General features: G+C 34.6%; 1 protein-coding gene across 1 annotated transcript; it reads right to left on the bottom strand.

The window, feature by feature from the left end:
* Window positions 1-81,979: 81,979 nt before the first annotated feature.
* On the bottom strand, window positions 81,980-275,216 carry LOC149561409 (Carbohydrate-binding-like fold). Its single transcript, XM_089825132.1, has 27 exons — window positions 274,950-275,216; window positions 274,771-274,836; window positions 266,037-266,123; window positions 264,995-265,051; window positions 261,702-261,766; window positions 261,407-261,576; window positions 248,885-248,946; window positions 248,717-248,800; window positions 242,620-242,779; window positions 231,627-231,742; window positions 211,137-211,265; window positions 164,288-164,359; window positions 163,997-164,092; window positions 163,264-163,347; window positions 157,402-157,530; window positions 157,130-157,306; window positions 134,040-134,246; window positions 133,788-133,901; window positions 133,412-133,665; window positions 123,466-123,523; window positions 123,128-123,376; window positions 121,425-121,655; window positions 93,583-93,674; window positions 87,996-88,227; window positions 82,897-83,253; window positions 82,616-82,689; window positions 81,980-82,508 (listed from the first exon to the last, which is right to left on the bottom strand). Exons 1-27 carry the CDS (start codon window positions 275,037-275,039, stop codon window positions 82,400-82,402), a joined length of 3,621 nt encoding a protein of 1,206 aa, XP_089681258.1. The 5' UTR covers window positions 275,040-275,216; the 3' UTR covers window positions 81,980-82,399.
* Window positions 275,217-288,358: the final 13,142 nt, after the last annotated feature.

Here is a 288,358-nt window from a genome sequence, read left to right as displayed (position 1 = left end):
GTCGAAAGGGATCACATGTTATCCTATGACCCCATTCAACCCATATAAATGATTATAATATGTCCATAGGGTTCTTGGGACCCTTAAAGACATATGTTGTAATGGAATGTGTCAAAAGGGGTCATAGGTTATACGGTGACCCCCTTCAAACGATAGAAATGATTATAATATGTCCCTAGGGGTCCTATGACCCCTAGAGACATATGTTGTAATGAAATATGTCAAAAGGGGTCATAGGTTATCCTATATCCCCTTTCAACACATATAAATGATTATAATATGTCCCTTGGGGTTCTAGGACCCCTGCAAACATATGTTGTCATTTAATGGGTTAAAATAGATCATAGGTTACCCTATGACCCATTTCAATCCATTTAAACACATGATTTATGTCACTAGGGTTTCTAGGACCCCTAAGAACATATATTGTCATATAATGTATTGAAAGGGGTCATGGTGTACTCGATGACCCCTTTCGACTCATTCGAGCACATGATATATTTTCCTAGGGGTTATAGGACCCCTATCAACATATGTTATCATTTAATGGGTCAAAAGAGGTCATAGGGAACCCTATGACCCCTTTTGACCCATTCAAACACATGATGTATGTTCTTAGGGGACCTAGGACCCCTAAGAACATAGATGATGTGTTATAATGGGTAAAAAGGGGTCATAGGGCATGCCATGACACATTTCAACCTATTGCACGACAAAATACATTCATAGGGTTTGTAGGACCCCTAGGGACATAGATGTTTTGTTCCAATGGGTTTAATTGGGTTAAATGATATCCTATGACCCATTTCGACCTTCTACATGACACTATGTTCTTGTAGGTCCTAAGACCTCTAGGGACAAACATATTGTGTTGAAATGGGTTGAAAGGGGTCATAGGATAACCTATGACCCATTTCAACCAAATACATGACAACTTATGTCCCTAGGGATCCTAGGGCCCCTAGGGACATATATGTTGTGTTCCAATGGATAGAAAGGGGTAATAGGGTATCCTATGATCCCTAAGGACATACCTCTTATATTCCAATGGGTAGAAAGGGGTCATGGGGTATTCTATGACCTCTTTTGACACATTACACAAGAACATATGTTGCTAGGGGTCCTAGGACCCTTATCATCATGTTTGTTGTGCTCAAATGGGTCAAATTTTGAACCATTACATGATGACATATATTCCTAGGGGTCCTAATACCCTAGGGCCATACATGTTGTGTTCCAATGGGTCAAAAGGGTCATTAGATACCCTATGACTCCTTTTGGCCCATTACATGACAACATATGTTCCTAGGGGTTATAGAACCCCTAGGAACATATGTTGTCATGTAATGGCTTGAACGGGTCATAGGATACTCTATGAACCCTTTCGACCAATTGAAACACAACATATATGTCTCTAAGGGTCCTAGGACCCCTAGGAACATAACTTATAATGTATTAAGTTGAACGAGGTCATATGATACTCCATAACCCCTTTCTACAAATTAAACACAAGATATATGTCCCTAGGCATCCTTTGACCCTTAGGAAGATATGTTGTCATATAATGGGTCAAAATGGGTCATAGGGTATCCCATGACCCATTTTGACTCATTGGAACACATGTATGTCCCTAGTGAGACACATAGGAACATATATCATCATAGAGTTTTATTAACCTAGGTTACTAATATATATAATATATAATAATAATAAATATGATATATAATTAGGGTACCCCATGACCCATTTGGACTCATTGGAAGACATGTATGTCCCTAGGGGGACCCCTAGGAACATACATCATCATATAGTTTACTAACTTAGGTTAGTAATATATATAATATATAGCAATAATATATATGATATATAATTATATAATAAATAATATTTTTATATATAATAAGAAATAACTATATATAAATAATTATAAAATAAATAATAATAATTATTTAATACTATATATAAAATTTTAGTAAATATATATAATAATTGGTCCCCCCTTTGAGTTTGGTAAATAAAAATCAATATTTATCTTAAAAATTGGTCTGCACTCCCTTTACATTTGAATTTGGCACCATAATTTGGGAACATAAATCGGATACCCGTTCTCAAATCAGATACCTGATCTAGCAAGGTATTACATTTTTGGTTTGGTACCAGGATGGGTGGGGAAAATGTCAAAGCACATTTTGAAATGCTTTTAGGCATTTCAAAACTACATGTTTTTCACATCCCCACTTTTTGGCACACCATGATCCTACACATACCCTTTTTTTTGTGTTTACTCTTGTTGTACATTTGGATAGATCTATTTGTGGTCCTCCATTCATGAATGCATTCAGGTGGTATCAAAGTGAGGTCATATTGCTTTTAGGGTTGATTATTAAACTTGTTCTTGTGAACCTCTAAGTTGATCTAGTTGTAGGGTGGCATAGTTGACATCTAGCTTACAATTTTAGAGGGCTGACAAAATGGTTCATAGGAGAGAAGAAGATCATGGTGTAATTGACATGTTGAGATTGATAGCAACTCAAATGGAAGCTATGGAAACTCCCCAAAAATGATAGTCATATTGAAGATGTAAGTAATGATGAAGCTAAATAAGTAGTCCTAGGAGAAGAAAAACTATATTGAAGGGAAATACATCTTTATGGTGGGAACACTTGCAACTAGGCATGCAAAAGAGAGGAAAGGAAATCAAATCTTGGGATAAGATGGTGAATAAATTGAAGGGAAAATTCTTAACAGATTATTATCAAGTAAGATTTTTTAGGAAAATCTAGAACCTAAAGAAAAAAGAGTCCATTATGAAAGAATACACCAAATAGTTATATCTCATCTGAACATATAAATGATGGGGATGAAAAAATTAATAAGTATTTGAATGGTTTTAAGACTTCTATTCAGGATGAAATTAATTTGGTCAACATGAACAACATTGATAAAGCATAGTGGTTTTCATTGAGGGCACAAGAACAAAAGGCATAAACAAAGACAAAAAGGAAGTGGTGACAAATTTATGAGAGGAAGAGGTAAATCATTTGCCAAAGGAGGTAGTCTTACTATGATCCAAACAAATGAAACTCAAAATGAAAAGAAGAGACTTTAGAATGAGGAAGACGGGGTGGATACCTTAGAGGTAATGGATAAAAAAGAGAGGACAAAAATTGGTTTAAATGAACTTGTTTCAAATATGGAGAAGAAGCTCATAGACAATTTGAGTGTGTTTAAGAGAATTCAAACAAGAACATTGGTAGAAACAACGTAAATGAATTTTTGAAAGAGGAGTCACTTGAATCAATGAATGAACTAGAAGATTGAAAATTTCTTATGTTTAGAAGATCCTTGTATATTGAAGAAATTGATAAAAAATTGGTGATAAGGATAAGTTTATTGAAAATTAGGCGTAAAGTTGCAGGAATATTTTGCAAAGCCATTATTGATAGTGGAAGTTTAGATAATTTGGCTTTAGAGGAGTTAGTTGCAAAGCTAAAATTTCCAATACCGAAGCATTTGAAGCAATACAAAATTTCATGGAGCAAATATGATCATAATGTTTTGCTTAGTGAGCAGTGTTATATAAAATTGAAGATTGGATCATATCATGATAAAGCTCTTTGTGATATTATTTTAATGGATTGTTCTAATATAGTAGACCATGGAAGTATGAAGACAAGAAATTCATGATGATAGATTAAACAAGTATACTATTGCGGTGAAAGGGATGAAGGAAGTATTTTTACGTTTGGTAGAAGATTCTAAGAATGTGAATTGTACCACAGCAAGAGCTTTTTAGTTGAAGGAAGTGCATGTATAGATGGCTTGAAGAAAGAGAGCATGCTTTTTTTTCCTTGATTCCTAAGAAACTTAGTTTGAGAATGGAGGATAAGCAATTATCAACAAGGATAATTTTTAGAAACCCCTCCTAGAAAAAATACCTAAAATGCTAGTGATTCCAACATTTAATGTGTGGGAAAATTTTCATATCAAGGGCAATTTTTTTGTTCCGTGTAGGGAAATAAAACATTATATGTTGGAAATTTTTTTCTTGCTCTAACAAAAATCAATCTAAATTTGGTGAATTAAAAAGAACTCTTGCTAACACATAAATAAATTTTGGCTATTTTTTCTTGCCAAAAATTAGTTTGTAATGTTAGAGGCGAATTACTTTTTTTCTAGGAAAATAGATAATAATGGTCTTGGCTAATCTTTAGTCGTACACTGAAAAAAATTTTGAAAATGAATTTGTCAAGTGTATTGGCTAGTGACCTTTAAGGCTTTAGGTTGCCAAGTTCACTGACTAGCACCTACTTTCTATTATTAATAATGTCAGTGTCACCATTAATAACTTGTTTATCGTCACTTTGGTATCATTAATAAGTTACTTTCATCAATCATTGAGTAATTAGATATCAATGACAGAAGATGCATTTCAGGGCCAATTGCTTGAAAAGACCTGGAGTTGTATGAAATTCTTCAGAATGGAGACATGTGGCAAGTTTTACATGACAACCATTAACTGGAATGTAGTGAACATCATATCAAGATTAAAGTCATAAATGTGGGGTTGTCACTTACAACTTATACATTCTATTTCTAGCTAGCTTGGCAGGTACTTCGACATTAATGCAAGTACATTTCCCACACTTGCAAATTAAAGGAATACAAAATTAAAAGATATGAAAGGTTGTGAACAATTTAATGCAATTGTTATTAAAGAGTCTCTTCAATTCCTCTTTCGTTGTCATTTAGCAAATTCTTAATTCTATTTTGGTTCTCATTATGTTAGTTTAAAGAGTTTCTTAGGTGCAACATGTAGAATCTATAGATTTATTTGTAGATTAAACATTTTTAATCAACCTCTGCCCTTGTCCTTGCCTTGCCCTTGCATTTAAATTATGAAATAGTAAAATTAGGCCGATTTAATAAGCTATTTTGAATATCTATGTTATGAATATGTACAATCTCAAATCTAAACAATAAAAACAATATTTTTGGCTTCTCAATTCATTGTTCTTGTAAATGTGTGAATTGTTGTTCAATTTTGTTTTTACAAATTAAATTATTTGGTTTCAACTGTACTTGTTATAGAAAAATACTGATGAATCATGATTTTCTGAAATGCAATATTAAAATGTTAGGTTGTCACTCTGTAATTAAAAATTAAGCGTTAGACTATTATAAAGAAAAAAGGGTTTCAACAATCCCTTTATGGTTTCATATTTGATTCATGAATTATAGTCAAAGATTATTCAATTGAAATTTATGCAATGAAAATTTGTAATATGTATATGTATGGCCTAAAATTTTGAAAACCTATAAATTTTGATAATTCATAGTAGATGAACGTATCGCCAAGAAAGTTATATAACAATTATTATTAATTATTTTAATTTTTAGTTAATAGTTGTAATAGCTTTAATTAATAGTAATTTATTTAAAAATATTAAAATAAATAATAGTTCGTTAAAGATAAACTTCTGATACATGTAACATCATGCAATTTAACTTGTATAAATTATACTAAAATTTGATTTAAAAATAAAAAGTTCAAATTATAGCTTATATATAAATGTCCATATAAAATATTGAATGTTAATTTATTAATTCATTAGTTCCTATTTTCAAATCTAAATTTATTTAAATATCATCATAATATTTTTTTTATCATATTTTGAATTAACTAAAACATGCTACGGTTATTAAAATTTAAATTAAGTTATCATTATTAAAAAAAATTATTATAATCTAAATTTGTATAAATATCATAAATTTTTTAATCATATTTTGGATAAATTTTTTAACTAAGTAAAAATGCTACAATTATTATATTTAGTTATTATTATCAAGCAATTATTGAGTATTGATGATTATAATTTTACACTTTTTAATTTTTCATTGGGTTTTCATGTTTAATTTTATTCTAATCCAAATTAGGGATTTTTGAAATTGTTTTAAGTTTAAATTCTCTAATCTATTATATCCTCAAATGATTACATAAAGTTTAGACACGATGTTACAAGTTTCAACAAAAGTTTTAAAGTAGTAAAATTTAGTATATTAATATAAGTATTTTAATATTTATTTGGGCTTGCCAAGAAATTCAAATAATTTGTATGTTTTAACTAAATGTGTGCACTTCATGATTTAAATACTGGTTAATTACTAAATATGTGAAACAATTTAATACATAATGATGCATGCAAATATAAATATAAATTTGCAACAATAAGAAAATTTAATATTTGTTGTGCAAAAAGTTTAAGGAATTGATCTCAACCATGAAATGGAAGATAGATCAACGATTGTGGCTCTATTTCAAGACTAATTTTAAAAGTTCTAATTTAAATTCTATTTCTACTTGAAATTAGGACATGTGTCCCAAAAGCACTCAAGAGTCAATGTGACATTGTAGTCTTTCTTATGTTTGACTGTTGATTAAAAGAAAGATTGATACTCCGAGATGAATTTTGGATCAATTTGGGGAATATTTTCCCTTATGTGTAGATTCATCCAAAATCGTGATATATGCCTAGTCATTGCTCGATTAAGTGTCAAATAAAATTTGAAAATTATATGTTAACAAGTAATGACATGACAAGTGTTAGTTGTACTCTTTTAACAAGAATCTCGTTAGTCTTTGTTAATCCTGATCATTAATTGAAAAAAAGATCAATGCCCTGATATGATTTTTGGGTCAATTTTGGGAATGTTATTGCTATTGCCAAGAGTCATCCAGAATCATGACATGTGTCTGTGACACATGTCACAATTCTAGATGACTCTTGCCAATCATGATAATATTCCACAATTTGACCCAAAAATCATATCGGGCTATCAATTTTTTAGTTCAACTTTTATTATTTAATTTATTTAAAATGTACAAATGTATTATGTAATTAATTATTACTAGTACTTATTATCATTACGTACATTATTGTTACTATTAATATTAGTAATGTTAGTAGCTCAGTAGTTTTAACTTACATTTACATTGTATAGACTGCAATATTTTAAACCATTAATTACTTATGTTTTAACTTTTAAATTTTTTCTTTTATGTGTTTAGACTATGAAGTTTTCAAGAGTCTAAGATTGTAGGGTTTTCAACTTTTCAAAGACTATGACTGAATTCTAATTTCTATTTCAAAGTTTGAAACTTGAGGATCACAAGAGAGCACCAATTATTTGAGTCTCTGCTAGCACCGGTATTATCGGATCTCAATTTTGGGTATTTAAACTTTTTATTTTTTTGTAGTGCACTTACAACAATAGAAGTCTTATTGTCTTAGGTTTACACTTAACATTTTTTTTTAAATTAGTCCTTAAAGTTAAACTTCTTCTAATACCAGTAGCACACATGGGTAAGACAAAGTCAAAAACCTCTATTACAAGTGCAAGCCAAAAGAAAGATATTATAGAACTCAGGCAAGTGCTAAAAACCCCAAGTTTCATCGATGAATATCATGATATTTTTTATCCTGTTAGCCCTGAATATCATTATCCTATTAGTCATGGGAATTAGACACTCATTGTTTAATAAGTGGAAAGATCCACATAAGGGGAGAAAATATTTCAAATTTAACAAAAATATTGGTGCACATATAAATAAACTACCTACTTTGGTTGGTGGATTAGCAAACTTGCTTGTACCCAAAGTATTACCTTGCCCAAAATTTGTAATGCTATGCACTCAAAATAATGATGAAAATAGAAAGGCAATTGTAAAAAAAAACACTTAAGAGTAAATTTTACCCATATCTGAGAGTGAATTTTTCACTATGTTAGACCTAGGACTAGGGTTTAAATCATAAAGTTTTAATGAGCGCATTGAGTTGGGTAAACTATTACAAGATTATGAAAAATTGGAAAGATTTTTTCAAGATTCATATATGAACAGTTTAATAAATTTAGAGTTACCTAATGATCATACTAGTGTTACTATTACATGGACAAAGATCATAAGCCTCCTTATCAATATGATATTTTTGTGCCATAGGTTCAGAATACTATTTCTTTGTTAGCATTTTTTCTAGGATTGGATAGTAACAAGGAAGTGGGGGTTAGTTTTCTTAAAATGATTTATAATATCCATTGTCGAGGTCACTCAATTGATAAGGTAGAAGTAAGATATAATTATGTTCAGCACATTGTTTAATCTATGCAAGAACAATTACTAATGATTAAAAAAAGTACAACTACAAGCCAGATGAAGACATTTAGGCTCACAAGTTACTTGTGCTACCTTATTTTATATTAAACATCACACAATATTTGAGACTAAGAACAATAATCTTGATGTTGGGGTCTATAAGTTTGATGAGAAAACCCAGAAGAAATCAAAGACTCCAAGTCTAGTATATGAGTGGACATGTAAGATGAGGATGACAACTAGTAGCAATAATAACTACAACCATTTTGTAGACTTCTTTTTGGCACCTATTTACCAAAAAATTGTGGCCACTCTGATGCCTAGATTGCATGTGTCTTGTAAATATTGCATTTAACAAGGAAATCAAAAACAAATTGGTTGATTGGTTCTTCATGGACGATTACATTGTGTTAAGGTTTTTTGGTTCAATGATTGAACCATGCAAACTTCAAATGTATGTGACAAAGAGTTCTACACTAGAATATGTATGCCAAATGAAAAGTGCAAATGAACATTTTAGTGGATGGGAAAAGAAAATGACATTTCCTTCCTTGCCTTTTGCAATAAGAGGCCTCACATTTGAGAGAAAAACTTTCAAAGTGGCAGATGAATTCATAATTTTTTTAAGTTTTGATATTTTTTTTCATTGGATTTATGATCCACTAAACATAATAAAAGTAAGACTTATTGCCAATGGGAAATCTGCAAGAAAATATTAACATCAGGAGATGTCATTGATAGAAAAGTTTAAAAACATGGATTTGTGGGATGAGGTTAAGAAAGAAACTGAGAAACTTGCAATAGATAATTGTCATCCCAAATTATGGCATTGAACATATCAAATTCACACAAATCAAAGCATATGACATACTTCAATTTCTACAAGAAATCCACTAAACCTTCTAAGAGATCTATGTCAAAAGCAATTAAAGTGGCATGCAGATTTGAATTATGGTCTCAAACCAAAATGAATGATTTTTAGGAAATGAGGAAAAATATGGGTGAGCCAAAGACCTCAAGACCTTTTGGGGAAATCGAGGAGGATGAACATTTTAGTGATTATTGGAATAAAGATATTTCATCTGTAGTTTATCAATTTGGCACTGATAGTCAAAGACATAATGACTCTTACTTTGATGAAGACATTCGAGATACTTAGGATTCGTAGTCAACCAAGCCTGAAAGAAATATTGTTAAACTTCAAATGAGTGATTCTATTAAACAAACATATACTAAAGGGGCAACTATGATACAAAAATAGGTTATGTAGGTATAGGGCCCATTAATGCAAGTGGTGAAGGGATTTGGAATCCAATTGCAGTACTAGACCCATCAAAAAGTGGAATTCAACTAGTCATTGGGCTCTCTAATGAGATTGAAGATGATTTATCTAGAAAGGAAAAAACACATTATACTTCTAACGGTCATCCCAATACAATATTTGTTAAATGTTTAAATCTAGTTGAAGATGATCCCATTGGTACTGGTATTGGCATTGGCACTAGCACTAGCACTCGAAGGGGTGAACCTAGTGTGTAAAAAAGAAAATATTATGAAAATTAAAATGAAAGCAATGTCAGTGGTTACTTCACCAATGTATACACCAGTAGCTTCTAGACAAAACCCTGAAAAATAGTCCTAAAACACTAGGATTTGGAATGGGTCATCTTCAAGTTGTTGGAAATCCTCAAAATAAATTGTAGGTGGAGAAAGTTTAACTAGATTTGGAGGAACATATGAAAATACAAGTGATAATTCACCTTTCAAACACTCAATTGTGTTAGCAAACCCAAATTTTAGATTAAATGACTTTGCAACATAATCTAATCAGACAAACAAAATAAATAGGAAAATTAGGAAGAAGCTGAAACATGATGCAATTGTTAAACATTAGGCATCTAATACTAACAATATATTTCCAACATATGACTCAAACACCAAAATGATGAACTTAATGGTTGTTTGCCCCTAGCTAGAGATAATAATCCACTAGAAAGTCTAATCAATCATAATGATGTACAAGTTACCAGTCTTCAAATGGATTTCTTGAAAGTGAAAAATATTGACAAAATCAATATATCAAAAGAGACCAACAAAATGGTCTACTCTACACTTTTGAAAGCATAGAGGGAAAAAAGAAGGCTTGCAAAGAAAATAGAAAAGTTACAGGTATACCTTGATAATGTGAAGGCTAAGGAGAAAGCAATAGATGACATGTTCAAAGAATTGCAAAATGGGATGGAAAATTCTTCTTCTATAGAGGGCATTGTGGACAAGAAAAGATTAATGAATGACTGAAAATTTTGACTAAAGAATTGGATGAGTGCAAAAAAAAGATTGAGAATGAAAAATCCTCTACTACACAATTGTTCAAGTCTATAGAGAATAGTGCACAAGTAAACAATAAATTGAAAAATTACCTGGACTCTATTGTCAAGGAAAATAATAACTTGAATATTGAATTGAAAAATGAAAGAAAAAAGTACTCCTCTACTGAAAATACAATCAATAATTTGAAGAAGGCATTAGACAATGAAAAGAAAAATAAGGAATCTAATGCAAGGACAATTCATAATTTGCACAAGGAATTGGAGAATGGGAAGAAAAAAGGCTTCTACTACAAACACAATCCATAATTTGAAGAAGCAATTGGAGAGTATGGAGAAAAAAGATGAGTCTACTTTAAAGACAATCCTTGATTTGAAAAAGGAATTGGAGAATGTGAAGACAACAAAGTATAGTGCAAACACAATCCATGATTCGAAGGAATTAGAGAATGCAAAGAAAAAAGAGAAGTCAATTGCAAAGAAAATCCTTGATTTGAAGAAGGAATTGGAGAATAAAAAGAGGAGTCTACTCATACTACAAACATGCTCCATGATTTGAAGAAGGAATTGGACATTGTGAAGAAAAAGGAGGAGTCTATTGTGAAGACAATCCATGATTTGAAAAAGTAATGAGAGGATGAGAAGAAAAAGGAGGTAACTACTACAAAGACAATCCAAGATTTGAAGAAGGAATTGGATGATGAGAGGAAAATAGTAATTAAATGGAAAGGAAAAGCAAAAGAAATATGAAAAAAGAGTGAAATGGAGATGATTGAAATGAAAAACAATATGGAGAATGCAATCACACAAAATATAACTACATCTTATGAAGACCATTATGTCAAGGATAGTATAAGAAACATGGTTAAGCTTATCAAATAAGATAATTGGGAGAAATTAATGTAGAACACTAATAGCATGTTTAAATGGCTTGATTCAAATGGTAATATCAAAGGTGTTTTTGAAAATGTTAAAACAATTGTTGAAGATAAGAAAAGTATCTTCCCCAGTTCCTTAGAAAACATTGCAAAACAAATTTTGCATAAATTACAGAGACTCAATGAAAAGGAATTGGAAAGCCATGGAATAAAAAATTGTTGTAATGCCTTTGTAATGGCCTTAGCTATCTATCAAAATTGTAAAAATTTAATGGAAACAAACAAAGCTATGAAATCTATTTCTAGAGACTTGATGAAGATGAATCACAACATACTCCACTTGCTAAATGTTGGATTACCAAATCCATTTAACTCAGAAGGAAAATTCCTTAGAAAAGAAGATTGCATGAAACAATTTCACAACATCAAGAACTCTGATTAAGGCAACTTTCCTAAGAAAATCGCTCTAGAAAGAATTGCAAGTTGCATCAATCCACTATCAACATTGAATGTGGTTATAGATAAATCCCCAATTCATATTAAAATATAGATCTCTTTGAAGTATTCACTATTGACAAGGTTACAACTATATTTGTATAACCTAAATAAAATAGAGCTTCCAAATGATGCAAAATGAAGTGTCCTAATATCCTTAGGCCATCTACTCAATCTATCAGTGTCATTCATAACAGTAACAAGGAACACCTTAGTAAATGATAGTAATATAATTTTTTTTACTTATTGATCTTTAATTTCAATTTTGTTTTAATTTCAACTTTATTTAAAGTTGATTGTTACAGGAATCAGGAACAAACCTATCTAAATAGTTGGGTAGCCTACTACCTAGACTAGATGGAATTTATTTCCCTAGTCCTACTTGAAGAAATTGTACAATTGGTTATGTGATTGTACACACAATGTAGTAGTAATCATATTATATATACAATAAAAATTGACATGTAGTTATTGTTGCTCCCTTGTATCTATAAAAGGGAATTCATAGTCATTTGCAAAGGGTTTTAAAATTATACTTCTCTAGGCTCTAAATTTGTATAATTCTATTATCTAATATTTCTACATACATATAGTAATGTTGAATGTATATTGTATTATCTTTGTAATTATTAAATGTATTATGTATTATGTTAAGCATTGATTTATAGTACACATTTTTGAAAGAGATTTTCTTATATAAAATGCATTATGTTACAATTTCTTTAAGAAACTAGAATCAATGTAAATCTCAACATGTCTAGACTCTAAAAACTACTTTCAATGAAAATCTCAACATGCAACATGTTTCATTTTATTTTTTAAATCCACAATAGCACATTTAAGGGTATAAATTGACTTCTAAAAATAGAATTAACTAGTAGATAGAGTCTTAGATATTGGTAAGACCACAACACATAAATTAAATTGAATTAAAATTGGTAAGACCAGAGCTACTAGCCTACTATTTGAATCACATAGAAGCTACTATAGTTGTAACTCAACATCACTATCATTTGAATCCTCACCATCTATTTCATATAATATTTGATTGTTCATTTTGTTTTCTTCATATTCATTGTTAGTATGCATGCCAAAGTCAACTTCATCATCATTGCTTCCAATATCAGGTCAAGAACCACTGCCAGTGCCATTATTTGTGATACTACCACTACCACTTGAGTTTGAAATGGTGGCCATCCCTCTTCTTTGACATTTGTTTCTCCAAATTCTTAGAGCCCTATCATAAGGGAAATTATCTACCTCATACCTAGAATTATATAGCCTCAAACAATTATCCAAATTTCTGTCTAATTTATTTCTAACCTTTAACTTCAGGAAGCCCAAAGTACTAAAAAATCTATCATCCTCCATTGAACCTAATATCATTATCAAAAGTAAATCGATAAGCTTGAAATATTTTGGTATGGACTCTCTCAACTCATTTCTTTGACCAAGGTTTTTCCAAAGCTTTGTTACTACTCTCTCTTTATTTGAATTCTCCATAAGATCATATTGTTCCCTCATTATGGTTGCAAAACAATATGATTGATCTCTCAATTGAGATTCATCTAAAATTCCATTTATAGTTATTCTATTGATTACTTTAATTTTGCAAAAATGCTTAATCAAAGTCACCATCCTTCTTCAAAAATCATTCAAACTATTTAGAGACCAATATTGAGGAAAAATAATAGATATTTCCTCAAGAATTCCTCTAAGATAATTTGTATCTAATTTGTGACAAAAGATTGTAGAAAACTCAATTGATAGACTCAAGCATAGAGTCAACGATTGTCATGCCCAAAAATTAGGGAAAAAACAAAACAACAATTTTTTTTAGTTAAATAACACCATATTTAACACATGCTAAAAGGGAAATGACAACTATGTTAACATGTATATCATCAAGGAGTACTTAGTAGCAGGGTGATAACATGGTATGGTAGTTTCAAGTTATAGGGTATAGGTACAAAGTTGAGTTCCAACTTATATCATATAAGAATGTAGGGTTGCTATACCATCCTACTACATGGGTTCAAAACCCTAGTTTCCAATACAATAGGAAAACCTAGGTCAAGTTGAATAAATTGGTTAATTAAGCCATAGTCAAAATATGACATCATGTTTGAGGGTATTTAGGTTTCCTTATTTCTTTACTTAAAGTTTGATTGAATTTGTTTAGGTTTGAGCTAGGTTAAGTCTAGGTAATTCATGTTCTGACATCTTAAAAGTTCGTCCTATAGGGTACATTCAGGTTCAAACCCTAATTTTTGACTAAGTCAACCTTACTTTGACCACTTTGTAAAAATATATTTGTTAAGTTCATAAAGTTTCATAAGTTATATTAGGTTATCAAATTATTTTATATTCATTTGATATGTTGATTCAATTTCCTAGATGAACCAGTTTTGCATCTTCGACAAGTTTATCAACTACCTTAATACTTAACTCCCATTATTAAAATAAACTATTATACTAATTTATATCATTAAATATTGATTATTAAGTTATCCATGACATTTATTTCTGTTGGATACAATTGATCAATTGTATGTTTTCTTTGATGTTACAAAAATGTCATATCAGTTATCAGACAGAGTCTACCAAGATTAGTTGGTCAGCAAAGAAAATTACAAAGTCTATCAAGCTCAGTTGGTCAACAAAGTAAATTATAGAGTCTACCAAGCGTTCCTAAAAGTTACTTCGTGGAAAAAATGTCTACCAAGCTCACTCGAGCGTCAAAGTTTTCTATGATAGAAGTCAGCTTGTACCAAGCTCACAAGGTCAGTGAAGGGAAGATAGTATTTACTAAGTTCACTTGGTCTCTAAAGGATTTTGTAGAGTTCACAATGTTCACCGAGCTTTAGTTGGTTAACACTAGAAATCATTTCTATAGTAGTGTTTACTGAGCAAGGTCAGCCAATGAAGGATTTCATTATTTTGAGAAATTAAGTTTAATTATTTCATGTAATGATTGTAGCTGACTAATGTAATGATTATTGGTAAATGTAACCTGTAAATGAGTTGACTTGATAATTTGTAAGGTATACATAAAATATCAAGTTGTGAAATCTAAATTGTAATGAGCAAGCATGCAAGTGTATTGATTGTCAAGAAGGTGTGAGAAAAATTTGAAGAAGGACCAGATATCCTTGAGGAGCAGCAAAGGTGTATTCGATCAAAGAGGATCTAGTAAAGCAGAATAGAGATTTGTATTAGCAAAGTTTAGTTGCATCTCATTCAGGTCACTTCATTGTTACTTTTTCACCATTGTAGTAGTGATTTCTAAATCTCTTAAAGAGTTGGTCTAACAACCATTTTGTAAATCCTCTAACAAGGTGGACAGTTCTATTGAATTGTTCTAAAGTCCTCTAGCAAGGCCACTCCTAGCAGGGTGATTAAATCCTCTAACAAGGTCACACCTAACAGTGTGTTTTGTAACCTTTAACAGGGTTGGCTCCTAGAAGGGCTCACTTCATAAGAGTGAAAATTAGTAGCTAGTTACTTGGTGGTTTTTCCCATATTGGGTTTCTACGTTAAATCTGGTGTCTCTTGTGTTGATGTTATTTATCTTTGTGAATTCTTAAAGATCAGTAATAAGTTAACATACATCTACTGAGTTACAACATTTTTCTATGTGGCTACCAAGTGACAGTAGTAACTAAGTTTATAAGACATCTAAGGGATCTATGGATCTATTTTTGTGGTAACTATTTAACCCCCCCCCCCCCCCCAATTACTCCATATATATTTCCAACAATTGGTATCAGAGCTTTTGGTGCTTGTACGAAGAATTTCAAGGATCTAAGCTAAAGATCGGGATGTCTACAAGAGGGAAATTCCAAGGCTTAATAGGGATAACTTTTCAGCATGGCAAGGTCTCATGAGAATCCATCTAGCTTCCATTGGAGATACATGATTGAAATATCTTCATGAAGCATATGTAACTCCTTCTGGTACACTATCTATCAATGACATTGCTAAGAAGAAGACTCATAACACCATGATGATAGATATTGCATTTGCCCTAAGCTATGAATAACTTGATGATGTCAAAGACTACAAAACTACCTTTGAAATGTGGAACAAGCTGAAGGATATCTATGGAAGTGATGAAAATGTGAGAAGAGCTAAAGCAGAAAGTCTAAGAGGACAATTTGATTAGATGAGGATGAGAGAGGATGAAAACATTATCAAATATGTTGAAAGAGTCAAAGTAGTCATTAGTGCAATCAAGGCTTCTAGAGGAAATATCGAGGAGGAAACAAGCTTAAGTAAAGTTCTTAGAACATTACTTCTAATTTATGCAATTAGAGTTTATGCAATTCAAGAAAGAAGATGTGAAGCAAACCATAAGATAAATTTAGAGGCCATAGTAGGAAGATTGACTACATTTGAACTAGATAACTATGACAACTATGTTCTAGCTTTCAAAAATATTGAATCAGCATTTGAAGCCAAGCTTTCACTCAAAGAAAAGGGAAAGAAGATAAAGGATTCTTAGTGGGAAAGTGAAGAAGAATTAGAACAAAGTTCTGATAGTGATCTTGAGGTGGCTGAAGCTCTACTAGTGAGAAAATAGTCTAGAGGCAAAGGAAAATATAAAGGTAAGGTTCCTCTAATCTATTTTTCATGTGAGAAAATTGGTCATATTGTTGCTAGGTGCCCAAACAAGCAAAAAAAGGATGAAAAGAAAGGTCACAAGTGCAATGGCAAAAAAGATTTCAAATAATTCAAGGACAAAGGTAAGAAAACATATTTCATGGCTAAGGATTCTAATGATTCTGATGATGGTGAAGATGAAATTGTTTACATTGTTGTAAAAGATGAATCTGATAATGATGAGGAAGATAAAATGGAACTTATCTCTCATGTGAGAAAAAATGGTACATGGATCATAGAAAGTGGTTTTTCATATCATATGATTGGTGACAAAACAAAGTTTGAACATTTTGAAGACTATGATGGTGGTAGTGTGAGGTTTGGTAATAATGAACTTTGCTGCATAAAAGGAAGAGGAAGAATCTCACTAACCAAAGAGCTTGTATGTGATAATGCCTATTGGTTTGAAGGACTAAAACATAATCTATTGAGTGTGGCATAGCTAATTAATATTGGATTCAAGGTAGAATTAATGCATGGAAAAGAAAGACTACTAGATGACAAAGGAAAGTTGATTGGATCTAGCATACAAACAAAAGGTAATTTGTTCTATCTTGAACTTTGTGAATGTTCATGTTTCATTGCTCAAGTTGAAGAAAGTTGGTTATGGCATAGAAAGTTATGTCATGTGAATTTTGATAACCTGGTGAAAATAAGCAAATTTTGGAAAAGTAAGAGGCATTCCTAGTATAAAGAAACTTGATGTTGGTTTATGCAAGAATTGTCAGATTGGTAAGATGGGAAAGACTAGCTTTAAAAGTAAGAACTATCAGTCTGAAGAATTTTTGGAAATTGTGCATACTGATTTATGTGGACCTATTGAAATTGAGAGCTACATTGGAGAAAAGTTTTTCATTTTTTTTGTTGATGATTACTCTAGAATGATGATTGTCATGTATTTGAGAGAGAAGTCAGAAGAATTTAAGAAGTTTAAATGGGATTTGGCCAAAGTAGAGAAGTAAATAGGGAAAAGACTGAAATGTTGAGGTGAGATAGAGGAGGTGAATTCATCTCCAATGAATTCAATAACTTTTGCATTGAAAGAGGAATCAAAAGATAGGTATTAGCCCCTGGAACTCTAAAAAAAATTGGAATAGCTAAAAGGAGGAACAGATCTATCATGGACTGTGCAAGAACTTTAATGATTGAAAAGAACATTGCTATCAAATACAGGAAGGAAGCTATTAGCACTGTAGTTCATACCTTGAACCGAGTATAGCTGAAGAAGGACTCATTCAAAACCCCCTATGAGTTATGGTATGGCTATAAATCCAATGTAAGTTACCTAAAAGTATTTGGAAGAAAATGTTATATTTTGAAAGAATCTAGAAAAGGTAAATTTGATGTAAAAGGTGATGAAGGAATATTTTTGGGATATTCATGCAAGAGTAAAGCATATAAATGTTTGAATTTGTCTACTCACAAAGTAATAAAAAGTGCACATGTGAAAGTTGATGAGTTTGCAGAAAGAATTGAAGAAGAAAGTAAAAAGGAATCAAAAGATTACAGGAGATTTGTTTTCATTGAACCTGATATAATGCCAGATACATCTGTCAATCAAGAATCTTCTACTCCCAAGTCTTTAGTAACTGAGTTGCAAGAAGTTCAAACCGAGTTGTAGGAACCCAAGTCACATTCAGATGCTACCGAGCCAATGCCTACCCAGTTTGAAGGACCCAAGCAATAGCTAGATCAACCAGAACTAGAAGTTGAAACTCAAAATGAAGACAGTGGAACTCAATCAAAAGGCAAAGAACTTGTAGTAGCCAAGTATGTCAGGAAATATCATGCACCAAATCAGATTATTGGAGACAAATCTAAAGGTATTATGAAAAGAAGTAAGCTAAAAGGTGCTTGTTTACTTGCTAATTTTGAACCTAGAAATGTCAAAGATGCATTAGAAAATGAAAGTTGGATTGAGGCTATGAATGAAGAGATAGATCAAATAGAGAAGAAAAAACATTGACTCTTGTACCTAGGCCTAAAGATAAGAATGTGATTGGAACTAAGTGGGTATTCAGAAATAAGTTGAATGAAGATGGTAAGGTATCAAGATATAAAGCTAGACTGGTATGTAAAGGATACTCTCAAGAAGAAGGAATAGACTATGGAGAAACTTTTGCTCCTATTGCAAGATTGGAAGGTGTCAGGACCCTACTTGCATATGCTACATACAAAGGATTTAAGGTTTATCATATGGATGTCAAATCAAAATTTCTCAATGGTATACTGGATGAAAAAGTCTACATTGAGCAACCTAAAGGTTTTGTTGATCCAGACAAGAAGGACATGGTCTACAAATTACACAAAGCATATTATGGTTTGAAACAAGCCCCTAGAGCATGGTATGAAAGATTGCATAACTATCTTATTCAGATTAGTTTTTAGAGAACTAATGATAACAATAGCTTGTATATCAAGGAAGGACTAGATAGCAAGATTGTTTTGGCAGAAATATTTGTGGATGACACTTTTTTTATAGGAAATGATGATCTATGCAAAGAATTTTTAGAGCAAATGAACAAGGAATTTGAGATGTCTATGTTTGGTGAGATCAAATTCTTTGTTGTTCTTCAAATTCAGTAGAGTAAGAATGATATCTACATCAATTAATCTAAATACATCAAGGAGATACTCAAAAAGTTTGGTATGGAAGATTGTAAACTAGTTGGAACTCCTATGTGCATTGGACTAAAGCTTACTAAGGATGATGAGTCAAAAGAGGTAGATCAGATATTATATAGATCAATGATTGGAAAGTTACAGTATGTAGTTCATACAAGGCTAGATATTGCTCTTGTAGTTGGTATTGTAGCAAGATTTTCAGAAAAATCAAGAGAAAATCACATAATGGCAATCAAAAGGATTATGAGATACTTGAAAGGCATTGAAGATTATGGATTATGGTACAAATTTGGAGGTAATCTAGACTTGAAAGTGTTTACTGATGTAGATTGGGCGGGAAACATTGATGACAAAAAAAGTACAAGTGGAGGAGCATTCTTTCTTGGAAAGAGGTTGGTTTCTTGGACAAGTAAAAAGAAAAATTGCACATCTCAATCCATAGTAGAAGCAGAGTATGTTGCAGCAGCAGTAAACTATTCTAATATTGTTTGGTTTAAACAATTATTGGAAGGCATGAAGGTAGAAATCAAAGAACCAGTTGCTATGTTTTGTGACAATACAAGTGCAATTAACATATCAAAGAATTTAGTAATGCATTCCAAAATCAAGCACATTGCAATAAAATATCATTTTGTTAGAGAATTGGTGTAGGATAAGGAGATCAGATTGGAATATGTCCATATAAAAGAATAAATTGCTGACATATTCACCAAGCCATTACCTAAGGATGTATTCTTGTATCTAAGAGGTAAGTTAGGGGTTATTCCCCTATCTAAGGCTCACTAAAATGAAGTTTTAGTGATGCATCAATAGGAACCAAGTTGAAGATCTTTCAGTTGATGCAGCATAATCATGGGAACATTGCATATGGATCAATACTTAAGGTACATTGTTACTAATTTGGTATGTGTTGTCTTTGGCATGTTTTGTCAAAGAGGGAGAGTATACTGTCATATCTTTCTAAAATTTGAATTTGTTCGTGAAAATTTTGCTATTTGAAAAGAAGCTATGTAATTCCTTCACAAAGGGAGATTACTGTATTTGAGAAATTTGTGGCATAAAATCTAAGAGAGAGAAATATTCTATTAAAAAAAGACTTGGTCTCAAATTTCATTCTGCTATGACATGTTGTGTTTCGATCAATGTCAAAGAAGGAGATTGTTGGATACAATTGATCAATCGTGTGTTGTCTTTGATGTTACACAAATGTCATATCAGTTATCAAACAAAGTCTATCGAGCTCAGTTGGTCAAGAAAGCAAATTACAGAGTCTGTCGAGCTCAGTTGGTCAGCAAAGTGAATTAAAAAGTTTACCAAGCATTCCTAAAAGTTACTCTATGGAAACAGTGTCTACCAAGCTCACTCGAGCATCGAAGGTTTCTGTGGTAGAAGTCAATTTCTACCAAGCTCACAAGGTCAATGAAGGGAAGACATTGTTTACCAAGTTCACTCGATCTCCAAAGGATTTTGCAGAGTTTGCAGTGTTCACTGAGCTTCAATTGGTTAACACTGGAAATCATTTCTGGAGCAGTGTCTACCAAGCAAGGTCGGCCAATGAAGGATTTCATTATTTTGGGAAATTAAGTTTAATTATTTCATGTAATGATTGTAACCGATTGATGTAATGATTATTGGTAAATGTAACTTGTAAATGAGCTGACTTGATAATTTGTAAGGTATAAATAAAAGATCAAGTTGTGAAATCTAAATTGTAATGAGTGAGCATGCAAGTGTATTGATTGTCAAGAAGGTGTGAGCAAATTTTGAAGAAGGATCAGATATCCTTGAGGAGTAGCAAAGATGTATTCGATCAGAGAGGATCTAGTGAAGCAGAACATGGATCTGTATCAACAAAGTTTAGTTGCATCTCATTCAGGTCACCTCATTGTTACTTTTTCACCATTGTAGCAGTGATTTCTAAATCTCTTAATAGAGTTGGTTTGAGAACCATTTTGTAAATCCTCTAACAAGGTGGATAGTTCTTTTGAATTTTTCTAAAGTTCTCTAGCAAGGCCACTCCTAGTAGGGTGATTAAATCCTTTAACAAGGTCACACCTAACAGTGTGTTTTATAACCTTTAACAGGGTTGGCTCCTAACAAGGCTCACTTTAGAAGAGTGAAAATCAGTAGCTAGTTACTTGGTGGTTTTTTTCATATTGGGTTTCCACATTAAATCCAGTGCTTCTTGTGTATATTTTATTTATCTTTGTGAATTCTTTAAACTAGTAATAAGTTAACATACATCTACCGAGTTACAACATTTTTCTATGTGGCTACCGAGTGACAGTAGTAACTAAGTTTATAAGACATCTAAGGGATATATGGATTTGTTTTTGTGATAGCTGATTCACCCCCCACCCTCTCAGTTACTCCATTTATATTTCCAATAGTTCATCCTTAGATCATATTCCTAACCACTATCAGGTTATCAACTTATGATTCTTTCAATACCCCTTGATTTTATAACCCTTGCAAACTGAAATAAATGAACCTTTAAGTAAATGTAAAAAGGAAATTAAAACACAATATTAAATTACTTTTTGAATAATATAATATAATTTCATACATTATTTCAACGTCTAATATCGAATCAACTTTTAAACCTAAACACCTAGCATTACTTTCAAATTATAGCACTATCTTGGTTTATCTCTAACATTAACCCTAAGGAATAATATTCGTAATCCCTTAATAAATCTAATTAAATATATAATAATTAAGATTAGAAATTCAATTTTCAAAATATTAAAAAAATATTTAACTCAAAAATAAAAACTAACTTCTAACATTCCCCTATCATTACTAAATTTGTCCCTTCTCTTTTATGAAAGCACACCTAATAAAATACCCTATAAATAAAACATGACAAGGAAATTTTTTATCAAAATAAATAAACTAAAATAGTTATAATAAACTAAATCTTAAAACTAACAAACATATCCTAAATCTATACAACCCAATAAATAATAATACTTTTTCTAACCCATTATTTTTCCTCCTTAACCTATTCCTAACTACACCCACCCCTTTTACCCACTTGGAACATACTTTCCAAGGTATGAACAGCCCATGGAATGCTTCCCAAAATGCTTGTTGGTTCCCCCTTACCATGTGCATTGTAAGGCATCCAAGTTGAGCACTTGGAAAGGAGAGGGAAGGGATAAGGTTTAATAAGAACTTTATTAAATGCAAGTTTTGACTCTAAGTCCCCTTCCCTTTTACTCCCCCTTTTAAAAATTTCTCCATACAAGTCCAAATCAACGCCTAGGGAAGGATGAGGGCATGGTACGTGAGAGAAAATGATTGGTTAGACAAAACCATAGTTGGAGTTATGTAGAAAAGTTTATTAGGCGAGTTTCAAAGGTAAGAGAAAAAAGTAAGGTTTATGTATTGTTTTATATTAATGTACTTAGATATTTTCCTATTGATTTGAGGCATAATTCAAAGTTTATTTATTTATTTATTGTTATTATAACGACTATCATAAAATTGGGAAAATTTAAATAATTTTTCCCCATACAAAGGACAGCTTCCTATAGGTGTTTTTCTCACTATTTTTGAAAATATTTTTTATGAGACTTTTTAAAAAAAAATGTTTTTATAGTTAATGTTTCAACCTAGCTAAGTGATAAAGAGGACCTTATTTATATTTTCTAAGATGTATTGTTGTATGTTAATGTTAGAGTAATTATTTGTTACGCTTATTAATTAGATTGTGTTGATTTAATTAATTAAGTTGATTACTACTCTAGTTTACTTTAGCTATCTCTTAGGTGCATATAATTAATATTTTATATTAATTATATTGTGTAACCTAGTTTTTATTTCTCTTTTAGGGTTTCATTCACCTTTAAGGTTGAACTTTTATACTTTTCATTTTCATAACTTGGAATACATTTTCACTCTCACACCATTGAGATTTTTCAAGCTCTGTTTTTTCCTTCTCTAGTTTCTCTTCAGCATAGGTTATTGCATATAGGTGTTCTTGGTGATCTATGAAGTTAGTTTTCACAAATTCTACATCATATCAGAGCTTCACTGCTACTTCCTAGTTTGCAGATTTTGAAGCCACGACTCAGAGACAAAAACCCTTGCTTTTTTGATATATTTTTTTCCAATCAGGAGGAGGCATTTTTTTTGGTGCATATCACCATCACACTCAAAAGGCCTAATATAGTCAAGATTCATATAAAACTTGAAAATTTTGGCTACTGTAGCCTCTGGGAAAAATGTTTGGCCTCTTGAGGGCCATACGAACATGGAAAATGAGGCAAAATCAAAAAAATCAAAAAAATCAACTTAGGTGCCACCTCCCTGCCATCAAAGTGCCACCCACACATGGCCTATGCTCTATCATGGCTAGCACATCGCCAAGGGCATGGCTCACACCCTGTCACCACCGGTGGGCCGCCCGACAACTATTGCCGCCAGTGTAACTCCACCTAGCGACCACCACCAGCATACTCCCACCACCTGATGAGCTGACATCACCTTTGTGATAGGTGACATCACCATTCTAATGTTGACATCACTTCCAACCATGCTTGCATGATTCAATTGATATATGATGAGATTACTTGGTACTTTATATTTCATGTTTACATGATGATTATTTAGTATTTTCAAATATTGATGATGAATAGTTAGATGATTTATTATCATATGTGTTTTCTTATGGATAGTTACCCCATACTTGCATGTGTATGGTGTGCAGGTTTGTTTTCTTTCTGTATGGCATTTCTAATGTGGTTAAGGAAGGGAGTCATAGTCACCTGCTAGTCAGGATCTACACGATGCATCACTACCTGCCATTACCTATTTAGCTTAGTATATATTGTACTTGTACATGCATGGATTTTATGCAAGTTGTAGGTACTAGGTATTGACTTCTCTAAATTGCCAGGATGAGCGTACCCTATTGCATTATCTCAATGGTAAGAGAGGGGAGATAAATTCTCAAGTCCAAATCCTAAACCTTTAAGCTGTTTGACCTAATTGAAAATCAGGACAAGTATTTGAGTCGAGTACCCTCCAAATACGTCGGATGACATAATTCATGATATTAACCCTTTTGGTTTGATTTTTATGTGTTTTGCTATGATGGGTTTTTGTATTTTACTTTATGAGTCTTTGGTGTATTTTCTATTAATTAAGTCTAATTAAAAGATTTAATTAATGATTTAATTAAATGGAAAATTAATATGATATTTTAATATCTTATAGTATTTTATTAATTAGAAAATAAATTAAATTAAATTAATTAAATTTGAAGATAAAAGTTATAAGTTTAAATTTGGAACGTGATAATATTAATTTAATTTAATAATAATATATTTAGAGTTCATTTTTAAATAAATTCTAAATAATATTATTATTTAAGTTAATAAATATTTTATCAATTAAGTTTCAAAAATAAATCTAGAAGAGGAAAAGAAATTAATTTATTAAAAATTTCATGATACGTGCGTGAGGTTTAAAATTAATAAATTAATTTAAAAAGGAGTCAAGTGAATATTAAATAAAGTAATGTGCATTATTTTAATATTTATTCACATAGGAGTATGTGAACTCTTGTGAGTTGTCATGTTGACAACACAGGAGTTTGCACTCTAATTATGCACGTGTTGTCTACACTTAGGAGTTAGCACATTATTTGAGCACGTGGTGTCTACAACATTCTAGACACCTCATCATGTTTATCTTCTTATCGTGGAAGATATGTGCTTAGTTGTCATGTTTATCTCTTAGTTCTTTCTAGAAGCATTCTAGATGCATCTTAGAGGCCTTTATATACAGGCTCTCCTAATGTGTATGAACATCCTCATATGCTTCTACAAGCACTCCTAATCACTTGGGGGGGGGGGGGGTCGGTTCTTGGAGGAATTACGAATGTTGGAGAAGGAAGGAATTTTCAAAAAGGAGAAGGTTCTAAGAGGAGGAGCTTCTCTACAATTTTTTGAGGTGTAGCAAATCAACATCAGTGTCCAGGTAGGCACTCGTGATTATTTCTCATATTTTATTACACTCTTTCTCTAACTATCTTCATCGTGTCTGTTATGTGTGTCTGAATAATTCTCTATGAATGAATCTTCAATTTTTTAATTTGGAATTCGGGCATGCATATTGTTTCATCCAATTATGGGAATTAAAAATATTATTGCAATCTTCCCTTAGTAGAATCAAGATTTGGAAATTGATTTGGGTTTGGGTTCGAATTAAAATAGAATCTTATTATTATGCATTAGTTTTATATGATTTATTAACTAATCTAATTTAATTTAATTTAATTAAGATTAGTTAATAGTAGAACAAGTGTAATTAATTATTAGTCAATTTAAGTAAATGGATTTTTAAATGAGGGCGAATTAAAAGAAAAGAGATATTAATAAGTGTTTAGTGGAATTAAATAATTGAATTATTAATGAGATTGATTTTACTTAAAATCAATGAAGATTATTTTAAATAAATGATTGTCCTTGAAGTGTTTTAAGGAAATTGTAAACTAATTATTTGAAAGTTGATAAGTATTATTCTAATGTTTTGAATAATGTGGATGATTTTATCTAAAAGTCAATGAGAACTAGTTCAATGATCTAAATAAGTAAATAATTATCTTTTTATTATTTTAGAAAAAATGTTTAAATTAATGGAGGGATAATTCTATGCATTATTCGAAAAATAAATGGGTTGACTTGTAGAAGAATCTTATACTCTTGAAATATACTTGAAACAAAATCTGAAACCTCATATTTGGCTTAACCATTTGATTGCAAAAGCAAACCAAAACATGTGTTTGTATCTTGTTTCTCTATGCTATATGTGTTTTGGGGTTTGTCCTAGCTTTGACTAGTCTTAGCTTGTTACCAGAGGCTCGAGGGTTATGTGTTTGCGATGTCATGCTGATGTTGATCTCGATCTTTTTAAAACCCAACCATGGTAATGTGATGATATGCTCTATGAGATGTTTGTATTTACTGATTTTTATTGCTTTCTAGTCTTCTTGTGTGAAGCTAAGGTGTATGTATTTGAGATACTTAACTTAACCATTTTTGAGTCATCGATCAGTTATACTTGGGTTACTTTCCAGTTGCCTTGATGGGACTGAAGTGTTTGTTTTGATCTTGATGATGTCATGTTGTGACATGTTTTGACTTAACCATTTTGGAGTCTTCGATTAGTATTACTTTGAGATACTTTTTGGTTGCTCGTTGAGAACTGATGGATATTATGATTATCATTGGATGCTTTTCAATTGCTCATGGAGAACTGATGTGATTATTTTGATTATCTTTATGATGCTTTCCAGTCACTTGTATAGGACTAAGGTGATTTTGTGATTTCTGATTTCATGAGCTTAGGGTAGGTTATCTACTTGTGGTGTCAAGAAGTGGCTTGCAATGGGGGTCAGGGCCCTAAGTGGCTGCCAGGGTACCTCATTGTAAGTTATTTAATAAGTGAAAACATTTACACTAAATGGGGATTAAAATGAATCTAATAAGATAATTGTATGTTCTCGCCCATGCCTCAAGTGCTAGTACAGACTAGGATGGGAGTAGAGAGAATGCTTGGTTGCGACCTTGCATTCCATAGTATGCCTCATCAGTACGAGAGGATACTAGTGGCCACATAGGGATCACTAGGGGGCTAGGGTTTATTGAGAGACTACTAGGGTAACTCTAGCGTGATTCGTGTGATGACACTTTCTCACTTACATAGTAGGTTTCCTACACGTCTTGTCTGCCTCTAGGTATAGATGTTGGTCTATGTTGGAACCTTTGAGTTAGTATACTTTTAAGATTCCTAGACTTAGAGAGTACTTGTGTTATGTGATTATGTGATTTGATATCCTATTTGGGACTTGAGACTATCTCCTCAACATGATGGGAGTGGGCCATTTAGGTTTCACACGATCGGGTCGTAGTGCTTTTTCACTCTTATCATTTGAGATCTGTTCAAGACACAGTGGCTAGAGCATTCTTTGTTGGCATTTACCTTCATTCTATTCTTGAAACATTATGATGGATGTTATTTACTGACACATATCCTTATATTGATGATTAACATGTGATAAAGGATGTTATCTACTTTGTAGGATCATCTTATGTTTTATTCATGCATGTTAGATTTCTTTATGCATATGTAGTAGCGTGTTTTAGAAGTGACATTTCTACTATGATAATACTGATGATCTCTTCGGTAACTTGGGATGTTACGTGTGGGGGATGGCTAGGGCCCATGATGGTCTAATGATGCTATTGATGGTTGGGAGGAGCTGCACACTTAGTTAGTTGTGTTTTGATGGTGGATATCTTTTACGATGGTTGTTATATCTTTATTGATGGATGGATGTATCATGTATGTTATTAGTTTCATTTACTTTATTGCATTTGTATCATGGATTTGATGAAGGTGATGTATCTTTATTCTTACTTATATTTAATCTTTTAAGCTTTTCATACCCTGTGACATGTATAGTGGATGATTGAGCATTCCAAATTTCATTTGCCAAGAGGCATTTGGAACAAATGTATATCATGGAATGTGGACCTTTAATTATTATTTAATGTGGATGTGGTAGTTGTTAGACTTAGTATTAATTAGATTAAATGTGGCTCAATGTCTTGGGAACCCTAAGGAATGTAACTTGTTATGTATGCTTTTAGTTGAATGTATGTTATTGCTTTGGCTACTATTTGTTTGATATGAATGATTTATCTTTCATGATTTTTTTAAAAAAAATTGTTTGGAAAACTTAGTAAAACTTTAGGTTAATTCTTTTAGATCCCTTGGTAGGGCGTTACATTTGGCTCTTCTAGCCAAGCATTGGTTGCTCAGTCTTCTCAAGGGAAACCAAAATAGAAAGCCAAATTGAAGAAATATAGATCAAAAATTGATTCTAAACCTCTAGCTAATCCTTATAAGGGTAAATCTTCTTTGAAGTCTACTAAGTCTACCTCCATGACTAAGAAGAAATCAGTTGAGACCTGTAGTTTTTGTGGAAAGGATGGACATCCAATTTCTAGGTGTTGGAAACATTTGGAGGCTTTAGAGGAAGCCATACAAGGATATCATATTTCAGCTCCTAATTCATCATCCCCCCTGCAGGGAGAGGTCACACTCCTACTACACAAGCTATGACTTTTGGGCCCACCTAGATTCTTGACTCCGGTGCCTCCCACCATATGAAAAACACTTAGAAGTTGGTCACTTTACTTGCTCCTTGTGCTACTTCACAGATTGCTATTGGGAACTCATCACATCTTTTCATCCAGGGTTCTAGTTCTATTGCATTAGTTGGGGGTTCTCCTTAGGATGTTCTTTTTGTCCTTGACATCTCAATGAACTATTGTTTATTTATCAAATTTTCCATTCTGGCTCTGGTAAGATAGTTGAGTTCTCACCACATGATGTGGTTATTTAGGACTTGCATGATTCTAAATTGATTGTGGCTACTAGGAGTGTTGACTTTGCATCTTGCCTCTACAAATTTGATGGATTTGAGTCTTTTGATGACATAGGTTCCTATCTTGTAGCACATGCAAATTCAGTAAGCAAACTTTGGCATGAGCATTTGGGCCATATCAGTTATAGATATCTTAGATGAGTACACATGAACTTGTTCTTGGGCTTCTCCAGATTTCTTTCACATATGGTGTTTGTCAAGGTTGTGCTCTTGGCAAACAACATAAGGATCCTTTTTCACATGGATGAGCTACTCATTTTTTGGCACCCTTGGAGTTGATTCATAGTGACCTCATGTCATTTACCACTCCTTTTTTTGGTGCCAGATATGTGCTTACTTTCATTGATGACTTCTCTAAATGCACATGGGTGTACTTTTTGAAGTACAAGTCAAATGTATTTGATTCATTTTGAGTCTTCAAAACATTTGCAGAGAAGCAGTCTAGTCTTTCTATTCGACTTATACACACAGATAATGGGGAGGAGTATGTGAACCAAGCTTTCAAGGATTTTTTCTCTAAACATGGCCTTCAACATCATTTTTTAGTGCCCTACACCCCTCAGTAGAATGGTGTGCCAAAGAGAAAGAACAAAGCACTTCGGGAGATGGCTAATTGTATGATTCAGTCTAGATCCATAGATTTGTCTTTTTGGGAAGAGGCAGTCCATTGTGCCAACTATATTTAGAATTGGATGCCTCACAAGGTAGTTTGACATATGACTCATGAGGAGGCTTGGTCTCATGTCCAGCCTGATGTATCTTCATTCTGAGTTTTTGGTAGTGAAGCATGGGCATTTGTACCAGATCCTCAAAGGAGAGCAATAGAGAAAAAGAGGTGACACCTCATTTTTTTTGGCTGCTATGAGGATGTTAAGGCCTATAGGTTGTTTGATCCTAATTCTAGAGAGGTCTTATTTTTGACAGGATTTCCAGTTTGATGAATGTCTTCCTATAGTAGATACCTTGCCTCTAGAGTCTGATTCACTTACCACTACTCCCTAATCCTTTCCAAACTCTTTTTTGGATGATGAGGATGATGATCTTGGTGATCCCCATTTACCTCCACCATGGGATCCTGCACAGATGCCTAAATGGGCTCATTTTATAGTTGAGGATGCAGGATCTCTAGCTTGTGATCCTTCCACTTCCTGTTGCACCCGATCTCACATTGTGGGTTCTAGTCTTCTAAGTCATGCTATTTGCGGTGACCCTCAAAAATTTGTAGTAGCAATAGGACATTCTAAGTGGGACAGTTCCATGGAGGAGTATTCTTTTTTGATGAACAATCATACTTGGGATCTTTGTACTCTTCCTAAGGGAATAAAGTTAGTGCGATGCAAATGGTTGTATCATACTAAGTTTTTTGTTGATGGTTTGATTAATAAGTACAAGGCATGTCTTGTTGTGAAGGGTTTTTTGTAGCTTGAGGGTATTGACTACATTGAGACATTTTCCCTTGTCACCAAGATGAACTCTATTTTCCTTGTCTTATCCCTCACAATTTTATAGGGATGGCCCATTTTTCAAATGGATGTGAAGAGTTTATTCTTGCACGGTGATCTTACTAAGGAGATTCACATAGAGCAGCCTTAGGGATTTGTGTAGGATTCCTTAGTTTGTAGACTTCAATGCTCATTATATGGTCTCAAACAGGCCCCTCAAACTTGATATGAGAAGATGGACTCCTTTCTACTTTCCACAGGCTTCACCCGCTACCATTTTGATCCCACTATGTATATTCAGCATCCTGATGCTGAGGTTTTGATTCTTGTTCTATACGTTGATGATATTGTCCTCACTAGTAGCTCATCCTCTATGCTTCAAGATCTTCATCATGCATTGATGGAATAGTTTGAGATGAGTGATCTTGGTCTATTACACTACTTTCTTGGTCTCAAGATTGTTCAGTCCTCTACTGGGATCTTTGTTTACCAACAAAAGTATGCTCTTGGCATGCTTCAATGCTTTGACATGCTTGACTGCAAGCATACTCCTACACCTTTTTAGTCGAGTGTAACCTTATCTACCTCTTGCACTTTGCCTTCAGTGGATCCCACTTTGTACTAGTATTCAGTTGGAAACTTGTTGTACCTAACTCATACTCATCCTAATGTCTCCTTTGTAGTTGGTCTTGTCTCTCAGTTTTCATATGAGTCTCATGAGAGTCACTAGCAAGCTACCAAGTGTATTTTGAGATATATTCAAGGCACTTTTATGTATGGCATTCATTACACCTCAGGGGCTCCTCATATTTTTGGCTACACTGACTTGGATTGGGCCAGTGATGTTGATGATCAGAAGTCTACTTCTAGCTTTGTTTTTTGTCTTGGCTCTAGTCCTATCACCTAGTTGTGCAAGAAGAAATAGGCTCACACACTTTCATATACAAAAGTTGAGTACAAAGCATTAGTACTTTCTAGTCAAGAGATCTTATGGCTTTGATAGTTGATGATTGAGCCTGGTTTCCTCCTGATCATCCCACTATTTTATGGTGTGATAATTAGAGTGCTATTTGTATTTCTTGAAACACGGTGGAGCATCAGTGTACTAAGCACATTGAGCTTCATATGCATTTCATCCATCAACAAATTCAGGCTGGTGTTCTCTCTTTGGAGCACATCGCCACTAACGCATAGGTTGTTGACATCTTCACCAAACCTCTTACATTGCCACAATATCTTCAATTGTAGTCTATGTTTGGGGTTATGGAAGTTGTCCTTGGGGGGTCTTATTGAGGCCTTACTTCATGTTTTTTTAGCATGTTTGTGTCATCTCTTTTTGAGAGGGTTTTTTCCCACTTGGTTTTCTCCTTTGTCTCTGATTTATAGAGATTTCCTTGTTTTGGGTACCTGATCAGGCCTTATTGTCGGGACCCATTTTCCTACTTTCATAGCTTTCCTAGGTTAGCTTACCTCCTGAGCTTCACTTAAGGGGGGGTGTTAGAGTAATTATTTTTTACGCTTATTAATTAGATTGTGTTGATTTAATTAATTAAGTTGATTATTACTCTAGTTTACTTAAGCTATCTCTTAGGTGCATATAATTAATATTAATATTAATTATATTGTGCAACTTAGTTTTTATCCCCTTTTAGGGTTTTGTTCACCTTTAAGGTTGAACTTTTGTACTTTTCATTTTCATAACTTGGAATACATTTTTTCTTTCACACTGTTGAGATTTTCCAAGCTCTACTTTTTCCTTCTTTGGTTTCTCTTTAGCACAAGTTATTTGCATGTAAGTGTTCTTGGCAATTTGTGAAGTTGGTTTTGACAATTTCAATAGTTAACACTAAGTCCTATTTATTTTAACTCCATTTTGATTTCTCCATATTTTGATAATACCATTATTTCAAAATGATAATTTTAAATACAACCAAGGTAACCACACTATTTGGACATCAAACTTGATTTCAATTTCTTATGGAAACATATTCATAATCCAATTTTGATTTTTTTTTAAACAACAGTTGCCTACCAACTATATATATATATATATATATATATATATATATATTTAAAAATCTGATTTAAAGACTCAATCGAGAAAGAATCACGGAAGAAAACTTGATATCATTTTTGTTACATAGATAGAGTTAGAAATGAACTATGAAACACTATATTTATACCTTCATCCTATACCAATCAACTTTCAAGGGATTTACCATGAAATTTGTTTAACATGTTCTCATTTCTACTATCAAATTTTATACATCAGGATCCTATTTCCCCTTATTACAATAACAACTACATTAGGAAGATTGAAATCCAATAGATTCAATAGACATCAAACTTTCTTTCTTTTAAATAGCATATAACAAGATTCAATGGAATCATTACGAGGAGAAGTTTCCATAACAATCAACTCAAGAACACCATGACAACTATGAATCCAGTTTTGCTCCAATTCAAGTTACCATCTAAGAAATTTGCATATACATAAAAAAAACCATGGAGAGCTCACCTCCCAACCAAGGCCTCAATTTGAGGCCCCACCCTAAGCTTATAAGAACCAAAATCAATTGAGTGACAATCAGATACAATTACATTGACACACTCAACAAAAAAATCTCATCCAAGGTTTGCACAAGAAGTTACATATTGAATCAAGACTAGGGACAAGGTGGATTTTTCTAGGTAGGAGATGTCAATCACAAACATAATCATATGCCTCTTTTGAGGCTAACAAATCACAATGAACTTTCATTCTTTCTTTCCTTATTCCCCAGAAAAAAGTTAGTTTGTATTGACAAGTAACAACTCATAACACCTTACTTTCTCCCTCTCCTCATCATGAGAAGAGACTCTACACTGACCTGGAGTCCAACTAAAGCCCTTCTCCCATACATGGTCACTTCTACCCTATCTGAGGGTTAACAACACCAACACAATCATCACAGATTTTCTAACAAAACTAAAAGGAAAACATGAAAGGGAAGTAAATAGAAAATCCACAAATACCCATCCCTCACATGTTACAACACAAATACGAAATACATACATGCAAGAGATTTATATAAGCAAGCAATGAACAATGCATGAACAAGGCCATGAAGAATCATACCTTCACAAAGGTTATGGAAATGGAGTTTTGAGATGAGCTAAATCCTTCTTCCTCCTCAATTCCAAGCTTGACATTCTATAAATGTAAAGAATTGATGAACAACCTTCAACTCTCAAAACAACCACTAAATAGACTTCTAAACTCACCCACCCAAAATGGTAATAACTCCAAACTTGACTTTAAGTCTTCTATGGTCTTCCCACTTGTTCCTATCATCAAGACAACCTTTTAGAAGAAGTATAAGCTTGAAAAATCTCAAGGAAATGTTCATTTTTGCACTAAAGGGAAAATGATATATTTAAGGCGTCATAAAAGTCAATAAAAGGGTCTAGAAGGGTGGAAAAAGTTCCCAACCCATATGCGTACCCCTTGGACACTTTGATTACATTAAATTTTGCCTCTAGGATCATTTTAGGACCTATATTATTGGCTTGAACATTTAAAATTTTAAAACCATAAGGATGTAACCTTTTCACTAAACCCTAATTAGGGTAATTAATCTAGGTTGCCAACTAATTAGTCTTAGATTACTAACTTAATCAGTCTTTAGATAATGGATATATTTCCAATCCTAACTAACATGTTGATATACATATACATATTACGAGTGTCAAGTGGCACCATAAGATTCACTATTATGTAAAATTCAACACCTTAAAAAATACAGAATGATACACACATTTAGATTACGATACAAATAAAACACTTGACAATGAGGTTTGAATCACTTTATTGGATTCTACCTTAGTGTTATAGTTTGCACATAGGGTCAATTACTGATTCTCTAATAAATTTTATGGTTAATTATCCTGCATATTCATTTTGAATATCATTAGTTTGATAACATCACATTCATATATATTTAAACCAAATTTGCATGATCATATTTATCAAAATATTAAAACTTTCATTTGAATAACATTTCTCATTTCTACACACATATCTAATCATCACTAATCTCATAATTGAATCATCATAACATATTTATCAGTTTGAATTAAAATAGTGAAATAATCATCGTAATGCATACTATACCCAAAATATTATAGACATAATCATCAATAAAGCATACTAAATTATCTAAATGCACATACCCTAATCATCAAGGTATCATTATTAAATTGTCATCATAAGGCGAAACACCTCATATCATTGTTAGTATAAATAAATGTTTAACCAGTCGAACAATGCAATAAGTTTCGAATCACAAATTATCAAAGAATAAATGTATCAACTGATCTCAAATTCTATTAGGACACCTAAACCATATAATGTTAATTCATATTCAACATCATAATCAACATATTCAACATCATAATCATTATATGTTAATCATCATACATCATAATCAACATACTCAACATCATAATTCATATTCATATTCAACATCATAATCAACATATTCAACATATTCAACATCATAATCAATAGGAAGTACATTTTTATGCCCAAGTTGACCTTGAGTTTGACTTCACTTCCTGATTCGTTAGGGTTGAACTTAAGGTCAACGTGGGCATAAAAATGTACTAATATGTCAACTCGACGTACCCTACTACATACCTCACCATTTGCTCCAATATGTAAAAATTTCCTAAGATTATTCAAATTTGTGATCTCTCTTCACTTTGTAAACTTTGATTCATCTAATGGTTGTAATCGATACATAGTATCCAGGCTATTACATGTTATTTTACGCAACTTATTATATTCTATAATCTATATAGCTCTTTGTTGAACCTTTTCCATAATATTTATCATGTCTTATAGCATGGGGAGAATAATTGCTAAATTTAAGATTATCTTAACATTAGTGACTCTTGAATAGAGCTGGGGAAATTTGTCTCACACAAAGTGGATTAGTCTAAGCAATGATGGATATTCAGAGAATACTCAATGCACTAGTCCATCCAAAGAGATCCATCTGGCATCATAATCTTTAAGAAGCTTCCTCCCATTAGTAAGTCCTTGAGCAAAGTTTCAAACTATTAGACTCATTTTGGACTTTGACAAAAAGCATTGTTAAATCTCTTTGATCGAAGATTCCATTTTATGAACACAACCAAAATCATTGACAATTGCAAAACCTAGATTCATTCGATGGGAAATGCAGTGAATGGAATAAAGTAGGGTGCCAAATCATTCTTGATTTTTTTAAAAAGGTTTCCTTTATGACCTTGCATAACCAAAGCTCAATTCACTCCAACACACACCAACCTTTTGGCAATCTCCATGTTATCCATACCTCCACAATTAGTTAGAGTACTCTTCAATAAATCATATAAATTTTTCGTTGTTGTAATGCAATTCAATTTAGCAATAGATAGTAGAAAGGGTTGATGTAAAAGATTGTTTATAGTATAAACATGCATGCACACACTGAGTGTTTAGATACACTACTACATTTGGGCCTAAATTGTGATGGTCACCCATCACCCAAGCGATAGTACCAAAAATTGGCTCTCGTGGGACAAGCATCAGAGTTTTTTTGTCATAAATTGTTATGGCAAGGGTATCTATCACAATTGCAATGAATGATGTTTTTTTAAGTTGGAAGAAGGAAAGGGAAAGATTTCATCTTTATGTGATCCTAATTGCAATTGTAAACCATCACAATTGTGATGAAAAAAGCTTCCAGTCTATTGTTGTAATTATGATAGTTGTGCTATAGGGTTGATAGCTATTTGTTAGAGTGGGCCATTGCAAGTGTGATAGGTATGTGAAAGTAGTGATATGGGAGTGATGGTTATCCATCAGAGTGGGTCATCGTAAGTGCAACACGTATGTAATAGTAATGCGGTGAGAGTGATGGCTATCCATCAGAACAAGGTGTCACAATTGTGATGACTTGTTGAATTATTCAAAAAGAAATTGGTGGCCATTGCAGCATGGGACAAGCTAATACTCGAAATGTCCCTAGGGACAAGTCACCATTGTGAACTTGTCTATCCCAACTTTCAATGATATTTTAGTAGAGAAAACTTGTAGAGTCCCTAATTGCCAGATCATCAATCAAAACTAGTAATGACACTCTAACAATTGGAAAACTCAGATTCAAAGTACAATTATCTCCATCTTAGTTCCAAGTGAACTTGTTCTTACATTTTATCCCTTATACTTTCTTTATTAGATTAGATATGTCATTAGCATTTCATTTCCAAATCATAGTAACAAAGAATATAAACCCTATAAGCATAGATCTTGTATTGGCACCCTTAATCCTTGCTCCTATGGTTGTGTTAATCACATTCTCTTTGTGGTGATTATATATTCCAATGTGTGTCATGAATTGGGAAAGATTTTAAATTGCTTACCATTTCATACATGACATTTTGGTGAACCCAACTTATGACATCATAGACTATGGAAAAAGGAGACATGATAAGAGAACTAGGGAAAGTTCCTAATTTTGTGCTCAAAGGATTGACACTTATAACACATATTTGGCAAGTTGAGATACATGATTCTTTGAGTAAGACATTGCTCACAAACATTGAGGCCATATCCTCATTCATATTAATATATATATATATCTAAGGTTGTATCCTCATCTTCAAGCTCTAGCATTGTAATTTGAATATACAAAAAAAAAAATTGATCCAAAAATCACTAATTAAGTCATATGTTCCTTATGTCTTCAACCCTCATAACATCCTTTACTTATGACCTTAGGAATGTTAGGCTGCAAGTGTGTCTTGTGAGATTGCATGGATGTGAGGCCTCGCCCCAACCCTTCATAGCATAGTGATACTTTATTATTTTGGTACTCACAACTTGATATGTCAAGACACTATCAGATACACTAAACATATTATGTTATGTCATTTCATGTTGTGTGATGTTTTACTTTCAGATATTTGATTTCATCATTTAATGCTTTAGGAACATGTATACTAAAGTAAGTGAATGCAGAATTAACACCTTGATTATGCAATTTTAATGATTAAGAATATGAGTAGAATGAGATAAATAATTGAATTATTTGAAAGATGAATGTTTTAATTTATGAGACTTCCTTGATATGATATATACATATGTGCATGTGATTTTCTTGAGCTACTAATGGGTGCAATGAGTGTGCAGGATATTTTAGCTGAGAAACCTAACGGAGGAACGAAACTAAACCCTATGTTCCATTTGTGGAAACCTCGTTGTATGTATTTTATTTGTATCATGAGATGTATGAATGTATCATTCCATGATCAGTAAATGTTAATGTTTCGTAACAGTTTTTTTTAGTGTCACTTGACACTTGTGAATTGTATATGCATTCTAGTATGATATTTAGGGTTATCCGAGTAACCTTAAAATGTAAGTCAGGCTAAGTTAATGACCTTATTGTTAATCAGCTTATAATTGAGATTAATTACCCCTAATCTAGATTAGTGTTTAATCTACTTTTTGAAGGTTGTTAGATTGTCCTAAAAAATTCCTAGCTTTTGTTAGGTCCCAAATAAATCCCTAAGGCCTAAAAACATGATATCTTAATATCCAAGGGGTATGGGTATGGGTTGGGGGAATTTTCCACCCTCCTAGCCCCTTTTGTTGACTTTTATGGTCACTCAAAAATCCAATTTTTCCTTTGGTGCGAAAATTGATAGATCCCATCATGAGTTGGATGACCTTAACTCCACCTTGAGGTTAGCCTTAGGTCTAGTTGTGTTAGAAGCCTGTAGAACTTGTGGGCAAGTGGGGAAGTTATTGCTTGTTTGAGGTGGTTGAGTTTAGGATCTTATTTGAGGCAATTTTGAGGAGGTTTGGGGTGTTCACCCAACCTCTAGTTTTAGAGGGATTTTCAGAATTGAAGTAGAAGGAGAGGAAAGCAAGCTCATCTCAAAATTGTTCAATTGCCATAACCTGATTTCTTGAAGGTAGGAATACTTCACCTCATTTTGGTTTCATACTTCACCTCATTTTGGTTTCATGTTGTGCTTCATACTTCAGTTTCATTGTTTATGTATGTATGTGTGTGTGTTAGTATGTTAGGAGGGATTGAAAATAGGTTTTCTTCAATGTCTTTCCTTTGTGTTTGTTTTGAACTTTGAAGTTTTTTTTTATGGGTGTTTTGGCATTACTCACCCTCGGATAGGGTAGAAGTGGCCATTTTTGGGGAAAGGTCTTCAATTGGACTCCAACAATGTAGAGTCTCTTCTTAGGATGAGAAGAGGGAGAGAGGGTAGGGTGTAATGGGCCCCTACCTGTCAGTACAAACTAGGTATGAGTTTTGGCATGTAAGAATGGAAGAACAAAAGTTCTTGAGTTATAGCCCTAATAGGGCACCTGTTTTGGTGTTGTGCCTGTCATCTCCTATTGGAAAAATCCACCTTCTCCCTAGTTTTGGTTCAATGTCAAACCTGGTGAGAAAACTCGGTATGGGAATGAATGTCTAATTTTGTCTCCTTGTTATGGTTGTTTGTCACCTGGTCAGTTTTCATTCTCTCCATGATCTTAGCAATGTATTGCAGAAAATGAAATGGGTCCCTTGTTAAGGGCCATGAAGGAAATTTAAATGGATTGTTGAAATTCAATTATGTTCGGGATTGAAATTCTATGTAAAATGTATTTAAACTTTTTGTTGTAGTGGCAACGATGTTGGGTTTTCTTCCTGGTTCTTTCCCGATGGAGCCTTTGAATTAGGTGGTCAATAAAATAATGTTTGAGTAATATCATTTCTTATGAGGTTTTCATATTTTCAGTTATATGTATGTATATCAAAAATGAGATAAAATGATGATGTTCAATTATGCAAATTTCAAGTTCAAATACGTTAAGGCAAAAATTATGTTATGTTGGGAACTTGATTCATTTTCGTGCTTAATAGGAGATAAAATTACTTTTACATTATTGTGATAACAAAGTATTGAACTCTATGTTTCAAACCCATTCAAAAAAATATACCCCTTGTTATAAAAACACATTGCTTGAAAAAAATCTATACTTAAAAAATAATTTGCAAAAAATCTACACTTAAACAAAAAATAACACTTAGAAAAAAAATATGCATCCTAGAGCAAAAGTCTCTGGATTTTGTATGGCAAGTGTCTTATTCTCTTATAACAATAGAGAATATTCCTTATAAATACCTTGCTTTATATATTAGATTCAAAAATAATAAAAATAAAAATAAAAGTAAAATAATAATAAAAAATTAGAAAATGCATGAAGTATATCCTTAATATCCTAAGCCCTCACCTAATATACTTTTAAAACTTACTTCACCCCCCCTCCCTCATTACTACCTAGGTGTGGACTAGGCTTCTTTTGAATCTACAAACAGAGTAACCCACGTGCCTCTTAGACCTGACACATTAGTAGGGTTGAAGGGATGTTATAGCTAAAGTGGGCAAGGTTTTTTATTGGGCTTTGAGCCTTAATCAAGTGTTTCTTTTTGTTAAACCCTTCACCCTTACCTTTTCATCACCTAGCTTATGTGTCTTGTCTTGCATGTGGAGGAAATTGTACCTAAACATGGCAGGTTTAGTCATTTCTTGGGTTGCATTTTCTCACATCTTGGTTTGTGTGGGGAGAGTTGGGAACCTATGTGCCTTGACTTGGAGTAAAGCTTTTATGTGGGATTGAGATCCTTGTTGTTGACTTAGACTTTAAAACTACTCCTTAATTACCTCTTCTTTGCTACCAGCGTACTTGTCTGATTTGTGTTGTGTAGGGGTGGCATGGGAATGCGCGTGGCATAGGGAGAAGGTAGGCTAGAGGGCCAAGTGGCTAGGGTGGGTTAGAGGTGATAGGTATAGGTTAGAGTTTGAGGGAGATTAGAAAGGGTAGTGTTGTTTAGGTGTTAGTTTAGTTTAGGTTATACTTTTAATTAAAGTTTTAAAGTTTTAGTTAGTTTGTGATAGGGTAATTAAATAGATATATCTTAATTTTTAGTTAATTAATATATTTCTTTTATAATAGCATTTATTATGTATATTTTTTTAAATTGTGGTAGTTAGTGTTATTCTTTTTGTTAATATATATATATATATATATATATATATATATATATATATATATATAGCTATTAGTTTTTAGGTTAGTATGTTGTTATGATTTAATGTGTTAGTAAAAAAAATTTAAGTTAGAATTTGTAATGTAATTGTTAAAGTTGGTATGTTTCAAAGTTAAGTTAATTAGTTGGGCTAAATAATTATCTTTTAGTTTCATTTAATTTTAGTATTAATTAAAGTTAATTAGTAGATTAGTTAAATAGTCATTTTAATGTAAATGGTTATATTGTCTTTAAATAGAAAGTTAGTGTTATTGTATTTTAAAACATTTCCATTTAGTATAGGTTGTAAAAAAAAATTAAGTTAGACTATTAGATCCAACTTTAAAGTGTTCAATATATAACTAGATAGTTCTTTAGTGTTACGTGTTTTTGAAAAGTTGATTTATTTATTCTATTAATAATATATTACTTAAAAAAAAATTAATGTAATAATAGAGCAATTGTCGAAATCAATTTAATAACAAATGCTCAGTTTTAACAATTTACTCCTACTCATGATTATAAACTTAAGATGAAATGTAGTGAACCTATACTTTCACTTGTGAATCAAACTCTTAAACCTTAATGAACTTAATTATTATTACTTTAAAAAAAAAAAAATTGTGTGTTTACCCTATATTTTTTTTGGGCATGACAATGGAGACTCTCTACTAGTCAAGACTTTGATTCTCCAATGTATAAAATGACAACAAAGTTATATTGGATTGTGAGTTTGGCTCATCCACATGCTTAACTGAGATAGATGAGACCTTTAGTATCAGTTAACTAATTAATTAAGAGCTTGGTCTAGTTGAGAAGTTAAATAAATAAGATATAGGGTTCTAATAAAAACATGTGCTAATAATTTTTAATCAATGTTGTTCCATTATTCCCCCTTTCCCAACAACTACAAAGAAGAATTTAGAGAGAGCATAGATTTTGGACAACCTATGATGATTATCCCTTCATCATGTGGATTGGAGCTTAACATCTTAAGCAAGTGTTTGACAAGTTGATGTAAAAGAACATGTCTAGAAAAATAATGACCACCCTCTTCAATGCCAATGGTTTGTTTAAAAACCATTGTTAAATCAACCTTAATATAGACCTTTTTGAGTTTAAGAAAAGTAAAATGTGTCTTGCTTCAATAAACCATACAACCAAGGGATTTAACTAACTACTCTATGATAGCCTAACAAAGGATATGAATATATGGAAACTTAATCCATACTTAGACATTTAAGAAGCTATGTATTATTAGAGGCTAAAATAATTAAAGTCCAACATGAAAAGTCAAAACTTCAAAGGGCATATTCTCAATTTTCAACAAACCACTGCAACATAAAACAACTTTGTCAATTGGAAATTAGAAAAATAAAACAAATGAATCTATTTTTTATGTTTATGATGCCAGTGATTTTCATGTCCTGAGGCTCTCCATTACACTAAAATCCAAACTCTACACATGCACTTAGATGGGCTCTGCCTAGCATAAATTATGAGATCTTGCAAAAGTAAAGTTTTCAAGCTACTAGAAGACAGATCAATTGCATCTGAAAGACTGAAACTAAAAGCATTGGTGGGGTGGCTTTGAAGAAATTCCATCCTTCCCTCATGATATCTTAAACACATATTTTTGGCTATTTGGTTGTAATTCTTCTCTCGAGCATCTATAACAAATGTTAGACATTATTGTAGCCAATAAGAATGACTAGGTCACATGACAAAAAAGAACTGTAAGAATAGTTAATGTGATATTGGTTATCTATAATAATAAATTAGTTCTCAAGGGAATTCAATTGATATTAGTTCACAAGGTCAGCTTGGAAATTCAATAGAGATGCATGATATGTGACACCTTCATTTTAATCTTGAAACTAAGATTTGGTAAATGAAAAACCTTATGTTTGTCTCACAGAGAAAGTATGGACATCATATGACATGCTAATATATAAATCTTTTCAAACCTCCCTGTACAGGCCTAAAGAATCATGTTATCATTATATGCCTAAGAGAAGAAGGTCATCATGGCATCCTTACTTGTTCCTCATGTTAGCCTCCCTATGTCTGAGCTTTGGGGTGTCAACTATTAAAACAATTGCTTTGTAGCCCACACGCTCTGCTTTTCATACTATTTCCCCAACCAAGTGTTCCATATCTTGTAGATTATGTTTACCCATAGATTTTTCAAATTAAAAAGATTTTAATACAGTGGGTATTTCCTACTATTTTGAGGTTGGTTATATATTTATTCTTGTAGACATGATTTCTACATTGCTTAATATTCTTGTGTTCAGCTTATGATAATAGTTGTGCAAGTTTATTTTCTTCTACAAAACTACATGATTTATCATGAATTTTTTGTTCAAAACATCATCAAAATAAACTCAAAGAAAAATTATGAAAAACTAAGCACAATGTATATATTATTTTTAGCTTACAACACATGATCTATGTACATGCAAAACTATTACAATCCATATGGAGCAACTCATTAGCCACAAATGTATCTAGGGAAAGGAATGATATCCACTCCTAATGCCTATCCATTATATACATATAATAAAGCTAATATAGAAGGATATCCACATGCACAACCAATTATGAATTATCCAATAGTAGGCAATGCAATTTCAAGTTTTTCACAACAATATCATGGGATCATTTCCACTCCTCCTGTAGCCACAGGTGAATGAATTCATCTAATATATACCCATTATATAGCTTCATGCTAATTTCCCATTAGTTTTAGATAATGATCCAATGGTTTAAATATCACTCTTTAAGCTAAAAGTGTTAAATAGTCAAAGTTAATTAACTAATAGTAAATGTAAGATATTTAAGAGTGGAGGATAGTAATTAACCATCATTTGTACTATAATTTTTCATAGATGAAAATAATAAAAGGACTAAATTGAGTGTGTGACAGTGGGTGTGGAAATAAAATATGAGTGACCCTTTCATTACCACCCAATGCTATTCAACAATGTGCAGTTTAGTTAGCTACTTCACAACCATATCATGCATCTGGAGTTGATTTATCAACCTAAGCTTGAGCTCATCATCTAACAAGCATTGGACCAAACCAGCTCATGGACTTTAGTAACACATTCATTATTATTTAGTTTAACTCACATATCCTTCACTTGCAAGAAGAAATTTTGGAATGTTTTCAATGTATCACTAGATGTTAGAGAAAATCCCATGTCTAATATTATGTATGGCATGTGGGTATCTAATTGTGCAGCCTAAAAATAGTATTACCATTTGGGCTATCAAACCTCTGCATTCTTAAAAGAAGAAATGTATGTTCCAACATGCAAGTAACAATGTCATGGAAACTGCATTCACACAAGATTATTATAAGGCATAGAGATAGACTAGTTTACATTCACATTTGATAGTTGATAGTTCATAGGCTTGATAGGACAGTTTATTAATATGATCTCATATAGCCACTCCACCATTGTTTCTAGTTGGCACACATAACATAATTTATATCTAGTCAAACACATAATATTATTATTGTCATTCACACTGATAATGTGGTGCTTTCAATAACTATGAAACTGGGATTTTTAAATGTTTATCTTGCGATGCATGTTTCTCGTTTGTCATCTTTTCCATGCTACCCAATTTGTGTCCATTCATGGGCTCTATGTGTTTTCAATACCCAATGTCGTTCTTAGTCCAAAGCACTCTCAAACTTCTTATGATTAACCAACATGCTCAAAAAATCCTTATAATTGACCAAACATGTGGATATTAATCAAAATAAAAAACATATAAGTAATGGACTGACAATAATTTAGTATTTTTGAAGAAAATAATATATTATATGAATCCAATAGAAATACATAGAAAGAAAGTGGGATTGTAATGCATAATGTCTTTTTAGTTTCTTTCTACTCACATGCAAATTTCATTTCATATGATCATCTAAAAGTTATGTCATTTCATTTCATACCTTGATTATGTTTTTTTTTTTTTTTTTGGTTTATGGGTTTTGATTTACAAAGGTAGGCAGTATTTGATAACAAATACTTGGTATTTTTCCAAGGTGGGTCAGAATATAAATAATTTTGAATGACTAGGGATTGAATAGTGTAGCTTCATGTATAGTCAGCTTAGAGAAAACTCAGAGATTGTGGTCACTGGATGTCATAGCAAACAACATATCCATTGCAGAACCATTTGTCAGTAACATATAGGTATTTCAAAATAGTTGAATTAGAATTGTTTATATTTTTATATTCTCACGAATCATTTTAACTTAAAATACCTAATTAAAGATCTCTAACAAAAATGCAAACCTGTTGGATTCTTTCAGGTCCACCTGATGTCATATGCATATGAATTGAGATTTCATATTGAACTAAAGTGTCCTTCTGCATTGCCTAAAACTAAGAGATTCACACAATTAGTTATCGTGTAATTATAGGTTAATGTTGAGCATTACAACATTCACATTAACATTAAAATATAAGATTCATTAGAACATTCAATAGAACATAAATAAAACATCAGTAATTATCAAATAAGTTACATAAGTTCACATGAATCATTTCTTTTTTCTTTTTTTGTCCTTCCATATATTGTTGTAGAGGCATATCCATGTTGTCATCGATATTTCTTCTCACCTGTGGATGTGCACTCATTGTCCTTTGCAAAGATGGGTCCTCTATAATAACAAATAAAAGGGTTAAATTTTTAAAAAATAGAGACTTTAAAGATTTTAAAGAACATTATAGTGATTTTTACCTTGTCCAACCACGTCGTCTTACCCATCAGCTTGGACCTCAACACACTCATCAAGAACAACGTCAATATCCCCTGCAACTGCAATACAAGATGTTTTCTTAATCCCAACACATGTTATAGTTAAATTTATATTACTACACCAAATTCAATTTAAAATGTTTACTTGTATTAATAATTCAAAAATAAAAAAATTTAATAGAATATACATACCTCAAGTACTAGGATCTACATTCAAATCAACATCTACACAGTGCTCGGCTAATGTATCAAGATTGGCAAGTTGCAATCCAATGTAAATAATCAGTGCATTTATCAACAATATATACATATAAATACAAAATAAATACTTAGAAATGTTATGTAACGCCCTTCTCGGGAACCCAAGAGAAATAAACCTAATATGTGACAAAGTTTACTGAACTATTTTTTTTTTGAAGTTTAAACAACATCAAGATAACATTAATGCGGAAGCAACATGAACATACACATCAAATACACATAATCAATTATAGATATAGTTTCAATTCCTCAAGGGTTCCTTTACGTTGAGTCACATTTATTAATTTTAAATTAATTAGTTTAAGTTTCCAAGTACAATGTCTCAAGATCATAAAGGAATATCAGATACATCATCGCATAAGCAAATGCATAAGTATAAATAATACAATGAAAGTACATCCACTAAATAACATCCACTGCACATGTCACAGGGTATGTGAAAATAGATACAATAAATCAAGATACATGATAACGTATATACATCATCTGAAAAGAAGTCTCTGCTATAAGAAATAAGAATGATAAAAGTACATCTTCTGCAACGAACATCCAATAGCTGGCAATGTGAAGGGAACCCAAATGGTAAGAAGGCACTACCTCCCGACAGCATGGTTACCTAATCAGGCTTCCACTCCCACCGTGCAGGGAATATAATGAACGATCCACATACGGTTAATCAAACATAAAACATTCCTAGGCAAGGTACCCCTAATAGCCAAAAATACCTCAAAGGTAACACATACTACTCAAGAAGATAAAATAATCCAAAAATAAGAACACTCAATCCAATACCGACTCTACATAACCAACATCATAATGAACCAAGTATAAACCAATTACCAAGGTCATAAGATAAAGTCAACAAAAGATAATCACCTAAGCCACACGTCAAAAGTACAACATCATGAATCACCAATCCTCATCAATGAAAGTAAATAACCATAATAAACGCATCCAATAATAAATACACCACCAATAATAAGTACACCACCAGAGATACACAAAATCTATAGAGGAGACTCAGGCTACATACTAGGGAGTGTCATCACATGGCTACTTGAGTTACCCTGGACTGATCTCTTAATAGACCCTGGACCCTCAAGCGTTGAGTTACCCTGGACTGGTTACTCTGAACCTCAGACCCTCAACATCACACATATGGAAACTAGAAAGCCCTCTCAAGAAGACGAGGCACTCATCTCATTCCCATCCTTAGTCTATACAAGCACTAAAGGCATGGGTGGATCAAATATCTCTAACTTATCTTTTTAAGTGTGTTTCCCCCCCCAAAAGTTTTAATTACTAGAGTATCACTTATTACATAACTTGCATTAGGTTACCCTAGCACTGACCACTTTGGGTCCCGGACCCCTATGCAAGCCACTCCCAAGTCACGTACCTAGACAACCTCTCTTAAGCACATAAAAACACAGTTGTGTCCCATACCACAACACTCATCAAGATCAAACTCAGTTCCTTAACAGGCAACCTGATAATAAGAAGGTTCTCCCATCCAAGTACACATTAAAGCTCCACAAGATAAACCTCATAAATATAATATCCGATATGAATCACAAAACACATCATAACATCCAGCCACATAAATGGTATAACAGAAATCTCACAAAACCTCTGGTGTACATCCTAGACTGGTCAACATCTAACCGACTCCAAAATCCCAAAGCATAAATAGTACAAGCAAACAATACAGTTTCATAGTTTGGGTTTGATTTGAAAATACGCAATTGAAATAAAAGTAAAATTACAGTTTACGTTTTAATGTACGTTTTTAAGTGCATAAGATTCTCATTTTTCTCCCACCCAAAAACCCATTTGACTATTCGACTCAATTATATAAGCTATTCTCATGATAAAAGTCAATTTTCCTAAAAGAAGAATTTGAATATACCCATTTATTTCTTTAAATTATAAAAGTAACACTTTACTAACTTTAATCGATTCATTACAATTTTATCAATATAAATAATCATTAACAATAATAAATAAGTGTACAACTTTGTTAGATAACCCTTGTTATTAATAATTCCTAATTAAAACAAATTTAATTAAGTTAATTAATAACTTTATTTATCTATATCTCAATTATTAATAATTTATTTAGTTATTAATAAAAATTAATAATAATATAATTTTAAAATTTAATAATTAAAATTCTATATAATTAAAATTTAATAACTTAAAATTTTAACACAATTAAATTTTAATTAAAATTGAATTATAAATAAAATACAATTTTTAAAAAAAATCATACATATTAATCACGTTTATAGCCCGCCAACTTTTAAGACTAGCCGCAGCCCTTTGAAACCCTGCGGTAGCCCTGTCGTAGCAGGCTACTGCTGTTGTTGCAGCAGTCACTGCTGCGACAGTGGCTGTCCGCTGCAATATGGAGGACACGGGGGTAGGGGGTGGGTAAAACCCGCCCCTCCCCATATAATAATTTTTTTTTTTATAATATTAAATCGCTTACACCAGCCCACGCATAAAAATGTATATATTTTTTTAATTTATTATTATTATTATTATTATTTAAATGTTTTCTTTATAAACAAAAGATTTGTTTATTCTATAAATTTTATAATTACATAGAATTTATTAAATAACCTTCTCTTTAATATATATATATATATATATATATATATATATATATATATATATATATATATATATATATATATATATATATATATATATGTATTATAAATGATTTAAACTTTAGTCTAATAGCAAAATAAATTGAACCCTTCGAATTTTCAATCCTAAGATTTCCATTTCCAAAAACAAACCCTTTCCAAATTCAAATTTCTTAATTCCATTTTGATCCAAAGCACAGATCTCGATTTAACACTAATTCCTTTCAATTGTAGAATGAGGTTATCTAAATAGTTTTTCAATCCCGATTCCCAGAAGAAATCAAATAGCAAAAGATTCAGAAGAAAGGTAGCAAGATTCATTCAATAAAATTTGAGAATGCAATTTTCAACAAGCACGAAGAAGACAGAGATCCGAAAGTGTTTCTAGAATGGTTCACAAACCCTACCTTGATCTGATGCTAACAATCTGGTGAAACCCTTGCTAATCCGAACCCTTCCAAGCTTCCAAAGATTTCTTTGTTCCCCTTTCCAAAAATGTGTTCCCTGAAACTTGTGTCTGAAAACTTGTGTCTGTAATAATGACCCCCAAAACCCTCTAATATAGAATCTAATTACCTTTTAGGGTTTCTATCACCACCAGTCTAAAATTATAATTATTTTATTTAATTAATTCGTTCATGCACAATTAATTTTCTTTTTAATTAAGATATTCTTTTATTATTCCTTCATGCACTTTAAGTGAATTATTAAATTACTTTATTTAACTTTCCACTTTACTTTACTTTAAATTAATTTATTAACTTTAATCTCATGCGCACTATAATAAAATATCTTAATCAAGTTCACATATTTTATCTTTTAAATTAATCTCTTATATTTTAAACTCATTCATGCGAACTTAAATCTTTTTTTCAAAAATTAATATCTTTTCACTTTTTAATTTATTTTTTAACGTTTAATTTGATAAATATTTATTAACTTAAATAGCAATAATATTTAGCATTTATTTAAAAATGAACTCTAAATATATTATTATTAAATTAAATAAATATTATCACGTTCTAAATTTATTCTTAAAACTTTTATCTTCAATTCAATTCTTTATATTTAATTAATTTCTCAATTAATTAAATATTCAAAATATCATAATAATTTTCCATTAAATTAAATTATTAATTTAATCTATTAATTAGAATTAATTAATAGAAATTCACCAAAGACTCACAAAACAACATACGCACAAAATACTCACGGGTTTTAAAAAGGGTAGACAGTCTGTTACGAGTCCTCCTTGCAGGACAAGTATTATAGGCTTATGGCTAGGATTGGACCTGATCATTATCTTCCCATTCTCACCATTTGAGTATTTGTAATAGGGCACGCTCATCCTGGCAATTCAGGGAAGTCGATGCCCGGTACCTGCATCCTGCATAAAAGACGAGCATGTACATGTATATAATATATCTAAACTAAACAGACAATGGCAGGGAGTGGTTCATCGTGTAGATCCCGACTAGCAGGTGACTATGACTCCCTCCCTTAACCACATCAAACACGTCAGACAGAAAGATAAAATAAACACGCGCACCATACACATGCAAGTATGGGGTAAGTATCGTAAAAATCACAAGTCTAACATCAAATGCGTACATATAATAATTGCATCTCTATCAATACAACATAATCATCATTAAAGACATCATGTTAACATTTTTATAAAAGAAACCACATTTACTAACTACGATCATCAAAATATCATTAACAACACATGAATGAAATCAACTAAGCAATAATAACTGATACATTTGTTATCAAAGTCATGAAATAATATCATAATATTACAAATCTAGTATCTCTAAAACTAATCAATGCATAAAATCAACCTAAAAGAATTTGACAATGATAACAGAAATGCGATCTAGGGGCAGGCACTACATGTTAATCATTCATTTTAATACATATAAATATATTCACTTTAAAGTTTTAAAAACATATATAATCATTGTTTCCTTACTTTAAAAAAACATAATGACTTGTATTTTTGGAACTTAATATCAAATATAGTAATTGCTAAAGTATTTAATTTGAAATAAAAATCAATTGACTTATTTATCTCATTGATAGATCCAGAAAAAGAATCTTGCACAGTCATTTCTTAGAGTCCTTCAGCCACTATTGTATAGCCTTCTCTGAAAGATAATTTCTTGTCCTTTCAGAAGTTATTTTAACCTCCATGGCCTACATTTTTGCTTGGTATCATGAATTTTTTTTGTAATCAATTTGATAAAAGACCAAATATTTTACAATTTATAAATATTTTTATATAATATTTGATTTACCTATACTTTTAATTCATGTAGCAAGTTTTGAATATCCACCTAAGCCAAGCTTGTGTTGCACATGCTTCTCTTTTCTTGCTTCGATTGGCTTTGATGTGTCAGGAAACCTATGTGAAGTTTGAAATATGCTAGATCACATAAGTATTAAGAGTAATAATTACATAATTTTATTCTTAATATTATTATACCTTCTTTCATCAGGTCATACCATTTATCTGTCATCTATTTTTTCTTAGTGGTATCCTTTTTAAGATTCTCCCACTCAATAATAGGAATATAGGGGGTCTGCTCATAACAAGGGTTCTTTTTCATTTGGGTAATTGAACCTAATATAATTCAAAGCTTGGCTTACTTTCTCAAGGATTCTAAGTCTTTGAAAGACGTTGGGTCCAAAAAGTGTTGTCATGGCATCAATCAGTTTATCCTTTGATTCTTTCATTTACAAATTCTACCTTTTAAGAAACAAAAAAAAATGATTAGATTCATAAATGAACTAAATCTACTTTTTAATTTATTTGAAGAGATTGATCAAAGGAAACATGTTCAAGCAATTAAATCAAAATATGATACCCTATGCATATGGTCGGCCCAAATATACACAAATATTCATCATTAATTTTTTCATAAAAGAGATTATTCCCTACAAAATAATAATGGGATTAGTAGTTATTGCAAGGGACTACACAATAGGTCAGTGCATTTTATTATGAGTATAATATTGTATAGTAAAAGAAAGGATCAATCTTTAAAGTACCTAGAAGTTGGGCTACTCTCAAGGGAAGACCATCTTCATTGCTAACAAGCAACTGATTAGAATTATTTATTGTTCTCGTACATCTAGCATGGGTACACCCAGGAATGTCCTCATCACCTCTATATAAAATGAACCCAATATTACAAAATGCACCCTAATAAATAATAGTTCAAGTGAAATAAACACATTAAAAATGTTAGAGAAAAAGAGGAAACTACTTACCAATAGGCACTACCACTGCATTTTTCATCGTGCTATGTATTGTTGAATTTGCAGTCAGCATTGCCTCTTCATTTTTGTTCCTTATAGCAAGTGACGTAGTGAAGTTAGGATCAATGGTAGGAGCTAAAAAATGAAAGAGCACAATAAAGAAAGATTGTTAGAGCTATTAAAAAAATATTGTTTGAGCAAAACACAAGTATAGGATAGAACATGTGATGTACTTGAACCACCTAAAGCATCATCCTTTGGGGCATCACCCTTGTACATCCTCAGCATCCTATTTAAAAATAACACATTTGAATTTTATTTAATGAAATATAATAAAAGAGTATACTATAAAAACCATTATTTAACTTTTGTTATAATTAAAAACTACATTAATACTTATTGTATATGTACAAACTAGGTGCATTAACTCATCCTTCATCTATTGTGTTTCAGGAGTCTGAGGTTGAGTTGATGCCAATTTCTTTGACCTTATTGCAAAAGCATGAAGCACATTTTGCACTACATCCATAGTATTAATGGATGATGCAAAATCAATAATGAATTCATCATGCTAATCGCGCGGCTCCTCGTGGACTACTTTTTCCTTTCCCTTTTCCTGATCAACACTCGTCGACGAGAGCAATATTATTAGTGCTATATTTAAAATCAATATAAAATAGTAGTGAAGAATAAAACATAACAAAAAATATGAATTAAAATATTTCTTGTATTTAATTTGTACAACAACAATGAGTTTTACCTGTGGAGAAGAAGAAGTCATGTGAGAACCATTGTCACCGTGTGTATCATGTGGTTGTTGATCCATACTATGACCCTGTATTTCAAAAAAAATCATTGAGACATGTTAAAACACATGTGTTGTTATTCTACGTTAGCAAAAAAATATAAAAATTTAATGGTATATTGGATTCATTGACTGGAGTTGATTTTAAATATGCATAGTATGTACCACCTCACCCATGATAGTGGCTTTTTTTGTATCTATGTGATTCAAATTTTAATTTGTAAGAATCTCTTCACCTCTACATATTGATTTTATTGCACATACAAATACGGCATTTACCTTGCATGCCTCAAATATGCAATTGGGTCGCATCTTAGTTGACGTAGGTTGTGTACTATTTATAAAACCAACAACATTCCCTAATGTTTTTGGCCTTCTATCAATGTATATAGCTATTATTTTACTTTATTCACTAACTTCTTGTTGTATATAATTTTCTGCGAGTGCATACCTACACATACTTTTTTTATATCTAACAATTTGCATCCAACTATTATAATCATAGCAAGGTCCAACATACTCCATCAATTCAACAACCTTGTTGTAAGAGATCTGTATCCCATCCATGGAAAATAGGCCCAAACCATATAATGATAATGGAGCTATGCGATATAACCTCTCTCCAACACAAAAATCAGTGTTTATTGTAGGAAGTTCATTAGGGACCCATTGTTTGTGTAGATGTTTTAACCTAAAGGGCACATCAGAGTCACCTTCACTCTCATAATCATAAGAACATGACCCCCTTGAGCAAGGAAAAAATTCATGTGCTTATTGAATTTATTTCTAATATTTTGACCTTGAGTCAATCTCCTTGATTTAGACATATTAAATGTCTCACTTTCTTCTTCCATTCCTACATTTTATTGCTCAAGGAAGACAAATCTAACAAATACCTATTTGTTGGTACCTGCACTCCACAAAATAAGAGAGATAGGTGGCAATGGGAGAGATATATTACAAATGGTAAAAGACATTAATCTCTATGGGGTGTACTGACTTATACTTGATGATCCATGAGATTGTGTAGGATGCTCATGAAAGGGCTTTAGGTTTCAACAATAGTAAATCATTTGTCTTATTATAGGTAAAAAAATTCATGATACATATACTCTAAATTACATCAAATATTAGCATCACATATGAAATATAAATAGCAAAAGGTATATGACAAGTTAATCAAATTAATCATTGATCTATCAAGAACTAAATATTGAATAGCATAGGCATTGATCACATAATTGTACATTCTATTCTTCTCATTGATAATGAAAACCCCCTCCAACCCCCCCACCCCCCCCCCCCCCCCCCATCATTGATATTATTCTTCATCCATCTCATCATCAATGTTGTCATCATCATTGACATCGTCACCACCACTATCATCATCATCATTGTCGTCATCATCATCAGCAGCAACATCATTAGCATCATCGTCGTTGTCATGATTAGTAGAAGCATCATCATTGTAATCACTAGCAGCATCATTTGCATTAGGAGCATCATCGACTAACTCTTGATTGCAATCCACTTCTTCCTCTTCATCGGTATCTTCTTCTTCCATCACATTACACTTCATCTACCTTCATCTTGGATCATGTCTAACAATAAATGACCAACCCAGTATATGTGGAACCTCTAAGTAAAATACCTACTCACATTGGCTTGGAAGAACATGGGGCTCATCCCCAACTGGCTCAAACAACCTTGTATTAATCATTGGAAATACATTCTTATGCTCAATAACAATTCTACCAGGATCATTTTGATTGAGTCATAGTCTGTACTATTTGATGACAAAGAGAACTAATTTGAAGGAATTAAATTCACAGTCAATTATATCAACCAAAATTTCATAGTATCAATTTTGAGATTATTGATGATATAAGTCATTTCTAGATGAAATATTGGTCACCTAGAAGACTACACTTATCCCAAAATCACAAGTTCTCTTCATGTCATCAAAATCTTTGATGCAAAATTTATAACCATTGCATAACATAGCCTTGTGGTGTTTTACCTACAATAATGTCAAACATGTATAAGTTATTGCATCACGAATTCAAAAACATACAGTTGATTACAAAACTTATAAGAACTTGGAGATCTCTTAAACCATATGCTAAATCTATTTCCTTTTGTGTAACATTGGGATCTCCATTAGAATGAGCTTGTTTAACCAATGAAGACATGGATTCCCATTTTAATCTATGACTAGAATGTTGACATTGTTCAATCCATACCATCATCTAATAAACAAATGTATTGCATCCCACTCTTTAGCAGTTGTACAAAAGTAAATAGATGACTTACAACAGAATTATTTTGAAGATTAAGAATTAATTAACTACAATAACATCTCATAATATATTACCTTTCAGTTTCCTAAATCTATTATTCCCCACCAAGTAGTCCTCTTCAAAAAATTTAATGGCTTAGTCAAGATACCAAATGAAATCTATATGGGTCTTTCCTACAAGATTAGGAAGATATTGAGTAATGTACACCATCATCTGGTATAACATAAATCCCTTAATCACAAAACCCTCAGGACGTGCTCTTTGTCAAACAAAACCCTTCAAAAATTTCAAGTCTCTCAACCATCTACATTGACCTAGGTTGTACAATGTCTTTGTTACACTCTTTCCAATATGCATATTATCAAAAAAATGCACAATTTATAGTTGCTCGTAGTAGGGAAGCCTACTAAATTCTCTATGATAACATTTTAGTCCCATTGGAAGGTGGTCAGTGATGCCTTGACAACCTTCCCAACAATCAAATTACATAATTAGCCAACAAAACACTCTCAAAATATATAATTTCCAAACATAAACCAATAGGTGGAGTGATGCTACCTCAAATTATATTATATAACAACTACCATAGGTGATGTGTCATTCTTCGTGACTTTGATGTAGTCTCTTTTTTCCTATTGAAAAGGTGTTTTTTAGCACATCGATACTTATGATTTCTATGAAGTGTCTATTCTCATCAAACACCTACTTTGTAAAACTTTTAGAATGATGATATTTCATCTTTGGACCGCACATTAGATATGAAAATTTTATCTTTGTTTGAAGACCTACAAGATAATGATACAATTGGATTAAATATGTTCATTTTTGGAATTAGTGTTATCACATACAACTAGATTCCAACATAACATACCATAGAAATGTGTCAACCCTAGGGCATCATGAATTGTCCACACAAGCATTGCATGGAATTGAAATTGTTTTTGTCAAATTTATCTAGAGATATCATACATAGTAGAATCATTCCATAACACCAGCAACTCATTGATAATCAGTGAAATATATACATTCATATCTTTCACTTGGTACTTACCTAGTTGAATGAACAACATTAGATAATTATTGTGGTCATTTCACTCTAAGACTTATAATTACATGTAGGTAACAATAAAATAATAAAATACCTAGAATAATCATTGCCAACATAATGTGCTCCCTCTTTATTAACATCCATGGAAGCTTATTGTTGATAACAAAATAGGCTACACCAAGCAAACATATCTCATCTCTCCAAATGGACTGACACTGTCAGTTTCCAAAGAAATTCTAAGATTTCAAGGTTCTTCTTTAAAGTGTGGTCACTTTTCCTCTATGTCCATTAATGTTGAACCATCCATAGGAATTCAAATAATATCATCTCGACTTCTATTGTGTGCATGGTAATCCATAAATTGTGCCAAGCTACTGCACCTAAATGATCAATTAAGATGTGGAATAATGGGGATGTAATGAAGAACCTTACTAGGCACCTTTTTTATTACTTGATCATTTTGATATCTTCTTGTATGGAATTTAGAGCATTCTATAGCATTTTCATGTTCTTTATGATAAATTATATAATCTTCAGGAAAAGCATCTATTGTTTGATACTCCATTGCATATGTTTCATAGTGGCACATAATTCTTGGTATGAGAAAGGTAGATTATTTGATGGTGGTAACAAATAGTCACCTATCAATCTACAAAAAAGAATAGAAGTAGTTAGTATAAACAATTTATATGGTACATATTTCACCTTTTATAAACTATAATGACGTATATCACAAACCTTAGCATATGTGTCATTGTTATGTTGGATAAACCATTCATAACCTTCAAATTCACCAATAATAATACAATAGAGAGAAGAGTTTATTGGGATCCTTTGTAAACGGTCATGTTTGCCTTCTCAAGTAGAGGTATATCATGGACAGCCTCAATGTCATCTCCATCATAATCATCATCATCACTAATAGTACTAGTACCAAACGTGTCATGGATCAATGCATTTGTACTATCATCTTCAAATATGGTTTATGGTGCATGATCGCCATTTTCCATTGGATAATGATCTTCTCCTTCAATACTTACACCTCCATGTTCCTCCATATTCACACCTCCATGTTCATCTGAGATGTGTTGGTTCATATCACGTACTACCCTAGGGTGATTGACCTATATAAAAATGATGATAATCAAACCCTAGTTACATGCTTCATATGTATATTAATTAAAAAAACAATATAACAAACAACCTACCAATCAATGATAATCAAACCCCCCTTTTGTGTGACCATTCTGCCTACAATGTCTCTTAGTCATTTTGATTTTGATTCTTCTTGTCTTTAAGTCATTACAACTCTTGCAAAGAAAATAACATTTGTCATTGCCTTCTGTTTGAAATTTAGACAACAATGTAGCGATTGTCTCCCTATTTTGATCAAATTCCCTTGTATTATCTTATATGATCCTTCTTCATAGGAATAACTTATTCTTGTACCCTTATTGAGTTGGTTGTACTTGATGTTTATATCTACACATATGGTTTTAAATAAATAAAATTTGGTGTAATTAATGTGTATATCTGCAAAAATATTGGACATGTTGAATTTAATGTTTATACCTACACATAAGGTTTTGGAAGAAAAAATTGGTGTAATTAATGTGTATATCTGCAAAAATATTGGACATGTTGTACTTAATGTTTATATCTACACATATGGTTTCAAAAGAAAATTTTGGTATATTTAATGTGTATATTTGCAAAAATATTGGACATGTTGAACTTAATGTTTATATCTACACATATGGTTTTGAAAAAATAATTTGGTGTATTTATGCCTCTTCATTTGGATTTTGTTTAAGGGAAGCCCATCAATGGTAATAGAAAATAAGAATTCATTTTCTAAGAGTTTACAATTGTTCAACATACTTAATGTTTTAAAATCAAATGCACCTAAAGAACTATTAGCTCAAAAGCAAGAACATGGTGTTGAAACAATATAGAAAGTTCTTGACATGAGAGGTCCGCAAGTGAGGGTGTTGACCAATATTGAAAACTTGAATGCTGAAATGAAAACTATAGAGAATCAAACACCTATGCCAAAGTTACAACATAATGTGGCACGAGAGAGAGTTTGTGGAAATATACTAGAAGGAGAAGGAGTGGCTTCAGAGAGGGATTGCATAGTAGAAACAATAGCTAGCCAACATAGGGGATATTATGGGAAAATTGGATATAATCTAGGAAAGTATTGCAGTAGGTACTATGACATTGGAATCACTTGCAAGTGTCTTTGAGAATTTATAGTTCAAATATTGGGAGGACTACAACTTGTGCAATTTTCCATGTTAGGGAGGTGATCTCACCTAGATCATCCTCATGAATTTGAATTACTTAATCACAATCTTGGGTGCTCAAACTAATGTCCAGGACATTTGTGCCTTAAGGCCCTATTTGATCATCATCTGAAAGGGCCTCAATGTTGACCATAACATGTCTCTCAATATGTTGTTATTTACTTTCACTAGAGGGGGAATCCATCTCTTGCTTACTTGGACATAAGGTTGACTCTATTTGAGGTCAAATTGCGAAGGCAATTTGTGAAGGCAGTGTAATTTGTGCTCATTTTCATGATTTTTTTTGCAATTGTCCTTGACATTGTCTCAATACCAACATTGACGTCACAATTGTGACAAACGTGTAAGCATAAACAAAAAAGAAAGAAAACATGACATAAATCATTCCCCATTTGTTTTGATTGTGGAGAGTTGCATGCGAAAGAGGTGGAGAGCTCCGAATGAGGGTGGAGAGCTATGAATGGTGTCATGCCCTTGTGATCAATGCATTCATTGTTGCACCCTTGTGATCTTTGCATTTCCTTTTTGTTCCCTTACAACTTTGTGATTTCATTTATGTGTCATGCCTTTGTGATCTAGATGTCCTTGCTCTAAGATTTTATTTAAGGGCGAGAAGAGGTACCTATGTAAATGTTCTTTTCTTTTCCTTCCAAACATGTATCTCTTTATATATTCAAAGAGATTTTTTTTAAGGTACTTATATTACATATTAGCTCACAACAAAAAAATTGATCCATTTGCATAAATATTCTAGAATCCAAATAATAAAATAATAAAACTCACTCAACCCAAGCTAAATGAGTTACCTCAAGATCCTACACAAAAATAATGCAGACCATGAAAAATGAGTAGATTTTGCAATGAATTTTACAAAAACATATCATAGCAAATATTCTTAGAAAGGAACAAGCCATAACCTAGTCTTTATATATAGAGAGATCTTTTTGAAGGTTCCTATTACACATTACCACAACAAAAATGACCCATTGATATACATATTTCAGAATCCAAATAATAAAATAATAAAACTCACTCAACCCGTATTGAGTGACTTAGCTCAAGATCTTGCACAAAAATAATGTAGACCACAAAAAATGGAAAGAGTTCACAAGAGATTTTAGAAAAACATATCATAGTAGATATTTTTAGAAAGAAATAATCCATAACCTAGTTAAATTGGTCTAGTTGCTAATTAGCTAGGTTGAATACAAATTCCTATAGAACTGTCATCAGATTTTGTACAATAAAATGAACAGTTAGCTCTTCCCAGCTAGCAGGATCAAATACAATTTTCCAAGGTGATAAAATTGTAGATGTAGATGTATCACTTACATACTAGGCATGAAGTGCATTCCCCAACTTAAAATGAATGGTTGGATATAAAGGCTTGATACACTAGCCCAACAATAGAAGCCAATGATGTAACCATCCATGTATTCACACACTCTCCCTGTGAAGATCCCAAGTATCTATTGTTGTTGTTAATTTGGGCATCCTATATGATCCAGAATGTTATGAAGTATTGAATCTGGTAGTAACTTCTCCCATGTTTCCAGATAATATAGCATAGGTTCAAGATCCCTTGGCTCCCATGAATTTGTAGCATCTATTCTCGCTACAAGAAGAATAACTTCAGTGAAGAGTTAAGTGAAAGGAGTTGAAGAAGCAAGTTATGCCTCTGTGTAAATGCCATAATCACAAGGCTCATACTCTTTCAGAAGCCTTTTCCACAATGATATTACCTCTAAACCATGCAAAGGATGTTGAAGTGGTTCCCAACCTTGAAACACTTTTATAAGCAATGGCAAAACAAATGTAGATGTAATACATGACAAATTGCACAACTTGTAGTCTTTATATATACAGAGAGATCTTTTGGAAGGTGTTTATTACATATTAGCATGTCTAAAAAATTAATCCAACTACATATATATTCCACAATCCAAATAATAAAACAATAAAAATCACTCAACCTATGCTAAGTGACTTAGCTCAAGATCCTACACAAATATAATGCAAACCACAAAAAATTGGCAGAATCACAATAAATTTTACAGAAACATATAGCAAATATTTTTAGAAAAAGAAACAAGCCATAACCTAGTTAAATTGGTCTAGTTTCTAATGAGTTAGGTTGGTTGCAAATTTTTGTAGAACTATCATCAGATTAGGTACAATGAAATAAACAATCAATTGTTCCCAGCTAGCAAGATCAAATACATTTTTTTAAGGTGATAAAATTGTATATGCAGATGCATCACTTGCATGTCAGGCATGAAGTGTATTCCCCAACTTATAATGAATGGTTGGATATAGAGGCTCCATACATTTTCCAAGCCAAGCATGTAACCATGCATGCATTGGTACACTCTTCGTTCAAGGATCCCAAGTATCTATTGTTGTTGTTAATTTGGGCATCCTATATGATCCAAAATGTTATGAAGTATTAAATCCAATAGTAACTTCTCCCATGTATCCAAAAAATGTAGCATAGGTTCAGGGTCCCTTGGCTCCCAAGAATTTGTAGCAATTATTCTCACTTCTAGAAGAATAACTATAGTCAAGAGTTGAGTGAAAGGAGTTGAAGAAGCAAGTTTTACTTCTATCTAAATGTCATAATCACAAGGCTCATTCCCTTTCAGAAGCCTCTACCACAATGGAATTACCTCTAAACCATACAAAGGATGTTGAAGTGTTTCCCATCCTTGAAACACTCTTATAAGTAATGTCAAAGCAAATCCAGATGCAATACATGACAAATTGCACAAGTCATAGTCTTTATATATACAAAGAGATCTTTTTGAAGGTGCTTATTACATATTGGCACAATAGAAAAATTGATCCAGCTATATACATATTCTAGAATCCAAATCATAATAAAATAAAACTCACTCAACCCCTGCAAAGTGACTTAGCTCAAGGCCCTGCACAAAAATAATGTAGGCCACAAAAAATGGGCAGAGTTTGCAAGAAATTTTACAAAAATATATCATAGAAGATATTTTTACAAGGAAACAATCCATAACCTAGTTAAATTGGTCTAGATTTTTATTAGCTAGGTTGATTACAAATTACTACAAAATTGTCCTTAGATTAGGCAATAAAATGAATAATCAGTTGTTCCCAGCTAGTAGGATCAAATAGAATTTTTTAGGGTGATAAATTGCATATGCAGATGCATCATTTGGATTCCAGGGATGAAGTGCATTCCCCAACTTATAACGAATGTTTGGATATAAAGGCTCCATATGATGGCCCAAAAATGGAAGCCAAGAATGTAACCATCATGTATTGGCACACTCTCCCTGCAAGGATCCCAACTATCTATTGTTGTTGTTAATTTGGGCATCCTATATGATCCAGAATGTTATGAAGTACTGAATTTGATAGTAACTTCTTCCATGTATCTAGAAAATGTAGTATAAGTTCAGGGTCCCTTGGCTCCCAAGAACTTGTAGCAGCTATTCTCACTACTAGAGGAATACATTCAGTGAAGAGTTGAGTGAAAGGAGTTGAAGAAACAAGTTGTAATTCTATGTAAATGTCATAATCACTAGGCTCGTTCACTTCCAGAAGCCTCTGCCACAATGACATTACCTCTAAAAAATGCAAAGGATGTTGAAGTGGTTTCCAACCTTGAAACATCTTATAAGCAATGGCAAAGCAAACACAGATGCAATACATGACAAATTGCACAACTTGTAGTCTTTATATATACAGAGAGATCATTTTGAAGGTGCTTATTACATATTAGCACAACAAAAAAATTGATCTAGCTACATAAATATTCCAAAATCCAAATAATCAAACAATAAAACTCACTCAACTCATGCTAGGTGACTTAGCTCAAGATCTTGCACAAAAATAATGTAGATGACAAAAAATGGGCAGAGTTCACAAGAAATTCTACAAAAACATTTCATGGAAAATATTTTTAGTGGTCTGCATTATTTTTGTGCAAGATCTTGAGCTAAGCCACTTAGCATGGGTTGAGTGAGTTTTATTATTTTATTATTTGGATTTTGGAATATGTATGTAGCTAGATCAAATTTTCTGGTGTGCTAATATGTAATAAGCACCTTAAAAAAAATATCTTTGTATATATAAAGACTCTTCACTGCAGTTATTCTTCCAATAGTGAGAATAGCTGCTAAAAATTACTAGGAGCCAAGGGACCCTAAACCTATGCTACGTTTTCTAGAGACATGGGATAAGTTACTATAGGCTTCACTACTTCATAAGATTCTAGATCATATAGTGATGCCTAAATTATAGCAACAATAAATACTTGAGATCCTCGCAAGAAAATTGTGCTAATACATGCATGACTACATTATTGGCTTCCATTCTTGGGCTAGCATATGGATCCTTTATATCCAACCATTTTCTCTAAGTTGGGGAATGCACTTCATGCTAGGCATGCAAGTGATGCATCTGCATATGCAATTTTATTAGCTTGAAAAATAGTATTTGATCTTGCTACCTAGGAATAGATGATTGTTCATTTTATTGTACCTAATTTGATGAATATTCTATAGGAATTTGTAATCAACCCATCGAATCAAAAACTAGACCAATTTAACTAGGTTATAGCTTGTTTCTTTCTAAAAATATCTTCTATGATTTGTTTTGTAAAATTTCTTGCGAACACTGCCCATTTTTTATGGTTTGCATTATTTTTGTGCAGAATCTTGAGGTAAGTCACACATGGGTTGAGTGAGTTTTATTGTTTTATTTTTTGGATTCTGGAATATGTATGTAGTTGGATCAATTTTTATGTTGTTAGCTAATATGTAATAAGTGTTAGAGTAAATAATTATTTATTAATTATTTATTCTTTTACTTAAGATTACTTAGGTTAATGCATTTATTTAATAGTTGTAGTTGATGAGTTGTTGACAACATGAGATTTTTTTCATATCTAAGTTATACTTATCTCCTCACCTTGATCGAGGATATCCCACCTTTTGTGGACATATGCTTAGTTTTCAACCTTATCTTCTAGCACTTTCTAGCTTTTTCTACAAGCTTCCTTGAGGCCTTTATATTTAGGCTCTCTCATTGTATTTCATATCTCATTTTCAAGGCATATTGTATAGCAATACATTTTTCTTTGTTTGCAATATCTTCTCTCTCAATCTATTTAGTTTTTCCAAGCTCCACCTCTTCCTTCTTTTGTTTCCCTTCGACAGGTTATTTGCATGCAAGTGATCTTGACAAGCTGTGAAGTTGGCTTTCGTCAACTTCTACATGGTATCAGAGCCTCCCTACTACTTCGTGGTTGAAGGATTTTTGAAGACGTGATTCAGAGACACAAAACCTAATTTTTTTATGTAGTGTTCCTCAATCAAGGAGAAGAGCATTTTTTGGAGCACTTTGGGCCTAAACAGATGCTACCAATGAGTTTAGAAGGCCAGTTCTACCAATGAGTTTAGAAGGCCAGTTTCAGTCAAGATTCATATAAAAAAATTTGATTTTGGTGACAGGAGCTCCGAGATGCAAAAGAAAATTACCTAGGCCTATCAAATGGACTATACGAACGATTTCGTGCAAAAAAATTTAAAAACGCTTTTTGTGCGCACCATTGCAGTGCAGCCCAACGACCACCGTGATCCCGCTAGCACGCAACCCATGCACAATCATAGCTAGCCGCACCACCACGGCGACACTGCAGTTGGGTTGCCGCTAGTAGGCCTCCTTCCAGCTACCACTGCCCATAGTGCCACCAGGGGAGCACTGATTACAGCCACCACTGGCAAGGATTTTTGCCCACCTGCAGCCCCGCTACCACTTCTTCATAGTTGGAATTTTTTTAGACATTTGGCACCAGTCCATAGGTGACATGTGGCACAGGGGACACATGGCATAGCTGCCACATTGGCACTTTCCATGTGGCTCCTGCCACATTAGCCTCCTGCCATGTGTCATGCCATGTGGCCTCTTTTTTTGCTGTGATGGCCCCATGGCTGTCAATTTTAAGCATGTGATTTGTTCACATCAGCATGACATTAGCACCCCTACCAGCACTCCAGGTCCCTTTTTTACCTACTTGCAATTTTTTAGCCATATCTTGAGCATACAGAAGTATTTTTTCAATCTAAAAGAAGCACTGGAAAGCTAGTTCTAAGACGGAGACATTGGTGTATGTATTTTTAGGTTTTGATGTAGTTTTATAGCTCATTACTGTAGTCAAAGTCTAAAGTTCTATTTTCACTCCAGCAAGCATATCTTTTGCATCCCATCTCCATTTTTTGAAAATGTTATATTTTTTGGAATGCTGGTTTTGTCATCTTTTCAGAAATGTTGTCATTTCCTTCAAATTCTACCCCATTCTCTTTCTATCATGATTTTGGCATTTTTTCTCTATGGTGGATATCTTGGGTATTCCAGGTCTCAGGATCATTTTCATAGCATGGGATCTTTTGTTTTGGGTTGTACTATCTTTTATATCAGTTTTCTTCTCTTTCTGATCATTGTAGCTATCATTTGTAAGCATCTTTATGCAAACGTGCTGAGATAAAGTGTCACTCTTGCATTTTGAGTTCATGAACATTGTTTTGAGATAATTGTACTTGCACTATTATATAAAGCACCATGGATGGATAGTTGTTTGCCACTTTTGTGCCCTCTTCCTTTTTTGCCCCATGCAAAGTCAATGACCATGTCTTTATAGGTGTTTGTACCTCTTCAACTCTCTCATCATTCTTGGTTCTTTCTGTAGAGGATTTTGGCCCACTTTTTTAGTTGCATGTCATCTCACCCCATCTGCATTAGGGGGGGTTATTCTGTTGTTCTAATTCTTCCTTGGTTGGATGGTTCGATAGTGTGAGCTATGTATTCAATGGTTGATCCTATATACTAGGCGATTGTAATGGCTGGCTACCTATGCATTTTGATGAGATGGATCATCTACCATATAGACACGCTCATTTCGTGCCTTCTTCTTCCATGGAGGTTCTTCAGATCAGTAGTTTCTTTTTGATAGAGTTTGCAACTACTTCATGCTTCAGTGATGTTCTTCATGATCTTCTTTTTGTTCCTATTTTATGGGACATTCCTCTAGTTGGAGGCTTCTTTAGTCCTTTACTATATTTTCTTACCTCTTTTTGGGGGAGGGTGTTTCCCATGTGGTTTTCTCTCTTTCCCCATTTTCAGAGGTTGCATTTATTTGCATTGTACATGGGTACCTAACATGGCCTCGTTGCCAGGACCCATTCTACATTTCATCTTAGTTTTTGTGAGCTTAAAGAATTCCCCTAAGTTTCACTTAAGGGGGGGTGTTAGAGTAAATAATTATTTATTATTGTACTTAAGTCTACTAAGGTTAATGCATTTATTTAGTAGTTGTAGTTGATGAGTTGTTGACAACATGGGAGTTTGTTCCTATCTAAGTCATACTTATCTCCTCACCTTGATCAAGGATATCCCACCTTTTGTGGACGTATGCTTAGTTGTCAACATTATCTTCTAGCACTTTCTAGCTTGTTCTACAAGCTTCCTTGAGGCCTTTATATTCAGGCTCTCTCATTGTATTTCATATCTCATTTTCAAGGCATATTGTATAGCAATACATTTTTCTTTGTTTGCAATATCTTCTCTCTCAGTCTATTTAATTTTTCCAAGCTCCATCTCTTCCTTCTTTGGTTTTTGTTTGACATGTTATTTGCGTGCAGGTGATCTTGGCAAGCTGCAAAGTTGGCTTTCATCAACTTCTACAATAAGCACCTTTAAAAAGATCTCTTTGTATATATAAAGAGATACATGTTTAGAAGGACATATAAAGACATACATGTTTAGAAGGAAAATAAAAGAACATTTACATAAGTCCTTTTTCTCCCCTTCATAGAAAAGCATAGAGAAAGGGCATGAAGATCACAAGGGCATGACACGACAAAAAAATCGTAGAGCAAGGGCACGGAGATCACAAGTGCACCATATAGCAATGAAATCACAAAGTGAGGGCAGAGAAATTAAATGCAAAAATCACAAGGCACAATAATGAAATGCACCGATCACAAGGGCATGACAACATTTGGAGCTCTCCACCCTCATTCAGAGCTCTCCACCTCTTTCATGCATAGCTCTCCACAATCAAAACAAATGGGCAATGATTTATGTCGGGTTTTCTTTTTTCTTTTTTTATACTCATGTGGGTGTTGCAATCATGATGCCAACGTCGATATTGCAACGGTGTTAGAGACAATTGCAAAAATAAATGAAAAATTGCCACAAATTACACTGCCATCACAATTTGACCCCAAACGTTGTAGTGATAGTTTTGAACTTCCAAAAAGTGTAATAAACTAGTAATTGTAGGGTAGACTGTTATAGGATGTCCTCTACTACAAATATAAAAGGAAACACATAACAACTTTTCCCATATTTCCAACTTTGATTACTTTCCCAAGGAAAGCTTCAATAGAACCTTTTACTATAGAACAAATCTCCTGTAATTGCTCATATAATTTGGCATTCCTAATATACAGACAATTGTCCTTCATTTTCCAAGTTAGCACATTTTTTTCAACTTCATCTATAGTTTCCTTTTTGTAAATTTTACCAACATGTTTTCTATGGTATCAAATTTAAATTGCAACTTATTTTCCTTCTTTCATATCTTTGTGCAAATTTTACATTAACATTCTACATGAGGTTTGCCATCAATTGGATTGAGCACTAGTTCAATGAACCAGAACCTTTCCACCCATTCTAATTGAAAATTCCTTTTGGATAGATCCCAATTAGATCAAATTTTTTTTTATTCCAATTTTGTTTTTCCCTTATGTGCATGAACATCATTTATGGCATCACTTTTGATTTTCTTGCCCAATCACTTTTTCTTTTCTCACCCAAGTCTATTATATTGTGACTCCCTACTCAGGGGAACTACCTCAAAAGCATCTTTAAGTTCGTCCTCAACTGAGATATCACATTCACCAACTTGAACTTCTTCAAAACGGTCTCTAATTTGTGATGAATCCCATTTTTCAATATAGACTGGAGATATAGGTTGCGAATCTTGTAGGATGCCACTATTTCCACCACCAAATTATGTTGATAAGGTTTTGCATTTTGGTGGCCTCTCTTGCCTTTCATGGATCCTACCAAAATCCCTCTTGTTTGACATTGTAAACCAATAAAGGATGCAAAAATATATATTAACTTGTTGAACAAAACACTATGATAGTAGACTACTTACACTACATATAATAACAATAATATTTTGTTATACGAAGGGCGAAATAACATTGTTCATTAAGAAAAAAATAGGTAAAGGATGGCAAAAAATTTAAAATAATTGTATCCTTCAGGTATATTACATTGGTGATTGGACCAGGATTTTTGACCAATTACGTGTAAACTAATGGGCGATTGGCATGGGTTTTACACCCAAATTTTGTAAAGTTTTGGCGACGTGGTCAACCAACTATACATGTTCTATTCGCCAAATGACAATCGGACGAGGATACAAAATTACCAATTGGCAAATATTTGCCACTAGAAAACTTTGATTGTCAGAAGTCAGGGAATTACTAACAAAATTTGAGGACATCATTTGAAATATAATTAATGGATTACCCCCATTAGAAGTATCAATCATTGTATCAACCTAATTCTAAAATAAATTTTATCAAATAAGGCACTACATAGATGACATTTGCAGAGAATGAAGAGTTGAATAAGAAAGTGCAAGAGTTCTTAGAGAAAGGATTGATCAGACAAAGTTTTGGTTATTGTGCAGTTTTTGTCGCATTGGCACATAAGAAGAATAGAGAATGAAAAAAGTATATTAATTCCAAAGCTATTAACAAAATCAAAGTTAGGTATAGATTTCATTTATGTAAGATCGATTACATAATGGATTGTTCAAGTGGATCGAAATATTTTACCAAAATTGATTTGAAAAGTGATTATCATTATATTAGAATTAGAGACAAACAAAAGATTGCTTTCAAGACCAATGAGGATTTGTATGAGTGGTTGGTTACGCATTTTGGTTTGACCATTTCACCTAGTACTTTCATGAGACTAATGAATGAAGTATTGAAGAAATTCTTGGAAAATTTGTGATTGTATAATTGGATGATATTCTAATTTTCATTGTGAGCAAGGAGTAGCATGTGTTGCACCTGAGACAAGTATTACAAATACTAAAGGAAGAGAAATTGTTGATCAATATCAAGAAATGTACTTTTATGAAGGAAGAGTAAGTGTATCTGCAATTCATAATTTTAGGTAAGTTTTGAAGATAAATCATGAGTAGTTTAAAGCAATTGTTGAATGGCCTACACCACAGAGTGTTGGAAAATTAGATCATTTCATATACTAGCTAGTGTTTAGCAAGTTTATTAGGAATTTCAAATCTATTTTTAATCCTATGACATAAACTACGAGAGATGATTAGAGTATTTCAAGATAACACATGAAGCAACTAAAGATTTGAATTACTAAAAGTTAATGAATGACCAGTATTGGCTTTACCTAATTTCACTAAGGTATTTCAAGTTGATTGTGATGCAAGTGGAAATGCAATTGGAGTAGTGTATAGTCAAGAAAGTAAACTTATTTTTTTAGAGTGAGAAATTGAAAGACACAAAGTTGAGATATTCAATTTATAACCAAGAATTTTATGTCATGGCTCAAGCTTTAAAGAGATGGAGGCATTACTTGTTATTGAATGAGTTTGTATTCCATACTGGTCATAAAGCATTGCAATATTTGAGTAGTCAAGGTTAGTTGAATTAGAGGCACAAAAAATGGGTTGAGTTCTTGCAAAGTTGTACTATTGTTTTCAAGAAAGTTTAGGTGTGCATACCTAGAGCATGAATGATGAATAATTTGATTAAGGAGAAACATAAAGAACTTGCAAGAAATTTTAACAAGAAAATGAATTTGATTAGAGAAATAAATTATTGGTCAGAAATTCATAAGAATGTTTGGAGATACAAGGTTGAAGAATTTGACAAGTTGCTAAATGAAGTAGTTAGAATATGGTGTTGTACATAACATTGTCTATGCCTAGTAAATCTTGGAAGGACATTATAATGGATTTTGTTTTCGAGTTGCCTAAAATACAAAGAGATAATGATTCTATATTTGTAGTAGATGAAATCTTTTCTAAGATATCATATTTCATTCCTTGTAAGAATACTTTAGTTGCAATACATGTAGGAGACTTAATTTTTTAAGGAGATTGTGATATTCCATAGATTACTAGGGGGTATAGTTTTAGATAGAGATTGTAAGTTTGCGGGAAATTTCTAGAGGACACTTTAGAGGAAGATTAAAACTAAATTAAAGTTCAATTCTTTTCATACACCAATCGATGGACAAATAGAGGTAGTGAACATGAGTTTGGTTAATTTACTGAGATGTTTGGTTGGAGATAAGCTTGGTATTTGGGTTTTATTTTGGCACAAGAAAAGTTTGAATAAAACAATTTGGTAAATAGGAATATTGGTAACATGTCATTTGAGATTGTTACAACTATGAATCTTAAGGGAATAGAAAAAATAAGGAATCTTAATCATGAGGAGAAAAGAAGTATTGAACCAGAAGGACATGCAGCTCTAATGAAGTCATTGCATGAAGAGTTTAAAAATCATTTGGAGCAAAGTAATCAGAGGGTATAAAGAAAAGGTCGGTAGATCTAGGAGATAGAATAATTTTTGAGGTTATGATTCATTTGAATTATGGGAGATTTTCGATTGAACCTTGTAGCAAGTTCAAGATAGAGAAGTTTGGACCTTGTAGAATCTTGTGGAAGGAAGTTTGATTTCAAAAATGTTTCTGAAGTTGGATTGTCCACGAATGCACATATATCACCCATATTCAATGTTGTAGATTTTTACAAATATCATTACTAACTTGAGTTTAGAGGACAGTTTGTATATACAACACCAATGTCCTAAGAAACAAATGGAAGATATAGCGAGAATCTTGGATAACAATGTTGGAAGGAGTACCATAGACAAGAAGTATATGGAGTATTTGGTGAAGTGGAAGGACAGACCAATTAAGGACTCTTCATGGAATTTTCTCAAGCAAAACTGCACCAATTTCATTCTTCTTAGATTAAAAATTGAGAGATTCATTTTCTTAATAACCCTAGGAGTCTAATGCAAGAGCATCTTGGCTTTGAATTAATCTAGCATCAACCCATAACAATTTTATTTTTGTTGTTTCTAGTTTGTGAAGTTGTATAGTATGTATGATTGGTTATGCAATCATTCATCTGTTCGAGTGAGCAGTTGCAATGAAAGAATTAAAATTCGAACCTGTATTGGATCATGTTCCCAGGTTCAAAGCTCATTTGACCATTGTTGCTCAAGTTATGATTTGTTCTCTCTCTCAAGTAGTGTGCTCTTGCATGTTCTTGGACCCATTGGTGAATTGCAACCTTGTGATGGAAATCTCTTTGTGGTGCATACCTCTATTTTCCTAGATCATGTGTGGACTTAATACTAAGTTTTTTGATTATACACAAGTTCGGTGGTTTGATTCTTATGATTTAGAACTAGACCTATTGGTCATAATACGTTTCATTTTCTTGGGAGATGTAATCTTTCTTAGGCTGACCAACATATCGTGGTGCCTATATGTTGTAATGCAATGTATCCATAGTGGCATTAGTGGTAGCAGGAGAGTGGTAATTAGAGAATATTAAGGTCTATATCATTTAGAATTGGGTCTAAGGTCTTTGACCGAACATTGCAACCAAGCAAGCATGTTGAAGCATGTCAGTGATGAAGGTACGCATGTTGCCAACTAATTGTAATACAATTACGAATTAAATGAAAGTGGACCTAGCATTGTTCTATCAATCTCTTATTTTCCATTGTGTTTACTCTTGTTGCATGATTGGATGGATCTCTGTGAGGTCCCTCCATCCTTGGCTACATCATATGTTGAGCTATAATAGATGCTCTTACACATCTTACAATTATCATAAGAATTCACCATAAATATCATTTCAAAAGACAACTATAAGAGGATTTGTCATAAATTGACTATGAAAAGCATATACTCTTCCAACTCATCATCCTCCAAATTGGGTACCCACCTTCTTGTAACATAGAAATTTTCATAACCAAATTTTAATCTCAATTTAATCTAATTTCAAAAGTTATTGTTTTCATTTCACATGACAATGATTTTTACCAATTGATTGTAACTGAAAGAAACTCTCTTTAAAATCTATTCAACTGAATTCATGAGAAACAAAAAAAAAATTATGTATTGCTAACAATTTAACTATTTCTAATTGTTCAACTAAAAATAAAGCAACGACTAATTATATCAATTGAAATGAAATTATCTATCTATTTTTACAAAGGTAAAAAGTGAAAGGAACATACAGTTATAGCAAAGAATCTCTTTAACTCATTGTCCAAGCCTCGACATTAGTGAGAGGAGAAGCATTGACATAGGCTTAACCTCTCAACCGCAGAACATTACTTATCTCCGCATATTCTACATTAATAGAATGGCCCTCCCTACCTCAGGATCGGGCTTGGGATGTTCATAAGCCCAACCATCCAAGTAATCAGATGGGTTGAAGTCCCAATAGTTATTCTCCAAAATAACTGAAGCATTTGGACAATCAACAAAGATCACATGTTCGACACATCTGCTTAATTTCTACCTTGGCCAAGGATTTCAAAATTGGGTCTACAAACCTGATCTCCACCACTCGACTTGATAACTTTTTACATAACTGGAATATGCATGAGCTATTGTAGTTTTTAACTTATTATTTGTTTGCTCTGATTCCATTCTTATTCTACAGACTCTCTACACCTCCTCACCATTTCAGGCTACCATGTTGGTGATTCCTAGGTGCTTACAAGTTTATATCTACTGCTTGTGCTTTACACTTCTTCACCTACTATGGCAATATTGTCAATGAATTCCTCGTTGTTCATATTACATGATTTCAATTCATCTCTGTGTGATGTAACTAGGTGTATTAAATTCTGAGCTGAGATATTTATTTACACATGATTGACATGCTATCATAATTAAATAACATCAATATTGGCAGACTCCATATTCTAATATCTAAACAATATTCCCTTGAACTCAGTCTGAAAATAAACAAACATCAATGTTATGGATTCTATCCAACAGGGACACAAGTATATGACTGGTGCAATTTTATGGAAAGAAATACAAACATGTTTATATGGTATATGAATTTGGTTCTTGTACTCTACATGGAACCCGATAGACTTACCATTAAAAAGAATCACAAATGGAAATATGTGGTTTGATAGATTTAGCATTAAAAAGAAACACAAATGGAACTACGTGGTTTGGCAGTATTCTTACTTGACACAGCAGATATATCTTGGAATGCTATGAGGTCGAGAAAGCGAACTCCACTATTGATTCTGATTTTCGTAGGCAAGGAACGTGAAAGAGAACGGAAGAGAAATGGTTTCAGTTGGAAATAAATCTCAGTCACTTACAGTGCCACCGATAGCAATGAGGAAGAATGAAAGAGACTGGGTTGTGATATGACTATGAGACTCTATAAAGAAAGAAAAGCTTGACTCTACGGCTTCCTTTAGTTACAAGAATCCATTCAAAAGCCATTCAAATCGATTAAAGAGAAAGAAAATGAGGGAAAGAAAAGAAAGAAAAATAAGAAGTTAAAGAGTTATTATTATTATTTTATTATTATTATGTATTCTTATCTACGTTCATGTGTACATATTGATAAAGTGGCATCATTAGATTATAATTTATAATGTATTGGTGTCACCTTATTTTTATATACATATGTTCCTATTTGAGAGTGTTTAATAATAATTAAATAATAAATTCTTTGATAATTCTTTTAAAGGTAAGAATTATGTTTAATTTATACTATTTATTATAATGTTCCTTTTATTGCTCATGCGGTTCCACCATGTAACATGTTGTCGAATCCTAGTAACCTTGCCAAGGTAGTCTTTAGGTCAAGCCTATCAATTCTGATGACTGGACCATTTGATCATCCCCTTCCGATGACTCCATTTAGCAATGCTTCCCCTCTCTTCAATCTTCTTCCTGCAATCACTGAAACAAACATTCTTGCCAAGACATTAATTCAAGATATATTAATTGTTAATTCAAAACCATTGTCGATCATCTAGTGACCTTTAGATATTTCATCAACGTTTAAATAACTAACTCATTTCACATGATCATGAAAATATCTCATTATTAATTAATACCACATATATGCTTCGCATGATCAGGGAGAAATAAATTGATACAACAACTATAATTAACTAACTCATTTCACATTATCAGGAAGAAATAAATTGATACAACAACTATAATTAACTAACTTCACATGACCAAGAACAAATAAATTGATACAACGGCTATAATTAACTAACTCGCTTCACATGATAATAATTTGTTAAACCAACAGCTACGTTCAATTTAAAATTTAGGGGAAAAAATTGGGATGCAACATACCCACCCCCTTAGATTTTTCATCATCCTCGATGAAAATAATAGAAAATAATAGTCAGTTATATGAAAAGAAAAGAAATATTCAGTTTTCAATCTCAGAGAAAAGATAGGGATTTCTTTGAAAAATATCATGATAATCCTCCCAAGTGGCATTATCTTCCATATGTTGGTCCCACTCGACCTTGCATTGCGTTACTTCTCAATTTCATAAGCATAGCTTATGTACCTCGAGTATCCTGAGTGGTCTTAGCTCTACCACTCTTGGCTCTCACACCTGTAGTAATTTCCAATCAATCATATGTTCATGGCGGGTAATATACTTTTTAAGATAAGACACATGAAAAACATCATGCATCCTGGCAAGGGCTGGTGGTAAAGCAATTCTATAAGCCACTGGGTTAACAACCTCCAAAACTTCAAAGGGTCCTACATATCTCGGGGCTAACTTAGCATTCTTGCCAAACTTGATAGTACTTTTCTGAGGCTTAACCCTTAGTAACACCTTGTTCCCTACTGAGAATTCTCTGGGTATTCTTTTAGCATCAGCATAGCTCTTATGTCTATCGTTTACTTCCTTCAACCTCTGACGAATCTAGAGTAGCTTCTCTTCCATCTCCTAAAGCATTTCAGGCTCAACAATGATTCTATCTTCCAATCGATTCCAACTTATTGGAGTTTTGCACTTACGACCATACAAAGCCTCAAAAGGAGTCATTCTAATGGTGGATTGATAAGAGTTATTATATGCAAATTCTACCAGACGTAAGTATGTTTCCCATTGGTACTGCTGGTCCATATAGTCTACTCTTAGGAGATCCTCTAATACTTGATTTACTCGTTCAGTCTGACCATCTATCTCAAGATGATAGGCTGAACTAATATTCAATTTGGTGCCCAAAGTTGTGACTAATGTTTGCTAGAATCTGGAAGTTATCCTAGCATCCCTATCTGAAATAATTTTCTTTGGAATTCCGTGCAACCTGAAAATTTCTTTTATGAACTTATGAGCAATTTCAAGTGCTCCATCAGATAAATTTCCTAGTATGAAATGGGCAACCTTAGTCAATCTGTCAACCACAACCAAGATAGTGTTGGGTAGATTCTGGGTCATAGGTAACCTTTGTACGAAATCCATGGATATTACCTACCACTTCCACTCGAGTACTTCATTTGGGTACAACAGACATGTTGGGTACCAATGTTCTGCCTTTACTCTCTGACATTCTAAGCATCTTGCTACAAACTTGATTATTTCCCTTTTCATCCCCTTCCAGAAATATAAAGGTTTTATATCATATAACATTTCATTACTCCCAAATGTCCTGAGTATAGCGCCGAGTGATATTCACCTAAAATCAGTCTTTGAAACTAAGGGTCGTGGGCACATAGATTTTGTGGTGGTATCTTAATAATCCATCCTCTTCTAAGCTAAACTCTGAATACTTAGGATCGTGTGGGTCTCTGATAAGAGCCAAGCTGATTTCTGTATAAAACTCATCATGCTCCAGATATTGTAAAATTTGGTCCCTCAACCTTAAGTTTACCATAGTCATTGTCGAGATGTGTCTTTTTCGATTTAGGGCATTAGCCACCTTGTTTTCCTTACCTTTAATGTAGCTTATGTCAAACTCATAATCTACTAAAAATTTCAGCCATCTCCTTTGTCTAGCATTAAGGTTCGGTTGGGTGAAAATATACTTCAAACTTTGGTGATCAAATCTAAGCTCAAAAGGTTTTCCGATTAAGTAAAGTCTCCACATTTGCAAAGCATGCACTATTGCTGCTAATTCAAGATCATGGGGTGTGTGATTTTCTTCATAATTTTTCAGTTTCCTAGACTCATAAGCAATGACTTGTTCATCTTGCATTAACACACACCCTAAACCTTCTCCAGATGCATCGATTATAACTACTAATTGTTTTTGTGGATCAGGTACCCTCAGAATAGGTGCAGTAGTCAATTTTTCTTTTAGAAACTTGAAAGTTGATTGACACTTCTCCGTCAAAATAAATTTCTTTCCCTTTTTTTAAAGTGATCAAATAGGCTATCCTCGAGAAATCTCTGACAAACTTTCTGTAGAACCCAACTAACCCCATAAGGCTCCTAACTTCCGATATATTTCTAAGTATGGGCCATTCCTTAATCACTTTTAACTTAGATGGATCTACTGCTATACCCTGAGCTGATATAATGTGCCCTAGATATTGAATTTCCTTATGGTAAAAAACACACTTAGATAGTTTCCCATATAGCTTATCTTCTCTTAGTCTTTGCAGAACTATTTCTAAGTGCCTCTGATGTTCTTCTTCATTCTTAGAGTATATTAAAATGTCATCTATAAAGACTAATACAAACTTGTCCAAACAATCCTGAAATATATTGTTCATTAAATTCATGAAAGTTGTTGGGGCATTGATTAATCCAAAAGGCAACACTGTAAACTCACAATGTCCATACCTAGTTCTAAATGCAGTTTTATGTATATCCTCATCTTTAATTCGCAGTTGATGATATCCTGACCTTAAATCAGTTTTTGAAAATATAGTCACACCCTTTATTTGGTCAAAAAGATCATCTATCATTGGCAATAGGTACCGATTTTTTATGGTGACTTTATTAAGCATCATGTAATCTATACATAGTCTCATGGTTCCATCCTTCTTCCTTACAAACAGCATCGGGGCTCCCCATGGTGAGACACTAGGTCAAATCATCTTCTTATCTAACATATCCTGTAGTTGGATCTGTAACTCCATTAACTCTATGGTTGTCATTCTATATGGGGCTTTGGATATGGGTTACGCTCCTGGTATCAATTCTATGGTAAAATCAAATGCTCGGGAAGGGGGTAGTCTAGGAAGTTCCTCAAGAAACACATTGATAATTCTTCAAATAGGGGTATTTTTCTTCGAAGGATTCTTTTAACTTTTGCCTAATTTCTCCATCTTCATAAATGTAATCATCCCCATATGCGGTTGTTTTAGACTCCCTTGTATCTTCAATCCTAACAGCGAAAATTTCACAACCTTTCCTCTCATATCTCTTAAATTGCATTGCAGAAAACTGTTTTGATCTAATTTCATGTTTAATCCCTAAAATGCTTGTTGGTCTACCTTGATCATCCATATAGTGTACAATTTTGGCGAGACAATCTACTTTGGCCTTATGTTCACTGAGCCAATTAATTCCTATGATAATGTTGTATGACCACAATGGTACTACATATAAGTTCAATTCCGTAGAAAAATTCAAAAAGTCAACCCAAGCTTCAAATAGGCATTGCTCCACCTTAGCCCTTGACTGATTTGCATATTTGATTGTCCATGGTTTTGCCATAAAACTAGATCTTAGAAATCTATTGAACAGCCTAGGTGATATAAAACATTCAGATGCTCTAGTATCAATTAATATGGACATAGGGTTCCTGTAAATCTTACCTGGAGTTTCAATGGGGCATGCCTGCTGCTCTATTTGCCTATTATCCAGGGCTGCATGAATCCTTTGTTGAAAGGCTTGTTGCTGCTGCGGCAAAGGTGGTCGCTATGACTAGCTGATGTTGGGTTTAATAAGGCATTGCTTCATCTAATGATCTCCTCCACAATTAAAACAACCTCCTGGTGGTCCCTTCTCATTATTCTTGTTCTTCTTATTCGCATAAAAATTATTTTTGACATCCCTTGCTCCACAACTTTTAAATTCAAGTTTATTATTCTTATAATCCTTAAATTGCTTTTTATGTGGTCCAAAGTCAGCACCTTCTAAATTCCAAGTAGTTTTCCTTTTGTTGTCTTTGATGGAATCATCCTTTCTCATCTTCTATTCCTGTAGAACAACCTTTTCTAGAGCCTCTTCCATGGTTTGAGGAGCAAAAACATCAACAGCTCCACTTATCCTATTGTTCAACCCCATGATAAATTTTCTCACCTTCAGATTGGTGTCTTGTTGATGATGTGGCACGTATTTAAGTAATCGTGTGAACCTCTCCCAGTACTTATGTATTGACATGTCTCCTTGTTTTAAGTTCTGAAAATCTAAAAGCTTCTAATCATAAAAGGTCTGAGGCAGCCAACATCTCCGAAATATGCTCACAAATTTCTCCTAGGTAATTTCAATGGTTCTAATGTTTTGCTCGACCTTAGTGTTTCCCCACCAGGTTGCAGTTTCTCTGGTGAAATGATATATTCCCCAAACTACCTTTGAGGTCTCAGAGAAATTCTTAATCTTGAAAGATTGCTCCATCTCGATTAACCATGCTTCTGCTTCTTCTTCGGACTCAGAACCGGAAAACTTAGGTGGTTTTATTTGCTTTATGTCTGATGGTATATCAACAACTATTTCTTTCTTCTTTTGTTTTTCTAATCGCTTAGGAGAGGGAGTTTTGTTACGTTCAAAGACTTCTGTCTCTGCTCTAAAAGTGGATGTGGTTTGCACTTCCTCACGGTTCTGCCCTATCTGGGCTACCATTTCACTCATCCTTCTTTCCATGGTTTCTAACTTTAAATGTGTTTCTTGCAAGATTTGAAATAGCAATTCATTGGAAGATTGAGGATTCTCGCATATTATATCTTGATTTTCTGTATTTCCACTGTTATTCATTTTTATGTTTAGGATTCCCACCTGTTATTTTGCAATTGTGTTATTATGTGGAAAGAAGAAATCTGATAGAGAAAAAAGTCCTACAACACATTTTCAAATAACTTAATTTTATTTCCATTGCTCAACTAAGCAATCTTAATTACAAAATTTCCTCTATAGAGAAAGTCTACATTCACACAGCATTTTAATCTTGCTTTGTAGCATTACATTTTGGTTTAGACTGGTACATATCTTGCACCATCCATGATCTATGAAACTGTAAAAGATGGCTACTCTATGGGGCATTCCAACTTTGTATCAGCATGTTTCTATATGTCGCCTTTCTGGTAGGAGTCCACTTGACTCTTTCCTTCTTCATCTACTAAATTGCCTAATTCAGGGTTTCATTATCTCGAGGTACAGAACAACAGGTGTAGTCATATTTAGTCATGTTCCTAATAAGATAGGGAAAGATGGGATGTCGACTTTTCTTACGGGGGGTTTTACGTACTAACATCTTGTAGTCAATTCAGATTTCTACTAGGTTTCAAGAAGGTAGGGTGCCCCAGGTTCAATGTCGAACCCAGAGTCTGATATCATATGTAACATACAAATTTTCATTACCAAATTTTAATCTCAATTTAATTTAATTTCAAAAGATACTATTTTCATTTCACATGACAATGATTTCTACCAATTGATTATAACTGAAAGAAACTCTCTTTAAAATCTATTCAATTGAGTGCACGAGAAACAAAAAGAAATATTTATGTATTGCTAACAATTTAACTATTTATAATTGTTCAACTAAAAACAAAGTAACGACTAATTATATCAATTGAAAAGCTTATTCAACATAAAAGTAAATGTTTTCTCCATCTTGAAATGAAATTATTTATCTATTTTTACAAAAGTAAAAAGTGAAAGGAACATACAGTAATAGCAAAGAATCTCTTTAACTCGTTGTCCTAGCCTTGGCATTGGTGAGAGGAGAAGCATTGACATAGGCTTAACCTCCCAACCACGAACCATTACTTATCCCCACACATTCTAAATGAATAGAACGGCCCTCCTTACCTCGAGATTGGGCTTGGGATGTTTAAGCACAACCATCAGAGTAATCAGGTGGGTCGAAGTCCCAACAGTTATTTTCCAAAATAACTGAAGCGTCTGGACAATCAACAAAGATCACATATTTGACACATCTGCCTAATTTCTACCCTGGCCAAAGATTTCAAAATTGGGTCTACAAACTTGATCTCCACCACTCGACTGGACACCTTTTTACATAATTGGAACATTCATGAGCTACTGTAGTTTTTAACTTATATTTTGTTTGATCCGATTTCATTCTTATTCTACAGACTCTCTACACCTCCTCACCATTTCAGGCTACCATGTCGATGATTCCTAGGTCCTCACGAGTTTATATCTATTGCTTGTGCTTTACACCTCTTCACCTATTATGGCAATATTGCCGGTGAATTCCTTGATGTTCATATTACATGATTTCAGTTCCATCTCTGTGTGATGTAACTAGGTGTATTAAATTTTGAGCTGAGATATTTATTTACACATGATTGACATGTTGTCATGATTAAATAGCATCAATATTGGCAGACTCCATATTCTAATGTCTAAATAATATTCCCTTGAACTCAATATGAAAATAAATAGGCATTGATGTTATGGATTCTGTACAACAGGGACACAAGTCTACGACTGGTATGATTTTCTAAAAAGAAATACAAACATATTTCTGTGGTATATGAATTTGGTTCTTGAACTCTACATGGAACCCGACAGACTTAGCATTAAAAAGAATCACAAATGGAAATACGTGGTTCGACAAACTTGGCATTAAAAAGAAACACAAATGGAAATACATGGTTCGGCAATATTCTTTCTTGACACAACGGATATATCTTGGAATGCTCTAAGGTCAAGAAAGAAGACTCCACTATTGATTCTAATTTTCGCAGGCAAGGAACGTGAAAGAGAAGAATGGAAGAGCAGTGGTTTCAGTTGGAAATAAATCTCAATCACTTAGAGTGCCACCAATAGCAATGAGGAAGAATGAAAGAGAATGGGTTGTGATATGATTGTGAGACTATTAAAAAAAAAAAGCTTGACTCTACGGCTTCTTCAACTACAAAAATCCATTTGAAAGCCATTCAAATTGGTTAAAGAGAAAGAAAAGAAAGAAAAATAAGAAGTTAAAGAGTTATTATTATTATTATGTATTCTTATCTGCATTCATGTGTACGTATTGATAAAGTGGCATCATTAGATTATAATTTATAATGTATTGGTGTCACTTTATTTTTATATACATATGTTCGTATTTGAGAGTGTTTAATAATAATTAAATAATAAATTCTTTGATTACTCTTTTAAAGGTAAGAATTATGTTTAATTTATACTATTTATTATAATGTTCCTTTTATAGCTCATGCAGTTCCACCATGTAACATGTCAAATCCTAGTAACCTTGTCAAAGTAGTCTTTAGGTCAAACTTGTCAATTCTAATGACTGGACCATTCGATCATCCCCTTTTGATGACACCGTTTAACAATGCTTCCCCCTCTTCAATCTTCTTCCTGCAATCACTGAAACAAACATTCTTGCCAAGACATTAATTCCAGATATATTAATTGTTAATTCAAAACCATTGCCAATCATCTAGTGACCTTTAGATATTTCATCATCATTTAAATAACTAACTCATTTCACATGATCATGAAAATATCTTATTATCAGTCAATACCACATATATATGCTTCACATGATTAGGGAGAAATAAATTGATACGACTATAATTAACTAACTCACTTCACATGATCAAGAAGAAATAAATTGATACAACAGCTATAATTAACTAACTCGCTTCACATGATAATAATTTGTTAAACCAATGGCTATGTTCAATTTAAAATTTAGGGCAAACATTTCAGATGTAACACTTCATGGAAAATGCAACTTCTACCACTTGTCCAATTTGTCATACGATCTATTATAAATTGACACTTCTCAATATCCTCAAAATGGAATGCCTAGGTCCAGGTTTGACATGTGTATCATGCATTCATCACCAAGTAACATGCCACCAAGCATATGCATCCAAATAATTTTCTAGAGACTTGTAGGCAAATAATCAATTAAATAATATATAAATGGAACAAACACAATGTGAAATTTTGCAAAAGTTGAGACACCGTAATCCCAAAACATACACGTAAAATATGTAGCTTATATTGATGAAGAAACTACACATCCATATATGTTTTTTTGTTTTCTTCGCCTTTGGTCCTATTTCTTGAAGAATTAAGCCACTATTGTCCACTCTTCTCCAGAAATAAGGTATTGTGCAACAAATGTACCAACTTGTGAAACAAGTTGGCTCCATCATATATGAGAAAGAATGTGAATACATCAAAGTCCACCCACAAAATTCCATTGTTGCAATCAAATTGCTCTCAAATTTGTTCATAATCTAGTATTTCATTAACATTTAAAGCACATTGAAGTTGATTGCAATTTCATGGGAGAAATGCTCAAAATATTCAATTCCAAGTTTGCACATTCAAATGTGATGGAAGATGCCACCTGAACATTTTGAAGATTGAAAGCTTTCAAAATTCTCTCAATAATATTTTAAAACAATGATGTAACATGACAATGTTGAAATATTTCATCACCTACATCTCGTTTGTCTTGTGTAGTGGTTGATTGTCTTATTTTCTTTCTTTTGGCACTGTTTATTGATTTGCCAAGTAATTTGTTTTTGATCTATAGTTGTCCCGCCATCTTGTTCAACTAAATGTGTTATAATATCAAAGCATGTATACCTATCATATAATACAATCTCTAACCATTCATTGGGATTTTGTTTTGCATACATCTCTGATACTATAGACATTACTGTCATAAGAAATATAGGAATTCAAATATTACTTTCTCTTATGAACAATGATATTGTGAAGAATAACAAACTTTAGTAAAAGGCCTTTTTATTCCCACATCTTCAAGTTACTCTTGTAACTTCATGCTACATGTACACTTTCTTGGTGGCTCCTTCTTCTTCTTCACAAGATGCTCAAATTAGTCTTGTAGTTTCATTCTACTTTTTAACTATTTTGGGAAGACTTGTAACAAGTGACCGTTTTACAATATAAGGAGTTTAATACATTAGGGTGCTTTATATATGCTCTCCACACGATTTGATCGATAACATATCTTCATATAGCCCAAAGAAAAACAATGGCTTTCAAAACTAATATACCCTTCAAGATTTTGTTGAAAATTTCCAGAAAGTTATCAAATATATTTTTGGATGAAATTTTCAAGAGAAATCTGGAATACAATCCTTCTAAACCAACAGCCTCAAAAGTGTTTATTTTAGGCAGAAATATCATTATCTGCTTAAGGAAACTCGAGTATGTACATTAGAAATATGCCCTACCTGTTGATGTATGACTTCCACTAAATTTCCGAGAAGAATAGTTCATGCCTCAGAAAGGTTCCAGAGCTACAAAAGCAGTGTTACCAAAAGATCTCAAGTTCCTTAAATGACATGGTATGGGATGGCTCTAATCAACTGACTACCATGTGGCCTAGTAAATAATATGAAAATCCGTCATGTCATCTCCAACTACAAATTCTATCAATCTCAACATGTTATCTCAACTTGTCAAAATTTGAGTTGAAGGGAAGAAAATGTTTAATACACAATTTCAAGGGAACTTTGGTATTTGCATGAACACTGTTTAAAGAGAAACAGATCAAAATCAATATGTTTTCCTCCTTATATTTAGTTTCCGCACGTCTCTCTTTGATGAAATTGCCATCATTCCTGATGGTGCCAATCCTACTGCCCATTGATATGCATCCTTAAACCTGAAAAATTGATAGTGTTAGTATATCGACAAATCTGACCAAATTGCTCTTCCTCACAATAAGTTCTATATAAACAATTAACAAATTGGCCCAATAAGTGTCTTCACCTAGGCATGCTCACAAATACGGCTATCACTAAGACTCCAACAATGAGGGGAAAAGCAGGTGCTGGTGTCAAGTCCTGCAGAGCATAAATAATGTGAAAAATGGTAAAACTGTTTGCATTAGAGCAATAAAGATCAAATTATGAGTCTGCATGTCTTCTATACGGCCTTGTTATCACAGTACAGTTAAGCTTTAAAGTTTAAACTATAATTCAAAGGTTGCGATACTAAAAACTTTTATTTTTGTCAAAAGAAAATCATCCCTACATATTTTTGACACTTACAAGCTTCTGATGATGTTCCTCTGCCCTGTAAGATAATGGTCCAACATGTATTTGTGTCTGCTTCTCTAGGTCGACTTCAAGAGTATCAGATTCAAATTTCTGAAACTTTGATGGAAGTCCATACAAAAGTTGGACCAGGTATTTTCCTTTTGGCAGACTCTGTACTTCAAAAAAACTTGACATTGGCAATGGAATTAGGGACTCTATTTTAAAGGGTTCGCTTGCAGACTTAATCTGAACTGTCAAATGTGGCTGCAGTTTTTCAAGGTCGGTTCCATCAACATGACCTGTTACAATTGTCATTTCTGGCTGATCAAAGGCAACAAAGTCCAATCCATTGATATCTGTAGACCGAACCTACAAAATCACAAATCATAATTGTTTTAGGTTTAAGTCTTGATGAGAAAGAGAGAATACTTCTAACAATCTAAAATAAAAAATTAGTATGAGATGAAGACTCTCTCATACTGCACAAGTCATAAGATCAAATTAAAAATAAAAACACAATATCCATGAAGTGAATTATTATAATTAGAAGAATACAAGAAGGCCTTTGTAAATTTGTGTATAAACTGATTCTGTAGGGCATCATAGATTTGTAAGTCTCCTATGACTGTAGCATGCAGCCTCAGAATCAGTCGTCTGAGTTCTTTTGGGAATGTACAGACTGGCTACAAAGATGGCAAAACACTTTTTCAAATTGTACCTATAATGGGTGGTGTCTGGGCGATTGTTTTCCTAAATATCATAAAACACAAATAAATAAATAATTCTTAAAAATAAGATAAAAACTAAGAAGCTTTACTTTTAGTATTAGGCAAGGGCCTACAACACAACAGTGAGTTGTGAGCCTCTCATTTGGGAGGTCTTGGGTTCAAGTCTACATGATCTTAACACATAATAATAATTAATTTCAACTAATAATAATAAATAATCTAGGCTGAAGCCCATTACCTATATAAAAAAAGATGTTTTAGTATTAAAGGTAAGTGCCTACAAGGCTACAACACAACGGTAAGTTGTGAGCCTCTCATTTGGGAGGTCTTGGGTTCAAGTCTACATGATCTTAAGTTAACACATGCTACTAATTAATTTCAACAAATAATAATAAATAATCTATGCTTTAGCCCATTACCTATAAAAAAAACAGAAGCTTTAGTAGTAAAGACTGAGTACAATCACAATTCATTCACTCCATATAACATTTGATAAACTGCTATGATTAGACATAATATGAAGCATGATACCTAGGTTACCATATTCGGTCATCTAGCCCCAAAAACGCAAGTAGATTTGCTGGTCATTCGCATTCGGTTCGTATTAGACTCAGAATTACTATTTTCCTAATGAATTTGGAATAAATTTGGTCGAAGGGACCCTAATTTGTCATCTTTTGCAGCAAATGCAGACTAGTCAACATGCACCCAAAACAAATTTCGCTCAAATTTGGCGAATTTCAAATGCATGTTAGGAGACATTTGTCATTTCCAAATTTTATTCAATTATTTTAATATTTTAAACCTAAATGTCGGCTTTTCTTCTACTCGCACAGGTTTTTCCTCTATTCATGCGCACACGACATTTTTAATCTCCTCACGGCACACTGTTTTTTTCCTACTCATAGGCACACAACATTTTTGTGCAAATGATTCAGTGTTTTTGCTCACTCATTGCAGACATACAAAAACTAGAGTACCGATGATTGTGATTTTGATGCTCTTGAAGACAAAAACAATGCTGATGCTCATAAATGGTGTACTTCCATGGACAAATGCACCAGCACTTGCAGCCCATTGCCATCAAAATATTATCACATGTAAGTTCTTAAATCTTAAGATTTTAATTTGTAATTTCTTGTTCATAAATATTCAAAACTCTTCACTCTATAATTTCAAATTTGTAAATCTTGATAGGTTGCTGGTTCATCATAATTTGAAAAGAATTGGAGCACATACTCCTTCATCCACTCAATAAAACTCAACTGACTAAACTCCAAGAAGGTAGACAACTTGGTCTTTGTGCATTCAAACTTTAGGCTTACAACTCACAAAGAGAATACCTACAAAAAAGGGAAGGCAAAACAATGCGATGTTGAACCAGAGTCTACAGAGTTAGAAGCCCACACTTGCAATTGATGATGGTGAAGATGATGATGAGATACGTACTGATGTTGAAGCTGATCTTGAGCCTACAGCTGAGACTACCAATGCTAGTGGAACTAATTGTACTTCTAATCTGCAACTGCCGAACAATGATGAATTCTTTGATGATTTTTAATGATATTTGATCACATGACTAACTACTGATTAGTAATGTTCACATTACTATTTTTGAACTGAAACATTGATATAGTGGAGTATTTTGACTTGTTAGTTGAACTAAATCATGAATATATATGGTGGTGTAGATTGCTAAATTGCTTTAATATTAGCATAGTGGTGTATAAACTTATTTGCTGCAGCGTATGTTTATATATATATATATATAATGTTTTTAAAAAAATAAAAAAATCTTGTACGAACGAACCCAAAACAAACCCGGACCTAGCCCAAAAAAATTCAAACAAATGTCGAACTCGCATACAAACCAGAATCCGAACCAGCATCTTAGCATGATATATATAGACTGATACCAGAAAAGAAAAGATGCATCATGCATGGTATATATGTACAATGAGCAATGAGATTAGAAATTGGCATCATTTGACTGATACCTTGGATCCAGGGTAGGGGGCTGTGTTGGCTCTCCAACTAGGATTTTATTTGTCTTTCAAATTTTGAACATTTTATTTATTTTAAAATTTATGCATTATATGGGGAGGATGCCCTTGAGTACCCAGCCAAACCGGGGGCATCCTGGGTCTTCCCAAACATCTTCCAAATAAAGAGTAACAGGGAGAGGATGTCCCTCCAAGTCCTTTGGACATTAATGAAGTCCACATGTCCCTTAGAACACAGCTCAGAACTCACACTCGTATAAAAACATACATGCAGAAGATTTTTTCGTGTTAGCTCTCATTTTCACCATGCTATACTGCATATGACTGAAATATAAATTAATACTTAAGAATATTTATTGCAGCATGGCTAAAGAAGGTGCTATATTTTGTCAGGCTGCATAAATGTCAGAAAAAGTTTGTTTGATAATAAGTCCAGAATGAACAATTGGTTGCTCAAAGAAGGTACTAGACAGCATAAGTGTAATTAATAATTCAAGTTATAATCAGGGCTGAAAGAAAAATGACCAAAGAAAGAATGCAGGATTTTATTTATTTTTCAAAGTTTGAACAGTTTATTTATTTTTATGTCGAGGATGCCCTGAAGTACCCAGCAGAGCCAGGGGCCATCCTGGTCTTCCTAAAAGCCTTCCAAATAAAAAGGAATTGGGAGGGGATGTCCCTCCATTCCTTTGACCATAATCAAGACCACGGGCCCCTTAACACTACTCTGAATTTCAGAACTCACATTTGTACAAAAATGTAAGTGCAGAATAGTTTTGTTCACGTTAGCCCACATTTTGACTATGCTATGCTGCATATGACTGTAATATAACTAGAAATATAAGAATATTTATTGCATCATGACTAGAGCAGGCACTACTTTTTGTTAGGCTACATATATGTCAGAAAAAGTTGGTTTATTAATTATGTCCAGAGCAAACAATTGGTTGCTCAAAGGAGGAACTTGTTCAAGTTATCATCGGGGCTAAGGAGTAAAAGGAAAATGACCAAAGCAAGAATGCAGGATATATTACACAAAGGTACTGATATAAGAAGAGAGAAGCATGCATAATTTGCAATCCAAACATGACAGATTAAGGATGAGAAGTATACTGAATAAGAAAAAGGAAGTACTGCACTGGTTAGAATTGTAAAAATAAAAGTGACTGCTAAGTATTACATGCTCACCGAGTTGTACTTGGGTTAGTTCAACATGATGAGAATTGTGAGATATGGGTGCCTTAAATGCATTAAATAATCCGAAAGCTTTGCTAGTAGGGAAAGAGCCCAAAGCAATGGATTGAATTCAGCATTCCTCCCTACTAATGAATGCTCAGAGGTGTTTGCATACTAAGTGGGTTTGTTTTCTTTTTATTTGGTACAAACATGAGGAAAAATATCATGAGTGTAATGATTACTGATAAAGATGCACACAGATGAAATCCAACAACAAAATAAAACTCCACAAAAAAACCTGTAGAAGTCTTCAGTAATTAAACATAGATGAATGATACAGTTGTATTTGACTAACTTGACATAGAGCTTATAATGCATTTCATTTTTCAAAAGCTTTGCTAGTGGAGAAAGTGGCTAGAAGATGAAAATCCTAATGTGACAGGTTAAATTTCTTTTTCCCTCACTACTAAATGCTCATAGGTGCTTTTGTGCTCTGTGGCTCACCTTGCCTTGTAATTATAGGCAACATAGAGAAAGAGGAGTTTTGTTAGTGAATGACTTCTCTTGTAGGTTATCTTGAATTGACCAAAACCACAGAGATCTATCCTTTCAGTCTTCATGCATGAACCTTGGGATTGCCATGTATTCACTTTTTTTATTCCTTCCTCTGTTCGTTCCACTGTAGTGCTGCCAACAACCTGGTATTCTACTCATATAATTTGAAGATACTACTAGGTTGGCTAAATAACCCACTAAACTGTTAAGAAATAGTGTCTTTCACAATCTAACAAACAGTTAAATCATCACATGGATAAAATGTATATTGTAGTACCAGAACTAGTCCTGATTTGATAACGTGGGTTGATAGATCTAACTGTGATTGCTTATCTTAGAAAAAAAATCACTGCCAAACATTAAAATTTTCTTCTCAAGCTAACATGGTACCATATTCCTGTATAATACTACATGCTTGTAATGCATATTCATAGTACAGCCAGAAAAGTACAATACTGACCACATTAATTCTAATTCTGAACTGTATGAAAACTTAAAAAGCAAGACTGACAATAAAATTTAAGAAACATCTGCAAACTACCGGATAACAAAAAAGGTCCAGCAGTAAGACACCTTATAAGAGTTTAGACATACACCAAAAACTAAAATCAAAGTACACCTTTAAAGAGATTAGCCATACACCATATACCTCAATATCAACGAGGCTTGGAGATGCACGCTCAATTTTTGGTTGGTTTCTTGAGTCTTCTTTCACTACAACTTTTACCGAATATTTTGTGTTGGGTAGAAGGCCTCTAAGGCGATATTTTCCTGAAATGTCTGTTGTTGTTTCCTCATAATAACCCTTTGACTGGGATCTAGCTTCCAAAGTGATACCTTCTCTAGGCTGCCCAGAAAGTGATGTCACTGTACCTAGAATGCTGCAAACCAATTACATTGAAACAAAGTGTCATCAAATAATTTCCAAAAACATCAACAATCAACATTAAAACAAAATAATAACCAAGAATAATCAACATGTGAGACTAATTATTTTTCAAAAACCCAATACTCTAAAAGCAGGAAAAACAAGGTAGATGGATTATAGTAGCATGCAGCCCTCAAGAGTCAAAACTATTCAAAACTAACAAATCAAAGCATATAAATTAGACTTAAGGCCAACTGGTGACACTGAAGTTTAAGAAATGGATTATGTTGGGCTTTGGTCAAAGTGAACTTTTCATCAAATTTTATAATAATTTAAACATGTTATAAATCATTTATATTATCTGTGAAGTCTGTATGGTGGTTCTTTGCTCAAACCCCTCATCCACTCGCTTAATGTCCTACCAACCTCTTAATGAACACTTCATTTACTTAGAAGTGGGTTCCCACCCCTGTAAGAGGCTCTTTGTATCTCATTTTAGTGGCTACTGTTAGTGTGATATTAAGTCATTCATTGCACAACTTCATAAAAGTCCTATAACAACCCTTTTGAATTTTGAAATGCTCAAGTGATTTATTTCACACACCTGCACCTCCAAAACAAAAAGATATAGAATACTCATTTCTATATTAACAATAAAAGGCTAAGGACTTCAAACGTGTCTTTCAAAGCCATGGACCAATGCCCACCAAATCCAGCAGCTTGTATCAACTCCAAAAGGGAGTTACCTTGGATTGACATAGTTATTACAAATAAAATTACCAATTGGCTCATGACTACTAAATTGTCAGTACAGATACTGGTATGAGAACCCGGTGCATAGGTATAGGCCATTTTTTTATGGGTACATGTGTATGTATATGTATATATATATATAAAATATATATATACAAAAAAACAGAGTTGCCAAAAACTCTTGTCCCTCCTTGGGCATGCATATCCACATATCCAATTTGGAAACGTATCTGACACTGTCTGGAAACACATTGAATATTGTAACCATGTCTGCCTAAAAAACTTATTTTTTCAACCGTGCCGAATACTATGTGATTGGTTTTTCTCTTTTAAGAATTGACATAAATCTTCCCAAATTTAATTTACAAAAACTTCATTGATGCAATTTTTTTAAAAAAAAGGTATAAACAAAACCTGCTCCAAATGAGAAAGACAAACATAATGTCTTTCTTTTCAGAAACCCATTTTTGTTGAATTATCTTTTAATGCAACTCTATTATTTTTGTATATTGTAAAGTGTTAAATTAACTTATAAATATTCATGTAGCATTTGTGTCCATATGTTGCTTTCTGAAGTAATAAAATTCTCCTCTAATAACTTTAAAAACTGTATTGAATATGTGTATATGTTTTTTAATGCCATATCCAAATTGGGGGATCTTAAAAAGTGACTGTATCTGTACCCTAAGTCACAAGGTTCGCCGAATTTTCGGCTCCAGGTTTGAATTTTGGCGAACCTATGATTTTTCTAAAAAATTCGTAAAAGTTCGCCATAAATTCGTATGGCAATAAAGCTGTGGTCATTTCTATTTAATATATTTTATTGTTGTTTTTAGGGTTCTCAGCATAAAATAATAATAAATATGGCCCTTGCGTTCACGAAATGGCATCAATCGATTGAATATTTTCACAAACGGAGAGCTAGGGAAAATATATTTGATCTGATTGTTTGCAATAATCAATTGTGGCGGCCATTGCTTTCCTGATCCAATGTTTTCGGTTCATCATTGCCCTTCGTTCATGATTTTTCAACGGTGTTTCCTCAATGTTTGTTGTGGTTTTGCAGCATTTCACAACCTTCATCTGCTGGTCGTGGCTCTGTCGCACTGTTGCAAGCTATCGTAGCTCTATGGCAATGTTCGAAATTTCATCCCGTCCACAGTCTCGACAATTTTAATTCTAATGTTTGAAAGATTAAATTTTATTGAGTTTTTTTTAGGTTGAGATTTATTTAGTGTGATTTATTTAAAGTTTTAAGTTCATTTGTAAATAAAATAAAATGAATATGTATATTTTTAATTAAAACATTAATATTATGTTTATTTATTATTAATAAATATTGTATTACTTTATTTGTAATATTTTTATTTTATTTGTAATATTGTTATTTTATAATCAAAGGAAACATGGAATTACATATTAATATTTTTTATGCTTATTTATTATTAAAATTTTAAATATTAATAATTTGTGTATTTATAATTTATTTATAATTATATTACTTTATTAATATTTTGAATATTAATAATATATATTTATATTTTTTGGAAATTACATGAGGCGAATTTAATGTCAAATTTTTTTCGATTTTTTTGACTTGTCGAACTTCATCCGAACTTTATAGTTCTCGAATTCGAACTCGAACTCGAACCTTGTGACTTAGTCTGTACCCAATACTATATCCATATCCATGCAACTTCGCAAAACAACTAATGAAATATAGAGAATTTTAAAACTATTTCTTAAATAAATTTGACAGTATATATATTCACAGAATTATAATTTATAAATACTAAAGTCTAAATAATATATATTAAACTGGTCAGTTTAAAATTTTCATTTAAACTTTTACAATTGTTTCATTATTAATATTACAGATGAATAAAAACAAACAAAATTAAATTAAATTAAATAATATTAGATTTAAACATATTAAATGTCAATATTTATAAAAGATGTGATGTAAGTGAAATAAAATTTAAGTTTCTATTAAATGTGTATTATCAAAATATAAAATGTGCTTTAAAATAATTAATTAGGCTTATTTTTTAAATTAATTTTTTTTAAATAAAGCTTGATATATGCATGGGAATGCATTAAATTCTAATAGACTACAATCTTTAAATAGCTCAGATGCTTATTTTCTTCCAGCAAATCATGCATTTTTTTTCCTATTATTGTCATGATTTACTTCCCACCATCCGAACATATCATCTCTAAAACAGTTTTCCACATCACTGTGTGTTTGGGAGACTGCTAAATCCAGTGTGTATCTGAAGCAGATCCAGACCCACACGAATCCACACCTGCATCCAGCCCCTGACCCCCATGCCCAGTAACAATGAAAAGTATCATTATATTCAATATATTAATAGTTCATGGAGTCATAAAGGCAAGTTTTTAGTAACATGTTAAGGATGATACCAAAATCTTAAAGATCAAACTTCAAGGAAAACATCCAATATGTCACAGTACAGAGCAGTGAGGTTAAGGTATTGTACATGTATCATTGCATAAGCGATTACAGCTCATAATGGTCCCATGAGTCCTTTTTAAGGTATTGTACATGTATCATAGCATAAGAGATTAAATCACGACTTCTGCTGCCCTGTCAGCACAAAAAGACAAAATAGATCCTGCCAGCATAAAAGACAAACGGATATTAGGTTATCCTTTGTCATTTTTTGTTTTGCTTCTCGCAAGCCGTCGGTTCTGAAGGAAAACACAAAGGAAAAGTGATTGAGTTTGAAGAAAAACCTAAGTTGTCGATTCAGGTCCTCGTTCGGGTAAAGATACGGGGTTCAGCTACGTGGATATGACCATTTTTCCCCCCTTGTGGATTCGGGTTTGTCCATATATGTATGTATTTATGTCCAAACATCAAAGTTACAAATACAAAAAGAAGGGTGATACTCAAATCCATATTCTTCACAAAATTATAAATAAATAATTGTATTACTAATATAGTTTCAGATTACATGATTACAAATTGACATATATCCGAACATGATCAACAAACATAACTATTGGCTGGGTTATACAAATCTATCAACAGTAATATACTCAGATCTTCAAATAAAAATCAAATCAAATCCTGACCTTCAAATGAATTGAAGTAGGTTTTGCTGTTCACTACTGTCATAAACTAAGGGCTTTACATAGACCAATTTTAACTTGAATAATATTAGCAAGCTGTTGCAAAACACTATCTAAAGCTGATACAAAGAGCATGCTGATGAATAAATCAGAAATACATACATAAACTGACCTACAATTTGGGGTACTTCATGGGTGCCCACGTTCAGTGCATGTCCTTATATGAAGGACCCACAAAGAACCCATGAAGTACCCCAAAAGAACCAGCACCAAAACTGTACCAGTACCAGGACCCTGGCCTAAACAGCAGTACCCAGTAACTGAGAGAAAAAAACAGCTTCTTTAATCTGCAACACTCAGCTCTGCATTCTGCAACAACAGCAAGTGCAACACTCGGCTCGGCTCTCAACATCCATTCAACTCACTAAGCTTGGCTCTTGGTATCCATTCAACACTCGACTTTGCAACATTCAGCTCATTCGGTGTCCATTCACAATCGACAGAGGCAGATGTAGAGTTCGACTTGGCATATACAGATAGGTCTTTTTTATACTGTAATTTTTTTTGGTATATTTGATTAATAAAATTTGTTTAAAATATATTTTGTTTTTAAATGTAAAAAATCAAAAATAATAAAATAAAATAAATACTAAAATACTGTAACTGGTATATCTTAAATTTTAATGTAACCTTAAAATGTAAATAATCTGTTATATATAGTAAATTTAAAATACAATAAATTTTGAAGTATTTACTATTTACTGTATTTTAAATTTACAGTAATACTATTTTATTTTCAATGTATTTATAAGTAATATATTTTAATAGATTAGACAAGAGCCTACAACATAACGGTAACTTGTGAGCCTCTCATGTGGGAGGTCTTGGGTTCGAATTCACTTAACACATAAAAATAATTAATTACAATAAATAACAATAATTAATCTAGGCTTCGGCCGTTTACCGATCAAAATATATATTAATAGATTTATAATATATATTAATATTACGATCATAGATAGTTTCTATTATATCTCTTTAGTATCTAACGATTATCTATTGTAATCTTCTGGAAATATTATAATGTTTCTAATATTTAGTTTCTATTTCTAGAATAGAATGTTTCTATTATTTACGATTGTTTCTTAAGGAAACATCGTTCAGTCTCTTTTATAAATTGATCTCTTGATCACTGTTAATAACAAGCAAATATTTTCCAGTTACTCCATAATATGTTGTTGGACCTGCTGTCATTGAACATCAAACCAGGCTAGTTTGTAATTTATATGATTAGGCAACTTAAATTTGGGTTACTCTTTCCTCCAACCCTATACTACTCATTTGAAGTTTCTTTTGGATCTTAACCTCTACATTTGTTTTCCATTACAATTTGAAACACCAGTGGCAAAAGATATTTAGAATACACACCTTCAGCACACTGTTCTGATTTGTTACACATTTACCAGAAATTATGCCTACAAAAATAATCCAAAAGAAAAAATCATAATTGTTTCTGCACCTGTAAGCAACACGATGAGCAGCAAACGTCACTTCTCTAGTCTCTCCAGAGCCAAGTTCTATTGCCTGTGCTGATGGTGAAAATGAATATTCCTGTTATGCCCAAGAATTATGAAGCATAAGTATGAAACCGCATGGTTCTTACCAACTTGTTAGCTTGAAATCAAATAGATTAAAAAAGGCAATAAACCAGTAAACACTTTTGGGAAGTCACTCTAATATAAAACATAAAGATAGATAAGCTTAGCACATCATAACACTGATCTGGTTTTTATGATCAAGAAGAAGACCAGCGCTAGATTGCAGGCATTATATGCAATAAGAAAATGTAAATTTTAAGAAAAAAATGCAATGCAATCGTAACTCCAAAACCATACCGTACATGAATAGAAATTGCTAATAACACAAAACTAAATTTGTTAAACATAATAAACAGAGTCTTCGTAGTCATAGAAGATAGCATGATGGTTTGGTGCAGTCATCGGCAGGCACCAATGCACATGCGAAAAAATCCTTGTAGCCCAAGGATGCAGTGTGAAGAAATTCATCTGCTATTTTCTACTTGTAAATTTGTAATAGGCATCTTGAAGCAAATTTCAGCCAAGACAAAAATGGATCAGCGCTGCAGCAGGTGACTGTGAAATAACTCATTGTAGACACTCAAAAATGGACATGCTTATGACTCAACATTAAATTGCAAATTATTTCCTCTATTAATTATTGATTCTTTAAGCATTAATTAATCATCTTTATTCCTCTATAATCCAATCTTCAAATCATTTAATCATTCTAATAATATTAATTAAATAATTGATATTATTAAATTAATTAACCTTCAATTAAGTAGTTTTTACTAGTTAATTAAATTCGATTTCTGAAGTTCCATAACTTAAATAATTATCAGTGATTATTTAAATTAACTAATTTACTCCAATTAAATAAATAAATTTCCAAAACTAATATACATTAATTTCATCTCAATTTTCATCAATTTCAATTTCCTATTTATTTTATTTTATTTCTTTTATTTCCAACTAATTCTATCTTTCTAGTTTAATTGAATTTTTAATTCAATTAAATCTCCTAAAATCTTTTTTTTTTAAATTATGACGAATTATAAATTCTGAAAATAGATAAATCCTCACAAATCAAAAAAATATTGACATTATATTCTAATGTTGAGTTGCACTTTTTGAAAAATATAACTTTAAATGACTTTATGTTATGTTTTTAAGTTACTTAATCACCTTAGATTTATCACTTGAGTGATTAAAGTCATAATAGTGCACTTAATATTATAAATTCATGTTGATTTGCTTTTTAATTTTTCACTTGATTGATTTTATGCAATTTATAGTCTAATTTAATGTTGAGATATACTTAAATGTTTTATTTTAAAACATTTAAGTGAAATGTTACCTTTTTAACATATTTGCACATATTATATAAAATATATAGTGTAAATATCTTGAGCCCTTTAAGTGATATCTGCTCAATAAATCGATTACACAGATAGAAAACTTAAGTGATGCAACTCCATTACATGTTCTTTTTTGAAATGAGTTACATGTAAATGCCTCTAGAGAACCAAATTTTGGCTTGGATATGCAAATGCTTTGTATTTTAGAACATGCAATCACTCCTAGAGAGTGTGATTTTGGCTCAAAGGTGGATTTTTGGTCAAATACAAGTGTGCATAACATGTAAATGCAAGGCAAGAAAAGATGACATGCAATGGGATCTTCTAAACCCGATTTTGGTCTATAGATGAGTCATATGCATTTGCCTTGCACATTTTAAACTTGCATTTGAGGTTTCTAAAACCGATTTTGCATTTGCATCCAAAAATGTAACATGCAATGACATGTAGTGAGTGTAATTTTGGCTTTCAAGTCAAATGCATGCATTTGCATGACCATTTCCTTCATGCGTTTGAGTTGGGAGAGTGTGATTTTGCTCTAAGTCCAAATGTATGACATATGACATGTAAAAGCCTCTAAAGAACCCGATTCTTCTTCTTAAGGAAAAACACTTGAACTTATTACATATTTAAAACATGCTAAAGCCTCTCAAGACCCTGATTTTGCTTGAAGAGATGTGTTTGCATAAAAACATAACATGCAATAAGGCTTGGAGGACCTGATCCTATCTTTGCATCCAAAAATGCTACTTGTAAAAGCCTACCAAGACCCCAATTTTCCTCTCAAAAGGCCAAACACTACATGCATTTGCCCTTTGAGAACCCAATTTTTGCTAAAACTACATTTTTCTTGCCCATTTAAAACATGTGTCAAATCTTAGATGCAGAGATTGGTCATGTTGATATGCCTAATTTCTTGCAGAGGGTTGAAACATCTTCAGGCCATGATATACAACATATCAGGAGAAGTTACATTCATCTGGTTCCATCTTTCCTACGAAAGCCCTCAAACCCAAGTTGGTCTGAGAATATGCAAATCATTTAACATTAAATCAAAGATGATTAAGGATGCACGCAATAAAGTACTTTTCAGCCTAGATCCGGATGTGATTGAACAAATCTTTAAGGTTCTTGCAATTCCTGAATGTGTGGATCTATCCAAGGAAATATCCTTCTAGCTATGGAATCAAAACAAGATGGATTGTCAAAAGCAAACAAATGACAAATGGTTGGTCAATAAAAGATCAAACCTCTCTAGATGGCCAATGACAATAAGTAGATCTGACTTCTCTCAAGAGGTCAACGATTTGATAACTCTTCTTAGCAGAATCTATGGTGTCAATATATCCAATCACTTTGAGATTTGGATGTTCAAATTCATCTATTAGATTCTCGAGCACAAAGAACCTATCTATTGGGGAGAAATCATAAGCACAACATTATGCGAGCAATTGATTCATGTGAAGATGTCATCTTCATTCCACATGAATTCATACTTAGTCTAAATCGCTGCTACTATGGGGACTTTCTTAGGACTCTTTACCAAAGGAGATCGGTCTCTGGTTCCCATTTGGAACAACTATGATCAACTCATGCTAACACAAAGCAAGCATCACTACAAGAGCTTTAGGATGCATTTTTCAAGCATTTCAGTGCCTTTTCAATTTGTTGGCGAAAAAAAGAGTATCAGACGAGGCGTGGAAGAAAGTAAATCAATACAAGTGCAATTTTCTACAATTCCCAAATTTCACTTACCTAAGAATTGGTTATTTTGAACGAGAACCACACAATTTGCCAAGATATCTTATTGATAGGATAATTCTCATCAAAATGGCTAGACAACTTATGGAAGTATAATCATATCAAACTAGCCAACACACGCCAAGATTTGGCATTTCCACTACTAAATATCTCCAAATTGGCCAATATGCACTTACCTCAATATATGAGGCAAAGGCCATGGAATCCATCCCTCAACTCATTACATTAAAGAAGTTCAAGCCCAAATTTGACTTTGATTATAGAGGATGCATTCAAAGATAAAAAGCGCATTCACCCATATGCATTGCATGGATGATGTATGGATTGACCTACAGAGCGAGGTAGTTATCATCAAGATGGAATACTACAGGCTTACTTTGCGACAATCATTGACCTCAACATATCCATATTTCAGAAGGGGTAGACAATGAGGATGATGATATGATCTTGCATCCAGAGTATCACAATAGCCAATTGGAAAAGCTTTTCCCATTCCAATCCAATGGCAACAAAAAGAGGAATCTTTTAGCTTTGATAGATATCAATCTATTTTGTTAAATACCAACAAATGGTTGAAAAGAAAAGGTCTAAGAGAGTCCATCTGAAGGCTACAGTAGATTGTAGTCATTTTGGACCTATTAGAAGACCTCGAGTGGAGGTGAAAAAGGAGGAGGGATCATCCTCCTTTGAAGCAAGAAAAACTTTCAAATTGAAACTCAAAATTGGAAAAGTTGTCATTCCATCCTCACATTCTTATCACAAACCTCTACAAGCACAAGAATCAAATGAAGAAGAGGAAGAGCAAGGAGAGATAATGACCTCCTTCACAACTGCCTAGCAACCAAGGGTTGTCTACCCAAGAGGAATTATTCTGGGATGCTGTAGACAATTATGTGGATTCATTCTCCACCGTATTCACGCCTACAATTCCCATTTTAGAAGTGAATATGTCAGCACTACCTATCACTTCTACGGTGCCTATCCTCACATTATAACAATGTGAGAACTTGAGAAATGTGCTTGAGGGTTTTCCAACTCTCACAAAAGGACAAGTTTCCCAACTTGATACCTCAACTGTAGGGTTTGAGATGTTCATGACAGAGAGATCTCAAATAACACCCATGGTTTTAGTAGCGCAAACGGAGGCGTGTACTATGACAACGAAAATACAATCACGATCAATGTCTTCCATGGCTACCATTTCAATCTTAGCAGATGAAACTTTCGGCTTGTTTGCATGGTTAGGAAACATTACCATCAAAAGGAGAAAGTTGGAGTTGCCCCTAGAAAATCTTCTTGCAAAGAAGAACAAGTCCAGCTTCCCTTGCAAAGGGCATAAATTGTCTCGAGAATCCTTGTTAGTTCTAAGAAAACTAAATATGTTGAGATTGCAAAACCTCCGGTGAACAAACCAATCCAAGAGCTTGATCGCTCTGATTACAAGTTCACCAAGATTGAACTTGGGAAACAATCACGGTTGGGGTGTCAACAAGATACTCAGGATGTGGTCTCTAACTTGACAAAAGACGAATAACAGACTCTAAGAGAAGAAAACTCAGTTGAAGTTGGAGAATGCTCGCCTTCATATGATCATTCACCAACAATCTTCACAGCCCGCAGTCATCACATCACAAACAGTTTAGGTGAATCGAAGGGTTGAGGCAACTAAGGTTTCGTTCGAGGAAATTGTCTCAAAGGAACTTCAATCAATCAAAGCTGTACTCAAAGCCCTTGATTGTATCAACGTGTTAAAGAAAGGCTTCGTGATATGATTGCCTCCTTTAATGAAGAGACTAATGTCCTGAAAGAAGATCTGGGCACATGGGATCAAATGGCAAAAACTGATTTGGATGTGTTAATCACATACAATATTGTTTCATCCATGGACAATAACTCATGGGTCACAAAGCGCAGGTAATGGAGAAGCTTTTGACAAGACACAGGAAGCCCTTGAAAATTGTTAGGTCATGGAAATGGAGATTGTGGGTGATCCAAGACTCGTGCGATGCAAGCTGCTCATGAAAGATGACAAATTGTTCACCAAAGAAGACATGACTTTGGAATTCGCTGACAGAGTTAATGCTGAATTTGATTCAGAACATTCTAGAGCACCTACAATGAACAAGCTCGCCACATATAAATTTGTAGCAACACACATGTAGGACTCTATTGCAAAAAGCTACCAGGTTGTAAAAATGTCTCATGTCAATGCAGTCAAGGTGGATGCCATTTCACAAAAGATGAAGACTCCAGATCTTCTAATGCTTCATGATTGTATTGCCAAGCATAATGATTTTTTTTACAATCTTCAAGATTGATTCAACTTTCTCCATCTTTTTTAGTTTTTAGCATTTTCATCTTTGTAGTTGCAGAGGATAAATTACATGTAATCCAATCACATGTAATCCAATTACACGAACCTTCAGCACATGTAATTGAATAAATCATCTTTCCTAGTTTGACTGAGTCAAGGTGGTTAAGTTTCTCCCACCATTTTCTCCTTCTTTCTCTCACTTTTCTTTCCTATATAAGGAGTGCCCCCCTCATTGTAAAAATCATCTTTTATTATATGTAAGAAAGCTCTACCAAACTTGTGCAAGCATAACTATGATTGTGTACTACAAATTTGAAAGAAAAGTGAATAGAAAGAAGCATTTGGATTCTAAGTTGTGACTAGAAACAATTGCGATAGAACAAATTGGAAATTGTGACTGTGATTTGTTTCAATTATCTTTCGTTCATGTTATTATTGTATGTGTAAATAGAGCATAGTGAATATAAGAAACAATTGGCGCTGAAGCTATGTCTAGGAGCAATTGTGGCAATATATGGACTACAAGTTTTGACTGTAGCTTTGATTACTGTCTCAAATCTACGCAAATAGTTAGAAGTGTTAGTGTAGGTTATTTATTTTTCCCTATATTGCTAGGTTTCTCTTACACTTTTAATAATCTCGCTTAGGTTAATAAAGCATGTCTTATTAGGTGAATGGTTGCGAAGTGTCACCTTCCTACATCTGAGCATCCATTAGCTATCTTGGGAAGATACTTTGCTATCTTTAGTCCGATAGATGGTTGCTCCTCATTGGTTGATGTTGCCACCTCCTCCCTCTTCCTAGCCTATAAGCATGCTACCTAGCTTATATTTGCATCTCTTGCTTTTGCATCCTCTTAATGCTATTTTGCTTCAGCATTTGCATTACTCTCTTGGAGACTAACTCTGTGTTGCTATTTTGATTTTGTATCATTTGCATTCATAGTTTAGATATTTATTCTTTGCACTAGTTTTCTGAGTTATTAATCTTTTCAGATTCTAACAAGAAGTACTCTACTTTTGGAAGTCTATGTGTCCTAATAGTAAAGATTGTCTTATAGAATAGATAAAACCAGACACAGATCTAAACCGGTACACTCTCAATCAGCCTTTGAGTTAGTGTTTGGTATCATTATCACGGTCTCCACCTTTTCGATATAAGTGTAGTGCAAGAGAATCAAATTGCCCATTACCCACTCTACAAGTAAGTGGATCATTTCCTGAAAGAAAGAGGAAGGAATATTAGCAACACGCTATAACACATCTCTTCACTTCTTGCTTACCTTGAGTTGATCCAAAGAACAATGAGAAGGAGGAGCCTTCTCTTAAAGGTAGGAGAGACTTTGTCTCACATGTTGTATCTAGTCTACTTATTTTGCGACTGAACTTGCATAAATTGTTGGTTGCAAAACATCCACCCAACAGTTTTTGGCAACTCTACTAGGGATACGATCGCATTCAGAAGCCTCTTGTTTTTTGTTTGAAGTTTTATGCCCTTGTGCTAATTGGTGTTAAAAAATTGTGAGCTATCACACTAGAGAGTTTTGAACAAGTTTAATCAAGGAGAAAGAAGGTTGAAAAATCATCAAGTTTTGTTAGACAAGTTGGGCCCAACAAGCCTGCTTTGATTTACTTACTAAAATCCCTCTCTTTGCCAAACTACAAGTTTTCCTCCTTCCAAAAACAATTCCCAGTGAAAATCCCCAATCTTTCCCCAAACCCCTTGTTCCTTACCCACTTTTTTCTCCTCCTAAAATCTCTTTTTACCACTCTGTAAATTAGGTTAGATAAGGCAAGATCCAGCATGGCTTAGAATTTAGATCAGCTTTTTCTTGTAGTTCATTGTCGTATTTTTCTTGTTGGAACAACTGCAACACAATGCAATCAAGTTTTACAACATTCCACCTTACTTTAGCTGTCTTTTCTGAAGGAGACTCGTTAATTGTGTGTGTGATCAATTCTGAAACACTAATCAATCTTAAATTCACTGTCACTCCTTATTAAACAGGCTGGGCATCAAGCCTCTGAAGCTTTCCATGCATAGCTAATACTTGGTGACCTCAATACCTTACCAAGATTTTTTTGTTCTCCTTTCATGAGCGAAGTTGTTTCAACATTTCTTAAGTTTGTATGAAGTCATATATTCCATAATCATGTCCTCTATCAATTTCTCATATATATCATATAATTTAAAGAAATTAATGTAATAGATTTTTTAAATTTTTCTAGTTTTGCATTTTTTATGGCAGAAAAAGTTCTTATGAAAATTCAGTAGTAGTATGAAAAGAAACCATAATAACATTTTAACTGTTTCCATGTATTGCATTTTTATAAATTGACAGAACATATTGTCACTCTCACACTATGTCTAAAACAATTTATATCTCCTCTCAATCTCCCTCTGCCATCTCCAGGTAATTATTGTTTAAATTTTAATATTTTATATTGTGATGACCATCAGATATCAATATTTTTATTTTATTGTCATATACTTCAAAATGCTATTAAAACTTCTAAGAAAATTAGAATTTTATATTCTATAGAAATGCATATCCAATGTATGATTGTCACGACCCTATAGGTTAACCTTTGAGAATTTCATATATTATCATATTATTCGACAAGTGTGTTAATGTGTTGCCTCTATTGTTATATATAACTTTGATTTAGTTTGATTTATTTTAAATTCTTTATATGTTGTTTAATGATGTAATCCAAATTCAATTATCTTGTAATTTACAGAGTTAACTAGATTCTCAGCTTTAGTCAATTTTAATTATCCATTAAACATTATGAATAGTTAAATCAAAATATTAGACTAGCCCTTGAAATAATTTAATCATTATAAATTATAAGTAATTAAACAAATATTTAAAATAATAGAACTAAAATAAATAATATAATCATATAAGGCATAAATATTTAATATAATTATTAAACAATACAAGTAATTAAACAAATGGGGTTCACCACATAGTGCACTGGTGAAGTTGCAAGACTGTGTTGATATGGGGCACGTGTTCCAATTTTGTCGCTACCGTTGGAAATTGCCACACCCTCTATTCTGATGTTCACTCGGCTTCTATTGTGTTTGTTGGCCTACACGAGGTGGGAGATGACTGGATTAAAATCTGCACATGATGCCCTTGCATAGGTGCTCATGCATACCAACCAAAAGGATGGGTGATTTGATCGCATGCCCTTGGAGCATAGGAGTCCTAAAAAGCTTGGAAGGATAAGGAAGGTGAAGAATATGGGAGGCATAAGGTGTTTGGAGGGATAAGGGTTGAAGGAGGTAAAAGGAGATGGACGGATAAGGAGATCTGGTGTGTGATGCAAGGATTGGTTTATCGAGCATCTAGTGTCGCTGGTTTGGTTTGACTACGAATGATAAAGGTGATAAGGTACTAATGCCTTGACAATTAGTTGTATATGCCACCATAGGGATGGGGTCCCCTTAATGTGATCCCACTGGTTCAAAGCTCCAGTCAAAAGCGATTACCAATAAAAAAAAGTAATTAAACAAATATTAAAATAAAATAAATGATATAATCATATAAGTAAGGCATAAGTATTAAATATAATTATAAAAGTAATTAAATAAACATTAAAAGGGTACAAATTAATGGGTGCCACGACCCTTTATTATTAAGTGTGTGTGTGTGATGTTTAGACAGCGCTGGTTGAATCATTTGCAAATTGAATTATTTTGTGTTTCGAAATTTGACTAGACATATAAATAATAACTATTAATATACTCGTTAGACATTGTTTGTAATCGAAGATAGTAGTTTTCCACAATCCATGATAATGTTTGCTGAGAATTCTGGGTAGATTGTGTTCCATCTTTTTGCATCAACGTTTCGGACCACACTCTGTGATCCTCCTTAGTGTGATCCAAAACGTTGATGCAATCTACCCAGAAATCTCAGCAAACATTGTTTGTAATTGTTAAAATTTCAATCAGATTTCTTATTTAGTGAATCTTATTTGATAAGTTGCTGATAATATTTATCAGAATTTTATATATTATTCTCTAAACAATGACTCTTTTTTCTGCAGTGTATACTGATTGTATTTGCAGCAAAATTGTTGTCTCCAAATATCCCGTCGGTGTACAAAACTTGAAGACTGAAAATAAATGATGTGTTCATATATTGTTTTATCACCCACTCGGTCTTCTAATATTTGTACAGGGATTATAAGTGGGGATGCGTCCATGGAGGGATATAACCTGACATCACGTGGAGTCACGTGCCCTATCGACAAGTTTCCACTTCACAATAGCACCCCCTTGATACAAACTGGTAACTATGACTGGTTATCTCAAAACAGTCATGATATATATATAATTTCTGAATTATAATTTCATATTAATTTCTTCAGTATTACATTTATATGTAATTCTCTATTGAATATATTATATATATTTAGTTATGTATATATATATAAAAGAATAATTCTTATATTTTATATATATACACATATATCTATGAATAAAATGAATAGTATTCAACCACATACGATATATCCGACTGAAGCTACAAAACATCAACACTCCCTCTTAGCTAGGGAGGATAATAGGTGTACCAACATAAGGAGATGTTACCTTAATGTAACCTCATATTGAATGGCATATTCACTAATATCTTGTTTTAGAGATATCCACCATAATGATAACATCTTATGATATCGTGAGTAATGGCCTACTAGTATCAAGTCTCATGATATTTACCAAGTAATCAGAGTAATGGCCTACGAATATCAAGTCTTGTGATATTCGTCAAGTACTCAGGATGCCAATAAGGTATATGCACACGTATTACTCATTGATACTTACCATAGGGACTTTATAATCATGATTTGTTCATAGATATTAAACCCCCATGATATATCTATAGAATACAACTTATAGATATCTATTTGACAATATTTATCTCGATGTTGATATAGATCTACAAGATACAATCTGTCATGATCTACTTACATATCGATCATATGAGATCCATCATGATAGAAGATTAAGTTATTAAGATTGTCACCTTCCAATAAATTCTCAAAATACAAGAGATAATCATTTAGAAGTCATCACTTCTTCACGATGTACACAGCGCCCAAGGAATTATAAAATAACACTCATGATAAAATGGAAGTATTATATTAGTACAATAATCAAAGATGTTGAGACTCATGCTCAGTAATTACAACCATACTATTTTTACCTATAAAGTATTCCACCTTCGTTTTTGCAAAAGGTTTGAGGAGGATGCATGTGGTCTGGCTATTTGTACTGACATACATCAACTTGACTACATTCTTCTCCACCAAGTCTCTGATGTAGTGATATGGTATCTCAATGTGTATAGATATCATTAAACACTGGATTACTTCGGTTGTTACAATAGATGATTAGAGGTTTCTTCTTTGCTAGGTTTGATTGGGATTGATATTGACCGCCTCCCCCCTTTTCAGTTCTCGCTGGATGCCCTGGCTCATCTTCTCCCCTCTCGATAGGAGTTAAATGAGCATGTCAGACTTGACATTTATAGGCAGTACATTGCCACTACCTGGGTTAACCCTTCTGGTGGTTTACACCCGCAGATGTCCTTTTATGCGGAGCACTCTTTGGAGATTTTTGATGGGATTATTGTTCGTTCTAGATACCTTTCCCAATGGTGGTCTCATGCCCTACGTATCTCTTTGGGATCTTTCAGAGTTGGTTCTCACCGTCTTCAAATTCAAATTGACCATCATATTGATAGTGGAGAGCAGAGTTGTAAGCTTTGTGCTTTAGGTGAGGTGGAGACTGAGGCTCACTTCATTTTCCGTTGCCCTATATACTATGACATTAGAGGGATATTTTTCTGTCTGTTCCGGAAGTGCTTCTCTTTCTATGAGTTTTTCAGCTACTATGATCAGCGATGTCTTGCACTTTATCTTCAAGAGACCACTATGCTCTGTGATAGCACGATCCAATCACTGCTTCCACACCGATACTCGTCTACTCAGCTCATTACTGCCTTCTTCACAACATTATCTCCTCTACGTGGTGTAAAAAGACCTTCTAGCTCCACTAGATCTACTGGAAATTCCAAATGTGTCAAATCCCGTACCGGCTATTTGCACCAGCGGCACTCCTCTGCGAGTGGCCAAAGACAAAGTTGGGCCTCTAAACATCAGCAAGCATATCATTCTGTGACTGATTCCTTTTCACCTTGAAAGGACTCCTAGTCTCTCTCTTGGCCTTCTCTTTGTTTCTTTGTTTGTTTTTCTTGTTGTTGTATTTATTTTCGGACACTTTTGTGTGCTCCTGCTGCTATCAGCCTCATTGCTGGAATCTTCCCATCCCATAGAACTTTTCTTGGTCTTTTGTTGGACATTAATATCATTATCTTATCTTATCATATAATCCAACTAGAAGTTTTCTCAATCATACTGCTCGCACACCCAAAGATGCTGCAACATACTCTGCTTTTTGAAACTATGAGGTACCGATGATAGCTTTCTACTGAACGAGGTTATCATAGCTGATCCTAAATTGAAGCAATATTCTAATGTGCTTTTCCGACCCACAAAACTCCCAGCCCAATATGAATCAAAGTACCCATGCAAGTTAAGATCTCCATATTTGTATCTTCAACCATATCTAATTGTACCACAAAGATACATTAAGATGCCTTTTACTACTACTAAGTATAATTGCTTTTGGTTTACACATGAACTGACTAAGTGTCTTCGCTACATAACAAATATCTTGAGTCTCCCTCCGAATCTCAAATGCAGTATCCTTTTGAGGATCTTTATCATTTATTTTGTCTTCTTCAAATATCACATCTCTACCAACTTCAATATGTCTTTGTCCACGGATGTAAATTTTGTAATCTTTAAAAGTTTCACTACACCTAACAAGAATTACCTTCTTCCCAAATAATTCTAATTTAAATCTTTTCTCTTTAGGAATGTGAATGTAAACTAGACAGCAAAATATTCTTATGTGATTTATGTTTAGTTTGATTTTAGTGAATGTTTCTTCTAAGGTTTTGTTTTCTAGATGCTTTCAGCAACTTCAACAATAGTTTTGTTCTTTAGTTCTACTTCTAAGGAACTCTGAGCTACTAATGTTTGCTTTCTACTAAACCATTTTATCATTGCTGATCCTAAATTAAAGCAATATTCTGACGTGCTTTTCCGACCCACAAAATTTCCAGCCCAATCTGAATTAGTGTACCCATGCAAGTTAACATCTACATCTTTGTATCTTAAACCATATCCGACTGTACCACAAAGATACCTTAAGATGTGTTAGCTACTACTAAATGTAACTGCTTTTGGTTCACACATGAACTGACTAAGTGCATTCACTGCATAACAAATATCTTGAGCCTCTCTCTCAATCTCAAAAGAGGGATCCTTTTGAGGATTTTATAATTTATTTCATCTTCAAATATCACATATTTGCTTAGATCGATATGTCTCTATACAAGGATGAAATTGTAAGCTTTAGAAGTTTCACTATACATGACAAGAATTCCCTCCTTATCGAAAAATTCTAATTTAAATCGTTTATTTTTAGGAATGTGAATGTAAACTGGACAACCAAATATTCTTAGGTGACTTAAGTTTAGTATATTTTCAATGAATTCTCAAGTTATGTTTTCTAGATGAGTGTGGGCATCTATTTTGGATTTATACGGCAATACAGGAAGCTTCAGCCCAAAGGTAAGCTTCTAAGTTTTGATTATGCATTATGGCTTTAGCAGTTTCAATAATATTTATGGCATTTCCTTCTGCAACTCCATTTTGTTGAGGATTGTAAAAAAACAATGAACTCCTCTCAATTCTGGAATTCCATTACAAAAAAAATACAAATATTTCTAGAGTGTATTCCCTCTCATTGTCAATTCTTAGAGTTTTGATCTTCTTTCTTGATATGCTTTCTACTAGAGCCTTAAATTCTTTGAACCTTGTAAGAGTTTCTTCAGATTCTTTACATTTAAAAATTCTATCCAAGTTTCCCTATAGTAGTCATCTACAAAGAAAATATAATACAAAAATCCTCATGTGGAGGGAACATACATAGGTCCACATAAATCGGAATGAACAAGCTCTAGTACAATTTTGGACTAACTTTCACTATTGTGAAAAGTTCTTTTAGGTGTTCTTCCCTAATGCATACCCTTTGCATGCCCCTTCCTATTTAGTTTTGAGTTTCGGTAGTCATGTTACCATCTTCTCTAATGAGGGCAAATCCGATTTCACTTGCATTAGTTGACTCATTGATTAATGTTGAAGAGGGAGAAGTGCATAGCTTGTAGAGGCATTCATGCCTTATTCCAATAGTATGTGCATTCTTAATATTTGAATTATTGGGCTAAGCTAGTGCTTTTCCTTCCACGAAGGTGATTTTCTATCCCTTGTCTTCATGTACTGAAATAGAAACTAAATTTCTTTTGATACCAAGTACATATAGTGCTCCTGTGAGTTTGAACGAGATGCTTGATTTGAGATTGATAATACAAGTCATGATTCCCTTTACTAGATAAATTGTATTGTCTCCAATAGTCACTTTGTCATCATAATCTTCTTCTATGTAATCTAGACGTTCTCTGAAGACTATTATGTGTCTGGAAGCCACACTATCTATCACCCACATGTTAAGTCTGTTTGAAACTTGACTAGATATGGCTGAGTTAAATACAAGTTTCTCTGAATCCATATCCGTGCTTGTTTTACAAGTGTAACACCAATACTAGGGTATGTCGGGGTGTTGGGACGTCAGGATCAGTTTTTGGAACAGGGGGATAATGGGCCTCATTTTAGAGATGCCAGGGAGATGGCTAGAGATGGCGGCAAGGGGAGGATGGGGCAAAGAGAGGTGTTGTATAATATACATATAAAACTTGAAGTGCTAGTTATGAAATGATGTTTCAGTAGAATATACCAACTAAAAAAATTTAATATAGCAAAATTGCAACATGAACTAGAGCCAATGAACATTCAACATAGTAACATATTACATACCCAATAGTAACATTCAAAAGCCAAAATTCAAATAGAAATTCAAGCACCCATCCCAGCAGGTGGCATGGTTGCAAAATGGCAGAGTTAGGGGTACTCAAGTACTCAAGTACTAGGTGTGGGGACATCTCAAAGACGGGTATTTTGGGGTTTGGTAGGGGTGCGAGTCCCCGTGTTAAATGATGAGGAAGGATAACTAAATATAAATAATATATTTAATAGAGAATCACATATAAATGTAATACTGAAGAAATTAACATGAAATTATAATTTGGAAATTATATATATTATTAATCATATTAATTTATTTAAACTAAAATCATTATATATATATATATATATATATATATATATATATATATATATATATATATATATATATATATATATATCGTGACCGTTTTTGAGATAAACTGTCATCGTGGCCTGTTGGTATCAAGGGGGGTGCTATTGTGAAGTGGAGGCTTGTACAAGGAGGACACGATTCCATGATTCAAAAGGTTCATGATGAAATGATGAGGAAGGAAAGTTTTTCTTCCAATGTTCAAATTAATCATGTCATAAAAGTTGGCATGCAAGAAAGTTCTAATCAAGCTGAAAATAATATGTTTGTGTCTCAAGGTCATGAACTCGAGTACACTTGGCATAAATGTTCTACCCTGAAGATTGAGAAAGAACTCCTCATAAACCATAAAGACTTTCCCAAGTCAAAATTTTGTGAAGAGTATGTTGATCTATGTTGATCTCTTCCAATCTGTTGATCAAAACTCTTTTGTCATCTTCAATCATGACTTTGTCTTCCATAGCTTTCTTTTTCTCTTCAGTCACCTCACATAGTAATATGACTTGTGATTCTTGTTGTCTTAAGATTTCTGATCTCTTCAGCTAGAGTTCTATTCTTTTCCATTAGATCTACAACTGTTGCATCAAATTCATTGGAGTTTCCATTTGCAAATAGTTTAGTAGTGTCCATCTCTTGGTATTGTGTGTCATTCTCCTCAATAGCATTTTCCTTCCTTCTTCTCAACGATTTCTTTAGATCTTCTCTTGCTTCATTCAACTGATGTAGAATGAGTTATAGTTCAATTTCCTAGTTCTCAACAATCTTTCCCAACTTGTAGACTTCCATTTCCAAGATCTTTCCTCAAAGTTGCAAAGATTTACTTTCAGAGAACTAGGCTCTGATACCAATTGTTGGAACTACACTAGGAAAGGTAAACTCTAAGAAGGGGGGTGGAGGGGTGAATCAGTGCTTCAAACTTTTATCCATAAAACCATTCACCATACATCCATCTCTCAATTTAATAAGTAAACTTACAAGAGAGGAAACTAAACTGAAATAATAAAATCAAGCATGCCTAGCCATGAGTCTTTTCCCCTTTTAATACACAAACTGAGACTCTTTGACTTCCCTCTGGCCTTCGTCCTATTCCTCCTCGTCCTCTTGTGACCACATGGAATATTAATTTGACCTTTAATAATAAATCTCTAGTTTACATAGTCAAATTTAATATTGTAAATTTGTTCCTTCTTAATAATTCTAATGTCCCCAAAGAAGGGACATTACAAATGTCCCCTCCTTGAGATTGCTTGCCCTCAAGCAATGCGTACCAGGATACCATATAAATCTGTAGTTAATCTAGTAGCCCAAATTGACAACAAACTCGACCAAACTATGAAGCATCGTACCACTCTGCAAAATACATGTCAATCGAATTCCTGGATCCCATATTACTCTTCGAAGAAATGTTGCACCTGTAAATTGATCAACATTGATCATCACCATAATCAGCCTCAAACTAAATAAGACCATAGATACAATCTGCCAACACCTAGATCCCAAACTCAGTTATGTTGCCTCGCTACTATGATGATATAGAAATATATCCAAAGTCCATATACAATCCAGTAAAATGTGAAGACCTGACTTAGATGGATGATGTAAGAAATGAGCTACTCAAAAGCTGAAACCACCATCCCGTGGACATCAGAATTCATATTGTCGCCATAAACTTGGAGAATTCCCCAGCACATAGGAGCTATGAATATGAAGAATGCTAAGAATCTACCCACAAACCTCATATAAATACTCCACCAAAAACTATTTAGAGGCTAATGAAGAAAATTCACCCAACTCCTGAATGGGGTGAAATCAGAAAATATGTTGGGGATGATCAAATGATAAGCAACAGAAGTTGATTCATCATTCCCATGCTGAGAACCAAATTCACTACTAGAATCTACGCTAGGATCCCAAAGTCTGAAATCAAACTCTTCCTCTTCATGGCAAACAATAGATGATCCCTCATTTAACACAAAAAGAGGATTGTCAGACGTCCAATCAGCAACAACTTCAAACAAAGGGTTGTCAACAAGCTGAAAATGTTCTGAAGTTTTTCTACTTAATTGTTTGGGGCAGCTATCCAAGTCATACATCTGCTGAATACTCTCAAGTTCGTCAATGACTTCCTGGAAGAACACCCGCCTCATTCTATTCTCATGTTCTCGAGAGTGTTCCATGAGCTTGATTTGATTTTCTACTCCCTGTAGAGAAAATTGAGCTTCGCTTAGAGCCTCTGAACATACTTAAGCATTCTATTGAGATCCTCAATTTCATCATTTTGGCAACCTTAAGAATATAATCCCTATTGGACAGTAGATATAAGTAATCTGATTTCATGGATTCAAGAGCTGTTTTGACCACCTGCAGATCAGCAACAAGCCAATCTCCTTTCCCTTCCCTTTGTGTCATCCTGTAGATATGCTCAACCAACTTATGAGTGTTGTGATAATGTTCTAGAGAAGCCACAATTCTTTCTTCATTAACCTTCAACTAGCTCCTTAAGGTGTGCATTTCACGATTGTCATTTCGAAGCGATTCATCTTTTTGTAGGGTCATCTCAGTATTTTCTTCTAATTTTATATCATGGGCATTAGAATTAAAAGATTCATCATACAAAGATTCCAACCTGCAATAATCTCGAGTGCGACCACCCTCACCTGCCTGTTTGCCGACACTAACCTCCAATCCACCAACATAAAAAACTTGTACCCTAGGTATCATCTTCTACGTGGTCGTTGGAAAGTTGTAAATCAATGATAGTGGGTTGTTCTCCTTCTTCAAGAACCTCTATTCGATGCTCTTGATCTATTGGAAATTCCTCATACACATTTTTGCCCTAGGCCCTTGCAAGAAGATCCTGAACCAAATCCAAATACTTCCTTTTTGCCATCCCAATCTTATTTTGCTGGTCTAGATGAAGCTCCATGTAATCACTGAATGGCAAATCATTCTAAATTTGAGGAGGAAGTCCTTGATACTCCTTGTAAATGTTGAGTATTTCAGTTCTTATATCTGCTGATTGGAATACCCACAATTCAGAATTTTCAACTCTTTCCTCAAGATTACAATAACCCATGAAGGTATGTCTACTAACTCGCCTTACATCTTTTTTGTAATTATTCAAACAGAAAGGGAAGTAGATTCCATTGTTTATAGAACTAGACTTAATTTGGGTGGATGCCAACTCCTGTTGTTGTAAGACCTTAGTTCCCAACTTGTCAATGAGATCATCAGCATCTTTGCTAGCCTAGAGAGGATCTTCTATTTGTTTCTGCCCCAAGGGAATTTGCTTGTATGACTGCAAACCATCATCTGGCCTTGAGGTCCTTCCTATCAAGGCTGAAAACTGTGTTGCTTCCTTTACAACAGAATTTCCTTATGCAGCTAATTGCTTGGATTATGAACAAGAAATTGGCTCATTTGAGTTGTGTAAATGAAGTTTGCCAAACTTTCCTAATGACTTATCTCTTGTGGAATGAGTATTCGAGCACACTGTTGCCTTTGCATCCACCATACTTATTCATCCTTTACTTCACATTCCCCATTCATCACTCTATTGGCAAAAGCAAAAACAACACTGCCATTCAATGACGTGCAAGTAAATGTGCGACTTGGAAGAGTATCAACTTAAAGATAATTTTCAAGGAGAAACTTTGAAGATGGAAATTCTAAATCAATAGCTTGTTCAGCATTGATGGCAGGATGAGTAAAATTTCCAAGGTCAATATTACACTTCCCCGCATTGTACATCAAATGATCTTCTACTATACCTTTTACATCCTAGGACTCTTGTTTAATTATAACTCCTACAAATTTACTTGATTCAAGCTGAACATTAGTACATTCCCTCCAGGGTGGAAGTTTTACCACTTATTCAGTACTAGAGTGATCTATTTTTACTTGAGATTCAAAAGGTGCAATGCAGCTAAACCTGTCACCTAGCATTTCTAATATGGGCTTTGATTTCTCAACATTCTTCTTTGACTCATTCTTCTTAAATGTGCCATCTACTTCAATATTTGGAACCTCTGTTTCTCTACAATCTTCACTTTTAATGACACAGTTATCAAAACTGGAATGCTTAGTAAAAGCCTCTTCAATTTCACATTCAACACCCTCCACTTTTTCATGAGTACCCCCAGATACATATTCAGTAAGCGTAAACACTTTAGATTACATAATTCATCAGTGCCACATCACCGTATATTAACCATTACAATACACTATACTTCATTTTCTAAAATATCCAGGTGATATTGACTCACTCTCTATCCCAATTGAATTGCTTGTTGTAAGCATAATACATTGAAGGAAATAACTCTTCTCAAATCCATATGTAGAAACCATTTTCCCTGCCCCTCTTCAAGCCCTAGTATATAAACATATCATCAACAAATATCCAGCTTGTTCCAAATTGGAAATCGTTTCCACGGACATTACTCGCTGTGATAATAGGATTTTGGGCTAAATTGACGAATAATATTGAGTTCAGAATATTTTTAGAATTTCAAAGCACTTGGACATCTTCGTAAGCAAGAAGACCTGTGCTCTTCGGTGGAATGTTCAATAGTAACATACAATTCCTCCCAATTGATTTGTAAAATATTTCCAACAAAGAATTTTTATTTTAGGATCCTGTCAGACGTCTTTATGCTTTGCCTAATCTTCCCACAAATACAAAATGGAGAATCGAAATGATGTGTCGGAATTTTCTTACAGGGTATAACGGCACTGTTTGTTTGACATTCTTTGATGGTGTTTCATCTCCAATGACGATATTTGAAAATCTACCACCATCAGTTACACTCTCATGAATGATAACTTCATTTGCTGTGGTCCCCACTTCCCAAACTTCCACTAACGTTTATCCCACAATAGCTCTAATTTCTGCAACGTTTTCCAGAATAACAGTTGTCCGTGTTTGCTCCCACTGGATTTGTTATTGAGAAACTATATTTGTTGGAACGTCTCTTACTACCATCAACACTAGCTTCAAGAGATGGTGTTGTAACATTTAAGGATTTTTGTCTTGTGTGAATTTCTAGCTACCAAATGTCGCCAGCTATCGAAGGACTCTTGTCAAACACCTTTGACCCTCTCCAAATTCGCAAATGTTAATGACTTTTCCAGAGGAATAATTTTGATTAATAGGTGTCGTTATTCTCTGTACACCTGCAATTCCCTATACACTTGTCGAATCCCTATACACCTGTGATTTCCTTTGACTATCTTATTTATTAAAATCTCTATTTTAACGCCTCCATGCCAGAGAAGGGGAGCTTCTATGGTTACACTACCGTCTATTACGTACCAAATAGGACACGTAATTTTGGTGGCAGACCCGCAAGAGAGAAGGATTTACTTTTCTCCTCCTGGTAACACTCTTGGTGGTAACGTTTCTGTCGGTGCAGATCAAAGCATCCTCAGCTGATACCATATGTATCGTCGCCAAACTGGTTTGCTCCTTATATTTTTCTTAACCGATCACCAACGTGTAGTAAATGCAAACTTTCAGAATTGGAATTCCTATTCATACATTGATAACAGAGCTCAACTATCACTCCATGTCATTAGCATTCGAACTATCATATAATCTTTGTTGCAGCTTTCATCGTCAATAATTATCAAAACGCTACTCTTAATATTTTATTGCCACCATCGGTTGCAATGTCCCCATTTGTTGCCACTACAAGTCACCTATTATCGCGGTTTCCTGCTAGCCAATAGGCGTTCCTTCAAGCTCTTCCTGCACACCACGACATCCCTGCAATTTTGTAGAATATTATTGTGCCACAAAATACACAGGCCTTGTGTATCATGCGATAGCCACTTCATCTTTTTCCTATAAATGCAATCATTTTCTCAAGCTTCAGTTCAACAAGGTGGAAATGATGCATTTGGGATTCCGTCCAATATATCAATTTCTAAGGATGTTCGTCCTTCACAAGTCACAGAATGGTTATCTAAATTTATTCATAGTATGTGGATGTTCAACATGTCTAGACAAGGTCCTCGTGCAGTATTAAATATTACACTTGCCAGAGCTAGACGCAGGGTTTACCACAATTTCAAATACAAAGTATTCAACGCCTTCAAATTGAGACACGTACGCCCAAAAAATCAAAAAATGCAGATAATCAAACACTGGTCTGGGCCTTCCTAGATGCCCAAAATATTGATACGTTGACGTCCCTATAAGGAGATATGCAAAATTTCAACTCTCCTTAGTAGCAATTAAATTCTCAGTAATTTAGTCTTTCAAATAACAGTAGGAAACAAAATGGGAGCCTCAGTATCTCAAAAATTGATCCACAATACTTCAGTTGTGGGATCAATGAACAATTTAGAACTCCAGACACTTACACCTCTTATTCAAAACTCTGAAAATACCCACTAGGATGGCAAGTTCAAAGGCTCTGATACCACTGTAATATCCCGAATTGGATATTTGTTGATTTTCCCTTTCAACAATACACTCAAAGAAAAAAATTTGCAAATATTTCTAGCAAATTCGAAAACAGTAGAAATGTCAACAACACCTTTCCAGCCAGTTCTTGAATACAATATCAAACTCAAATATAAACAAATGTAATACAAGACATTCAATAAAACCAACGGTTCTCCACAAGATAAGAATTCGTTATATCCAAAATAACATTCAAGATGTCAAATATATAACCACGAATTACAAACTGATGAGATGAAACCAGCAAACTCTTATAATTCCTTAAACAATGCTATTGCCTTATACAGCAGCAATATAACAACCAGCAACTAAAACGTTATTGTATTATAAAACAGCAATACAATAACTAGTACACAGAAACCAATCCTAAATACAGATTTAACAGTCGGATTGGAATGATAGGATAAGAAGTGATGTTTCCCAAGACAATGGGTTTGCATCCACTGTCTGCTAGCACGAGGGGCTACATCCTCCAACTAGCTGAAAGCTGAAGCTTTCTGAGACTCACAAGAGAGGAAACTGAACTGAAATAATAAAATCAAGCATGCCCAACCATGAGTCTTTTTCCCTTTTAATACACAAACTGAGACTCTTCGACTTCCCTCTAGCCTTCGTCCTATTCCTCCTCGTCCTCTTGTGACCACATGGAATAGTAGAGTTTGACCTTTAATAATAAATCTCTAGCTTACATAGTCAAATTTAATATTGTAAATTTGTTCCTTCTTAATAATTCTAATGTCCCCAAAGAAGGGACATTACAATAAATATAACTTAAATTCACTTTTTGTTATGTTTTTAAGTTACTTTTAACTTTAAATTTTTAACTTGAAGTAACTATAGTGCAATGTACGTTATAATTTTATGTTGAGTTACTTTATAATTTATCATTTAAAGTGACTATATAACTATATGGTTCCAATTTATTTTTTGATTTTTAATCAAATGCTCATTTAAATGTTACTTTTTAAATGATGTTTATATGCTATATTTTTAAATATGATAAATAAATATTGTTTATGACCCATTTAGCAACATTTTTATAAATTTAAGTGGATTAAATGACTTTAAGTTATCAAAAGTGGACATTTTATATGCAATTACATGTAAAATCCATTAAACGTGGGCATTTTACATGTCATGCATACAAAGTTCAACTTAGTAGACCTATTTGATGTGATTGCATCAAAAGGTATGTTTTTATGTCTTTGCATCCAAAAAGTGAGATGTAACTTAACATGTGCATTCCCTTCCAAAAGGTCCAATTTTGATTGCTTGCACATTTTAAAACATATCATTGACACAAAAAGGTCCGATTTGCCTTGTTTGCACATTTTAAAATATGCTATTGACTCTAAAAGGTCCGATTTTAAACTAAAGCATGTTTTAATATGTATATTGGCCTCCAAAAAGTCCGATTTTGAAGAAATACATGTCTTTGCCCTCCAAGAACCCAATTTTGATCATAAATGGAGATTTTCTTGATGGATTTGCATGGGATTTTCTCCAATAGGGTCGTATTTGCTTGGCAATGGATTTTCTAACATCAAAAATGGATTTATCTTGTTAAAAAACATTTTTTCAAACCCCTTCCAAGGGCATATTTTAGGAAAAATCTTCAAATAAATCCATTTAGAGTGATTTAAATCACATTTTTCCAAGGAAAAGAGGCGTTTTGGCATCTTCAATCATTTGCAATACATCGTGGCTCACATTTTTGTTGGAAGCCAAAAACAAATTCATTTCATGCCTTTTCTAAATCACGTTTTTTCTAAAAATGCCCAGAAAATGGGAGTTTTTATCCACTTTTTTGCATTTTGGAGTCACGTTTTTGCATTTTGATCGATCTATATGGATTTGGGGAAGTTGTTTTCGCATTCACAAGGCAAAAATGACTCAAAAAATGCATTTTTTTGGCCACGTTTTCGCAAAAACGCCCCAGATTTTTGCATTAAAAAGTCATGTTTTGTTCAAAATGATCAAAAAATGACATTTCAGCCCATACATTTGGATCAAACTGGGCCGTTTTTGAGTTTTAATGCGTGATCTTGTTTGTGAAGACCACATTTTTGGCCTTCTCATGTCAAATTCGACCATTGAATGTCCATTACATGCAAGTACAGAAAAAGTCAACAAGTTGTTTGAAAATCCGAATATGAGGGAGAACTGGTCTTCAAGTTTATAAAACTTGCTATTTTGGCTCTTCAACCTCCAAGTAAGTGGACATTTTCAAACTTGCTCATCAATTCATTCTTATCTTGCTATTTCCATGCACATTATTGCTTGATCATTGCCACTTGTTGAAATCAATGCCATGGAAAGTGCATTTTTCCTTTAAAAATGAAGAAATTGTTCATTTTCCTGTTTTTGCTTCTTTCCCAACTTCCAATTTCAAATTTGAGTGTTGGAGTGTTATGCATCTTGGCATGTTTGAGTCACTTTCCAAAGGTACATTTTTCTTTGTGTTTTTGTGTTCTGTTTTTGCTTGTCTGTTTTCTCCACTTTGGAGAAGTCACGAGTTCTTTTCCAAGAACTTGTTGTTGCTTCACTTCATGGGAAAGCATCATCCCATTCCACTTCCATTTTCCATGTCACAACACTTTGCATCTAATCCGACAAATGCGATTACATGTTTTCCATCTCATTCACCATCCGCACATGCATGTAGTCCCATTCTCCACTTCCAATTTCACTCATCTCACTTTCTGCATCCATTCGCACAACACCATTACATGTAATTGCATCTCAAAGGTCTAATTTGATCAAAAGTTACATTTTGAAAAGTCAAAAAGATGTCATTTCATCTTCCATGTACTTTGACTTCACCTTTTCACCAAAGATGACTATAAAGTTCATTTTCCCTCAAACTTCATTCCACTTTCACCTCTCCATATGCATTCGCACCTACATGAACAAATACATATTTCCACATCTTTCCATGCTTTGCACCTCATCCATCATTCGCACTTGCATAAAGCGCACCCTCCATCCACATTTGCATGTCATCTCACTTTCCATTCCTCATTACATGTAATCTATTTCCATGCAATGACATCTTGAAAGCCCAAGTCACTCTTTAAAAGTCAAAAGTCCTCATTTGCACAAATTCCCATGCGCCAAGCACTTTTACTCCAAAAAAAAAAAAAAATTAACAATGCTGATGGAAAATTATTTTGAGTTTACATCCGGACATCATCAAGAAGGTTTTTAAGTGTCAGAAAATCCAAAATGTGTCAATCTACAAAGGAGAATTCACAACAATTTGAGTGAGAAAAGCTTGATCACATCAAGTTTCCACATGACAATGAACAATTCATCAAAGTTAGAGGTTATCAAAAGATGCAACACCATGGTTATCAAGGTGAATGCAGAAGTACAAAGTACAGGAACTCCCAATCCTGTGATCATTGGGGATTGCATCATCAAATACAAGGCCCTTACGAATTGTTTCCTTCTCTTTCGTCTTCTTTCTTCTTCTTTCATTTTTGTAGTTGAGAGGATGTATTACATGAAGATGTGTAATTACATGTAATGCGAGTTGCACATGCACTTGCACATAACCCTATATTTTCTCTTTTAATTAGACTAGGTCAAAGTTGGTTGAGTTGCTCCTACTTTTTCCTCCACCTTTTTCTCAACTCCTGTGCCTATATAAAGGAGTGCCCCCTCATTGTAAATATCATCTTTTGTTGTATGCAAGAAAGCTCTTCCACATTTGTGCAAGCATAACTTTGATTGTGTAGTACAAATTTGGGAGAAAAGTGAATAAAAGAAGCAATTGAATTCAAAGCTTCGTCTAGAAGCAATTGTGATAGTGCAAATTAGAAGCTTTGACTATAATTTGTGCCTATTGTCTTGATTCATGTTATTATTGTGTGTTCAATAAAAAAGCATAGTGATTTAAGAAGCAATCGGAGCCAAAGCTTTAACTGGGAGCTGTTGTGGAAATATATAGCTAGAAGCTTTGTCTGTAGCTTATACTTCTTTCTTAATTCGCAAAATAGTTAGATTATTCCAACTTTTAGGAGTCTTTGTGCCCTAATTGTAAAGTTTTCCCATATAGAAGTACAACCAGACTTAGAGACAAACTGGCACATTTTCAGCTAGCCTTTGAGTTAGTGAAGGTTTATTGGTATCACTGTTTCCAACTCTTGATAGAAGCGTAGTTAGAAATTCACCCTGCCCATTACTCGCTCCGCGAGTAAGTGCATTCTTTCTTGAAAGATAAGAAGAAAGGATATTGGCAACACCCATTTTATAAAATCTCTCGACTTCTTGCTTACCTTGAGTTGATCCAAGGAACAGTGAGAAGGAGCCCTCCCTTTAAGGTAGGAGAGACTTTGTCTCATATGTTGTGGCCAGTCATCCTATTTTGACTAGAAATTTATCCAAAATTGTCGGTTGCAAAATATCCACCCAACACATACATAACTACATATATATATGTATATATATATACATATGTATACATATACATATATATTTATATATACATATGTATACAAATACATATATATATATATATACATATGTATACATATACATATGTATACATATACATATATATACATATATATATATATATATATATATATATATATATATATATCAAGTTTCCCAGGTTCGGACCCAATGCTGAATCAGCAAGGGTAACTCAACTAGTGAGCCAGCTTAGACTCAGCCATGTCTTGGCAAAGCGACAAACCCTTTGAAATTTAGCAACCTTAAAAGGGCGCATTTTCCTTTAGCCACTGTGACCCGGCGAGCAAGGGTCACAAGTTTCCTAGACCCAATAGGGATGACCCGGGATTCTCGCAAGACTTGTGGCGAGTCTGAATTCTTTGATATGTATAGTATCCTCAACTCTTTAGAAATAGCATTCCAATATCCATCAGACATACACGTCACTTGTATCGATTCTGGTCTCCACCTCTCACTAACAATATTAATATGTTACAGCCTATAGGAAAAGAGAACACATTACCATCCACCGGATGAAGAGTATGATTTTGGAACCAAAGAGAAATAAGCCCAATTTCACTTAGTAGCACACTATAGTTTAGATACTTCATCCATATATTTTAAGGAACTACTTAAGGCAGTCTGGGCTTAAGTCCTCCAAAAAGCAACTGGAAAGATTGCTGCCCCACACACCAGCAGCAAAATTTACAGGAATCCCTCACTGCACACATTTGTCTTTGAAATGATAAGTAAAAGAGTTGTCAGGGTATACCTAAAAGGTGCGGGATAGGAAGAAATTTAGCAGTATAGATATGTTGACTGAAGAAATATGAAGCCAAATTGCATTTGGCAAGAGCTTTTCCTTTAATTGCTTATGTTTGGCTTTGCGAGAGATTTAATAATGATAATGTATAATAAAAGGCAAGGTTGCATGGGTACGGGGGTACTTGGTTATGGGTACGGGTACAGGTACAGTTATCTTTCAAAACAGGGAAAGGGGGTATGTGGTTGCCTAAAAAAATTTTAAATATAAATTTGATATTTTATAGAAAATCTGAAAATATGATTCACGAGTCAAAATATATATGCTGAATGTTAAAAGTGTTGATGCATAACAAAGAAGGCAAACTTTATATATGAACAAGAAGATCATAAAACATATAACGACATAATGCAAATGATAAACTTCCAGTTCTAACTTGAACAGTGAAAATCAAAAAACGTTTAATAGTTTGCTGATACTCAATATTGTATCAAAGATTCTAATTTCTAACTGATTATATATCGAATTAAGCTTGATAAACAGCAAGCTGATATGCAAATGTAAAACTGAAAACAATATGAGACATTTTAATCTGCATGGCAATTTTTTAACGTTTTGCAAGGGGGGTGGAATTTGTGAGCTGATGTGGCATTTCTGGCTGCAGGGTACGTACTCAGGCAAGTACCCAGTATGGGATAGGCCTACTAGTACCTGGTACACATTCCAGGAGTCTGGATATGCGTACGTGTGCAATCTTGATAAAAGAGTGTGGGATAGGAAAACATTTAGCAGTACAGAGATAGTGATTAAAGAAATATGAAGCCAAATTGCATTAATTGGCAAGAGCTTTTTCTTTAATTGCTTATGATTCCGTTTGCAATAGACTTATATGATGATAATTAATAGCCATCATAGGCAGTATAGTTGAATCTATGAAAAGATTGGACAAGATAACACAGTCCCATTTTAATTAGTAATAGGAGTGATTAGAGTAAATATCTAAATAAACTATGCTTGGGGACCTGTTTATTCCTAAGATTCTTCAACAGACTCATGAAATACAAGGAAGGCAACTCAGCATTGGAAATGAAAAACTGCATTGGAACTCCGTAGCTCTGATGCATTTAACATCTTCAAATTCCCTCCTTCATGCAATATGACAATGAATTGTGTAACAATAGAAGAAACTAATCCATTATCAATGCACTATTTCATGGAATCAATTGCTGCCTTTTTTCTTCTGGACTGTCAATAAAATTAAAGACTAACAATAACCACAATATCAGCAACCTTATGCATACCTTCAAAAGTGGACGGAGGAAAAAACTCCCAGGAAACAGATTCTCAAAGTTGAATGCTCCACCCGGAGCAGATACAGAATTGTTTCGGTAACCATCGTCACCACTAAGTGATAAAAGAACAGATGGCAGTGATTCTTCTGCACCTTCTCCAGCAAAGATATGAACCACAATTTCACTGAGCTTCTGACAAGAGAATGAATATCCTCCAAGTGTTTTTAGATGATATCCCTCCTGTAAATAGAAAACCAAAGATTTAGAACTCAAATTTAAATAAGAAAAGTAAATATAAGCACAAATCATTCTTCGTGTTCTAAGTCCCTGCAATTACAACATGTGAAACTATTTTCTAGTCTTTTATAATAATATTTTGACTACACCGCATCCTACAGTTAAGAAAATGTGTTGAACATATGACCAATTGCTTCCCAAAAACAAGACCCTTGCAAAAAGAAGAAAAAGGTGATTCAAATATCAGATGCTGCTCCAGCTAAAGTAGTATTCTCCCTTGTTAGATATTATGCAATATCATTAGAGACAATACAGACAGACTTCACAACAAAATGCCAAGAATGGCCCAGAGAATCACCAAAACTGGAAGCATTTTGGTAAAGTTTCAATTTCAAAACTCAAAATGAGATATTATGCTAGCTTTCCAGCTTCCCTAAATAACCTTTTACAACTTAAAATCAGTATTATCAATCATCCATTAACAAACTTATAATTACTTTTCATTTGAAAGATACTAAATTACTTCCCTAAAAAATACTAGAAGTTGACATTAAAATAAAAATTTTTAAAAAAACTAAATTTGAAAAAGGTATTTTCAGTAAAATCCTCAAAATTTGTCACCAAAATACTGCCCAAAAAGTTTTCATTTTCTTGCCATCGCAAAGCTGGTAATTTGCGAGGTCATACCAAATTTTTTAATTTGCAAAAGTGATAAAAATTTGCTGCCAACTTGTACCCCAACGCGTTAACAAGGGCTTTAAAACAGACGCTAACTTCTAATATAGCTTATCAGTTCATTACCAGATCAAATGTGAAACATTTCAATTAATTCCACTCTACTCTTAATGCATATTGATATGAGTTTATTGATTCCAATTGCAGAAGCAGACATTACAATAAAATAACATCGAGATTCGAAACATACATACTGTGTCAGTATATCATTATCTCCTAAAAAACTAAATTCAAGATAATTATAGCACAAATGTTTTCAAGGAAACTATGTCAACCATGTGCAAGACAAAAGAGATGCAACATGTTGATCATAATTCAAATAAATGAAATTTATAAGCTTCTTATTTTCTAGAGAAACAAATTTACAGCATCTGATTTCAGGTTTACTATAACAGATATTAGACCTGATCAGAAGTGGAATCTTCCATAACTGATTAAAGGATATATTTTATTCAACATGCATTGAAAGAAACAAATTATTGTATATTAATCATACTGCACTGATTCATATGATGATATCACTTTATGGTCTTTGTTCATGACCTGTACAAGATGTTTTGCAGTGCAACGTTTGACTTTTACTTTTTATATAGTCCAGATCAATAATTAATAGGCAAATATAATGCACAAAATACAGATCTTTAAAAAATTGTATGAAAACAACCCTCACTCAACAGGAAAGACTAGAGTCCAGATGCTAACACTTATAACACTTATATTCCTATCCATAAATGACCAACCTTGGAAGCCTCAACATAGTAGCCCGTGTCATCATACAAAGGACCGCCACTAAACAAACCATCCGATCCTGTTGAAGTTGAAAGAGCTAAGTCTCCTTTTTTAAGAGGGGCATTGCTGCTGTCGCTTTGAGCAATTATTCTAATATCAACACCATGAAGAGCTGGCAAAACTGATCCTTCAACATAGTGTCCTAAACGGCCCACAAATGGACGAATGGGGCGTTGGCAACCATCAGTTTTAACGTCAACCTAAAAAAAACATGAATCATAATTTAGTTGATACTATTCTGATAAAGATCGAACCAAATAATAAAATACCAATTTCTAGGCATACTTACATGATGCTCCCTTGGATAAAACAGAATATTTTTCAAACTGCTCTGGTCACTGACATTCCTGCCAAAACAAAATAAGGTACACTTAAAGAGAATGAGAACTTAGGCAAGCAATGGAAGCATTATAACTGATAATTTGTAATATCGCAATAACAATACGGTAGAAAGACAACCATGATCGAAGACATAATGGAACCAGTAAAAAACATTTGATGAAGATTACTATTCCTGTCAAAAATTTATTAAAACAAACAGATCGAGAATGTATATGCAACATCCTCGCGAGAGAAAAATCACATTTAACAAAGAACAGAATTGTAAACCTGGTAGCTACCATTGAAGCAAGGAAGACAATAAAGATACAACATTTTATGTAGTTTAATAGGAACTAAAGAATCAAGATATGTACCAAAACTATATATATATATATAATTTGTGTATACAGAAGTAATTTATGGTTTACTTATTAGCACAGCACAAGTTACAACTGGAAAGAAGAAAGCAAACTAGTATCTGCAACTCAGACATTAGGAATAATCTACATGCAAAGTAGTTGTGACATGCAGAAAATGAATGAGTGCATCTGAAGTATCTTTAACCAATTCAGTAAATGTGCAAATAAAAAATATGGCAAAATGATAATATAAATTTTGTAAAATCATAAATGCTATAAATCAAATTAATTTAATTTAATTTAAAGATTAAAAAAGTAAATTGATGAATTTAAGCAGACAGACATAAGCGCTACGTTTCATACAACCATATTAAAATGCCCCTATAGTGGTTCATAAAACAATAAACTCCGCAATATCTCGCCATCATATGTTTACGATCAGTGTTTGTTGATCCATAAACAGGCTATATCCAATGATATGCAAATGCATTAAAAGAAAATTACATTCGCATATTTTTATTAATTTATAGCAGCAAAATTAGTCAAAAAATGTTATAAACAAGGTGGGGCCTGCCACCCTCTTTGGACATATTTGTCCAAAATGCCTACATCTAGGCAAGAAAACACCCAATCACATATACCCTATGCTCCTCCAGTTTCCGGGACCAGGATGATAGCTGACAGTGGGAAGTGCTTGCCAGTGCGGGGATAAATTTTTGCCATTTTTAAGGTACAATAGTGAACAGCTTTTGAGTTTATAAGGAAATTTATAGAACATAAGGGAATTTCAATTATTCATATGTAACATTGATATAGCAATCTTCATAGACATTATAGAGCATTTGTAAGCATGGGTTATTCAATGGGAATTTTGTGTGTGTGTGTGTGCGCATTTGTAAGCATGGGTTATTCAATGGGAATTTTGAGTGTGAGTGTGTGTGTGTTTGTGTGTGAGTGTGAGTGTGAGTGTGAGTGTGTGTGTGTGTGTGCGCGCACATTTGTAAGCATGGGTTATTCAATGGGAATTTTGAGTGTGTGTGTGTGTACTTTCAAGATTGCATATTTTGTTGTCAAGTACATTACCAAGGAATAGTTATGTAAAAAGATAACTGGTTTTGTTCTAGTTTGACCTTAGATGGTATTGTTCTATGAGTTAGTATTGCAGATACATTTTTGGATAGTGAAAATGGCATTTCCTACCAACTATGACTCATTCAATGATTTGCTGACTATAGCATGCAAACTTTTTCTATGGCACTCCTTGTATGCTAAACAAGTTCTCCAATGTATGAAATAGGAGAATCTTAATTGTGATTTTGATGGTGAAGATGTAGAGATTTACTACAGAAGATATGTATTTTGTAGATTTTGTTATTACTCTAATACTTGGTTATACTTATAGGTTGATGATAGTTTAGGGGCAATCACCCCAATAGGTTGAGGAGCAGCCCAAATCAACACCTTCGAAACCACACAACTCCTCATGAAAAACACCATTTTCATAAAGTGGAGATGTTTTAAAATAATCAAGCATTGAAAAGCTGTAATTTTTTTCTAAAACATAACTGAAATAACCATTAAGTATGGTAGGGGAACAAAAGCTGTCCCTAAGACAGACGGGGGGGAATCCAGTCATCCCAAAGACAAATGGGGGATGTCAAGTCATTCCCTAGCTATCCTAGTGGGATCTAGGTGTCACCTAGTGTAATCTACAATTTTTTGAGCCCTGAATGCTCCCAAAATTTGACACAGAAAAGGGGCAGTGAGGGGATATTTCCTAGTAGTACTCAAAACGTCACCCTATACAGGACGAGGTCGAAAAGACAGGGAACACATTAGTGTGGAGCATTGCACATACATGCTACTATACACTACTTTCAATAGCTTTTAGACTACACTACCCGAATATGAACAAACTAGTAGATCCCTAACCAACTAAAAGGAAGGCAATACATTAATAAAAAAATTGAAAAATTTTATGATTGGTACTATCCACAATTGGCACATACCGTCGAGCATGATAAGCCTGACATTTGCCTATAATAGCAGCCCAAAATAGCTAAACATACCAGCATGGCAAGGAGGCAAGCATCAATATGATCAGAAAAACACTCAATTCATTAATAGAAAATTTGTTATGGTACATTAGAGCAAGGTTAAAGCTCACAAAAGAATGGGAAAAGGGACCACATAAATTGAATCCAGCGGCACAAACATTGAGTTAATTGTCAAATTAGGTAAAACACTACATTATATTAGAGTTGCCAAACTAAAACTAGCTTCTAGCACAGAGTAGTCCATACTAGTGCCTACTGGAAGTCCGAGTTTGGGAGGGACTTGAGGGCATATGTTGAAATGCACAACCCACAAAGTTGAGGTATGACATGGAAGACGGAAGAAAATAGGTGGCATGCCCATGCAATTCGTGGTGTCCAATGGGACAAGTGCATTAAAAGGTAGACTCGATGGAGCAATTGATGAGAATAGGGAAAGATTAGGTATCAAGGTAGAGAACAAGACAACAACTAGGCCTAGGAGTATGGGAAGGTTGAAGAGAAAGGGCCAAATCACGAGCTGGCTTTGCAACTAGAGATTGGTGCTAAACTTCAAAGTCCACTTGAAGGTCCAAGCTCCAAAGAAAAAAGAGTGAAGGATGAGGGAATTGAGAGAATAGAAACAAGCCAAGGGAGAGGAAACTGACACAGGTCAAACAGAAATCAAAACCTATGCCTAAATTTAGAGGTGCAAGGTTCCATTGGGGATCAATGGTTCCTATGGATGCAAAAGATGTGAGGACCTAGTAAAGGGGAGATGATGGGAATTAAGAAGAAAGGGACAACCGGTTCATAGAACTATGTTTTAATGTCCCAAGAATCACATTTAATGGAAGGACAATCGGAAGCCCGCTTGAACCCTAACATAGATATGTCTCTAATCAAGCTCACAGGAAAGAATGTCTTGTAGAATATTGGTGTACAATTTGGAACAAATGTGCGACCAAGATGGTCCTGTAATTGTTGGGATTTGTAGTTGCCCTACCCTTATGAATCGAATGACTGATGCATTGTGACCAAGAGGGTGGAACCCTATGCAAACAACCTTGCTAAGCAACTTTGGGAGAAAAGGAATCAAAACCATAATGCCAAGCTTGAAGAGTTTTTCTTGGAACTCTTCTTCATTCATCACCCAATTGTTCTTCATGGACAAAACTGCCTTGCTGATGTTGGAGAAGGTGAAGTGGTGGCAATGGGGGGAGTGGTGATGGTGACTGGGGACTAAATAGGGACAAGCAATTTTCACAACTTAATCACATGAGGGGAGCATGAGAATTTTAGGGCTATGTCCATTTATTACTTCTCAATTATGATATTCTTCATGGACATACAAGGTCAAGATGCACATGCATAATGGAAAACTTGAGAGAAGTTCCTCCTCTACAAAGATTCATGAGATTCTCAATCCCCATTTTTTTTACAAAGCACCTGGATTACTGTTGTGCTTGTTACCAAATTAAATTGGAGAAATGCAACCAGCAAATGTATATTCAAGAGAGATATTGAAGCAAAATTGGTTCTAGAAAAGAAGGCCAACAACTAGCAATTTATCCCCTATCATATATGCTACAATAATATTGTTGATTATTATTAACATGTATATTACAATAGTAATGATGTAAAATTATGATATAATAAGTCTTCTAATATTCTAGGAATTTTTACGATAGTGAATAAAGACCAAAAGAAATCATTGACAAATAAAAGAAAAGCGAAGAACATTTGTAATGTGCACCTAAGGACTGGGGCACAAATTAATTCGTGAGGGCTTCCAATACTAAAGCACGAGGATTAATTCTTCAAAGGATCATCCAATTCAAGTGCAAAATATGTTCCAAATTTCAAAGCTCACTCATGCCACTTTGTTATTTGTAGAAGCAATCACAGCTAACAATTGGCAAATCCTAGTGTTCTATTTCCAATTAGTGGAATAGAACCTATTTTTGGCTATTTTGTAATTTATTAATTGTTTTGACACTAGTTTTCTTTAAAAAAGCTTTGCTTTTGAATTTTCCACATGAGGCAAGTTCACTTTAAAGTGGTTTTCTCTATGTTATTTATTTGATATTGAGAAACCCCTAAAAGCTATACCTTATCAGCCTATAAATGGGTGTTTAAGCACATAAACTATTAGTATTTGTGGAGCTCACGTGATTTCATCAAGATAAAAGAAGATTGTTTTTAGTCAAACTTTGTACAGGAAAAATTTATTTGTCTAAATTGTAGATTTGAATGCATTGTCCGATCAGTTGTCCCTGAAAATCTTGTTCCAAAGGAATATTAGTTTCCAATATAGCTAGTAGGAACATGTGTTCTTTTGTACTCAAATTATTTGTTCTCTTTGATATCTTAACATATCATCACTAGGGAGTGATTGTTAGCAATCCAAGGGGGCAAAAAAAAAGTCCTTTTTGGATGTAAAACTCTCCCCTAAGGGTCCGTTTGGTTGCAAGAACTGCTGAATGCGACATTTGTTAATGCTGGAATAAGCCCACTTCTAGAATTCGCGCATTCTTAAAATAACTTATGGAATTCATTTGGACCTGTTTGGTTGAACTGGAAGAGGAGTCCAAAGATGCATCTTCTATGTTTGGTTGCAAGAATTGAAATTGGAATTGGAATAAGTTTTTTTTTAATCTTAATAATTTGAGCATCAAACAACATTAACGAGTCTTTTTGGAGTTAGGCTTGCTCGATACATTTGAAAAATATCTATCTGAACTCCCGACTATGGCTCTGTTGCTGCTTGTCTCACCACATTTCACCAAACAATAACTGCCCTCCAATAATTTGGCTTATGCAACTAGGATCGGACTCGAAGAGATATAAAATTTGGTTTTAAAACAATGGAATAGGAATAGGCTATTCATATTCCACCTTTTAAGTAGGAATTCCCCTATGCTCATCTTGAGCTAAAATTAGAATTAATAAATTCTAATTCTACTTTTCATGCTTACAACCAAACGCTGAATTTCTGAATTCTAGCAATCAGATTTTCCTATTCCCATTGTATTCTGACTACCAAACAGGCCCTAATGGAATCTTGTATTATATGCATAATTATTAGTTTTGTCTATAGTTTAAATTTAGTGTTTGTTTCAGGTTTAGTTAGCTCTCCAGAATCTTCCACTTACTATTCAATAACTATATGGGCTATTTAGCTTTGTGTTCTCTCATACGATGAAAATTGAATGCTAAAATGACTATAAAGCAGGTTATTTTCTCCCATTGAAAAGATTAAATTGTACAAGCACTTGACATAGTTTATGTATTACTTAAACTAGGTAGTTCACGAGTTGTGGCTGCCTGGAATCATAAAAGGGGGAGGTTATCCAAAACTGCATGTTGATGATTTATGGTTCCCCCCTGCTTCAGTGGTCATGTCATTGATTGAGAATATTCCGAAGTAATTGGTAAAATACTTGCTTGTTATTAATAGTGATCAAGAGATCAATTTATACAAGAGATTGAACGATGTTTCCTTAAGAAACAATTGTAAAGAATAGAAACATTCTATTCTAGAAACAGAGAACTAAATATTAGAAACATTCTAATATTTACAGAAAATTACAATTGATAACCATTAGATACTAAACAGAGATAATAGAAACTATCTATTATCGTAATACCCTCCCTTAATGGTTAATCTATCTAGACCACGAAGCTGTCAAAAAGCGTAGAAGGCAGATTTCGTCTACTCAAGGTGCTCCACACTGTTTGCTGTGGGCTACAAACCAGACTTCTTAGATAGGGCAGCTAAGCACTTCCGACATTCAACCTTCATGTGCCCAAACTTGTGGCAATAATTGCATTGAATGTTTTTCTTCCTAGAGCCTTTCGAATCTAGAGCAGAGGATGTATGCTAACAAGACTGATGAAACTGGCCTAATTCCTTCTGAAAGGATTTGGCAGCAAAGGCTTGCTCATGGGAGCTGGAGATGGAACTATTACCGAACTATTGTTTCCAATGATCTTGTCGAAGCAAAAGTGTGAAGAGATCAGTGAACTCTAGATCAACACCAGAAGACGTGATGTTGAGAGTCTCAATAAAATGCTCATAGGATTTTGGTAAACTTCGAAGAGTGATAACCACAATGTCCTCTTCCTCCATCTTGCAATTGATGGGAAGCAACTGATCATAGATTTCCTGAATCTTGTTCAGGTGAGCCTAGAGCTAGGTTTGCTCATCCATGATAATAGAAAAAAGAGTGTTCTTCAAGAAGAAAGCTCTACTTTTGTCAAAAGTCTCATGAAGACCTTTGAGATGTGTCCATATTTCGGCAGTTGTCTTACCGGAAGGAATCTGAGAAAGCTGATAATCAACCACGAATTATTTAAGAAGCATCACCACCTCTCAATTATTCAAATCCCATGTATCCTAATCAATACTAGGAGCATTCGGACACTTCGTAACCCCCAAAACAATTTGATCAATATTCCGATATTCAAAGATTGCTATGATCTATTGCTACCAAGTGCCATAATTTTGACCATTGAATTTGGAGTTGTGCTCGAGTGTAATGTTTGTTAAAGATGCCATGGCACGTTTTCCAATGAAAAATGTGAAAAATCTATGAAGGTACGTTCTTCTAGGCAAAAAGGAAGACCTCGAAAATTTCAAGGATGCCCCAGGAGATAGCTCAAAAAACCCATAAAAAAATGTTGTTGAGTTTTGGATCTGCTTGCTCAAAAATTGAGGCACAAAAAATCGAGGCACCCAAAAAAAATGGACAACCAAGTTGAGCTCTCAAATAACCCACCAAAATTCTATAATCAAAAAAAAATTTAAGGTAAGAAATTAGGGTTTTGAAGAAAACCGCAGTCGACAGCTATGGAGGTCGGATTTTACAAAGAAAATGGCGTCTACAGGCAAAAAGTTGGTCGTTTTTGTAGCCGGGAAAGGCTTTTATGAGCAGAGGATACAAAAATGACACAAAAAATGACTTCTAGTCACAACGTTTGGGCCAAAAAATGGCGATTATGAGACACACTGCTGTAGATGAGCAACTTCAGAAAAATGGGCTTAACAAGGCTACGGATGCCATGTTTTTGAGAGAGGAAGTCAAGGCCCAGCACCTTGCGTGCATGGAGGAACCAAGCATGATTTTTTCAGACTTTCCCAGCCCTCAACTTTCACGCAATTTTTCTACACTTTACTAGCAAAACAACCAGAATCATGATTTGCAGATTTTCCTCCAAAAAACCCAAACACAATTGAAGAAGCAAGATTAGATCACGAGCTTGAAACACAAACACATGAAATCCTAGACAATTTTCTCAATAACAGAAGCCCTACGGGTTATAGAGAAAATCTCATAAATAATTTTGAAAAATTTGAACAAATAATTTTGAAAGAAATTATAAATTTGTTGAAAAAGATTAAGTCATGGCTTCGATACCCATATTACGAAGTAATTTGTAAAATACTCGCTTGTTATTAACAGTGATCAAGAAATCAATTTATCCAAGAGACAAAACGATGTTTCCTTAAGAAACAATTGTAAAGAATAGAAACATTCTATTCTAGAAATAGAAAACTAAATATTAGAAACAATCTAATATTTACAAAAGATTACAATAGATAGTCATTAGATACTAAACAGAGATAATAGAAACTACCTATTATCGTAATAGAGAAAACTTCTTTCATGACACTTATTATGCAATGGCAAACTATTCATCAATTGATAGTGCTGTAATGGTTCTATTTTCTGCTCCCTCAGTTCCTCTCAAGATGTCCCCTCACAAGATCTTGTCTTTATCACTAGACCCATAAGAGCCTATAGTAGACCATCCCTCCAATTATTAATATTTATGGTTGAAGGGGCGTCGTTTGTCCCAATCAAGAGAACCCTTTTGAAATGGTTTCAATAGTCACTTCTAGATATCATTTTAGATATATTTGATACAATGTTTGCAAGGACCCATTAGATTAGGACACTAAAAATAGCTTGCTACTTCCCTCGAGCTTCTTCCCTTTTTGCAAAACTTGATGACCCATACTTTTATCTATATTAAAAGATTTTCCATTGCCCTTTTGTCGACGATGTCATTCTCATGGGTGACTTTAATGTCCACAATAGGGATTTGTTGGAATTAGAAGTTGGGGAGTTTGGTCTATACATGGGAATTTAAAAAATGGTGTGAGACTTTAAAGTACATATAGAAACATTTACTCAAACTACAGTCTCTGAATTCATGATAGTTATTTAGTTTCCATAACTTTTAGATGTTTACTTAATTCTCTAACAATGGGACATGAATGTGATGGATTACGTCATAAATGGCTAGGTTTCCTTTTCTCACATTCATGACTTTTTAAACTGTCCTTGCTCAACTGCTGACCATGTTTCAATCTCCTCCTTAAAAAACATTCCCATTTTCTTCACTTTCCCTCCCCTCCTACTCAAGATTCTTCCTCATTACTCATCACCAAATGATCCACTTCAACATTGGAGAGATCATCAACCACTTTACCCGCCTCTACTATTGTATGATTGAGTACTATTCTCTCCCTTTTGTTGCAACCAAGATCAAATATGTCTTTTAGTCTTTGAGAGGTGGCACTCAACACTTTCCCAATAACATTCTCCATCTCATCCCTCCTCCCTCACACCTTTCCATCTTGTTACCCATGAATCATTTCCATGATGAAGAGTGCAAATTTAAGCACCAAATACTTCCATTGGTCTCAGCTCACAATCCCTCCTCTATATTCTCCACCTAGAGAGATAATCAATGACTCGCCATTGAAGAAAAATGGGTCTCTTGCCACATATTGACTTGAACTGTTCCATGCTCTTTGCCATCATCCCAATACCTTCTAGGCACCTCCTTCAGAAAGAACTCTCTGCAGGAACTGTTCCATGCTCTTTGCCATCATCCCACACATGTGTCACGTTTTTATACAGCACCCCTAGTCAACCTAGCATTTGTGTCCCCCATCACCCTCCTTATCAATTCACTTCATGTGATATCAAGAGGGATTTTTGAATCTAAGCACCAGAAAACCTGCCAGTTTAGATAGATTCCAAGACAACTTCCTTTGGCTGAGCTTTTTAATGAGATTGTTGGTTCGGGATCTCCACTATCCTACTCATAATATATCATCCACCCAATCCATAAATCAAGGACTCACTTGGAACTAAACAATTACAGGAGTAATGATTGGGTATCCCTTTGCCTAGCTCTATACTACAATGCTGGACATGAAAATTTCTGTATACCTGACGAAAGCACTTGCACAATCACCAAATTTATTGTCAATATATTGATAATTTTATGTCTAGAGGTCAAAGACTTAAATATTTTGGGTTGAGCACGAACCAAACATAGAAAGGAACCCCACTGATGCATGCCATATCAATGATATATAGAATAAACATACTTTCTGGAAAAGTACAAAAACGAAGTTAAACATTTTTTATTATTCAAGAAATTGGAACGAATAAATGAAGTCAACAGAATGACATAAAACCATTCTACTGAAAAATTAATTTACCTGATATCTTTGGGAATAAAGACCAGTTCATCTCCAAGATTTGCCCAGTGTGTAAAATCATAAACAGCAACCTCAGCTGACCCAGTTGGACTTGAAACATGTTTCACATCATTTATTACATCAACAAATGTGCCATCCTTTTTCAATACATCCACGATAATGCTCTCGGACATCTTTTTTGAGTTGGGTAGTATGTCAGATTTTATATGAATTTGCCCACTTAGAAGATATTTTTTGCCAGTCAGATATAGAGGCTGCCAAGGAAAGACAAAAGGTGCACCATAATTTGAATGTAAACATAAAGGGATTCTTCATTGATTAATTATGGTGCAAGGCACAAATACAACATATTAGATTAATGATTCAGGTTTCTCACCTTCAGGTCTAATGTGTTAAATTCCAATGAATTTGTTCCAAAGAAAATGCATGAGTTCAAGAACTGAAGTGTGTGCAAACCAGGGGTTTCTAAGCATATCCGTTGCCATCCTTTCTGTGCATCCATAGTATGCCACATCAGAATGAAGCAATGTATGGAAGAACACTAAATCCATTTGGCACAGAAAGCATTCTAAATTTCAATGTCAGAGGGTGAAGTAGAATAAATCCTCCATAGTGAAAAATATAATACCTCAATTGGCAGATTCATGACCGCTCTATTTGGCTGTATAATAGAAGCATTAACTACATGAGTAGACTTGATAGGCAACCAGTATCCTTTCTGGACAAATGTTATACCTGCCAGATCAGCAATACCAGCTTCCACATCAATGAATTTTTCATCCCAACACCAATCATCATCTGAGTTTGCAGCCTCAAACAAAGGGCCGTGTTTTATCTGCAAACATAAATATTTAACATCAATTCAAAATAAGAGGAGAAATGTACAAAAGGAAAAAATTTAACACAATCAAAAGAAATGAGAATCACAGCCTTGGTGGGAAATTAAAATATTAATCAACTTCCAAGAAGAAAGAGAGACGAAAGATATTATCTCCAGTAAAAACAAAACAAGTTCAAAAGTGATGGTAAGGTGCTTATATTTTCTTTGCACTATTATCCCTCTTGCATATTTCTTAAGCCATCAACTTACCCACATCCCAAATTGACAAAGGGGTGGTTACATAATGGTTGGAAAGTGGTTAAGCCTCCTCATTGTATTTATATTGTCTATGAATGAATTTGTGTGTCACGCTAAGAAGTAATATAATGTTTTTTCCTCTCCAATCCTACAAGTTTGAGGGGATTCAATAAACCACACAAAGAACTCATATGTGCTGCAAGTTAAAATATCTAATCAAGATCAAAACATGCTCCAACAAATAAAAATAAACTAGTCAAGAAAGCGAGTAAGCCAAATAAGCAAAACTAACATGTGAAATACATTTGATTATGATGTTCTCTCATCAAGAATCATTATCCCTAGATATCATAGATTGGGTATACTAACAAGCAGAACATTTGGCCATTACCTCTGTATCCAGTAAATCTAATTGATTGAATCTTGGAAGGTGGATCAAATTAAAAATTTGAGCTACAAACCCCTTTAGCAGATGCAAGTAAAGAAAATCTTGAGAAGGTAACCCAAGATAATGAAATCAAATTCTAAACAATTAAAAGCTCCAGTATCTCACTCAAGAAAAACCACTGTGTAAATGTTTGTTATAGCATGAAAACATCTTATTGGCATATAAACATTATAACTTTTTCATAAGTGCTATTTTGTGGAACACAACCATATTCCTTTTTAATTCTTCAACTCATTGTGATGCTTACAATTTTTTTATACATTCAAATTGTTGAAGAGTCTAAATAATTATATACTTATGACAATTCCATTGCAATCATCATTATAAAAGTCAATTTTCAAAGTTCTGTTTGCTCTTTAGTAAGTAGAATAACAGCTGATCACTATCAGAAAACAATCTTCCTCTGCATTTGAGATAGGCAGCTCCCTCGTATGATGGGTGTATTTGTGATTTTTGTGTACTTTTCACCTGAAAGTACGAAAGGAGAAAGCATAAAACTAAATAAAACGAATAACAGAAACCCCACTGATAAAAATACATATACCAATGGGAATCCTCAGTGGATAAGTGATCGCAAGAGGATTTCAAGTAGATAAATGTAATGATGATAAAACATGAATAGCATACCTTGACATTCAAAAAGATATGCTATTTTGATATATTCATAACAAGATACCATGAAATCAATACATTTTTCCAAATAGGAAGACCATTGGATTGCTTTCTTACGCACAAGATCACTGACACAATATACAAGAAGTGACTCAAAAAGTGTAGAATATTAATTCTGTAATTCTGATAGATCATACTGGTCTGATAAGAGATCATATGGACCTGTTCTTGCATGAAATGAAGGCCTATATATAATTGTTATTAACCTAGTGGTGATCAGCATCTCCTGGAGGCATTATTGTTAAAGGTTAATCTTTATCATTTTAGTTAGTTTCTTCACTAACTAAAGTCCTCTCAAATAGTTGCCGATTTCAAGGAATCATTTAGAGGCCAACCTAGGGAGGAACATCTCCCTTCTAGGGACATGCCCTTTGGTTGCATATTTATATAGGGTATATTTGTGGATAAAGGACACACAAATAACATACGGTCTGCTCCTTTAGCAATTCTTCCCTATACAAGTTATTCCGGAGATAAAACAATTTTCAGAACAGCATTTAATACTATTGGTAACACTTCAAGTCTGAATTTTATAGAAGATTATCTTCCACAAGCAATACAAGCTATTATCTCAGTCTGATTTATAGCAGAATTTGCAGAAACTTTACATGGTATCAGAGCTCTGGTAGTTGAACCTAGGCTTTATAAACTGACAATCAAACTTTAAATATCTAGCAACATCCTTATATCTTCGATGGCAAGCACAATCAAACCCGGGGACAGGTTTGATGGGAAAGAACACTACGTTGCTTGGAAATTCATAATTATGATAATTCTTGAAGACAATGATGTGAAACAGTTCGTTGATAAAGCATCCAAGCAACCTGATGTTGAACCCAATAAAATAAAACTATCTAGAGTAAAGCAAATAGAAAAGCCATGCAAATCATATTAAATGGAGTGAAAAATGAAATAGTACCTATGCTAATGAAACATCAAATATCATTTAATATGATGAATGCATTATTAAATGTATATGAGGTTAACAATGCAACTAGAACCCTTGCACTAAAAAGCAACTAAATCATATACAGATAAAGAAGTTGGAATCTATGAATTCTAAATTCCTAAGGGTGGCTAGTCTAAGAGATGAACTTACAAGAATAGGGACTATAATTGAAGACAAGGAACTAACACTTATGGCTATAGATGGGTTACCAGATTCATGGGAAACATTCTCACAAGGAGTAAGTGCTAGAGACAATCTTTCTAACTTCAATAGACTTAAAAGAGATTGCCTTCAAGAAGAGTCTAGAAACCTTAAGAAAGGGGAAAAGTTGAAAACTAAAGATGAAGAACTTCATGTTCTCAACACAAATTCCTATAAAGGTAAGAAGCACCTCAAGAAGAAGGGAAATCAAAAGAATCACAAACCTAAGAATGATCTATCCAAAATAAAATGTTTCAAATGAAAAATTTGGACACTATAGATCTAATTGCCCTAAGAATACAAAACAACAAGTAAACCGTACAAACATTACTAGGAAAGAAGATAATTATGATCCTGAGAATAGTGTATTGTATTCTGCACTATCAAATCAAGTATCGAGCAAAGCATGGATAATTGATAGTGGATCACATCTCGACACATTACACGATACAAAGAAGCACTAGACTCTATATCAAAACAAGTTCATGGCTAAGTTACCATCAATGATAATTCCACTCATTCAGTCAAAGGAATTGGGAATTGCACCTTGAAACTAAAGTCAGGCACTTCTACACATCTCAAAGGAGTACTCTATGTACCAGGAATAAAAAGGAATCTAATCTCTATTACAGCACTTGAAGATGATGGACATAATGTTGCATTCATGGATGGTAAAGAATGTTAATGAATTAGCATCAGTAGAAGTAACTAGTGTTTATCTGATATAAACATTTGTATTTATGCTTTGATAAACTATTACTATTACTCACTATATATATATATATATATATTTGTGTGTGCTTGGATTAATATGTATACTCTTAACTGATGCCTATCGACAGTATGACTATATTAACATTATTGTCATATAACATTTCCACTTGTATCGGCATATTAATAATAATGAATTGGCAAATCATTAGTATCGGGTTTGTTAGTTTGTAGACCATACCACCGAAGAGGCATGTCTCTACATGGCCAAAGGCCACGAAGAGCCATGACTCTACGGTGGTTATGGCTCTCCATCCCTATATTAAAAGGGGAGCATATCATTGTGGAAGTAATCAATACACGGCATTTCATTCCCACGGATCTGCAAACAAGTTGATATTATATATTTCAATAAAAACTAACTTGCAGGAGCAACATTAGGACAATTAGCATACAGGTTATATTATCAATTATTCTCAGAGAAATAGATCTGAACAAATTCAATCAAAGGTCAGACCTATTCAAGCCATACTCTGCACCTCTGTAATACAAGTAAGATCTTCAGTTGCTTCCTAACTTATTGTAATTGTTATATCTATAAGAAGATCCATAAAACTTTACAAAGAAGAGTTCCGAGAATTGCCATGAAATCGCCGGTTTGGCGATTCGATTCAACCTAGGCAATTTTTCATGAGCCATGAATTGTTTCAGACGATTTTTTCACAGATATTGCCTGAATCGCCGATTCATGCGATTCATGGAAAAAATCACCTGAATCAACTATGAATCGATCGTGCAGTTGGGCATAAAATGGACCCAATTTTTTAATAAAACACTTCTTTTTTTTGTTTTCTTTTTAGCCTTTCCTCTTTGTTTCAACCCTAAAGGGCCTTCTAATTGTTAAGCATGAGTAGATGAGAGGAAAAGTGAAAGAGAAGAGAAAAGAAAGACCACAAGTTTCCAACCAGCAAGAAGAAAGAGCACCAAAGAGATCAGAAGTCCATCTAGGGAGGCTATAAATTGCATTGGGAACATTAAGGAGTCAATAATGTTAGTTTGTGGTGACTGATCAGGAAAGTATTGTACATACTTCATAAATTCTTTGGGGTGCCCCGAAAAAAAAATTTGAGTCGTGGCCGATGTGTGGCTGACGTTGTGGCCGACATATGGCTGACATGTTGTAACCCTAAAACGGCATAAAATACTTGTATAAAAGGGCTTAGGGTTAGGTATTTTTATTATGTTGTCATGCGAAATTGGTTCTTGCGACAGCATTGAGTTGCAAGGGATTACGGATTGTAATCAGGTTGTAATCACTGGATTGTAATAAGATTAGACTTGTTTGGTGGACGTAGCTCAGGGATTGGGTGAACCACATTAAATCTTGGTGCCTTGTGTTCTTTTCTGTGTGATCTATTATTTTTCTGTTATTGGTTATATTTGCATGTAATTGTTATTTTTTGTCCATGGTTTAATCCTAACAACTGGTATCAGAGCGAGGTTGTCTTTCAGTTATCCTCTACAAGAAAGTCTCACGGTTAAGTGGAAGTCTCATGGTTGAGTGTGAGCGATGGCAGACGAGGGTAAATTGAGGGTTGACAGGTTTAATGGGCAGAACTTCCAGTTATGGAAGATGCAAATGGAAAACTATCTTTATCAGAAGGACTTATGGAAGTCGTTAGAAGGCAAAGCCAAGAATCAAGGATCTATGTCAAATGATGAATGGGATCTTTTGGACAGAAAGGCACTTTGAAGCATTTGATTATGCCTGGCACCATCGGTGGCATTTAATATTACAAAAGCGAAGACAACAGAAGAGTTGATGAAAACCCTAGCAACACTGTATGAAAAGCCCTTCACTTCAAACAAGGTATTTCTCATGAAGCATTTATTTAATATGAAAATGGCAGAAGGTGGGTCTGTTGCAGATCATTTAAATGAGTTTAATACTATTACTAGTCAGTTATCTTCTGTGGGTATCAATTTTGATGAAAAAATTAAGGCTCTCTTGATTTTGTATTCTTTGCCTGAAAGCGGGAATGGCTTGGTAATGGCTGTGAGTAATTCTTTTCCTGGATCTAGTACCCTAAAATGTGAAGATGTGATCGGTATTGTTTCGGGTGAGGAAACTCGTAGGAAATCCTCAAGTGGATCTACATCAGGAAGTGTTTTGAATGCACAAAGCAGGGGCAGAATGACTAAGAGAGGAAGCAACTCTGGAAATCGTGGGAAATCAAGAGGAAAATCCAAGGGGAAGAGGTCTCAATCGAGAGGACCGAATGACTGCTGGTACTGTAGGAAACCAAGTCATAAAAAGAAAGATTGTTGGAATCAAAAGAAAAATGAAGGAGATAAATCAGATGGAGACAAGGAGGCAAATGTGGTAAGTAACAAATCCGAAAAGGATGCTTTGCTTCTGTCTTTAGAAAGTGTTGATGATTCATGGGTTTTAGATTCTGATTCTTCATTTCATGCTACACCTTATAGAAGTTATTTCATTGATTATGTCCAAGGGGATTTTGGGCTTGTTTACTTGGGGGATAATGAACCCTGTCAGATTGTTGGAAACGGAAACATTAAGATTAAGTTGCAGAATGAGAATCATTGGCTACTACATGAGGTAAGACATGTTCCAAGGCTGAGTAGGAATTTAATTTCAGCGAGGCAACTCAGTGATGAGGGTTGTGTAGTTACTTTTAATGATAAAAATTGGAAGGTTTCAAAAGGTTCCCTTGTAGTAGCAAAAGGTGTGAAAGTAGGCACCTTATATCTTTGTACAGGTCATATTGTTCCTTCTACTTTAATTATTTCAAAGAAAAATGAATGTTCAGAAACAATTGCTGCAGTTGAGCAGGGAGAACAAATAGCTGTTGTAGATTCTGATACAGCGTTGTGGCACAATAGACTTGGGCACATGAGTGAGAAAGGTATGAAAGTACTTCATTCAAAGAAAGTTTTACCAGGTCTGAAATGTTTTAATATGGATTTCTATGAAAGTTGTGTGTATGGAAAACAAAAGAGAGTGAGTTTTGTAAAGACTGGGAAAAAAAACAAAAAGGAGAAATTAGAACTTGTGCATACCGATGTATGGGGACCGGCTCAGGTATCTTCACTTGGAGGCTCTCATTATTATGTTACATTTATTGATGATGCAACAAGAAAGGTATGCGTTTATTTCCTTAGATAGAAATCTGATGTATTTCAAACTTTTAAGAAATGGAAATGCTTGGTTGAAAATGAGACTAGTAAGAAATTAAAATGTCTTAGATCTGATAATGATGGTGAGAATTGCAATCATGAATTTGAAGATTATTGCTCCACTAATGGTATTCGTAGACAAAAAACTGTTTCAAGGACTCCACAAGAAAATGGAGTGGTTAAATGCATGAACAGGACTATAATGGAACGTGCAAAGAACATGAGGTTGCATGCTGAGTTGCCCTTACACATGTGAGCGGAGGCTATCAATACTGTTGTATATTTGATTAATAGAGGTCCCTCTACTTCTTTGGGCTGTGGTATTCCAGAGGAAGCATGGACTGGTAGGAAGGTGAATTATTATTTTCTCAAGACCTTCGGTTGTGAAGCATTTGCTCACATAGATTCTGAAAATAGAACCAAGCTAGAAGCTAAGTCAAAGAAATGTGTATTTGTTGGATATGACATTAATAAATTTGGTTATAGGCTTTGGGATTTTGAAAATCAGAAAATTGTAAGAAGCAAGGATGTCATATTCAATGAGAAAGTGTTGTACAAAGATCTGTTGCAGCAACATGAGAAGAAAGAAGATGATTATGTAATGCTAGATGATACTCCAAAAGTTGATGTTCCAGCCATTCCTCATGATGTGCAACAACCGCAACAACAAATACCACACACACCAGTGAATGTTAGACGGTCAACAAGGCAAATTAGACCTCCACAAAGATTTTCTCCCTCTTTGTATTCTATTTTACTTACTGATGCTGGTGAACCTGAAAGTTATCATGAAGCTGTGCAGGTGGATACTAAGATTCAGTGGGAGTCTGCAATGAAAGAAGAAATGGACTCTTTGCTAAAGAATAAGACATGGGATTTATGTAAGTTGCCTGCAGGTAAAAAGAGCTTTACAGAATAAGTGGGTTTACAGGTTGAAAGAAGAGGGAGGTAAGAAAAGATTTAAAGCCAGGTTAGTTGTAAAAGGATTTGCACAGAAAAAATGAATTGATTTTGATGAGATATTTTCTCATGTTGTTAAAATGACTTTTATTCGTACTGTTTTAAGTCTAGTGGCTACTAAAGATTTGCATTTAGAGTAGTTGGATGTTAAAACAACCTTCCTTCATGGTGATTTGGACGAAGAGATATATATGATTCAACCACAAGGATTTGTGGTCAAAGGCAAGGAGAACTTAGTGTGCAAATTGAAGAAAAGTTTATATGGCTTGAAGCAAGCACCTCGGCAATGGCATCTGAAATTTCACAATTTTATGCATGAGCATGGTTACAGTTGGTGTCATTCAGATCATTGTGTCTATTTTAAGAGGTTGGATGATGATAGCTACATTATTTTATGTTTATATGTTGATGATATGCTTGTAGTTGGGTCTAACATGGATCACATTAAGGGGCTAAAAAGCCAATTAGTACATGCATTTGCTATGAAGGATTTGGGGGCAGGAAAACAAATCCTTGGTAGGAAGATTTGCAGAGATAGGAAAAACAAAACATTGACACTATCTCAGGCTGATTATGTTGAGAAGGTGTTGCAACGTTTCTCTATGGAGAATGCTAAAGTTGTCAACACACTTTTACCTAGTCATTTGAAGTTGACTAAGGAGATGTGTCCTAAAACACAGGAAAAGGAGGATAAGATGTCCAAGGTACCCTATGCTTCAACTGTAGGAAGCTTGATGTATGCTATGATATGTACTAGGCCAGATATTGCACATGCAGTGGGAGTTGTTAGCAGATATATGAGTCATCCAAGAATTGAGCATTGGAATGCAGTCAAATGGATTCTCGGATATTTGAGAGATACATCCAATAAGTGTTTACACTCTGGGGGCTCTACTACTGATTTACAAGGCTATGTTGACTCAGATTTGGCAGGGGATATTGATACCAGGCGGAGTACTACAAGTTACGTCTTTACTGTTGGTCGGGCAGCTGTGAGCTGGGTTTCTAGGTTACAGAAGATTAATGCTCTATCCACTACAGAGGCAGAGTATGTTGCTGCTACAGAGGCAGCCAAGGAGATGATATGGCTTCAGTTCGTTTTGGAAGAATTGGGACATCCTCAGAAGGATAATTATTTGTTCACAAATAGTCAAAGTGCCATTCATCTTGCAAAGAATTCAGCTCTGTATTCAAAGACCAAACACATACAGTTGTGGTACCATTTCATTCGGTCAGTTTTGGAGGATGGACAGTTAAAACTAGAGAAGATACATACAAATGACAACCCAGTAGATATGTTGACTAAGGTAGTAACAACGGAGAAGTTGAACTCCTCTTCAGCTTCGGTTGATCTTCTAGACTGAAAATGAATAACAAAACAACAGAGTCCAAGGTGGTTTGATCTAGTGGGAGCCCCATGTGGTAGCGGTATTGCTACAAGATCAATCTCCAAGTGGGAGATTGTTGTTTAGTGTGGAGTCTGATCCAGTCCCCAAGTGGGAGATTGTTAGTTTGTGGTGACTGATCAGGAAAGTACTATACATACTTCATAAAAATTTTGGGGTTCGGGCCGTGGCCAACGTGTGGCAGATGTTGTGGCCGACATGTTGTAACCCTAAAACAGTATAAAATACTTGTATAAAAGGGCTTAGGGTTAGGTATTTTTATTATGTTGTGATGCGAAATTGGTTCTTGCGGCAATATTGAGTTGTAAGGGATTACGGATTGTAATCAGGTTGTAATCACTAGATTGTAATAAGATTGGACTTGCTATTTGGTGGACGTAGCCCAGGGATTGGGTGAACCATGTTAAATCTTGGCGCCTTGTGTTCTTTTCTGTGTGATCTATTATTTTTCTGTTATTGATTTGCATGTAATTGTTATTTTCTGTCCGTGGTTTAATCCTAACAAATAGCAACACTCCTCAACTCATTTGCAAGAGGTAAGTGTTGATTTATTTATTTTGCATGTTAGTGTATTATGCATTTTTTGTTAAATTTTATTAATTTTCATTTGCGAATCTTGACTGTTTTTTAATTTTACTAGATTGCAAACTAGGGTTTGTTGTTTTGTAACTTTTGTTTATTAGTTTCAAACTTTGATGTTTTACTTGAATTATCTTATTGCAGCAGCCCTTTGCTTTCATTTTCCACAATGGGTAAAAAAGATGAATGTTGAAAATATACCAAAGAGTTTTCTAGAAGAAACAACTTTCAAACGAAATGTATGTTTTGTAAAGAAATAAATTATGGTGGTATTTATAGATTCAAATACCACATTGCTGCTATACCTGGACATGATATTACAATTTGCACTCAAAACAAGACAAATTGAATAAGAAAATGCAACTTGGAGGGTTAAGGGCATTTGGCTCCCATGCTCCTGTAGCCGCATCTGTATCTGCATCAGCTTCCGCATTTGTAGGTTATGTTGGAGAGGGTTCTTCCATGCCTCTTTTCCTCCTAGATCTAGTGCTTATGCGAGTGATAGTGCTAGTCGATCTTATACTAAAATTGGGTCCAACTCCAACCTATTGCGGCCAAGAGTGCGAAAAAATAGATTGGATAGTTACTTTATGCCTCGCACTACTCCTGGCTCACAAACCACACTTGAGGGCATGGGTTTGAACAAGGAGATTCATGATGCTGCCAAAAAAGAGATTTGCAAATTTTGGTACTTTTGCAACATTCCATTTGTTGCAGCTAGGTAATTGATTCTATTTTCTTTGCTTTCTTTAAGGTTAAACTTAAAGTAAAACTTTAATTATATCTACTTGTTTTATGATTCATTGATTAATCATAGATTCACTTTACAAGCTTACATAAAAGTTTGACATCTAAATTTCTAATCATAATCTATTTCTGATAGGGCTCCTTATTGGATAAACATTATAGATGCAGTTGCTATTTTTAGTCCGGAGTTTAAAGCCTCAAGTGAGGCTGAGTTGAGTGGATACCTCTTGGATGAAATGGTAGAGGATATGAAAGTTGAGCTTGAGGAGCACCAGAAGGAGTGGATCGAAAAGGGTTGCACCATCATGACTGATGGTTGGACAGATAGGAGGAATAAAACACTCCTCAATTTTCATGTTCCTTCTAGAGGTGATTGATCATTCTACTTTCCTACATACATAATTGTGAATCGTGATTGAATATTTCAAATTTTGATTTGTTGATTACTAATTTGTTGATGATCCATTGTAATTCATTATTTTGTAGGATATACCATGTTCCTCAAATCCATTGATGCTTCTGCTCATATAAAAGATGCCATATACTTACGTGAGGTTATTGATGAAGTCATAGTAGAGGTGGGAGAACAACATGTGGTGCAGGTGGTGACAGATAATGCAACAAGTTATGTTGGTGCAAAAAAAACTTCTAACTTTTCAAGTTTTAAAAGGAAATTTATTTGAATTTTGAATTTTTCCTAATTCTAAGTTTCCTAAGTTCTAACATGTTTGAAATTTGAATTTCTAATCAACTTAAAATTGTTGTAGGTAAACTTTTGATGGAGAGGCACCCCACCATATTTTGGTGTCCTTGTGCAGCACACTGCATTGACCTAATGTCGAAGGAAATTAGCAAGCTTGAGTGGGTCAAATCATGTGTCGAAAGGGAAAAATATATATATGCAAGTTTATTTATAATCATTCTTTCGTCCTTAGCACAATGAGCAAGTATAGAAGAGGCAAGGAGTTAGCTCGTCCAGGCATCACGAGGTTTGCCTCGAATTTCATCACATTGCAGTCCTTGTTGACATCTAGGGATGATTTGAGGAGCATGTTTGTTGGGCAGGAGTGGATTTCATCTTCCTATGCTACGACCACTGCAGGGGTAGATGTGGTGAATTGCATCTTTAATGATGATGGTTTTTGGAAACCTGCCAAAGAAATCCTAAAGGTAAATTTGTTGCAATTTAACATTTAGTATTTTACTATTTAGTATTTTATATTTATTTGTTTAATGATTTAGTTTATATTTAAGTTTTGACTCAAATATTTTTTTTACATTATATGCAGGTCACTGAGCCCCTTGTATCTCTCCTATGAACTGCTAATGGGGAGAATCCCTTTATGGGCTACATATACGAGGGCATGGATAGGGCCAAGGAGACCATTAGAACCCAGTATGCAAGAGTGCAGGAGAAGTATGCCCCTATTTGGGATATCATTGATAGAAGATGGCAGAACCAGCTCCACCGACCCATCCATGCAACAGCTTACTTTATGAATCCAACATTTCGTTTCCGTCCTGACTTCAAGGCAAATGAGGAGGTTCTAACCAACTTATATATAGTGATCCAAAGGTTGAGTAGTAATGAGGATAGCACAAATGCAAACATTGAGCTCGACAAGTTCAATAATAAAAAGGGGACTTTACTCTGGCAATATGGCCACAGATGCTCAAACAACAATACAGCCAAGTAAAAATTAAATAATATATTCATGACTTATAAGTTGTGCATTTTAACTGTTGATTATGTAATTTCAAAGTTGTAAATGAGACTAATTGTTTTTGTTTTCCCTTATTTCAGATAAATGGTGGCAAATGTTTGGGCCCACAACCCCAAAACTTCAAAAAATTGTCATTTGTATTCTGAGTCAGCCAAGCAGCGCTTTTGGATGTGAGCGCAGTTGGTCCATGTACGACCACATCCACTTGAAAAGGAGAAATAGGTTGACTGTACAGAGGTTGAATGATCTTGTCTTTATTCATTACAACCTTCATCTTCAAACTAGACAGATTTTGGGCATTGACTCCTCTGCGATCATTTTGGAGGAGATTGATCCCAAATCAGAGTGGTTCACTAAGGCTGTGGATCCAGTCTTCACTAAGGAAGACCATGAGTGGGTTGACCAAGTGGATAGGGAGGTTGAGGCTGTGGCCATGGCAAAGGAGGCACCTAGAGCACGTTCAAGCGCTGGTAGACGCACACGCGCATGAACAAACACGGGTCGTAGTGATGTTGTTCGTGAGCTCATCTTACATGCAAGCGATATGGCTCGCTAGTTCTCTAGGACCTACCTTAGATGCCTTTCTAATAGGTAGACTGGATACTCAGAGGTTGAGGCTGCGACCAAGTTTGAGGATGATGATGAGGCTTGCGTTGGAGCCTTCTTTTTTCATTTTGTCTACAGATATTGATAGACAAGCGTGTCATGGATCTTCATCTTAGAGTATTACATACATTTATGATTTGACGTCTTATGGATCTTCATCTTACATAGATTTTATGATTTGAATCATTATGATCATATGATTTTTATTGACTTCAGCTACAGCCTACAATTTACATTTTATGTAGTTGCGTATGTCATGGATTTATCATGTATGTTCCATGTTTATGTATGTTAACCTCTATTTGATGATGTTATAGTGTGTTTAAGTTATATTCAATAAAGGGTGCGTGAAATAAGTTTTAAATTGTTGAATCTCTAAATTTAAAGGGTTGTTTTAAATTTGCCAATTCATAGCCGATTCATGGCCGATTCGACCTTTGCCGATTCCAATCCGATTCCGAAGCCTCTTGTACTACTGTCTATATTCAAAATAGGAGTCCTCACTCCCACCTTAGAGATAAAACTCCTGAAGAAGTCTTTACCAAGGTTAAACTTAATATAAGCCATCTGAAGATATTTGGGTGCCTAGTATACATACATGTTCTAAAAGAAAAGAGAACTAAGTTAGAACCCTCTAAATGGAAAGGTATTTTTCTTGGGTATCGTGAAACATCTAAAGCATATAGGATTTTCATACCTGGTCAAAAAAATAGTGAACTTAGTAGGAATGTAATATTTGAAGAAGTTTTAACAACCAAAAGAGCTCTAAAGTTCTGAAGATCCCTCTACCTTACCTAGTTTTGAAGAAAATACTGAATCTAAGTTTCAAAGGAAGAGCATTGAAGAAATTAAAGACGAAATTCAAAATCTTAATATTGAGGAAACTCAACAATCTAAGAAAAGACCACCTTGGGCTATTAAGACTTTGCACCATTTGGAACCTTTAGAGAAAGCAAAATACCCAAAAGATTTTCTAGTTATGTATCAAATATGAGTGATTTATCTAAATCAAAACCAAACAATGTTTCAGATGCTATTAAACATACAGCTTGGAAGAATGCAATGACAAAAGAATACCAATCCATTATTAAGAATGATGTTTAGGAAATTATTCCTAGACCTGAAGGAAAATTTGTTGTTTCCTCGAAGTGGATATTCAAAATCAAGCATGCTGCTAACGGTAGCATTGAAAACTATAAAGCCAGATTCGTAGCCAAGGGGTTCTCTCAGAAAGAGGGAATTAATTATGAGGAAACCTTTGCTTCAGTTTTTAGATACACCTCTGTAAGAGCAATCCAAGCTATTACAGCATCGAAAGGATGGAAAGTGCATCAAATGGATGTAAAAACAGAATTTCTAAATGGAAAGATTACAGAAGTGGTATATTTGGAGCAACCTAAAAGATTTGAAACTCGTAACCCGAAAAAAATTGTTTGTAGGCTCAAGAAAGCTCCCTGTGGACTTAAACAAGCTCCAGGGGGCATGGTATGAAAGAATTGATAAGCATCTCGCCAGTTTAGGTTTCTCAAAGAATGAAGCTGATCCAAATCTCTATTTTAAAAAGGATAAAGATGATAATAATTTTGATACTATATATATGTTGATGATTTACTAATAATAGGGGATGATCATCTTATAGATCAATGCAAGAAAGATCTAATCAAAGAATTTGAAATGAAAGATTTAGGACTCCATCATTACTTCCTAGGATTGGAAGTATGAAAGAACTCTGACAACATCACACTTAATCAAGGAAACTATACACTAGACATTTTGAAGAGATTTGAAATGTGGAACTGCAGACCTATGTCTTCTCCTATGGAGACTAATCTCTACAAACTTAAGGAAGCAACAGCAAAATCACCCTCCATAGATTCTACTCTTTATAGACAGATGATTGGGTCCCTTATGTACTTGGTAAATACAAGACCTGATATTTGCTATGCTGATAATGCCCTAAGTCAGTTTATGTGTGAGCCAAACGAGATACACCTAGTTGCAGTTAAACACATTATGAGATACTTACAAGGCACTCTTAACCTTGCCCTCAAAATATGAGAAAGTTGACTTGGACTTACATTGACTCATAGACTCGAATTGGGGTGGAAGTGTTGATAATAAAAAAGCACTTTAGGATGTTGTTTAAGCTCAGCAATTGTATCATGAATATGCAGAAAGCAGTCATCAGTAGCATAGAGTTCCACAAAAGCTGAATACATTGCAGCAGCAATGTCGTCTCGGGAAGTAGTTTGGCTTAGAAAGTTACTTGTCAGATTATTTGGTCAACCGATGAATCCTACTATTATTCATTGTGATATAGAGTTCCATCAAGCTTTATGTGAATCCAGTTTTTCATGACAAGTCCAAGCATATTGAAATTCCTTACCATTATGTAAGAGATACGGTAGACAGGAATACTGTAAAATTAGAATACATTTGCATTGCAGATCAAACAGCAGATATTCTTACCAAACCTCTCTCACGAGTAAAGATAGATCACTTCAGGAAAAGACTTGGTATAGTTGAACTATAATACAATTGTATTCTTTAAATTATTAATAAAATAATTTTCATTGTCAGGCTATTGACTATTATGGGCTCCACTATTTGTATTCATTATTTAAGAGGTGACGATCTCTAAGATAATGTGTTGAACAGTAGAGAATTGTTGTCAGATTTGGATGAGTTCAAGATCACATTGTGATATAGACATTTCTATGCCTATAAGTCACAACTTGGATAAAGGAAGAATTTCATCATTCTCCGGATTTTATCCTATGAACTGGTAGATCTTAACTCAGGATCATATTGTGATATAGGCCTGTCAGTACCTATGAGTCACAACTTGGATAAAAGGAAGAATTTTCCATATTTTATATTGTATATTGCATTTAATGGAATATCATTATCATAGTATGAGTGATAAGTCATATCACAAGTATAGTAGTATGACATTATATTATGTGTTCAATGATACCACATGCTTAGAAAATTCAGATAGACAGAGTACCAATCTCTACTTAATCATCTTAATTGATGATACTAGATATGTTATCTCTCAGTATTATTATCAAGTTAAGAGGGAGTGTTAATTTTGTAACTCTGATAGATCATACTGGTCTGATTACAGATTGTATGGACCTGTTCTTGAATGAAATGGAGGCCTATAGATAACAGTAATTATCCTAGTGGTGATTGGCGTCTCCTAGAGGCATTATTCTTATAGGTTTATCTTTATCATTTTACTTAGTTTGTTCACAAACTAAAGTCCTCTCCAATAGCCGCCAATTTCAAGGAATCAATTAGAGGCCAACCTAGGAAGGGACATGTCCCTTCTAGGAGCATGCCCTTTGGTTGCATATTTATATAGGGTATATTTGTGGATGGACACACAAATAACACACGGTCTGCTTCTTTAGCAATTCTACCCTATACGAACTATTGTAGAGATAAAACAATTTTCAGAATAGCATTTAATACTATTGGTAACACTTCAGTCAAGTCTGAATTATAGAAGATCATCTTCAGCAAGCAATAAAAGGTATTATCTCAGTCTGACTTATAGCAGAATTTGCAGAAACTTTACATAGAACACATTCAAGAGATACCACTAAATGAGTTCAAGAACAACCAGTATAAAATGCAAACCCAAAGTCCCTATACCAATTTCTCCAACATTTCCCCTTCATAAGAGTTACCCCCCTTTACATTACATTAGCCTTGTCATTATAGGCTCTAGAAGATAACTACCTAGAAGCTACCTTTCTCGGCTTGTAACTACCTAAAAAGTTAAGAGTTTGAAAATTTGGAATGCATATTACAACCAACTCTAACTTTTTACAAAGTCAAAGTGAAAATCTTAACTTATGAATCACAAGTGACTTGTGTCACTTTTACAAAATGAGAACTCAAAATATGCAATGTTAAATATAAATACGTGATTGGTCTTGTTGAGGTAGCCTTCTATCTTCATATGCTTCCTCGTTGTTTGTTGTCACTTCACCACTTAAACAGTTTAAAGTGCCATGAGGTAGTCATGCCACCAAGATGAGCTTGACATCCTTTCTCTATGCATAAATAACCTTGTTTATCAATAGCTTGACCTCCATCATTAACATAAAGAATTAATCTCCCAGCAACAACCTTTCTTTGAGGTTATACACCCTTATCTGTATCAGCATAAATATTTTGTTGTCAGTCAACCATGTTTCTCAAATACTTTCCATTGTGAACAACTTTATTCCCTCTTTGTCTCTCTTGTAAAGTTGTCAATCAAAAGCTTTAAAGAAATAGAAATTGTTGATTGCCTTCGCTTGAAATACTTGTCAAGTTCTTCCATAAGTCAACTTTGTGTGAAATTTATTGCCATAGACTATCTCTACCCTCACATTTGTCAACTTTAGACTGTGCATCAATTTGTAGCTTAACGAACGTTATGTCCATCTTTTACTCATCTCAAAGAGAAACTGGCCTTTGCCACATAAAAACCATGTTCTTCTGAATATAGATCATTTAGCATTGTGCCCTATGGAATTGGCTTGCCAAACCTTATAAGGAATTCAAATATTCTATTTAATTTGGCACTAACTAAAAGACTTGACCCTTTGTCATCATAAAGTGGGATCCTTGAGTTTTGATATGATTCAACATATTACCCCATTTCCTTTAATCACTTATAGTTCAAAGAACCAACAAAGCTTTGTGATTGAAATCTTTGTCGTAACCAAAATTCTGGGGCTTCTCATGTGCTACCACTACCACAAGAGTGCCATGCCGTTTTGGAATTATGGTATTAATAAATGTCACAATTCAGTCATGTTCTTTATGATTTCACATTTTTGCATGCATATCTTTATGGACATATCATCAAACAGTTCATGTTCATTGCCTTGGCTCCCACATTGCGCATACATGTCTGCCAAATTTATTTCCGACTGTGAAATCTGCCAAATTTTAGATTTCTTATAATTTGATGGATTTTTCCTATATCAACATCGCTCTTTTTTCAACGTACAATATCATGTGCAAGCTCATTTCTTTCACATTGCTTCATCCAGCATCATAATTAATCCCCGAGACACCAAGATAGTGATAGATAAGTAGCCTCCAAATTGTGAATTATGATGCATCATTTAGATAATTTCTCAGGTCATACCGGTACTTATACGAGGGAATGCATTCTACATGTGCATGCAACTCATAATGTACTACCATAGCACTTCAAAATTAATATCTTTGCATCACCTTTTGATATATTCTCGTCTTTTATTACAATGCTTCCATATTTCTTATGAATATCTAACACAACATTTCCTTGTAACATATGTTCAGTTGGTTCATTGGTCTAGTGTACAACATGCTGCTAACGTTTTTATATAATACCGGCATTCTGTCAAAACCATTTCTTTAACTTATTTATATAATATTGGCATTTCGTCAAACCATTTCTTAGGGTTTGATACTCAAATATGATAGCCACAAATCCTCGATTCTGCAATCATTTTATTCCATGTGAGATGAAATTTCTTTGAGGCACTTGGTCAAGTAGTTGTCCTTATGTTGTTTGGAATCAAGGCATCAGAGGTTGTGGCAAGATGGTGCTTGGCTTCATACTCCCCACCTTTTTTGTTTAACCACATCATGAACGCAAGTCTGCCAGAGCACCTTCACAATTAGTGTGTGTTACTATTGCCTTCGTAGAGACCTTTAACAGCACTATCTCCACCATTCATTCGGTCAAACAATTACCATGCTCTATAAGGGAACTTAGAGTATTGGAGATTTCATTCGATCAAACACCTAATGCACGTGCCTGTAAGCCTTTTATCAAATGATTATTCTGCCAATTTTATGCTTATTCTGAAACCTGCCTCTCCAGCAAGTCGATGACTTTGTATTTGGAGATTTCTCTTAGCAATTGGACCACGATTTTGACCATCTTAGTTCTATCATCCATGTCTCATCTCAAATCCGAATTTGTGGATGCTTTTGAGCATCTCATTTTTGAAACTAATCCATCGAACCAAGACTTGAAACAATCCGCACTACTTGGCCTCTTTCAATCACTCCTATTTATAAGGCATCATCTCATATGGCACTCTACCAAATAGTTCATGTGTTTGCCAGTAACCATTTCCTTCTTGAGATTATGCATTCCACGGTAAATGAAGAATGAGACCGCTGGCAGATTATAGAGCTTGGCTTGTTACAAATTGCATGCCATCCATCCATTCGATCAAATTACCACTTCCTCAAATTTGGCATCTTGGCGTAATTATTCATGGGATTGCTGCAAGAAAAAGAGCTTGCATGTATTGTTGAGAGAGGTTTGTGAGACATTCAAGGCACTTTTCACCATGTGTGGGCAAAAGACAAGCACATAGACGGAGAGTCAGGTTCAATTCCTTCTTACCATATTTCCTATTCACCATTACGTAAGCGATTTTATCCAGCATGCTTGTGATGATTTGCCATCAGTGACCATCACTTTATGCATTTTGTGTTTGGTCAAGATTGTGGTCGATTCTATGACAAGACTCACTTTAAATGACTTGTTGTATGGAGAACAGGAGTTTGGGCTTGGGTTGTTTGAAATATTGAAACGTTAAGGTTACGACAAAAATTAGGGCAAAACCAAAGTCCCAACTCTAACTTTTCAGAAAGTTAAGGTTTTAGAGAGAGAGAGAGAGCGTTCGTTATGGAGAGAGAAGGCAAATTGACCAAGAGAAAAATCTACCTTTGACTTTTCAATTTGTACCCTTTGAAATCCCAACTCCAACTTATAACCTTAACTTTTTTTAGAGAGAGAGGATGCTTAGGTTAGAGAGAGAGGAAATGTTGACTCTCAGAAATAAAAGGCTGACCATTTAACTCCTAACCATTAAATTTTTGCAAAGTTATGATTTTGATTTTTGCATATTTAAATTTCCAAATAATCAATAAACTATAGATTACCATAAGTTTTTACTGCAAGCTCTGATTTGGAAAATTTGAAATGCAATGCAATGCTTGTAACAAGTCAGATGATTTGGAATTATGGGACTACTACTATTGATGTTTGGTAGCTTCAGTTGGATAAACTATGAGACAGAAGTGCAGATATATATATATATATTCAATAATCAATTATTATGTGAGATATTATTTAGTTAAATAATAATTCTTATTATATTAAATTACATTATAATGAACGGAGATGTCCCATGAAAGGACATGTCTTTTCTTGGCTCATATTTTTAATATAAATACAAGAGGTCGCTGCCTTTCGAAAACACATACCACTCCGGCACTGCTTAGTACATTCACAGTGATCCATGAAAATCAACAAGGAATCAGAGCCAAGTTGGAAATGCAAGAAAGTTTTTTTTTAAAAAGACGGGAGTTACACAAGTATAGCAGATGCGTAGTTGCATAAGAGCCAAATTGACAATATTGTATTAGTGGGTGGTTCCTCGCAAATATCAAAGGTTCAGGAAATGGTTTGAGGTATCCTCAATGGCAACGAGCTCTGCAGGTCGGTAAACCCTGACAAGGCAATAGCCTATGTTGCAGCCCTTGAAGCAATTGTGCTGAATAAGGATGACGATGACATTGTCCTAGTGGATGTAACACATTTGATTCTTGCAATCACAATAGCAAGTGATGAAACAATGGTAGTCATTCTGCAAAATACACCAACCCCACAGAATATGATGATCAGATTTGTGTGAGTATTCTAGTTTACAAAGGTGAAAGACTGTATAATGTTCACACTTCTAGAACAGAATTTTATGATAAATGCTAATAATAACTTGAAAAAGAAATTAAATATAAATATAATAACTCAATACGATTATCATTAAAAATAATATAATATATCAATGTAATAATATAATATGTTATTAATAAATTAATAAATAATATTACTAGAAATATAAATACATAGAAAATATATATGATAAATAAATCAAATACCTCTAAATTATAATACATATCATTTAAATATATTATATTTTATTCAACCAATATAAATAAAATATTCCATATATATTATCTAAGTCACAAGGTTCGCCAAATTTTCGGCTCCAGGTTCGAATTTTGGCGAACCTATGATTTTTCTAAAAAATTCGTAAAAGTTCGCCATAAATTCGTACGGCGATAAAGCTGTGGTCATTTCTATTTAATATATTTTATTGTTGTTTTTAGGGTTCTCGGCATAAAATAATAATAAATATGGCCCTTGCGTTCACGAAATGGCATCAATCGATTGAATATTTTCACAGACGGAGAGCTAGGGAAAATATATTCGATCTGATTGTTTGCAATAATCAGTTGTGGCGGCTATTGCTTTCCTGATCCAATGTTTTCGGTTCATCATTGCCCTTCGTTCATGATTTTTCAACGGTGTTTCCTCAATGTTTGTTGTGGTTCTGCAGCATTTCACAACCTTCATCTGCTGGTTGTGGCTCTGTCGCACTATTGCAGGCTATCGTAGCTCTATGGCAATGTTCGAAATTTCATCCCATCCACAGTCTCGACAATTTTAATTCTAATGTTTGAAAGATTAAATTTTATTGAGTTTTTTTTAGGTTGAGATTTATTTAGTGTGATTTATTTAAAGTTTTAAGTTCATTTGTAAATAAAATAAAATGAATATGTATATTTTTAATTAAAACATTAATATTATGTTTATTTATTATTAATAAATATTGTATTACTTTATTTGTAATATTTTTATTTTATTCATAATATTGTTATTTTATAATCAAAGGAAACATGGAATTACATATTAACATTTTTTATCCTTATTTATTATTAAAATTTTAAATATTAATAATTTGTGTATTTATAATTTATTTATAATTATATTACTTTATTAATATTTTGAATATTAATAATATATATTTATATTTTTTGGAAATTACATAAGGCGAATTTAATGTCGAATTTTTTTCGATTTTTTTGACTTGTCGAACTTCATCCGAACTTTATAGTTCTCGAATTCGAACTCGAACTCGAACCTTGTGACTTAGTATATTATCATTCAAATGCAAAGATATATCAAACATTGATAAATATATTAAATTAAACATAACAAAATGTCTCATGAGAAAATATATAACACGGTGCAAGCAGGAATGGACAAAAATTTAAAGATTCAAAGAGAACATATTAAAATACAGGTTAGAAAATAGATGTGTAGTCAACAACTAAGTACTGACTCATCACATATAGATGATAGGAGTCTCACTGAATTCCAGAAACATGAACGAGATACCTGCAGATAAAGAAAGATTCCATTTGAAAAAGACCATAGCATATCATGGGCAATATAGACTAGTCATCTAAGAAGCAATCGGTTAATTCGGGGACAAGAAACTCATATTAATACATTTAAACAATCAGGAGGAGCGATAAGAAGTGATAGAAAATCAGTAATACAATTGCCTGGAACAAACGATTGAAAATAGAAAAGGATAGCAAATCAGCGTTTAAATTGAGGAAAACATCCCATAGACAATTGTGAATTACACTAGACAAAAGAATAACAGTTCTAAACTATAATTGCTGGAGTGGAGGAAAGACATTAAAGCCCAGTCAACGGTATGAACAATGGTAGGAACTAAAGGTTCACTCCATTTCAATTTGTACCCTTCTAAATCCCAACTTCAACTTATAACCTTAAAGTTAAGGTTTTAGAGAGAGAGGATGCATAGGTTAGGGAGAGAGGAAATGTTGACCAGTAGAAATAAAAGGCTATGATTTTGATTTTTGCAAAGTAATGATTTTGATTTTTCCATTTTTAAATTTTAAATTACCAAATAATCAATAGACTAAAAAACACCATAAGTTTTGACTCCAAGCTGCACTTTGGAAAATTTGAAATGCAATGCAGAGCTTGTAACGAGTCAGATGATTTGGAATTTTGGGACTACTGTTGATGTTTGGTAGCTTCAATTGGATAAACTATGAGACTAAAGTGCAGTTATATATTAGATATGTGTGTGAGATAATATATATATATATTCAATAATCAATTATATAGTGAGAAATTATATAGTTAAATAATTATTATTATTATATAAATTACATTATAATGAACAGACATGTTCCATGAAGGGACATGTCTCTTCTTTGCTAATATATTTAAGAGGTCACTGCCTTTGGAAAACACATACCAATCCGGCAGTGCTTAGTATATTTACAGTGATCCATGAAAATCAACAACTACCAAAAATTGAATAAACTCCTGGCCATATTAAATCCTGAATTTAGATGCTCATTCGCCCATGTTGACTTGAATTTTTTTAATTTGGGTGGGGTAAATACCAAGGCAACATGTTCTCACCATGGCAAGAGAAAATTTAGCATTTATTTTGTTCTAGATATAAAGTCATGTATCTATGTATGCATGAAACAGAAAATTAACACACCCAAACAACTGACATATAGATGTGTACCTCTAGATGATATGCACCAGGCAGGACTTTCTCAAATACAAATTCGCTGCTATCACCACTCAAACTCACCGACCTCGAACTCTCCAAATTTTTGACACTCGGGGAGGAAAGAGAAACAGATATCATGAAGTCACAACTACCTTTGCATATTGCTGATCCACGGATATTAACCAGTGCCTGTAGCCATAAACATTTATATGTGTCATATAACATAAAATATAGCTAAACAGCTGGAAAAAATGATAAGAACTCAACCACAAAACTAACAATACCTGTGTAAATTCAATACCAAGAAATGGCCCATTCATGGTTACATCAACATGTGGTGGGGAAAACAACAAACCAGAAGCAATCTCTAATGATGTCGTATGGGGTGACACTCGATAGTCTCCAGGAGGAACCTACATATTTAAGGCCCATAAGATGCTAGAGTCAATCAATCCCAAAGCATTACAAATGGTAATTAATCAAATACATTACTGAATAAGTCATAATGTTCAATAGCTTGATTATCATGCAAAAATACATGTTACAGCAAAAAACTTGTGAAACAGGTTTAAATAAATTTACTGTAATTATACTTGACATCATTATAAATAATTGTCTTAGGCAGCAATCACATTTTCCGAGATTACAACACTTGTACCCAGTAAGAAGAATCAATAAAATAAGACTAGAAGATAGAATGGATGATTCAAATAGTCCAAACTCTAGTCTACAACTTGTTTTTCTGTGGTGTGCAAATGCAAATGATTATATCATTATAGAATTTTGATTTGAATTAGTAAAATGGAGTCCTTGTATCACTGCAATAACAGAAACAGAGCTCACATGAAATTGAACAAAATACATGATTTTGATAGTCACTGACAACAAAACATGATTGAAAGTAATCATGACAGAATTTATCAGGGTTTCTCTTGATTTTCGGGACGGGAATGTGGCTTCAAGCATGTTGAAACATTTCCTGATTTTGGAATGGTAGGATGTGTAGCTTCTAATACAAGATAAGTGGCATAATTAATTCCTTTTTAAAGCATAAAAAAAATTTTAAAACTTAAAATTAAAAGAAGCTAAAGTTCTAGAAAGATGTATAACGTGCTGAATTTGGAATGAAATTCCATTTATTCATTGTCATTCAATTGGCATCAAATATCAAAGGATCTATTTAATAAGACAGTAAAACCCAGACATTGTATTGGTTTTCCTCTATTATTAATAGAAATGCAAATAAAAATTTAACTTCTTGTGGTTTGGTCTGAGTGAAAACTTTCTAGTGTAAACTTTGGGTTGCCTTCAAGGATTTCAGTTAAATAGCCCAGATTCTATATGCTTGAAAACAAATGAGTGCTTTAGCACATAATCATGTATTGCAATAATGCCTAATTGTAAATTATAAGAATGAGATTACAACACCATCAAAAATATTGGATAGACCCTAGGAAAACTCCCATATAATGTATTATCTCAGATTTTCAAGAGACGAGATTACAACACACTACCTAGTCTCCATGGAGTCTTTAGAAGCACAAAGCAACTTAGATGCATCCTCTATTTGCACTAGCAAATGAGAACCATGTAGCCACACATCCCAAATCGTGCTTCCTCTACTCACTTATGCAAACTATTATGGATCCATGATCCAAACTTAGCCAACAACCCAAAGGCTATACAAGACAACTTCAAAAACTACTCATGTGCTAGTTCTTATAGGAAGGAGCTTGCATAAAACCACCAAGTGGTATTTAATATACCATGTTTGTCAACACCTGAAGTTACAAGATCATGATCCTCATAGTAGCTATTTTGTGCAAAGTTACACCGACATTAAATATTCCTAAAGCTACACCAACATTAAATATCTATCTCAATGTTACAATATACAAGTGTTCCCAAGAATGCCTAACTAATATGGTATCCATATATTTAAAATATGCGCCACAATTAAGTATTTTATATATTATTGTTATTATTATTATTATTATGCAAGGTGTACAATACACCTTTCCCACTATTCTCCTTCTTGTGTACATTGCATAAGAGGTCAAAAGCAAACTCAATCACCAAGGAAAAAAATCCTTACAGTCAATATGCACCATAAAACATCAACATCGGCGTAAAATGAGTGACTCTCTACCATAACATTGGGATTAGTCAGTGGCATAGGTAGTTTCATTTCTTTTGATCATGGCTTTGCTAAAAGGTGGTTTGTTCTACAACTTGCTATCTCATCAGCTTGTGCTGGCTCATTAATAGAATGTTATCACTTGCTTGAGTGCATGAGTACGCCATTTTTTTAAATCAAGTGTTGATTTTTAGTCTAGGAATTCTACATCATTGGGCTTTTATTTCACCATATGAACTTGAATACTTCTGATACTCCCTACAAATCCAAATAATATCCTCACCACCTAGATTTATTAGTATCAACCAAAATACTTCCAAATAGGAGACCTCGAATTTGTTTTTAATTTAGGCCAGCTTGTGGAGCTAGAACACAGACTATAAATGGAGATAGTTACCATTGTTATTCCTATAGCATAAAATTCTATAAATAACATATTCAAAAAAATGATTACAAATAATAGACAGAAGCAACCTCTATTTTAAAGTTTTAAGCATAATGATACATTCACTGAATAATGAAAGAAAAGAAAAGCAAGAGTCTTCACTTCATGTTCGTAAAACAAAAATGCAAGAAAAAAAAGGGAAAAAAAAAGCCTCACCATATCTTATAATCTTCTTGGCAGCCAATGGAATGCTTGCCTATGCATAGGAGTAGTAAATTTACCATTTGCAGAACCTTTAGTGATCAATGTTCAACTCCCTCAATTGAATGATCAAAGAGAGTGAAAGATTAGCTCTTTAGAGTGGTATTTGACTTCTGTAATCAAAATGAGCTGAAATGATTTTGTTTTAGCGTTACATATTAGTTTTTGGATGATTAGGTCAAAGTCAACGGTGAAACAACAAAGAAAACTGCAAAAAAGAATGAAACTCCATCCAACAACTCAATAAATATCCTATTAGGGTCAACACCTGATTTAATGTTTAGAGCCTTTGCAGTCATTCAGCCTTGGTTTAATGAGTGATGTAAAATATCCCCTCTCCCAAATAGAATTTAATAAATATATCATACTATTGGACTATAAATTAAATATCAAGTAGTAATAATTATATAAATGATTAATAGTAATAAATAATAAATGATTAAATATAATATAATTTCACAATTAGATAAGTTTAAATTGAAGATTTGAAGATTTAAACTTATCAAATAATTAATACCAATAAAATAAAATAAAAATGATAATCACATTTATTGAATTAAATGTATTCATGAGTTAATATTGTATTATTATTATAATTATTATTATAGTATGATGTAGACACTAATAAAATTCAATATAGAGAACTAATAACAAAACATAATATATTATAATATAAAGTTAGATTAGCCCATTATTGGAAGACGCGACCGTTCAATAAGATATATAAGAGACCAAATATCAAACACCAAAGGGATGGGAAATATATAGGTAATAATAAATTCTTTTATATGCAGGGGTGATCACTTAACAAGCATTGATATATAAACTATTATATAGCCTTTTCAATACTAGGAACGATAGAAATAAGGTGTCATTGGTAAACGCACACAATAAATAATGTCAGATTGTAGAGACGTCGGTGGCCATTCAAACCACATATATCCAACTAGGACAGAAGCAAGGAACCGCAAACATGAATAAGAGTAATCCAATTCACATATATTATGCACAGGCATCATCAACCATAGGAGAGTAAACTGCTATTTTGTCCTAGGGCTCTAGGCAATTGCTTAACACCACAAAAAACACCAAATGTCAAGAAAATCTAGAATATGGAAATGTCTCCTCACAGGTTACTTCAAAAATCCTTTCTGAGATTTTGTAGAAGTTAGAATTTTTTAACCATTTAATAAGTTTCCAGAAAAATCATACTTTACCTTCTAATAAAGAAACTTATAATTTTGTTTATTTTGGAGTCTAAGATAATTAAAAGAGTTATATATCTGCACAACTACTGAGTTGTGGAAAATAAAAAAATAGTACAAGAACAAATTCTGTCCATTCTAACATTACCTTAACCTCACAGCATATCAATCGTAATGGAGATTGATGCTTTCTAAAACTTACAGATTTCTCCAAGAGATGTGCACTGTTCTTAGAATGTCTAAACCGAATTTGAAAAGTACCATGGGACTCACATAGATATACCGAATCCACCACAACTTCTGGAATTTCATTCTGAAAAGGTTTGCATGCTTCAAAAAAGTTGGTGTTTCCAAAGTACTAGAAAGGGCCATAAAATTAGACTGCACCTAAGGGTTTTGGACATTTTTATCTGCATTGCCTTGTGTAATTCTAAGTGGAAACTTATTGATTAACCTAAAAATATTCAAAAGTAAATAACTTCAATATTTTATGATACATAAAAAAGGACAAATGCATGAAAATCTTGTCTATGTTTTGTATATGACTTCTCCTTCATATTTGTCACAGGAGTATTCAAGTATACATGGCGGTGTAACATCTAAAATTGCACCACATGTATATTCATCATTACATAATGATCTTGCCTTAACTGAAAAACAAAAATCCCATGAAAGCCTCCATTTCCCTATATCCACTTTGTCAGCTTTCCCATCGGATTCTTTACCACGCAGGTTGTTCGGTTCAAGGTGTGTGCGCCATGGAGAGATCCACGTTGGCTTCATTATGTCTTCTGGGACATTTTCTGGATACTCTCTTGGCAATCTCACAGTAGCTTCATCCTCTCTTGATCTCCTCCTTGCACTTTGGTCTCCTTCCCTGGCTTTTGGAGAGCTCTTCACAACATCTTGGCATTCACACATTGCAAATTTTTGTTATCATCATAACTTCATGTCATTGAGCTCCAACTTCATAGCCTCAAAGAGGAGTCTCCTCATCTCATTCCATTTTGTTTTTCTCTAGCATATCATATTATCTTGATCATTTTCTTGTTGATCAATTTTGTATCAATCACAGGATTATCAATCTATATATCTAGTTGTTGTGGAATTTGAAACATCATAACAAGAACTTGACTAAGGCAAGTCTCCAAAAAGACCCAGCATTTAGCCTTAATTGCTTGTATGCAGGTTTTAGAGGAGTGGAAGCTCTTGGGACTCTTCTGCCTCCTTCGTTGTGTGCTATATCTCCTCCTTATTTTTATCTTGTTATAATTGTTTTTGTCGCATAGCCATATTTTTCCTTTTCCTTTTAACAGATTAGTTACATTCTCTGTTTATTTAGTATTGTGTCTCACACTATCAAGCGTTGGTTTCCATACCCTATCTATACAGGAGATGCATGTGACATGTCGTCTTGCATCCGTTTTGCAGTCCCAGTCTTGGATTCCATTTTGTCAATTAGTGTTCTTGATCACCCTAACTCACTCAACCACTAATAGAGTGAGGTGGCATTGGCCTGATTCGTCACTTGAAATTCTATCAATCTGAAGGGGTGACGAATTCCCTTTTTCCATAGGTGGGAATAAATTTTTAGATGTTGTTTTGACACAGAAAACCTACAAACGTGCAAAAGGTATATCATTATTATTGCACATCATTAAGACTTTTTGTGTTTACAATATCAAAAGAGCTGTCACATGAATGATGTAGAAAGTAAACTCTTTATCTTACCATTACAATAGGAAAGAGCTATCAAATGAATGATGCAAAAGGAATTTTCTTTATCTTTACACATCATTAAGGCTTTCTCTGTTTGCAAAGATGGAAAGAGTTGTCAAATGAATACATTCAGTTTGACTATACAGTAAACCATGGAAATTTTCTGAAATTGGTACAAGAGGATTTTTTACTTAATCTATTTTACTTGATTGTGTTTATTCTATCTGTAACATTAGCACAATACAACTTCACAAATTGAAGTCATTTGATGTTGTATCCATTTTTCCTCACAATTCATCAAAACTATTATATGAAACCACCTGAGCAATTTTGAAGCATGCAACTCAAAGTTCGTTTTACAGGACTTCTTAAATCAAGAGCTACATAAAGTGGGACAATGACCTTAATATCAATCCTCAAAAGAAAAGAAAAAATGTACCTCAAAGCAGAAGTCACCCATCTCATCTATCTTCTTTATTTGTGGCTTTACATTTTCTGGCACATGTGTTAAAGCAACTTGACGCTGCACATTGAAAACCCAGCATAAACTTGTATAAAGATTGTGAAGACTTGAGCTAATTCCAGATGGGACATAGAACATCAACCAAACTGTCGATCATCATTGATAGATCAAAAAACCACAAAAAAAATACTGAGATACAAAAAATTTGAAAAACAACTTGTCCTAGGATTGGAATATTCATCCATATAAAAAAGAACTGGGTACAATTCAATGAATTCCTATTCTAATTAACATTTAATATTTTAACAATTGAAAATGAAAACAACAATAATACAAAAAAGAAAGCAGATCACTACGAATGGAGTATTCATACATGCAAAAAGAGACCAATTGGAATATCCTGATGCATTTCAATTCTACATTTTTACAAGTAAAAGATCAATGCAACAACAATAAACAAAAAAAGAAACAAAAAAAAAACTGTTCACTATAAATTTAATATGCATTCATGAAAAGGTACAACTCGATGCATTTCTATTCTAAATTTTATAAGTGATTTATCAAAAATCGAAAATCATAACGACAAAATATAAAAGCTGAAACGTACAACTCGAAGCATTTATATTCTAAATTTTAAAAGTATTTTATCAAAAATTGAAAATCATAACAAAATGTTAAAGCTAACTACATCTTTTAAAGCATATCTTACCTTGCGAACAAAGCCATCTGTTATCAATTTGATTGAACCACAAATATTATAATGTGTAGCTTTTATGTCAGGAATTGAAGCCATGTTTGGTAAAACCTGATAAAAATAAAAGACCAAAGTAAGAACTCATGATTGTAGATATTCATGATTCACTGTAGGGAATATTTTTACCAACAAAAAACATGGGAAGACTGTCCCAATTTTAAATGAATTTTGTATGTGGTTGCAAAGCCAAGACAACAGCTGATACACTCAAAAAAGCATAAGATGTTATAGATATGCATGTCATACCATAAAATTCTCCAAACTGCTAAATTTGAAGTGTTGCTTCTCAGCCTTGATTGTATAGCGTGTAGATGTAACCTGGTCAGTGGAAGCAAAATCCTTAAAACCCAAATACAGCTAATACAATATATTAATATTTTCTAAATCTTTCTAGATGCTTGCATTATGTTTAATAATATAGTTAGAACGAAAATTCCTATATGATATCATAACATCAAACATGTATTAAGAATGTAGCATTTATAAAACAAGGATACAACGTAAATACAGAACTACAGAATGTATTTGACTAGCATATAATTCCTAAATAAAATTGAACGCAAAGCTGAATTTTAGTTTTCCAATTGGCATTCAGGTGTTCAAGAAATAAAATCATATTGAAACAATGATCATACATAAAAATGCTTCTAACTAATGCTAAATGGTCATCATCAAGGGTAAATTTACAAAAGCCTTTGATTTTGTTATTGCATGCCAAATTATTACAAAGAGAAAAAAATAAACATTATGAACAAAATCAAGTTTTCTATTTCACATCAGCTACAAAAATTGTCTCTATATTCACCAGTGTTGCCATAGTTTGATGCAAAATAATCTTCCCCCCTCAATGTTATTTGGAACAAAAATTATACCCTGTAATTACCCTAGTTTATCGAACTCCCCCGTCAATGTTATTTGGCAAAAATGCCTTGTCCTAGTTTATCCGACATAATTGAAATATACTTATAGCTCATAGGTTTGAACAAGTTAATTGTGGGGATGAGCTCCCTCATTTGTCTTCCATCAATCTACCTCAAAGTTTGTGCCATCTCAGTTTTTCATGCTTTTTCATTGAAAATGTTCAATGGCATCTCTCGCCAATCTTATGCTGGAAGGCAGTCAGCAATTCAACAAAAAGAAATACAACACCTAGAAGCAGAGAATGATGACGATTTTTGAGTATCGTCGCCTTGAGGCAGCACTTGTTCTGGATACCGAGACTCGGCCTACCACAGTTGATGCTACTCAAGAGAAGTTTGATGAGTGTAATCGTGAAGCGGTTATGCTTATTAAGCTTTCAGTTACTGATGATCAGCTGCCTCAAGTGCCTATTGGCAAAACAATTGCTGAGATTTAGACAACACTAAAGAGTTTCCACAAAACATCAGATAAAAAAAGAGCCTTCTTTCTGAAGAATAGACCAACATTGCAAAACATGCGGACCTCTTTGATCAACCCGAGGCTTTCTTTTACGCATTTTGAGGACATAAAAAAAATTATTTTCTAAAGATAGATTGACCATTGACGGAGGGCATATGATATTAGATAGTTTCTATTTATTCTCTCTTCCATCTTTTTATAATGGTCACTCTTTTGTAATGTTTCCATTAACTCCTTTTGTTTGTTATGGAGACTTTCCTTTTCACTCTACAAGAATGTTTCCATTTCCTCTGTCCTGTTCGTTATAGAAACATTCTCTTCTATCTTGTATATATTGATCATTCATGATCTTTGTTTAGTAACACATTCATTATTTTACCATAATAAGTTGGGGATCTATTGAGGTCGGTTTTGTACCACTATATAGCATATAGCAATTGAATACTTGATATGGAATATCAAACACTCAATTCCTCTCTTGAAAAGTTAATACTCATGAGGACATGAGAAAAACTCCAATGTTCCTTACCCCTGTGGATACTAATTTAGTTATATCAATGTGATTTGTTGGTTAATCACGTAGGCAGCCTTACGTTGTTCATTCAAGGATTGTCGAGCTCTTGTGGTGATGACGATGATGGTTTTGTATGAGTGCCAAATAATGTTGATGGTGATGATGATGGGGGGTGTATCTACCAATGGTGTTTCTCCTTTTCTAACTTTCTAAGAATGAACTCCAATTATTAAACTAATTGCTGCTCTACTCCCACTCCTATGAATGGAAAGATTAGCAAATGGATGGGGATAGAATTTGGTGAAAGCTTACCAACGGCTCTAGTATCTACCTCCATAGATGCACTAATTCAAGGGAAAAAGACTAGATTACCACGCAAGGCTTCCTGACAAACCGCTAGGATGCTAGTGGCCTAGTTTATAGAGCCCTATCAAACATCCACTAATATCACCATACAACTATCCATCCACTCTTACTCTTACTTTACAAGTTTCTTGAAATAAAATCTGCTTTAGAAACTTCAACGAAATCTAATTTTAACTATTGGAAGTAGAAACCATGCAATAACACCAAATGTTCTTGATCACCATGCAAGTCACAACAATGATAAAGAGAAGTGATTTTGGTATTATCTTAGCAAAAATTTCTTCTACCCTTTACAAATGAGAACAAATGGCCTTATATAGAGGCCAAAATTACAACCAACGGTAGAGATTAAGAGGCAAATTCAATGATCCAGATTGGATCCTAGAAACCCTAATTAGGATTGCCACCCCATCGGTCAATGAGAAGACACCACCTAATCAATGGACCAATGAAAAAAAAAGTGGCAACCAATGAGAAGGCACCAAAGTGGTAGCCAATCAGAATCAAACACCTATCCTACCCAAAAGAAAGGAGAAATTGCCACTTGGGCTTACATCAAATGATCTTCTAATATAAATCTACCCTTTTCCTTCATCTTTTTAGCCAAGGCAATGAACTTGGCTAGCATGTGGTTGACTTCATGGGAGGGCAAAGCATATGCTTCATCTTGAGCTTAGATGAATTCATCATGTTGCTTGTTGCTTGTTGCTAGCATTGTCTTCTCATAATCCTTCTCATAGTCTTTTGCATATCCGATAAAGCCATTGAGGGAGGCAAGGGTGCCCGAATGTTTCTTCTTGATGGCAACCCTCCCCATCTCATCCAATCTCGATCCAAACTCTGTCTCATTGACATTCTCCTCTTTGATATCTTCAAAATCAAGTGCCGCTCCAACATCGCTCATCATGGTTGAAATGGAAGTGTCAACGCCTGGGCTGTGGTCTACAATCTCCTTCTGTATCTCTTCAAGTATTCTCAATCTGATAGTCAAGGCAACAAACCAAGACTCCAGCATATTCATGCCTCCATCTACCAACTTGGTTTTCTTCAAATATTTCTCCAGTATCTTGATAAACACCTATAGCTTGGGAATGGCTAGGTCCTTGACTAGAAGGAAATCCTTCCACTCTACTTCAAACATTCTAAGTTTATCTCTAATAGCCACTAATGACCTAAATGTCGAAATAAAGGAAGGCAAGAAATTTTGCCCATCTTGGATTGTAGCATAGATCTAATCTTTAACTTCACGCAACTAAGCCAATATCTCTTCTATGTTTGTCCTGTTGTCTTGAGGAAGGGTTGCCTGGTACAATTGTTGGATAGGCTAGCAATCTCTCCAATACTTATTCTCAGCCTCCACCTTTAGAATCCTTTCGTTTGCCTTCCTCAACCTTTCTCTAATTGAAACCATGCCTTCCTGGATCTCCTCACATTCCATGTCATCTGTGATTCTTCCCAAGTTATGCTCAACTATCTCATATTCTTGAGCTACAATCTCATCCAATGCCTTGCTAACCGTTGATATAGCAATCTGTACTTTTCGTTGACCGTCATCATCACTCCTAATTACCTTTGCCACCATTTTTGCAATTTGTTTCTGGCTCTCGCTATCACCCTTTTCCACTAACCCTTGGATGTCTTCAATTGTTCGGGCAATCACCACCTCGCCTCTTGGCATATGCATTTGCCTTAACCATAGTGGTGCAATGCATCTCCCCAAATCTAGATTCGGTTCGACTACCAAAGCATCACTAATGGCCTTGAGTGTCTAGCTTATTTCCTCAATATCAACTAGCCTATCCTCTTCTTCACTAGTGACTGTCATATCATCTCCATGTTGGTTCTCCGAGAGAGGAGAGTACTCAATACTGTTGCTGTAACCGGTTGATTCTGAATCAGAGTTCACCTCTACCACAAACCCTTGTCCACGTGTATTATCCTCTTGGCTTCTAGCCTCAATTATGCTCTCCCTTGACAGTGCTACATTATGTCTCTTTGCTAGAGGGTCCTAATGTTCTTTCCTTTTCTTAACCTCCAGGTTTCTCTTCTTGCTTTTAACTGTTCTTTGTTGATGGCTACTGCCTTCACCTTTCGGTCCGACTGAGGACCTTCCCCTGGTTCATTTTCTCATAAGGCATACCTTTCGACTTTGTAATTGCTTAACTTCTCCTTGTACCATAACTCGGTGTGTAGATCAACTGTCCTTCTAACTGCCTCTATGGAAGGATCCTGATGAGCATTCCAATCCATTGGACCCAATTTCGTTCCTTCCACTGTATCATAATCTTCTCTTAGTACATTTTCATCATCTTCCAGTTGATCGGGAATATCAAGGCCTCTCCATCTAATTGCCCTCATCATGCCCACTGACAATCTTGAGAAAGCTAGCTCCCTCTCATGAAAGTCATCTTGTGCATTGGCCCAAAAATCTTCTATGGTAGGAACATGTTTAAATGTATTTCCGTAAGATGCCTTCATAAGACCATTAGGATCGAATCTTTGCTTTGCTCTATACCATCCTAGATGATACCATTCCAACTCTTTCTCCGCAACTGCAAAGGCGACACAATTGGGGCAAGTATCATTGTCTATTCCGAATGAGAAGATAATTCCTATCTCACCCTTAAGTTTCATCATTTTGTCATAATGCTCAAGTTGCCTAGCCAACTCCATCAAAACTATCTTGTCAAGTGGGTACCTTAGAAGTCTCTTGGGACAAACTGTACTTCCTGCTACTCTAATGTATGTGAATTGCGGAAATTGGATGAACCAATTTCCATACTTCCTAACTCTTACTTCTGCTTCCGATGAGAGCCTCTTAGCAGGTGTCCCTTGTAATATCCTTATCGTCTTCATGGCAAAGGCATCACAAAACATCTTATAATCTTTGGTGTTGTGCAAACGAAGTTGCGGATAGCACTCATGCACCAAACATTCCCCCAGCCTATTGCCAATCACTCCTAAGACCTTAAGTCTAGGATATTCATAAAGTTTTGCAATCAGATAGAAAAGATAGGATACCATATAGAATTACTTTTGATTTTGCACTGTCCTAAGTTACAATTCTAAATTTTCGCTTATAATCCTAGCACAATCAAACTTTCTCTTTCCATTTTCAATTTCACCAATAAAGAAATACATCTAGTTCTTGAATTGCATACCTTGAGCTACACCCATGATCTGGGTGAGAAGCAAAATAAGATCGTCATACTCTAATTTGAAATCTAACATGGTGAGCCTTAATGACCCGGTAACTCACTTCTTGCCTTCGTGTAACCAATTCTACTTTAAATGAATGAAATAAGCCTCCTTATTATCCTGAAATAACTTAGCCACCTGATCCATAATTACCACTGTCATGCCCTTATACTGGGGGATATTAAATGCTTCTTCGACCACTTGTCCGCCGATGTTGGCTAACACTTATCCGCCTCACTTTCGAGAAAAATGTGGTTTTAGGCATCATGTCTTCTTTGTCTTTTTTGGTATTCGTTCCTTTTGGGTTCTTGCTTGCACTAACATCTACCATTCTAAACACTTATTTTTGCCCCTTCGTTCTAAATGATATGGACTACACTTATCAATCTCCAACCTTCTTTCTATCGATGGAATCAGCTTATTTCTATCTCTTCATTACCTTAGGATGGACTACACTTATATCCCCCAACTTCAAACCTAGGGTGGTCTAGCTTATTTCTGCCTTTCCAAGTGTCCTATCATGAAATCTACACTTATATCTCCCAACTTTAGCCTATCGATGGAATGATTAAGTGGTGGATGATAAGTGCAAGAAGAAAATAAGGGAAACGAACCAAGCAAGAACAAGGAATAGAATTCACCTTTAAAACCAATCTTCACCTCTAAAAATGAATACAAATTTACTTTAAATCTACCTTTATCAATAACCTGGCCTTCTTCAATTTCGGATCAGATTTCAGAAATTTCAACCTTCCTTGCATATAATGATGCCCTAGCAAAAATCAGAATTTTGAAGTCCTTGAAATTGCCCACTTTTGCCAAAAATCAGACCTTGGATCACATAGCCTCTTCACCAAACAAAATCACCTAAATCTGGAAGCAGAAATTGCAGCACTTGGAAAGAAAATCAGACCTCAAAAAAATCGTCCAAGCAAAAATTCAGATCTGCTCCAAAATTTGACCTAGGGCAGAAATTCACACAACTAAGAAGACGAAAATGTCGCCAAGCAATGGAAAAATCTGCCCCAAAATCGTCCAAATCTAAAAGTTCCTCCTCTAGAAGAAAATTGCTCACCCAAGGAGGAGGAAGAAGGGATGAGGAAATAAGAGGGGGCGAGCCCCTCTTACACCAAATTTTCTTGCCTCTCCTAGTGGGCTGACTTGCCTGTAGGAAGAACAAAATTAAATTAGCTCCTTTATTAATGGCCCAGATTTAAATGCAATGTAGCTCATTTAATTGCTAGTTTTGATCAAAAATTGCAAAATAAAAACAAGGTAAGCCTAGGAGATGTCAAAATTTGCATTTAATAATATTTTGGCAATTAAAATATCATTAAAAATTAAACTTTGAATTTTAAAAATAATTTTGAAGAAAGTTCTAAAAAAATGGCGAAATCCTACAGAAGTGCGAAAAAATCAAGGCAGCCAAATCATCAGAGAAATAAAAAGAAAAACCCTAGATCGACTCATTGGATTGGCAATGATTCGTGAGCTTTTTCTAAGGATCCATTCTGTCCACGGTTTACCTTGGCAATCAAAGACTCGCAAACATCTAAATATGCAATTGAGACAACCAATAGTTTCTCCATCATGGAGTAATTCTCAAAAAAGCAGCTCCAAAGCCACCAGAGTTAGCAGGGGGATCATTTACAGCATAGAGCATTAGATTCCAAGACCAAAATTCCACCTTATGTCTCAAGCTGATCAGGTAGGTTTAGATCTCATACGTTTTTCACCATTGATAGTTTGGGAAACCAATTTACGGTTTTCAATTTGACTAAATATGCGCATCCGTTTTCCCACAAAACTTTTCCAAAACCTATCAATTTAGATCCTCACTAATCTGCTGAACTGCTTCATTCGGATAGGTCTAGGATTAACCCATCATATGATATTGCTTCCCCAAGATCATATATTCCCCCTCATCATCACCATGCAAGTGCATATGCTTGCTTCCCGTCAAACCCTAAGCGATATCCTGATCCTCAATCTCCAACAAAACCTGAAGATAATTGTATAATAATCTCCAATAAGCAAGTCGAAGACTCCTAGCTTGAATGTCAAAGTGTAGGATTTTTTGCGGTTTGGAATGGTTCTAAGAAAGATCTTCCCCTTCTCTCTGACTGGCTCGAAGAGAATTGCGGTGAACAAGTAAGTATCTTTCACTTTTCGGATGGAATTCTATATTTGAATTGTTTGGATGAATCTGTTAAAAAAGAGATTATTTCAATCTCTGAATGTTTCTTTGAAGGTCATGTTGTAAAATTTATAGAATGCTCTCCTGATTTTAAAATAGAAGGGTTAGATTTTATGATTCCAACTTGGTTTAACATTCAATCTTTACCTCCGGAGCTTCTCCAAATAGATATACTTAGGTCTTTAGGATCTTCTATGGGAGAGCTTATAGGGATTGATTCTACATTTCAGTGTTGCAATAATGTTAAAATGCTTATCAAAACTAAGTTTAATCAGTCAACACAAATACAGAGGAAAGTGATAACAAATACAGCCACATATAATCTTACACTGCAAACCTTTGAAGGTAAAATATCAGAAATTATAAGATTGGATAATAATAACAAAATCAGATTCAAGATTTTACCACTCACTTCAAATTTACAATAGTAAATTCCAATGGATAAGAATCTTGAGAAAGAGGAGTCAAGAAAATATGGATCAGAACACTTCCATATCTTCTCATGAGGAGTTTGAGTTCCAATCAGAACCTTTTTGCATAAAAGGGACAGACAATGGAAAGACAGGTGAAGTTCCAGCAGAAAAAGTTAAGCTTAAATCAGTCATGGTGATTGATCACAAGGAGAAATCAGGATTGACAAAAGATGATAAGTCCAAGAGGAAACAAAGAGCTAGAGGAAAGGAAAGAACCTCAAAAAGTAGTAAGGGACTGAGTATGATAATAGAATATGACAAAGCCAAGATAAACAGTGCAAACAGAGACTTACAATAGTCGCAGGAACCAATGACATGCACTGAAAAGGGAATGAAAAATTTAAATCCCTTGGCAGACAATCATAAGGAATTAAACTCCCCTCTTAATGGAGCTTCCTCAGAAATTAAATTGAGTCCTCCATGCAAAGATGTCAAAGATAGAGTAAATTCAAGTTCACAGCAAGCAGAGGAAGCATGGGATAATAAAGAGAACAACATTGAAGACATAGAGAATTCTATGTCATTTGATTCTAATGATAAAAATGAAGATGAATATCAAACTTAGAGCAAAAAGAACAAGATGGAACAATGTCAGATGTAGAAGCAGATGTTAGATAACAAAGAAGTAACTCCGGCCTCTCACAGCTTAAATAAGTTTTGGCAAACTCCAGTAGCGTCAATAAGTTCTCCATTTACTCCGGTCAGCAATCAGAAGGGTAAGGAAACTGGTTCAAAGAAACCAGGTAAGCCTATTGCAGAGAAAGTTCGGGACTTCTTGCATAAGGACATCATCTTGGACCCAGCAGTAGAGAATCTGAGTATATCTAGGTCAAAAGAAGACAGTCTTAATCTATTAATTGATGAGTTAATTCAAGTATTCAGTTTTGAGAATATTCATAAAAGTTCTGAAGCTCAGAAGGAAGATTTAATTTAGAAGATTCTTAAATTAGGAGGTAATAACTAAACTTGTGATGATCTTAGAAGAGAACTATTAATCATTGAGAATGAGGCTAATAATATGAGTCAATCTCAGTTTAAAGAGCATGGAATAGCTACAGAGCAGATTGATAAAGGTAAGAGTACTATCAGCAAAACAAGTTCAGATGTAGCTTTGGAAAATCATCCTAGTCTATTAAATCAGATTTTAAGAGAACTCGTAAATGAAGAAACTGAAAGGAATTATCATAATAAGAATTCCACTGTTCAGAATGCGGAAATAAATGTAGACCAACTTGGGATTCAAATGAATCAAGAAGGTCTTAAATCTCCTAATTGCAGCAAAGTAAAAGGTAAAAGAGGAAGAAGGTCCTTAAAAGAACTCAGAGAAGCAGATGGGCATAGCTGAGAACAACAAAAGATAGACCAGCTATTAAACATTGGGAAGGGGAAGTGTCTTCCCAAGAAGCCATGATGAAGATCACAACATGGAATGCTAGGGGTTTTAATGCCCCTAATAGGAAAAGGTTACTAAAACAGAACCTTAAAACTTTTGAATCTATTATTATCCTAATTCAGGAAACAAAACTAAATAAGATACAAGGTGATAAATTAGATAAGATGTTAGGTCTCTGGAATACTGTCTTTCAAGAGTCAGCTGGGGCTTCAAGGGGTTTAGGAATTCTTTGGAACCCCAGGAGGATTTCCATAGACATCTTAAACAGTAGCAATAATTGGATTAGTGGTAGTGTACAAAGTTTAAAATCAGATCTTAAGTTTCTTCTCATTAATGTTTATGGTCCAATTAGTAATCTAGGCAAAAAAGCAGTTTGGGAAGATACTGCCAAATTTATGAATAATTTTAAGGATAGTTTGTTTTTAGTAGGCAGAGACTTTAACACAATTTTAAACATTAATGAAAAAGTAAGTGGGAGTCAACAAATCTCTCAAGCAGCCAAAGATTTCAAAGTATGGTGTGATACTCATAACATGATTGATATCCCGATCAATAATGGGATATTCACATGGAACAATAGGAGAAAGAATTTCTCTTACATTGTCGAAAAACTAGACAAGTTCTTGATCAAAGGTGACTTGGATATTAACAATCTGAATTTTCAATCTTATATGTTGCCAATTGCAGGGTCTGACCACTACCCGATTAAGTTCGAATTCTCAGAGCCACATAAACCTACCAGGAATCCGTTCAAATGTGAAAAATGTGGTTCTCAGACCCCAATTTCATCAATAAAATAAAAGAATGGTGGGCACAAGACAACTTTGAAGGCTCAACAATGTTCATTTTGTAGCCAAATTGAAAATGCTCAAGGAACGGATTCTCAGGTGGAATAAGGAACTACTAGCGAAGCAGGAAAATATTCTATCCAAAGAAGAAATTTTTTGGAGACAAAAGTCAAGAGAGAGATGGTTGGACGAAGGGGATCGAAATACAAAATACTTTCACAACTCCACTTTGTACAATAGATCAAAGAGTAAAATATGTTGTATTAAAAATCACTTTGGTATCTTAACTAATAAACCAAGTGAAATTGAGGATACCTTCGTAGAATACTTCCAAAATATCTTAAACAATTATGAAGGGTCAAATAGAACAGCACAAGCTAATCTTCTCAAAGTAATCCCAAGAATTCTTACAACGGAAGATAATAGGGTTCTAAATATTTAATAAACCCATTACACTGGAGGAAGTGAAGTTTGTAGTCTTTAACATGAATCCTGATAAATCACCTGGCCCAGATGGTTTTTAGGCCTTATTTTTCCAGAAGTGTTGGGATATTATTGGTATAGATCTCTGAAAAGCTATTGAAGCCTCGAGAAATGGTGGTGCTCTTCTATCGGAGATCAATCATTCCTTTCTTACTCTGATACCCAAAAAACTAGATCCGGAGACCCCAGGAGACTTTAGACCAATCGCCCTTTGTAACACTGTTTACTAAGTGTTCTCTAAGGTCTTAGCAAATAGACTTAAGGCTATCCTTCCAAAGATAATATCTAAGGAAAAAACAGGATTTGTCCCGGGCATATCCATTCTTGATGGCATTATCACCATTCAAGAGACTATTCATTCTGCTTGCAAAAACAAAGAGGCTTGCATGTTTATGAAACTTGATATTCAAAAAGCATACGATATGGTCGACTGGCGGTTCCTCTGCAAGGTTTTTGAAGCTTTTGGGTTTTCTCATCAGTGGATCAATCTTATTTTTTAATCCATTTCCTCCCCCAAAATCTCTGTCCTTATCAATGGAACACTGGAAGGTTTTTTTGACATATCTAGAGGTATCAGACAAGGAGATCCATTATCTCCTTTTCTCTACATCATCATGGCAAAGGCCTTTGCGAGAACGCTAGCTGATGTGCATTGGAATCAAAAGATCTCAGGCATTACTATTACTAGAAATATGCCCAACATCACGCATCAACAATATGCTGACAATACCATTCTGCCTGGCAAAAGTACTGTTGCTGAGGCCCTTGGTCTAAAAAATATTATTAAATCTTACATGGAAGCCTCAAGACAAAAAGTGAATGAGTCTAAATCTGAGATCTATTTTATAAACACTAGACCCGAAATAGAACTGCAGATATGCAAGATCATGGGTTTCAAAAAGGGATTTTTTTCCTATAAGTATCTGGGAATTGCCCCTGAGAAAGGTCTGAAATCCATTAAGGTCTAGTGCTCCACCCTGGAAAAAATGGATGCAAGGCTTGGTAGTTGGAAGGACAAATGGTTGACAAAGGCTGGAAAAAGTATAAAGATCAGATCAGTTTTATTAGCCATTCCAACCTTCCCATTATCTTCTCTTCCTCTCTCCAAGCAGCTTCTTCACAAATTTGAATATAAACTTAGCAATTTTCTGTGAAATGATTGTGAAGAAGAAAAAAAATTGGCACTCATCAAATGGGAGAATATTGATAAACCTAAGGACATGGGTGGGTTAGAGATTAAGAATTTACTATGGCAAAACAAAGCCTTAGGTGCCAAATTAATTTGGCGTCTCTACAGGGAAAGAGAACAGAAATGGGCTAAGATTCTATACAACAAATATCTCAATGTGGATGATCCCCTTTCAATTTTAGGATGAAGACCCTTCCCAGAGGTTCTGAGAGCTAGATTTTTATGATAAAATGTCATCATTTGGTTTGCAAGTATTTGACTTGGGATGTAGGTAAGGGAGATGAGGACTTACTTTGGGAAGATTCTTGGGATGGGCATCCACCACTTCACCATAGTTCTTTCCCTAAGGATCTCAAAGGAAAATTAATTAACTTGTTGTGAAACAAAGTCTGTGATTACAAGGTAGAGGTTATTTCAGAAGATAAATCTAGATGGATATGGAAATCTCTGGATGGTTTGGGTTTGGACTCAGATGCGACTAAAGCTTTTGAAAAGTTGTTAGTAGATAGGAGGATTAAGCAATCAGGGAGGAAAGATGAACTCATATGTGCAGCCTCAAATGATGGGAAGTATAGTGTAAAAAATGGTTATAAGGCTTTGATTCATTCTCAAAAATGGGCCAAAGTGGATATTCCACTGAAACTCTGTTGGGATTCTGCATGCCTCCCAAAAGCAGGATTCTTTTTATGGATGGCTTTTCAAAATAGAATCTTGACTGCCGATAGGTTACGTAAACTTGGTTTTCAAGGTCCTTCGAGGTGTGTGTTATGTAAACAAAGTAGTGAAGACTCTGATCATCTTTTATTCAATTGTCCATTCTCCCAAAGATGCTGGGAATGGCTCAAGCTCATGTTAGGGTGGTCAATGCCTTTTCCGAAATCATTCATTGATCTCCTCAAAGGATGGCCCTCTAATCTGGTCAATGGCATTTATAATAAACTATGGAACATTTGCCCTTCCATCATGGCATGGGAAATCTAGAAAGAAAGGAATCGACGTATTTCTTGTAACATAGAAATGCAGCCCGAAGAGTTAATATTAAAAATAGAAGCTAGCATAGTTGAAACAATTAATTCGCATCTAAGAAATGCACAGAAAGAAGAAGGATCATTTTCTAATTGGGATGGTCAAATGAAGAAGAATTGGCCAAAATTGATTAATCCTCCTCTTCTTTATGTTAAGAGGAGTAAGGAGGCTAGAGAAAATTGTAAATGGACACCGCTCCCGAAAGGATGGGCGAAACTCAACTTTGATGGTGCGGCTAGAGGTAACCCAGGTACGGCAGGTATTGGTTGTATCATAAATGATGACACAGGTCATTGGATAGCTAAAAAAGCCATGTCAATTCAGCCTACATCCAATAATCTGGCTGAAATAGAGGCTTTGGATCAAGGTCTATAGTTGTGTCATAAGTTAATACTTTCTAAAGTTATCATAGAAGGTGATTCTCAGATTATTTTAAATGCAATCAGAAAATGATCGACCCCAAATTGGGTCCTTAATTCTAAGTTAGAACAAGTGTTGGTACTTCTTGATCAATTTACAGATAGTAGGATTTGCCATATTTTTCGCGAAGGCAATCATAAGGCTGATTATTTAGCAAATTTGGGGGCTGATGGAGTCAATTCCTTGGTTTTTAATGATGTTCCGTCTATCCCTAGTTTTTAGTTTTATTGATCTAATTTGATGTCTTTGTTTTTTCGCCCTTTTCTAGCAGAATATATATATATATATATATATATATATATATATATATATATATATATATAACTAGATATTTATTCTTTAGCTTGTATTTAATCTATGAATATATCATTGATGGCTCCTGAGTCTATGGTTATTACCCTTCGATTCTCTTTATGATTTTTTTGGTTCTCTATTTATTAAATTGTCATCATTTCAGGCGGTGGCCATTTATTTGCACCTATTTATTCTCGTGTTTTTGGCTTCTCCCTCTGTTTTGATCATTATTTTGCATTTAAATCCTACTCGTATGAAGGTTATAGTCGATGACATCATTAGATGTCATCATTATAGAGTGGGCTTCTAGGAGCTTCACATGGTTTTGTCTTCCTCTTAGGTCGTCATCCATCGTTTTCAGCTGTTCATTTCCTTTTCAGAAAATGGATTCCAACATTAGCATTTATATACCACCGAAAATCGCACCAAAGCTTTCCGTGGTAATGTCAAACCGGAAAGATGGAATAGAATTCTTAATCCAATGGATGGCATGACCAGGATCGTTGTAAGCAGAGCCATTGGTGAGGAGGTTTTTGATTACAAGTTTACATGGACGACAAATAGTGACATTATTGGTTCCTTCATTGGATGTATGGCAAGAGCGAAGGTCGAACCATGGGCCATTGTTAGTTTATGCTGCAATATCTTTAAACTAGTGTGGAGGAAGGGGCTTGAGCAAGCAGTTTATAGCATAGATGATAAATTTTGCATCCCATTTCCGGAGAAATACATGGAACTTCCACTGCGGTCACCCGAATTAGAGACAGCCTACCGTCATCCTCCTTTGACTATTCGCGAAAATCTTCCCTTCTACCGAGAATGGCCCAAGACGGAGGCAAGTATCCAATTTCTTCTTCGGTCGAGAAGGATTGTTGGGGATGAGAGCAAAGATTGTTTAACGAACTATCTTAATCTGTTCATCGCCTATATTCAACTTGGAGTGGTATTTGATAACCTCGAAGCCCTAAATTTCTGTACACCAAATTCAGAGAAAACTAGCAAGCCCAAATTCGACTTTGATTCCCTCCGAATTTCTTTGTTGAGAAGCCTAATGATATTCCCGAGGTCATCATGGTGTATTGGAACTAACTGATAAATCTAATGCAATCATGGGAAGTTTCTTTTTCAGGTTTTCGGCAGATAGTTTTCGAATATTTAGGGCTTGGTATATTATCCTTCCTATCTAAGGATTATTGTGATTATTAATAGGCTTTGATCCTTTTATTTAAGTCTATAGAAGTTATGAACTCTGGATATGGTCTTATCCTTATTGTAACTAACTAATGTATGGTCTTATCCCAATTTTGTATTTCATACTCCGGTATACAACTAATATTAAGTAGTTTGCTTTGTTTTATTGTACATTTGTATGATCTGGTTGGATGCCCTTGCAATGCCCCCTTCTCATTCTTAGTTCCGGGCGACAGAATTAATTTATCTCCACATTCGGATAGATTAATATCGATTACAAACAGGACAATTTAATTTATTCCACGACTTTATTAAAGGTGCAGAGCTAAGTCACTTTAATGTTTAAAGTCATTTACTTTATAAATAACTTAAAGGAATATCGATTTTGGTCTGAAAGCTCCTGGTTAATGGTTTGAGAGTAAGATACCATAGTCAAGATCAGGACCAGATAACTTACAGGAAGCTAAATACTCTTACACATCCTGGGATTATCACGTTTGGAGAATTACACACAGGTGGCGTAATTCGTGGGGTGCCTGGATTGTTGAACTGCCAACAGGAGTGCTCTAACGACTGAGCTCATACTTTACTGACGGCATTTTCTTCAACATTCCGCATTGGGTTTAAATATTGGACAAATTCTTCTTGTATCGTGTGGGGAGTCGGAAGCATAACCAAGACTGCGATTTCAAGTCGGCACAGTGCAGTGATGGAAACTTAACACAATACCTTCCTTTAAAACGCACAAGACAGAATAAGTATTAACGGGTTGGAAAGAAGAAATCACCGTGCATCCTTTCGGTGTTGAGCGACGTGTGTCGTTTTCCCAGGGTATCTGCAACATGCAAGCTAAGATTTATCATAAGCAAAAAGTGTTGTCTCTCTGCACTGTAACAGTCAACAGGTAGCTGGGAAGGCACTAAGTTTATTAGCCAAACTTCAAAACACATTCTGTTGTTGATAATAACAGTTGTATACAACACGGGAAAGAAGTAGTGGCACCATTTGTTGCGTGTGTAAACTCCTACACCCTGGAGCAGACCTAAAAGGGCAGGATTTGGCCACGTGAACTTCCAGTAATCACCAAGAGAGAGTTCGACTCAAAGGATCAAGACGTCATCTACAGCCAGCTATTAGTCTTAAACTGGGTACAGACTTTATTCTATACATTTGCATAATATTGGTGTAATGTTGGATTGAATGTATATGTTTTCACTAATAGTTCCAGAAATATTGTAGTTGAGGTAGGGTCTAAAACTGATTATGAATCTAGGACTGTTATATGGAAATAGAGTAACCATCACTAAGGGCTGAAGTGATTATTGGACATTAAGACTCAATAAATTTATTGAATAACTTATTTTGTTTGAGATTTTTGGGTTGCATATCAAGTGTTTGATGAAATGACACTAGCCTAGAATTAGATTGCTGTACCTTAAATTTTGTTAGATCATTACAGTGGTATCAGAGCCACAGACCTTGCTAGCTTGTGGGAAAAACTACTTTTGCAAGTTCATGAATGAGTAAAAGGCAGTATACATTCCGTCATCTTCAGCTGAAAAAGACAGAATCTTCAGAACATCTTGTAGTGGAAGATAGTTATTCAATAGACGAGGATATAAGCTTCGGGCCAGAATTACAGGTTGAACAAACTACTAGAATTGAATAGGTTCAGGAACAAGCACTAGTTTCTCCAATGGCACGAAATGATGAAGCAGTAGATAGGGAAGTAATGGAAACCTTGCGGGCCATTAGAGAGGAGCAAAATAACCTTGCTACAGCATTACAACAGCTCACAAGTGCCATGCAACAATTAGCTCTTGTTAATAGGGGAGCACCCAGCCAGCACAGTGGGGGTGGTAGCATAGTAGGATCACCCCGTACAGCATAACTCTTACTCGGAATACAGATAGACCTTGATGCCCGTCTTTGTGGGAAATAATGCTGAAGAAGAAGTGGCTCAACCCGCAACTCCAGCTTTGTTACCTGATAATGTTATAGCAATATATGATGAGTGGGATCTACTTCCAGATCCAATCAAACAAAATTTGACTTTTAATCAATATATGAATCAAAAGAGGGAAGCTGAGAGGGCAACAGCTACCCAGCCAGTTATTTCGATTGGCTGGGTATGATGTCGTTTATCTCCGTCCGTCTACCTCCGGACTGTCCCGTACCGTCAGCCATCTATTTTTGTCAGAAGTTGTATAGTTAAAATGTTAAGTGGCTTGTGTGGGCCCTTGAATTGCCCAGCTCTCACAAATGTTTTTATCCACTCCACCATTTTCTGTTTTCTTTCGACGGTACTTTAAATAGGAAATAAGTTTTGACTACCATGTAAAAAGGAAATAAGTTTTGACTACCATGTAGAATAATATTCCTTACTTGTAGCACGTTCAAACCCATTACATTAAAACTCATATCTCACTAATAAAGGGAATACTTTGATTTTTCTTTTTTAATCAAACATTTTATATATATTTTAAGGTTTAGCTCAATGGCATAATATATTCTTATTTGAATATTTAGATTGATGTAAAGAAAGTATTTTGTTTAATTATAGATAATCTTAAAATGAAAAAGATAAAAAAATAATTTAAATATATTTATTATCTATTTAAAAATTATATATTTTAAATTATAATTTATTTATAACTAAATATTTATATTTTTGTGATTGTTTAGTTAATTGAAATAGATAATTCATAATTAATATATAAATGATGCATTATAATATTTTTATAATTGTTTAGTAAATTGAAATAGATAATTAATATTAAAATGATGTATTAAAATGTTATTAATTAAATCATTCTTAATAAAAATTAAATATATTAATTACAAAATATTGAAAACATTCATTAATTTAGAAAAAATAAAATTTAATTTTATGGTTATATCTATATTGATTATAATTTAGTTATATTTATAATTATTAATATTTGGTCAAAATTTTCTATGTTGATATTTCAATTTTTTATGATTTGAGTTTCTATTATTGAAATTACAATGTATTACATATTTTATTTATAGTGAAAATGAAAATTTTAAACAATAATATATGAGAAAAAGAAAAAATTAGAATATTTTTAATTAACAGGCAAAACTAACATGATATGCATAGTTAAATTTTAAATTTTACTTAATTAATATGTAAACTTAAATTATTTTTATAAAATGTGTTTATAAAATAAATAAAAAATAAAAAAGATAGTTATTTTAATATAACCACGTTATGAAAAGTATTTAGATAACATAACAAAAAACTCCTAAATCTAGGTGAAAAAATTGAATATGGAAAACTTAACACTAAAATAATTTAGCCAATAATGTATAGAGTATAAAATTTATCAAGAAATAATTTTTTTAAAGAAATATTGGAATTATTAAAAAAAATTGTTTGTGATTGGTGAGAATTAATTAGTTTTACAGTAGTATATTGGTAATATTAGAATTTCACCTAAATATTTTGTCATTTTTATTAAAAGATTATATCAATCAAACATTTTTAATCCATTAAACTTTAGAAAAGTAATTCGAAAAAACTATTTTGTTAAAAAATTTACAATTTCATTATATAAATTATTAATTTTGTTTTTATAAAAGTTGATTGAAACTATAAAAATTAATAAGAATATTTATAATTGTCAAAGTATATTATAAAGTTAAATAGACAAAAATATTATTATTGTTAAATTTTGTAAATTAGATACAATCTAAGTTAAAATTGTTCTTATTTAATCATATATTTAATTATATAATTTAAATTAAATATTAAATTATTTAATCATTAAATGAAGACAATATTAACATAAGATTGTATCTTATAGACGAATTTAACATGACTTTTTTACATCAGAATAAATTTTGACAGTTATAAGTATTCATATTTACAATTCATAATTTATTTTTAAACTCCATATTGATATTTGAAATTGCATTTCTAATATACTATTATTCAATATATTTTAAATCTATTTCTTACCCTTATTAAATATACAAAGAAGTGTTATATTATTTATTTACAATTATTTACTATAGTGAATAGAACATATAATTATTTATTTATTTTGCCCCCCATTTAATTGGTCTAATCAAAGGGCACAAAATAAAATAAAAATAAAAATAAGGCGTGGGTAAACACGGGCACAAAGGAAAGTCAAACAAGCACGGCTGACACAAGCACTGAATTCAATATAAATCTATCAAATTTGGCTAACGGTACAGAACAGTCCACAGGTAGACGGACGGAGATAAACGGCGTCATACCCAGCTAGTCGAAATAACTGACTAGGTAGCCGTTGCCAGCTGAGAGACCCCAACATGATAGGAGGCCCAGGATGCAAAACAGGGATCTTAAACATGCTATGAACAGATTAACACTTCCCACTTTTGATGGTAGCAATAAAACTACAGCCAAGGCATGGATACCTACCTAACACTCAAGCCCATGACAGAAACAGAAGCTATTAGATTTGCCACGATGCATCTTGAGGGAGCAGCCTATGATTGGCGGCACCATGGACTAGTTACCCAGGATCACGGACTCATCACTTTATACGAGGTTTTCAGCTCAAAGCTGATTACTCATTTTGACAAGAAAGATATCGAGGTTTACTAACGGGATTTGGCCCAGTTGCAGCAGAGCGGGACTTTGGATCACTATATAGATGAGTTTCAGCGGATATCAGTGATGGTACCGGATATGTCCAAGCAACGCAAGGTGATGTTATTCACAGAAGGATTAAAGAACAAATTTAGAGGTTTGGTCAAAGTCCTAAAACCAAACACCTTGGATGACGCCATTAAGATTGCTCACAATTTGGACTCACCTACCTCATTGTCACAGCCTCCTAAAAAATCCTATAAAGGATCCACTTCTTTTAAGGGAAATAAAAAACAGCAAAAGACAAACACCCCCAGATTGGATTTTGAGACACGCAATGAATTGAGGAGGAAGAAGTTATGTTTTACTTGTAGGGAGCCTTGGACTCCTAATCACAGATGCTTGGGTAAAGGCAAAATCCACTACATTGAGGTCCATTCTGAGGAGGAGGAAGAGGTAGAAAAGCCACAGGAAGAGGATAACAGTGCGGACAGCGAGGAGGAGGAGGAAGTTGAGGGGCAGCCCAGTAAAGATAAGAAGAAACAAACCCCTACTAAGCAGCCTCCTGTTTTAGCAACCCTTTCGAGTGATCCAGCATGTCATCCTTTCAAGGTGAAAGGGGTTGTTAGAGGCCAGTGTATTATTTTCCTTTTAGATATAGGAGCCTCGCATAATTTTATCAGTACACAGATGGTTCATAGGAGGGGATTACAGATAGTGGCCATACCCAAGTTTGATGTTAAGGTAGCTGGTGGAGAAGTTTTGAGGTGCACAGAGAAGGTAGCCGGACTTCAAATTCAGTTTGATGGTTATCTTCTAGAGTCTGATTTTTACGTGGTTGATCTGGATGGACTGGATGCTATTTTGGGAAGATAATGGTTGAGTACTCTCCGTAGGTATACATTTGATCATGAGACTTTGCAATTGGAGTTCTTACAGGATGATAGATTGGTTATCCTCAGAGCTATATCTGATAGTAGTCCCAGGGTGATTTCAACTCACAGTATGGAGGCTATTTTCAGACATGATGATATAGAGTGGGCTACTCAGTGCTTCATCTCGACCAAGGAGACACAGGGTACAGGACAGTGTTATCATTGTGACATACAAAAAGTTATAGATAAGCACAGGAGAGTGTTCGAGGATATTCCTCCTAGTTCCTCCAGATAGAGGATTTGAGCATATTATTGAGCTTGAAGAGGGAGCCAAACCTGTTATTACTACGCCTTATTGTCATCCTAGGCATTACAAGGAGGAAATAGAGAAGACGATAAAGGAGCTTTTAGACATGGGGCATATCAGACCTAGCTCTAATCCCTTTGCATCTTCAGTAGTCCTGGTTAAGAAGAAGGATGGCACCCTTCGAATTTGCATAGATTACTGTGCACTGAACAAGAAGACTATCAAAAACAGATACTCGATTCCCCGCATTGATGAGTTGTTAGATGAGCTTCACGGGGCAGTTTATTTCTCCAAGATAGATCTACACTCAGGGTACCATCAGATACGGGTCCAGAAAGAAGATGTGCATAAGACAGCTTTCAGATGCCATTACAGACATTACGAGTTTTTGGTGATGCCATTTGGGCTCACTAATGCACCAACCACCTTCCAGACTTGCATGAACCATATTTTTTAAAAACAGCTAAGGAAGTGTGTTTTGGTATTCTTTGATGACATATTAATTTACAGCAGAACTTGGGAGGAACATTTACAGCATCTGGATGAGGTTCTCAGTCTCTTAGAGGAAAGTTTTCTATTCGCAAAGGAATCCAAGTGTGAATTTGGGTTGACCGAGATAATTTACTTGGGTCATGTGTTTGGATCTGAAGGAGTTAAGGTGCACCAGGAGAAGATCCGAGCAATTTTGGATTGGCCACCGCCGAAGGATGTATGAGTTACAGGGTTTTCTTGGTCTACGTTCCTATTATCAGCGGTTTGCCAAGGGTTTTTCACAAGTAGTTGCACCCCTCACCAATTTGACACAGAAAGGGGCTTTTTCTTGGACAAAGGACACCATGGTAGCATTTGATAAGCTAAAACAGATGATGAGCTCATGCCCAGTGCTAGCGCTTCCTGATTTCTCTAAGCCCTCTGTTTTAGAGTGTGAGGCACCGGGAAGTGGAATAGGGGTTCTTTTAATGCAGGACTGTCACCCCATTGCTTTTGAGAACAAGAAACTTCGGGGCAGCGAGGTATTGTATTCCACATATGATAAGGAGATGCTGGCCATAATGCATGCCTTAGCAAAATTTAGACAGCATTTGGTAGGAAGTAAATTTACTGTTAAAACCGATCATAATAGCTTACATTACTTCCTAGAACAAAGGGAATTGAATGAAAGACAGCAGAAATGGGTCAGCAAGATACAAGCATATGATTTTGACATTGAATATGTCAAGGGGAAAAATAATATTGTTGCTGATGCTCTTTCTCATAGACCCCCAGTGCTAGATTGTTGCGTCACTTCTGAAATTTCAACGGATTGGAGATCACAGCTACTAGTTGAGTATTCCAAAAATGCACACGCATGTCACATTTTGGATGGCATACTTCAGGATGAGCGGTACAAGGTATTGAATGATATTATATATTATAAGGACAGAATTATCTAGTACCCAATTCTAAACTAAAGAAGGACATTATGCGCACCATACATGATGCACCGATAGTAGGGCACCCTGGTTTTCTCAAAACCTACAAGCAAATTAGAGAGAGATTCTCCTGGAAGGGGCTTAAGGATGATGTTCTACAGCATGTTAGGGAGTGCCAGACTTGTCAGCAGAACAAGTCTGAACAGGGTTTTCCTACAAGATTACTTCAGCCCCTCCCCATTCCAGCTCAAAGACAGGAGAGCATCTCTATGGATTTCATCACCGGGTTGCCAAGGGTCCAAGGCAGGGATAGCATCTTTGTAGTGGTGGACAGGTTGACCAAGTACGCACATTTCTTCATGATATCTGCAGATTGGTCAACTTCCCAGGTAGCTGAATTGTTTTTCCGAGAGATTTTCAGACTCCATGGATTACCTAAAACCATTGTGAGTGACAGAGACAATGGATTTCTCAGTACCTTTTGGCAGGAGATTTTCAGATTCACTGGTACAGAATTGACTCCTAGCACAAGTTATCATCCACAAACTGATGGCCAGACCGAGATAGTGAACAAGTGGGTGGAAGGTTACTTGAGGAACTACATTGCAAGACAGCAGCGAGCGTGGGTCAAGTGGCTATATTTGGGGGAGTACTATTATAACTCCACCTATCATATGTCTATTCGGATGACTCCTTTCCGTGCTCTCTACAGCTATGAGCCTCTCTCTTTTATTGATTTGGCTTTATCAGACAACAGAGCACCATTAGCCAAAGATTGGATTGAGGAGCAGTAGGACATCCTCTAGGCTCTCAGGGATAATATTCAACAGGCGCAGAATCAGCAGAAGTTGTATGCTGACCGACATCGCACAGAGCGGAGTTTTGAGGTTGGAGATAGAGTTTTTCTTCGGCTACAACCTTACAGACAGAGCTCATTGAAGAAAAGCGGGGCCAAGAAACTTAAGCTTAGGTTTTATGGACCTTATTGTATCACCAAGAGGATAGGGGAGGTCACGTATGAGCTGGAGTTACTTGGTGACAACCGGATCCACAACGTCTTTCATGTCTCGTGCCTCAAGAAGGCAGTGGGCCAGCAAATTGTGCCTTCAAAGAGTTTACCTCCACTTGATGAAGTGGGTAAACTTGTGTTGGTACCAGAGGAGGTGATTGAGACCAGGGAGAGGAAGCTATGCAACAGAACTATCAGGGAATATCTGATCGGGTGGAAAGACTTGCCTTGTGAGGATGCCACTTGGGAAGGCGAGTCCATATTGCAGCACCCAGCGTTGAGATTGCTTGAGGACAAGCAATCCCGAGAAGGGAGGACTGTCATGTCCCCTTCTCAATTTTAGTTCCGAGCGACAGAATTAATCTATCTCTACATCCGGATAGATTAATATCAATTACAAACAGGATGCTCTCCAATCACAAAGGGGGAATTTAATTTAATTTTTTCCAGGACTTTGTTAAAGGTGCAGAGCTAAGTCACTATAGGACGAAAGTGACTTTTAATCCCACATTCTTTGCACGTGGTACTTTTCCCTCATTCCGAGGCTATTTATGCAGGAGTTTGCATTGGGATTAAGACACAAGAAGAAAATTTATGAACTAAATAATCTGAATCCTGGTTGCTTTAATGTGATTGGACTGTGACTTTGAGGACGAAAACCCTTGAGTCTGGTAAACTGAGGAGATGGACCAAACCCCAAGCTTCCTTTAATTTGCAGCTGAATACATGTGGGCAGAAATCGACAATTGTAAATAACAGTTCAGATTCTAAGTAAGTTTCGTTGTCATTTTATATTGGAGTAGAATGTATTTGTATTTCCTTCAGGCAATCGATTTTGGTCTGCAAGGTCCTGGTTAATGCTTTGAGAGTAAGATACCGTAGTCAGGATCAGGACCAAATAACTTACAGGAAGCTAAATACTGTTACACATCCTGGGATTATCACGTTTGGAGGAGAACTACACACAGGTGGCGTAATTTGTGGGGTGCCTTGATTGTTGAACTGCCAACAGGAGTGCTCTCACGACTGAGCTCATACTTTACTGACAGCATTTTCTTCAACATTCTGCACTGGGTTTAAATATTGCACAGCTTCATCTTGTATCATGTGGGGAGTCAGAAGCATAACCAAGACTGCGATTTCAAGTTGGCAATCGGCACAGTGTAGTGACGGAAACTTAACACAATACCTTCCTATAAAACGCGCAGGACAGAATAATTATTAACGGATTGGAAAGAAGAAATCACCGTGCATCCTTTCGGTGTTGAGAGACGTGTGTCGTTTTCCCAGGGTATCTGCAGCGTGCAAGCAGAGATTTATCATAAGCAAAAATTGTTGTTTCTCCGCACTGTAGCAGTCAACAGGTAGCTAGGAAGGCACTAAGTTTATTAGCCGAACTTCAAAACACATTCTGCTGTTGATAATAACAGTTGTATACAGCACGGGAAAGAGGTAGTCGCACCATTTGTTGCGTGTGTAAACTCCTACACCGTGGAGCAAACCTAAAAGGGCAGGATTTGGCCACGTGAACATCCAGTAATCACCAAGAGAGAGTTCGACTCAGAGGATCAAGACGTCATCTACAGCCCGTTATTAGTCTTAAACAGGGTATACTTTAAGAAACCCCTGCTTTAGAAAAGGTGTAAAAAATTGGCGAAAGGTGTAAAACACCTAACAAAAAAATTTATTTTTTGTGGCGAAAAAAATAGTTTACAAAGAAAAAATAATAATCTCCATTGGCGAATCATTCATAGTCTCTCAAACAATGTGTAAAATCTGGGCGAATTGTGTTATTTTAAAACCACAAAAAATTTATACATTGGCGAACAAAAAATAATAATCACAGTAAAATTTTAATTTTTTGGGCAAATCATTTCATTGTATTCAAGGTTTAGAAAAACATATGCGAAGTCGATGGCATCGAAGGTTCGCAAAGGGTTTCATCAGTTTGAACTTTTATGTTACGAAGTCGCGAAAAGGAGATCGCATCATCGGAGGTTTTATTCAGGCAGTTAGTCTGTTGGTTGCGAGACCGCGAAATGTTAATTCAGGTAGTTTTCGCATGTTCGCAGCGGTTAAAGGGAAAGGACTTCTGGCAGTCGCGAAAAGGGAGATCGCATCATCGGAGGTTTTATGCAGGCAGTTAGCCTGTTGGTTGTGAGACCGCGAAATGTTAATTCAGGTAGTTTTCGCATGTTCGCAGCAGTGAAAGGGGAAAGATATGTCATCTTGCAAAGTCGCGAAAGGTTAAGATGAAGCATTGTTCGCCACTTCGCACCGGTTAGAAGGAAATGGGTTTTCACAACTGCGACAACGCAATGTGAAACGTTTAAGTTCTGAAGCTGCGACAGAAGGGGAATCTCATTAGAAGAGGATATAAGGCTTATCGCAGGGTCGCAAGGATAAAGCGAATATTTGATTTAACGGTTGCGATAGCCCGAGAAAAGAAAAAGAAGGGTTTCGCAGTTTCGCGAAAAGATTTCAAGGTTAAGTTGAACCGATTGCGACAGAGCGTAGAACGAAGGGTTTCGCAACTCATAAGATTGTACAATGATAATGTATTTTTAAAGCTTGAAACTTTGAAAGTACAAAAGAACAGGTTTTCAAATCTATTATTTGATTCCGAACAACTGATGAGTTGACATTCTAAGGCAAATGAAATAAAGGCAGTAGTTACTACTGGTAGTGATCGATAATAGATATCCATGCACGTGCAAGCTTTTAAACTTTAAAGCCATTAAAATTTAACAATTTAAAGCCGTGGCCCATCACGAAGTTGCAGAATCTCAAGTATCTACAGCTAACAGAGCAAAAGGATTCAAGAATTTGCAGTAAGATCAAAATGGCAGAAGCAGAATCATCAGTAAAGAAGGGCACTGGAGAGGGCAGCAAGGTTTCATTGTCTGCCAAATTTGCAGAAGAATGGTTGAAGATTCTCCCTAAATCTTCCAATGCTCAAAATGCTAATGTCCACACGTTAAAAGACGCTTACAGCTTCTATAGAGATGCTCAAGTACCGTACACCAATGGAACTGAATTGTTCTGGTACTTTTACAAGAATAGGGTGCAGAAGGTTCCCGTCTCAAATCCATGGACGAGGAACCTGGGAAAGTTGATAATGCCGGAGGTATACATGGATGTTGACCTTATCAAGGCACTGGTAAATGCATATAATCCAACCACTCGCTCCTTTCATAGAAAGGATATGAGCGTTCTCTGTACGTTAAGTAAGGATGCTTTTGTTGAAGCATTTGATTTGCAGGGTCCCATGTCAGTTCCTATTAACCTGGAAAAATTGGAAGCAACATTTGAGAAACAGAGAGATTTCTATACAACACATGCAATGTTGCGACATATCCCGAGGGAAAATCAAAACAAGATGAAAGGAGAATTCCCGAAAATGGTTACTGATTTTATACCCTTGTCATATTTGTGTGCATACTTTCAGAAAACAGTTTTCGGATTGAACAAACTATTGGGAGTAGATGGATCCATGGATGCCTCCCCAGCATTGTATGTGATAGCTCTAGACATTCAGGACCCACATACTAATGTGGGGTATGATTTTGGAACATTCATTGCTGATAGTATTCATCAGCAGATGGTGACAGCTCAGCAAGGTGATCTTGGCAATTTCAAATTTCTACATTACTCGGTGCTTATGCATCTCATCCTCTTCTACAACGTGGGCCATGTGGATTCTAGTTTCATTGAAGGTTTGGACAATTTCGGAGAGGCATTGCCTGTTCAAAGATGGACAAGATTATGGCAGAGGTTCTACTCTTTTTTCTAATTCCCTCTCTTTTTATAATGATTTTGTTGCAACTATTCATAGGATGTTAGGTTCAAAATTGGAAAGATTACCTAGGTTAATCAGGAAGATTGTTAGACCAACTTTGTGTTTTGATGATGAGGAACCAATTGATCATGATTGGGGCAGTGCCTTTTTGTTAGCAAACTGTACAGTGATTAGAATTTTTGGTTGTTCCCAACCCCCTCATTTCTTGCCAAGATATGTACCAGAAGGGTGGGTGTAGTGGAAATTTTCTGGCAGTTGTTATCCATGAATAGAGAATATCTAGGGCCAACCATTAAAAAGGGGTCTTTTGTGTGTAGAAATTTCAAAGTAGGGGATTTTGAAATTGGTAAAGAGGCCATTGAGGAAGTTGATGCCTTCCTAAGAGAGTTAAATTTCCCCACTGCCCCCACTAGGGTTTATGACCCATATAACATTGTTACAAGTGCTCTTAAACAAATGAGGGATTATAATGTCGTCATTGGAAGGAAAATTTGGGAAGAGGATGTCATTAGGGATGTATTGTATGAAGATGTTTGTGCTGATAAGATGCGGAAGTGGAGAGAAATCCTCTCAGTAGAGGAAGAAATGAAGAAAGTAGATCCTAATTTCCAGGGCTTCTATTCTGATTTACCCTATTTTAAACAAATTGATAAGTGTATTGAGGAGTTTGATAACATTATGGCTCAGGTTCCTCAAAATGCTAGAGATAGGGTAAACCCTTCTTCTCCAGAGGCAGATGTTGTATTGGAAATTAGTGACGAAGAAGATCAGCCTGGCCCTTCAGACTGGGATAAAGGGGGCAAGAAGAAACAAAAATTGATTGAGGTTCTGGAAAAGGCTAGAGAGAAAGCCTTACAAGTGCTTCCAAAAGGAACTAGGTATTTTGATGATGCCAGAAAAAAGTTCTTAATTGATCAAGCTACTGAAGAGGAGAGGAGACCCAATAGTTTAGAACTGCAGTCCATGATGCTGGATGACAAAATTATACAAGCTCAAGAATTCATGAAGGATGATGATTTTATCAAGAGTGAAGAATTCAAAAGTTTTCTGTATAAACTCAAACAGAATGAACTTTCTTTGCATGTAAAACCTAGAGACACAGATGAAAAAGTGACTGAAATGGTGCAGAAGCTCCAAGCCTATGATCCTAACAGTGAAAGCCTCACTGTAGAGGAGGCTAGGGAATTGGTAAAAAGGAGTGGTATGATAGTTTTCCCAGGATGGGCTATTAGTTCATCATTCCTGCTTGATCAAATGAGAAGACAAGAAAAATCAGTCTCTTATGAGGAGATTAATCCATTTGGTGAATTGCAGGGGGTAGGATTTAATATAGATACTAAGACAATGGCTATTTGGAGTGTAGCTCCAGAATCACAGAAGCCTACCCTGATGGAAATTAAAGAGACACCGGCAGGTAATGCAATTTTCTGGAATGCACATTCAACTTCTTCAGATCAAATTTACAACCTCCAAAACACTGCTGCTATGCTAGGCAAGAACAAGATTGATATTCTTCAAGAACAACTGGTGCAGACATATGAAAAGTACCTTGACGCCAGGAAGAAGTATGAAGAGGAAATGAGAAAAACATATGTTCTGCAACACGCTTTGGAGGAATCAAAAAAGGAGAATGAAGATTTGAAAAGAGAAGAAAGGTCACTAAGAGTAAGGGAGGTACAAGACCAGAATATTCAAACTGACCAGATAGCAGAAGAACCACATCCAGTAACACATATGGATGTGGATGAGTTTGAGATTAGCAATGATGCAAAGATCAGGACAATGAAACAGTTTTTGATTCATAGAATCGCTACTTTAAAGAGAGCCTCTGTAAATGTACATAGTATGTACATTACTCTGCAGAGTAATGAATACCAATGCTCTGAGGCTTTATCACTATTATCTCCATTGTTTGCCCAGTGGGGGCCATACATTCAATTCTTTGATAGGTTAGTTCCTTTACTCACACAGAAAAAGGAACTACCTAAGGAGATCATTGTTCCTATAAGGAAAATGATACATCAAGTTAAAGAATTGAATTCATTCTTCATTGGTAAGATCGAAGCAGTAAGGGGAAAATTGAAAAGCATAGCATTGGGTACCCCAGATTTCATTCCAACAATTTTGAACAATGAAGGGTATGTCAAATCTTGGCAAGAGTGGTCTAAATCTTTTGATCTAATATTAGAACATCCAAGATTTATAGCATTTTCAAGAGGTGAATCAAGTGATCAAGTTATATGATATGATTGATATGACATACAAAATTGAAGCAGATATGAACAAAATTACTGGAGAGGGTAAAGCCATCACAGATGCAAAATGGACTAAAAACATCGGTGAATTAGAGGCAGTTAGAAATACAGCATGGTCTGTTGTGGATACAGATATTGCCATCTGGGAGGTTATAGCAGATATCAAAGAAATCCCTTCAGTAGAAAATGGTTAGCACAAAAGATGGTGGCCGCGGGGAATCAATTGGAGGACAAGTGTTGCAAAAGAATATCAAAGAGAAGTTGTTCATCATAACAGATCACCTTACCTTTGCGGTACATCCGCTATGGGTAATGTTGCAGTTAGAACTGGAAGACAGGCTTAATGATCACTTGCCACTTGTCACATTTTGTAATTGTTTCCCCTTTTTCTGTTAAAATATGTCACAAAAGGTTTCAACATTATAGCAAATATCAAAGCAATCCCTTCAGTAGAAGATGATTAGCACAAAATATGGTGGCCCCGGGGAATCAATTGGAGGACAAGTGTTGCAGTAGAATATCAAAGAGAAGTTGTTCGTCATAACAGATTACCTTACCTTTGCGGTACATCTGCTGTGGGTAATGCTGCAGTTAGAACTGGAAGACAAGCTTAATGATCACTTGCCACTTGTCACATTTTGTAATTGTTTCCCCTTTTTCTATTAAAATATGTCACAAAAGGTTTCAACAAATTGTAATGATTATCTTAATTGTTGTTATCTTTTGTCTTTTGTAATGAATCATTATGTAACCTTTGTAAGCCTGAAGCTTGTTGCAACTCAAGTGATATAAATATGAGTTCCCAAGGCTTAAAAATGGTCCGATCTGTTGTTATTTTTCAGATTAAGACTTAAGTATAATTTGCTTTAAGAGCAGATATTGTTCCAACTCTATGTATTTCAATTTTCCATTATGTTTTGTAGTCAGTAGTTCTCTATGATGTTATGGGCTTTGCACATGTCTCTATTATCTCTTTTTTTATTATCAAACAACTAAATCAAGAGAAAGATACAAAAATAACATTGTGTCAACACTATGAATAGAGTAACAAGTAACAAAAATCTTGAACTCAAATCAAGAGAAAGGTACAAAAATAACATTATGTCAACAATAGAGTAACAAAAATCTTGAACTCAATTTTTGTAAATTGTAATTGCAATATGACTGAATAATGAATATGGAAGAACTGAAGTAGACCTATAAATTCCTTAGAACTGAATGCTACATTACTAAATCACAATTCACTTCATTGACTCAGTCTCAAATGTGAAACTGAAGTCTGACTAGTACTAATAGGTTCCTCTTCATTTTGAATCGGGTATTCAAAATCCATAAAATCTTCATCTTCATTTTGACTTTGAGACCTAAATTCATCATTTATGTTGGAGTCAGCAATAGAAGTAGAACCACCATCTTTTAAAGTGTTGCAAAGGCCTCGTCTTTCATATGTGGAATTCCAAATGGACAATGACCTATCATAAGGAAAATCTCTAACATTGTATTGAGTAACAAACAACCTCAAACAAGTTTCCAAATTTTTGTCTAGTTTGTTTCTGACATTTGATTTCAAAAACCCACATGCACTGAAAACTCTCTCATCTTCCACCGACCCTAATATCATTGTTTGACATAAATCAGCAAGTTTGAAATATTCTGATATTGAAGTACGTAATACTTCACTCTGACTTATCCTTTTCCAGAGCCTTGTTATTGCACCAGGATCGAATGGATTCTCAAAGTTTTCCATCTGGTTTTTCATACACAATGCAAAAAGTTTACATTGATTTTTAAGATTATTTGAATCTAAGATTCCTTGTATTAGTTGTCCATTGCAATCTGTATGCTTTGAAAACTGTGTTATCAATTCGTCAAGTTTATTATGAAACAACTTTGCATCAGTTGGATTATGTCCAAAGTGTTTACAAAATTGAGGAAACACAACTCATGCTTCAAGAATTTCTTCTCGAGGGAATCTTTCACGAATCTCACTTGAAAGTTGGTAGGAAATAGACTTCACATTTTCACTAACAGATTTAACAATCTTGTCAAAATCATCCTTTCTAACTGGTAGTACTCTACCTCTCTTGGTTGTTTTAGATTGGTGCATTGGTATTTGAAATCCTTTCACAAACACACATAGCCCATTTTTCTCATTGAATTGTAAAAAATTCTCAGCATGATTCAAATCTGTAATTATCTCCCACTTTGAAAAAATTGGGCTATGACCTAAGAGATCTGAATACAAAGAATCCAGAGCCATGCATGTCATTTTACGTAAATCAGAATACTCATGAATATACATAGTTTTGTCTTGGGCTTTCTTAACAAGTTTGTTCATTAAATCCAACATGGGGAGAAGACTGGCTAAAGTTAATAGGTTCTCTATATCACTTAACTTATTTAACAAATCAAGAGCTCTGTCCACTGTAAGGCGTTGCTCATATAGAACTCCAATCAAGGATTGATATTCTGCTAGAACTCGTTCTGCTGGTCCATGCAAAGATATCCATCTGGTCTCAACATCCTTGAGAATCTTATTTCCTGCTGTTACTCCCTCAGAAAAAATCTTAAATTCTGCAAAGCATTTAGGACTTCTGCAAAAGTACGAGTGGAGCTCACGGATTAGATCTTCAACTTTTGACACTATAGGAAAAGTTCTTACAATCTTATATGCTAAATTCATTCAGTGGGCCATGCAGTGTATGCCAAGCATATAAGGTGCAATACTAGTTTGTAATCTTGCACAAAGACCAGTCCTTTGCCCTTGCATTACTGCAGCTCCATCAGCTCCGACACACACTAACTTCTTTGCAATTGTCAAGTCATCCATACCAGCAATTTCATTCAAAGCTTTCTTAACTTCTAAATATAAATTTTCTACAGTTGAATTGGCCCTCATTTTACGAACACAAAGTAGATTAGCTTGACGGACATGATCTTTTGCAGTATATACATGCATACAGACCCAAGCAGTGTTATCTACCGCAGTGACTTCATCTAAGGATAATGAAATGAACTTGGATTATTTTACTCTCTCCTGTACATTTTGCTTTTCCACCTCAACAAGACAGCTTGCCATTTCCCATCCAGCGTATATTGACCAATGTGACATAGGATAGTGAGGAACTCTCAAAAAAGATAATAAATTACCATATTCTGGAAAGTCTCTCATAGGACGCCCTCTAGATAGAATATGAAAAATAACACTCATCTGAACGGTCTTTGCCAAGTTTGCATCATTGGCTGCATGTTGAAGCCCATCCTTGATTGGATTGCCACTACTGCCACTACCAATTACCACTATTTTCTTGAAATGCTCTTCATATTCTATGGCATACTTAACATGAAGGCATTCTTCCTTTGATTTCCATCTCACTGCCGCTACTTCCTTTCCATCTATAATTTGTTTTTCATAAACCTTACCAATACGTTTTTCTATAGTGTCGAGCTTTAACTGCAACTTTTTCTCTCTTTTAGTTTTCCAAGTACAAATCGTACACTTGCATTCTGTTGGTGGTTCATCATTGTTTGTGACTGGTTCAATAAACCAGTACTTTGCTACCCAATCAACCTGGAAAGTCCTTTTCATTTCCCACTCCCGCCCCATTTTTACATTCCTTTTTCTTTTTTTCCTACCAACATCAATATTATCTTCTGTTACAACATCTTCTGTTGTTCGAACATTGTTATCCTCGTTTGATGCATTTTGATTTAATTGAATAACAACCTGCTCTTCTAGTGGTGGTGAGGTAGTGTGATTTCCTTCTGCACTTGTACTTGCCAAAGTTGGTGGACCAGAAACATTGTCAATTCCAAAGAAAGCCTTTATGGTAGTATCTCTAAGTTTTCGGCATTTTGATGTAAGATTAATCCCTTCACTGCCCTTGGGGGTCTTACCCTTGTCACTTCCCTGAGACTGAGCAATATTAGTTACAGACTCACCCTCCCCTGACATCTCAATCCACTGATAATCCGTTTAAACTTTACTTCCCTGAGAATAAGCAATATTACTTTCAGTATCCGTTTAAAACCACAAAATATTTATACATTGGCGAACAAAAAATAATAATCATAGTAAAATTTTAATTTTTTGGGCGAATCATTTCATTGTATTCAAGGTTAAAAAAAACATACCATGGAAGGGCTAGGGAATTGGTACAAAGGAGTGGTATGATAGTTTTATCAGTTTGAAGTTGGCAACTTGGCAGTTGCGAAACCGTGAGAAAGGCTTTAACAGGTCTATCGCAATGTCGCTATCAAAGTGAAAGTTAATAGTTTGTGTGTTGCGAAACCGCAAGGAGGGCAGAGATCGCATCATCGCCGGTTGAAAAGATAAAGGAGATTGTGTTGCGAAACCGCGAGGAGGGTAGAGATCGCATCATCGCCGGTTTAAATGATGGTGAACTTTTATGTCACAAAGTCATGAAAAAGGGAGATCACACCATCGGATGTTCGCACTTCGCAGCGGTTTAAGGGAAAAGACTTCCAGCAGCCGCGAGACCGCGATGGCAAAGATTTCGCATGTTCGCAGCGGTTAAAGGGAAAGACTTCCAGCAGCCGCGAGACCACGATGGCAAGGATTTCGCATGTTCGCGGTTGTTTAAAGGAAAGACTTCCAGCAATCGCGAGACCGCGATGGCAACGATTTCGCATGTTCGCAGCGATTAAAGGGAAAAGACTTCCAGCAGCCGCGAGACCGCGATGGCAAGGATTTCACATGTTCGAAGCGGTTAAAGGGAAAAGACTTCCAGCAGCCGCGAGACCGCAATGGCAAGGATTTTGCATGTTCGCAGCGGTTAAAGGGAAAAGACTTCGAGGGAATCTTTCACGAATCTCACTTTAAAGTTGGTAGGAAATAGACTTCACATTTTCACGAATCCATGCATGCAAGCTTTAAAAACCATTAACGTCGCCAGCAACTTTCAGCATTGCATCCACTTTTTGAAAAATTTCTAATGAAAATGAGATAAAAAAGGAAACTGTAGATAAGCTTCTGATTAAATTAAACTACATAAGCTCAAGGAGAGTATTTTACAGCACAGTTGCACATACCAGTGTACCACCACTTGTGGAAGCTATCTCGTGCCCGCAATGTGTCCTGCGCTGCCAGAAATTTGATGGAGTGCCAGTGGTATTTAGTGAATGTCTCATTGCTTGGGCGAATTTGGATTTATACATATTACAAATCAATACAATTACCAATTTACCACGCCAAACGAGCCGACTCCTCCACGACAAAATGAAAGAGTGTTGGCGAAACGAGCCAACTCCTCGACTTCCCATAACATGAAACGAGCCGACTCCTCCACGGTAAAATGAAACTGGGATGGCGAATTCTCCCATACTGCATGAAACGGAAACTTGAAACCCGGCGAACATTCCACGATAAGCGTTACCTGGTCAGCTGCGTGAAAGGCGATACCGCCAGGGAAAAACTCAAACGTAACATTTGCCTTGGCGATTACAATGCTAGGCAACCAGGTAAACCCAAAAAAGCTTGGCGACCAGGAAACCATGGAAGGGCTCAGAAATCGCCAAAAATAACATTGGCAAAACGTCAAATTCGCCAAAATACGAAAATTCACCACTATATTATACCCTGGTCTTAAACTAGGTACAGACTTTATTCTGTACATTTGCATAATACTGGTGTAATGTTGGATTGAATGTATATGTTTTCATTGATAGTTCCAGAAATATTGTAGTTGAGGTCGGGTCTAAAACTGATTATGAATCTAGGACTGTTATATGGAAATAGAGTAACCATCACTGAAGGCTGAAGTGATTATTGGACATTAAGACTCAATAAATTTATTGAATAACTTATTTTGTTTGAGATTTTTGGGTTGCATATCAAGTGTTTGATGAAATGACACTGGCCTGGAATTAGATTGCTGTACCTTAAATTTTGTTAGATCATTACAGCCCTCATCGCCTATTCTATATTTAGTTTATACATTAATAATGTTTTGATTGTATGGGCTGATTATCTGGAAAGTGGATTAGTAGTTTGGCAGTAAAATGTTTTATCTAGTGTTCCTAAGGAAAGTTTTTCTCTGTTTTATAGATGAGCAGACGAATTCATGCTTTTAAGGTTTACTATTCTTCGCTATGGTTATTGCAAACATCAATTTTGGTAGTAGTAATTTTGATTTCTGGTTCATTGATTTGAGAATCTTTATAAATTCAGATGTATGGAGATATGGACACATTCGATTCCTTGTATATATCCTATTTCGATTAAACAGCTTGTAACAAGAATTATGATTTTTCCATTTTCCTTGGAGTGTCTCGGATGTGGATGCCTCCGAGGTTTAGGGATTTCTAGTTTTATTTAGAACTGTAAAATAAACTGCTGAGGTTTTGGGTTGGCAGTACTGATTCTGGCAGATGTTAGCAATAATGGACTTTTAGGGTCGCCCCTTTCCATCACAATAGAAGAGTTCATTTTAGTCTAGTTTTGAACTTGATGCTGGTCAGATGATTTGGTTGGTATGACCTTGTATTCTCTAATGAAACTGATAATTAAAACAGCACTATTTGAGCCTTAGGCCGGGTCTCTATTCCTGTAATAGGGTTTTTCCTCTTCTACAGAGCTCCAGCAGTTTGATTTCAGGTAATTAATTTAGTTTGATGATTGTTTAATAGTAATGGCTATCTAAATAGGTGCGAGATCTTTCTCGTGTCTCCGGATTTATTGGTAGCACAGCTTATCTCTATTTTATGGGATGATCCTAGTGCTTCGAGGTACGGATATAGGTATTGGAGAGGTCCTTTGAGCTTATGATCACTAGCTTTGCTTCTAACGTTCTCTCGCTTATTAGATTCTATACGTGAATTAGATCTGCAGATTCCACTAGATTTCCTCTGATTTTCCAGAGGTTGCTTAGTAGTGTTATGGGATCCTATTGTTTCCGGTCTTGTTCGTCGGCAGTGAAACTGGGGGTGGTATCAGTGTGCTCCCAGGCCTCCGAGTTTCCTTTCGCAATAGATTAGATTTTTAATTTTAGTTTGATAGTTTTAGATCGATTGTTTCCTTTTGATCTGTAGTCTCCCATAGATATAGTTGTAGATTATGATTACACTTTGATTAGTTTGGTAACTTTCTATTCCCATCCGGGGTCCTCTTGGTGTCTGTCTATTCTGGATAATCCTTCTTTAGTGATGGTTTATATGTCTTGTTTATCTTATGATAGTGTATTAGTCTCTTGATTCAATTTTAGCTTCGTTTAATATGAATTTAGCTATTAAATTTAGATGTTTATAGTAGGTAGTTTAAAGTATTTTGCTAATCTTATGATTAACTAGTTTTTTGGCAAGAAGTTAGACAGGGATGTTTGCACCCGATAGCTATGAAAGATCGTAAAGAAAGTGATGAAAACTTCATAGAGACCTTGCTTTGTATCAAGGAGCTTATGCTCAATTTCTGGTCTAAATTTGATGTAATATTTGAGATAATAATTTGACTGGGGTATGCCCCTTTTATGACGTAATAATAAAGGACCATGGTCCCAGGCTAGACTGGAAGTTTTCTTTCCCCGTTCTTTCCTACTAGTGCCCATTTGAACAGTGGATCGCTATTGTACTTACTATTTATTTTTATTAATAAAATTATCATGGCCATTGGCTGTTTACCGATCAAAAAAAAATTTGCAAGCCAAAATCAATCTTCAATTCCAATTTACCAATTTCGTTTAACATTTAAAAATCTTCCAGGCAATATTTCAACCAATTTAATGTGATTTTGCAATTTAACCCAATTTCAATTTTGCAGTGCAATTATAAATTTTTTCTTAACCAAAATAAATCATTTCTCTGGCAATCAAAATTCATTTCCATTTTCAATTTCACTATCAAAAAATTCCCCTTTCACCAAAAATCAAGATTTTCCAAAACAATTAAAGCTAAAATTCATTTTGAAAATGCCCAAGCTTATATAATTCTATTAAATTTTCAAAATCCGTCTAAGTCCATAATTTGCAATTTTATCCTACCGAATATTGTTCTAACCATCGAAAAAAATGTTGTTTTTGAATTTTGTTTGGCCTAAGCATAAAATTACATGCTCCAAAAAATCAAGTTCCACACCGGGTGAAAAATAAACAAAATCAAATCACATCACTCCTGGCCCAAAGGTATCCAAGGTGTAAAATTTTCAAATCAAAAACCTCTGGATAACTCCAAAAAATTTGCCAAGGCAACCAAAAAAGGAGGTCCCCAAAACTTTTGGGGCGATGATGTGAAAACCTCACAACAGGGTCAAATGGTCATCAAAGGGAATAAACCTTATGTCTAATATTTGTGTAGTTTAAGAACCTTTAATGCCTAGCAGCTAGAGTTAGGAGCAAGATGTGCAACTATTTTTCCAACTACAAAAGTCATAAAAGTAAGAGTTCAAACCCCAATGAAGCTATTTACATTGAATATTCCATTTCTCAATTTACTAATGAATATTGCATTTCTCAATTTACCATCGTATTTTATAGCACTGCTAAATTTATTTCCATATAATAGTTATATTTTTAACATTAGTTTTTATGTGAGTCTACTTCTCATGCAATTGTACTTGTGAAAATATCCAGCTGACTTTACATATTTCCTTGAGGATAGCCTTGAAGGGTCACCCACATTGTTTCTTATGTAGTTTATATGCAAATGGTGTATAGTTCCAATGCAAAGGAAAGATGGTCTAGTTTGGATGTGGATAGTTATTGAAACCCTATCACAATTCTTGTGGAATATATGTAGGTAGGCTATCAGAACCTTTGTTAGTAGGATTATTTTAGGCCGATCTAAGTCAAATGTAGAAGCTCCTTGTGACCTCTATGCAAAGAAGTGTCTACCCATCCAATGAGATAGATGATGCCAACATATAAGCGAGATATTCAAACCTTCAGCAATTGGAGGTCATGCTTATAAATGCACAAAAGCTAACTCAAAGCTGAGGTTGTTTGATAGAGACATCTATCTCCGAGGTTGTTCAATAGAGACATCTATTTCTGAGTTTTGTGAGTAGCATTATGTTCAAACCTAGAAGGTTTGGAGGTTGTGCTCACAACTGCATGGAAGCTAACTCAGAGTTAGAGTTGTGTGATGGAGACATCTATTTCTGAAATCTGTGTACAACTTTCTATGGACCCTATTATGACAGGTATAAGTGATCAAGATTTTACTACAAACAATGTCGATTAAATTTAGCTCTAATTCCATTTTCTTTAATGGAATTACATATATGTATTATATGTGGAACTCAGATTTTCCAACATAATAAAATTCAAACTTGTATTATGAACAATATAGTTGTTGAGTTGGTAAAAAATATTGATGTTATTAAAAGGAACTTATTACGAGCGTTGTTGTATGTGACTCATATATAGTTGTCCTAGTGAATGAATAAACTTGAATAGGCTGAACAACTTGGAAAGAAATTAGACACCCATTAGCTGCCTTCTATGTATGGAGTGTAAAAATCCTGCAAATTCTTTTATAAAATCAGACTTTTATAATATCCTTTTGTTGCTGTAGATAATCTTCTTCAACTTCTGAATGTAGGAGGAGTTATCAGAATATGGAATGTTGTTCTGAACTTAATTGTCTCTGCAATAAATTTGTATGGGGCAGTACTGCTTGAAGGAGCAGATTTGTGTTAATTGTGTGCCCTCAAACTACAATAACACCCACCCCTTATACCAAAACCAAAGGGCATGTCCCTTTAAGGGACATGACCCTCTCTAAGTCGGCCCATACAAAACCTCTATAAATCAGCGCCTATAAAGGAGATAACAAGAAGTTTAACTAACAAAAGAATTAGTTATGGTTAGTACAAAACATGTTTACTCCAAGGATCGCCACCCTATTTATTTGTTAAGATAGTATACATAAAATGACTTTGTATGGTGTAAGTGGAGAAGATTAATGTGCGGTCTGCACTTTTCAGACCAGTATGAATATCACTATTAAATATTTAACACTCCCTCTTAACTTGATAATCATACTGAGAGATAACATATCTAGCATCATAAATTACGATGAATAAGCATAGATTGATACTCCATATCTATCTAAATCTTCGAAGCAAATGGTATCATGGTACACATGATAATGAGTCATATAACCACCTTGTGATATGACTTATACTAGTGATATCAGTGTTGCATGTAATGCAATACACATAGGATAAAATCCGAAGAACGATTAAATGCTTCATTTTTCCAAGTTGTGACTCATAGGAACTGGCAATCCTATATCACAACTTGATCTTGAGTTAAGATCTACCAAAACACAAGATAAAGTTTGAAGAATAAATTTTTTCTTTATCCAAGTTGTGATTCATAGAAATGGAAATGCTTATGTCACAACTGATCTTGAACTCACCTAAATCTAATGGTAATTCTATAATGTTCACTACATTATCTCAGAAATTGCCATTTCTCATAATGTCTTTTATAAAAGTATTCATTACTTCAGATATCATCACCTCTTAAATAATGAATACAAATGGTGGAGCCCATAATAGTCAAGCTAACAATAAAATTATTTTACTAATAATTAAAGAATACAAATGAATTATAATTCAACCATACCAAGTCTTTTCCTGAAGTGATCTATCTTCACTCTAGATAGAGGTTTAGAGAGGATATCTGATGTCTGATCTGCAATACAAATTTATTCTAATTTTACAGTATTCCTATCTACCATATCTCTTACATAATGGTAAGGAATTTCAATATGCTTGGACCTGTCATGAAAAAATGGATTCACCGAAAGCTTGATGGAACTCCCATTATCACAATAAATAATTCTAGGATTTGTGGCTTGCCCAAATAATACCACAAGTAACTTTCTAAGAAAAACTACTTCCCGAGAGGCCATCACTATTGCAATGTATTCGGCTTCTATGGAACTTTGTGCTACTGAGGACTATTTTCTGCATACCCAAGATATCATTACTGATCCTAAACTGAAACAGCATCCTGAAGTACTTTTTCTATCTTTAACACTTCCACCCCAATCTAAGTCATTGAATCCATGTAGATCTAAATTAACTTTCTCATATTTGAGCCCAAGATTAAGAGTGCCTTGTAAGTATCTCATAATGTGTTTGACTGCAACTAAGTGAATCTCCTTTGGCTCACACATAAATTGACTTAAGTCATTAATAGCATAGCAAATATCAAGTCTTGTATTTACCAAGTACATCAAGGACCCAATCATCTGTCTGTAGAGAGTAGAATCTATGCAAGGTGATTCAGTTGTTGTTTCTTTAAATTTATGTAGATTAGTCTCCATTGGACAAGCCATAGACTTGCAATTCCACATTCCAAATCTCTTCAAAATATCTAATGTATACTTCCCTTGATGAAGGATAATGCTGTCAAAATTCTACCGTACTTCCAATGCTAGGAAGTAATGAAAGAGTCCCAAGTCTTTCATCTCGAATTCTCTAATTAGATCTTTCTTGCATTGATGTATAAGATGATCATCACCTGTTATTAGTAAATCATCGACATATAGTACCAAAATTACCATATAATCTTTATCCCTTTTATAATATAGATTTGGATCGGCTTCATTTTTGGAGAATCATAAGCCAGTGAGATACTTATCAATTCTTTCATACCATGCCCTTGGAGCCTGTTTAAGCCCATTGAGAGCTTTCTTGAGTCTACAAACAAAAACATTAGGATCATGAGTTTCAAATCCTTCAAGTTGCTCCAAATATACTTCTTCTATAACCTTTCCATTCAGGAATGTTGTTTTTACATCCATCTGATGTACTTTCCATCCCTTTGATGCTGCAATGGCTAGGATTTCTCTTACATAGGTGTATCTAGCAATAGGAGCAAAAGTTTCTTCATAATCAATCCCCTATTTCTGGGAGAATCCCCTAGCTACAAATCTGGCTTGATATTTTTCAATGCTATTGTCTACAGTATGCTTTATCTTAAAAATCCACTTGGAAGAAACAACAAATTTTCTTTCAGGTCTTGTAACAATCTCCCAAACATCATTTTGCATAATAGATTGCTATTCTTTTGTCATAGCATCTTTCCAGGCTGTAACTTTAATAGCCTCTAAAACATTGGTAGGTTCTGATTTAGACAAAACATTCATGTTTGTTGTGTAACTAGAAAATATTGTAGATCTTTTGCTTTCTCTGATTGTTCCAGATGGTGCACGAAAGTCTTGTGCTTCTTCTACTATCTTGATGGCCCAAAGTGGTTTTCTCTTAGAATTTTGACTTTCGTCAAAATTAAGATTTTGAATTTCATCTTCAATTTTTTCAATGTTCTCCCTTTGAGACTCAGATTTTGTATTTCTTTCAGAACTAGGTAAGGAAGAAGGTTCTTCAGAACTTAAGGCATTTTTGAATGCTAAGTCTTCTTAAAAAATTACATCCCTATTAAGTTCAATATTTTTCTATCCAGGTATGAAAATCCTATATGCTTTAGATGTTTCACTATACCCTACAAAAATACCTTTCATCCCAGAGGGTTCTAACTTAGTTATCTTTTCTTTTGGAACATGGATATATACAGGGCACCCAAAAATTCTAAAATGACTTATTTTGTGTTTAACCTTAATAAAGACTTCTTCAAGAGTTTTATCTCTAAGGTAGGACTGAGGGCTTTTGTTTTGAATATAGACAGCAGTACAGCAAGCTTCTGCCCAAAGACAATATTCTAGATTTTGATCAAATATCATAGCTCTTGCAACTTCTATAATTGTTCTATTCTTCCTTTCTGCTACCCCATTTCGTTGCAGGTTATAAGGAATGGTATACACCCTCTTAATTCTTGTTTCTTTAAAAAAACTTTTAAACAAATCTAAGGTGTATACCCCTCCATTATCAGTTATAAGAGTTTTAATTTTATGTCCTGATAAATTTTCAGTTAAGGTTTTAAATTATTTAAATCTCTTTAGGATATCTTCTGATTCTTTGCATTTTAGGAAGTAAATCCAAGTTTTCCTAGAGCAGTCATCAATGAACAAAATATAGTACCAGAATCCTCCGAGCGAAGGAACAGACGTAGGTCCGCATAAATCCAGGTGGATTAATTCCAAACATTGTTAGTTTTCCTAGTGCTATCATCAAGTGGACTTTTGGTGTTCTTAAAAATAGCACACCCTTTGCATATACTTGAGTGGTCTTTATCTAGTTTAGGTAAACCAGTAACCATCTTCTCCATAGTTTATAAGGTTTTGAAATTTAGATGTCCTAAACTTTTGTGTCATATTTCATTTATGTCCGCAGCTTCATGAATTAAGGCTTGAATAGGTCGACTAGGTTCTAAATTTAATTCATACAAATCCCCTTTTCTCTGACCAATTAATTTTGCTTTCTTAATTGAGGAGTTCTTAGCCCAAGTTATTATTTTATCGTCCATGAATACAACATTATATCCATCATCTTCAAGTGTTGTAACCAAGATTAGAATTCTTTTTATTCCCAGTACATAAAGTACTCCTTTGAGAAGAAGAGAATTTCTTGACTTTAGTTTCCAAGTGCAATTTTCAATTCCTTTGACGGAATGTGTTGAATTATCACCAATTGTGACTTCGCCATTAACCTTTTCTGATATAGAGTTTAGTGCTTCTTTGTATCCTATAATATGTCTAGATGATCCACTATCAATCACCCATGCTTTATTTGAGACTTCATTTGATAGTGATGAATACAATACACAATTCTCAGGATCATAGTTATCTTCTTCCCTAGTAGATCTGTAGTGTCCAAACTTTTCACATCTAAAGCACTTTATTTTGGATAAATCTTTCTTAGATTTGTCATCTTTTGATTACCCATTTTCTTCTTGAAATGTTTCTTCTTGCCTTTATTGGAGTTTGTATTAATAACATGAAGTTCTTCATCTTTCGTTTTCAATTTCCCTCCTTTCTTTACTTTTCTAGATTCATCCTGAAGGCAATCTCCCTAAAGTCTATTGAAGTCAGGAAGTTTATCTCTGGCACCTACTCCTTGTGCGGAAGTTTCCCATGAACTTGGTAATCCATCTATAGCCATCAGTGTTAGTTCCGTGTCACTAATGATGGTTTCTATACTTGCAAGTTCATCTCTCAAACTAGCAACCCTTAGGAAGTAAGAATTCTTAGATTCTCCCTTCTTTATTTGTATGTGATTTAGTGGTTTTTTTAGTGCGAGAACTTTAGTTGCATTGTTAACCTCATGCATTTAGTAGTGCACTCATCATAGCAAATGGTGCTTGATGTTTTGTTAGCATAGGTACGATATCATTTTTCACTCCATCTAATATGATCTAAATGGCTTTCCTATTTCCTTTAATCCAGAAGGATTTATGAGGTTCAACTGTAGGTTGTCTGGATGATGGTTCCTATACTTGCAAGTTCATCTCTTAGGCTGGCAACCCTTAGGAAGTAAGAATTCATCGATTCTCCCTTCTTTATTTATATGTGATTTAGTTGCCTTTTTAGTGCGAGAACTCTAGTTGCATTGTTAACCTCATGCATTTAGTAGTGCATTCAAGCAAATGTCGTTTGATGTTTTGTTAGCATAGGTATGATATCATATTTCACTCCATCTAATATGATCTGAATGGCTTTTCGATTTCTTTTAATCCAAAAGGATTTATAAGGTTCAACTATAGGTTGTCTGGATGTTGATTCAACAAATTTTTTTACATTATTTTTTTCAAGAATCATCATGATTCTGAATTTCCCGGCATCAAAGTGTTATTTCCCATCAAACCTGTCCTCGGGTCTGATTGTGTATGCCATTGAAGATAGGAAATGACGCTAGATATATATAAGATCTAATCACTTAATTTGCAGAGCCTATGTTTGACTACCAGAGCTCTGATACCATGTAAAAATTCTGCAAATTCTGTTATAAAATCAGACTTTTATAATATCCTTGTGTTGCTGTAAATAATTTTCTTTAACTTCTGAATGTAGGAGGAGTTATCAGAATATTGAATGCTTTCTGAAAATAATTGTCTCTGCAATAAATTCATATGGGGCAATATTGCTTGAAGGAGCAGACTTGTGTTAATTGTATCCTCAAACTATAATAACACACACCCCTTATACCAAAACCAAAGGGCATGTCCCTTTAAGGGACATGACCCTCTTTAGGTCGGCCCATATAATACCTCTATAAATTGGCGTCTATGAAGGAGATAACAAGAAGTTTAACTAACATAACAATTAGTCATGATTAGTAAACATGTTTACTCCAAGGATTGCCACCCTATTTATTTGTCAAGATAGTATATATAAAATGCCTTCGTATGGTATAAGTGGAGAAGATTAATGTGTCGTCTGCACTTCTCAAACCAGTATGAATATCACTGTTAAATATTTAACACTCCCTCTTAACTTGATAATCATACTGAGAGATAACATATCTAGCATCACCAATTACGATGAATAAGCATAGATAACATATTTAGAAACATGCATCATGCGAAGAGGTATATGAATGGAAATATGAAGAGTTGAATATTTGGAAATTGAAGAGACCTTCAATTGTGTAACAAAGAGTCTCTCTATTATTTATATATACTGTATCAAGCGAAAAGCATTCGCACTTTAACACTTTTATTATCAATAAAAGTGATGTTTTTGTGGTGTGGCTGGGTTTTTCCCTTCAAATTGATGGGTGTTCCCAGGATAATCCCGTGTCTTTTGTACCTGTTTTTGATCTTTCTTATTGTTGTTTTATCTTTATTTCTAGGCAAAACATAGACTCAGATCTTTAGTGGTGTAAGCCACGACATCTATATTACCATCTGTGGTGTAAGCTACAACATTTGTGGTCTAAGCTCCTTAGTTCAATTCATGTTTTTTTCTCATTTAATATTCCCAGATGGCACTATATTTGTTAATGGTGACCATATTATTATGATTATTGATGATGTTCGACAGTTTATTATTTTTGTTTGGTTCGTCTTCTGTCTTGGATGTTTTCGACCCTTCATTTGCATTGCTAGCCTTGTAGATGCCCATTGTAGGATGTCTTGTTTTTCAGTGTCTCTCTCACTGCAGAAGTATATTGAGTTGTTGAAATATTCAGAAAGGATGGAAAATTTGAGCAGAGTGTAGTAGTGTCATTGAATAAGTTCTCTTCTTTGTGCAAATATTATTGGTTGTTGTCAAGTCTTTGATGATGGGAACCAAGAGTGTTTTCGTCAATCATAAAATTTGACCAAAAGTACATGTTGAGTGGAGCTTAGCCACAACTAATTTTATATGTATCCAAGCAATCTTTTTCTTCAGGAACATTAATGTTTAAGGAATCTCATAATATTGGCGTGCAATAAATGTTTATACACTACAAATGTTTAAATGTTTATATTATGTGCAGGAATTAGAGGCAACTTGTGCCAAAAGCTTTAACTATTGTTATAAGTGGAATTGAGTTGTGCAATTTTAATCTCCAGCAAGATTTATTGGAGGGTCTCAGAATCCATCTTATATTTTGAATAGAGGACAAGAGACAGTATATTTATTAATTTTAAACTCCATGACTTTAATTTGATGTGCTTATAAAGTAACTATGGTGAATTATGTTATGTTGAGATAACATGTTTTAATGAGAATCTATATGATGAAAAATTATCATTAACATCTTTGGTTGCAGCTATGTGTATCTGCCTTACTAAAGATTTGTCTCTTACTAAGAGGGAGTGCTGAAGATTTTAACTGCTATAGAGATTTTTATCTCTGATTTTATGAAAATAGAAATAAGACTGTTACGACCATTATGGTCATCTTTGGCTGAAGAAGACATTTTTAATAATATTTAGAAACATGTGTCATAATATTCAGTTGTATAATGAAGAGCCTCTCTATTCTTTATATATATTGTATCAAGTGAAAAGCATTCACACAAACATTTTTATTATCAATAAAAGTGATGTTTTTCATGGTGTGGTTGGGTTTTTCCCTTATAGTGGAAGGGTTTTCCTAGGGTAATCTCTTGTGTCTTTTGTACCTGTTTTTGTTCTTTCTTATTGCTATTTTGTCTTTATTTCTGGGCAAAACATAACATCTTCCACATGGACCATAATAATAGCATATTGTATCAAGGACTGAATACGTACTGGTGAAATGTAGAGATGAATAGTACAGAACACAATAAAGGCAAGGCAAAAAGAGCAAATTTGTAACAACAGAAAAAATAAAATACACTTTACACATTCCAAAGGTTAAAAAGCCTACTAATTTGATAGAAACAATGAATGAGCTGTATAAATTTTGATCTGGATGACAGAAGCATTCTGGTTGTCATCATACTCTTGCTGATGGTAATGTTGACATGCAGGAGTAAACCTGCAGAGAAAAGGATTAATGAACTGGAGAGATGGAGTGACCTGTCATTTCTTTTTGCAATTTCAGAGGCCAACTGTGGCGAATACTTATCACAGTTTTTAAGCCTTTTATTGGTTATTAACTTTCCATTTAGGGTTTTATGGAAATCATTTTTAATCAAAACACTTTGTGAGTGGACATAAGATAAATGACAGAGTTGGTGTCTCCATGTCCATCTCAGACATATTGGTAATATGGTATGCATGCCCAGAGTGTAAGTTCACTACTCTGCAAGCCTGCTTATAATTGCCAAGGAAATTATTCAGTGTCAAAAGTCAATAAACACACCTGGCATACTTACATTATACTACTAGATCCAAGATGAATCCCTGCAAGCACATTGCATCTAGTATAATAAGATGATCCTTTTACACAACTCTAGATACATCTATCCTTGTCTAGGATATTGGCAAGAAACCATGTCTGGTAGATAAAGAAGCAATATGGCAATTCCTTAAAAACATTCTGACTCAAAATATAGCTATTCCTTAAAAACATTCTGACTCCAAATAACTGCCACAGCTATATCCATTTAAAATCCGTTTGGAGTATGCCATAATTAAATGGGTACCTGATCCAGCTTGTAATATCCCCAAATGTCTGTAGTAGCTCTTTCTCGTCCATCAACTAGTATCTTAACACCTTCAACTCCAATGCCTTGAGAATCCACAACTCGTCCTCCAACCGAAAATCCTGTTACCTGAGACAGACACAAGTTTGAAATGTCAGAAATGTCAACAATGGTGAATTTGTTGCAGGAAAGCAATTAGAACATCCAGACACATTTCAAAGAGACAAGTGAAATCCATTTACTTTACAGTTCAATGCAAGCAGAAATCAATGACCAAAATCGTCCATGATGCTCACCACACATGTACAGACACAAATCCCTCTATGACTATTCATCTCTGGCTCTCTTATAAACTAATTTTGTTTTAAGCGAGATCTAAAGAAAAAAAAATACTATATTTATAGATTAATAATGACATTGAAATACTACTAAACCATAACACAGCAAAATCACTGACATGTATACACGAAAGGTGAATATGTTTTGGCAAACATAGTAAGATGTACTGATAGAGAAAAATGTTACCATACATTGACCTCAAGATTATTTAGCATGCAGAGACACTCAAAATACAAGTGAAAAAAGAGCTAGGAAGCTCCCAATACCTTGTTCACAAGGCAAAATACATTCTGAAGGTTCTGCAAAAGCAATAGTAAAGTAAGAAAGGTATCCATGGCTAAGAGCACTTAGAGCCAGAATAGTACCATGGTGGGGATGCTTTACTAGCATCACATATAGATGGAATGAGTACAGAGAAGACAGTTTGATCTTTTGAGAAACAAGTTTGTGCCAACCACCACTCAATTGTGACCCAGACCTAGGCTTGTAACGAATGATACACATGAAAACTGGCTCTTCTTGTACTCATATTGTTGATTGAGTTATAAGTGAATTCCAGTCATCTAAAATAAATCAGACAGAATTTCCCAAAGTAAAGAGATGTAAGACACCTATGAATATCCAATTTCCAGACATAGAAAATGACAAAATGCTTTGATGTGTTTTACAAAAATATGTGTCTTTTTTCACATCTCAGAGTTTTGATCTGAATTTTCTGATTTAATCTTCAGAAATTTGGGTTTATGTTTTTTTGTGTTGCCAGTTCGGGTTCAGTTCCAAGTTCGAAGTTCAAGAACCAGTTTGCAAGTTCATCAAAGTTTTGGAAAGGGGTTTGGGTTCGTTAGTACAAAAACATGTAAAAATTATTAAAATATATATATATATGAAGCATGACTTAAAATTAGAATGTAGCATAGTAGCATTAACACATTTAAACAACAGAAACCCCATAAACAGTTAAACTTATAATCATAGTGATCATACCATCATATAATTGAATCAACTTCAACATGAAAGATTCAAAACATTATAAATATCAAGTTCAAGTATCATTGTTTCACTTTCATTGTTCAACTAATGGAATGAAAATCAGAAAAACAATTAATATTATAAGTTCTTCAATCTTCATCTTCTTCTTCATATTCTTCGTCTTCTTCTTCTTCTTATTCAACTTCTTCTTCTACAGTATTACTTGAACAAAGGCCAATGGGATCAGCAGAAGAAGCAACAATGGTATTGACATGAAAGTTATCAACATCAACCGTTATAAGCCAAACAATGGAAGCATCCAAGTCCGCAATCTTTGCAACTATATCCCACTTCTTTGTCTCCCCTTCTTTGTATTCTTTACTCTTGTGCGAAAAAAGGCACAAGTTTTTATGCAAAAATACCAGGTTCTCTGCTTTTTTTTATTGCAGCCTATTGCACTTCACCGAGTGGATGAAAGAATAGGTGCTCCAATTTCTTTCTAATGCAAAAGAACTAGCAACCTATGAGGACAACACATGGTAAGCAATTAAAAAATCATTAATTCTATCTTATTAAAAATTTAAAACCATTTTCTAGTCCTAATTCTTTTGAAGATAAAGTGAGCTAATTTTTTTTAAATAAATTATTAAACTTACTTGTGATATAATTTTGACTGCAAGGAGCTGCAATGTTTGGAATCTTTGCCAAAGAGATACCACCATGAGCATCCTTCTTGAACCGATGATGAAGAGAATCATTACTTAGACCTCTAACATTCACAAGCTCTATGAACTCATCAATGATTACATCTCTCATATCATTATCACGAAATAGTTTTTTAAATGTTGCCTGGTACCCATTAGACACTTTCATATCACTATATGGTGGCAACCTTCCTATTAGACTACAATATTGAGAGCTAAAGTATTTGGTCGTCAAGGTATGGGCAAATAAATGTAGTGAAGTGGTCATTTTGTTCCATCTATCAACAATAGTTGCATGCACTTGTTTGAAAAAGGTCTGTCACGGATCTTGCTCCTTGTCATTTATAATTGGCTTGATCTTCTCAAGCATTGAGTCTATGCCATTATATATCTCTTCAAGGCAAGGCCTATCCATGTCAGTGTACCTAAGCATGCTCATAATAGGCTCGGTGATCTTAAGGAAATATTCCAAACGTTCCCACCATGAGTTAGTCAATACCCTATCCTTTGTTTCGTTTGTCCTATTAGTGTTCTTTTGCTTCCAACCACCCCAATTGTGGCTGATTACCATACCTTGAAGTACATCTTTGACTTGCACAAGTCGTCTCAAGACGATTATATGTGATGCAAAACAGGTCTTAGCAACCTATAACATAAATTAGAGCAAAAAACAACTGTTAGATACATATTTTAGAAAAGCACATATCTTGCACAAGCAAAATATGAAAAATCGGAAATTGTCAAATATTAAAAATTAAATTACTGCCTTGAGTTCAAGTTCATTTACCTTCAGTAGCTCTAATTTGAGTGGTTTTTGAAAAGAGATTGAGTCATGTGGTGGTTTGTGACAAACATTTGGATGTCCTCAACCTCTTCATACACTGTTTTGATCCACTCAATTTGGTTCCCAACCTTATGTAGCATAGTATTGGGTGAATGGACTACACAAAGTGTCCAAAAGATATGTTGATATCGCGCTTCAACCATCAATGACCTCAATTAGGAATTTAGCAATAAATAGCCCATCTTTTACTTGGCTCTCACAATCCACTGCTTTCAGAAACATTGCCCCTTTAGGGAACACCGCAAGGACATTGATCAAGGGGTGGTTCCTGGAATCCTTCCACCCATCTAAAACAATTGTCACCCTTGTCTCAACCCATGAGTCCCTTATGGGCTTCAATTGATCTTCAATCCACTGGACCTCTTGATCCAAAAAGGTGGTGCCCACTTTCTCATACCTGAGGCCACAATACCTTCTTGGAGCTTCAATGGTACCCCTCAACATGTCTTTCCAAAATGGACAGTGAACAACATTAAATGACAACCCATTTGCATACAAGCATCTTCCCACCTTAATATCAACAACTTCCCGACTCTTATTTTGAAAAGCAATGGACCCTTTCTTTTGTGTGAAAGGGATACAAATTTAGTGTCAATGTCTATTGTGATACTAAAATAGGGGTGGTCTTGTACTATAACAATGGGGCGGGAGAGGGCGGGCGGGGCGGGGTTGCATTCCCTTTGCTATTTTACTTTTACTTTTATTTCTACTGAGTTCTGTTTCCCTACGTCCTCTCTCTTTTGTTGCCTCATGCTCTTCAATATATTTTAACAAGATTTCATTTGGTATAGGGGCACCTTGTTTGCCACGACATTACTTGACTCCTCTTCCAGTGTATCCACACAAATGACCTATCACATGATAATAAGAGTTATTTCTTTCTACACCACAACCCCAAAATCTCCAACGGAATGCACCACCTCCTGGAAGAGGTCTTATAATGTCTACATACTACTATAGAGGAGAATCAGAGTTGGGTTCTATTCTTTGTTCAGTATTGCCTACTAGAACAAAAACAACAGCAAATGGAATAAGATCTTACCTCTTCCAGCCATTGCAAGCTTGCAAATGTGTATGAATGATGCACGAACACTTGAAGAACACCCACAAATCAATCTTCAAACTCCTTGCACAACCGGATGCTTGCTCAAAAACTTATGTGCTCTTCCTTAAGACAAAATAAACTATTTCGAAACATAAAATGACAATGAGAAGCTGCCAAAAGCAATTCATAACAAATTTTAGGGTAGTTGACACCAATAAACATTTCAATTTTGCCCAAAAAACATTATTTCCAGCCGTCCGCAGGATCTAGTTCGCTGCGGGTTTGAACTTTTTGGTGTTGGTTCACCTGGTTTGAACCCAGTTCCAACCCGATCATACTCACAGGGCATAAAAAGAACCTTACCTGAACGAAGTTCGAACCGGACCAGAACTGCAGACCAGTTCAAACTTTTTCTGGTCTAGGGGGGGTGTACCATGGTATCTTTTAGGTGTTTCTTTGACATAGAGATGTAATAACAATAAAATATTGAAATTAAACTACTTGAAACGGCTGTAACACAATTTCAAAAATAAATATAGATGTGTATCATAGTATTTCAAAGCCTTTCAACAAAAACACACTTCCATAATAAAGAACAGTTTATTACATGAAAATTCTGGAAATGCTGGAAACACAAATGAACTAGTTTTTTGATGAGTTTGCTGCAGGCAAGGGTTTCTCCACCTTGAAGATCTTATTCACCCACTCACAGTAGTAGCCTCCCACAATAAAGATGAAATGGGAACCCTTAGTTATTTTCTTCAATCTGCAACAGTAAGTATTTGTGAAACCCATGAATAAAATTCACAAATCTGATTTCATGTCACTCTTACTGTAGCATATCACTGTTCACAGTACAGTCACATTCATTCTTCATGGTACTGTAATTTTTTCCTGTTCATGGGTACTGTAGCAGAAAATTTGAGCTTGAGAAATGGATAATACTGGCTGCCAAAACGCATCTACAGGTTTGCTTGACTGGATGCTCAAACCCTTGATATGTCTTCACTTTTAAGCACAAACTGGACCTCTGTATGAAGATAACAATCAAGCAATGATTCAGCTGATCTCTCACAGCCTCAAAACTGAAATAACAATGAAGATGAACTGTCTGCAATGCTCCGGCACATCTAAAAACCTTGTCTCACATGCACACAATCCAAGAACAAAGAAAACTATCTTCTCTGCACTCATTCCATCTATAGGTGATGCTTTTTGAAACATATACTGAGCTCCAACGGAGAACACACACTGATATCTGCCAAAAGGGGACCCTTTATTCAACTGCCTTAGCTTATGAGGGCCAATGATAGGCTAATCCAACAAACTTTGGCGCTCGCGAAAACGGGGACATTACAGTTGTATGGTATCTGTAGCTGGTGATGATTGTGCAAAACTCAACTCCACAATAAGCTTCTTAATCCTTAACTGACCTGTTGTAAGGTTTTCAGACAATAACCCCATTGTAAATGGGGAGCCCCTCTTTTTGCTTTGGCAGTAGGAGTAGTGGTCTTAGATGCACTTAGGTGGTCTTAGTAGCTGTTTTCAAGTCTCCATGTCAAGGAGATGAGTTTGGGAAACTTTTGCTACTAGGTCTTCATGTTTGTCAAGGGTGTAAGTGAGAGAACTGGGTTAAGCTAGTCAAGGATATGAGGCTGAAATCAAAGGAATTGTAATGAAACAAGTCAAAATCTTTTGAAAATCCTTGTTCCAATGTCAATTTGATCTTAGAAAGTCAGGAACGATTGTGGGAGGTAACATTATTGGAGGCATTTTGTCCTAAAAATCTAGCTAAGTCCGGAATCATTCAAAAACTCACAAAATCTAGAATCTTTATTCCAACTCCTATGAAGCTGAAACCTATCTCAAACAACCTAACAGGATTTATATAAAATATAACTTGAAGTATAAATTTTACTTATGCTTAAATGTTATATTTTATGTAGATCCTCTTCTCCTCTAAGATGAAGAAATTAACTTGATATGAAGTTGATTTTGTCCCTTAAGTGAGATAACTGGGTTAAGCTAATAAAGGATATAAAGGATTTGTAATGAAGCAAGTCAATCTTTTGAAAATCCTTGTTCCAATGTCAATTTGATCTTAGAAAGTCAAGAAGATTGTGGGAGACAACACTATTGGAGGCATAAACTCACAAAATCTAGAATTTTTACTGTAACTCCTATGAAGCTGAAACCTATCTCAAACATCCTAACAAGATTTATATAACTTGATGTATAAGTTTAACTTATGCTTAAATACTATATTTTATGTAGAGCATCTCATCTTCTAAGTTAAAAAATTAACTTGAAGAATTATAAGTTAACTTGCAAAATGACAATTCTAACAGCAGGCCAGAATCTGACCATATCTTAGGATTAACAATCACAACCATCCCTAAATTTTTGCCCGGAGATGAGCCAAATCAACCAAGCAAAGAGAGGTGAGATTACATGATAATTACATGATCAAAAAACAAACTTAATCAAATTGCAATAACTTTCATCGGCCAATCAGGTTGAAGTCGGCCTAAATGTACTCATGTCCCTACATGTTTCAAGCCGCCTACATGAGAGTCATGAAGGCAAAGCATTTTCTCAACACAACAAGGCAGAATTACCTTGTGTCAAAAGCAGCGAATTGCTCCTTTCGCAGTGATCTTAAGAGAAGCAAATTGGAGACTTTGAGGAGGCAACGATATTGGAGTTTTAAGGCAGAATTCTCCTCAAAATCAGAAATAGAGTGGTATCAGTAGACGTGATATGGGCATGTAATAGGCCATAAACTCCTCCTTTATATTCCAAAATTTAGAAGAAAATTCATTTCACGTCAAAGAAATGAAGCCATTTTATCAAAATCTGATCTTAAGATTTGCAAAAAAAGGAAAATAAATTTGGTGTTATACCAAGGAAAATTCAATGCCTTCATCTAAAATGCAAAAAAGCAAAAAAGAAAAAAAATACAATACAAACAACTCACTCTCTCTTCGGATTTTCTCCTCCAACTGATGAGGTCAGTTAAGGCAAAAACAAGTTTCGGATGCTATTTGAGACTGTCGTAATTCCTCTTTGCAAATATAATGTGGAAATTTCATATCTGGAATTATTTCTTTCTTTCGGTCATATTATCAAAATCTTCTAGCAGATCTGCGAATGATTACTTACAAAACTTCTAACAAAATATTTTTCAAAGCAGCTTAATGCATAAGCAAAATTCTTCTAAAACCATGAGCTTAATTCATTTTTCTCCTTTGTTTTTTCAAGGTAAATATCAAGCAAAGAAAAGAGCTTGAAAATAACGAACAGATGATACAAGATCAAGTTCAAAACTTCAAACAATATCAAGCTCAAGGGCTTCGAATGAGGAGGTTCAAATTTAGACTATCAAAAGGCAAATTTAAACATCAAAATCAAGTTGGAGTTCAAGAAAGCAAAGAACGAGGAGAAGGAAAGAAATCATCAACTTGAATTTCCTCAACAAATCCATGTTCTTTTTGAAGGATCCAGCGACATGAAAATTTCACAATCACAAGAAAGATCAAGGTCAAGACATTGAAAGAGACATCAATTTTGCAAGTACATGCAAATTCAAATCAGAGCAATGAGAAAATTTCCAAGAACAAAAATGGAGAAAATTTGAGAACATGAAGCAATTTGGAAAATATGCCATCATTATTGAAGGCTTGGAAATATTCGATATCAAGAGATATTTTTTCATCACAAGAGAATTGATAAAGTCTATGAGATAAAGGATGTTGAGGCAGCGCCCACTCATCTTCAACCAATCAAAAGGCTCCAATTACACGTGTTCAAACACATCCAATCATATTGTACCATATCTATTTTCTAATAGGTTCTCAAAAGCATTGTGATTTTCTTATTGGCCCGCAGGGTGGTGTCTTCATGTTTGTTAACAGAATTGAGATTAGATTCATTAGAGAGGAGATTAGGATTAAGATTAAGATTAAGATCAAAGAAATTGTTGATTCGTTGTCGATCTTCATGGTCGATTACTTGTGTTGCTTTAAATTGTTGCATGGTTTCTTTATTTCCCCATGTTAGTTAAATATAACGTTTAGTTGAATGGAACTGATTTTTGTTGTATCTTCGGCAAAATCGCTTAGACCAAACCACTAGCTACTCGTTGATTGTAAGTTTGGCTTGCATGGTCAAATGGCATTTTCATGAACTTAACTTTGATCATTGTGTGCACATTAATATGCATCAATGTATGGTGTTAATGGAATGGTGGTAGTTTGAACATCTTACATCTACCTTAGGAGATTGCAGTAGCTTGGTTGATGTTAACACCTAAACTACATCTAGAAGAGTTAGAAAGACATCCGTGGTTTCTTGCATTCTGCGAGCAGATTAGAATTCATAAATCCCTTATCTCTTTGCAATTGTTTGGTTGGAAGCGATTGAAGAAACTAAAAACTACTTGGTATCCATTGAATGAACTGCAAGTCCCTTTGTGATGACCATCAAACAAAGAATGTTAGCTATAACTACTAATATGCAATTGATATGTAAAGTCAGCCATACATTTGCTATGTCAGCAATCATCAATAATATATACTTTTTATAATAGAAGCAGCAATCTGCAGTGAGCTTAATAAACAGTGATTGTCCTTAGTGGAAGTGTTCACAATAATCCATGAAGTGGTGTGGTTAAAACGTCAGTAAAGAAAGGAAGGAGAATATATGGAAGACGAGCAATCATTTTCTAGAGATATCAACCATCTAATAAAACACTTACCGTCAGCACTCAAGAAGAGGACAATGCAATCAGCCATGAATAGCAGCAGACCTATGATCCTTTCATTAGTAAATCTGTCAGGTAGGGAAGGAAGAAGCCGCAAAGAAGCGGAAAAATATCAGATTGTCATCTAACTTAACCACCCCAAGTCGATGTTTACACTGCCTATCACTGTTGCCAAGGGGGAAAGATTCGCTCTTGGGCTTAGATAAGACAATCAAGAAACATATTACAATCTCCTTCCAACCCTACCATGACGGATTATTGACCTTAGGAGCTGAGGCATGGATAGGGAAAGAAGGTACAAGCACCCAACTAGGTAAACCACCTAGAGTGAGCATCCACATTGCCAGCCATTGGGGCCAAGAGGGTTGGTGTTATCTCTGCGGCTTAGTGTAAGATAGTTTCGTGCAGACCCATCATACTTCTTCCTCCAAACCTTACTGTGTTTCAATAGTAGAGAGCAATAGAGATATTAAATATATATGCTTCTTCCTCCAAACCCTAATAATTGGGTGGGGGGGGGTTCGTCGGGTGGGGGGTGGGGGGAGTGTCTAAGTCTAAGCTAATATTCTTTAAAGAAGATATTTTACTTGTTAAAGATATAATCGTAACCTTGTTTCAATTGTGATTTTAGGGCAGATTCTAGGGTAAATCCAGGAGGGGGCATTACAACCAATCAACAACAACAGACTCGGTCTAATGAAGGATTTATAAAGGGTTTCATTTTTATGTGGATAGGATTTTTATGTTTGTTAAAAACTTGCAAAATGACAATCTTACAAGTATGTTGACATAAAAGTCCGCACCCTTGCTTGAGGTATGACCCTCAAGCGACCTTGTGTAACATGGAAACAACCTCCAAGTGTGGGACTTGCGCTCTGAGGTTGAATCTCCGGAGAAGGCCAGCTTCCTTACTATTAGGATGCACCTACACTACCACTTTGAGGGAAAAGGGAGAAGGAATGCATAAAATTAAATTGCAGAAGGGAAAAGGGGTGATGCATCAAGATAGAAATATGGTTATAGCTCTGCCTATGACTGCACTACACATCAATGAAAATCCGAAATATGTCAGTCTTGACTCTATTCTATCTCCAAGGAACCACATATAGGTTTGGAACTGATTGAAGTGCTGAAAGGAAAGAAATTTCACTATGCAGCAATTGCTAATTGATTTAACACAACATATGAATCAAGAAAATAGAAAGGAAACATTCACTACAAGGCAAATACATGCACTAGACAGCAAAATTGCAAGAATAGATAAGAAAATGAGAAGTTTCATTAATGGAAGGCAAAGTTGTAGAGCATAATGCTGCTGCAAAAAACAAACAAAGAAGAACCCTTCACAAATATTTACAACTGTCTTTTAAAGAGTTCAAGCATAACTCTAATGTTTACATTGAGTTCAAACCCCAACCAGGTGGAGTTGAGTTACAGACGAGTGCAATAACTGAAAATAAGAAAGAACTCTAATCATGGAGTGCAATCTGATGTTGGAAGTGACAGGATGAGACCAAAGCCTGTGCACCAAGCCGCAAGAGATCAAATCACTAAAATTTGATTATTATATGCATTAAAGAGGCATTGAATGTTTTGGCGTCGTGCCAATCAAGGCCCAAGAAGTAGTTGGGCATTGAAGAACTAGTCTTGATGGCGTGAAACGGCCAAAAAATGCGGCGGGGGATAACAAGACGTGTTATCTGCCCACAACATGCAGGGTTGACCGTGGGAAATAAATTTGATTTTCCCGAAATTCGAACGCTGACCGTCAATGAAAGTCTCCTCCTGAGGACGGTCCAAATGCCACGGAAATCTCCCCAATGAGATATTACAATGCAACCGTCGATGTGGATCCCTTTCATCTCCAGTGGACGATTGAGATGCAGTGAAGAGACCCCAAGATGCACCGGATCCAATGGTTGTTATGCCATTTCGAGCTTTGGAGTCTCCCAAAGACTTCGCTACATGAAGAAATGTTGGAATGGCGACACATAGCAGCATCTTGCACTTTCGTTGTTTAATAGATCAGATGTCAATCTTTTAATCTTTTGTGGAATCTCCACCGTCGATATGTGCATATGTATATTGGGTGGACTTAAGTCGAAGATGGGACCTTCCACCACGTGGCACAATTCCAAAACTCGAGAACCTTGCGGAGACTCCACGATATGGAGAAATATAGGGATGAAGACACATGGCAGCATCCTATGCGATTTCGGGCTTCTGGGTCTCGTGGAAGCATTGCAATGGGAGGAAGCACTGGAAAGGCAACGCATGGAAGCATCTCACGCTCTTGTAAAAAATGGGCCGATAGCTCGCAAGAACACGTGAGTCGTTGGATCTCATATCACTTAGCCTGACCAAGAGCAAACCGAGCTAACTCTATCAAAAGAACAAACCGAATCAACTTGGTCAAAGAAGGGACCAAGCTAAAAGGAAATGTTAGCCGCCAACTTTAGTGTGATGACCCACTGCAAAGAAAACAGCTCATTTAAGGTCTCTCTGATTGGATATCAATGATGGGCTGAATGGGGGCAAAAATGGCCAAGAAAGTCATTTCAACCTACATAACTTGTGGAGCATTTTCAAAAGCTATGAAGCAACATACGAAATATGCTATGTTCGCCGGGGATGCATACCCGGCCTAAAACCCGATGTTTCTGGGATGGGGACGTCCTGGGGACGGGGGGACGAGTATGGGACGTCCCCCAGCCATCTCCAAATGACCTTTTTTTTCAGGGGACGTTTCAAAAACTTGGGGACATGGGAGGGACAAAAGGGGGACGGCCAGCCGTACCCGATACGGAAAGGGGATGTGTAGCCATCCCCGGACCATACCAGGTACGGCCAGCATCCCTCTTTTTTGTATGCTCAAAAATTTTTTTAAAAAATTTTAAAAACATTTAATGCCTCCTTCTTGGTTGGCTAGTGGGCCCCACTCCTCCAAAAACCCTAAAATGTATATAACTCCACACATTTAAGTTGTTTTAACAATTGTTTGATTTTCATTTTATGTTGCAGCCGGCTGAAGTTTTCATTTTGCAAGTAGAGGAGGTAATATTTTTGCTTCCAAGAGCTTGACCAAGGGTTTGATCTTCTATTTTGTCCACAAAGTAAGTATAAAACTCTTTGAGCTTTCATTTATCCTTTTTTAATAAATTTGCAGCTTGCAAAGTCTGATTTTTTTTTATTTTTTCATTGTTTCAGCTCATATATCTATTCAATTGCATATTTAAACACAATGAGCAGCAGTGGGAGTACAAGTAGTAGTAGTGAAGAAGAAAATGTAGGGGTTGATGTTGCTAGTAGTGACACTAGGCAAAAACCCAATCCTAAAGCTGATTTGTTTAAATGCCCTTCCGACATTATGAAGAATTTTGCAAAAGGTCCTTTCAATAGGAAAAAACCTCTTCTCCAATATGTCACACCTCAGCCAAAAGATAAAAAGAATTCGGGAGGGACTAAGGTGTGGGATTGCCATCTTTGTCTTGATGATTTTAGGGGCAGCTATACAAGAGTGAAGTTGCCTTTTTTAGGTGTTCCATGCCAAGGAGTCAAAGCTTGTCCTAACCTAATCGATGAACAAAAATTAGAATGCCAAAAATTGCACTTAGAGGCTGAAATGGAGGGACAAAATTTGACAGTGACATCCCCATCCATTCCCTCACAATCATCTAGGCATATTTCATCCGCCATTGGTACTAGTGGCAGCCCTAGTGGGTCTAGAGGGAAGAGAAAGATAAGTAGTGGTGAGAAGGGCTCGGTGGAAAGTATGTTTAATGCACAGGCAAAGGAGAAGTGTGAGGCATCCATTGGTAGATTTTTTGTTGCTAATGGTATCCCATATAATGCAGCCCATTCCACTTATTATAAACAAATGGTGAAAGATATTTTGAGCATGAATTCCTCATTTGTACCCCCCGGTGAGCATAAGCTACGAACCACTATCCTAGATGAAGAGTACTCAAAGGTTGCTTTGTTATTTGAGGATATGAGACGCACTTGGGTTAGGACAAGCTACTCTATTGTGATGGATGGGTGGACCGATGTTAGACATCGGCCACTCATCAATATCATTGTCACATCCCCTGCTGGCTCTTATTTTTTGAGAGCCATAGATTGCTCAGGAAAGAAGGATGCAGATTTCCAGTTGACCATTTTGCAAGATGCCATAGAGGAGATTGGGCCCTCTAATGTTGTACAGGTTATCACAGATTCTGCACCTGTGTGCAAATCAGTTGGTTTGATGATAGAGTGTGCTTATAGGCACATATTTTGGACCCCTTGTTGTGTTCATTCCTTGAACAATGCATTGAAAGACATAGGGAAGATTGAATGGGTGAAACAAGCGGTGCTAGAAGCTAAAGAAGTGCAAATGTTTATTTGCAACCACCACACTTCACTTGCTCTATTCAAGTCCTTCTCTAAAAAGGAGTTCCTCAAACCAGCCGAGACAAGGTATGTTAATTATAATTATAATTTACTTTTACTTTGTTTTAACTTTAAGTTATTTTAAAAAATTATTTATAAGTTTACCTACATGTGATGCTTTTTGTTTTAAATTTTAATCATTAATGTTTAAGTTTAAATTTTTTATTTTTAATTGTTGCTATAGGTATTGCACATATTTCATCTTGATGGAGAGGATGATTGAGGTGTATGAGGCCCTTCAATTGATGGTGGTGAATCCAGAGTGGGGACAATGGTCTCATTCTAAGTCCTCTGAAGGAAAAGCGGTGAGGCAAAGGATGTTTGATGAGAGTTGGTGGTCTACAATGAAGTAAGTTGTTGATTTTTAAATTTACTATTAGTCTTTTGCTTGCCGATTTTCCTACTAATAATCTTAAAATTCTTAAAATTCTAATTCTGATTTTTATTTTTGTTGGCATCTTGATCTTACAAATATATTTTCTCTGTCATAGCGCCCATCGTTGATGTCATTAAATATGCTGATACTGATGCTCCTAGTTTGGGAGAGATCTATGAGACTATTGACAGCATGTTGGGTAAGATGAAGAGAATTGTTGTGGCAAAGGATCCTACATTGGGCTTTTATGAGCAGCATATTAGGCCTATTGTGATGCGGAGGTGGAACATGATGAATACACCGCTTCATATGGCAGCCTTTGCTCTAAATCCCAAATGGTATGCACAGTTGGGTGGAAGGGGCCTCCCATGTGATGATCCTGAGGTTTTGGATGGCTTCACAAGAGCAATTGATAAGATGTATTCAGCTCAAGATGCCTCTACTCTTCGTGCACAGTTCCTTGACTTCACCAACCTTGGTGGCCCAAACTTGGGTAAGCCACAAGCAAGGTTGGATAGAGTTGTTTTGGCACAGAGGGATCCTATTGGATGGTGGACCTGGCATAGGAGAGATACACCTGAGCTAAAGATACTTGCCAGTCGCCTCCTTTCATAGGTTGCTAGTTCCTCAGCTGCAGAGAGGAATTGGTCCACATATTCATATATCCACTCTATCAAGAGGAATAGACTTACCTCTAAAAGAGAGGAGAAGCTAGTGACAGTGCATCATGCTCTTCGACTTGTTGATCATCAAACTCCAAAGTATAGGCAGACACTAGTTTTGCGATGGGATGTTGAGCCTGAGTATAGTGCCTGCCCTAGTTCGCATTTTGCTATCATTGTCGAACTCTTTCTCGGTGAATTTTCCATTAATTAAGCCTAATTAAAAGATTTAATTAATGGTTTAATTTAATGAAAAATTAATATGATATTTTATTATTTAATTTTATTTAATTAATTGGGAAATTAATTAAATAAAAGAATTGAATTTGGAGATGAAAATTATAAGCTCAAAGTTGGAACGTGATAATGTTTATTTAAATTAATAATAATATGTTTAGTGTTCATTTTTATAAATGCTAAATAATATTATTATTTAAGTTAATAAATATTTTATTAATTAAGTTTCAAAAAATAAATTTTAAATTGGAAAATAAATTAATTTATTAAAACTGTCATGAATTACATTATAAGTGCATGAGATTTAAAGAAATAATAATAATAAATTAATTAAAAAGGGTCGGGTGAATATTAAATTAAGTAATGTGAATTATTTTAATAATTATTCACCTAGAAGTATGCGTACCTCCTTGATGCACGAGTTGTCTACGACACAGGAGTTAGTGTACTAATTAAGCACATGGTGTCTACAACCTTATCATTCTTATTCATTTATCTAGAAGGTAGGATAAAGCTCGTGCTTAGTTGTCAACGCTTATCTCCTAGTTGCTTCTAGAGGATTCTAGGTGCCCCCTAAGAGGTCTTTAAATCCAAGCATTCCTAGTCACTTAGGGGTGTGGTTGGAGGGACTGCAAATTAGCACCTATGTTCAGCAATTTAGTGACAACCTTCGATGCATGGAATCGGGTGTTTGAGCTAATTAGAGCCTTCATTTCTTCATGACTGTAGCCATGTTTTTCCATGGATGGAGTCGACAGAATTCTTTTACAGCACTGATTTGAACAGCGATATTTAGGATTCAAACCATGATTGGGGAATAAGTTGACTGAAAACATAACACTCTCTTTTTCTTGGACTTCTTGTTGAGAAATACTGCGTGAATGGATATTTTGGAAATGGATATCTTCTGTTAAGGCTCAGAATAACCGTCTACATTCATATATCAGGTATGTTCTTCTTTTTTTGCTTAGAAGTGCATTATATAATTTTCTCATAAGTGACTGAGACTAAGTAGAGTTCTGGGGTTGGTATTCTTCCAATTTGCCTCGAGTTGTGCTACCATTCAGTTCAACCCAGCAACGAGTTTTGGGAAATGATAAATTCTCCTTAGGACATTCGAAAAGGAAACTTCTCTATTCCATTAGGTACAGTTCTGAAATTATTTTATAGATTTAAAAGAGAGAGATAAGAATTTGTGATGTAATATATAGAGAGTTTTAGAAGGTTGCATTTTCTTCACGGTATATATTAATCGTGAAAGATGACATGGCTCAAGAAAAATACCTTTCGAAACCAAACTAGAACCATATCCTCTTGTTACCAAGGGCAATGCTTTCCCACAGATTTCAGAGATATAAATTATAAACCATTACGGTTAGTTTACAATTCAGCGTATTTATTTCAAAGGAAACCCAATCTGGAAAACTCCCATTTTATGCTTCAGCTGCCGATGGTTAGAATCCTCATGTGAATGGATATAAATATGAATATGTATACACTTAACATTTTGACAAAACTCCGTCATCACTTCCTCTTCTGCCAGTGGCACCCAATTTCTCTGCCCTGTTGTTTTTACTATTGTCTTGCTACTCCTACTCGCTCTAGAACTTGACGCAGTCTTTGCATAATATAATTGAATCTCTTTATCCTCCTAGATTTATAATCTGTGGCCCTTTTTCCTGAGTATGGAATTTAATTGAATGTAGTTTATCATTGAAGAATGAGAGCTAATCTTGGCATTACAGCCAATTGCGATCGATCCAAGATTTAAAATGTGTTAATGCAGCATTCTTATGCCATGTCTAGTATTCGAGTGTCAGTGGCTTAGTTCATCCTCCAGCAAAATTAAATCGCCTATAACTTTAAAATGCTTTCCCTTTTATCATATTGTGAAATTTAATATTAAATTTTGTTTATTAATATTAATTCTAAATTACCATAATAACATAGATACTGTCAAAACATCCAACGGCCAGCAGTACACATAGGCCAAGGTTCAAAACATACTGACTGCTATAGGAAAATTGCAATGAATTGAAAGTCCAGTGCAGCGTTTAGAAAGAGTTCCAGTCCTTCACAAGGAATGTTATTTTGACCATAATGTTCTTGCAAAGCCTCAACACCTGCAAAGGAACCCTAATAGAGTTCTGCCGTATCTGGAGAGCTCTTCGCAATAATCTTATCCTCCTGAATCTGCATAATTTGCACTTCACAAAAGCCCATTTGATTACAGCAAATCTTCGCTGCCAAAGTTAATTACCCACTTAGAAATTCATCATTAGAGATGCAACGGAAGATGGTCTGTCTTAGGAATGAACAAAACAATTGAATATGTCAACGAAGGAAGTAAAGGCTTTTCCTATTAATCATCCTTTATGGGCATCACTGGGCGGAATACTGCTGACAACTAATAATAAGTGGCAGCTACCAGATCTTTTATCCCTGCTGCAAATGTCTTCAACACACCTTCATGCAATTTAAATACTCAGTGTTCATTTTTACAGATTGCTGACGCTTTGGATTTCAACATTTAATATATATAAACAATATCTCCTCTGCAAGATTACACACAGCTTTGATGTATCTTCCTGTAAGTGTAATCATCTTCAAAGTGATAATGGGTGCGTCGTAGTTTTGATAGTCTTATTAAATTTGTACGAATGGTGTTCATTTTATTATTGAAAAAGGGATGAGGTAAATTTAACAAATGGATTTTGAGTGTTCTGCCACACGTCTGTATTAACAGACCACACGGCCTATCATTGAGCCAACCAGCGATTTATATTCGCTTTAAAAAAAAACTTTTAACATCGTTTTCTTTTAATATGTTATATAGAGTTTAACTCTATGAAGTTCTAATAATCGCTGCGTTAATAGTTCTCATAAATATACTTATATATTATTAAAGTTCATAAATATTATTGTTTAACTATTAATTATTAATAGTTTTGATGAAAGTGTTATTTGTTATTTAATAAATAATTAAATAATAATAATAATATAGTTTTATATTCAAAATTTAATAATTACTTTAATTAAATTTAGTTTAATTAAGGATAATAATTGAAGTTTTTCGATTATTGTCATTTGAAGATTTTGGGTTTATCAAAAATTGTAAAGCAATAAATGTTTTAAATAAGCAAATAAATATCTTTAGAATGTTTTTGAAATAATGGGAGATAATCCTACGTTATATTTGAAATGTTTAAATTAAATGATCTAATTTTTAATAATACTTAATTGAGTTTTAATTATGTTATTATTATTGGGGTCTAAGATTACGAATTTATATATTAATTAATCCAATTAGATGTGATCTAATTAAGATTAGTTAATAACAAAAGATGTCCGTTTAAGTATTGAATTTATTATTGATCTTTAATTAAGTCATATTTTACTTCATTGATAATTCAGCAAGTATTATTTGAAATATTTTCCGGTTGCTTGTCGAGAACCGGTGGATACTGTGATTTATTATTTGATGCCTTTCAGTTGCTCCTGAGGAACTAATGTCAATATAGTAGATTATCTTTTGATGCTTTCCACTCGCTTGTATAGGACTGAGGTGCTTTTATATGATTCTTTGATTTGTGATTTCATGAGCGTACACCAGAGGTTTTGTGAGATTTCTTTTATAGTGTTTATGTGGATGGATTACATGATATGTCCTGTGATTCAAATTGAAAATTATATTTATGAGGTTTACTTTGTGGAGCATTTATGTGCATTTGGGTGGAAGTACCATCTTATTGCTAGGTTATCTGTTATGGGTCCGAGTTTGATTATTATGAATGTTGTGGTATGGGACACAACTGTGTATTAAGTTCTTAAGAGAGGTTGTCTAGGTACATGTCTTTGGGAGTGGCTTGCAGTAGGGGTTCGGGGCCCAAAGTGGTCAGTACCAGGGTAACCTATTGCAAGTTAAATAATAAGTGATAATCTAGTAATTAATATTTTTGGGGAAACACACTAAAAAGATAAGTTAGGGATATTTGACCCACCCATACCCTGAGTGCTTGTATAGACTAAGGATGGGAATGGGATGATTGCCTCATCTTCATGAGAGGGCTTTCTAGTTCCACATGTGCCACGTTGAGGGTCCGGGGTTCAGAGCAACCAGTCCAGGGTAACTCAATGCTTGAGGGTTCGGGGTCTAATGAGAGACCAGTCCAGGGTAACTCAAGCAGCCATGTGATGACACTCCCTAGAATGTAGCCTAAGTCTCCTCTGTAGATTTTGTGTGTACCTCTAGTGGTGTACTTATTGTTGGATGCGCTTATTGTGGTTATTTACTTTCATTGATGATGATTGGTAATTTTTGGATGATGTACTCTTGACATGTGGATTTTGACTTGAGACTATCACCTTCAGCGCTATCTTTGTTCGCATTTACCTTCATTATGTTCTTGGATCATTATGATGGATGTAATTACTGACATGTTTCTTTATATTGATGATTAGCATGTGATAGATGATGCTATTTACTTACAGAATTATCTTATGCTTTATTTTGCATGATTAGATTTCTTATGTATAAGTTGTAGCATGTTAGATTTCTTTTTGCATATGATGTAGTATGTTTTAGGAGTGACATTCCTACTATGATAATATCGATGATCTCTTCGGTGACTTGGGATGTTACGCACGGAGGGATGGCTAGGGGCCCACGATGGTCTAATGATGCTATTGACGGTTGGGAGGAACCGCGCACTTAGATTAATTGTGTTTTATGATAGATGAATGTATCATGTATGTTATTAGTTTCATTTGCTTTATTGTACTTGAATCATAAATTTAATGAGGATGATGCATCTTTATGTTTACATATGTATATTCTTTTCAACCTTTTGTACCCTGTGACATGTACAGTGGATGATTGAGCATTCTGAATCTCATTTGCCAAGAGGCATTCGAAACAAATGAATATTATGGACTTTGAACTTTCTATTATTCATATGGATGTGTTGGTTGTTAGGCTTAGTTTCAATTAATTAAGTGTGACTCAACGTCATGGGATCCTTAAGGAATGTACCTATTATGTATACTTAGAGTTGATTGTATGTCATTGCTTCCACGACTATATGTTTGATGTGTATGATGTTATCTTTCTTGTTTAAAAAAAAAAAAATGCTTGGTAAATTTAGTAAAACTTTAGGTTAATTCCTTTGGATCCCTTGACGGGGCGTTACACTGAGGATGTGGCCCAGATAGATGAGGATGACACAACACCAGGACTGGTTGGGGTTCCATTAGATGAGACTACGCTTCCTGCGGAGGATGACAGTGAGGAGGACTCTGATTTTGATGCCATGGCAATAGAGGCAGAATAGGAGCAGCAGTCTACGTCATTTTCTATGTTTTGCTTTTTGTGTTGAACATGAACATGATTATGATACATTGATAATATGATACTTATTACTTTATGGCAGCCCTCTAGCCTTTGGGCCTATAGCTTTGGGCAAATTTTGATTTTGATTTTCAGATTTATCATGCTTATCATTATGAGTTTTATGATATTGACAACTGTTAATAACTTAATGTTCATTGTTCAATGTTCTCTGATATTGTATTAATATGCATTCTGACAATTGGGTACTTAAATAGTAAAATCGGATATTATTTTGTAGATGGCATTCAAATTTTGTATGTTATGGTTCTATTATGTTTAAATGACATGCTTTGTGCTTAGTTTCATATGAATGACATGTATGTTTACAAATTTCAATGTATATTTTAAAATTTTCCTATATATATATATAGCCGTCCCCATTTGCCGTCCCCCCCCGTCTCCAAAATTGCCAAAAAAATTTGCCATCCCGGAAACCCATCCCACCGTCCCCCGCCATCCCCGTACCAAAAACTCGAGGGAACATAGAAAATATGTGAGAAACCCCCTAGCTACTTTTTCAACATTGTTTTTACTTCGATTACTCGAGTATAATGTTGGCCATACAAAGACCTTTGTTTCCATCATGGAATCTGTATTGCATATTTGACTATGCAAAGATGTTAATTTTCATTAAAATGATGAAATGACACTCCACACACAATTACATTGCAATTCATTATAAATGAGAAATAAAGAAAAATAAACTAAAAAGAAATTGGCACATTGTTTGACCTGGAAGGGCTGAGATATGGTAACTTGAGTATGCTCCACCAGAAGTTCCATAGAAGGAGGTGACACATCAAATATTGTATTCTCTCCTTTGTAAAAAGGTAATAGCCTGTATTTTCCTATATGAAAAAGTAACATCAGTTTCACACCTTATTTAAAAGTTTATATAATAGAATTTTCTTGTATTTAAAAGCACTAGTAATCTAATTTTCAACCTGTTAATGATCAAAATATAACAGCAGCAACATATGGCCAAGAAAAATATTCAGATCAACAATGTGTCATGACAATGTGGATGGAAAACTATTGAAAAGAATTGTGAATTGAGCTATTGCAACACTAGAAAACTCAAGATATGTTTTGTTAAATTTGTTATTGGCATGAATTCAACAAACACGGTTTTTATTTATTATGTTAGTTCTGATTTCTATTAAAAAAAATGGCATGAACTGACAGAATCACGTTTGTAGTCTGGACCTTGATGATCATTTAACATAAGCCAGAAGCAGTTTTATCTTCAATCATTGGTTCAATTGGATTGCATTTCTTTGGGTACACCATGTTAATTTCAAAACTAAAACTTAACTTTTGGCATTACTTCTGAGCATGAAGCAAATGAGCCAAAGGTAAAAGATGTATTTGCATTTCTGACATCCAATGAACAATCCTGGAAGTGAATCTGTTACTTCGTCTCAGGTTCCTCTAAGCACTATAGATGCCACAAAGATTGCTATGATCTCTCAGTGAGGATAAACATGAAAGTATATTTACAAATTAAGGAGGTGACTGGACTCATTATGTCCAAAACTGTGGTGATGTTTTTGTCATAGTAAGCAATGTTGACTATGTGTTCAAGAATGTTCAATATATTCCAAATATAAAAAAGAATCTTCTTTTTATCAATTAGACACATATGAGTCATGGTCTTTATAACAAATTTCAAGGCTCCAAATTTATGATAGTCCAAACACCACAAAGTGACAAGACGATTGCTATTGGTATTTGGTGACAAGGGATTGTAGAAGCTTATTGATCTCAAAAGACTGATCATGTGCATTGGAAAAACGGAAAATAACACTATATTTTTGCATAAAAGGTATAAGCTATTAAAATATTTGGATTTGTCAACACTAAGAAAGAAGAATACGGCCTCTCCCTAAGTTAATGGTGAGTGATTATTTTCGTCAACTGAATACATTCTATCTTATACATATATGAGGAAGGTAATAAAAAGGAAATAATGAACCAATCAAGTTAATGTGTGTACAAGATGCAAAATGGTAAAACCATAGTTACATCGTGTTCGGGCACGAGGCAACGGCAGAACAAGGGGATAAGTTTTTAAGACGGGGGGATGGGGGTAAAAGGGGCTTTAATTTAGGGATAGCGGCAGGGGATCAGGAGGGGTTCAATATACTATACATATGGTACTTAAAATGCTAGGTATGAAAAGATGTCTTACAATATAAGATATAAAGATTTAAAAGAGTAAATACTTGAACCTTGCATTGAACTGGAACATAACATTAGTAGTCAAATCAGCAAATAGTAGTCATCGGGGTGTTCCCCCATCCTTGGGTGACGTAGCAAAATCTGGTGGTGTTGTTGGGGACAAGGGAACGGAGTACCCAAGTTTCTGATGCATAGCCATCTCTAGGACATGAGGGAGGGGGGAACACATCCCAGTGTTACTCTGGGTTAAACATAGTCAATGCCCATTTGAAGCCAATAAAGCATAGAGTGCCAAAGGATCCTTGGACCCGATTTGTACTTATTTGTGTGGTCCAAGGAAGACCCCATTTTGTTTATAACAAAGTTTTCCTTCGTGATTGTTTGTGACTTTTCTAGGACAGTGTGCACCTACTTCTTGGAAAATAAATCAATTATTCCCCAATTTGCTAGCATTCAAAGAAAATCTAGGTTACTAGGTTTGGACCCTGTTGCTAGGATTCGGGTCCAAGTTCGCACGCGTCCGGATTCACGCCTGAGTTAGCAGTAACTCTGGACAAGGTTCGAATTTTGGACTATGGATTCATCCAGGTTTGCGCTATAGAGTAAAACTGAGCAAAATATTCGAATTTCTTCTATTTTTCAGCCTGAGGTACTTATAACAAAAGTACGAAATGATTGTAGCAACATTCTGAGTATGTCTATTTAATTTCTTAACATTATCAAATATTGGTTTCCGCATGTTTATTGTGATTCTATGTGAAGTGATAGTATACAAACAACTACAAATAGTCATTATTTGAGTTTCTAGGTGACCACATATTTGTGAAATTCTGAGATTGGAAGTATTTAGTTTTTTATAGTTTTCTTGTAAAATTCCAATGCTATATATAAGCTTACGAACCCAATAGAGAAAAAAAACATTTACCCTAAACCATGAACCGAACTTGAACCAGATTCCATCCCCGAACTTGAATCGGTAACTCAGAAGGAAATGGATAAACCTATCTAGTCGATGAGATCAAATAATGGTCGAAACTCACCTCCAATCAATCCAAGGGATTCTACAAGGAGAATCGTATGCGCACAATAATCTACTCTACATGCTCCACAGCAAAAAAGAGTTCTGAAATAGATGAAAAGGAGAAATATGTCTATGGCAAAATTTATCGTGCACAACTAGCATATAGGTATGAAGCTGAAACTATAAATACAAACGTTTACAACTTTACATCCTTCACCAAAATCCTTTCAGACATTCCAAAATATCACTGCCAAGGAAGACTAATCAAGAAGGAGACCATCAATAAGTACATTGTATTACTTCTATTATGGCACTATTGTTGCTTCTATAAAGGTCTGGACTCTGAATCTTCGTTAGGTTATTGCTATTGCAAGCTTTGTGTATCCACTCATCCAACGTGCTCGCATGTTTGAAACCTTTGCATTCATGTTGTTGCCATTCATGTCGAATACCTTATGCTTCAGACTGCGCTCTGGAACCTCGTTGGGTGAGTGTCTTCCCAAACTTTAAGTCGCTCTTGGTATATTGTGCTCACAAGTCTGGATTATTCATGTTCATGTCGTGCATTCCTGCCAAGGACAAAGTTGTATATATTTATTGGCTATACTAAGCAATCGACAGAATAAAGGTTACACAATGTAACTATGGAAAAATGGTGATTTGGGAAGATATGACTGTAGAGGAGATTTAACTTCAAATTATGAGAGAAGACAAATTTGAGCTGCAATGGTAAGAAGACAAATTGTACTCATCATGGTAGTAGCAACAAAAGTCTCCTCATAGTCAATGTCCTCACTGTATGTGAACCCTCGAGCAACTAATCAAGTGTTGTATTTATCTAAGATATCACCAACATGACACTTGACCTTATCCATCCATTTGAAACTAATGGGTTTCTTCCCTAGAGGAAGCTCAAAGAGAATCTAGGTGCAACTCTTCAGGAGACTCTAGTATTCTACATTTATAGCCTGTTCCCACTCTGGAATCGTTTTGGCCTCTTTGAATGTCTCAAGCTCATAAATACTATGAAGGTTGGCCATGAGAGAAAAGTTAACAACTTCTAGCTGCTTTCCCATATTTCTAAAAGGTCTACCCTCAATGAGCTCATCATGACGAAGATCTCTGATACTGCTAGTCTTAGCCCACCATTTATATCGGAGAGTAGATGTGCCAACATCAAGAAGAGGAATAACTGGAGGTGGAGTACGATCAGCAACATGTTTAAGATTAGCATCATCTGCAAGAAAGTCACGCAGTGCATCATCAAATTCAAATTCTACATCATCCCTCCCATCAATTGGACCTAACGAAAGACGGACACCCAAATCAGAGGCCTTCAAAGGTTGATCCTCATAATTTTGCTCAGATGAGGAAGAGAGAAATGGTCCTTGTTCTTCATCAAAGACAATATCACGACTGGAGATAAGACGATCAATGTCTACATCAAACAGTTTGTAAACTTTGTGGTTATCATTGTAACCTATAAACATAAGCTTCTAACTCTTGGAATCCAACTTGGAGTGTTAAGCATCAAGAATCCAAACATATGCTAAAGAGCCAAATACTTCTATAAGAATTTGGTATAGCACTGATACCATGTAAGAATTTGCCTAAGGCAATAATTCAAGACCAAGATCAAGAAGCTCAATAGATAGCACAAGAGAGACTAATGATGATCAAATGAGAATGGATATCAGATAACTAGATATTGGATGACTGAATACACACTAGAAGTGCCCGTATATAAAGGCATCTAGAATGACTAGGATTCAGCAAAGAGATAAACATCACAACTAAGCACATGTCCACCAAGAGTGGATTATCCTCCATTGAGCATAGGAGTTTGTGTGATGATGAGAGGATAAGTTTACATAGGTGTATCTCATAAAGAGATGTTGTAGACACCATGTACTCAAATAAGTTGCGAACACCTGTGTTGTCAACAAGACAGCTCGCATTTATGCACATTCCTAAGTAAACTTAAGTAAAGTGTAATGATAATTAATTATTTACACTAACAAATTCCTAATGGAAGATCATAGGTAAACATTACGTCTTTACCTTCACAACATGTGTTATATACCTATTAAGAAGATAGACCGCTGTAAACATTACTTTTGCCAAATATTTCTTAAGAACATTTATGTAATTGTGACATTGTGCCACTCTACAACGTTGTTTTGTTAAGTGGCATATAATAGAAAGTGGAGAAAGCAGTAGAACAAAATTGCCCCCAATTATCAGAACTAACAGATATAATAGAACAATCAAACTTTTTTGGTACTAAGGCCTTAAATTTTTAAAATATAGTAAACACCTCTGATTTCTGTTCAAGAAAGTACAAACACATTTTTCTACTGAAATCATCAACAAGAAGCAATAAATACCTACACACATAAGTGACGTTGAATGCTATGCGTATAATAGAAAGTGGAGAAAGCAGTAGAACAAAATTGCCCCCAATTATCAGAACTAACAGATATAATAGAACAATCAAACTTTTTTTGTACTAAGGCCTTAAATTTTTAAAATATAGTAAACACCTCTGATTTCTGTTCAAGAAAGTACAAACACATTTTTCTACTGAAATCATCAACAAGAAGCAATAAATACCTACACACAATAACAGGAGTATTCATTGGACCACATACATCAACATGGATCAATTGTAGTACCTTAAAGGCTCACCATGAATCACCATCCTTGAACAGCGTCCTATGTTGCTTTCCAGTCTAACAAGCTCCACAAACTCCCTGATTTTGAGTTTGAATTTCACATAGGCCAAGTACTAAATCATCCCAGACAAGTTGAGTAAGATACTGAATGTTCAGGTAGCCATATCGTTGATGTGAAAGACTGTTGATAGAAGATGATTTAGTTGTGAAGGAATGCTCGTGGGAATCACCATTATCAACAAGTCTATATAGACCATTATCCTCAATACCAACAACAACAGAAGTGTGTGTCGCACAATCAACAATCAGGCACTTGTGTGAGCTAAGTACCACATCAAGTTAAAGAAAATGTCACATGATCTCACTCACTAAGAATAAGTCATGTTCCATGCCAGGAACATAGTATACATTGAGGAAAATGAGATTCCTCCCATTAGACTATATTTGTACATTGCCCTTGCTAACAACAGTATACTCTTCACCTCCTCTGGATATTTATTGAATCAGTAAAGGGAGAAAGATTTGTAAACCAATCATGCCTCTGAGTGAAATATTGAGAAGCACTAGAATATATATACAAAGTAGAAAAATTTACATGGCTTGTGGGTCTTTTAGCTATGATGGCATAAAAGGAAGACTTTCAATTTTCTACAAATAAGCTTTCTATTTGTGATCTATATAATATTAGAATGTTTCTCATATTAGTTAGTCTGTAGTTATCTGTTACCTTTCTCTAGCTTTCTTTTAGCTAGAATAGAATGTTTCTATTCTTTACAATCGTTTCCAAGGAAATATTGTTTTATTCTTTTGTATAAATTGACCTCTCGATATTTGTTAATATTAAGCAAGTATTTTACATAAAAGCCACTTCTTTAATTTTTTCGAAAATCATAATTTCTTTTTTTGAAATTATCAAACCCTATTTTTGAAATTATTTTTCTAAAATATTTGCTTCGAACTAGGGTTTCTCTAAGAATATTGACCATCAATATTCATGTTTGTTTGTTTTTCTGGCCATTTTTGTCCATTTTTTCTACACATCTAGGATTGGGAGCGATGCCAAGGATTTCTTAAAACCCTTAGTAACAAATTTGCGCCCACACACTGTTTTTTGTTCTAGATTCACCATTAATTTCATGGCCCACGTCTCTATTCGAAACCCTAATTTTTGGGCTCAATGTTTTTTTTATTACAAATTTCTTGATGGGTTCTTCGAGAGCCCAATTGGGTTGTAGTTGGATTTTTCTAGGTGCCTCGATTTTTTTGTCTCAATGTTTGAGCCAGTAGATCCAAAAACCAACAACATATTCTTTTTGGGTTTTTCGAGCTCTCTTCTAGGTACCCCTTCAATTTTTTTGGGTTTTCCAATTTTTTGCATCAAAGTACCTACCTTCACAAATTTTCACGCTTCTTCATTAAAAAACGTGTTACAACATCTCTGACTAATATTTTGCTTCGAGAGCAATTCAAAATTCAATGGTCGGAATTATGGCACTTAGAACCAACGGATAATAGCAATTTTTGAAAATCAGAATAATGGTCAGATTGTGTTGTGTTACACAGCGTTTGACTACCCCTGATACTGATCAACATACATGGGATTTGAATAATTGGGAGGCAATGATGCTTCTCAAATTATCAGTAGCTGATGATCAGCTCTCTTAGATTCCATCCGACAAGACAGTTGCAGAGATGTGGGCACATCTCAAGAATCTTCATGAGATTTCTAACAAAAGAACATCTTTCATTTTGAACACTCAGTTTTCTATTATCGTGGATTAGCGAACACTGCTCTAGGTAGGATTCAAGAAATCCGTGATCAGTTGCTTGCCTGGTAGTAAGATGGAGGAAGAGGACTTTGTGGTCATCACTCTTAAGAGTTTATTCAAGTCCTACGATGATTTTATCAAGACTCTCAACATCACTTCTTCTGGTGTTTATCTGAAACTCAAGATCTCTGCACTCTCCTACTTCAGCAAGATTGGTGGAAACGACAGTTCGGTAGCAATTCCAATTCCACCCCACAGAGCAAGCATTTGCTGCTAAATCATTTCAGAAGGATAAAGGCAAGTCTCAGCACAAAATCCTCTGCTCCAGATTCATAAGGCTCCTGGAAGAACAACATTCAATGCAATTATTGCCACAAGTTTGGTCACATGAAGGTTGAATGTCGGAAAACACTTAGCTACCCAATCTAAGCAATCAGGTTTGCAACCTAAAGAGAACAGTGTAGAGCACACTGAGTAGACAAAATCTACCTTTTGTGCCTTCATGGCTAAAAGACCTATAGATCATGTGAAGGTGTCTACCTCGTACATTAATTCAAGTACCTCTCGTCATTTCACCCACCGCAAAGATTGATTCACTGACTACTAGCCTTATTCAGATTTTGTTATTTTCATGACAAAGAATAGTACATTGTTGTTGAAAAAGGCAACATTCAGATTCAATCTATTGGGAGGAATTTCATTTTCCTTGATGTGTACTACATTCCAAAGATGGAACTAAATCCACTCTTAGTCAGTCAGTTGCTGCAACATTATCCACAGTTGAATGTGAAGCTCACATCACTGTAACATCACTGATAGAGCGCCTCAATCTATTGTTGTAGTAGATTTTGAGGATCATGGTCTTTTTCAACTTACTGATTTTGGTGATTCTCGAGACTTAGCTATGGCTGCTCGGCAATCTTCTGTTAGCACACTTTGGCGTTAGAAATATGGGCACTTAAATGTGCATTATCTCTCTCAACTTGCTCGGGAAGAGCTTGTCCAAGGTTTGTCAGAGATTCAAACTCAATAGCTTGGTGTTTGCGATACATGTCAAGTTGGGAAGCAACATCGCACACCTTTCACCAATGGCGATTAATGGCGAGCTTCTTCAGCTACTTCAGGTTGTCACTCCTATTATTGGGTCCAGGTACTTTTTGTTCTTCATTGATGATTTCAGTAGAAAAAGGTGGGTATATTTTCTTAAAAAGAAATCAAATGCAGTTCTCGTCTTTTAGACGTTTAAACCTTTAGTTGAAAAAGAGTGAGAAATCTATTATTGCTCTTAGGTCAGATAATGGGGGGGGGGGATTTCATTCTAATGACTTCTCTAGCTTCTGTGATACCTATGAAGGCCCATGATTTGGGAGTTAGGCTTCCATTAGATCCACCCGATGGGAGGGCTCCAAGAGCTCCTATGGCTCTAGTTTATGCCAATGATCCCCATACAGACACCACAAGCTTCTCCTCCAAGATCACCCAGATTTGTAGATACTTCACTTGAGTTTGATTCAAATTCTTCAAATGAGAAACTTGATCATAGTGCATCTCCTGATACTGATGTTGGTCATTCTCCTTTCCGACCTAAGCGGTGGGCTAAGACACTTGTTGATCTTCATGATGATGAGCTCATTGATGGGAGAACTGCTCGAAAAAACAACAAACCTGCAGTCAGCTAACTTTGTTTTCATGGCCAACATTCACAGTGTGTTTGAACCTCAACATATTTCGAGGGTAATGGAATTGCAGAGTGGGAACAAGGCATGAGATCTAAACAACAGAGCCTATTGAAGAATAACACCTAGGTTCTTTCTTGAACGAACCAAGCATGTGAATGTTCATTGTCACTACATACGATAGCTAGTTGAAGACGGGATAATAGACTTGCAGTATGTTCCTACCACAGATTAGACTGCAAACATTCTCACCAAGCCTCTTGGTTCTGATAAGTTTGTTTAATTCAGAGGACAGCTTGGTGTTGTGGATTGATTAACCATTAAGGGAGGGTATTACGATAATAGATAAGCTTCTATTATTAGTTAATAGTTATCTATTTGTAATTTATTGTAAATATTAGAATGTTTCTAATATTAGTTAGTGTGGAGTTATTTGTTAGCTTTCTTTAGCTTTCTTTTAGATAGAATAGAATGTTTCTATTATTTACGATTGTTTCCAAAGGAAACAGCATTTTATTCTTTTGTATGTATTGACCTCTCGGACTCTGTTAATATTAAGCAAATATTTTACCAATTACTTCATAATAGGGACATGTCCCTGGATATTGCGGTGGATGTTAAATCCTACAAAGTTGTCCATAAATAAAATGTACTAACAGTAATTAACCAGGCATAAATTCCTATGTAACAGTTCAATTCCATTAACTATGGTTGCATAAATGTAGTTAGCATTTGACAATGGAAGGAAGTCTTCTAATTAAGTTTGTGACATGAACCATACTACAAATTAAATGATAACAAACCAGGAGATTTGATGTAACACGGAGCTATGGATGCCAATCAAGGCATTACTAAAGTTTCTGTCAGGATTTATTCCACATTACTTGCTGTTACAATAATTATATGTAAGTTCTAAAATCTGGGATTTGCACTTTGAATGGGGCAATTTTGATTAAGAGGGAAGAAAACTTTCAACATTCAAGCTACCATGTGTTGCTAGAGTTACTGTCTGTGCAAAACATTAACCTATAACCAGTTTAAAACATTTACAGTTTTTTCTCTGTCATTTCAATATTTTAGGTTAGCATGCGACATGAACCATGCTAAGAATGAAATGATGGAAAACTAGAAAATTTGATGCAACAGAGTTATATATAATGCTCAAGGCATTAATTAAGATATCATCAAGATTTATTTCGTTACTTCCGCTCACAGTTTATGGCTAAGAATTACAATCTGGGATTAACACTTAAAACAGGACCAGTTTTACTAACAGGGCAGTGGCTTTCTTCCTGACTGAGATCACTTCTTCAACAATGTAGGATGGATTTATTGACTGAAAGTTTGCATGGAAGCAAGCAGGCCTACATTTATCAACATTCAAAACTATCATGTGCCATGCTGCTTTATAAATTCGGTATACTGTGGTAGATCAAAAAATTGAACTTAACCTGTCGTCATTATATGGATTAAAATACTAATGGATTTGTCTCAATCAGTTTAACATTTTACACCATTAGATAGTGGCACATTGCTTAATTCTTGCTTAAGTTGGGCTTAAGAGACTGGCTTTTCCTTTGCACTCTAACAAGCCTTTCATAGACAAATTCATCTACCACAAATACAGACAAAATGTTTGATTCTTGAAAGACGAGGGAAATTCAAGGCATTCCATAGGACATCTGTGCAATAAAAATTGTTAAGAGTCTCTAGTCTATATTTCAACTAGAATTGATGGACCAAAAGAAATATACATTGGACAAATTCTTAAATCTTGGAAGACTCCAACACCAAAAATCAAGATATCATCACAATTTAAAACAGTTTTCTTTTTACAACAGCCATGTTATGGTGCAGATAAGATAAGATAGGATAATTTTTTACCAAAAGGGTTCAAGAGACTGAAAGCTACAAAACAGTAAAAACACTAGCAACAGGAACAACAAATGGCGACCAGGGAAAAAAAACAAAACAAGAAGCAGAAGGCCGAATGTTTAATACAAAATTACAATTTTTTTAGAAGGGTTCCCTAGCCCAAACCTCTTATACAAGTACACAAGGCTGAATACAATAAAGTGATTGAACAAGATGCATCAACTAGACTAAACTAGTTAAAGCATAACACAAGTAAAAAACACTGATTCTCCTGTCTTTTATTTCATTCTTTCAATTTTTGATCGCACACTTATTTAGTAAAACTATACAACTCTAACATAACATGTAAAAACTCTCTTCCTCCTAGTAGACACTTAAAACTTCACCAAGTGAAATTAGTCTCCCCTTATCTTTTAAATAACATTCTTAATTCATCTAATGATGAGTACATTGTTGATTCACCTATTGATGAGTGTATAGAAGAAATTATTCTATGCATATGAATAACCAAAAAAACAGGAAACCTACCACAAGGAATAGATTTAAAAGCAAATCTCCCATTTGCATCAGATATGGCATGACAGAGTGCTTGTTTTTCCCATGGAGCTGCTCCAGCACCCTGGGGGCAGTGAACCTCGACAACATCATCAGAATACAGGTATACATGAACGCCTAAAACTGGATTGCCCTGTAATACATTAAAAAAAACTAAGTAAAGTAACCTCCATGCCAATCTAGAGCACACAGCAGTTTCAGGATTCAAAACAAATCGTATTGAAATGTAAGAGATTCTTTGTTAGCAGAACCCCTAAAATCAAAATAAAATTTATTTTGAATATTTAACTGCATAGTGCCCACAAGAAAGATTTTTTTCTAGCCATTACGTCAGAATTTAATTGCCATCTTCCAAAGAGTATGTTGTTCAAGAGTATTTTTCCTACCTTGCCCATGACCTCAGAGCATATAACCAATCACACTCTGCATATCATAATCCTTCTGTCAATGCTATTTCAATGCACATCAATGTGTTGAATTTTACTACCGAATAATCAATTCATTGGCTCCTCAAAACCAAGTTAAAAGGTATCTCATTTCTGCATTATGCAGAATGTAAGTTTCAAGAGGACCTGTCACCCAACAAACCACAATATAGCTGACCAATCTCACTGCATTCAAATAACAGACATGGCTTTAAGAAATAGAGGCAGCCTACATCTTCTCATATGAGCGAGAAAGATAACCTACCAAAGTTTGGTGCATGTAAAATCTATTCAGAGAGGTTGCCATCTTAGAGGATGCAAACTTAGTTTGAGCTTACGAAAAATGTAAATATTAGCTTTAAGGATTATTTTTTAGCGTAAAAACATTTACTAATTTTTATGATCTTATAAACTATTACTAATAAAGTGTACAACAGATTTAAATAAAAATAGAATTTGTCCATTGATGTCAGTAATGTAATATTAGCCTGTTTAGATAATTTCTAAATTATAATTTATTCTTTATTATCAACTGTTTCTTTAAGAACTTGGTCAATGTATTCCATTTTTTGAATAATATAAAGCAGTAATCATTGTGTAACATGGTAAAAGAGCAGGAGGGATCCTTATGAAAAGGGTTTTCATTCTAAAAAACATTTTCTTAGAATATTTTAGTAAAAATATTTCAAGAGTGACATTTTTTAACAAAATCTTTATGTTTTCTGCTGACGTGTTTGGGTCTTTTGGAAGGGTGATTTCACACAGTTGTGAAAGCTTAAAATCATGGGCTTTATTTTACTCATTTTTGCCCAGCCACATTTTTTCGAGTCCAACGGCTCTGTGTATAAATCCTGACAGTATTAATTTCTTCCAATATCAATTGTCTCTTTAAGAACTTGGTCAATGTCTTCCATTTTTTGAATAATATATATAATATATCAGTTATCATTGTGTAACATGGTAAAAGAGCAAGAGGGATCCTTATGAAAATGGTTTTCATCCGAAAAAATATTTTGTCAGAATATTTTAGCGAAAATATTTCAAAAGAATGATATTTTTTTCCAAAATCTTTACGTTTTCTGCTGAAGTGTTTGGGTTTTTTCGAAGGATGATTTCACACAGTTGTTAAAGGTTAAAATCATGGGCTTTATTTTACTCATTTTTGCCCCAGCCACATTTTTTAATGTCCAAGGGCTGTGTATAAATCCTGACAGAACTTTGTGCTGCCTGCGACAAGATTTTCTTTTAATCTTTTCCACAACCTTTCATGGCTGTCGGGGTTTCCTTCTGGTCTTTTCATGCAACCTTTCACAGCTCATGTTTTTTGGTCCACCATTCCTATCTGTTCTAATGTTGTTTTTGCTGCTCGGGATTCTAGTTGTCTTGACACAATTCATCTATAAATCATGTTTTCTATGCTCGCAATTTTGTGACATAATTTCTTTTTGTTCACGCACTTCATATTTTGACACACAACTCTGTGAGAGCCAAGCTTTCTACATGGGTGTATTCAGGTAGGGCTCAATTTCCTAAATATTTTATTGTCTGTAGCTAGGGTTTCAAATTATTTTTGTGACAGTTTGCAAATATTTTGGTGGAACAGTTTGCAAATATTTTGGTGAAACCTAGGGTGTCGGTGTTTTTTAGGGCAGTTCAAATTTTTGGCACGACCTAGGGTTTCCAAGTTTCCGTACCTGTTACCAAGACTTGTTTTCTTTCTGCATTGGGAGTTGTGCCAGCAGACAATTTTGTCTCAGAATTTTATATATTTTAGCCCTCATTTTAATGTTTTTAATGCAAATTAAGACCAATGACAATTTAAATGATTAAATCATTTAAGATATTTTAATAATAAATATTATATTTAATAAATTCATAACTTTTGAAAACATTAAAAACACTTTTTAAAAAATATATTTTCATTCTGAATTCCAAGTGAACCAACAATAATTAGAAATATTTAAATTTTGCTGAGAAATAATTAAAACCACTAAGAATTTAGAAATATTTCATCATTTTATTATTCTATTAAATAACTTATTAAACATTAGAAAGTTGGCACACTTTTAATTTTTTAATTTTTATTCTGAAACTGAACGCAACCAGAAATATTTAAATTTTTATATTAAAAATGTAGATATTTATATTGTGATATTTTCATAGATATTTATGTTTACAAATATCCCATTGAACTTCCTAGATATTTATGTTTGTGGGATAGTGTTATTATATCTCCTGCTATTTTGGATTCTAGCGTGAGAGAATTATTTTATTGCATATAATATGTTTTATATATACATAAATGCATAAACTATACAAATAACCTAAAAACTAAAACTTAAATGTTAAAAGGCATTACAAATATTTTAATTATAAACTTCAGTCTTTATTTTTATGTTTAAACTGTATTCAACCCTAGGAGGCACAGACATTGGAAACTAGGTTTTACAGATTTCCTTGGAGTTTTGCAGCGGCCACAGGCACAGACTTGTTTTTCATTTCCATGGAGTTTTGCAGCACAGTAACCCAGCATTTCATTTGAGTTTTGCAGGACAGGCACCCAAACGCCCAACACAGACGCCCAGCACAGACGCCGAAACGCCCAACACCACAGGGTCTGTGCCATCTGGAAACCTAACACAACAGGTCCAACTTGGACTCTATATGTTTAAAATTGAAGCTTAGTACCGTCAGTAGGTAGCCAAATGAATTTCAATTCTTGCAGGTCTATAATAATTGCAGATTTAAAAGTAGTCATTTAAATTTTTAATGCATTCATACATGGGTTCCCTTGAATACGCTTGACAAATTTCCATGACAGCTTTGTAATGCCTGGAATAAGGTCTGAAATATGCATAGATGTTACCAAAGCTAGCTGGTCATTAAACAATTGTGGTGATGACTAGAGAAGATCCTGAACTCCTTCCAGCAACAACCCCCCTGCCTTTACACCTAATCAGATGAATTTAAAAAGCCAAAGTCGTCTCTAAACAACTGAAAATCTCCTTGAATGCCACATGTGGGAACCTTAATATGGTCGGTGAACACAAGAGTGGATTGTCCCTCAGCAAAATTTAAAACATTAGATATTCTTAGCTGATGAAAGGAAATGTCTGAGTTATTAGCCCAGCACTCAGAAAACATTAGGGAAAATATTGAAAATCATATAATTAAATAATTTAAAATCTGTGTCTGTGAGTCTACATTTTTAAAAAAATTTAAACTGTGTATGTGATCACTGATTATAGTTTTAAAAAAAATCACTGTCAGTGTAAATATTTAAGTTTAACTGAGTTCTAAGTTGTTACAGGTCTGATTTGAAGCTTTCTTAATCTAATTTTTTTAATTTTTTTGTCCAGAATGTAAACATTGTCCAAAACCATGGCAAGGTACTTACACAAGGGTGAAGGCTCATTTTCTTAGTATACCTGGAAAAGGTGTTGAACCTTGTGAAAATGAGGCATACGTCTTGAGGCTGTGAGGGATCAAGAAAGGGCTGATGGGAAAATATATCAAAATGTTAGCTCCTCTTATGCTTCAACAACAGGGGCAACTACTGGTAACATGAGTGAAACTCAATCTTTCCATACAGATGTAGTAGAGATGAATCAAAATGCATCTTCTAGTAGGGGTGTGGCAGCACAACATACACAGTCGCACAAGAGACCAGCCATTGGCAGCTCAAACCCAATTAATAGACTTTTTGATATGCAAGGCCGAGAAGTAGTTGATGCAGCAATTGCACGGTTCTTTTATGCAAATGGAATACCATTTAATGTTGCCCGTTCACCCTTTTTTATAGAGATGGTCAAAGTTATCAATAATGGACCAGCAGGGTATAAGCCACCTGGGTCTGATAAGCTCGGCATTACTCTAATCGATAAAGAAAAACTTCGATTAGAGCAACAAACATTACCATTGGTGAATGGGCATCACATGTGGTGCAAATTGTTACTGAAGCTGCCCCTGTTTGTAAAACAGCAGGTTTAAAGGTGCTAAAGAAGTTCAAACATATTTTTTGGACACCATGTTGTGTGCATTCACTGAATAATGCACTTTAAGATATTGGGAAATTCCAGTGGATTTCAGATCTCATAGAAAAGGGCAGAAAAATTCAGATGTTCATCTATAACCATCAGCACACACAGGCACTTTATCGGAAATTTGCTAGAGTGGAACTTTTGAAACTAGCTGATACAAGGTTTGCATCTTATTTTATTCTACTTCACTGCCTTTGTGAAGTCAAAGAAGCTTTGTGTTCCACCGTGATCAGTGATGCATGGGCTTCTTGGAGACAGACTACATCGGACACCACAGTTGAGGTGAGAAGTTTGGTTCTTGATGATCACTTTTGGGCTGATGTTAGATTTGTTGTGGCATTTATTAGGCCCATTTGTGAGGTGATCAAATTTGCAGACTCGGATAGGCCATGTTTGAGGGAGATTTATGAGGAAATGGATTCCATGTGTGAAAGAATCAAGACAATAACAGATACTAGAGATCCCTCTTTATATCCTTTGATAGAAGATAAACTACATGGAAGATGGAATAAGTTGAACACACCCCTTCATTGTGTTGCATATGCCTTGAATCCTAAATGGCATAATACAGAAGAGAGCTCCACATGAGGATAGAGAGGAAATGAAGGGGTTTGGGGCTGCAATAAAAAAGATTTATGGTCAAGATGACGGGGCTTCGGTTATAAGGAGTCAATGGAATAAGTTTTCACGTGGACAAGGTGATTTTGCTTCAGTGGAAGCTTTATAAGATATGTGAGCAAAGAAATACCCTATAGAATAGTGGTGGAACCATGGAGGTGATACTCCTAAGTTGCAATCTTTTGCAATAAGATTGTTGTCACAAGTGGCTAGTTCTTCAGCTTGTGAGAGGAACTAGAGCACTTATGGTTTTATTCATTCATTGAAGAGGAACCAATTGGGGTCAAAGAAAGCAGAGAACTTGGTGTACATTCATAGCACACTCCGCCTTCTCTCTCATGTTGATCCTACATATATGGAAGGTCCCTCAGCAAAATGGGATCAAATTGCACATGATGGAGATGTTGCAGCCATGGTGGAAGAAGCAGTTGAACCAAATGGCCTTAGTGAATTGCCCCTGGTTGTACTACCTTCAGAGGAAACAAAGTTGGAGTGTGATGATATTTTGGAAATTTTGGAGGGTGCCCCAACCAATCATCAGCACAGACAAAATTGGGATTATCAAACAGCTAGCAATTCATCCTATGAAGTAGTAATTTTGCGCCAAGGCTTTCAGAGTTTGAAAACACAGGGTCCAGATACACCTGCCAAAGCCCTTCAAGATATTTAATTTGATCAAAACTTTATGTCCTCTTTAGACATATAACAGGACAGTTTATGATATTGATCCCCAAGCCCGGTATGATATAATAAGAAAACACTGAAAAGAATTGGGAAGTCTGAGCCTCCTACTAAGGGTTTGGATGTCAAAAAGTATCTTGAGCCAAAATCCATATCCAGATGGATGGGTAAAAGTGGGTAAAAGCTATAGAGTTACGGTAATTGGAAACTAATTAAAATTTCAATCAATTACAACTGTGAAATTATTTTAAAGTAAGCAACAAACAAGAAATGAATTCATTCCTTATAATAGTAATAAAAGAATACCTGTGACACAACCAATCCATCAATATCATAGCCGGGTACAAAGAAAATGTCATCCACTACCAGATTAGCAAAATCTACATCAATCTGCAAGCCAAATGAAGATCAGGTCACCAAAACATCCTCAGTAAGAACTCCCATATATGTGGATAATGTTTGCACACAACAAACCTCATGAGAGCCTCGCTTTTCAACTGTTAACATTGGGTGGGAAGCAACTAGCGTGTATGTCCCTGTAGTTGAAGATAATTAATAAGAATCAAGCAATGAACAAGCATGTCAATTAAGAAAGCAATGGTAAACAAATATTATAGATCATTTCCCCCCAATTTTATGCAGAAGTCTCATGTGTGGAATAGTCCTCAGGGGACTGCATGCCAACAAAGCAAACTCTTATTCAACAAAATCAAGGCATTATGATAAATAGCTTTTTCTACTTCAAGCTATCAATTTCACTTCAATATTCAGTTTATCCTTCTTCATGAGTATAATCAGTTTTTTTCATTGGCCTCCATAAAAAAATTGTGTAAAAGTTAACAACAACAAAACCTATGTGACTTAGTGTCATAACCTAAGATACAACAAACATGCAACTTATTGAGACACGTGAAAAAATTGTGTTAATGAAAAAATTTCATCCAATTTTACATTCATTCTTATGAGGTGTAGTCACATGCAACTCTAATTAAAAATGATATTTTGTACGAACTCCTCATTTATGGGGGCAGCAGAGCTAATTCTCTGAATAGAAATTGAGGTGTAATATAATGTTCACTCTTTCCTAGCGTTCAAACTTCAAACAATGATCATTTTGCTAGCCATTACTTCTATTCCCAAAGGCTAGAACAAATAACTAATAAAGGAATGATGTGAATAATTAAATAAAGGAGCAAAAAGCTTAAAAAATCTTAGCACTCAATTATCCACTTTTGCTGATAAAAAGGGGCCAACTTAATTATTCCTAGACTTTTATAATATTAAAATTTAAAGAGGCAAATATGGAAAAATTAATGGCTAAGTCGATTTATGGAAGAAAATCGATTGCTTTTTGGAGGGAATAGCTTATAAGAGGCACAATTCTGCCTGGGAATTCATTCAATTTTTTCTCTGCAACATTTACTCTCTGGTTTTTACGATACAAACCCTGAAGGCGCTGTGTTTTGGGAATTCATCTGAAGCATCATTACTCAATACTTCAATTCCCTGCATATAGGAGCAGCTAATGATTGAGAAGAAGAATTTTATTGTTTCAATACCTCAAAGTGATTTGCAATAGGTCTGGCCGTTCAAACCCTCAAATTCAGAGCTGGAGTTTGGTACAACTACACAAACATCAACAGCAAGTTTGACCAGAATGGATAAGACAAATCTAGAGCATTTCGGTGGCTTGTGACTTCATACAGCAGGAAAGATAAGTGGAAAATGTGGCTTAAACATGCGATAGGTGCTTTTGAAGTTTGAACGGTACGCCAAAGGTCTGCAATTGATCTGAAACAATTATTTTTACCAGTAATCAGGTCAGTGGTATTGAAAGAAAAATATAATTAAATTATTAAAACTATGTTTAAATTATTTAATAAGGTCATAAAAGTAATTAATTTAGTTATTCACTATTATCCCTCAAAAGTAAATCAATAAGGGTAATTTTATTTAACTAATTTAGTGAAGTGTTTAAGTTATTTTAATGGTGAGTTAAGAGAGAATTATATAAAGCCATTGTTATTTCCCTCAAATTCAAATTTAAATTATAAAGAAAGGGAAAATCAAAAGGCCAAGAACAGGTAAAGCCAAGAGGCATCTCCAGTGGCTATAAAAGAGAAGCCAGGGACCCTTTAGGGGAATGTTGAGTTTATTCTTCTTCTTTGATTGTAACCCTTTTGATTCTAGACTTGGAATCCATTTCATCTCAGCCTCTTGAGGACACAAACCCTCTTGGGATGATCAATCTTGTGGGTGAAAGACTCCTTCCTAGCTGGTGTTGGCAGAATAACTCAGATTTCACAACTTAATTATATTTTAATAATTTCTTATTCCAGGAAGTTGATGCCTTATACATAATCACTGCTTTTAAATCAAATTGCTGCCTACATGAAACTTTCCAATCGTTCTGTTGCAGAATTTATTCATCTTCCATTATCTTGGTCGATCAATGTAGATTTATGTCTTTGTCAAAGCATGGTCTGCCAAGAGAAAACACTCAATTTGGATCATAATGTAGATATGGTCTGCCAGAATGGATAGCATTAAGTTTGTCCCTCTTCTAAATAAACTTAGTTGTTCTCCTTTGAAATTTGAAACATTTATTTTTGTATTTCACCCTTGTCGGCCTCCCTATCACCTACAGAATACTATTAATGATGGTAGTGCTTTGTTTTGTATAAGCAATGCCTTTGTGGTGATGGGCATGGCATGCTCTTTAAAAAGCATATTCAATGCAGAAAATCCTTATAATAACATCACCTAGTCTCCATTTAAAAGAAATAGGTTGTATGGTGCATTAAATTTCTTGCATTGGAAAGTCTGGCAACTTCATTATTGGAGGAAAATGACTTTTGGGAAATTGTCAAGGATCAAGTGACTCCACCTACCCATCTGCGAAATTCGGCATTTCACACAAAGATAAAAAATTAAAGTCAAGCAAACAATCCTAGATGTGGTGAATGATTTAGTTCCTCACTTGTCAAAGAAATATAACACCCTAATTAGTCTTTTCCTGAGTGAAAACATTAATAAGAAAATAATCTTGAGATACAGGTTTAAATCATAGAGATTTCTAGTATGTATACTATTACTAGTTACCTAATAAAAGTCAATCAACTTCATGACCAACTTGCAAAAGTCAAGGAAAAAGTGAAAGATGCAAAGCTAGTGATAGCTTTGAATTGGTTCTTATCTTTGTGTCATGCTTTTGTTTAGACAATTTTTACTAGGGAAAAAAATTTACCTTTGAATCTTGATTGATTATGGGATACTACTATCCAGGAGGAAACTTGGATGGATTTGAAAGCTGGTAAGAAAAATGTGACAAGAGTTTGGCTCTCTTTGGAGATAGAAAGTGGAAAAAAGTTAAGAGAACAAGGGTAAGGGAGAGGATTAAGAAAGATACTCATAGTCAAGAAAGGAAAGAGAACAGTAGGGCAAGGGAAAGCTTTAGGAAGGATACTCATAGTCAAGTAAAATGACTTCAATCACATCTAGCGATTCAATTGTCATAAGTTTGGTCATTATCTAACATAATGTTCAAGCAAGAACCAAGGGAAGTGGCAACAATAAATAGTAGCTTCTGTATAAACACTGATGAACAAGTTTTCTACCGACTTTGAGATAAATTTCTTAATTGCTTCATGTCTTTCTAAATGAAATATTTTACTGAACTACAAGAACACAAGTTAAAAGTTTGGGTTGAGCTTAGCAACAATGCCAAGTATCCAATAGAATGAGTTGGTACAATTGCTTTTCAATTCTCTCAAGAAAACTTTGCTTTCAATCTTGATAGAGAAAGATAAGGGATTTATTGAATTCAAGGAGTGGCATATTGTTACAACATGAAGGGATCTAGACCAATAACAGAATATGCTATAGAGGTTAGCAAAGGCAACTTGCATAGGTTACAAGGTGAACCAATTGCAACTTTTATTCATATCAATTATTATCTATGCAAGTTATTGCACAAGAGAATAGGGCATCTACATCATGAAGTGTCAAGGCTACTCTACCAAACAAGAGCAAGTCTAATGGGATTTTAGCCTTTAGACGTAGTGCTTTCAAATCTGTGTAATGTCAGTAGGATCCATTGTTGTAAGTTTGTATTATGTTTCCATCATTCGTAATTTCTCATGCGAGACAATGCCTAGGGTCTTTACTAATTTCAAGAGTTTGAAGCTTTAATTGGCAACTAGACGAGGAAGAAGCTCGAGGTATTGAGATTGGACAATTGGGGAAAGTATACCTCAAAAGAGTTCAAAGATTTTTATAAGCAAGGATAAAGAGAGAGTTGGCAATTTCATACAACCGACAACAAAATGGAGCTATAAAAAAAAGAATTGATCAACAATAGGGTCTCCTAAGGCCATAAATGAACACCTACACTTGTGGATGTTTCTTTGGGCAAAAGAATGTTTTGTAGCAATTGACATCTAGAATTAAAAGTCCTCACAATTCTTGTAAAGACAAGGCACCAAAGTGATGGCAAACATTAATCGTTTCCACATATTTGGTTGTCTAGTATACAATCATATAACTGTATAGAAGAGGACAAATTTGGAAACTTCCAACAAGAAGGATTTATTTGTATGTTACAATTAGACAACAAGGATGTAAAGTTTGAGGATTTTGCATTCTAAAAATCTGAAGAATAAATTCCAATAGCAAAGTACGAAGAACAGGGAGCTTTCAAAGTTGCATCTCCAAAGGTTCCAATTTTTTCCAATACATGAGAGGAGGGAAAAGTGGCAACCTATTGCGCTAATAGATAAGCTTCTATTATTAGTTAATGGTTATCTGTTTGCTCTCGGCCTTTGTTAATATTATATAAATATTTACCCATTACTTCGTAATATGGTATTAGAGTAAGGTTTTTTTAAATCGAAAATAATAAATGCTTTTCCGAAATTATCAAAAGCTATTTTCGAAATCATTTGTCTAGGATATTTGCTTCGAACAAGGGTTTGTCTAGACTTTTTTGTCAAAAATCATGCCTTTACACAGCAAAGGTCGACTTAGTATGCCCATTTTTAGCATTATTGTGACTAAAAATCACATCTTCTATTGTTTCACGCATTTTTTTGATGGACCTTTTGTCTGCTCATGACTTCAAAAATCACCCCTTCTCTCTACGAAAATCGTGTCTCGTCTCTATTGTTTTGGGCTTGATCAACCATCTCAACTGCTTGTTTTGCTCCCTCCATTTGCATGACCTCTCATGGCGATGTTTTTCTTGTGTATTTGAGCTCGCGTTGGGCTTCCTTTTTCCTCAAATTTGAAGCAATACTATCATGTTTTTCTGTGTTTTTCCTACCAAAAATGTCGTGCCCTCCACACATTTCTTAATGTTTCTAGAATCCACCGACTTCTGGTCCAATTCTGCAATTGTTTTGTCCAAATCAACCTTTATTTGGAGTTTTTTTGCAGCCTGCTAGGGTTCTACTCAAAACCCTAATTTTTTGTACCACGTCCAAAATATTCATACATATTCTTGTTGGGCTTTTTGAGAGCTCAACTGGGTTATCATTAGATTTTTCTAGGTGCCCCGATTTTTGAGCCAACAGATTTGAAAACTAACAACATTCTTTCTGGGTTTTTCGAGCTCTCTTTTGGATATCCCTTCAATTTTTTGGGCCTTCTATTTTGTTTGCTTTGAAGTACCTGCCTTCACATATTTTCACGCTTTTTAATTGAAAAATGTGCTATGGCACCTTTGACTAACATTCTACTCGAGGGCAATTCGAAATTCAATGGTCGGAATTATAGCACATGGAAGCAGCATACACTAGCAATCTTTGAATATCGGAATACCGATCAGATGGTTCTGGGTGTTAGAAAGCGTCTGACTGCAATTGGTACTGATCAAGATACATGGGATCTCAATAACTAGATTTATTCGCTGATGATCAGCTCCCTCATATTCCATCCGAAAAAATAGCTATCGAGATATGGGACCATTTGAAGAAACTTCATGAGGCTTCTTACAAAAGCAAAGCTTTTTTCTAGAAGAACACTTTGTTTTCTATTATCATGGATGAGCAAACATCACTCCAAGCTCACCTTAATAGGATTGAGGAAATCCATGATCAATTCCTTGCTATTGGTCGCAAAATGGAGGAAGAGGACATTGTGGTCATAACCCTCAAGAGTTTGCCCAAGTCCTAGGTGCATTTTATCGAGACTCTCAATAACACTTCTACTAGTGTTGATCTGAAGTTCACGGGTCTCTACAAACTTCTGCTTCAACAAGATCAGTAAAAACATTAGTTTGGTCGCAATTCCTGCTCCACCTCCACCTCCACAGAGCAAGCCCTTGCTGCTAAATCCTTTTAGAAGGATAAAGGCAAGTCTCAGCAAGCCCTTTGCTCCAACTTCAGAAGGCTCCCTGAAGAAGAACATTGAATGCAACTATTGTCACAAGTTTGGTCACATGAAGGTTCAATATTTGGAAACGCTTAGCCACCCAATCTAAGCAATCAGATTCACAGCCCATAGCGAACAATGCAGAGCACACTGAGCAGACAAAATCTGCCTTTTACGTCATGATTTGAAGCCATTATTCACTACCTTCCTGGCTAAAAGACCTGCACATCATGTGAAGGTGTCTACCTCGTTCATTGATTCAGGTACCTCTCGTCATTTCACCCACTACAAATATTGATTCACTGACTACCAGCCTTAATTCAGATTCTATTATTACTTATTTTTGGTGGCAAAGAAGAGTACACTGTTGTCGTCAAAGGCAACATTCAGATTCAGTCTACTGAGAGGAATTTCATTTTCCTCAATGTATACTACGTTCCAATGATGAAACTAAATTTACTCTTAGTCAATCAGTTGCTGCAAGTCTACAACATTCTCCATAGTTGGATGTCACCTTCAGCTCACATCAATCTACCATCACTAATAGGGCGACTCAGTCTATTTTTGTAGTGGGTCTTGAGGATCATGGCCTTTTCCAACTTATTGATTTTGGTGATTCTCGGGACTTAGCTATGATTGCTCGGCGATCCTCTGTTAGCACACTTTGGTAACACTTTGGCATCAGCGATATGGGCGCTTAAATGTGCATTATCTCTCTCAGCTTGCTCAGGAAGAGCTTATCCTCGAATTGCCAAAGTTTAGACTCCGCAACTTGGAGTTTGTGAGGCATGCTAGGCTGGGAAGCAACATTAATAGCGATTCATGGCAAACTTCTCAGCTACTTCATCTTGTTCATGCTAACATCTGTGGTCCTATGGCCACTCCTATTCTTGGGTCCAAGTATTTTCTGTTGTTCGTTGATGATTTCAGTAGAAAAATGTGGGTATATTTTCTTAAAAAGAAGTCCAGTGTAGTTCGTGTCTTTCAAAAGTTTAAACCTTTAGTTGAAAAAGACTATGGGAAATCTATTATTGCTCTTAGGTTAGATAATGGGGGAGAATTTTGTTCTAATGACTTCTCTAGCTTCTGTGATAATCATGGTATTAAGCAAAAGTTAACCACACCCCACACACCACAACAAAACAGTGTAGTAGAACAACGGAACAGAAAAATCACCGAGATGGCTCAATCCATGCTCGAACATAGACATGTTTCGAAGAAGTTATGGGCAGAAGCAGTTTACACTGCAATTTATCTTTTCAACCGGTGAGCCACAATGGCAGTTGAAGGTAAGACTCTGGAAGAGGCCTGGCCAGGTCGCAAACCCAGAATCAGTCACCTGAAAGATGTTAACTCCCTTGCTTTTGTTTGGATCCCTGATATGTCACTCACCAAGTTGGATGCCAAGGCTCAAAACTCATGCTCGTTGGATACAGTATTCTTCCCAAAGCCTACCGCTTGATCGACACTGAGACATTTCGTCTCTTGTACAGTCGTGATGTAGTCTTTGATGAGACATCTCGTCTCCTATACAATCATGATGTAGCTCATGATTTGGGAGTTAGGCTTCCATTAGGTCCACCTAATGGGAAGGCTCCAATAGCTCATGTAGCTCCAACTATACCAGTGATCCATGTACAGACACCTCTACCTTCTCCTGCAGAATCACCTCAATTTGTAGATGCTTCACCTGAGTTTGATCTAGATTCTTTTGACGAGGAACCTGATCGCCAAGCATCTCCTGATACTAATGTTGGCCATTCTCCTCTCTGGCCTAAGTGGTGGGCTAAGACACTTGTTGATCTCTGTGATGATGAGCTCATTGATCGGAAAACTACTTGGAGAAAGAGCAAAACTACAGAGTCTGTTAGCTTTGCTTTCATGGCCAATATTCATAGTGTGTTTGAACCTCAAACATATTACAAGGCTAAAGGAATTCCAGAATGGGAACATGCCATGACATTTACACACCAAAGCCTGTTGAAGAATAACACCTGGGTCCTTTCTAATCTTTCACCAAGAAAGCAACGCATTGGCTGCAAATGGGTTTACACAATCAAATACAAATTTAATGGTACTTTGGATAAATAAAAATCTCATTTAGTTGAGAAGGGCTTTTCTCAGCATCAGGGCATTGATTATAAGATCTCTGCTCCTATGGCAAAAATGAGCACCATTAGATTAGTCCTAGCCATGGCAACTCAATTTGGCTGGAAGGTCCATCAGACGAATGTCAAAAATGCTCTCCTGAATGGTGATCTCCACAAAGAGGTCTACATGACATAGCCTCCTAGTTTCAAGGTTGTCGGTAAAGAACATCAGGTTCTCAAATTAGTGAAAGCTCTCTATGGCTTGAAGCAGGGCCCTAGGGAACCGTACATGAAAATTCAATAAGCACCTCAATGATTAAGGCTTCTAGAGGAGTTCTTCAGACTCAAATTTGTACATCAAGACTACTGACAATGACATCATCCTTATGGTAATTTATGTGGATGATTTGATCATCACTAGCAGTTCGACATCTTTGATTCAAGGAATCAAATAGAATTTATGCCAATCTTTTGATATGAGTGACCTCGGGCTCATGCGTTATTGCCTAGGTGTTGAGGTTTGGCAACAGCCTTTGGTATATTCATCTCTCAGTCCAAATATGTCAGGGCTCTATTAGACAAATTCCGTATGCAAGATTGCAAGCTGCATCTACACCCACGAAGAAAAGTCTCAAGTTATCAGCTAAGTATGATTCTCCTCCCGTTGAGGATACTACTTATTGGCAACTAGCAAGCAACCTCATCTACCTCTCTACTACTAGGCCTAATATCAACTTTGTAATCAGCTATATCTCATGCTTTATGACAACTCCTAAGGGTGATCATTGGATGGCAGTCAAGCGTGTGCTTCACTATGTGAAGGGCACTTATGATTATGGACTTCTTTACTCTTGAAGTTCTAATCCTAGAGTCAGTGGATTCACCAATTCAGATTGGGCAGGCTTTGGTGAAAACAAAAAGTCAACTTTTGGATACGTGTTCAGTTTGGGATCCGATGTTGTCACATGGACCAATAAGAAGCAACAAGCAGTTCCTCTCTCCTCTACAAAGGCTGAATACAGAGGAACAGTCAAGGCAGGTTGTGAAGCAGTTTGGCTTTGTCAAATGCTTGGGGATATGTAGATGTCACCAACAGGACCGACCACTTTGTTTGTTGATAATGAAAGCATTATCAAGTTAGTGTGAAATCCAATCTTCCATGAATGAACCAAGCATGTGGATGTTCACTATCACTACATATGACAAATGGTTGAAGACATGACAATAGAGTTGTAGTATGTTCCTACCACAGATCACACTACAGACATTCTCACCGAGCCTCTTGGTCTTGATAAGTTTGTCAAATTCAAAGGACAACTTGGTGTTGTGGATAGATTAACCATTAAGGGAGGGTATTATGATAATACATAAGCTTCAATTATTAGTTAATGGTTATATGTTTGTAATCTATTGTAAATATTTGAATGTGTCTAATATTGAGTTAGTTGTAGTTATATGTTAGCTTTCTTTAGCTTTCTTTTAGCTAGAATAGAATATGTCTATTGTTTACGATCCTTTCCGAAAAAAACATCGCTTTATTCTTTTGTATATATTGACCTCTCGGTCTCTGTTACTATCAAACAAATATTTACCAATTACTTCATAATATAGTCCCTTCTTCTTTTGTCAAGAGACCTCAACAGTTTGAACAAACACTATGGGATGCTTAGGAGTGTATAAATTCTCCTAGGAGCACATTCCAAGAGAATAAGCCTCTAATGTAGTTTTCTAACTACAGAGAATTGATAAGTAATAACATTAAGTCTTCCAGCCTCCAGAGGCACTAGATCAACTGTTGGTTGATATTCTAACCAAGTTCTTGGCAAAACATATTAAAATAATATTGTATTATTTACCTCATAATGGTCATTAAGTCACTTACATGCATCTAGTCACTTAATGTATCTTCGTATGTATTTAGTCACTTAATGTGTCTAGTCACATGGATAGTTTAGTATCTTCTAATTTTCCTCTCAGATGAAGATTGTTTCTTTTAGAAACATCATCTTTGTATTTCCTTATTTAAGGATCCTTAAAAACCACCAATGATTTAGACTTATCTTTCAAGACACCTACGTAAGATAAGAATCCTATTCTTGGAAGATTAAATCTTTTAAGTGAATAATATAAAGGTAGATGCAAGACAGATGTTTAATAACTCAATACAATATAATTATTCAATGCAACTATTGGATTGATAGTATTAAAGGAATGCAAAGGAGATTACAAGGTGTAAGTTGTTTACAAACTTGTGCTCATTTCTCATTCTCAGAGTTAGGATTTCAATGATATGTGTAATTAATTCAATGTTTCCAAAGCATTAGGTAATTCGTCATAGTGATTGGAATTTCAACATGAATCACCTCCGCTTGAAGGCACAAAGGTAATAAGAAATGTGGATGTATATCAGCTAAAGTGCCCATTTATTACCATAGTATTCCCTCTAAACAAAGCTCATAGAAGGTAAGAAGTGGTGTGTGGTACGAAAATTCTCAAGCACACAGTTGGGAAATTCTATGGAGAGGTGTTGAAATAAAAAAGTGGAATTAGTGTACTGAAAGAAAAAATGGAACCAATGTAGTGTAACTGAGTACAAAATCCGAAAAAATTGAAAACCTAAGCTCAATTGCATAACGGATCTCTACAATATATCTTAAGCTGACCTGTGTAAGAAGACTACCACATAGACAATTGAAGGTTTTGGGATGAATGAACAAATCTAGGTCAATGAAGCCTACAATGTGTATGAAAATAGCTGCAAAATGGAAAATATTCCAAAAAAGTACTGCTTTTATACAAGCTATATAGCCATTTGTATTATGTATACATAAACATTTAAAATGTATAAATGATGCAAAAGACTACTTAAAAGAGATTAAAGATGAATAGAAAAGCTCGTAGAATGCACAAGTTTTCAGAGGCACATAGGCATTAGAATGTGTTCAATACATTAAGACTATACAATGAAATATAATAGTTGATCAAACTACTATAATACACCAAAATAAATATGTCTCATCCCTGTTAGCAAAGACATCCTCTATCTTTACTGTAGATATGGTAAGGGCTGCTCAAATACTGACAGGGTCATCCACTTGGCTGGATTGGAAGTAAACTTGTACCTAAAGTGTGAGCGCAGATAACAAGATGAACATCTATGCTAAATGGAGGTTGAAATTTTATGGAGGGGACTCGTCAATCTAAAGCTTACTAACAATAACGACATTGTTTTGTGTCAATTTCAAAATTCAGCTTCCACCTTCAAGCTTTTTCTCCAAATTTCAACAAAATGGTATAAGCTTTACACCCCATTATAAATGTGTTTGAGCTTATGATGCTGTTGTAATTAAAATCTTTGTAGAGAGAAACTTCCCCAACCTAGAATATGGAGATTCAATGTAATTCATGTAGCTCATTGTATTTTGCTTTGCATGTTGCACACTATGTTATTACCTCATGTGTGAGTGTTAAACGCTGGAGAAAAGAAGAAACCTTAGTTTGCTGCTTCTGTTGATGAGATCAAGAAAATGCAAGAGAGTTCCTGAAGTCTCACATTGAGAGAAAAATTGATCCCCGCAGAATCCTCACTGAATGTCTTGCAGAGACATGAGTAATTCACATTAAATCATGCTACAAAACATCATGATAAATGTCCACTACATATTCTGTATAAATTAGCTGCGCAGAGGATGAATAAAAGAGCACTTACCCACCTAAGTTTGACAAAGGTTGGGTTACCCAATTGCACTGATCTCCCAACAAGCAGAAGCATTTCATTCACAAGTGTTTGCATCCCAGAAAAGATCAGCGTCATGTATATACTTCTAGAGCTAATACAAGCATAGTAAGTCTTTGATAGCTTGGTGTTACCAGAATGTAGTTATATTAAATTCGAGGAAAACAGAGAAGTAGCTGTAAGAATACAACAGAACTACACAGTATATACAAACAAAGGCCCCAATATTCAAAAATAGCTGGAGACTATTCATCAATACCTATGTTTCTCACATGTTCTAAACATTGTGTAAAGGTTTTTAACTCCTTCAATGTGTTTACAGAAAAGTTTCAGCCAATTGAAATCCAAATTATTGCAACTGGATAAGTAGTATAAATTTCAAGCAAAAGATATATCTTGACCAAGGATAACAGAAGGGAGTGCTTTCATTGTTCAAGCCAAACTGAACTACTGCCCCAGAACAATAACAATGCATCTAACATTTGTTAGAAGCACTGCCATAAAGGGTGGCATTTTTTCATATGCTTAGAAAAATTATTTTTGCAAAGACATGAACCAAATCACAAATGATTTAATCAGATGATTGTAATATAAACTTGTATACCTTTGTTACTACAAAAAAATATAACTTTAAAAAATAACTCAATTCACAAATAATTGTTAAAAAATTATTTTATTTAGGAAAACTACATTTATTGTAAAATTATCAAGAATCATGAGGCAAAGTTTTTGTTCAAGTTCTGTTGCCAGTAGGAAAGGATTCTAGACATGTACAAATCAAAATAACAATAATGTACCCACCTGGAATAATGTTTTTGAAGAAGTATCTTCCTCCATGCGAGGTAAACACGCTGTTACTTAATTCACCCTTGGTGGAGATGAGATCGACCTTCACATTGGCAGGACCTTCATTAATTTTTGGACAGCTTTCTCCTCCAACAGCCCCTACAATTCTTCCAGATACAGTGAACCTACAAAGAAAGACCAGATTGATAACTTGACTCTAATTCACATCACAGGAGTAATGGCAGGAAAAGATGCAACAAAAAATAAATTAGGCACATGTACAATAAAGATAGTTCATAGAAAGCCAAACCCAGTGAAGTGAAAGTTTATGTCTTCATTGCTATTGCAACCATTATTATCCACTGATACAGGAACCTGCACTTAAACTCCAGAATTCAAAATCTATAATCCAGCATTCTGCCCAGAATGAATTTTAATCATTTCCCAAAAATGATGATTTGATGTTAGATGTGCAAATTAAAAACTATATAAATGTGGGCAAATTATTCTAATCATTTTAAAGTCTAACAAATCAAAATTTAAATGTTTCACATGGAATATGTATAGCTAAATAAAGTTCTAAAATATGGCATCTTTTGGATAATAGGGGGGGCAACTCCTTGCACAAACCCTCTGTGTGTGTGTGTGTGTGTGTGAGAGAGAGAGAGAGAGAGTTGTGTTAGTGTTCACAGCTAACCAGAGTTGTGTCAATGGACTCAACAAGTACTGTTGTGAATACAGCTCTAGCTTTACTGTTCCGAACTATAGGGGGAGCCCTATATCTAAGTTCACTTTTGAAATGGAAAACAAGCAGAGTTGCAAAAGAATTTCAAAATGCGAACTATAAGAATAATAAAAATCTGAAATATTCTAACAATCTAAACCACAAGACTGATATTTAGAAATGCCAAAAAACCTGAACTAGTCTTTCGTTTTTTCAATTTTATTTAAACACTGGGGAAAAAATTATTGATTGAAGAAGATCTGTGGTGCAAGAAATTACGTAACTTTCTGGCAGGAAAATATCGCAGCAAATTTCTAAAATATCCCAGAGAAACTGGCAAAATATCAGCGATAACTTGATGTTTTATCAGGGTAAGTCAGAATTTTATTGACTCAGGCAGAGATACATAGCGAAAGCTCAAAAAAGGGCAAAATAAAATATTTTGATTGCAAAAACAGTTTTGGAGAGGAGAGATAGGGTAGGCAATTTTGATATTGTATTGAAATGCTTATAGTTTTCTGTTTTACAAACACAATTTGTTACTTTTAGTTTTCTTCAGAATTCAGACTATCAGACTATGGTTACCAGTCATCAGCATCCCACATGAGGATGCGACTTTGTTACCTGATTGCATTTATATATATCTAGATCAGCTTGTTCAGTGTGTTTACTCATTTTAAACCCATCTCATTATTGAATTTTGTAGAAAAAATGCATTTCTAATTAATTTTAAACAGTTTATTAAGTTAACAATATTTTCCCAATAAGTTTCCGACTTATCTCTGATATTTCCTGATATATTTTTTTTGCCCTCAGCAACAAGTTGCCGATAACGATACTTTAAACTACGGATCAATAATGGTGCTGATAAGGATGTGATGTGTTTGTTAAAAGAATTTTGAAATCAGAATAATAACTGCAAAACCTAGATCTGAATAATAAAAAACTAAATATTACTAAAGATCTGAACTACAAGACTGATGTTTAGAAAAGCTGAAACCCAGTAAAAAATCATTTTTTATTCATAAACTGGAAAATATATGTATGTATGTATGTATGTATGTATGTGTATATGCATATGCATATGTATATGTATATGTAGCTCGGTCTTTATTTGACAAGGTCTCCCTAAAACAGTCAACAAACTTCGAATGCCCACTTGATTGGTAAACTATAATTATAATATCATTTTATAAATTTAACTAACACAAACATGATCAATGACCATGCCATTTCTGTTACTGATGCTCTTCAAAGCTTCATATTCTATGCTGAAATTGCTGTGACTTATTACGACTGTTATGCCATATTTAATATCCCTACTCCCTTTCTGATGGTTCTGCATTGTTAGTTAAAATGCATGTACGGTTCATAATATGCAGCTGTGCCGGTCTTTAATAAATTAATATCAATAAATTGACCATAAAAACTAAACTATTGATTTTGTCCACCTTGTAGCATATTTTCATGTATCATGCCAGGTTTCTCTTTCCCACATCCATAATCTCTGTGTTTTCTGCAAGCCTTCTCTCTTGTTTCATTGATGTAAAATTCCCTAGAACATGGGAAACGATGGCTGCTGGGTTTGGTCTTAGTTTTAATTTGAAGAGGGGGCATTCCATTTTTTATAACCTTGGAAATGGGAAAGAACCCGTTGTTTTATGACAGACAATTTCACCATCTAGCAAAAGCAGTGATGGTGGAAAGCTGAACCGTTGAGAAAACAATTGTCACAGAAAACATCACTGTGAAATGTAGCAAACTTGTCATGGTGCAAACATCAATTCCAAATATAGAATCAAGGGATTCTGTACACTTCATTTCTAGTCTACGAGGATCCCAAGACATGGGAGAATCATGTCACAACTAGATAATGTGGGAAGAATGCAGCAGCTTCTTAAAAATCCTAAAGAAGTGCAAGACAGACAGAGAGTTGAAATGTAATGTCCCAATTTTGAAATGGGATTTGATAATAAACAATAATAACTTCAAATATAAAAATAAAAAATATAATATAAGATAAATATAATTAGCTCAATGAATGGTTAGAGGGTACACAATGAAGAGTTTGTGACTCCATCAAGCATGAGGTATAAAAGGGAGATCATTTCATTTGAAAAGGACATCCAAGGATCTTTCATCCAAGTGGCCCAACAATAATCAAAAAGAAGGAATGGAGCATATAAATCAATGTAGGATTAATAAAGGAATGTAAAGAAAATAAGGAACTAACCATTTGGGAAATAGTTTATTCTCAAACAGCAGTAACGGAGGGTCATGACTCAATTTGTATGTAAGGTGGTGACCCATTCACCTCGAAAACGTAAAGGAGTGTAATGTCCAATTCATTAAAATATTAATTTTGGCTTAAGGGACCAAAATGCAAATTTATAAAATGGGTCAACTTAAGGTTAAAAAGTGGATTAAATGGGTCATATTTTCTAGGATTTCAAAAAGCTACTGCAGGTTTTAAGTTGAGCTAATCACAACCATCGCTTAGAGGTCAGGATATAAAATAAATGGATAGTTATGTTTGTCAAGAAACAATCCATGATTTTATGTAGTGCCAATTGCTCAGATATGACTCGTAAAGAAAGTTAAAATATATATATCTACACTTGAAAGATTCGATTATATATTAAAATAATTATCATTACTCATTTCATTCAATATTTGTCCATATTATTGTTCAAATGTTTGGAATATGGATCCACATGAGAAATACTGAGAATGCAAAAATAATCAACTCATAACAAACATATCGGCTGAAAATTGTGGGAGTTAGGAAGCACAGATTTCATAACTTTCAAAATTGACTATTTCAACCATATTTATACAGGTATCAAGAGAAAAGTGAAAAGTAAAGGAATAAACATTGCCTGATCTGGTTTCCATGACCATCCATCTGGACCTTTGATTTTGATTACAAAAGATCCCTGGTTGAAAAAACAAAACAAATACTGTAAGAAAGTCCCAATGGTATATTTAACATTAAATCTGTGACATACACAAGAAATGAGCAAGCAGAACTATCAATGTGTGCATGTAATATTCAAAGATGCCTATCATAGGGAGCCTAATAACTTCTGAATGAGTAAAAGCTTTAAAAATACACTCCTGGACAAGGGAGATAAAAGAACGTATGGTTATTCACATATGCACACAACCAAGTGGACTATATACACACCAGACAAAGATAAGGAATAGAGTATTTTCTTACAGGACTATCTTGGTCAATGGCAACCATACTCTAGGAGTCTAGACTCTAAAGTAACAAACTTAGGCATGAAAAATTGCAATGAATTATGATTATAAAGGAAGAAAGTTATAAGAACATTATTGCAAATTCGCTACCAATGAATTCTGAAAAACTTTACCCACTTGATAGCAACTATGAAATTGTTGATGCCCTAAAAAGAAAATGAATAAATTTTTTGCTATAAATCTCAGTCATTTTCAGCACTCCTCTGAAATTTAATGGCAACTGTACTCTAGAGTCCTAGTCTCTAGAGTAACAAACTTACATCTACAATTTTCAAGAGTTACAGAGGAAAAAAGTTAAAAAACTGGGGCCTAATACCCTTTAGACAGAGATAACTTTTATGAAATGCATGCTACGATGCAAGAATATTTTTTGAAATTCACAACTAATAAAATCTGAAACATTGCCCTTTTGCTAGAAACTACAAAATTGCCCATGACACAAAATGAAATTAAAAGCAACTTTTGCTATGTATCAGTGCCATATGCTCCATATGATTGTAGTCTGAATCCCACATCCAATATTCTATGAGAAAGCAATTAAAATGCAAATATAGTACTTTTTAGAACATGGTTTTTTTATATCTATATTCAAAAATTAATTCCACTACCATTGAGATTACTTTTTCAGAGTTGTCTGTCCATCAATGAGCTACTTACTTTGTCATATACAGGAATGAAATAATATCCATTTGGTGCACATTGTGTCCACTCCTTCACCAAACCATCCACTGTATGAAGCTCAACCTGCAAAAATCCTTATAGCATTAGTTACCTTTAAACCAATTTCAAGGTGTAGCAATCTAATTTATGAAATCATAGCTACAGAAAACTATAGTTAAATGTGAATCACACCAATCATACCAGTGAAAGCCATACTCCCCTGTATCTGTAAGATGACTATGGACATAAACACCCATAAGCATTATGTGATACATTAGAAATACATTAACCCTGGTTGCAATAGCTGGATTAAAAACTACACAATTCCAATATATCACATACCCAAGACTGGTTTGTACACTCTTGTCTAAAGTGCTGCATGGGATCAACAAACAAATAACTACAAGAGAGCGCTGTTAAAAATATAGACAATGTTGTTGGACATAACTGAACTTGAGAAAGTACTCAGTAATAAAGAGATGTGTCTCTTTACCCCTATGACACATTTAATGTACAGGAGATAATGTTCAAGTGTGACTTCATCTATCTATGCATCCCTTAATTTCTCCTGGATACAATTAGAGACATTCAAGAGACAAATCCATGGAAAACTTGCAGTTACACTTTTATTTTCTCTACAGACAGTCAAACATCATGGACCCGATCCAGAATCCCTCAAAAGCTAATGAAAATCAAAATCAAACACTACTCATTTCATCTGGTAAGCAACAGTTGAGGAGATAGTGCCTTGTAGAAAGTGCAATGCTATGGGGCAGATTGTCAAGGTTCTTGAAAAAATATGCGTTTAGCAGCCCTACATGTGTTTAAACTCCCTTTTCTCTGTGCTACATCAAATCTAATCTGACACCCAAGAGCATACCCAGTGGGTTGACATGCTCAGCAGACCAAATGTGCTATGGTGGAAAATAAAATACAAACAGCAGAGGCCGAGAACTATATCAGAGTGCAGATGGCCCAGGAAAGAAGAAAAGCAGAACAAGTTTGACTCTTCAATCGGAAGCATAAAAAGTTTTGTTGTGCAACAGAATCTGAGAGGTGAAATCTATTGAATGCCTAAGGTATCATCATATCTACGTCTAGGATAACTTAATCCCTAACATGTGTAGCCCATGCTTCTCATTTGAAAGAATGGTAGTAAAAAGTTTTATAAAAGAAATGTATGAAAGAGCAGTTGGGCAATTACAAGAGTACCTGCAACTCTGATGAAAGCTAGCATAATTGATAACACTCCTTTATGTAACTGTTACCCAAAATGCAACTGCATCTGTTTATAGGAGAGAGTAGTTAGATAGATACCACTATATGAGTATGGAAAAAGTAAGGAGGAGTTAGGCTGTGGCATCACTGCCACACATACAACAGGTGATAATGAAGCTGAGGGAGCTGTAAAAGCCAAGTGTTTGTGCTTACAGAACTATGAACTCCTGGGTGTCCCATAAACCCTTAAAAAGTTAAATCAGTTGCAACTTTCTCAGAAGCAGTGGACCCCATTGCGTAAACCAGAAAAATGAGATATGGAAAATTCTAAGCAACTTACACTTCAAGGTACCATCATTCTTTGAGGGATCAACATGCTTTCAAGATCTGAAAAAGAGGAATCTCTTGTGGGTATGTCTGGGAAACTCGAGACATCAATGATTTGATCAGTCTCTAGCAGTGCGGCACAATCAAGATTGAGCTCAGTTGGCTATAGAATATACAGAGTACCAAGAAAGCCCAAAAGAGATCCTTTGGCGTAGGCACCTCTCGGATGATGCAGGTTTTGGCTGAGTCAATGTGTACTCCTTGTGCCTCCACAATGTATCTTAAAAATTGTATCTCCTAGATGGTGAATAAGCATTTTTCTAAACTGACATGGAGTTTTTCTACCACAAAGTGTGAAACCACTATTGGATGTCGCATAGATTTCCATGCCATGTTTTATTGAAGCTTAGGACTTCATCAAGGTAGACAAAAATGTAAAGGTTGGTGAAAGGTATAGAAAGACATACATCATTTGCATGAATGTTGTCGGTGCATTGGTCAAGCTAAACATTATAACCAACCACTTGAACATAAGCTTCTTTGGGTTTAAATGCTGTCTTAGAAACATTTGTAGGCTCAACAGGAACCCAATGATACTCAGACAAGATGAGTTTTGGAGAATAACTTGGTGCCGTAAAGTTAGTCAAAGATAACCTTTATTCAAGGAGAGGATATGGCTCTTCAAGGTGATATTGTTAAGTGCTCTGTAGTCAATACATAATTGCCATGTAGTGCATTTTGCATGATGTGATGCCCCTGCTCTGTGAGTCAGCTCACAGCTTTAATAAATGAAATTCAGGGAATAAATAAATGGAAACTTGTACTGGCTCTTTGAGGTGATCTTATTATGTGCTTTGTAGTCAAAACATTATTGACTTGTACTGCCCTTTGCATGATGTTGTGCCCCTGCCCTGTGAGTTAGCTCACAGCTTTAATAAATGAAATTCCGGCGACAATAAATGGAAACTCAAATTTGGGCAACCTTACAAATAACCCTAGGCAATGTAATTAATGGAAATTCAAAAGGTAGACCTTACAACCAACCCTAGGCAATGTAATAATGGAAATTCAAAAGGCTGACCAAGAATTAAAAGATTATAATTTAGGCAAACTATTAGAAGACTATAATGTTTCTTTAACGGCATCTGAGTTAGTCTTTAGTTTATTAGGTAGTTTCTATTTATGTCTTCAATTCATGACTATTTCTTTTTGAAACACCATCTTTGTACGTCTTTATACAAAAGCTTTCATATCCTTTGTTTAACAACTACAACAACATCAATTTACCATAACATGGTCTCAGAGCAGGTCAATGGGATTTCATAGTATTTGGTGAATTTTTAAAGAAAATTTCGAACCTCTTTTGATCTGGAATTTTTTTTATTTTTTAAAATAATATCATTAAGTATTTTACGAAATTTGTGGTTTGCCTTAGAAGACTTTTTGATGAAAATCACAAGCCTGATTGAGGTTTTTGATTGCGTGATTTCTTGGTTTGGGCAAAAGTATCTAATTTTTGAAGGTTGCATGTGAGTTGCATGTCCTAGCATGTTGGTTGTGTGCATTTTGTTACTTGCATGTGTTGTTTTACCATGCGAAATCTCATGTTTTGCCACATGAAGGTTTCTTTGGCGGGTTTATATAATGTTATCCCTTCAAAAATTTCTAATGGGTTTTCATAATTTTTCCCTTAAAAAAGTAACTAAAGGGTTTTCATAATTTTTTCCCTTAAAAAAGTATCTAATGGGTTTTCATAATTTTTTCCTTTAAAAAATTATCTAATGGGTTTTCATAACTTTTTACCTCAAAAAAATTCTAATTCTGTAATTCGCTAAGTTTCCTTTGTGGGTTTATAATTTTTTCCTCAAAAATTATCTAGTGAGTTTATAATTTAAAATGTTTTGCGGAATTTGTGACCAAAAGACAGCAGTTAAACAATAACCCTTAAGGGAGGGTATTAGAATATTATAACTTTTTTACTGGCCATTCTAGTTAGTCTTTAGTTTATTAGGTAGTTTCTATTTCTGTCTTTAGTTCACAATGGTTTATTTTAGAAACTTCATCTTTGTAAATCTTTATAAGGAGCTTTCATCTCCTCAGTTTAAGAACTACAACAACATCGATTTACCATAACACAAGTGGCTGACTGATATTAGTTAAAAAGTATTATTACCAACAAATAAACAAAGAATGAGAAGCGGCAACCCTTGAACAGCAGCGACTTAAAGGAAAGGGTAGCAATTGCAACAGGTGTAACTTTTCAAGACTAAAATCATGACCCATCCCACCAAGGGATGGTATAATAGGTATTAGGAAGTCTCGTTTGAAGAAGTCATCAAATGATCAAGAAGGAAACAACAAAATTAAAAATCAGTCTGCAATTAGAGCAGTAGTAAATATCCAATAGCAGCAAATGGATTGTAAGATAAATCCAGTGAATAAAGTTAAACAACTTAAATTATAGGCATGTATATATGTGTGTTCATGCCATATTAAATATTTGCAGAAATTAAAGATATTTGTGAGTAATCTGAATGCCTCTCTTATTATAGATATGTGATAAACGATTTCTTTAATAATCTATTCAAAATGTAGAGAGACAGTTTGCAAATAGGAAGGACAACCAACCTTCCAAGTTCACGAAAGGTGAAGAAAAACCAGCCTTCGTGCTCTTTTCAATTACACTGCCCCAAGATGAAATGGAAGACCAACTCCCATGCTCTCAGGCTTGATCAAAGAGGACAGCCAAGCTCCAAGGTGGACTGACAGATGGAAGGATGAATTGGCTTCCATCCTCTTGCAGTACAAGGGCAACCAAACTTGAGACTGCGGTTTGCAAACATTTCAATGAATTTCTAATGAGACCATTATATAAATCCACATTGAAATGGCTACTGCTTATTTGGATTTCATTATGAATGATGTTTATAGGTATCATGATGCTTAGTAATAATTAGTAAGATACATGTTATCATGGCTTATGATTTAATGTCAATTTCCAGTGACTCAAATTGTGTGCAGGACCTAGACCAAGATTTCTCTTGTAAGGGGCAGTTCAATCAGCAAATTGGTATTCTTAAAAGTAATATATTCCTAATTTTAATTGAAGTTGTAGATTTCGAGCAAAATTTAGAAATATCACAATAAAGGATATTAAAAATGAGTGCAATTCTGCTGCTGCAAGCTGAAGAGCTTGAACTAATGTGACACTTTGTCCACAAATTCTGAGATCTAGTGTTTTATCTCCTCGTGCTCAATGAATTAATGGTTTACAGGTAGACTACTAAGATGCATTGGGTAGATAAACCCCTAGTATCCAGTCAATAGTATGCTTTATGAAACAATGTTAAGGTACTCTTGTTGGTGACTAAAGAAATCCTTGTACTCCAGCATGCCATTTAATTGTTGTTGAAACTCTACTGATGGCAATGTGGTATGAGTTTGTGCTGTAAGGACCTTAATACTCTCAACTGTAGCCATGAGCAGTAAAAACTTTACGTTGGAGCTAACCAGCTTTTTGCATTGCTTGGCACTGCTGAGAAACAACTTAGGTGCTACTTCAAGTCTGAACATTCACACCATCATCTCTGTTAACACTCCTAGGGTTTACCTCAAAAATTACATGCCAATGAAATAGATATTGTTTCCCAAGTAGAACATCACTTACCTCTAATAGTGCAACATTAAAAACAATTGCATCTGGAAAGACTTGGAGTGCAACAAAACTGTTTAGAGATTAACTATATCATTCAGTGGAGTATGTTTGATAGTAAGGCATTAGTGGCAAATTCAATCTGCAAATTATTTCAAGACATAGGATGTTTCTCATCCTTCCATTGTGAACTATCACGTACACTTGTTGTCCATTTACCACATTTAAGAATGGAACAACTTTTCAACTTCCTTTGAATAGGTCTTTGAGAAAGAGGCAATATTTGCAATATAAACCAGAGCATTAGTCTTTGCATCTGTAATTTCTTACCTTGGTCAAATGTTGTAATGATATTATTGGTGGAACAAATTGCACAAGTAGGATTTTTCAAGAAAACCATATTTCAATCAAGTAGATATCAAAGTTGTGAACTGCATGTCAATTTTTAAGGTCATTATCTTGGCTTAGAAATTCGTTGAGTTCTATCCTTGGTGTTCTTTATTTGTGATTGTCCCTGTACTTTTCTTGGTCTTTTGTTTGGCTTTGGCCTCGAATTTGCAAACGATGTGCATGCTTCTCTAAGGGTGGAGACTTGGATATCTAGGCCAAGTTTGCAATTGGTATATCAAGAGATCATTAAATATGAATGAACGAGAAACATATCAAAGTAGCTAGGGAAAGATGAATGACAGAACAAGTTAAACACTTCAATGGTAATAGTAATACAATGTTTTAGCATAAAAAAATGTAAATTCTCCATAAGTTCAGATGTATTGAACACCTAAAGAAGCCTCCTATCAACCACTCAACTAGCTCAATCAATAACTTATCAAATCTTAACTTCTCTCAAAAAAAAATGGTAGCATACAATATTATATGAGGAGGGTATAGGAGAAATTGGGTAGTTAAAAGACTACCTACAACTCTAACAAAATTTTGTTTCATCAATGAGTTTCCTATATTTTGGTGTTATCGTATACAATATTATCTAAACTGGACAAAGTATGATACATAGACACACCATCAGATCTTTACCACAAGATTGGACAAGAGTTTTAACTTTTAACTATCACGTTAGCACTGTTTTATATAGCTGCGTTAGTGTTTTATTTGTCAGTTTTAGGACAACTCAAACAGGAACAGTAAGTAAGAATCCTCTCCTCAAATTTGTACAAAATCTCCATCATCTAATTTTGGGAAGATGCGCTGGGTGGGAATAAGAAGATCTTCCACCATGATACATTACACACCATCAGATCTTTGCCACAAGATTGGACAAGAGTTTTAACTTTTAACTATCATGTTAGCACTGTTTTATATAGGTGTATTAGTGTTTTATTTTTCAGTTTTAGGACAACTCAAACAGGAATAGTAAGTAAGAATCCTCTCTTCAAATTCGTACAAAATCTCCATCATCTAATCTACTCTCAAAATTCAAAACAAATAAACTAGATTGTTGCTTATACACATCGTACAATTGACCATCTAAGGTTTTGCATTAAAATAAAATTCTTGAAAGCAATCTTGACCTGTCATTTTTATCTTGGAGGTAGGAACACAAAACTAAAAGTACTTATTTCACAATACCTTTTCTATTGTGCAATCAAATATCAATACAAATCGGAAACAAAATATATTCAGTTGTTAAAGTGTGATGCAAGAGCATCCAGCCTCACAATCAATTCTACATCACCAAAAAAGATAACGTCTTTTCAATGTTCATGATTTTGAATTTTAGTGTAGGCCTTCAAGAGCATATTTTAGAGTTTTAAATCAATAGATATTAGCTTTATCAAGTCTTAGCTTCCATTTCTAAAATCAAAGGCAAACAGGGTGTTTAATATGAATTTAAAAGTGCCTAAAATGGCAGGAAATGATAGTGACTTTTTGAGAAAATAATTAAAGAATTTTCTTTTTCCAAAGGCACGTGACTTGATTCGTATTAAGTCTACCAGATTTCCACAATCCATTAATTCTTATTTTTTATCATTTTCCAAAGCAACCTTCAACAAAAGGCATTGCATATGGTGAAGCATGCTTTTGGCAGCATTCATTAAGGAATTTCAAGAAAATACAAAGGAACTTCAGAAGACAATTGGAGGAAAACAAAAGAGCAGTTTTGTATGCCTCTTCGTGATGTCACAAGGGTCCTGGTCTCTATAAAATGCAGCCTTCAATAGTGTTAAGAAGCAGCAATCAATAAAAGAAAAGTTGAAGAAGGAAATTGCAGGTTGCTCGAGACAAAAGAATTGTATAAGGAAGAGTGTAGTAAATCAGTTTGTGAAGAGGAGGGAAAAGAAGAAATGAAAAAGATTTTTAAAGATGTTACGTCTTGAAGGCAGCCATTAGAACTGTAAGATGAGGAGAGAATCAGAATTAAAAATATGAATGAAGCCAAGAAGGTGTGGAGACAAGAGAATTAGAAGACCTGGCAGGATGTGTCTATAAAAGTTTGTAAAATTTCTAAATTATATTTACTGCCGAAATCCTTCATAGACGTTATTGTTCTTGACAAAATTTCATATGTGAAGGTTGAAATGACGTTTTGTTTCAGATTTTATTTCCATTTTGTGGACTGGATGACATGTTAAGGCACCAATATTGGGTAGTTTGAGAAGAATAAGACCCCCTAGTCTTGATTGCATTCAAAACAAAGACCAACGGATTAAAGCTAACAATAGAATTGATTTGACATAAGAAACATATCACAAACAATATAAAACACATTACACGATACAAGGCTACAATCCTCAAAAGCATGCAAAGATACTAATTGCAAGTAGAGATTAAATGCTAAGCGAAGTTGAACGCCAAACCGTTTATTAACTTTTTGAGTCTGTAACACAATAAACTACTTCAAAGCTTAAGTAAAGATCTGCACTTATTTGTATGCTCTCTGAGAGAAGGTTTTAGGGAAGAACGTAATGTTTACCAGTTTCTTTAAAGCAACCCTGACCCCTATTTTCTGTAAAAGAGGCAGTAAAGGCAATGCTAAGCAAGTGAGCCGGGGATTGCTCCAAAATCTAAAAAATCACTCAAGCCCCGTGAAAGATTAAATCTCAACAGTCTCGTCTTCATACACTGCATGAAGTTGATTAACCCAATTGAATATTGGATCAAACACGTACTTATAATCACTGGCAACAGAAATGGAAGCCTGTCTGTTAGACTTCTTCAACAGAGAATATAAATTGATGGACTACACAGAAATCTAGGACACCCGGATCGCACCTTAACCTGAGGAGAAATGACCCAAATATTAAGCTCCCAACACACCCAACTTAGCGCACCTGTTAAAAGGCGATTTGTCCTACCTTCCCAAACGTTTGTTCAAAAAGGATTTGTCGTGCCCAACTTAACTTGCATTCTAATTTTATAAACATGAATCTAAGTAGACCCAGAATTAAACCCGGTTGTGCTAGAAAGAGCAATCGCACTATTTAAAAAATATACTCGTCCATATCCATTTGCTTCTCGTGTGGGTATCATGGAAAACATAGCTATGAGGAAGTGAAGGAAAAAATCGCCACTTACAGTTATGTGAGAGTAGTCAAGCTTCGGATCAGTAGGTTTTCTCAGCTTGATCAAAGCTGGACTTGCCTGTATTACAATTAAAAGACATTTGAGGATTGAATTGTAATTGAGGAGGACACGAACAAAAGAATTAGATCTAAAAAGCGTGTGTGCTATGTAATGTATAATATGTAATATACCTCGACAAAACCTCCGCAGCCATTGATACCATCTGCTGCAGCTCCTACTGCGAGGAAGATGAGCGACAGCAGAAGCACCTGCACTTCCATTTCACAGGCCTTCGTAAAACCCTGTCTGAGCTCTCAACAACCTCCAGTCTATATGAACTCTTCGAGTTTCGGGGTAGTAATGCCAATTTTTTAAATTCAAGGCGTCCTGCCCGAAGGGTAGCTTCACTCCCACATTAATTTGACGGAAGGAATTGCGAGGCTACGATAAATGTGTAGCGGAGAGGGCCTCTAGCCGGCCACCCTAGTTTTGTCAATATTTTATTTTAAATTTTTTAAATTTATGTAATTTAAAAATTTAAAATTAGTAGTTCAGAAAGAGAGATTATAAAAATATAGCTAAATAGATATGGTTCTTTCAAAGTGATGTTAGATATATATTTGTAGAGTTTGTAATAATTGTGTTATAATTACTAAAATAAATTACACAAAATCTTCTATTATATATTTTTCTAATCAATTAAATATTTAAATTAATTGTCAGTCACATAAGTAAGTGGTTATTAGTACATATAGAATATTTTAATGGACTTTTAATTATTATATATCAAATATTTTTAATGAGAGGGTGAGCACATGTAAGAATCTAAAATAGAATGGTGAAGTTCAATGGTATTCATTAAAGTGAAGCAAATAATATAATTTAGAGCAACCTTTATTAGAAATGACAGTTATGTGGCTATGCAATGAATGAATATAGGGAAATTGTTTATGGTGTAAATAGTTGTGCTAGCATTATCCTTCTTATGACATTGATCTTGAAAACATCAAATTCACCTTGCCCTAAACACCCCCTTCTTAACGGTTACATGGCAAAATTCATTAATTACATAGATGGGTAGATATTTTTTATAAATATTTCCTAGGAGAACCATAGCTTGAATCGTGTAGAACTCCTCCAAGTTGTCTTCTAACCCTCGTAAAGATTTAGCTCTGAGTTGAATTCTAGAGCTCTAAGTCCCAAAATCTTGATTCACAAACACTAAATTATTTTGGACAAAATCATCCAGATTGTTTCAAGGGTCATTGATTGTGTCAAGCATAATCGAATACTTCCAAGTGCCTTTCTATCCAAAATTTCCCACTCCTCATCTGTCAAAGATCCTTGTTTCTTGGTTTTTCCTTCAAATGGTTGTCATAAATCCTTCTGATAAAGATAGTCCTCCATTTGCATCTTTCATAACTAAATGTGTTGCTCATTAAACTTCTCAACCTTGAGCTTACCCTCATCTGTCATTGCTCTCACTCAATCGTGAGACTTTCCTGTAGAGAATAACTAAAAGAGCTAGGCTCTAATACCAGTTGTTAGGATTTAAAGAGATAGAAATAACAATTACGTGCAAATATGACCAATATTAGAAAATAATAAATCGCACAGAAAAGAACACAAGACACAAAGATTTAACATGATTCACCTAATCCCTAGGCCACATCCACCAACAACGAGACCAATATTTTATTATCCAGTGATTACAAGCCGACTACAATCTATAATCCCTTATAGCTCAATACTGCCACAAGAAGCTATTATCGCATCACACATTATGAAATCCCTAACCCTGAGCCATTTTATATAAGTATCTTTGTCGCTTTAGGGTTAAAATCAGTTACAACATGTCAGTCCATGGAGTATGTAGAATACTTCCCGAATCAATCATCACAAACTAACAATCTCCCACTTGGGGACTAATTAAGCTCCACACTAGACAATAGAGACTACAAAAAACATATTAGGACAAAATATATTTTATAATATTCCAAACTATATCCACATAGGTTCAATTCTTAACTGTAAACAACTCTCAAGATACAAATTCCAATCTTGGACTATCACTATTGCATAATTGATAGGGAAAACAATTACACTATGAGATCTAAGGAGCCAATACAACATTTACCTCTTGATGTCTTATTAGAAAAGTTTAATGCAACTATGGAATGTCTCTACAATCTTCTACCACTTAGACTTGCATTCATCATGACCAAAGACCTTAACAATCCATTATCAAAGTTATCATTGACTACAAAATAGTTTTAACAATGCTATGGCATTATTAAAACACCACCAAACCTATTCCAATCAGCTTGCCACTTCATAATCCTGGATGTTTTCTGCTTGCTTTATGAGTCATTCAAATTGCCATAAAATATAAAACATAAAGGAAAATTATTTTTTATTAGTCTTCATTATCAAATCTCCTTACAAACTTCCACAACTAGCATATCTCAATGAAGTATGTTAAATAAATTGTTATAGAATATAGGGATCGATTATAACCAACCCCAACTACAGACATGGATTTTATAATTTAAGGTTACTAATGAGATATTCTTGATAAAAGGAAATGACTAGGCCCCTTATTTGGATATCTAAATACTAAAATCTTGTAAGAAAACCTGTTACTATGTTTATTGTGCCAATAGGGAGTTAATGAGTTACTTTTGCTAGACATGCATCATGATAGAAACAAAATGGTTAAGCTAAATTACTTAGGTGTCCAACCTAGAAGATACTACTTTGGGGTGTTATAATATTTTCTCATAAGTCTTATGGAAATAAGAGCATTTGTATGAGGGATGGACAAATAGTTTGAATTGATGCATAAAAAGTATAAACAAATTCACAATAATCGTCCTAAAGCATTTACTTTCTATCTTTGATATTTAACACATGTTTCCAAGGTTAACTTTGATGAACATGTCCCCTTATGACATAATCATCCTTCTGGAATATTTCCAAATAAGCACAGAGTCATGGACTTGACCCAAATTAGAGTGAAGATATTCAACAAATGAACTAAAACATTCAAATGATAGAGATATAAATTATATCTTGCCACAAGCAATCAAGATCAAGTTTTTCCTTAAAAAGATATTCATTCCTTAAGATAAAGCTCAATTGTGTCAATTGAATCTTTATGAGATGCATTAGTATGCAATTTATGAGTATCAAGGCTTATTTTTTACTTCATAAAGAATTAGGTCTATCATACATGGCAACTAGAAGAAGACATGGAGGTTATTTTAGTCTCAAATGGTACCTCATAGTTTTCTTCAAAATTGTTGCTCACAACATGACCTTCAAGGATGATCTTGCATAATTTTGCAGCCATATAGTTTAGCATGTAGAATTTAAGATCATTTAGAGTTAAAAATGATGATTCTTAGGTGAGAGGGATTGGTTATTCAATTTTAGATGTCATTCTTAGTGGTATGATTTTTTCTATAAAAAATAGTGTTAGAAGTGGATTTTGATCAAGGTTTTTGTTCAAGTTGCTTTGCATTGTCATGTTATTGAATTGAAGGGTGTAGAGGAGTTAGAGTATTGTGTTTTATGCATGATTTTGAATTTTATGAGTTGATTGACACAATTTTTAGATGATCATATGAAATGAAATGGGCATGTGAGTAGAAAGAAACTAGAAAGATATTGTGTACAGCTGAAGGTATGAAATGGATGGTTTTGGAATACTTAGTACAAACACTAGAGATTCAGTATGCATATATCATCATTTGAGATCAAATGGGTGTGTGGGATTACACACACAGTGATTAAAGACCCTTCCCTTTCCTTTTCCCTTTCTTCCTTCTCCACTAAAAAATATCACTACAGAGACATAGATCACAAGAGCACAACAAGAGACAAAATATATATTCACTCCTGAATCCTAAATGATTACATGAAATAAAATGGGCACGTGAGTAGAAAGAAAATAGAAATGAATTATGTATAGATGAAGGTATGAAATGGATAATTTTGGAGTTCTCAGCACAAACATTCAAGATTCAGTATGCACATATTCTTCTCTATTTACAAGACCCTTCCTTCTCCTTTTCCCTTTCTTCCTTTTCCACTTAAAAAGATCACTCCATAGACATAAATCACAAGGGTGCGACAAGAGAAAAATATATAACTACAAAGGCATAGATCACAAGGGCATGACGAGAGACAAAATATATATTCAATCCTGAAGCCTAACTAAATGAATGGAGGCATAAGTTATAAAATAAACAATCAAAATTTAATGACTTCTAGTTTATGTTTCATTCCCCCAATTGAACAAAAGCTTGCAATATTTTTTTTAAAATGGACAAAAATGAACAAAAAATTCTAATGGATACCTAAATTTTTGGTTGCACTGAGATTGCAAGAAAATTGGAATTTCTTTCATGCCCTCATTCTTTCATCCCTTTGTGGGTTGCAACCCTGAGATGTAGGTGATTGATTTGGGAATTTTGCATGGATGGATGGTGATTCGGGAATTTTGGTGTTTAAAATGATTTATTTTTTCCTTTTTTTTCCCATATATTCCCAATTCTATCACAATAATGATGGTGCCATCAAAATACTAACAATGTCAAGGACACTAAAAAGAAGTCAAAATCTCATTATAATTTCTTTGCCATCAAAAATTATCATCGCAATTCAACCCCAAATGTTGTAGTGATCTCTTTTATAAGACCCCTAGCCACCATCCTAACCAAAGGGATCCAAAATAAGGGATCATATTTATCAAAAATAATATATCATTAAGACAACCTTGTCTTTTATTGTCATTATTGTCTTTTCAATGCAAAAAGAAAAGAACATGCACAATGGCTACTGCATCACATGTTCAGTGGGGCATTCAAAAGGAACCTTTCATTCCAATTTGGATCTTGCATGCAAGTAAAATTGTGTCAGAAATTATATTGAAATGTTAAAATAACAACTTAGACAAGCACAAATAAAACAGACAACAATCAAGGTAGGATGATAAAATAAGAAAAATGATTGTGAAAAGAAATTAATAAAATACAAATCATAAAGCTTCTTTAATGTTGATTTTTCCTTCAAATTTGGATTGTATGTGTGCTTACTGCTTAGCTTGACAATGGTGCTCAAACACGATGAATGAGTGAAAAATGCGGGAATGCTATGATAATGGGAGTCATGATGGGTTTTGGAGGAGGATACAAGATGGTTAGATAAAGGAAGTTACGATGCCAGATTATGATAAATCAAGTCGAGAATACAAAATGGTGATTGATGATACTAAATGAGTGTGGATCCTTTGTGAATGAGATTGAAATGATTATATAGAAAATGGAGGGAATATGAACTAATTTAAATAAATGGAATTATTATTTTTATTTAATTGTAGCAATGGAAGGAAAAAATTAATTAGTTAATAAACATGAGGATTCATTTAATTAATTAGACTATAGGTAAGTAAACTAATAAAATTAGTTTACCCAAGTATACAGAAATAATAATAAGCAAGTGACTAATCTGCTATCCTCCCAGATACTTATCTTGGATTACCACTTACTACTAAGGAAGTGACTAATAACTTCTGGAATATGATAGTGGAGAGAATTCAAAGGAAGCTTGCAGGGTGGAAAGGGAAGATATTAAGCAATGCTAGAAAATTACAACTGTTCTCTACTGTTCTTCAGGGAATCCTTATTTACTTCTTATCCATCTTCAAAATTAATCAAATTATGGCAAAGAAAATTGAGAGAATACAAAGGAATTTCCTTTGGTCAGGGACAGAGGAGAAAAATAAATTGAGTTTAGTTAATTGGGAGGAGGTGTGTAAACCAAAGTGCAAGGGGGGGTTGGGTGTAAGAAGGTTGCGAGACCTTAACAAAGCTCTCCTTACAAAAGTTGGCTGGAAACTGGCTGAAGAAAATAAGAATTGGGGCAATATCATGAAAGCTAAATATTTGTCTAATACCTCCTTTAATTGGAATCTATTTAGTAATGACCTTCCAGGAGGTTCAAAAATCTGGCAGAATATTGTTAGAAATAGAGGTTTATTAAGAGAAGGTTTAAGGTGGATTGTGGGAAATGGGTTTAATATCATATTTTGGAAAGACAGGTGGATGGGTGGGAAACCGCTGGTCTTTATTGAATTTAGAAGATTAATGGAATTGCTTAAAGAAGATGTGGGGGGGAAATTTGGAGACTATATTGATCAGGGGAGGAGGTGGAAGAAGCTTTATAAGGAAGATTACTCCCAAGAGGATATTCTTCTCCTTAAGGAATTGGAAGAATTGATAAAGGAACAGAGACTCCCCTTACTACGTCAGGAGGATACTATGGTTTGGGACTTAACTCCAAGTGGTAACTTCACTGTCAAATCAGCATACACATTCATGTTGATTAAGGACCCCTGCCCAACATTGTGGCATAAGGTATGGATTATTGACCTTATTCCTAAAATTAATTTCTTTTGGTGGACGGCTCAACATGGTAAAATCTTAACTTTGGACAACTTGAAAAGAAGGGGTTTTTATATAACAAATTGTTGATGTCTTTGTAAAGAAAAGGAAGAAAGTATCTCCCACCTCTTCTTAGAATGTCAGTATGCTTTAGGGATTTGGACTAAGGTCTGGGAAAGATTTGGCTTGGATTGGGTTATGAAAGATAATCTGGGACAGTTTGTGGAGAATTGGTGTTGTCCCTTTTATCACCCTAGATTAGTTTTTCTATGGAAAATTGTTTCACCATATGTTTGCTGGCACATATGGAAAGAAAGAAATAACAGATTATTTAGGGAGGAGAGTAAACTGGAGGAAGTGGTTTTTGGAATTATGGACAAATTGTTGAAGGAAAATTTAAGAGTGGCTAAATGTAAAATACCAAAGGAGGAACTAGTTAGACATGAAGGCTTAGTTGCTGAAAGATGGGGTTGTCATGAGGATTTTTTCCTCTTTGATAACTCAAAAATGATAATGAGATAGCAGAGGAGATGGAGACCCCCCACCCTAACATAGTATAAACTAAACTTCGATGGTGCTGCTAAAGGGGGTTTAGGAGTAGCAGGAGGAGTGCTACGGGATAGGAATGGTGATGTGTTATTGGTGTATGTAGGAAAGGTGGGAAATGGAAGCAATAACTTGGCTGAGGCCATGGCGCTATTATGGGGCCTTTAGCTAACTAGGGAAATGCAAATTAATGAGCTAACCATTGAGGGGGACTCCAAGTTAATCATTGACTTGGTTAACAGAGTGGCTAGACCGGGTTGGAATATTCAAAACACCATTATGGACATCAAGCAAGTCTTGAACGGAATGACAAGTGTCCACCTGCAGCACATCTACAAGGAAGGTAATAAGGTGGCAGACGCAGTGGCTACCATGGGGTTTAATGCTATGGCAATCATGTGTTGGAGGAATTGGGTTGATCTCAATGAAGATATCCAATCATTGATAATCAAGGAAAGAGGCATGAATAATATATGATGATGACTATAAATTTTAAAAGTAGGGCCAAATTTGGCAACATGGTGATAATGTTCGCTAAATTTAACAATGGCTTTTTTGAAATAAAAGGAAGATGTGGCCGTACAAATGGTAATTGGAGTGATTATGAATTAAGAGAGATGTCATTTCACAATTATGGTAACCCATTGCGAGCTTCAAATTACTTCCCAATTGGAAGTACGAAAGATATCATTAATCAGGCTATCAGAAAATGTTGGGGTGCAAAAATTATGATTTTATACATTCATGAATCCCATAATTATCTCGCATGGGATTTTGGAGCTCATCAAGCACGGGTCTACAAATATTATTTGCTTATTGTTAAAGGGCTTAAGGCATAGAGATTGTAATTGAGGAAGGTTCAAATGTGTATTATTGAAGAAGGGGAACCGAAAATTGGTGAAATAGAGATGGGTGGGGACTTGAATAGGATGGAACCCATGAAAATGGAGAATTTTAAAGATAGGATGGCCACCTGGGTTCTTTTGAAGGAAGGGGGTTTTTTGCCCTACATGCAGTCGATGGCGGGGTACAACGAGAACTGTGCTCTCCAGTTTGTTAATGGATGGAATGATAGAAAGGTCACCATTAATGGAATCACCTTCCAAGTCACTAAGGAAGTGATTGCCATGGCGACTGGCCTCTCAATGAAAGGGAAAAAATGGACAAAGGTTACCAAAATTTCTGATGAGGCCAGTATGAATAGCTTCTTTATAGAAGATGAGGAGCCGATTCGTTACAAAGGAGGGTTTAAAAGAGACAAGCTACCCACCCCATGGGATGATGTGTTCCTGGTCCTTATGAGATATTTGACATTGGAGGGCAGGCTCGGTATCTGCTATTACTATCATTTCCCTTTGTTAAATCATTTTAGGAATAAGGATTTCATTTCTATCCCTTTTTATCTTTGCATTCTCTTGAGGACATGGTTGTTGATGTTAGAGAAAAAAGGAGTAAAGCTTTAAATTTTACCATAATTCATCAAGGTTTAATCTTAAATCAGTTGAGGTTGATGGAAAGGATTTAGAGGAGGAGACTGGGGGTAAGGCTAGGAGGATATCTGGTAGGCTTGCACAATCTCAAGCTAGGTGCAAACAAAAATCCATCACAGATTTGGTTGAGGAGGTTGAGGAAGATAGTTCTGAAAACAATAATGAAGGAATTGAGGAGGAAGATATTTCCAACTCCAAGAAGGATGATGGAAAGGAGGAGGGAGAGAAAATTTTTAATCTGGGGGATAATTCGGTGGACAACACTCAAACCCAGGCGTCTGCTGGTATGTTGTGAATACGGAGATCACCCATGTGTCTGCCAGCTTTTCCCTCAAACCCATTACCTTTTGCGAAGAGGGAAACAAGATGGACACCTCTCCCATAACTATTTCCTCCTCGATTAAGGATAATTCTAAGGTTTCCTCTAACCCAAGGGTTTTGCAGGATGATATCTAAGAGTAGAAAGCTAAGGAGGAAGCATTAAAGGTGGAAGCAGAGACTAAGGAAGGGATTGAGGTGCTAGAAGAACGGTATGCTAATCTGGAAAGGAGGGTTAAAACTTTGGAGGAAGGGTTTTTTACCTTCTCCAAATTTGGTCTCAAAGTCACACATGCTACGACTACCACCCTCTAGTTGCTGGCACAAGAAAAGGAGGACATGGGTATGGATATGGAGGACCACAAGTTGCTCTTCAAGTTCCTTGCAGATGACTGGGCCCGAATCCTGCTGGACGCAAAAGGGAAAGGGAAAAAAGAAAATTATGTTTCTTAGTTTACTGGGATCCTTGGATCCAAGACTTTTTATGTTTTACTGTTGGTTAAGGTTTTGCTAGTATACAGTTGTTATTAAGACTCGGGTTGGTCTGTTATGCCAATTTTGGTTATGTTGAACTTTTGTAGTTTGCTAGCTATCTCTGTTTGGTTCTAGCTTAGTTTCTCTTAAACTCTATTGGTTTTTTGCAGACATTTGGAACTATATTGATGTTTAGTTAGTCTTTTGTTTGCTGGCGGTTTCTACTGGTAATGCGCTGGTTACCAGCTTTTTGCTTGTATGGGCCGACCCCCTCATTTTGATTGCTTTTAATTTCAAAAACATTAAGCAATTAAATAATGTGTAATTATAAAATTAATAGTGCAACCAAGTTAGCATTAAAGGATGACTTTATTTGATGACATTAAAATTTAATCAAATTTAAGTATTTATATTTCTCATCTTTGTAATAGTGTTAGAATAATGTTAGTGCAAAGTAAAATTAATATGCAAGTAATATGAAGAAAAGGGGTGATGAGATGTCCAAAAAAAAAGTAAACAAGTAGGTCAAAAAACACAGGATAAGTTAGGATGAGTCATAGGGTGGAAGTGACTGCAGTGTTGTTTGTGGTTAAAAAGGCTTTGGAAACTGGTTATTAGAAGTTATGGCTGGAGGGTGACTCTTTAAATATTATAAATATGTTGAAAAATAATTATAAGGTGACATGGACTATATTAATGATTATTAGGGAAATAAAAAACTCTTAATTTTTTTTGAAATTGTCCATATTTCTCATAACCATTGTGAAGCAAATGAGGTGGTAGACTGGATTGCCAACAAATTTGTTAGTACGGGGAGAGTGCTCACGTGGTCGGATGACCTAAGCAAAAATGTCAATCTTAAGGTGATCACTAATCATGATGTGACTAATGTTGTGGAAGGAAAAATTAAATACTTATTTTGAGTTAAGTGATGGAGTGCCTAACATTTACTATGTGTTTAATCAAATTACGAGGGAGTGCCTATTAATTCTTACACTCTTTAGTTGGCACATATTTCGGGTGGCTTTGGAAAGATATTTCATCTCCTTTTGTATTGAAGTCTTTTTTCATTACCATGGTCGATTATTTCATGTTATCTGCAAGATGGGTGGAGAGCCAAGGAAGCAAGGGCCTACAAACTATAACCACTGGAAGGAGAAATCTGCAGTCTGGGAGATTCTTCAAAAGGGTAAGGTCACTATTTACCTTGAAAATTTGCATGGTTTTAAACTACATATTACTAATTAATTCTTTAGAAGTTGGTATAGGGAGAAAGTGTCTCTACATGGGGTGATTATTTCTTTAACTAAGGAGTTTATTACTAAAATTATTGAGCTTACTATGGTGGGGATTAAATTTTTAAAAGAGATGAAAATCTCTAATGTGACTCTGAAAAAAATCCTGAAAAAACCTAGAAGAAGAAAGGAAATTGGTGAAAGAGGGAGTTTTATGTGATCTTGATCAGATTAAGGAAATTTGGCACAATATTTTATCTAGTATTAAAGAGTATTTCATTCTAGATGGGTAGTCAAAGCGTGTTCATAATCTCCATTTTGTCTTCTTGAATCATTTTAGATATAAGGATAAAGTTTCCTTCCTATCTGAAATTTTCCCTCTTAAATGGTCTAAATGCTCATAAGAAAAAGGGGAGTAGGTCGGTTCTTCATGAAGGGCTCCTTTTGCTTTTTGAAGAATATTGTAAAGATAGATCTATTAAGACATCTATTTCTTCTAGAAAAAGGAAACATATTTCTAGAAAGAAGGTTTTCATTAAGTCCAGTGGGAGGAAGTTAAAGTCTTATAATGTTAAAATTAAGGAGCTAAGTAAGGAGGGTTTGAAGGTGGAGTCACATAATGCTTCAAAGGGAAAAGAGGAATGTACTAAGAAAAAGAAAATTAAGAAGAGCAAGGATCCTAGTAAAGCTAAGAGTCTTAAGAAGGAACTTTGACCTGAGGAAGTTTTTGAAATGATAAGAGTATCGCAAAGATGGAGAATGGGGAGGAAGAGGAGAGGGAAATGGAAAGTGGGGATTTCAGTTCAAATAATGAAGAGTATTTGGCTTGTTAAGGTGATTTTACCATGAAATTAGGTGGTATTGAGAATAACGTGGGTACCCCACGTCAAGTTTTGAAGATATAGGTTGATTGGACATAAACCCTTCTAGGGAGTTAGGCACTCCAATTATGAAAAATTTGTCTACCCCTAAAGCTAGAAAGGATATTGTACATCTCGTGGATATTAAAAATAATAATAAGCCTTCCTTTCTCCTTGGATCCTTCATTTTTAGACATGTGGGAGTGGATGTTTAATAAGATTAATGATAAGTATATTAGATGGTAGACTCACTCCCTTTCATTGGCTGGGAGAGTTTAGGTTGTACAAAAGGTCCTCTCTTCCCATCATATCTTTTTTTGCTTTGGCTTAGTTGTTTACTAAGACTTAGTTTGGGATGCTTGAAAAAATTCTCAGAGATTTCTTATGGTCAGATGGTTTGGTGTCCAAGAAGAGACACTATGTTAAGTGGGAATGGTGTTGTTTACCCAAACAATTGGGGGGTTGGGGGTTAAGGATATTAGAACTCAAGGTATTGATCTTGCAGCCAAGTGGATCTTCAAAGCATTTTGGGGAAATGAACATTGGAAAGTTCTTGCGAGAAATAATGTTGAAAGGTTAGTTATTTAAAAGGGTAAACATTGGAACAACATTCCTTTTTGGAATATTATTATGGGGCATTTTAAGATGAAAGTGTTTGGGTCTAAAGTATTTGCCTCTATGTGGTCTGCATGGTCACAAGTGAGGGAGTTTATATCTTGTAGGTATGCCACTAAGGGGCCTCCTAATTACATTGTTACTGTCAGACCAATTTGGTGGGGATTGTATATGAGTGATAAGCCTCTTGCTCTTACTTATAGTTGTTCAACTAAAAAATGGAATGAGAAAGGTATTTCTCTTATCAGTGACTTAATGGTTAACAATGGGATTGGGTCATGGGAAGAGATTCCCAGGAAGTTTGACATTCCCAATTCTCAAAGGAAGACATATACTCTTCTAAACAAAGCTTTATGCAAGGAGAAAGGTGGAAATTTTATGGACAATAATTCTTTTATCAGAAATATAAAATGGAATGATGGTACTGGTATTGGTAACACCTCTATTAAGAAGATTTATAATATGTTAAAAAATGATCAATCTATGTTACAACGTATAGTTAATTGTTGGGGTCTTCACTATCCTTTCTCAAACTGGCATTTTTTCTTTGATTGCTTTTGGAAGGGTCCTTGTGAGCCTAAGGTTATTCATTTTAGATGGTTGTGATTGCTTAAAAAGCTTGTTGTGGGGTCAATTTTATCATCCATTAAAGTTGAGCCTATGACTTGCAATTTGTGTAATAGACCTAAGAGCTTTGATCATATTTTTTTTGAATGTATTTTTGCTTCTAAAGTTTGGGCCATTTTCTTTGGGTACCATATTGATTGGGGAAAAAAAATGGTTTTACTTGGTGTGAAATATTGGTTGGTCATGTCAAATCTTTTGACTTATCTCTTAACAGATTTTGGTTTGCTCTTACTAGTGAAGTACTATGGTTTCTCTCGAAGGAAAGGAATAAGGAGATATTTCAAAACATGAGAAGATCCCCTACTGAGTTTAATCTTAAACTCACACATTTTTACATCATGTCACAAGTTTCTTTTTGCTTAGAGATTACAAAGCCTACATTCATGAAGCTAATGTATGATGGGATGCTACTGATTTACAAAGATGAAGTTAAAGCTGCTCATTACATTGAAATATATGTTAGGATTAAACCACGGATAGAAATAAAAATTACATGCAAATACAATCAATATCCAAAAATAATAGATCATACAGAAAATAACACAAGACACCAAGATTTAATGGGCTTCACCCAATCCCTGGGCTACGTCCACCAAACAACAAGTCTGATATTATTATGATCCAATGATTACAACCTGATTACAATCTGTAACCCCTTACAACTCAATACCACCACAAGAACCAATTTTCTCATTACCTTATTAAACAATCCCTAACCCTAAGTCCTTTTATACAAGTATTAAACTGCTTTAGGGTTATAATTAAATAATTACATGTCAGCCCAAAATCCCAATAAAATAGGGCCCAATTTTTTTTTAGATTAGTCACCACAAACTAACAAGATATCAGAGTTTCCTTACACAAGCAGAGATTGAAGATCTGAGCATACTCATGGAAGAGTGTCATCTGGATGCTAATAAGGAGACAGTTACATGTGTTGGAACTACTTCAACACATTATTATTAGATTGATTAGCCAGATCATGTTTT

The sequence above is a fragment of the Cupressus sempervirens genome, chromosome 4 (assembly GCF_028749045.1).
Source record: "Cupressus sempervirens isolate cs-2001-9-10 chromosome 4, ASM2874904v1, whole genome shotgun sequence".
Lineage (NCBI taxonomy): Eukaryota > Viridiplantae > Streptophyta > Pinopsida > Cupressales > Cupressaceae > Cupressus > Cupressus sempervirens.
This window is presented reverse-complemented; position numbering and strand designations above follow the sequence as displayed.

What these genes read in the sequence shown, in the direction of transcription:
- LOC149561409 (XM_089825132.1), bottom strand. Translation starts at nt 275,039, where the DNA reads ATGGAAGTGCAGGTGCTTCTGCTGTCGCTCATCTTCCTCGCAGTAGGA. An exon ending in TTTATCCAAGGGAGCATCAT is followed by an intron (nt 123,377 to 123,465) that starts GTAAGTATGCCT and finishes TGTTTTTTTTAG; the next exon opens with GTTGACGTTAAAACTGATGG. An exon ending in TCCTCCGTCCACTTTTGAAG is followed by an intron (nt 93,675 to 121,424) that starts GTATGCATAAGG and finishes TGGGCATAACAG; the next exon opens with GAATATTCATTTTCACCATC.